The 260,841-nt window shown below is 45.7% G+C and overlaps 6 protein-coding genes across 8 annotated transcripts in view; 3 read left to right on the top strand and 3 right to left on the bottom strand.

The window, feature by feature from the left end:
- The first annotated feature begins 17,814 nt into the window (after positions 1-17,814).
- On the top strand, positions 17,815-214,996 carry LOC135385494 (rho guanine nucleotide exchange factor 11-like). Of its 3 annotated transcripts, XM_064614837.1 has the most exons (39): positions 17,815-17,969; positions 26,555-26,616; positions 39,345-39,436; positions 43,228-43,332; positions 43,949-44,056; positions 44,416-44,576; positions 45,475-45,555; positions 47,256-47,378; positions 49,267-49,542; positions 50,966-51,160; positions 57,382-57,516; positions 63,753-63,944; positions 68,453-68,569; positions 69,347-69,466; positions 69,547-69,645; positions 69,749-69,794; positions 70,279-70,404; positions 74,752-74,866; positions 79,991-80,159; positions 83,567-83,693; positions 83,772-83,936; positions 85,085-85,162; positions 86,398-86,488; positions 123,038-123,086; positions 183,033-183,091; positions 184,008-184,082; positions 186,434-186,690; positions 191,079-191,305; positions 191,513-191,638; positions 192,357-192,653; positions 194,705-195,039; positions 196,747-196,863; positions 197,570-197,814; positions 198,667-198,776; positions 198,920-198,983; positions 202,780-202,860; positions 202,932-203,071; positions 209,706-209,925; positions 213,024-214,996. In XM_064614837.1, exons 2-39 carry the CDS (start codon positions 26,588-26,590, stop codon positions 213,440-213,442), a joined length of 5,571 nt encoding a protein of 1,856 aa, XP_064470907.1. In that variant the 5' UTR covers positions 17,815-17,969; positions 26,555-26,587; the 3' UTR covers positions 213,443-214,996. The 3 variants fall into 3 exon arrangements, with proteins under 3 accessions (XP_064470907.1, XP_064470906.1, XP_064470908.1); XM_064614836.1 differs by lacking the exon at positions 26,555-26,616; XM_064614838.1 differs by lacking the exons at positions 26,555-26,616; positions 63,753-63,944.
- A 1,901-nt stretch (positions 214,997-216,897) lies between these two features.
- LOC135385492 (cell cycle checkpoint control protein RAD9A-like) lies at positions 216,898-218,547 on the bottom strand. The gene has a single exon (XM_064614834.1). The coding sequence runs from the start codon at positions 218,298-218,300 to the stop codon at positions 217,197-217,199; it is 1,104 nt and encodes a 367-aa protein (XP_064470904.1). The 5' UTR covers positions 218,301-218,547; the 3' UTR covers positions 216,898-217,196.
- Positions 218,548-218,578: 31 nt separating this feature from the next.
- LOC135385493 (uncharacterized protein NKAPD1-like) lies at positions 218,579-236,448 on the top strand. The gene is made up of 4 exons (XM_064614835.1): positions 218,579-218,810; positions 223,586-223,887; positions 231,598-231,699; positions 235,864-236,448. Exons 1-4 carry the CDS (start codon positions 218,688-218,690, stop codon positions 236,237-236,239), a joined length of 903 nt encoding a protein of 300 aa, XP_064470905.1. The 5' UTR covers positions 218,579-218,687; the 3' UTR covers positions 236,240-236,448.
- A 16,961-nt stretch (positions 236,449-253,409) lies between these two features.
- Positions 253,410-255,119, bottom strand: LOC135384716 (protein Aatf-like). The gene has a single exon (XM_064613904.1). It carries the CDS (start codon positions 255,117-255,119, stop codon positions 253,410-253,412), a length of 1,710 nt encoding a protein of 569 aa, XP_064469974.1.
- Positions 255,120-256,195: 1,076 nt separating this feature from the next.
- Positions 256,196-257,566, bottom strand: LOC135384715 (uncharacterized). The gene has a single exon (XM_064613903.1). The coding sequence runs from the start codon at positions 257,564-257,566 to the stop codon at positions 256,196-256,198; it is 1,371 nt and encodes a 456-aa protein (XP_064469973.1).
- A 743-nt stretch (positions 257,567-258,309) lies between these two features.
- Positions 258,310-260,841, top strand: part of LOC135385491 (titin-like) — a 9,121-nt gene continuing 6,589 nt past the window's right edge. The window contains exon 1 of the mRNA XM_064614833.1: positions 258,310-260,841. This exon is cut by the window's right edge and continues 6,589 nt beyond it. Coding sequence (XP_064470903.1) covers positions 258,378-260,841 — 2,464 coding nt within the window. The 5' untranslated portion in view covers positions 258,310-258,377.

Raw genomic sequence — 260,841 nt, 5'->3', positions numbered from 1 at the left:
TGGCCATGTGTCACGTTGACCCGGTTGCAGCAGTCTCGGTCTCGCTATACGTACCGCGTTTCCCAATGTCAGTGATCTTTCTTGGAAACATCTAGGGATCTGAAAGGAAACTTGCAGCCCTTTGCCTTTACGTAGACTACTTCGAGCGGCAGTGGCTTACCAACGTTCATCTCTGGAATTAGTTTGCGGATGAGGACGATCTCCGCGCAAACAATCACGCCGAAGGGTGGCATAATTCGCTGCGCATGAAATTCAAGAGCCAACCCCACATGACGTTTTCGAAGTTCCTCGTCGAATTTGAGTCAACCGTACACAATGTAAGCACAACCAGGTAAGCAACAAATTCGCATAATCAGGGAGCACCATCATGATAATTAATAGAATATAGCATATATACCTCCTCGCTTGCTCTCTTTGTATTCATGCCTCTTACCGCCATTTGCAGGTACGTATTCGGCTGCTGTTGAACGGGGCTTCGCCAAGCAGGAGACGATACAAGAGGCTCGCTCTTCCTTCTCATGGGCGTGCGGAATATACAGCTCAGGGGAAATGATGCTGGGAAACGAAGCACCCTTCACAGACGTAACAGAGCAGTTTGCTCATGTCATCTCAAGGCATACCTGCAGCGCATGTCCCACTTGCTGGGCCATGCTAACTAATAAGTTAGTTGTTCAAATGAAAAAAAGAAAAGAACAACTAAACAGAGCAGGCTGAGCATTTGTTTCTCGTTTTACTCGGTGTATAACATCTTTCAGTGGGAATGTTTAAATCTTACCTTCAACTAATACGTCAGTTGTTGGAATGAAAAAAAAAAGAAAGAAAAATAAATAAACAGAGCAGGCTGAGCATTTGTTTTTCGTTTTACTTGGTGTATGGCATGGCATCTTTCGGTCTGAATGTTTAAACCCTACCTTCAATCGTAAACGAAGCAATTGTTCACTCGCATTCGGAGATCCCCCTCCCTTTTCGGACGAAACAAGCGTTTGGACGGTACGGTTATTTGGACGGGTTGGGCAAGTTCCCCCCCCCTTTGGTTCAGTTCGTCCAATGCCCACTATGTCCAATTTTTTTCGGACGTGTTGAGTACTTGGACGTTGTGAATAATTGGACGAAATAAACATTTGGACGAATCAGGGTGCTACCCAGTCTCGCAACTCTGCTAAGTACACTCGTATTCGCTGGTTACGCCCCATTTCGTCCAAACGTTTATTTCGTCCAAGTGCTCACAACATCCAAATATTTAATTCGTCCGAAAAAAATCGGACGTACTGAACACTTGGACGAAATGAACAGGCGAGGAGAAACTTGCCCAGCGCGTCCAATAGCCCGTTTCATCCAAATGGGGGAATTCCCAAAGGATCTGCTCCTTTCGGCAGGCGACTGCCTGGCTACATTCATGAAAGCACAGGCCATTTTGACACTGGGTGAATGGCAGGTGACTGTATTCATGAAAGCAAATGGATTATCGATCAAACGGGGAATCACAGAAAACACAAACCCGTTCACAGGGCCACTGACCTACAGTGACCGTCCAGTTAACGATGTGTTGTTTTCTATAGCTGTGTTCTCGCTACGTACCGCGTTTCCCAATGTCAGTGATCTTTCTTGGAGACATCTAGGGATCTGAAAGGAAACTTGCGGCCCTTTGCCTTTACGTAGACTACTTCGAGCGGCAGTGGCTTACCAACGTTCATCTCTGGAATTAGTTTGCGGATGAGGACGATCTCCGCACAAACGATCACGCCGAAGGGTGGCATAATTCGCTGCGCATGAAATTCAAGAGCCAACCCCACATGACGTTTTCGAAGTTCCTCGTCGAATTTGAGTCAACCATACACAATGTAAGCACAACCAGGTAAGAAACAAATTCGCATAATCAGGGAACATCATCATGGTAATTAATAGAATATAGCATATATACTTCCTCGCTTGCTCTCTTTGTATTCATGCTTCTTACCGCGATTTGCAGGTACGCATTCGGCTGCTGTTGAACGGGGCTTCGCCAAGCAGGAGACGATACAAGAGGCTCGCTCTTCCTTCTCATGGGCGTACGGAAGATACAGGTCAGGGGAAATGATGCTGGGAAACGAAGCAAACTTCACAGACGTAACAGAGCAGTTTGCTCATGTCATCAAGGCATACCTGCAGCGCATGTCCCACTTGCTGGGCCATGCTAACCAATAAGTTAGTTGTTTAAATGAAAAAATGAAAAAAAAAGAACAACTAAACGGAGCAGGCTGAGCATTTGTTTCTCGTTTTACTCTGTGTATAACACCTTTCAGTGGGAATGTTTAAATCTTACCTTCAACTAATAAGTCAGTTGTTGGAATGAAAAAAAATAAATAAAGAAAAATAAATAAACAGAGCAGGCTGAGCACTTGTTTTTCGTTTTACTTGGTGTATGGCATGGCATCTTTCGGTGTGAATGTTTAAATTCTACCTTCAATCGTAAACGAAGCAATTGTTCACTCGCATTCGGAGATCCCCCTCCCTTTTCGGACGAAACAAGCGTTTGGACGGGACGGTTATTTGGACGGGTTGGTCAAGTTTCCCCCCCTTTGGTTCAGTTCGTCCAATGCCCACTATGTCCAATTTTTCGGCAAGACTGCTATCATGCCGCTAATCCCGCTGCATCCTGCATATTCACATTACAAAACCCTTCCTATGTTGCGTATTGCTTGACGAGTAGCGTCCCTTTCTTGAGATTTGCTGGAGAGAAAAAAAAAAGTTTTGTTTGTTTGTTTGTCTGTAAGAAAAAAAAAACAAGGAGAAATTGAACTCTTCTCCCGATTTGTTCTGCTACTCCTAACAAAATTCTCACCCCACCCCACCCCCAAAAACTACTCCTCAGGTGCTCTACTCGCAAGTTCGCTATTCACTATCCACATGTTCACTAGAGAAAAAAAACAAAAAAAAAACGTCAATCCCGCGCACATCAGAGAACGAGTAAGAGAGCCGAAGCATATCCCAGCCGTACGAAGTACTGTGTGGCTATGCCAAACAGCACACCGTGTACTTAGCAGAGTTGCACAAAACTGCCACAGGCGTCTCTGAAAGCAATGCGCACTCGCGCCCTCTGGCCAGCCGTACAGGCCTATGACCACGGCCACAGCGACGACGCGCGCGCAAGTGGCCGTGGTATGACATTTTAGACGCGACGGAGCTACGGCAGACGAGTACAATACGGAAAAGGGCGGTGTGGTGCCCTTTCCGTCCTTTCCGTATTGTCCTCGTCTGCCGTAGCTCCGTCGTGTCTTCCGCGGCACTTTTTTTTTTTTTTTCTTCTTGTCTTGATCGGAAAGTTATGCATCAACTTGTACAACTTCAGGAAGGTGAATTGCATTGTTGCATTTTTGGTGATACGATATGCCATGTAAAGCAGTTGACATGGTTACAGAAATACCATGTTTTTATTTTTATTTTACTAAGTTATTTAACTAACTAACTACCACATTTTTGTGGCTTCATAAGAAGAACTATTAGCTGGGAAGCCACATATGTAAGGACGCGTGCATGTTTACTCGCAAGAGTCAAGGACGTTGGAGATGGAAGGAACGTTTTCGGAAGCTTTTCGAGATCATGCAATGCGAAAGACCAGAATACAGAAGGCTTTGGACAATTTGTAATTGGGTGAAATTTATTTTTTTCAATTGAACTTCGAAGATTGCCAAGCGTACCTTACTTCTTTTACAGAAATATGGTGTCGTCCACGGATAACCGCAGACCCAACAAAGACTATGCATAGTATCGCAACCGAAATAGCAGAAAAAAAAAGGAATGTAAAAATTACGCTGTAGCCCCGCCTGCTTGATTTTCGCAGAGAAACGTACGCGAAATCTAAGTCTACACGAGAAAGTGTCCCCCGCCTTCATTTGTTTTGGCCTTTGTGATCAAGACCGGTCGTTTTCTTTGTGATAAGACGGTTGTCACCAGCATCAATGTCAACGCGGCGAAAAGGAAGGTAAAACAAAAGGCCGGAGCACTTCCCCCTCACCCCTCAAATACCGTGGCCTTTTCTTTGTGACAACCAAGCAGGCGGCGCTAAAGCCGAATTTGTACTAATTTGGGGGGATCTGGTGGTTATCCCCTGGAGGACTTCATTTTTTTATAAATAAGTGAGGTTCGCTTGGCAATTTTCAAAGTTCAATTGAAAAAGTAAATTTTCCGCAATTAAAAATTATCCAAAGTATTCCTCAATGGTGGGAAAATTTTCCAGAAGGTAATTGCCGGAAGGCTGACAATCCTCCGGCGAGTACGTAATCAGTTAGAATTTTTTATCACCTTAGGTGAAACACCCTCCATAATATAATAAAGGAATGATGTTACAATTACAAATGAGTACTATACTCTTGGCTCGGCTTTTGTTTGCTTGTGCTGATGCTAAGGAATCATTACTCGTAGCAACCATGCACAATTAGTTTCGCTATATCAACGGAAACGACTTCCACAACGAACGTTACCTACTCTGATCAGTTTTCTCTCTTCCTATATGAGTATGCATGCCTTCTTTTAGGGTTACAGTACCCAAAGGTTTCGTAGACGATCCGCAGGGCAATCACCCTGCAAACGACACACAGAGGAATTCCCCACGATCAGAGCCTTAGCGAGGCAAGTTTGCAGCCAGGGCAGGGTAAATCTGAAGTCCCCCCCCCCTTTCTCCAAGTGCCGTCAGAAGCCCAGTAACAAAGAAACGAAAACGCTTATTTGCACCCCCCCCCCTCCCGGCTACCCCTCTCGCACACCCGTCGCTACGGCTCTGCCCAAGATCTCCAACCTAAGTATGACTACTCCACGTTACATTCACAAACAATACATAGGGGCAAAAAGACGCGTCTTGTCGCCTTTTGCAATAAACAAGGTCAACCAGGGACGTGAAGGAACCTCCAGATTGTGTTTTCCGGGGTTCAACCACCGGTGAATTTGCGCTGTTCTTAGTATGCTTTGCAAATGTATATGAGAACGAGATGAAAATAGACGAAAATTTAGCCTATAGTTCGAGTCCTAGTCTGTACGAAACTGACTACTGATTCTTGTACAACATTGATTACTTATTCTAGGCACAACCCGGTTATGCTAAAGAGGACACTCCTATTTCCTTTTCGTATTAGAAGTCGATGTGACTGACCAGTAAAATAGAAATGAAGCAAGCGCCTTCTCAGGTACACGTAAATTTTGCAACTTCGCCATTCATCTTTAATAATGAAATGTTCTCTACGTGCAATTTATTATCACAACCATCTAAGTGGCTAGACCCAGGAATATTATCGGGTTGGTTGCATCTAGACAAACTATGCGCGGATTAGTTTAGAGGGTGCGGATATCGAATAGAGACCTTTTACGAACAAGATACAAACACAAGATAGGAATAAGAACAATTATATTGTGATTCTGAGATGGGCGAGCAACACGTCCTGATTACCACTCCAAAATATAAGCCGGAAAAATGTGTGCGGTAGGCAGTTTTCTTACACAAGCAGCACAATGTACTGAAAGTCGAATGCAACAGGGGTGGACAGCATGTGTCTTATCAACCTCTTTAGTTTCACGGGTCTGTTCAAGGCCTTCCAGCTACCCGTCCACCCCCACTGCACTCGACTTCCAGTACATTGTGCTGCCTGGGTAGTGTGAACCTTTGCCGTAACCTGCCGTTACGTATTTAATTCATCTTAATTCCAGTAAATATGCTGATAATATTGACGAGCTAATCCAACTTTTCTTTATCGAAGCCAAAAGTGCACGGCAGGTTTTGTGGAGAGCAAAAGGCACAAAGCGCATTGTTAGCCATATAGATAAAAAATAAAATATAAATGATAATAGTAATAATAATAATAATAATAATAAACACGAGGAAGATCAATACGGTTGAAAAGGAAAAAAGTTCGCAGACGGTCGGTTACAGTGACTGACTGCAAGTTCCCGAGTTCAATTCAATGAAACCAATGCACTATATTAAAAAAAAAAAGAATGAAGGAAATGAACGGCATAATTCACAAAAAGTTCATGACAGAAAATGAAAAAAAAAATACAACGAAAAGTGCAGAAAGAGCTGGTATAGCTGTAGCAGAAAACATCTTCTTTCGGTATTTGCCTGCGACATCTCTCGGGGAAAGCTGGGACTTACAAACCATGGTTACCAACTTACGCGGTAAATCTCGCTTGCCACAGCCCATCGGTTTTGATTTCGCTGGGCGGTGAGCGGGTAGCTTTTATGCATTCGGGCTCCCCTTGATACATTCCGATTACGGTGAAAATTTCAGGATTCGAGATAAACTGATGTTCTGAGGCTAGAACAACATAGAAGGGACAGATACAAACAAAGCCTCAAATCGCCTAAGAAATCAACGATGAAAGTTGAAAGTCACTGAAAACCCACTAATCCCTACAGCTGGCAAACCTTTTCAGTGACTTTCATCTTTCATCCTTCAGGATTTGTTCTGTGCATAATTGTCTCTCTTCAGTGCGGATTTTGCTTTCAAACAAGCATTAGAACAATACGAAATGAAAAGTTGAAAAATCCAATTTTTCGGGTTTTTTTAAAAGTGTTTATAAATTACCTACGTCAAATATCAACAATACGGGGCTGTCCCGCACTTTTGGTATCCCAGGACACAACGCTGCAGAAAACTACATAGCGCTATTTTCTTTTTTCTTCGCGTAAAACCTTGGCAAAGATCAGCAAAAAACGAGACTATGGTCATGTTCCTCGCTTTATAGTAGAACAGCTGAGCGATGTATAAACAAAAGGGCGTTGTACCGCATTTGTATAGAAAAAATGCTTTCCTAGGATATCAATACTTCTAACGTCAGACAAATAGGAGCGGTGCAATCTCTTGGCAAACATGGCAGTTTTCACAAGAGGAGTGGGACCGAAGCCTTAATAATTGAACCGTAACTGCCCAAGTGGAAATTGCCGACTGCCAACCATTGGCCAGTGGTCGGTTTTTGGTCGGCAAGCGAATAAGTCGGCCACTGCACCCTGGACCAACGTTGGTCTGATGACACTCTCTATGGTGGTTGGTGAACGGCGTTGGGCCGAGAACGTTGTGCGTAGAGATGCGAAGCCCCGGAAAAACACCGGAAATTTTGGGAAAAAAAAACAGTTTTCTTCGGTTGCTTTCCTCGTCTCCGGAAAAATTGCCCAAAATTTCCAGGCGACAAAATTCAAAAATGTTAATTTTCGTGCCTTCGATGAGTTCCAACCCGCCAACAGTGCCTTAGGTGCCTCTAATCCGCCAACAACCACCAACTTAGAGCTCCATCTGGCTGCTCCAAGCGATCGCCATCGCGTTCATATAATGTCGGAGTTCTGGGGTCGGCGGGGGAGACTCTTTTCGGCTGTAGTTCGAGTCACACGGGCTCCGCCTCTCGGCGAACGTCATATGTCACGTGAGAAAGTCGCTTCTGCCCGCGCGCCGGCCGCTGGCGATTCTTCTTGCTGCAGAGAGACGGGGAATGTGCACATATGGACATGTGCTCGTAGTTTTATAAGATAAATGTGCTTTCCCAAGTGGAAATTGCCGACTACCAACCATCCGCCAGTGGTCGGATTTTGTTCGGCAAGCGACTAAGTCGGCCACTGCACCTTGGACCAACGTCGGTCTGATGTCGCTCGCCGTGGTGGTTGGTGAACGACGTTGGGCCGAGAACGTTGACGTCTTGCGCGCGTGCTATTGAGAGTTCGGCCTAATAAAGACGGGCCAATGTCGGCCCTACGCTGCAAACAAACCCGAAAACAATGCAGCTACTATTTGAAACAAAAAGAAAGAAGATACACCTTGACGGTTGGCAAAAACTCGGATGACAGTTGGCTAACGACTCTTTCGGCCAGCCAACGTTGGCGCAATGTTGCATAGTGATAGGCAGAGCGAGGTTTGGCAAGGCTCCGGTTAGGGGACAGATCTGTACCAAGAAACGAGCTCGTTGACCAAGCACTTGCCAAGCTTGGTTCAATCTCGGTATGTTGCCTTGGGGAGAGGGATACGCGGAATGGTGTAGCACTGCATATAGGTTCAACTTTCCATTGGCCAAGTCATTGTCTCAAACCAAAAGCAGTAAGAAACAGAGACATTATCTTCGTGGTGAGCTAATACGACAAGCAATTCCTCATTTCAGTGTTGTTTGTCTACGCGTAGAATTAAACTTAGACACCTCACCCTTCATTTTGACTCACACGCGAACAGGACTGTCGAATTTGTGGAAGCCCGCGAGACAACTTATGTATATGTATAGTGTCTGTTCCTCCTCAGGAAAGGAATGCAATTTCTTTTCTTTGTGAGCTGTTTGATTCTAGTGGTCTCGGGCATATTGCGAGCTTTTATGATTCTCCCCTACAATTGTGTATGAATATGAGCGACGCCACAGGACTGCTTTGGCCTAACTTGGCACAATCCAGACTGGCCAATGCTTGGCAAGTCATGTAAGCCGAGTAACGCCACCAGCTCCGGTGGCGCAGCGGTAACGCGTGCGCTTGGGGACTGGGAGGTCCGCGGTTCGAATCCGCGGGCCGGCTGTGCCGTCTGGGGTTTTTCCTGGGTTTCCCTCAGATGTGTAATAGGCGTATGCCGGCACAGTTCCCCTGAAGTCGGCCCATGGACGCAGCTATCCTCCCCCCGAGCGGATCCCGCTCGGTCTTCCACTTCACCCTTTCCTCTCCTCCTCTCCACCACCCTTCCCTTCCCGAGAAACATGTCGCCTAATCAGGCAGGCAGACCTCTCGGGTTCCTCCCAACGACACTCCTCCTCCTCCTCCTCCTCCGAGTAACGCCAATGTCAATCCCCAAGCTTCGCCCAACCTTTTTTTGAAAGGACGGCCCAACGACTTTTAGGTTGGAAGCACACGTCGGCCCGGCATTTTGCCGACGTTGTTTTCCCCCTTGGGTTACGCGTAGTACTGCATAGTCTTCTGGATGGAGATGAGATCGTACATGTAAGTTGTGGTCATGCGTGACCCTTGTTTGTGCTCAACATTGCTGGTATTGATTTGCGGAATGCACTTATGTGACTCAACAACAAATGGTACATATTATGAGAACAGCTGGTGAAGTAATGCAAAAGTAACGGCATTACTTATCTGAAGTAACGACGTTAGTAACGCGTTACCTACTAGTGCAATAGTAACGAATAACGTAACGCGTTACTCTTTGAAAAAGTAGTGAGTAACGGTAGTGCACTACAAAATAAAAGTAACTTCCCCACCTATGCCTCCCCGTCCCCGTCTTTGGTGTTCCCGCCATTCCCGTTCCATACCTTGCTCTCTCTTTCCCTCCTCACGTGACATATGACGCATGCCAAGAGGCGTAGCCTGTGTGACTCGAACTACAGCCGAAAAGAGTCTCACGGTCGGAGGGGTCGGAGGTCGGAGTATAGCCCCTAGGGGCTATAGTCGGAGTGGATGGGTTGTTAAAATAACCTATCGCTGAGTACACAGCAGTCTCATGGGATGCTCTGCTCTGCATTTATGCCTAGAGGGTGGTACCAGCTCCAGTGGCGCAGCGGTAACTCGTGCGCTTGGAGACTGGGAGGTCCGCGGTTCGAATCCGCGGGCCGGCTGTGCCGTCTGGGGTTTTTCCTGGGTTTCCCTCAGATGTGTAATAGGCGTATGCCGGCACAGTTCCCCTGAAGTCGGCCCATGGACGCAGCTATCCTCCCCCCGAGCGGATTCCGCTCGGTCTTCCACTTAACCGTTTCCTCTCCTCCTCTCCACCGCCTTTCCCTTCCCGAGAAACATGCCGCCTATTCAGGCAGGCAGACCTCTCGGGTTCCTCCCAACGACACTCCTCCTCCTCGCCTAGAGGGTGACCAGCTCCGGTGGCGCAGCGGTAACGCGTGCGCTTGGAGACTGGGAGGTCCGCGGTTGGAATCCGCGGGCCGGCTGTGCCGTCTGGGGTTTTTCCAGGGTTTCCCTCAGATGTGTAATAGGCGTATGCCGGCACAGTTCCCCTGAAGTCGGCCCATGGACGCAGCTATCCTCCCCCCGAGCGGATTCCGCTCGGTCTTCCACTTCACTCTTTCCTCTCCTCCTCTCCACCACCTTTCCCTTCCCGAGAAACATGCCGCCTAATGAGGCAGGCAGACCTCTCGGGTTCCTCCCAACGACACTCCTCTTCCTCCTCCTCCTCGCCTAGAGGGTGAACACTACTAAAGTTTCTAGCTTCATTGTATGCTGTGGCTTGGCCAGGCCTCCACAGCTCCCCGCATTTGCGGCAGTAGAAAAATAAAATCACGTCACAGTCACGTGGTATTACATCGTCAGGCATCATGACGGATGCCCATTGGCCAAAGGAGGATGCGCGCTCCGGGATTGGTTAATAAAGTTTCGAAATATCTGACAGCTCACTTTTCGCGGGCAGTCGGCCAGGCGGGCAGCTCCAAGCAAGGTCGCTGAGTCTCCGCGGCTCGCCGATGTCGGTTGACCACAACGACCAAAGATGGAGTGCACGCGCGGGTTTGTTCGTGAGCTATAGTGACTCTGGCCATGTACTGATCTCCGATAAAGTGTCAACCTACGGACATTCTTGCCGGGTCGGAACTGGAATGCTTGGTGAGTTGACGCCTGAGGAACGCTTTCGAGCGCTGTCGCATTTTCAAATACAGTGACTAAGAAGAGAGTGTTCGTACGACAAAAGTATTTCCCGTGACTGTGTGACCTACGGTGCATCGCCAGAATGAGAAGAAGATGCTCATCTGTGAAACACACGCACTCGTGGACTTCGCTCGCCTCCAGAAGTAGACTGTATGTGTGCTTTGCAAGTTCGAACTTGGTTTGGTTACTGTCTATTCAAGGAACCAAACGTCCCGTACGCACGGTGAATATGAGTCAAACATTTGAGTTTATACATTGCATCAATAAATATGTATTCCGCCTATCAAAAATGTCTTAGTTATTTTGGAATAACGGGCGGCAGGTATGAAAACCAGTAGAAGTCAATGGCAGCCAGGGCCGGCCGAAAGCCGAGCCAAACTGAGGGGTTGCTGATTGGTTGGCTGCTAGGCATCACGACGCATTTTCATTGGTCGTATGTTCAGTGTTGCCTGAATTATCTCAAACTATGGGCTCTATGGGGAGCTGCGGGTGCCTGGCTTGGCCGGCAATGCTCCGACTCAGCAGTAACCGCGCTTTTTTTCCATTTTTTCCAATTTTTCGAAAAAAAAACCCAGAAAAAAGCCGGGTTTTTTTTTAGCGGTCCAAAATTTCCCGAAATTTTGCATCTCTAGCTGTGCGATATATTGCGCGAGTGCTATTGAGAGTTCGGCATAATAAAGACGGGCCAATGTCGGCCCTACGCTGCAAACAAACCCGAAAACAATGCAGCTGCTACTCTAAACACAAAGAAAGAAAAGACGCTTTGACGGTTGGCAAAAAGGCGGATGACAGTTGGCCAACGACTCTTTCGGCCAGCCAACGTTGGCGCAATGTTGCATAGTGATAGGCAGAGCGAGGTTTGCAAGCCGTGTGCCAGAGGGCAGATCTGTACCAAGAAACGAGCTCGTTGGCCAAGCACTTGCCAAGCACTTCTCGGTTGGCCAGCCAAGCTCTTGCCAAGCTTGGTTCAATCTCGGTATGTTGCCTTGGGGAGAGGGAAACGCGGAATGGTGTAGCACTGCATAAGTTCAACTTTCGATTGGCCAAGTGATTGTCTCAAACCAAAAGCAGTAAGAAACAGAGACATTATCATCGTGGTGAGCTAATACGACAAGCAATTCCTCATTTGTTGTTTGTGTATGCGTCAAATTAAACTTAGACACCTCACCCTTCATTTTGACTCACACGCCAGCAGGACTCTCGAATTTGTGAAGCTCGCGAGACAAACCTATGTATAGTATCTGCTGTTCTTCCTCAGGAAAGAAATGCAATTTCTTTTCTTTATTGTGAGCTGTTTGATTCTAGTGATCTCGGGCACATTGCGAACTTTTATTATTCTCTCCCTACGCCGTTAACATACGCCTCGAGACAATTGAGTATGAATACGAGCGACGCCACAGGACTTCTTTGGTAAAACTTGGCACAATGCAGGCTGGCCAATGCTTGGCAAGTCATTGGACAGGGTACAGATCAGTATCAAGAAACAAGCTTGTTGGCCGATAATGCACCAACCAAGGCCGAGTAGGCCAGCCTAGCTATTACCAAGCTTGGCCCAACCTGTTTTGCAAGGACGGCCCAACGACTTTTAGTTCGGAAGCACACGTCGGCCCGGCATTTTGCCGACGTTGTTTTTCTCATTGGGGGGCAGCCAAAGCTGCATAGTGCGGCGCGCTGCTTAATAGTTGGGCCATGCATTTTTGGCAACGGGCCGTGGTTGGCCCATGCACAGGTGTTGTTCCATGGGCCATTGTAGAGCCCACGTTTACCCAATCAGTACCCAAGCTTGGTTCCTTATTGGCCAGACATCGGCCCTACATCTGTCAGGTCGGCCCTCTACATTGGCCCGAGATTGTGCCGGCTAAGTCGGCCCCAGTGAGGCCATTGTCAATCCCCAACCTTGGCCCAAGCTTTTTTGCAAGCTTGGCCCGACAACTTTTAGGTTGGAAGCAGACGTCGGCCCAGTGTTTCGCCAATATTGCTTTTCCCACTGGGATGTTTCTCCTTTAAGTTCACAGCCTGCTGCGACACTGCTACCAAATTCATTGCATCATTTGTCTGTCGCTAGTACCTCGTATCTACGGCGATCTACCAACACGGTCTACGCTGGCGGTCTACGCGATCTACGCTGGCAGCTGAACCGCTGCATTGTTTATCCCAGTTGTGGTGACGTCTCACCGCAGATTGGTCGGCTCCGGTCACCTGATCTATATGACGTGCACTATATGTTGTCGCGTCCTCTTCACTTTCGTGATTCAGAAACAAACGGCTGTGCTCCCTCCTTATAGCATCTCCGATATACTGCACCAGTGTGCCCTGGTGCGCCGTGCATCATCCCGTCTTCGATAACCCGCTTGGTACGTTGCGGAACTGCCCCGACACGCACCGAGAAAATCGGCCTGGCGACGGACTCCAATCCCACATAAACAATCCCACATAGACGACGAAGACTTGGCGATAATTCATGAGAATATAAATGAGGAGGATCAACTTTGCGATCAATATCGCAAAAAGGGCATCACCATTCATTAGTTGTGTTTGTGTCGCCGGTAGCAGATCTTTTCTTCCGTCTACAATAACGCCCGCCGCGTACGTATTTGCGTTGTCACCACGTGTTGCTGCAGAGAACTGGGGCGCGCTACAGCTGATCGAAACACCATAACCAAAACGCAAAAGTTTTCAAATTGCCCGCGAAACATCAGGTGGCCATCGCTACGAGTACCACCATGGTGCAGGTGCATCTTCGATATCGCCCTTGCTCTGGATGCCACCGGTGTGGAGCTCTCTGCATGGTACTGGTTTCGGGGCAATTCCGGAGCAGCTTTATCGAAGACACTAGTATCTTTCATAAAACTGCTCCGGAGTTGCCCTGATGTTTCGCGGGAAATTTGAAAACTTTTGCTTCTTTCGATCAGCTGTAGCGCGCCCCAGCTCTGCGTAGGAACACGTGGTGACAACGCAAATATGTACGTGGTTATATATTTTTAAATTCCACGTTAGCGCCGCGAAGCAACTGTGGCTATGAGCGGCGTAGAGACGTGGACAGATGATAGCAGGAAGGAGTGGGGGACAGGGGGGTTAGTATGCGTGCTGGGGACTGCGTTCCCCTTCAAGGGGAACTGTGCCGACATTCGTCTGGAATCTTCGGAAAACCCAGGGAAAACCTCAGACAGCACAGCCGGTGACAGGATTCGAACCCGTCTCACCCCCCCAGTCTCGGTGTGGAAAGCGATCATCCTAACCACTATGCCACGCTGATATGCGAAGCTGTAATGCGCGGCTATATATATGTACGGTTATGTATTGTGTCCTTGAGAGACGTGGATGTTTCAATATGTGTCGAGAGTCAGTCGCTATGAATAGATAGTCAGCTAATTCAGCTAGCATCAGCTAATATCCGTAACATCATCGAATATGAGTAATCAGGTAGTCGGCTAATTCAGCTAATATCAGCAACATCGTCTAGTATCAGCCAATTCAGCTGACATCAGATGGTATAAAATATTATCTAATAAGCTACATAAGCTAATATCGGCTAATATTAGCTAATTTAGGTAACATCAGGTACCTCAGCTTATGTTAGCTAAAATCAGTTAATGTAACCTGATCATGTAGTCAGCTAATATTAGCTAATTCAGCTAACATCAGTTAACTCAGCTAATGTCAGCTAATATCAGCCAACCAGGTAGCTAGGTAATAGGTATGAACAGGTACTCGAATTAGCTATGAAGTCACATGGTCAGAGGCCGGCCGCACTTACAACGGGACCTCCTCGGGGTGATTACATATTGTGTCCTCGGGTGAAGTGGATGTTTCAATATGTATCGGGAGTCAGCTGCTATGAATTGATAGTCATCATGTATCAGCTATTCAGGTAGTGAGCTAATTCACCTACCAGATACATCACCTAATTCAGCTAATATAAGCTAACATCAGCTAATATCTAATCAGGTAGCCAGCAAAAATTAGCTAATTCATCTAATACCAGCGAACTCAGCTAATATTAGCTTATTCAGCTAGTATGAGCTACATTAGCTAATATCAGCTAATGTAAGCAAATTCAGGTAATGTCAGCTAATATAAGCTATTTCAGCTGACGTCAACTACCATCAGCTAATATCAGCTAACTCAGCTAATGTCAGTTACGTGAGCTACGCCAGCTAATATCAGCTACTTCAGCCAATGTAAGTTAATGTCAGCAAATTCAGGAAATGTGCGCTAATATCAGCTACGTTCTCACCAAGCCTCTCCCACGACAGCGACTGGAAACCTTCAGGTCTTGTGAAGGGGGAGTTGTCATACTTGTCGAGGGGCGGTTGTTGGCAAATGAAGAAAACGACAACTTACGTGCATCGAGCACGGTCCCACTGTCATTCTGTGCGGAACAGTAGAATAAACCTTGTTCTCTGGTTCCCTGTCACTGGTCGGAACTGCTAGCACTTACATCAGGTTATCAGTTGACATCAGCTAATATCAGCTATTATCATGGGCGTACCGAAAGGAGAGCAAGGGGGCCGTGCCCCCCCCCCCCCTCTCTCCTGGAGCTCCAAGATCGCTTGTGAAAAAGTGCATTCTTTAGTCATAGGTCGTCATGATTATTCTGAGATGTCATAACAGGAACCTCTAAACACCCGCACAATCTGCAACGTCTGGCTCCAGAAAAAAAGGTGGTAGGATGGAGGGGGGGGGGGGGTGCACGCTTGCCCCCATGAAAGCACTTTGCCACCTTGGAAAAAATGCTGGGAACGCCCATGGCTATTATCAGCTACTTCAGCTAACATCACTTAGCATCAGCTAATCTAATCAGGTAGCTAATACTAATTCAGCTAATATCAGCTACCGTCACCTAATATCAGCTGCTTAGGCTAATATCAGTTAATCAGGTAGAACCACGTGATCAGAGGCCGGCTACACTTTCAACGGGACCTCCTCGACGTGGTTACGCATTGTGTCTTCTGGTGCAGCAGTTTTGACTCTGGCACACTTGAGTTCACTCACCGCCCGCCCTGTTCTCTCCCTCGCTCACTCACTGTCCGCTGCACTATCTGCTCGCTCACTCACCCTCAGTTCATTGGCCGAATTGAGCGTGAGTGAGCGAACAGATAGTGCTGATATAATTACCGCGTAATGAGCGTGATCATGAGTGCGTTTTACCGAGGTTTGACCAGGCTATAGAGTGAGCACATTCACACGCATACGTGGACACTCCGGTCCAGCCGGTCGCCCGCGGGTCCAGCAACCAGAGTTGTTTGGATTTAGTCCACATGGATTTTATCCGGTGGATTTTTTATTTATTCTATCCAAACAATTCTATTCGGATTTTTTTAGAGATTCTCTCCAGACGTGATGTGAAAGACAATCTGAATTCAACGCCACACGGAAAACCCCCGGTTTATTTTCTTGTAGCGTTGGCTGTTTGCAAAAGCCCAGGTACACGCAACATTGGCTTTTAACTTTTTTAACCTTGCAACTTTTTAACTTATAACTTTTCAGGTTTAACTTTTTCCCGCTTTCTTCTACTTCTGTCCATTCAGGGAGAGACTTTCTTGCGCTTCCTGGAGGCACTGTAACTGAAGTGCGCCGAAACACGGCAGCTAATCCAGGCGTGTAGGATCCACACTATTCAACCACGCGTGCATGGAACTCACTTTTCGGAAAACAATAGAAACTGATACAGCGTTGCTGGGACAGGCAGTTCCGTAAACAGAAACTATGAGAGGTCACCCGTAATCAAGAACAGCATAGCACATTTGTTTTTACTCTGTCACATTTCTAGCCTTGTATATACATTCTCCAAAAATATCCTGGTTTTATCCAAAAAATCCCCCCCCCCCCCCCCACCGTATAGGTACTACCCCAAATTATCCTACGTGCACTGTATATTCGTACCTCCTACGCGGAGAGCAGCTACACGTCATTCAGGCTTAGACGGTGCAAGAAAACGCAGATTTGCTCTCCGGCAAAGGACACCGCCTGGTTTTTGATGAACGCAGGGATTTCATTCACGAGCACTTATACTGCGGCGAGGAATTCGCTGGTACGTTTGATGACTGATGACTCGTGAGGCATATCTGGCTGTTTGGCTAGAACAATCGACGTAGCCTGTATAGTGCAGCAGTAATGACAATTTACAGACGAAAGCATTCTATTTGTGACGAGAACCAAAAAAATAAAGTAACACGCCACCGCTCACTAACTTCAATACATTTGTTATACCGCATTTATTGAAACCATCAACAAGTATTTCAGTTTCTGTTGCTGTAATGCCAATATCATTTTCGCCTCATCTATTATCTTCGCCTCGCCTAACTGCATTACAACCTCCTCCGTGATCGGATTGCTTGGATGAGTCATTTCTAATGAGCGCATCAATGCCTCCCATTTTTGTATTTGCCGCACTTTTCAGACACGGCTGTTGCCGACCGTTGCTAACTAATACTGAGGTCGCTAGGTGTTCCGCAATATAACGATACGCAGGAAGAATGCATAGACATGTGAGCTAAATTATTTCAGTGTTTATTAATGAATTATGCGGCGTTTAAATAATGTGGAATTGAGGTTCCTACGGGCCATGACAGATGGCGACAGCAGCGCCAAGTCCGTAAGTCTCTTCGGTCAATCTCCGCTGATAAAGTGTCTACCTAGCTGTCCACTCAGACAGCTTCTCTTGCGCCGAGTAATGAAACACAGCTTGGCCAATATAGATGGATGGGTGGATAACGGCCTTAGGTTCCACTAATGGGTTCCACGCCGATTCACGCTGCCGGCGGCGGCCAAAAATGGTCCAACGCTGGCCCCGATAAAAACAGCATCGGCGCACACCTCTAGCCACCACCCGACAGCGATAATCACACACAGCGATTCTCCTTAAACTTCTTCTTCCCAATGGGAAGCTATTTCCTTTGCGTTGCCTGTGATGTTCTTTGCGAGCTTGCGAGAAGCTGAACTAATTCAAAAATAATCAGGCGGATGAGCTCTCTTCGCAACTGGTATCGTACAGCAGTAGACGCTTTGGGCACTGTTGAACTTCTTTGAACACCTTAATTGCTATTGCGGGACAACAGACACAATGGCTTCCTTGTTGCGAGTGGCTTTGCTTCAGTAAGAAAAAAATCTGCGCGCCGGCTGCTCGGGCAGCACGTTTAAAACGCCCTCAATAAGCATGGCGTATGCGGTTGCTCATAGATCGTTTGCTCCTCCTCTCCTGTATCTTCCAACCACCCAGAATGCATTTCGCTCATCATGTACGTCAGCCATATTAGTCTTGATGGCTTGTGGAATCGTTGTTTATCGGAACTTTATTTTTGTTGACGTTCTGTGTGGTACCGGATTATGTGACTGTATTTGATTGACAAAGGATGGATATACCTGCTTCTGGTCTGCACGAAAGGTTCGTGAAATTGACACAATTCGCAACGTATCTGATGTAAAGCAAATGTTTGATCAGCTTAGTACGCTGCGGTAACTCAATTGAGACCAATCACTGAGCGACTGATGTGATGTTGTGCCTCCTTGAGACAGAATGCGCTTGTCATGGCCACTTCTCCCGAACTATTTTGGTGGAATCTTGGGTGTTTCACCTGACTACTTCTGAAAATGGTTTGGGAAGACACCATCCATATCCCTCCCTCCCAGAGAAACAACCGTTGGGTGTGTCTTTCATGATTTAACTACGTCGCTAATTCAATTCCTCGCGATATAATCAAATGCGGCCGTACATCCCCTGCACGAGAAAAGAGATGACAGCATTGCAAAGGCATTTTTAGCTTGGAGCACGCGCAGCATAGCGTTGTGTGTATTTGGGTGGTTAGGCTTAATGTGTGCAAGACTGCGCAAGCCTTTGTTTTTTCTTGAGGCAGATGTTGCTCACCTACAGTTCGTTCGATGATCGTGCGAAGAAAAGGAAAATGAATTTGGGGAGTTCGTGTTTCAGGGTGTTGTACGTGGGCAGCGCTGCCTTTTGACCCGACGCATTAAGTTGGTTACTGCCCTTGCCCGTTCGACCGCAGATTCGAATGAAAATTAACCGGAAGCGAAGCTTTGTGCAGCGTGACACTTGACGTGCCTCGCACCCCGAACTTTGCGCTCTTTCTCTCGGACGCCTTGGCAAACTCGTGGAAAAAATAAAGTATCGATGCAACAGTAACCGAGCATCTGTTGCTGGGAGAGGCGGTAGTCTGGCAGATCAAGAACGTCAGCATTCTCTCGTCCGATCCTGGTGTTATTTCCGACGATCGACTGATGCCGAACGGACGCCAGCAATTTCTGGGGAATGGCAGTAAAAAGAACTGATGCGTTTGTTTGTCGCGAGGGATAAGCACAGGCTCGTCAGGTTCAGGTTCGCCAAAGAGACTTGCCTAGTAGAATTGAATATGTGGTGACGGCGAACAAAATGACAAGTTGCGGCCGCAGAAAGCACAAAGATTGGGGTCCTTTAGATGTCGGTTTCGCTGATAAAACTGCAGTGCAAACACTTCTGTCACTGCCTGTTTTGGTTGCAGGTAGTTGCCATTTGCTGCAAGTGTGCATTAAAATGTTTCGATTAAAACCCTTCATACTTGGTAAAAATCTAAAAAACAACCCAGTACTTGGAAACGTTAAAAAAACAGAACAGTAAAGCAGACAACATGACACCCGTGCTGTGTCGTGTCGTCTTCTTTATTGTTCCAACCAGCCCAGCCCACACCATCTCTTTAATATCATAGTAGAACCCTTCAATTTTTTGCAAATCGGGCACAGGGTGCATATTCGTAATAATTAAATTCAACCAATTCTGAGTGCTTGAAGTTTTCGTTGATTGTTTGGTTTGCTTTGCGATAAGCCCGAGGTTGCCCTACCGCATTTGATAAAAGCAGAATTGCACATGCTCGTGCAGCAAAGTGGGTTCAAAGGCTCACCAGCAACTTGTGCAACCAGCTGTGAAAATAACGTTTGTGATTGCGGACTTTTGAAGTGCCAATTCCCAATCGAAACTGTTATTTAAAATTTCCTTCAAATTTGCAAAGTTTTCTAGTTGTGAAATTTGTGAAAATTTGGGGCACGCAAACATAAAGGGCTTCACAGTATTTCAATGTTCTCTGCATGTCGAGCTCTCTGTAGATGGTACGGCCTGGAGTTGGTATTCCGCATTTAATTTATTACTGTTCACGTAGAAAGTTTTAGCTGGCAGTCTGGTTGCGTGTGACTTGTCTGAGTATCACACTTGTCTATGTGCATGAGAAGCAAGCTTTTATTTTGTTTTGCCTGGGGCAATTATACAAACTCCGTCCTGTGTACACTTGTTGTTAACTGGACCAGTGCAAGGACAGCAGTACAGTTTGTGATATCCACATATTTATAGCAGTAGTAGTGTTAAGCATGAATGGCTTATCTTGAATTTGAGAAGGACGTCAGAGTGCAGTAACCGGCAAACTAGTAAGCAGGTAAAGTTATCATGCTGCGGCTTCCTGAGAAGCCCATGACGAGATAAAAATAAAGTGTAGGATTATAACCGGCTGATATTATTGACCCTCGATAAAAGCCTACTGTTAGAGGAGCAAATGTCCTGCCGTCTGCAGGTGCTCTGTGAAGTAGTAGTTTTACGTAGCATCTGTGGGAAAATACTATACACACCGAAAATCTGGCACTGCGAGGGAGGAACCTTGACCCTCTCCCTCAGTCTCTACAAATATGATATGTATTATCCATTATCATCTGTTATCGTTGAATGTCACCCCTGCAGCTCTTCATAGGAAGGTGTAACACGTAAGTGTTCGTATTGTAACTGCCTGCTCCCCCGCAGGAAAATTCACCATTTCGTATCGTTCTGCCAGTCGAGCTTTGGAGAACACATTTTTTGCAAATGTTGTTACAAAAGTGGCGTGGTCCGGAGACAAGTATGGCTTTGCACATTGAGTATATGGACTATACTGTTACAAAACTCCATTTAACACTTGCTGTTCGAGATGGTTTCTCAAACCCTTTGACCCCATTTGTTGCAGCTGGCAGCTTTGGAACCGATGGCATCTTAATCCGCTAAAATGTCAGCCGTACTGCGTCACTATTCAGTTATTTCGCTAACTGTTGTTAGCACTGCTCAGGATGTATCGTTTGAAACTGCACACTTTTTCCACATTCCCTACTGTGCACATTTTACGATTGAAGACTGATAGAACCTGAACAATTCTGACTGCACAGGAATTATACGATGTGGCAAATCTTCAATTATTGCACAGGTGACCAGGCATTACGGCATTGTAGTGCTGCAGTTGAATACCACAAGAACTTCGTTAACTTGTTCTGCTTTCTCTCTTTTTCGAGTGACTGCATTTTTAGGTAATGCATGAACTTGGGAGAGAGAGGGAAATCTCGCTAGTGAGTGTGGTTGCCATTCTCAGTAAATTAAAGGCTTACAACACAAAACAATGTGAACCTCACTCAGATCTTGATTATCTGTAGTCAACTCTATTATGTTGCTACTTTTTCTGATATTATGTATTTGCATTTGCTGAGCATGGTTCCTTTATGAATGCTTTCATTGGGGATTAGTTTTTGTTTTAGATGAGGCAGTCAGGCTTGGGCTTCTGAATACAATTTGTCGAAACATGTCTGGTAGCTGATCGGATTTTTTATAATCCTGTTGCAAACTTGTTGGTGCACACATGTGCATCAAAGAATCAAGCCCTTACATAGTACCTGAAGTAACTCAATTTGATGGCAGACTTCTATTAGCTGCATTTTAAACCTTCATTTTAAAGTGTGTGTTCTTCTACAGGCACAGAACCAAAAAAAAAAGCACAAGATTTCAAAATCATAACAACTTGCATGAAAATGAAAAAAAAAAAAAAAATAATATGATGCAGTACTCACGAAGTACTAGGTCAAAATGTTGCTGTGTTATTGAAGTATGGGCAACTGCTATTTAATTTATTGTTCATTTACGAAGGCAAATCAGTTCTACAGAAAAGTATTAGAAGTCAACTTGGCTCCTCTGTGCTTGACACAGCTTGTGATCCCATTAGAACCCCCACTCCCCCTTCTAACGACTTGTCAGGCTTGCACATCATCCATCAGCGAGCAGTCATTTTAAAGTTCAGAAAATAAAACAAAAAAAGAGGTTACCTCCTCCTTTGTATTTCATAACCACTTGCTTCCCGCATGTAACGACTTCTCTCACAGCCAACCCTTCACCTCAGCATATCTCATATCACACCTGTTCCTCAGATAAGTTACTGACGAGCTATGCAGCTGCTGGTGAAACACAAAATGAAAAATAAAGAAACAGATAATTTCAAGGAAGATGAAAGCAGCCCAATACGTAACTGCTTTAAAGAGGCAGTGCGTTCGTGGCACTGGCCATGGGGTTGTGGCTGTGTCCTCTCGCTGATCCCAAAGTGGTAGGATGAAACTCGAATTGATGAAACTAACGATTTTGAAGCATGGTGCAAGTTGTTCAGACATGACCTGCAATGCGAGGGATATTATGCGACTCGTGCTTGTTGCTCAAGTGCCCTTGTGTGGTAACATTAATCCACAAACTGGCTTGTATGGCACATGTGGTCCCATTCATGAGCCTTCAGTTACCCCTGGTGGTTCTTTAGACCAGGTGACTTCTCTTGGTTGACGTACACTGCCAGGAATGCCTGATGTCAGTTTTACTTTTACTCCGCTGCAGGACTCATCATTGTGTGGAGAATCGTGTGGTACCTGTCTTCATTGAATTTTGGGTTAACTGTCAGAATCCCTCAAAATTAAATTAATTGATCAACAACGATCTGATCAAAAGCAGAACAAAATCCATATTCTCGCGGAACTTAATCTGCTAGCACGGTTCCCACTGACGAAGCGGTGTACCTTAGCACTTTGTAACAATATCGTCAGCTCATTAAGTAATGGTGCTGCTCCACTCAGCTTGCGAGCTTGCACGCATGCCTATCAACTGTCAGTCATGTCTTAGCAAGAAATACGTATCTTGACTTTGATCGTGAAGAATGGAACTATTAGGTGGAAGAGAAGCAGCATCCACATTCATCCATCAATGCATTATGCAACTCGTCTGACATTACATCCAGTTTTTTCACTACTTTCATTCAGTTCCGATTTCTTGAGAAAATGCCTCCTTGTGACTGGAATAAAAAGAAAGGTGGAGGAAGACAACCAAAGAAAACAAGGACTCTCGACTGCCTTGTGAATGAAAAATGCACCCTGCAGTGTGCATTGCTCTTAAGTATTAGTGCACATTTTTGTGAACATGTACACATGAATCAGTGCAGTCTTTGTAGGCTGCGGACTAACAGCCTCGTCAGCATTGTCATTGAAATCCTTATCTGAACCACACTGAAGTATCCAACTACTGCTCCCGCTACCATCTGAATCAGTGTTATTGAACAAAGTGTCTCGTATGCCCACAAAAACTTTTTTGTGTACGTTTTCGAATGCCGTTAAATTTTAGTGAATATCAAAATACTTTTATTTAAATCCGTGGCCACAATAATAAAAGCACAATACCGTATTTATTTTGTGCGCACCTATGACATGTTGCTTTTATTTGAATGGATCTGTTTTAGCAAATTTCCTGCATGCATGAGGGCCATTTTTTCTTCGTTGTCCTCTCATGACAACTTTTGGTCATGCACTCATGTGCAACACCTAACAGCAGGGCCCGCTTTCCTGCGTAATGATAACACCGCATAGCAGCAGCGATGCCTATAGCTCGTGTTCCCACACTGCAAGCAGCTTCCTTATCACATTAGCATTAGTATGTATGCACTGCGGCAAGCTTGCCCTACTTCTCCGCTCAATGAATTTGCATAATGTCTTCAGGGTTTGGTACCTTTTCGCCTCTGCAATCTCGTTTTTCTTTGTAGGAAGAGGAATTGACCCTGCGACGTATGGCTGCGTGTCAGAGTTAATCGCGGTAGAAGTAGTAGTTTGCCCTGCGTTTCGTTGACTGATCACAGATTAAGGAACAATAACGGTGATCAAACCTGCTGTAATTATCTGACAACTTGAAAACGTCCTTGACATTACAATGGACAAAGAGGAAGAGAGAAGATGATTGGCTGGGTGTCACTTTAACAGAGAGGTGGAGGAAACAAATAATGAGAATAACTGCATAGGCCCGCTCTCCCAGCTACAAGGATGATGTGGAGAGCAGGTGAAGGTTACGAGTAGGTGCTGTGCATCTTAAAAGGTCAGCAAATGTGCACGGAAATACGCGTTTGTTTAGTTGACCTTTTGTTGTCGAGCTCATCGTGATCATAAAGTTCTGTAAACCTCTACAACATCAAAAAGATAGGCAACCTGTAAATACTGACAGCAGTTCTGGTGACAATTTATGCAAATGTTCACTTCAGATTTACAGGAACAAAGCCTTTGTGTTTGTTGGTCCATGTATGTACACGGGGGGTCCATTCAGTTTACAGGAGTGAATCTGAAATACGGCAGCCGCGTGGTGCGATACAGCACATCCTGAACTCGCACGTAGCAAGTGTTACCATTATTTTTTAAGTTGACGCACCCCAAATGTTGCCCAACAGCACGTGAAAACCTTTATAGTTGGCTGGGGTTTCTGATAAATGTAGCAATTGTCCTTCGTGGTGGAGCTCATGGTAAATCATGCGAGAAGTGATGCATTGACAGTTTCTACAGAGACATCGACAACTTAAGATCTGATCCCACTCCTGTCTGTTGTCAGTTTGTAGCCATTTTTATAGCAGGCAGAGTGTTCACACTGGTAGATCCTAGTTTTAGCAATAATATGTTTCTTTGTACTTTCATAACTTATGAGTTAGGTGCTTAATTGTAATTGTTGATGCTCGCCATGCAAACATGCAAACACTTGTCCTGTTTTATCTCGAAGACTCAAAATGGTGACCTAGACTTTTTAAGTTCCAAGCAGACATGGTTTACAAACGTGCCGCATAACCAGGTTCTTGATCTGTTCAATAGTGTTACATTTATTAATGTCTGTCCCATCTAATGGATGCATAGAGTTAATATAGGAAGACGAGATGAGAATATAACCAGAAACTGTACCAGATAACATGATTAAAGTCATGTGCACTTGTCGCTGGTGCACTGTTCAGATTGATTTACAGACGACCCTGTAATCAAATGCTTTTTTTTTTGTCATAGCTCAATTTTGAGGCAGAGCCACGTTTGTTCAACTACATTCATGTTTTGAACTGTCATAGCAGTAAAGCTACATCGTCTGTACAAAATTTTGTGAACTGCATACAAGATGGGGTATCGCGAATCTGTGCAAAGGTGTGGGGTTTGAAGCATTCAAACACAATTTTTCCTCATGTTCTGGTCAAGCCAGAAACGTGAGGCTCCGCTTGTAATGCAATTCTCGAAATGGTGTGTGTTCAGTTCTTATGTGCATGACAGTAACTCCATCCCGTATGTGCGCTCAGAGCTATGTGTGAAGTGTAGACTCTAACTTTTGTTGCTGCTTCTTCAGAAACTGTATAGAGGCTATGCTTCTCGTCACGGGGGTGTACAGTATTTCTCTTTATTGCACTGCGAAAGGGTGCTGTGGGGTGTTTAAAAAGTTAAGGACTAAGGTAACGTGTGATCAGGGGCAGATCCAGACCCTCACTTGGGGTAGGGGTGTGGGGGTGATGTTGCTTTGTTGAAGCGTGTAGCAGGGGTGGGGAGAGGGGAAACTTAATGCTTAACGTGATGATTTCGGGGGTGGGATGGAGGCAATCACCTAACCCGCATCCCCCTTATACCTGCCACTGCGGGTATAAGGCGATCCGGGGATAAGGGGTATAAGGATCGTGTTCACAACGTATGCTACATCCTGCACTGTAAAGCGAGGACAAGTGACAAAAATACTGTTGTAGAGGAAGAACCAGAGAGAGACGGATAACTATGGTGAAGATCTTTAATGATCAAAGTCCAAGCGAAGAATGAATATTAGCACAGTATCCGTGCTTTCAAGCAACATGCGCATAATCCCAGCTCATCACTGTAGCCTTCCTTAACAACCGTAATTTTCTGTAGCTAAGAAAGCACTTCAAAAATGACCAGCTGTAGTTGTATCTCTCCACGTTTTGCATGCTTCTGTTTAGTGATTGAAAACTCCTACTTCGAATTTTTTGTTCTATCTTCTTGCAACACTTTGTTTTCCAGTGGGATCCTGAGAAGTGCCCTGTTTGTGTGTACAAATACATTCTGTCCCTATGAGACAACACTGTAAGAGCTGTAGGGAATTTTGCAAAAGCAGTAACATGTGCGCATAGTGACAACCATCTCATATGTCTTGCCATGACTTTCATGCCTCTAATGCCACCAGATCTTCAATGTTTCAAAGCGTGTTGCATACTTGAGGCATGCCTTGCAACAATACAATGAAAAGTGCCAGAACTGTGCATACATGCCATGCACGTTTTAAACATTACGATGACATTTTGTGTGCTGTGTTGATTTTTCATTGTTATGTAGCAGTGTTGACGGACCGAAAGCTTTCATTGAAAACATGCGGAATACAGGTGCCGATGACGGATAGGTTATCGTAACACTGGGGTATTTTGTATCGGCTGTTATATTTTTTGGCACAAACTCCAGCAAAAACTCAAACGTCTCCCATTTTTGTGCATTGCTGGCTTAACCATAGAAGGTTAAGTGATGCTCTGCGCAATATGTCTCATTTTGTTTCTTGAAATTGGTACATATTCCACAGCAGGATCTGTGGTGTATTATTGGGAAATGTACCGGTCCTTACTCCTTTGACACTGCCCCTCTGTTCTGTTCTGTTTTTCCCCTCATTGATGCCATGCAGCACGACTACATTTCACTTTCCGGCTCTGTGAATTTCAAATTTTATTTTTAGTGAGTCACGTGTTAGCCACTTGCATGTTGTGCATGCTATTCTTTTCTTAACTGTATCTATAATGCCTCTACTTCTTACTGGCATATGTGTGTGTTTTGCAGATAGCCTAACTGTTTTCTTAACTGTGTGTTTTTGTTTCCTTCTAACCACTCCAGTATTACTTGGTCCCTTCACACACGGCTTTCTCAATGGTACGCTTAGGAATGGACAGGATCAGGTAAATACTGACTTCCTTCTTCTGTGCCCTTTCTCATTCCTTTTACCATCCAGTATGGTACGGTATGTGGTAAACCTCTGAAGGCGTCTGTGCTGAAGCAGTCCTGGGTGGTACAAGCATGTACAAGTATGTCCTGGGTGGTACAGTGTATCTAAAAGTTACAATGGAGTTACTTTTCTGGGAAGGTTACAGTAATTGTAAAGAGTTACAGTCTGTGGTGAAAGCAGCTATATTGAAAGTAACTGCAATTAGGTGTCTAATGTAGTGCCATATTTTCCCATGAGTCACTTCCAAAATGACGATGTTGTAAAGAACGATGTAGAGAGATCTCCGGTACTCTGACTCGACTGCTTGTTAAAGAATGTATGTGAAACATTGAGTGCTTACTGGTGATAACTTTGATGAGCAACTAGTGCTTAAGTGTAACAAGCATGTGAAGCAACTGGTGTTGGACAGCACAAGCCGTAAAATAAAATCTCTGAATGTTGCATTTACTTTCGGCTTTGTTCCCTAGGAAGTTTGAGCCTTTTATGGCACAAGTACTGTGAAGTAAGTTACTGTAACTTGCTAAGTGTAACTATTAAGAGTTACACGCTGAAAAAGTATCTCTATAGTTCAATTACTGTTTTTGCAAGCTAGTTGTAACTTAACTCGGTTTCTTTTTGTGAGTAACTTACCCACAGTTGTGGTAAATGAGGTTATGTGAAGGAGTATGTAATGTGTTGCTTCAGTTGCATTTCAAAACGCGACTACATTTATGTGTTTGTGACTGCCATGACTGCTTTCGTCATAGCTCTTTCGTACACAGCACTGTGTTCTGGACTCATAAGAATCTGACTCGAAACTAGAGAAAAGTGTCCAGCAGCAAGTTTCAAGGGCACGCATCAAAATACTGTGGTATAACCTTTTCTGGTCAACCATTCAATTACCTCTAGATTTCATTAATTAGTGCATATGCACCCGTTGAGCAGTCTAAGGAATGTTGAAACTGTATGGATATATATTCGTTTTTTTTTTCTTGTCTCGTGTTTTGTCTATTTGCCACCTATATGCATGGTATAAAGTACAGGATTTCCTGCTGTAGGTCTAGCAAGTTGGCGCAACATGTTTCAGTGTGGCAGTATATTAGGTGCCATTTTGGTGTGCTTTGAAATGTGCACTGAGTCTAAGTTTAGCAGGATGAGGTGAAGATTGGGACTTGCTGTTTCATCGGGAGCGAGGAATTGTGCATCACTTACAACTCTCCAACCTTGGTGTCGGCATTTGAGCAAAATGTGCGCATTTCAGGTGCGCTGAAAAATTAGATATGTAGGAAAGGCAGCAGGTATCAATGGAGTGTTTTCGTTAAAAATAGAGAGAAATCGAATTGCCAGTACTGGGTGCTCTCAATTTCAGCACATTGTTTTACTTGGATAGGGACATTCCCTTCTGTATTTGTCATAGTTTGAGAAGTTACCCGTCAAAAAGAACTCGTTACAAGTTAAGTTAGCCTGAAATGTAACTCGCAGTTACTGAGTTACTTAAAAGAAAAGAACGAGTTACTTCCAAGTTACTAACTAAAACAGCATTACGCAGGTGCAGCGCACGAGAGCAGTTGAGTTGCCTGCGGAGGAGTGCAATACGCTTAAATCGTTTTCGTTTATATCCAACAATAGACCTCTTTCTGTTTGTAAACAAATGACGTCATAGTGTTCCACAGTGCCACAAATTTGGTAGAGTTCAACTACGCTCGAAGCTAGAGGTGAACAAGGTCGCGCCCGAAAGCCACGGTCTTGAGGGGATTACGATGGTCCCTGAAAGGGACGCCACCTTCGGTCCTATTTTCTTTCAATGGGAGGCAGCGAACAAGTGCCCGTTCGTGGAACCCAGCCCTCTCCTTTCGATTTGTTTCGGTTTCACTCTCTCTACCAGCATCATGATGACGTTTCTCTGGTAGTGGTCTATTCGAACGCTTTGCATCTTACTCCCTGTGGGCGCACAATGGTTCAGCTTCATTTCAGTGGCAGCGGTTTTTACTTCCTCAATAAAATACTGTCATTGATTGAATATCACGTTTTATGGCAAAAAAAAAAAAAAAAAAATGTCATGAAGGAACCGGAGAGAAAGCAAGAAAATATGTGCACGTGAGTGAAAAGCGAATTAAAAGTAACTTGGAACTTAACTTTTAGCAAAGCTACCTGAAAAAGAAAGAGTTCCTCTGAAAGTTACAACCGCGCAAAAGTACCGAGTTAAGTTACAAGTTACCAAAAAAAGGAACTTAGTTACAGTAACGAGTTACCTCGAACTCTGGTATTTGTTTACGTTATCCGGATTCGTTTTGATCTCGTACTGCTCCAGAAAAGGACGTTCCTATCATAATTATTATCTCGACACGGTAAGAGAGGCTATCCCTACTTTGTCAGTCTCTCGGCCCAGTAGCGCTTCAAGCACCTGATAAGGATGAAGCACCTGCCCAAAGAAGGAGCCCTAGAACGTCCCACAGTGGTGTGAGTCAGTGCGAATTCGCTGACCAGCCCGACTGTAAAGATAAGCTCGGGATTTCCCTCATATCTGGCCACTGTACTGCGGTAGCAGAGAAGAGAGAGAGAAAGAGGGGGGAGGGCCTGGGGAGCAGAGGTGGCCAAATGCCGTCGCTATCTTTTGCCCTCAGCTCAGTTTTTGCCAGCAGAGGTTTCTCCTCGCCTCACGGCGCCATCCCGTTGAAAGGTGTCCTGTTGCGCAGCTAGCGAAGGTACCGATAGAGATTACTTATTTGTTTATTATACAAAAAAAAAAGGACTGCTAGGGGTCATTACATGGGTACAGGGATTTTCCCAGCACCCCTTACACTCCCCCCCCACAAAAAAAATCTTCCCACAACTCTCCAAATTATCTGCCAGAAAGGCCAAAAAAGCCAGAAAAGCCGCAAATATGGGTTCCACCCTCCAACCCCCTACAGACCACCAACGCTCCCCCGAGACGAAAATCCTGGGAATATTCCTGCGTGGGTAAACAATACATACAATGAATCTTAACAGCAGTCGTTAAGGAAAACAACAATACCATTGACAACTGCAGTCTAGCCAAAAAAGAAAAAAAAATGATAACATCACCATCGTGAGGTTGATTTGACAATGACATCGCTATCGGTCAAACAGATGGGAAAGTAAATGTTTACGAATGATTACAGGTCCTGGATGTCAACAATGTCCTGTGGGAGATGATTCCACTCGGTTTCAGCAAATGGTAAAAAAAGAGTGTCTGAAGGACTCAATACAACAAATAGTCCGCGATACGTTTTGACTATGATCAGTACGATGAGAAATACACTGGGCTCGAATTATATACAGCTGTCTCAGGGATGAAAAGTAGAAGAACTTGTCCGAAAGTGCTTCCTCCTTAAGCTGAACGTCCATGAGCGAAACGTCCTTTTTTTGTTTAGTTTTTATTTGTTGTGCAAGCCAGTGTTACGCAGTAATAAACATCATGACCCCTGGCTTTTGGTCTATTTAAAGTGGGAATACTCAGGGTAAGTTTCATTAGGGACACTGGATTGGATAGAATAATCCGACAATGTAAAACGGATGCACCGGTTTTGCACTGACTCAGCGAGGGTTTCTAGGTATGACTGATGTGGATCCCGTATCCACGCTATTGAAGTCGGACCAGGGTTGTATATGCTACTAGTCTAACAATTATGGGCGCTTCTCTTATACTACGTCGAAGAAATGCAAGCCAGCAGTTGGCCCTCTTACAGATGGCTTCCATGGTGTTTCCATGGAAAGTACAAAATCAAGAGTGAGTGATTGGGGAGAGAATAAGTACCGGTTAATATTAATATCGTAGTAATAATAATATTATAGAATAAGTAACAGATTAGAGAGTGTAATACCACTGTTCCACGGGCAACAGTGAGAGCGTACAGCGACATCTGTGGACCGCTACCATCACCACGCCGCTTCGCCGGACGTGGTGCATTTTTGCGTAGGTAACTCTCATGGTGATTCTGCTGACAGTTCTGTTACCCATTTCCACGATGTACCAGTGTTCTTGCATTTTGAGAGAACATGTGTCAGGACCTATCTTGTCTGAACAAAGTTTTCAAAGAAAGCTGAAGACGCTGGCTAATTAGCCAAGGCGATAAAGGGTTGGGGACATGTAGCACTGTTGCTCGACGAATAGGCGATTGTTTACCACCAGGCGTCGCCCCGCGTCTTTTCACCGCAATTTCAGTCGTGATTAAAAAAATGTCTGGAGTTTTCTGACGCACATAAAATTCGCATTGTGGGTCTCTTTCGGAATAAGCTTTCAAATACGGCTGCCAATAATAAAAGCTTGCCATCTGCTTAACAGTACCTTTAATAGACCGTCGATAACGTCAGTCGGAAACTGCAGTACCTACCGGAACGAATGGCATCGTGCACGATTCAGAATATTATCAGGTAATTAGGTGCAGTAAACACGGTACTTCGAAAGCCGCCTTATCAACAGTCTGCGAACACCCACTGTTGAATACTATATTTAATTCTACCGTTCACTACGACGCTTCAAAGAGCCTCGGAACAGTTGCTTTCCACCGTGTTCGATCTGATTCCTTCCGCGGTATGGTTATCTAATGTACTCAGTGCAGGCCGGACGGGATATACGTTATCGGGCTGCAAGACCTTCACATTGCTTTGCATAACCGATGCGTCAGCACCGGATTTGCATATTTTAAACTTCCTCGGAACGATGGTCACTTCTTCCTGCGGTCCATCGCAGCCTTGACCCACTTTTAGATGGCTGTTGCGACGCGTTCTTAGGATTCACCCATAGATCGAGGAAGAGATGTATCTGTGATGGGGGGAACACCACGCATGCGTATCATCTATGTTGTTTGACTCTGTAGAACTTGTCGACTATTCTGTCGTTGATGTACAGGGTGTGTGAAAAAAAGAAAAGAAAAAAGTCCCATCGTCTCGTCCCAGTAGTGAGATGCGCTCCTTGTTCTTTTTTTTTTTTTTTTTTTTGCTTTCTTTTGGTGGTTGTATTTGGCGCAGAGCGTTCCGCGTCTGATACGGAGTAGTTGACAGGTTGTCTTGCTCCCGCGCTGTAGCGGATGATTCTGAACAGCCAATTAAAGTGTTCGGAGGAGCTGACGTCACAACACGCCGGAAGGAGCTGGGTGAGTTCACCGCCGCTGTGCACATTATTGTAGACTAACCTTTTCAGGGAATGCGCGCTTCCCAACGGAACTATCTTGCGTGATAGTTTCTGCAGGTGGGATGTGCACACTGCGCGGTAAGAAAAAAAAAATACTCCTTTGATAGCGAAGCTTTAGCTACTGATCCGTCGTAACACCTGTACACACTTCCTCAGACAGACTACGCTAGCAGCCACGCACACGTCTGATAAAAAGAGAAAAGAAAGCTAGTCCGTTTCATACATCACCACCGCTTGGCCTCAACCTCGGCGTACGCGCACGCCAGTACAGCAGGATGTATTAGTCAACAGGCGGTCCACGTGATAAAGCTGCGTGTCCCATATCCCTTCGCCAGCACTACCTGTGCTGTGTATCTTCTCACAGCGTGGCCACTTTGTATGCGTGGCCACACTTGAGCATCGGTGTCTCCCATCCTTTTTTTTTTTTTTCTCCCTCTTCCAAGGGGTGTATTGGCACGCGACCAGGGCGCTTGCGTAACGGGGAGTTCTTATTCCCACTTGCCTGTAGTGGCGGCCTTTGTATGCTGATTGGCGATGAGTCCTCCCATGCTAACTGGGCGAACTGATCGATGCCTGCTGTTGTGTCTGTGAAGGTTGTCTGTGGTGGTTGCAAGCTTCCTTTTTTTTGCCTGCTGTTACGATGAATGTCGAAGGGTGTGACTCAATTGTGCACTCTATTGATAGGAATGAGGCATTTCAGCCTTTCCTCTTTGTGTGTGTGTGTGTGTGTGTGTGTTTGTTAGGCTGAATCTGAATAAAAAATACATTGTGATGAACGATGTAAGTCGCCATTGCGTCAGCGAACTGGTTCAACGATGGGAATGTTATTTTTATACTTGACACGTCCGAAAGGCTGGTACAAGATTTTTAATCTTTGATATATAATTTTTGTAAAGGCCTTATGGTAGGTGTTCTTTCTTATTCGATCGTTAGTAATTCGCATTTACATAAAAAAAAAAGTTGTGTCAGAAGCACAAGAGCCGGTTTTGGAGATCGGTTATATAGCTAGGCGGACATTTTGCTAGCGTGTGTTGGCTATGTAGCAACTTGATAACCCATAACCTAAAATTTGTCAATGAACCTTTTAATTTGAGGGTTTCAGGGTCATGCCGGGCGGTAGAATTCGAACCAGTCAACTTTTTAAAACTCCTGAAACGAGCAAAGACGTTGAAATATCCAGCACCAAGCTTTGCTATGCAAATATGAGCCGAAACCGAAACCTCGCGTATCAGGAGCGCGGAGAGGAGAACGCTCATTCCACGTGCTTTGGAGCGATGGAGGTTATTGGAGTAGCTGCTCATCTGCTGAACAGATAAACCACCTTGCGACCCAGATGAGATCCCGGAAGCGAATGTTGCATCGTTTCCCGCGCACTTGATGAGCGGAGTTTCGGTTTCGGCTCATTTGCATAGCGGGGTGTATCCCGTTTGAAACCATTAAAAATAACCTTTCAAAAGTAAACGCGTAAGTACCCACTGTTAAAAATATATATCCCAGAATATACGCTTAAAAATCAACGCACAAAAATAATCGCCGAAATATCCCGTATAAATAAAAACGCTAAGGAATCCACGGTTAAGAATATATCGTTAAAAATAAACCATTTCAGAATCCCCCCAAATCTACCCTACAGTTGCTGGAGTCATGTGGTATGGCCCAAATCCAAGGTAAACTGCAAGCAAGGGGCTTAAACTAACCTCACAGGACAAAACTAGCCTAAACTATCCCAAACTAACCGAGTCCAAAATAAACTAACCTAACATAACCTGATCTAACCCGGCGCAAATTGCAATCAGTCCGCCTCCGTGCTAGATGGTGAGGGGATTTTGAAACCGTTTATTTTTAATGGTGAATTCTTAAACGGCGATCTCTAAGCGGGGATAGTAAGCGGTTTATTTTAGGAGAGATATTTTTAACCGCGTATTTTTTAAGCGGATTATTCTTGAATGTTTTATTTTATTCTTAAGCGTTTATTCTTAATGGTGGATTTCGGGGACCCCCCGCATAGCGAACTTTCAAGATATATATTTCAACGTATTTCTTCATTTTTGGATTTTATAAAAATAGGGTGACGGGATAACGATTAGCTCCAATTACGCTATCTCACATTTCTCCGAAACCCTCAAATTAAAACGCTCATTAAGGAGTCTTAGGTAGTTAACTAGTCAACTAGTAGTCGAAACATGTCAGTACCTCGATCAGATTCTGGACGTGCTCGCTAATGCAATTCTGATAAATTTTCAAATTTATAAATCAGAGTAGCGGATGCAAGAGTCTCAAAAAGTTGGGTGGAGCTGGGAGGACTCAGCAATTCTTTTTTTTTTTGGGGGGGGGGGGGGGGAATGAGTCCTTGAGACTCTCGTGTACAATACAAGCAAACACCGTAACTTCCGAATAGATAAACTGAGAAGCCCAACTTCATACCCGAATGGATTTCGAACGAAATGACTGACCGAAGGTGAAACTGCGGTTTGCGTCCTTTCTCACTTTGAGCCCCTTTTATTGTCTTGTGTGGGGCGCTACAAACGCCGGTATTGCTCGAACAAACCAAAAGAAATTCTCCAGTTCTACTCCGAACGTTATGGAATGCTGCAGCGCCGCGTACTTATACCTGAACGCTGTTTCTGCAGGGACCCTTCTTCAGCGAAAATATGAACGTTCACTTTTCGAAATTGGAGGTTATGGAGTGAAAAAAAAAAAGAAGAAGAAGCTTCCCGCCGGTTAGAGCGTTGCACTTCGCGGAAGAGCCAGTTTCCGGCGGCGCTTTGGCCGAACACACAGTCAGTGGAGCGCGAAGTGGAAAAGCGCCCTTTAGTCTGGGTGCACCAGTATCGAGAGAAAACGAGGAATTACATTCACGCAAACTTCCATCAGTCAGCACTCCCTCGTGCAGGAACATACTTGGGAGTTCCTACCCTCTGTAACTGTGAAGAAGCTTCCGGGTGTCGATGAGGTTGTTATACAGTGCTGCCAAGTCAGCTGCTTTGTAGCTAAGTTTAGGAGCGCGCTCTTCTTAGTATCTGGCTGACAAATCGGGTTTCACTTTGGAGCTGTTGAGGAGCGATATATCGTCCCACGACACGAGCGGGGAAAATACGACCGAACAGAAGGAAACTTCGGTAAATTTTAGGCGTGGTTAGTTTCAAGATACAAACAAACAAAAAGCACGGTAACAAGACGAGGGAAGGCTCATGCTCCTCCGTAGACGTCCTGTCGTCTCGCGACATTTGTATGTGTACGGTGAGGGCAACCCCAGCACACGACAAAGAAGAAGAAGAAGAAAAAAAAAAAAAGAGGCCCTTGGTGTCTTGGACATTGGAGCTCGCGCGTGCATGTCACGCAAATGACCAAGGAACTCAGTCTGCAGCGAGTGTGATGTGGTCCACAAGACGATGGTGATCCCGGACCACCTATCGCTTCATTTTTTTTCGAGTCGACCGAATAATGCTTGTGATCTTGTTTGTGTGGTGACTGCCGCCGTGTGACGAAGATGTAAACATGTTATCGATATCGTTCGTGGCATTAAAGACACATGGAGGAATGTACTATTAAGTAGGGAGCTCTGGTTTGTACTGTTGATTGTGCTAAATTGTATAAAAACACCTTACACGGAGCAGGTGCCCTCACCTTTTTTTTGGAGGGGGGGGGGGGGGGGGGGAGGCGATCGCCTAACGGCGCAGATCATTTGGTTACATCTGCCATTGACTACGGGGTCGGAATCGGTTAGGATCCTCGTGGCTGCAATGTAAACTACAGCAGTATTCACTGCCTGACTGCTCCCTCTGGGAAGTGTCCTTCCGGCATAGGGAGGATGTCGCCGCCACTTGCGTCGCGTGGTCGGGTGATTCCCTCCAACGCGGCCGTCCACAAACAGGTCTGTCGCCGCACAGTGTCGATATTATCGCTCGAAGTATCATGATCTTATCGCTACATAGGCAACGGCTATTAATTTATTCGGTTTCGCGCCGCTGACCCGTGGCGGTGTAAGTTTCGGTGCTTCTTCTTTGTGTTTTTGCTTTTATTGCTACATTTTGTGTTCGACTGCAGTACTTCGGTCGCTTCGGTGTTCACCGCGGTCCAATAAAAATGGGACTTCCTGGACGAAATCGTAACACAGTGTGCGATTTTAAAATATGCCTTTCTTTTTTCTTGTCTTAGCCATGTACGAACACAGGGAAAAAGTTCTCTCCGTTAACTATTTCGACAATCTCTAGCACCCCGTCCGCGTAGTCTTCCATCTCGACCCGGATATTGTGCACGGCGATGCGCATGGCGATGGCCCTGCTCCGAAAACGCGTCGACCGGTCGTGCGCAAAAATGTTCCGGCGCGGCGACACAAGCGAAAGTAGGTCTCGGCAACCGAGTGCTTTATTTTTTATCTTTAGTTTTTTTTCCGCTCTGAGAAAGCGCGATCCCCATGAGCGTACGTGCGTTCAGCCTGGACTCGTGCGGCCTGCGTGATCGATGGAACGTTGGCAAGCGACCCTCCCCTGGTTGCTTTTTCAGTAAACACAACTTAGAAAAGGGGGGAAGCCTTGTGGTGATTGCAGCTTAGGTGTCGCGAATGAGACACCAGAGCAGTTGAACGATTATCATTTGTTTGTTTCGAACTGCTTCGGACAAAGCGGAGACATTTTCCACTGCCAGGCCGTGTGATGTGTGAAAGAAGGAAAAAACAGAAGGCTGTTATGACAACCATATGTCATGTTGTTATGTGACAAATTGAGAGATCTTGCTCGCCTGTTTTGGTTGTGTCTGTCCAAGCAAGTGTGTTCTATTTGATTCCAAGTATGGGCTAAAATTTTAAACTAATGCGACAGTATGTTGCACTAATTATGCTGCTTTTAAAATCTGCTGGAATCTAGCAAAAGGCTTTTTAGTTTCACTAAAAAGAAGCCCAATGAAATGGTCACCTAAACAGCTGTGCATGTACTTTGGGGAGGGCTTCCATTTTTTGGCCACTTTGGTGTGTAGTTCATAATTACTCTATTTCTGAAATGGTAATATTGATCCCACGCTCATGCTTTTACAGATATTTCACTTATCACTTGTAACGCTCGTAACTTGTGATGTTTGATATTAAAACTGATGTCACATTAGGAATAAACTGCTTGTCTACAATCGCGATCGAAGCACCAATTGAAAATTCAAGTTTCTCACTTTGGTGCTGTGTGCCTACAGCACAGTGAACTCAGAAGGTTCCAGAGGAGCATGTTTATAGTCTCAAACATTAACAACGGAGATTTGGCGAGTTGGCGACACATAATTGAGCAGTTGAAGAGTGCGTACTGGAGACCGACATCTTACCAAACTGTCTCATGTATGCACTCTCTCAAACATGTTGGTTCATTAATGCAGTGATTTTTTGTGAGCATATTTGGTAGTGAAGTACAACACACAGTCATGTATGACTGTCTCCTTACCAGCACAACACTGTTCTTACTGAACTTGCAGCTTATGAAAGGATCCATAATGAAGAAAACCTCATGGATCTATGCCACCAGCTCACTTGCTTTTTAACCATTCTTCCGTCTTGTAAGCATTGACGGAAGGATCTAAGGAAAAAGTGCGCAATCCTTTTATTGCTGATTGTTCGGACGCAACAACTTACTTCACAGACAGTGCAGGGACTGATTTTGAGGTAGAATTTAAAATCTGCAGTTTTTCCGAAGAAAAGCAGGATCTCGGCAAGGTATCAAGCACAATCTACCACTTTACCTTGCTGTGCACGTTTACTACCTGTACACGTTTTTACTACTATCACTTGACATTAGTAATAGTCAACAGGCACAGTCGTCCTGATTCAGTCACATAAGGTACAGAGGCATTCCTTTGTGCGTAATTTGTTCACTTAATTGCTTATGTTTAGACCTCAGATAAATGCTGCTGTACTTTAGTAGTGTGGCTTTAGGAATCCCAAGTCAGGTCAGGTGTTGATGTTGCATATTCTTCACTGAAACATGTTGCTGTGATAATTGCCTCTGCAAGAATAAAGTTCAAGCCATGAAATCTAGTGGCCATCTGTAATTTTTGTGTCATGGTAAGCTCTTTTGTGCCTTGCCTCCACAGGCCATAAATACTAGCTCAGTTTCAATATAAAATAGCATGACACAGTAAGAATTGAGTAAAAATTGGCAGATTCTAAATTTTTAAAGAAAACGTTTATATAATTGAGCAGTCTTGGGAAGTAACTTAGCCACAAATAATCACTTACAGAGCAATTAACCAGTGACTGTAACCAATAACTCTTTCTCAGAGAGCAACTTTCCTGTTGAATACCCATCAGCGAAAGGTAATGAAGGAAGATCCGACTAGTTTCAGAAATTAGACGGTCAAACCGGGAATTCCAAAGCAACTGTAGCTAGATGGGAAGTAGTTAAGGTACTTTAGAATTCCATGTTTTTCACTCTTGTTTAAAAAACTAGTCACATCTTCATTGACTGCGTGTTGCCGACTGGTATCCAACGTGAAAGTCGCTCTCTGAGAAGCGAAGTTAATTCACAGCAGCTACTGGTTAATAGCACAGTAAGTGATTACTTGTAACTAAGCTACTTCCCAAGACTGGAATTGACGTCTTTTGTGTGATCTGTTTTTCTCACTTTATATATGATCAGCACTCCGCCGATGGACGTGTAACACTACAGAGATTCACGTTATCACCTCTCGTTTGCTTCAAGTTCAAATTGAGTTCCAATATCCCAATAAGTATATGACTGCCGTAACTGGCGAGGATTGAAAACAAAAAATAAACTCTATTATGCAGCATTTGTTTACTGGTACGACTGAATTGAGTGAGAGGGAGAACGTGGTGCAATCGTCAGACAGGCGAATGATTGTGTAAACCAGAAATGTCAACTGTAAGGCCTTTTGAAACGGGCCTCCTATTTTTGGAGCACAAGGAGCTTTGTTCTTGAAGTCTTTCATGTATAGAAGTGGAGGCCTACTTTTAGACATACTAACTTGCTGGCGTACGAGAGGCTCTCTTTCAGAGAGCCGAACTGAGGGGGTGGGACCGTTTCGAACGGAGCAAGTTTTGTTTGACCAGAGGAAGAAAGTGTACTGGGTGTGCCGTTTGAAAAGTGGATTCTTTCTATGACGCTAGAATTGTTATCCTATGGTGCAGAGTTCCAGGAATTGGCATGGAAGGTGGTGTTGTTCTGTCACAGATAAGGCACTCACAAATTCTGTGTCAGCTGAGAAGGTATATCGTTCTCAAAGCTAAATGTCAAAGCACTGAAAAAGTTAAAAGTTGGCATGAAATAGCTATGCCTGAAAGAGAAAGTGCCACTATGTACCTGGTCATTTACATCATCCAGCGTTGTCACATGTGCACTAGCTTCCTTTCCATCATTTTCATTTACCATGTGTGTGCTCCTTGCTGCATGCGTAATATATTTTTGCTTACCATGTATGACTTCCAGCCACACTAGCAGCATATATTATTTTTTTCCCCTTCAGAGCACGGTAATTCTTTGATGACAACCAAATATATTGTGTGATGTCCTCTGAATGTTGCATTATTTCATGGTGTATTGCTTCCCTTCTAGGTTAGGGAGCTTCAACAAGAATGACACCTGTCGAAGAGGGGAGCGTGACGACCCACCCGTATCCCGCTCTGCTGAAAGTTTTGACACACAGGGTCTGTAGTTTTCCTTGAAATGCACTTTAAGCTCACTATCTTGTGTTTGTGACAAAATTGTGGCAGTGGACTAGTTTTAAGCATTTTACTAACATATTTATGTGGTCATGGTCATTTAACATGGTCACTAAGGAGAGAGATGCTTGGTAAAATTGATGTCGATAGTAGTAGTGCTGCACGAATATTCAGGTTTTCAAATACCAAAACGAATGGTTGTGTATTCAACACAAATTCCAAATTGAATATGAAATTCTATATGTGAATTTCAAATCGAAGAAACGTCTTTTCCAAACTGAATATCACCAAGTAGTTCCGAAGCTGCATGTGTGAGCCTGAAAATGTCACACAAGAAGGTATAAAAAAAAAGTTCTGCGTCATGCGAAGATCCATATGCATATATTGCATACATGTGCTTCACATGCATATGGTTTGATCATAACACTACATAGTATTCACTCCGTATTTGCTGTGGGTTATAACTATTCGCTTCATATTCACTTCATTTTTAAAATTGCTGTTGGTGCATCCCTAGCTTTTGATGTCATTCAATTCGTTCCAGCTCATTGGAGTTCTTCAATATCCACACAGTACAGCTTGTCTTGTCTCTTTGTGTTGTCACATTTACGTGCTGTGTTGCCACTATCAGTGTTCGTTCCATAATGTTCATTTGCTATCTGCCAAAGCTTCCAAACAAGTTACAGAAATTTGGAAATGTGTCTCGTGTCTCACAAGGCCACCCTTGTTGCCCTTTACTCTTTACTTAACTGTGTCTTTTCACGTTCATAAGTTGATTCTTTTCTTTCACTCTAATGTCGGGGATTCCTTTTTTGTGTCCATAATGTTACTCACTTGCAAAACGCACGAGAAAGCAAGTGCTCTTGAGGGTCCCTATCTTTCCTATCTGATAATACGCACCCATGTCCTTCCTGATACTAAGTGTCAAGTTGTTGCCTTATTGTATGCTCTGTTTTCAATGAAGATCCATGATACAATTCCTGGTGTCCAACAAGAGTTGCTTAAGTTCCTTATACAAATTATTATCCCGGATCCCGTATAATCCCATCAAGCATCCGGCGATAAAAATTTACAACAGAAAGTATACGGTTGAGAGCATCTGACTTTAATGAGAAGAGACTTTCGTGCAGAAGGCTGCACTTCTTCAGGTCTGATTCTGAGCGACCCGATGAAGTTCTGCGCGAAAGTCTCACGTCTTTAAAATTAGATGCTCCCAACCATAGCCGGAGAGTTTTCAAGCTGCCAGAGGTGGCCGGAGGCACAATGAACCCGCCTCCACCCCTCTTCATACACAGAGGTTGAGCAGGGTGTCAGGAACTCCATGATGTGACATTGTGAGGTGTTTTTTCATATTTTTAACAGGATTTTCATGGTCACTCATGAAACACATGATTCTTATGATATCCCTCAAAGGGTTCTTCTTGAGTGTCAGCTGGGTAGACTTCCCGGAGGGGGCCTGACGCCCCCTGGGAAAGTTCCAGGGCTCAGGTCCCCAGCCCCCCTGCAGTCAGCACCTATGCTATCAGCTGTCTTGTTTCTGTTTCTTAGCTACAATAATGAAGAATGAAATTAGACTGAATTGCTTTACATGAGTCTGTAGGCTTTGAATGAGCTCATATGTATAAGCTGTAATGCAATAAGCTCAAGAGCTTCTAGATTAGGGTACAGGAAAGACGAAACATTGAGTCACTGTGCTTATCTGCGGGGCATGTGCAAACCACAGGGTGAAAAAAGAGAGAAAGGAACAAAAGCACTGCTTGCAACATGCAACACAAGAAAAATTAATTTTGTAGGCCACCTAAAATTACTTAAGGCAAGTTTATCAGGAAGAAGATGCCCTCCTCGAATCTTTTTGAACTCTAAAGTAGGTTGACGAGACAAGTTTCTACGAGCACCTTTCAGGCACTTGGACTTCGACAACAAACTAGATAACTTCAAGCTGCTTCCTTTCCCACTGGCATATCAAAGCTAGCTGGCAATGTCCTGAATAAACCACACGAGCACATGATACTGTTCAGGTCTGGCAGGAAACTTGCTTAAAGAAGTAGAGAGGGCCTTCAAAAAACTTTTCAGATTAAGACGTCTGATGAAAGTGTGTGTGTCATATTTACCGAACGGCGCTAAAGGTTTTTGATGTGTGCAATTTGTTTCCCAGAAAAAAAACTCACATAAACATGGGTCCGCACCTTCACCCTTAACTCGCCACTCCAAGCATTACGAGGAGGAGAAGGTATGATGCACCGTCACCGATTACGTTATAAGAAGAACTCGTTCTGGTTCACCGGTCAGTGGGGGTCAGCGCCTTGTCCCTTTGCCACTGTAAACCAGTTTTGCCAGTTCTCCCGGGGAATTGGGGATAGAAGGAGCGGCCGAATCATTACCGAGTCAGGAGAAAGACTTTTTCAGAACCCCGAACAGCCGAGTAGCAGACGACAGAGGAGTAGCAGACATTTCTCTAGACCAATCAGCGAGCGTTCTCCTTATAGCATAAGCGCGAGGTTCCAGGCAGATCACAGGCTGGTACTGCTCTTCACCGCCGTTGCGCACAGTCGCTTTTTGTGACGTACTTTAAATTCAATTCTGCAGTAATTATGACTCTGTGGTGTGAATTACTTCGCATGGTGCATCATACTGGCCTACTTAACAGTTTTATAGGAAGAAAAGAGGGTGTTCAAAATGACCTCTGTGCTACTTTAGAGAGATAGTTCGCTGTCGAGGCACCGAGTCGTTGATTTCTGTTGTAGAGGGTGGTGTATTTCAAACTTTATCAGGTCCGTGCATTACTTTCGGGCAGCTCGAGCGGTATGATTTATTGTAGGCACCTGAAATCAGTGGGATCCACACAAGTAGGCTTTCCCATGGAAAATGATGTACGCACGATGTCAGTCCGACAACAGGGTGACGACAAGAGACAGTTTCCCTGGAAGAGGTGTGGCTTCCTGTCACAAGCCTAGAAGCCACGAGCCAATTGCAGCCTCCCGTAATATGCTCTTCCCCCGGCCGTGTTGCTGGTTCCCACGCGAAAATGGTGAAAACTCGGGGAAAATACGTTGATTTCGAACGAAAGGGATTGATCCGGAGTTGCTCATTGTCTATGGCACATGTCTAGCACGTTTCTTTCAGTTTTGCTTGAGAGCAAACTGTCCCTGTTGATGGAAAGGCACCAGCGGTGAAATACAAACCTTATATATTCAAACAAGGTTTTATTTCCGTTTTTTTTTTTTTTTGTAGTCAACTTTGTGCAATACACCATCAAAAGCTTATTGAGCAGTTGCAGTTGCTGCTGCAGCAGCAGCTGCAGACGACCCAGGTTCAATTCCTGGCATCAACTCCTCTTTCCCTGAGTTGTTCTGTTGCTTTTTATGTCTTGAGAGCTTCCAGTGTTTCTCACCATCAGAAGTGGCAACACTGTATTCAACAGGAGATAACAGGCTTGTGACATATTTGTCCTCTGATCTGCTCCAATTGGATACAAAACCACAATACATATATTTAAATATTGAGCCTTTCTTAGCCATGCTTTTCTGTGCATTCCCAGATTCATACCAGCTTTAGGATAACAATCGTTCTGTTGGACATTGAAGTTACAATACAGCAAAAAAGTTTTCGACGTTAATTCACATTCCCTAATGTGTAAAAACACGTAAACAACGAGAATTTTTTCCCTGAGTTGTTTGAATTTGTGTAAAAACAGTTTTATCTACTTTTGATTAGCATGTTAAAAACATATACAGCACATTTGGGTTGGTCATGCTGCCTCTCTTCTACACTTACAGGTGTTCTTTTAGTTCAGAGGTGCCTGATAGTTCAACGTGATGAAAAAGGGTATGGCCTCACAGTGTCTGGAGACAATCCGGTGTTTGTACAGTCTGTTAAGCCAGGTGAGTTAAGCAGTATGCACTTGCATATTTTGTTATGATTACCATCTTGTTTCGTTATGTAGCTGATTTAGTTATGGAGTTCACCTCTTTCATTTGCCCAATAGGAAATATGCACTGTTAAATCGTGTCCTTTGGAATTTAGCACTTCTTTTAAAGGAGATGCTAAACTTGCAGCACTGTTTTCCTTGCTCTGTCTGCTTAAATGTAAGGAAAAGAAAATGACAGTCAGTCTAGTAGAGGCCTTCTTAAAGTTTCAATTATGATTACATGGTTAATTTCTCTGTCTCAATTCTTTTCGCTTACTACTTTTCATGTAGATAGTGTCACTTAAGAAAGAAGTCAGAGTTCCTGTCCCATTGCAAAAAAAATTATCGAGGTGATTATTAATAATTATGCCAAGACTTGATCAGGTGATCATTTACAACGGCGCTATATATTTGTGCAACGGTACGTTGCACCTCGCAGTGAATGTGGTCATACTTTCACTTACAGAACTGTTTCCCCATTATTTTATGGTGTTAAAATGCCTGGCCCCTCTACAGGAAAAACTGTTTTCCAGTCAGCAACATTGTGAACTACTGACCCAATGTAATCCATTCGTGAATGTCACTCGCAGGTGGAGCGGCTGCCAGAGCAGGGGTTCACCAAGGCGATCGAATAATCAAAGTGAATGGCACCCTGGTCACCCAGTCAAACCACCAGGATGTTGTCAAATTGATCAAATGTATGTATGGTACTCTTTGATAGGTACAGTATTCAATGGGCACACCGTGTTACCCACATTTCTCGGCATGCTATATTTTGCGAGGTTGAGATGTTCAAAATTGCACCTCTTGTCGCATATGTCAGCATTTCAGGAGATACAATTGTTTCTGGCAAGCTGGTCGTCATCGTTTTGTTCTGGCATGCCGAGAACTGTGCGGTAGTACGATATAATTTGGGGTATTTGTTCGTATGATGATCTTTTTAATTGCTGCATTCGGTGTTCAGAAATTCTGCAATATTGCTTGCATTTCTCTGGTATTTGGAACTCCCACCATTTTGCCAGTCTTTGTTTCCACCCACTCTCTTCATTTCATGCAGCGGGGTCCTATGTGGCCCTCACCCTCTTGGGTCCCCCTCCTGGCGAACCATGCCGTCCAGTGCCTGTGGTGCATACACCCAGCATCAGCCAGCCCCATGCGCCCCTCACACCCAGGACCTCTGGTACTTCGGAACGGATCACAGGTCCTCAGCCCGTGGATGTAAGTGCTCAGCTACGGGTCTTGTCTGAGAATATTTGTAATGTAAATGGTGTTACGTTTCATATTTCACCCCATTACCGCTAGCAATGCCATAGAGCAGTGGTTCTCAACCGATGTTCAACGAAACCTACTGGTTCTCTTTGAGCCTTGTCCTCAGGTTCCGTGAAACTCGAATGCATGATAGTGCTCACCCATATGTCACCTATGTGATTGGCATCAACATCGCAGAACCACCGTGGCTGACGCTTGTTGTAAAGAGTACACCAAGCAGTTATCGTCATCTATCATTATGCAGCATTAAAATTCGTAAATCTTTGGGCATTGGATGCTTATGTGTAGGGCCTGACTTTTTAGGGTTAAACCCGTATCCGCCCGATATTTACCCCCCGAACGAAATCTGTAAAATTCGGGTTTAACCCGAATCTACCCGAAAACATCCGGGTCGCGTGGCGCACTCGTAAGCGTGCATTAAAATAAAGTTTGATAACATTGCTAAACATTAGTTCCATGTTAAGACAAATTTTTATTAAACAAAAAAAAATCACCCGAATGCACCCGAATTCCTGACGGCAGAATATGCCGTAACAGGATTTAACCCGAATACACCCGAATTTTCGAATGAAAAGTATCACCCGATATTTACCCTCCGAATTTGGCCAAAAATAAAACCCGAAAAAGTCAGGCCCTACTTATGTGTTTGTGTCGTCCATGTTTTTAACACGCTTCGGCTACTTCACGTTGTGTAGCAGTAGGTTCCTCAAAATCGTACTGGCACCACCGCGGGTCCCCAGCATAATATAAGTTGAGAACCACTGGCATAGAGTATCATGCCTGGTAACGAAACTCCCCTATCATCGTCATCAAAATAAAGTTGTTTTCACTTCTGTATCCTCCACAGCCCGAACAGCAACAACAGTGCACCAATATTTCTTACCAGACAATCAAGAAGATGCTGGAGAAAGAGCAGAACTATTTAGATGTAAGTGGTGGTCCAACTTTGGATGTTATTGTTTCTGAGATTGAAAAGGTAGCATTGGGTCTTCCATAAATGTTGTCTGAAGTAGAGCCCTGCACGGGCCGACTTTTCCGGGCCCGACCCGGCCTGGGCGCATCGAAAAATGGCCCGGCCCGACCCGGGCCCAAACCTTCATATTTTTATGCGGCCTGGCCCGGCCCGGCGACCCAGTCAATAGAGCCCTGCCCAACCCGACGTCTAAGCAAATAGAGCCCGGCCCGGTGAATCGGCAAGTAGATCCCGGCCTAGTATTTCCAGCCGTGACGTACGCGTTTCTGGCACTTATCAAACAAATTTATATGTAAATTTATAAGGAGAGAAGACAAGGCCACAAACATACAAGTGATGGCGGTTTAGCACCGTAACCGCACGCGACTAAATTAAATCCAGAACGCACGCGGTCATGGGCGTTATCGTTACACTGTCAAGTTTTTGCGGAGGTAGAGGATGCTGTCGACAAACTCCTTCTCCCAGTCCCTACCCCTCTCATCAAGCTTTCCCAACGTGATTGTGAAATACGAAAGGAGTGAGGAGCAATGTAAAGTGGCTTTGAGATTGTTCTAGAGGGTCGAATCATATGGTGTCCTTTGCTTGTCTTTGTAAAATATGCACAGGAATGATGCTAGCGCATGATGATGTGAACTAATAGATCTCCATTGTGTGGAATTAGCTGCGTGGCCCGGCTGGGCCTGACTCTCGGAAACATGTTTGTCGGCCCGGGCCCGACCCGGCCCGCGGTGGTGGCGTATTTTGACGGCTCGGCCCGGCCCGGAACACACAGCCAATAATAAGCCCGGCCCGACCCGCGGGACGGGTCAGTGCCCGTGCAGGGCTCTAGTCTAAAGTCCTCAGAATTCTTAAGACCGGGCTACTTACGGTTTAGCTGGTGTCTGCTTACCCTCTCACATGTCCGGTGACACACCACTCCCTTCGGTGATTGGCTATGTGACTTTTTTTAATCTTATCAAGAGTACATAGTTCACCATTTCGCTTACCACAGTGTTATCGTTGTAGTCATTCCTGTGACTAGCATATATAAAATTAGAGTCAAACTCCTTTATAGCGAACACCTTTTTAACGAAAATACCACTACAGCAAATTTTTTTGCGGTCCCGCTGGAGCCCTATAGGTCCAATAATGGACATCCTTTTTAACGAAAATACCTTTACTGCGAATTTTTTTTGCTGTCCCCTGAGTTTCGTTGTAAAGGAGTTTGACTGTATATGTATGTTAGTGTTTGTGTGTTGTAGTGCGTGTACTGTTTTCCCATCTCCCTTTTTTTAGTACGTATGCTTGTGTGTGCTACCCTTAGCTTTTGGAAGTTGGGTTTGCTTGTGCAAATCGTAAATTTCAAAATTTTTGATTATTGTGAAACTCAGAATGACCTGTGAATACGATACTGGTCCTACTGTACAGAAGGACAGTACCTGAGTACCTCGGGTACCGCCCTTTTGTAGTGATGTACCAGCTTGTCGACTCGTTACTGCTACTGTTCAGTTGTAGTAAAAGCGTACTTAACCGCCAAGTCCTGCTGCGTTTCTAAATAACCGTATATGTTACTTAATACAGAACAGCCTGTAAGTATCTTCAGTACATGGCCATCGTAAAATATAAATTTTGCAAAAAAATTTGCAAAAGTGTATAATGTGTTATTTTTATGACAGAAAATATTGGCGGAATGCAACAAGAACCCCTCGGATAAGGCACGTGCTGAGATGCAGAGCGCAAAGAAACGCATTTCCAACCTGGAACGGCAGCTGCATACAATAAGGGGCTCACATAATGATGTAAGTCTTCAGCTTCCTTGGATTGTCATTGTCTTGTCATGATATACGGACAGTACCACGGCCTAACAATTTCATCGGAACAAAGATGCCCATGTATGAATTGAGTGAAGAATTTTTCGGACATTTCTCTGACAAATGTTTTGGAGAAATGTGGTATTTCTATTTCTGTGCAAAGAGGGTCCTGTTATATTTTCTTTGCATAATTTTTAAGCCTCTGTAATGGGAACCACAAGTCGATGTTCACTTAAAAGTAGTAGTTTTGTGCAAGCTACATCCACGATTTTGAAGAATTGAATTTTACTTGATGTCGTACCTGAGCCCCTTTCGGGCCAGTCTGGCTTCGTTGCTGCTAGCTACTATTAGAAGAGAAGAAGGCAACATCTCCTTGATTTTAAGGATCGTAGAGTAACCTGACTACTTTTGTTCATCCTGAACCGCGTGTGTTTTGTCATACTCGCCGTTATCTGCCCTACGCCCCGTGTAAGAAATCTGTCATCTATTGCATTCCTCTTAGCTGTGGTGTTGAGTATGTAGGTCAGACTAGGAGAGGTATCAACGACGTCCTCAAAGAGCGTGCTTGCAACGTTCAGAAAAATGTCACTTCCTCTGAAATTGCCAAGCATGTGTCATCCTGTAGTGGTTGTGAGCCCCTGTGGTCTCAAACAAGCATTGTACATGTTGTTAAAGATGACCTGTTACATATTATATTAGAAGTATCAACGATTGCCTGTATTCCCTCTTGTATTAGTCAGCCCTCTGCGACCTTGCTCCCTTCCCTTAGTGACCTCCTTTCCCCCACCTAGTGTAGTGTCTTATTGAATGAAGTTGTCATTGCTGGTTAGCCTCGTCCTGTCCGGTTCTTTGTTCACGTCCTCGTCGCTCTACGATGTTCAAGCTCAAGGAGTAGTTGCCTTCTTCACCATCACACCAGCTCACTTGCCTTCTTGTGTTGTGTTTATTATTAGAAGAGTTTCCTATCAAAATTTGCAAAATGAATTGGTTTTACTTTCATTGTTTGTTATGGAATGGTTTTATTGTGCAGTAGTATTGAGAACTAACCAAAAGAGATTTGCAGCAGTAACAAGCTGCAGTCTGAATTTCTAGGTGCTAGGTACAAAAAAGTGTTCTGCTTGACTTCAAGTGATAGCTGTTAATTCATTACAATAGTTTAGAATCCAAATAGTTTGACTGTTACTAAGCTTTCTTAAATTGGGACATTGCCCATTTTGGGATCATTGCTACATTCTTCATTCACACTGTTACTGCACATGCCATGACATGTGACTCATTTGTTTTATATGTCTTGGCAGTGGTCAGCCTTAGAGCAGCTGTCTTCCAGCTCTATTGTGACTTGTTCTTGTCTTGCTTGACTGACTTACGTTGCTTGGCACTTGTTCCATGAAGACAAGAGCCAGGGAAAGCAAAAGCACAAAAAGTCGACATGGACGAAAGCTTTCCTGGACGTGGTCTGAGTTTTTTTTCCATGTCGTCTTTTCTCCGTGTTTGCTTCCTATGCTCATGCCGTTGTCTTCATGGATCTCATCTACCTGCTTGCCTGCATCTGTGCCATCTTATTGTCTCTCGTGATACTTTCGTTACGCAACTAGCCTAGTCAAATAGCCGAGCTGGTTCTTCCTATCAGTTCTGTTGGAAACTGATGATACTAACCCTGCTCTCACTCTCCTTCTATCCGACACTGCATTTATCATGGACAAAGAAGCTTTACTGAGTGTAATATTCACAACGTTTACTCTTTACACACTTTAACTCTACAACAACATGCTCATGCTACGTAAAGTTCATGAAGAGTTGACACATCTGACTTCCTCTTATGTATAAACACTCTGTGGAAGTGATCTTAACACCACGTGCGTGTGACCCCATTCAGTGGCAGAGGACGTCACCCAAGTCGCCTTCCAGCCAGCGGAATTCAGGGGACATGGAAGGGATGAGCCACCGCTCCAGCTCATTCCACGTTTCTTCTGGCCAGACACGAGTGCATCCCATCATGCACCAGGTGTCTGCCCCCTCCTTTCCCCGCGAATGGATGCCACCCCCCTCTGCCCCTGCCCTGGTACCCAGCAGGAATGACACTAAGCCCCTGGGTGCTTCGGCATCCATGGAGAACATAGCAAATTCCTCCGGCCACGATGGAGTCTGCTGGGTGAGATGGTGTTTACAAACTGGAAAGTTGGGCTGACATGCCACGCGACAAATAAATAAATGATTAGCCTTGCGCCTTAGCTTTGTTATGCTAAGGGACCTGTGAAATTAAGCTTTGTGACAGAGTTGTCCACTGAAAAGTAGGAAGCTGAGGGGTATGTGCCATCACTCAAGTGTGTACTGGCAGCAAAATTGGCTATGTCTGGTACTGTACTTAGTGGTACTCACTGTATTTAAGTACAACGTGTGGTAAGGTGTCAGCACTGTAGTACGATTTGCAGTGCAGTTCGAGCGTGCTGCATTCACAGCCCTCATAAGCTTTCCTTTGGTGTTCATACATAAATTTAATACAGTTTTATGCGAAATGTAAAAAGCCCAAATAAAATGGAAGCTATTGCTTCCAGAATTGCTTCCAGCTGTTGCTTGAAGAATTGCTACGTCTTGCTAGGAAGACGATGCATCGAATGACACCTTGATCATGCTGCTATCCTGACCACCTCACACCAAATTTTTCGGTTAAAAATGTCCATTTTGTCCAATTTTCACAACTTCCCGATTTTTTTACTGCGGCTTAGAGAGCGCTTGTGGGGAATTTTGTGGGAGAAATATCAGCATATTATAGTGCAAAAAAATTCATAAACTTGCACAAACTTCGCAAATGTTGTGCATGCTACAAGCGTCGAGCCTGTTGAGCGTGATGGTGAAAATTGCTTAACACTGTAAAATGAACTCTCCCTTATCAAATAAGACACTTTCTGCATGCTTATGTGGGTCATAATTAGAGCCTGAAGTTTTAGGGTTTCACCCGATTCTTCCCCGAACTTGCACCCCGAATTGAAGTTTGCCTCCTTACGGTGAAACCCGATTTTTACCCGGCAAATTGCCCTCACTGAGATGTGTGTAGGAATGCACACTAACTTGTTTGGCAGCAAATGCAGTTACATCACCATTTCTACGGAACTAATTCAGTTAGTTTCAGTAATTGAGCCCGATTTGTCCCAGAATTTAGTGTACTCGAAGTTTTTCCACCCAAATTTGCATGAACTTAGAGCCCATGTTTATTTACTCGATTTTTACTTCCCGAATTTAGAAAAAAATATTTCCCGAAAACTTCAGGCTCTAGAATGTCTGCTCTAAACAACATAAGCGTTCGCCAAGCATTGCATCTTTGAGGGGCTCTGCACCCCATCAAGTTAAATTTCATTAGAAAAGACCAATCTTTTGTTGCTTTTGGAGTCATAAGGAACCGCCCCCCAAAAATCTAATAAAATTGTATGTGTGTGTGTGTGGGGGGGGGGGGGGGGTCGAGTGGCACCTCGGACCACTTGGCCTGGAATGGCCCAGCTCTTAATTAGTTTCATCACATTACACCATAGTTCGGCGCAGCATAGCCTGGTGATTTTAATTTACATCTTTTGCTGCAGGCAAAGCAAGCTGGAGCGAAGCACTCTCGCCAACGTTCCAGTCCGGATAACCTAATGTACGTGATGGAAGGGATGGACTATGACATGGATGCGTTGCATCCGCCGTTGAACATACCCCCAGAGCACGAGGATCCTTGGAACAGTGAGGGCGCTTCACCTGAGCTGGTTTCAAAGAAATCACGCTCTGCATCAAGGGTAATGAACATCAGCGTGTAGCAGAGTTGATTGGGTTCTTGCACAGCAAAGCCGCATCATCATACTCAGATTTCGCGGGATGTTTGATTAATGTGGTGGGCTCCAGTGTACCATAGCCTGCTCGCTTTCTGACAAACTGTAATAGCGGTGTCAACCTATGGTTCAGTAAAATTTAGAGCTGTGTGAATAGCGAAATTTCCATTGCGAATCGAATACGAATAATTCATTGAGAGCCGCCCCGAATTCAAATAATCAGAAAAGGCCCAATTTCAAAAATTTTTGAATACCTCATGGTGGAATATTTTGTGGTGCTGTGCTCATTCGGTGATGTTCCACTACAGTCAAATTCCTTTATAGCGAACACCTTTTTAACGAAAATACCACTACAGGAAATTTTTTTTTCGGTCCCGCTGGAGCCTATAGGTCCAATAATAGACATCCTTTTTAACGAAAAAACCTTCACTGCGAATTTTTTTTGCTGTCCCCTGAGTTTCGTTGTAAAGGAGTTTGACTGTACAAACATGTGAGCCTTTTCATACAGCATGACATATCGTGAGAGAAGGGTCCCTCTGTGTTGTGTATGGTTAGTCGGACTTTTTTAGGTAAAACCCGATATCGCCCGAATTTACCCCCCCGAATGACTCACTAGGCAATCGGGTTTAACCCGAAAACTACCGGTCAAGACCCGCCATCGCGCGGCTGTCCTCGGAAACATTGGCAGAAGCTAGCGCCGCCTTGGCGCCAAAAACTCCTTCATTGTGCATGTGCGTCGTAGCACGTGCTCTGTTTTGTTTATAATTTTGTTTTATTGCGCGGAGGAGACGCGCACGTTCGGTAGGGCGTATACTTCGTTTCTGTGCGGCGTTTCATTCTTCGTGGTCTTGGCTTCGGCTGTATCGACCTGTCATGGGCCGGAAAAGGAAGAGTCTTGAAGACTGGACAGCGCAGTATGAGGACTTAGAGATCGTCAAAAAAGGTGACGGTGAAGATGTGCTCGCCTGCCGGTTCTGCCACTTAGTGCTCCCATCAGATCCGTCAAAGAAGCCTTATGATAGGATTAAGGAACACTTCGCATCCGCAAGGCATGGCACGCTCAAAAGTAAAGTTGATGGAGAGCAGACACTGTTTGATGTCTGCTATCGCCAGCTGGACAGGGAGAAAAGTTCAGAAAAAGCCATCCACGAGTTTGTGCTCACGATAGCGAAAAGCGGAATCAGCCTTAAACACGCTGACGGACCACTCTGCGAATTTGTCCGGAAATACTGCCCTGCTGCAAGAGCTATGTCTGCAAGCCACCAGTTCCGTCGTAAACAACTGCTGGAGGTGTTCACTAAGCACCTAGAAGACATTCGAGATGACGTCAAGGACTGAAAGTTAAGTTTTATCGTCGACGAGTCGCCTGATACAATGGGATACCCGACGGTGAATACGCTAATCTGTTTCTTCAGCCACCAGAAACAGCAAAAGGTCGTCTACCTCGTAGATGTAAAGCGACTGAAGCTATGCAACGTATATACCGTCGCAAATGTGCTTCGCGAAGTGTCGACATCCCTAGGCAAGTCTTGGACAGACGTGATAGCGATTTCAAGTGATTCTGTGCAGTACATGCAAAGGATGGTGAAAGATGTGAACGGCAGGGAAGCGGTAAAGATTCTGCACATAAAGGATGCGGTACATGCAGACGCCACAAAGAACTCTATAGATGACGAACATCTGAAGGCCCAGCTGATATTACTGGTCAACAACTGCTGATTATCTTATCAAAGGTTTCGTGTTATCACTACAACTTGCAAAAAGTTAATGTGCAAAAAGAACATGTGCAATAGTGGACTTGCAGTGGAGCATTATTACTGTAAAAAGACTGTGCTTACCAAGGTTCACAGTTCTATGTTTAACAGTTGCAAATATTCTTTTTCACCTTCTGTCTTTCACAACTTTTTTTTGCATACTGCATTGAGCCTTGCATTTGTAGCCACCCACACAACAGCAGCATCACAAAAATTTGTAATAAATAGTCTTGCACGCAGCTGTTTGGGTGTTACTCATTTACTCTGAGATTTTTTAGTTTTGGCAATTTGTAAAGAGAGTGTTTTTTTTTTTCACCCGAAAAGTACCCGAATAAACATATTTCACCCGATTTCACCATGTTCCCTTGTTCACAAAAAAACACCCGATTCCCCCCCGAATTTTGACAAAAATAAAACCCGAAAAAGTCTGACCCTATGTATGGTAGAGTGCGTTAGTGGGATGAACTGCATTGAGAGTTAGTAAACATGATCCATGCAGCCTGCTTTCTGTGCAACTCCTCATTTCTATGTTTATATCGTGAATTTCCTGTACTTTTTTTTGGAAACTGCACATATTTCCATCTGGGCGATTTAATTCAGATTCAGGCAGGGCCCTAACCTTTGGGTCTCCGATTTTTTCCGTTGTTTTTTTATGAGATGGTCCCACCTGTGGCATGAACACTGGCATTGATCCCAGGTTCCGAGACAACGTGGGAGGCGTGATATAAAATCAAGAGCGTCAGGGGTGAAAACAACGGCTTCGCTCCAAATCAATTTCTGCCCACTTTGAAGCGCTCGATTCCGGCGTCTGTAACAACCACAACCTCCAGTCTTCCGCTACGTATTCATCGTGCCATAGGCTCTGGGGCTGATTAAGAATTCTTGTCTCCGACGAGTGAAACCTTTTAAAAATCCGCGAACAGACATCCCTACCGAATTTTACGGACTTTTTGTACCCATATGTCTGCCGTCGTGATTTTAGCAAAACAATGAGCTACAGGTTGAACGAAAACCTAATTTTCATTGTGTTCAACGATGTGCAACACAATTCTCTATCCTGTTTCGTTTTGATAAAATTTGTGCCGCAGCTGTCACAGGTACGAACATTTTGTCAAAGTTCGCGAGGCGCGTGCATAAAAAGGCCATGATGGATTTGTAAAAAAAAATTTAGGTTCACGACAACTGCCTTAGCTTTCTTTTGACATGCAATTCATGGTTGCTAAAAGCTTCGTGACTGAGTTACAGGGCTCACAAACTGCCATACTTCGCCACGCCCGACGGACCGGCGTACTTCGCCATCACTTGCTGTTTTCAAGCACGTGCATTCACCACAAGGTTATAAAAGCTGATGCATGAGCCACAATACAGGTACCAGTTCATAACGAATATATATTCACTTAAGAACCATTCCACCTTGCAGAAAAATGAAAGAAAAGCGGTTAAGAGAGGAACAAGGAATGACAATGAAATCAACAGCGCTTAATTTCCCACCTTTTATTCAAAGAGAGCAGTGCCTTAAAAAATGCATTAACACGTGGTCATCACTTCACTGTGATGAAGTAGGGGGCTCGCTTAAACGCGCAGCAAGTGTGTACAACATGCAGTCTCAAGCAACAGACGTAATTCGGTCATGCTGAGGACTTCGTTTTGGTGCTGACAGAACAAGGACATGCGACACATATCTTGCACTTCCCTCCAAGTGAAGTGGCAGCATTCAGGGAATCGAAACAGACCGAATGGTCGTCGGTGCGCGGCCAGTACCTGGCCTTCGTTCATGTCACGTTTGGTACAAAGCTGACAGAAGTGCACATGAGGATGTTTTCCCTGCGAGAACAATGCGTGAAGTGACGACCACGCGTTAATGCATTTTTAAAGGCACTGTTCTCTTTGAATAAAAGGTGGAAAATTACGCGCTGTTGATTTCATTGCCATTCCTTGTTCCTCTCTTTACCGCTTTTCCAGCATTTTTCTGCAAAGTGGAATGGTTCTTAAGTGAATATATATTCGTTATGAACTGGTACCTGTATTGTCGCTCATGCACCAGCTTTTATAAACTTCTGGTGAATGCACATGCTTGAAAACGGCAAGTGACGGCGAAGTACGCCGGTCCGTCGGGCGTGGCGAAGTATGCCAGTTTGTGAGCGCTGTAACTCAGTCACGAAGCTCTTAGCAACCATGAATTGTATGTCAAAAGAAAGCTAAGGCATTCGTTGTGAACCTAAATTTTTTTTTTACAAATCCATCATGGCCTTTTTATGCACGTGCCTCGCGAACTTTGACAAAGTTTTCGTACCTATGACAGCTGCGGCACAAATTTTATCGAAACGAAACAGGGTAGAGAATTGTGCTGCACATCGTTGAACAGAGTGAAAATTAGGCTTTCGTTCAACCTGTAGCTCATTGTTTTGCTAAAATCACGACGGCAGACATATGGGTACAAAAAGTGCGTAAAATTCAGTAGGGATGTCTTTTCGCAGATGTTTAATAAAAGGTTTGGCTCGTCAGAGACAAGAATTATTAATCAGCCCCAGAGCATGGTGGCTATGGCATGGTGAATACGTAGCGGAAGACTGGAGGTTGTGGTCATTACAGACGCCGGAATAGAGCCCTTCAAATTGGGCAGAAATCGCTTCGGAGCGCAGCCGTTGTTTTCACCTTTAACGCTGCTGATTTTATATCTCGCCTACCACGTGGTCTCGGAACCAGGGATCTGTATTCATGCCACAGGTGGGCCTATCTAATAAAAAAGAACGGAAGAAATCGGAGACCCAAAGGTTAGGGCCCTGCCTGAATCTGAATGAAATCGCCCATCTGTTACTGAACGTAACTCTGAAAGTTGGTAGTACATTTACTGGAACATGCAGTGCCCGAGTATAGTGTTGACCATGAGGTCATAGAAGTTCACTTCTATGACAGACTTGGACTTCACATAGACATGACTTAGACTTAGACAGATAGACATAGACTTCACTGACAGAATACTGTAAGCAGTGTAAAGCGGGCTTCACCTAACTCTTGGTTGCAATGAGGCGAGGCCCACTTGCAAAATTGCATTAGCGATATACATCGCTTCAGTAGCAGTCAAAGTCCTTTACAACGAAGTCCAAGGGGCCGCGAAAAATATTCGTTGTAAAGGTGACTTCGTTAAAAAAGACCATGGAGCGATATTGCAGTTCAAACTGACCGTAAAAGTCGCAATGCAATAGTACGAGGGTAGGCACAGGGAGAAACCTATCACGCACGTGTGGAAACGTCTGCCGCTCCAGCGGCGACCAAAGTCCGAACGCAGAGTCGTAGGCCCTATTTTGGCATCAGTTTCCGCTCTGACAACATATTTCTGGGAACGAGTTTGAATATGCACCACGCGGAGCCGATGACCGGTGTCGTATTAGCGTAGACTCAGGAAGAAACCTATCACGCGTCGTGTGAAAACGACCAAACTCAAGTCCGACCACAGAGTCGTAGGCCTCTAAGTTTCGCATCAGTTTCCACTATGACAACAAATTTCTGGGAACGAGTTTGAATACGAACCGCGCGGAGGTTTCTTTACGGCACGCGTCGTGGAGCCGATGCCCGGTGTGTCACCAACGTCGAGGTCAATGTAGTTCTTGTTTCTGAATGCACAGCACCGTAGAGCCCGGACTCGGACGGCTCATGACATATGCAAGCTTATTTACTCATTTATTTCTTCAGACTAAAAAAACTCTGTTATCTTTTTTTGAACAAGTGTGTTCAAAGCACCACACTTTCGGTCAGTACACTGTCAGTCACAATACCAAAAAAAAGACAGCAGTCCCTTTCTTTTGTTCGTTCGGCCCCTAATGAGTCGTGAGTCAGTGGCCACGGGGTCTCACGGGGTCTCGGGGGGGGGGACATAACCTCCGTGTTCTCCGATAATGCGATCACAAAACCCGCAGAAACCGGGAACTAGGGGAGCGTGACTCAGGTGGAGAGGGGGTAAACGACGCTGCACGGCATGCTGCCCATTGCCACGTGTCAGGAGCATTTTCTTTGGAAACTTCGTTGTATGGGTCGTGCGCTTCGGCAATCGGACAGCAGAATTACTTTGTTGTTTCGGTAGTTTCGTTGTAAAGGTTCCAATTATACATTGCGCCCTATGGGGCGCTGACCGGACCGTAAAAAACGTTTGTTAAAACGGTCTTTTCATTAAAAAGGCATTCGTTGTAAAGGACTTTGACTGTATTCGAAAAATATTTGAGAATTTGAAAATTTCAAATAGCTGAAGATAGGTTGCGAATAGCATTCCAATAACATCAGATGTTCTATTCATATTCAAAATTTAGAATCTTCGCACAGCTCTAGTAAAATTGCACAGTCTGTGGTTTGACTAAATTTCTTGTTTTCATGATTTTATGCACTGTCAGCTGTGCTAATGGTACAAACAATTGCACATGGTTGATGTTTACTCTGCAGGGCTCATCCTTTGGACTGCATGATTCCTGTGAGAGTCCCCATGGCACACCGCCGGAGTCACCTGCAGTCGGTCTAATGGTGGACACATCGCAGGACCACGGGGAGGACACAGATGAGGCCAATGTGTCTGAGGAGGTTAGACAACTAGTCTCGTCATTTTAATTGCAGTATTTTGAACATTTTCATTGCTAAATTTCTGGTCTGTTAACTACTAGATTGAATACAAATCTGTCCAAACTGTATCAAATATCACTGAATAAGTATGTGATGCGCTTGCATAAGACACATAGGATTGACAAATGTCTGCATTGTGTAATGTAAACAAAATTATTACCCAACATAAGATGTCAATATTGTTTGCTCTAAATAGCATAGTGTTGTCACTGGCAGTGTAGTAATGACAGTGAATGAATTTTGCACACTCTCTATTAGGGATGTGCCAACAGAATCCTCGATCCATGAATCCTAGGCAGGGATTCTAGATTTGGGAATCCAAATCCTAGTGCCCAAAATGGCGAATTGAATCTTTCGAATCCACCAACCACCTTTATTCCTTTCTGTTTCAAATTGGCGCCTCTGCAGTCCGCCGAAAGCCTCATTGACCGACGGGTGTTTTCTTGTTTCTTTGTTTAGATTGTTCTGGACTGAAAGAGTTCAGGCAGGAACTGTTACATTACAAGTCTAAAAGTACAGTCGAGCCCGTTTGTAACGATATTGACGGGAACACGAAATCTGATCATTATATCAGAGCATCGTTAGAAACGAGCTTTTGAGAAATTGCTGCTCGGGTTCGCGTAAACGAAGTAGATCGCCACAAGTAGAACGACGCTGAACATGGGCGTTTGTTGGAAGCACAGAAGCATTTTATCTAGCTTTGAATTGACGCAGCTATGCGTTGAAAGCTTTTGATAACATAACCGCCGATACCGTGTGAGGCGCCGCACCTTTTGAGATCGATGACCTCATCCATTGCTGGTCATCCAATGCCGTAGTCAACATCATTCTCACGATCGGGACTGCGAGGTCCATCAGAATGCGCCTCCGCCACGGGTAATGTGTCGACGCATGTTTGGGTGGTAACACGCGACTGTCTGCCAATACACGTTTTCGAAGCCGCGGTTCTTCACAACGCGGTTTTGCACCAGCAGGAAACCCGTAAAGTGCATGTAACTTGTGGTCGAGCCACGCGCTTTTCCTCCTCAAAAAGCGTCTCGGAACCACGGACACCGTCATAGCAAGCACGCAGCAAAAGAAGAGAAAAAGCTTGAAGACGAGAGAGCGATGTGGAGAGGGAGCAACCTCCTCTACTTCTCGCGAGCTCCTTCCGTGCTTTCGAACATCTAATCCCCGGCAGTCGTGCACGGATAAACGCACTGCGTTCTCACTTTAGCTGGCACGGAGGCGAAGGCTCTTGAAAATGCCAATGTAATGTGTTTTCAGTGAAATGGTGCAGTCTTGCTTTCTAATTTTCACGCGTTTTACCGGTCGCTGGGAGAATTCCGATCGCTATATGCGAGCAAGCGCTTTCGCGGCAATCATTATATCGATGTTTTGTTTACATGTAGTTCAATGGGAGAGCTGACAGGAACCAACAATTCGAGCACAATATCTGAGTTATCGTTCTGTCGAAGATCGTAATAAACTGGCTCGACTGTAATATGGTTTTGCTTTTGATTGTTGCTTTAGCTAGCTGTATGGAAATAAGTCAGCTTCGAGAATTTATGTATTCCTTGTAGTCGATGAACTATATGGGTATATTTTCTCCCGAAACTGAACTATTATGTTTTTTTTTTTTTTTTTCATTAAACCAATGTATCACATTCTGCTTAAAAACACTTTTCAGTAGAAGTTTTCTTTCTTAGCTTTTTAAACTCATTTTAAAGAAAGGATTCGAAAGCTTCGAGATTCGTAAGATTCATGGATTCGCAGAACCTTCCTTGGATTCGGGTTCGCAAAATTCTAGATTCGTCCCATCTCTACTCTGTATGCTACCCAATCCACAGAAGTGATTAATCGGTACGTAAGTCACAGAGAGCATTACATTAGAATACAGATGATGCCTGTTTGAAGGAAAAGCCCAGAGAGGCTTTGCTTCCTCTCGGAAGTGACTATACACAAAATCAAAGTTCCACCGTATCAATGCAGCACAGTTACTGGCCATTTTTTTCTAAATAATCTGACACTTATTTTTTGGACAATGATACCTTTGGCACAATTTATTCCCCCGATAGAATCAGTGTATTGTCATATCCAATATTTTGGATGATATAAAATGTCATTACAGTCTAAAAAAAATTTATTTTGTTTCATATTATAAATCAGCGTCGCTCAAGGACTGAGTACACAAAACATAAATGCCATCAGTGAACATACTGTATTTGCACGAATTCGAGACAACTTCCATTCTGAAACTGCCAAAACAAGAAAAGAAAAAAAGAAAAACTCTCACACTGGTGTTTGCTGATAACTTTATTACAGTAGAATCCCGGTGATACGATTTTCGGGATGATACAAATTATTTTTTCGGGTCCTGGCTGGAATTCCTATTCTTCCCATGTACAGTGGACTCCTCTTAAACGGAACTCTAAGGGAATGGAAATATTGTCCATCAGTTTTCATTTCAGTTCCATTTAAGCAAAGTACACAGATTTCGTGAAATGCAATTTTATTTCAAGATAATGAAATTCCACTACTGTAGGTAGCAAGGAAAAAAAGAAATAATGGCTGTTCTCTTCGCATTTTTCTATTCATTAACAAAATATGCCTGCATGCCTGAGGCTTGGGAAAAAAAACTTCATGCACATCTCAATCGTCTACAATGTGGGTTATCTTTCTATTCTGCCAGGCAAACTGCGCATCCTCTTCCTGCGTCCAGGTTTCCGATATTACCTGTCAGTATCATGTGGCATCATCCACATCACCATTCAGTGCACAGCCTGCTATGACGACATTGTTGACTTTGGCATATCAAATTTCACGGTTTCTATTTTTGATTTGCTCTCGCGATCATGTCCCCGAATTATCCGCAACATTGACACAAGCGAAACCCCTTCATGTGGCTGTTTCTTGACAGACTTCATGAAGACACATGTGGACGCAAGCTAAGCCTAACATTGTACGAGTGACTGATGGATAGGATTGCACTGGCTATGACTTCCGCCCGGGTTGTCAGACGTGAATGGTAATCTTCCAGGTTCGGCGGCGTCTCGGTACCTCCACTTTGTTCCGTTTACCTGAAGTACATAAAACTGGTTGTTTCAATTATCCGAAGATTTTTATCATTGCATATATAGGAAACCAACGAAAGGTGACCCTATTCTTCTGTTTATCCGTAATTTCCGTTTAACTGAGTTTTGTTTAGTGGGAGTCCACTGTATTACTGTTCGGATGATACAGACGGGTTATCTTGCCTTTATGGATGATACAAATGGGCCGAGGAGGTGACAGAGGTTGTTCCCCCATGATGCACACGTGCGTGCCAGTCTTCTGGTTCCCTTATAGCATGTTATGCAATGCAAGCAATGCCTAAGGCCCCTGGTTTTCTGCTGCGGCAAATTCAAAATTCTGTGGCACCGACTTGTACATTCCACGATTTTCCGCGGCAAGGAGTCAATGGCTGCTTGAAACGGGAAGCACTTTATTTTCTTGGATAATGTCTGAACCAAAAATATTTTATAAACTTACAGATTCGAAGCACTGTTGTGGCTGAGCATTACATGATATCTTGTGTTCTCCTCTGGCAGTGAATGCCGTCTATCGCCTACAATCATTTTACAGAGTTAAAAGGAATTGACAAATACTTTATCGCAATAGACGCTAAATTCGGAGCAAGCATCCTCATTCCGTTCCAAAACCCAATTACCATATGTACTCACATAATGTGCTCACTTTTTCTTTAAAAAACACTGCGAAAAGCTGGGGGTTTGCAAAATGCACTGGAACATTCATTACGATATTCAAACTACGCAAAATTTCAAAATTATAGCATGCCGATCATATAGGCTCTTGGGAGAGCGATATGGACATTATCACTGCATTGTGCAAGTGCGAAATAAGTACTCAAATACCGCGCATTTGCCCACGGTCGAACGGCAAAATGCCTGCCCACTGCCGCTCATATACCGGTGAAATACATCGAGACTCTGCTGGAAGACGCTGCTAGTCGCACTTGACAACCGAAACCACTCTATGTTCGCCAACTTTGTCATGCACGCTGTAAGGTTTGTCATAGCGTGTTTGTCCAGCATTTCTTTCCGCGTTTTGTAGTTCGAGTGACAACACCGTCCATCGCATCAATGAACCGTCACCCAAAAGTGTGCGCAAATCAAACAAAACCAATAACTTTGGTAGCACTGACGGCGTTGTGAAAAGCTGAGACACGCGTGCCAGATATCCGCACACGAAAACGTGGGTGCGCAAATTACGCCATTTTTGTTTTCTTGTCATTTTTAATGATAAACTAGGGGTGCACAAATTATACAATGGAGCAAAATATGCGAGTAAATACGGTATGTCGAAGGGTCATGTGTACCTTGGAGCAGTTGGGAGTGTGTGCAGCATGCGCTTTTATCTGATGCTTTTTTGCGTGAGTGTGCAATTCTTCTCCTGAGACGCTGTATGTTGTAGTAACTGTCCACATCGCGCCAATCGCGTCCATCAACCCAATTGGATTTCCGCAAAATTGCATGCAAAACGCCACAAAATTTCAAGCAAAATAATGGATTCCGCGAAATTCTATGCCAAACGAAGGATTCCACGATGAATTCCGGATATAGTGATATTTCGTGGAATCACGGAAAACCCGGGGCCTTAGCAATGCCTCTCCCTCTCATGGTGGAGGAGATAAGATCAAAAGGATTAGACGGCCCTGAACCTCGTCCGGTGGTTTCGATTCCAAGATGGCTAGGATTTTTTGGCATTCTATACTTTGGAAAAAAAACTCGTCTTGGAATAGTAGTGCAAATACAGTATGGAAAAAAACTCGTCTTGGAATAGTGCAAATACAGTAGCATGCTTCCACGGGTTTTCGAAAGAACCCGCAAGGCTTTATACTTTGGAATTCCCTAAGAGTAGGGGACGTATCCCATGAGCAATGTTGCCGGACGCGTGGCAGATTATGCACCCTATAACGCCATACTCCGCAAAACAAAAAATGTTTTAGGATACATCTGTACCACACAGAGAACCAATAATTTTGGAGAACACTGTGTGAGGCACGTGGCTTGCGATGACATTCTGTAGTATTCTGAAGGTATGAGATTTAGCCCTTAGTGGCACGTTAAGGAAGCACCTTGATTATTTGACTTGCACCACTTCGCTCAATCTTGCCACTTTTGTCGGGCTGTATGTCTCCTGACCAATCAGAAAAGCAATTTAGGCTTGTTGTTGGTACCTTCAGTATCTCGTGACACAAGAGATCCAAGACACAGACACAATGAAATAGACACTGCAAGCTCCTGACAACGGGGCAGACATGACAAATGGTGCGCCAATAAAGTGAATACGCAGAGGCATAGCTTATTCGTCCTTGCTCAAATGCTCTACCTAAGACATGCACTGATAATCGACTTCCGAATTTGGGCAATATAACTCGTTAGCATATCCTCCTCTGCTTCAAGCAGGGAAAATGCTGCATTTGGATTCTGTCGTGCGTTCTTGCACTACAATACTTCAGACTGCTGTGATGTTGTTATTTGCCACTTCTGCAGCGTCAACAACTGCACCAACAATTTCTCTAATGAACAGTGTACGCAACTGCTTCAACAGCATCTTGGATTGCATCAACAAAAAATTTTACAGCTGTGTGTTGCAAAGGGGATGCAGTGCTGTATTTGCTAAACTACGAGTCTATAACACTACAGCACTAAAGCTGCATATGTGGTAAAAGGTGGACGAAAGTAAGTTGGTCCGTTGTGAGATGGTACCCCATCAGTTGTTGTGATCCCTGCTGTCACAAATACTCATGTCATTCCAAACAGCAGTGACGCTACATTCGCAGAAGTTCACCGCAAGTGTTGTGCCATGTCTATTTTACAGAGGCGCATGTTGACAAACGCTTGGAAGCCACTTTGTCTCTTTGAATAAATGCTTCACAAAAAGTGGGGAAAATTGGTTTACGACCGCGCATGCTTATTACATTGGGCAGCAGTGTGTAGACGTTACCTGCCAACATTTGAAGGACGTTGAGGCTTGAAGGACCTGTTGACGTTGACGTTGACGAAGGACCTTGACATTGAGGCTTGAAAGGCTTGAAGGACCTGTCAACATAGAGGACGGATTTGAGGATGTATGCTAAAAATATTGGAATCTCACTCACTCTTTAGGAGTGAGTATGCTGTGCCTGTCCTAGCTAAACAATGGTTGGCATGCAGGTGCCGACGTCTATTGAGCTAGTGGATACTGGGCAGCTCCAGCAACCCCCGATTCCATTGCTGGATGCTAGCTTTGGTGGCGAGCCCTGCACTAACCCAATGGAAGGCAGGCCCCTCCCTCCTCTCCCCACGGAAGCCAAGGTGTTGCCGCCTCCCCTAACACCTGCTGCAGCTGCTCATGCTAGTCAACAGGTACCATAATGAAGTAACCTTAACTTCTTTTCCTGTGCCTGCTTTCTCTGCTCTTCTAATGAACCTTTGCTGGATGGTGGTGAACTTGTGCTCATCTGCATTTGCTTAAAGCAGCAGTCAGGACCCAAGCCAAAGCACCGTCACATGCGTTCTTATGATGCTCATGGTCGGCTTGCAATATACAGTCATGTCTCGCTTATCAGGAACTCTGCTAACCAAAAAAGTTATTGTCCGGTCTGTGTGATCAGGAACGAACTTGCTAACATTGGTTTTAGATTTGAGAATCTACAATCATCCTGTTAATTTGAGCTCGAAAAGAACCAAAGATTTGTTTGACTAAAACTGAGTTTAAACATAAGGGAGTTCCACTGAATGACGGTTTGACGCACTGGCAGCGCATACTAGCCGCAGCGGAGATGCGCCGTGGCTCACTTGCTACAGTTACGTGATGCCAGAAATATAAAAGTCTCATTCGTATTCCAAAGTATTTATTTCCAAGCAAGCATCTAAACATATCAGGGTAGTACATAATCTGTTATACGCACCGGCATTCATTTCTTCAGCTGCGACACCGTTTCAGCATCGTTTGCAATGCTGAAGCAGTGTGTGATTAGCTATAGTCATTAATAGTCAGTTCTATTTGGAGAGGGGATGAGGGTTGTTCCCAACCAATTATTGGACCTCACAGCTCCCAGTAGAGCTTGTCGTTGGAATTTTGCACTGGATGAACTTGGTAACGTTTTGTGTCACTTGAGTAGCATGTGGTCATGGAACCAAACCAGCATGTACTGACAAAGATGAAAGATGTTTCACGTTCTCTCATTGTGTGTGTGTGGTCATACAGTATAAAAGTGTCAGGCGGGTCGGATTAATGTATGCGATACCACAGTGGCATATTGGGGATGAAAGTGTGTACATAATACGACACTAGTCTTAAAGGGGTACTAAGTAGTCATACAGGGTGCACTTTTTGCTAATGCAATTGTGCTACGTTGCGAGCGGTGAACGTTTTCCGAACATTATTGGCACAAAAAGTAAATAATGGCTCTAAATTGACACAATATTCACTACACTCTTTCGTGCTCATGCCCGGCCCTGCGGTGCCCTCCCGACAAAAGCCACACATCATTTTGAAGTTACGCCCCATCAACCGGTCAAAATACGAGATGCTTGTACATTGCTTTATTGTAATAAAGTAAACTTCTGTTAATTCAACCCTGACTGGAACACACACTTCCGTATGATTGTCTGCTGTCGCTTGCGCTTGAAATTCGCATCGGGAAACGTGCCACGTAGAGCGTTCATGTGATGGAACGTCCTTTCGGTGTTGTCTTCATAAGACATGCAGAGTTCCAGGGCGTCGAGTCTGCTTCAACGTTGGACACACTTGGTCGCTCACACTGCACGCTCTCGGCAAAATCATCTTCTGTTTCACTTCTGCCACGTTGCGCTCGGCAGGACATGTTGCTCGCAGTATCGCATCCAACAATGTTGTTGGCAACTTTCACGAAGTCATCGAACTTCACCAAGAAGCGCACGTTGTATATCGAACTCTGTTTGCAACGACAGCTTCCAAACGAAAGCCCGGTGAAATGTGAAACAAAAAAATAGAGAGGAAAAACGGGAAAGGAGGCGTTTCCTCCTTGCCCGGTACTCTCCGGAACTGCCACCAAATGGATTGAGTTTGAGTGCATCGTGCACTATTGCCTTTGCATACGTAAGCGGCAGCGTGATGGTTCCGAGCAATCTGCGAAGCTCTCTGTATGTTTTGCATGTGTGCAGAACCACCAACGCTATCGCTTACCTATGCAAAGGCAATAGTGCATGATACACTAAAACTGGTGGTTACCGGTACGGACCGTTACTGTTCGGTCGCCATCTGCCGCCTGAGCTTTTGATATGAACGGTGCAACACGGGCGATGGAGGTACCTAAGTTTTCGTTCAGTGGGAGTCCACTGTATCTTCAGCGCGGTGTTGCTCCACGAGGTGACCGCGATGTTCCCAAGACTGATTCTCCCTGCGCGCCGCAGCTTGACTCAATGGGGCCCATCATTGGCTAGGAGTCCAAAATCTCCCTGATCCCTAGTGACAGGAGTACAGCTTCACTACACGTGCGAGACGTGTGACGTAAATGCTCTCCGTGAAGAAAGGAGAACACGTATGCAGAATATGCTCTTTGAATGGCATTGTTTCTTGGTAAATACGTTCACTACAAGTAAATGAATAACATATTTTGATACTGTGAGCCACGTTCTTTCCCACGTAATTGGGGAATGTTCAGCGAGCTGTTTAGTACCCCTCTGAAGGCTTCTTTTCGAGGTAAAAGACCTCGCATTACATACTGTACCCTTTTAGAACAACAAAGCATCAGAACGAACTTGCCATCCATATCCTGTGAACTATGGCCCTTTTGACATTTCCAAAAATTATTTTTACATATGTTACATTGTTCCGTTTATTTTTTCATATTTATTATGAGTAGGGCCTGACTTTTTAGGGTTAAACCCGTATCCGCCCGATATTTACCCCCCGAACGAAATCTGTAAAATTCGGGTTTAACCCGAATCTACCCGAAAACATTCGGGTCGCGTGGCACATTCATAAGCGTGCATTAAAATAAAGTTTGATAACATTGCTAAACATTGGTTCCATGTTAAGACAAATTTTTATTTAAAAAAAAAATCACCCGAATACACCCGAGTTCCTGACGACAGAATATGCCGTAACGGGATTTAACCCGAATACACCCGAATTTTCAAATGAAAAATATCACCCGATATTTACCCCCCGAATTTGGCCAAAAATAAAACCCAAAAAAGTCAGGCCCTAATTATGAGTACATCACGGTTTCAATTGTAGCATGTTGTAGCAATCTTGACAATATCGTCTTGCGAGGTAGTTGTAGGACTACTGACATTGAACGTCTGACAAAGTATGTTGGTGTTTGTGGAGATCATACTGAAACATAAAATCTGTGTCTGAAAAAGTTTGCTCCTATTTAATTTCTGCTTCAGGCAGTAAATAGCCCGCCTAATTGTTAGGACAACCTTTATGCAAAGTGGAGCTTGTAAGTCCGAGGGCAAAACCGCTACTTGTTCAGTATCACCTGTAGCAACTGACATTGCTACATTTAGAGCCTGAAGTTTTCGAGTTTAACCCGATTCTTCCCTGAATTTGAACTCGGAATTGAGTTTGAGTTTTGCCAGTTCGGGGTTTTGCCAATGAAGTCACTAACATGGGCACTGGAGACTGCTAAGCACTGCACATTCAGCATGGCCATTCCACATCTCACGTTCATCTACAATGGAAGAAACGCTGAAAATCTGCTTTTCAGCCCAATATCGCCCAGTTTTACCCTCCCGAAATAACGCCCGATTTTTACCCCTGCCCCACCCAACCCCAGATGTTCAAAAAACATAAAACCCAAAAGAACAAGGCCCTATGTAAGCAGCATAATGTGCTTATATCCCTCATTCTGCTTTCTCATTGTCCTCTTCGTCCCATTTGACCCAGGGCAGAAGAAAAAGATGAAGTATGCCGAATACTGATACGTACCGTATTTACTTCCATATTGGTTGCACTAGTGTATTGAACGCACCCTCAACCCGAGCGACAAGGTGCTGGTACTCTTTTGTTCCGCGCATGTTAGGCACACCCCAACTTTAGGAGCATGGCCGGATAGTCTCGCGCAGCCGCTCGTATCGCACAGACAACGAAGAACGAGCGCCTGAGGCCAGAGTGCTGAACAACGAATGCGACGAGGAGCATTTTGTCCACACTTGATGGAACGCAAGATGATTTTGTATGGGAGAATCGTGACAGCGAATGATAATCGCGATGTGAGAGAGAATGCCGATGTTTAGCTCTGGGGCGAATGCCGCGGATAGTGTCTCGGAATAAAATGGGAGTTAAGCATACCTTAAGTGTGGGCTCCAATTTCCCCCTGCGTATTGAACGATGTTTTTGGGTAAAAAATCTTCATCTTGTACGTGAGTAAATATGGTAACACTCTCATATTAAAGGAGCACTAAAATGCCCAAATTCATTCAAGTTCATTTCAAATATTTTAAAAGACTGTTTTCATTTCTTAACGGTTGGACATCTTGGGGGGGGGGGGGGGAGGGATATGCATTGGTAAATGCATGGGATTAAGACACTTAAAATGCTTTCGCATTCTGCTGGAGCTGGAGGTTGGTTGTTGCACTACATTCAGCCATATTACAATCACAATGCGTAACATCATGTTAACCTAGAGGCCACTTGGCTGTCTACATTCAGTTATCGTAGAACTGAAATACTGTGTTACTGTGCATAGCATACTGGCATAGAAGTCTTAACTACTGAAGCAAAGTTTTGGTATGGCCTCTGTTTTGCAACTTGTTTGTAAAGTGCTGTTCCAGAGCAGTGTACTGAGAGAACAGTGTGCACATTCATGAACACATGCTATGCTGCCCTTCATCGTATGTGTAGACAGAGAACGTTACATGTGTTGCTGGTATACTCGCAGTATGGGACGCCCCCAGAAAGCCAGCCCCTCCAGACTCATCCGGGATCCAGAGTTCCAATCCAGCAGAGCAACATTATATCCATGGATGATGATGAGGGTACATCTGATAACGAGCTCGTAAGTTAACCATATTTCACCATTGTCTGTGTTTACTGCAAAATGGTTTCAAATGAGTAACAAACCTCCAAAATTTATACGTATTTTGGAATGTGAGATCAATGTGTCTTCTGGGGATGATTTCAAATAGATCAGTATCGGAAGCATAGAAAAGATTTTGAAAGAGTTTCATACAGCAACACTTCGATAATTTATTCACTTGTATGACCATGGCATTCTCTCATATTTTAATTTTTGCCTCAAAAAGGAGTGTGCAAAAGATTGCAGATTGATTATCTTTGGATGGAGCTTAGTATCATGTTCATGACATGGTTTGAAAGATACTGTACCACATTAGCTGGCGAACTGAAGGAACACATTTATAGTGGCTTTGAAATAAGGGCTGCCACTCAATATACTGAATTTCATTGAAGCTAACATTTCCCAACACAGCTCGAGAATATTCTGCGTATTTTGCCACAATTCAAATACGTTGACCTGTCGCGCACAACAAGAGTTGCTATAACAAGAGTTTGAAATTCAACCTTTTTCAGTCTTTATGGGCACTTTAAATACACTTGATTCGTATGCATCTTTCTACTGCTCCATCTTTTACATCCTCAGACCCTGTGCAATTCAGTCCTTGACGCAGTTCTATGTAAAATACAGTTTGGAATCGTACCTTATGATCAGAGAAGCTTTGTATATTCTGACAATTCATGTAGATGGAGCTGAATGTAACATGTGCAGCAGAATCTTACCCACACTTTCTTACCCAGTTCTGTTTCTCTTGTGCAGCAAAGCCATCTTGAAGACCATGGCCCATTCAACAGCATCTGGAAGCTGATGAGGCATCCAGCTCATCTTTCTGTGTTCCTCCATTACTTACTTACCAACACAAACGAACCATCCAGTTTGGTATGTTATATATATATTGCACCACACAGGATGCTCCACATGGCTTAGCTCATCCCTTATGCCTTTTCTCTCTCCTCCAGTTGTTCTACATCATCACAGACCTGTATAAGTTGGGGTCTGGAAAAGAAATGAAAAAGTGGGCCTATGAGATCACTTCAACGTTTCTTGTTCCCCACGCAGTGAGTCCACACTTTTGCTCTACATATTTTTCGCACGATGTCAGCTTCCCAATCCCTTGTGTCTGACTCTGACTAAAACATATGCATGTTGCTTCTTTTACAGCCCTTAGCTATTGACAAGATTGACGAAACTGTATTGAACGAAATAGGTAAAAGTTTCTCTTACACTCGTTTGAATGTCTCACATTTCTCAGTGTTGAGCATCACAGTCACTGCCAGATTTTCCATAAAGTTGGTCCTAATTATTGAGCAGTCAAAATTTTACCGGGCCTTTTCTCGATTAAAATACACGCGACTTTGACGGGACCAGAGCACCAGCTCAAATTATCCGGAAGTTTGGATTACGAGATTTCGAATGAACGGGATTGGCACTGTATTCACGTTCTTTCCGAAGACTTCAATCAAAACTGACAGAGAGGCTGCAAAAGCTTACCATGTTCTAAGGCCAAAGATTTTTCACCAAAAAACATGCTTTTCCACCTGGAATCTATTTAATTTTACCATGTTTTGCAGCTCCTGAAATAAAACCCATTTTTATACCCCCAATCTTCCAAATCATAAAACCTGAAAACACAAGTGTCTGTGACATGAATGCTGTGTCCTGAAAATTTATCTCGCTATTGCCCTCTTCAGACGGAGTGCTGCAAAGCAGCCAAGAACACGAAGATGAGCTGAAAGCAGTCTTTGTCAAGGCAAGGCGGAAAGCCAAAGAACAGCTTACGACGCTGCTCGTTCATTTTCGCAACACTAGGACAATAGGTGAGTCCCACCGTCTCTCTCCTTGTGTCCGTGTCAGTGCAAGTAGGTGCAGGACACTTGCGTGCTCCTTAGAGACTTTTGTGTTCCAGTTGTATCCTGTTTATTCTACAAGGCTTTAAAAATCATACCAATAAAAACTGCCACACAGCGTCCACTGTGTTTGGCACTATTCTACAGCCTAATGATGTGCAGTTTTAGCTCACCTCGATGATTACGTTCTAAACAGAAACCAGAAGATTTTCGTGAAGGGTGTACTTCCTCCTTCCTCAAATATGTTAACTAGATGTTTGTTTAGAACTAGAACTAGAAGTTTACAGATATGTGTAGATATTTTGAGCTTGCTTATGTCCTGGGAGAATTTTTCCATGAAAAATGAGATCCATGAGAAATGAAAATGAGAAATTTTCCATGAAAAATTCTTGCTACAATTGCAGTAAACAGATTATACTTTGGGCAGTTATTGATGCTTGTGACGAGTAATGGAAGACCATAGCCAAATGGCCTTTTACGTTTAAACTTGCATCTTCCAGGGGTAATGTTAGTTTGTTGTTGTATTGTTTGGTAAGGAAACGTTGAAAAACCCCGGTGCTTGGGAACACAAAAAGAGACGTACACTACAAGGCACTTACTGACCGCCAATGATTTTAATCGAGACATACACGAGCTTAAAACACCAGAATTCAAGCCCCTCACATTCCAATGTCAGACAAACACCATATGTGCAAGCAGGAGAAGCAGTTATCTCCTCCATTATCTTTTGTTACAACAGATGCATACCCTAACAAACATACAACATAACAAAACGTACCCTCCATATACAAGACTGAAACAATCGCTATCTTCATCTCCTAGCACTATGGAAACGTGTCCCACTTATACAGTAGACCCACCTTATAACGAAGTCGTTGGGACTGGAAAAAAATTCGATATAAGCGATATTTCGATAAAAGCGGGAGCACCATAAATGTGGTGTAATTTGACCAAAATTGCGTAGAAATTGTGTGGGAGCGCGTTAGAACAACTAATTTCAAGAAGACAATGAGGAAAGCAGTCTTACAAACCTTTATTGTGGTGAGAAAAAGCTCGTAGTCTCATATTGCCGGGCGGTATTACTGCGCAGCAACAGCGAGTCTTCCAGTTTCTTGAGGCACTGCGTAAGGGTGTAGTCACCCCCACCGCATTCGCCTTTGTTGCGCAAAAGATGAAGTATACAGTATATTACCCACAGATAATGATATCTCGTATAACGATATCCCTCGTAAAACAATGGTTTACGATTTTACCATCAAAATATACATTGTTTCTATGGGGAAACGACCCGCGTACAGCAATCAGCGGTTCCGAGTACTCATATAACAATGTTGAATGCTGTCCCATGGCGTGACCTCGCGGCGCTAAGATACAGTAGAATCTCGATGATACGAATCTCACAGGGCAGCAGGAAAAATTCGTATCATCCGAAATTCGTAGCAAGATAATCAAACCAAAACAAAGATTGAGGCATGAAAACAGACAACGACTGTTCATTTTCCAATATTGTCAGTGAAAGAGGTCGGTGGTAACGCTTTTGTGTCTCCGTATTTGGCCAATGCTGCTCAAGTTCGCGAGATGATTCAAAAGACCCAGCACGTGCGTTCCACCCATGAGTCGCGCGACAGTGTTCTAATGCGAGCTTCTCCTGCAGCGTGCAGGCGTTAGGTGAAGCCGACTTGCGGAATGGTGACGTGTAATGTTGCAAGTTGTTGTCCTGATATGTTCCCTGGTTCCCTCCACAAGTTACGGTCACTGTTTTCCCAAGCCAATGCAATGTCACACAGCTTCGCATTTTTTTTAACATCTGTTTCTTTTTCTTTTGCTACACGCGGGGTGGCGCACAACTTTTCGGGGATGCGCTATTTAGGTCAGCCCTCGTTTAACGATGTACCCCGTACAACGATGGAATTCGCGATTACAGTAAATATCGTTATACGCGGGTTTCACTGTATTACGTGTTACCACCGTCGACGGAATTTCCCATGTTGCGTCCTCCAAGTCTTCGTTCTTCCTCTTCTGGTTCGACGACTTCCTCATCCGTGGTGGCACCAACAATGGGCACGTCTGCATCCACAAGCACGAAAGAACCGAATACCCTGGTCCATGGGTTGTAGGATGAATGTCGTGTTCACTGGCAAGAACTCCAAACGCCTCCGTACAGACTTCGGTGCTGTCATGCCGAAAAGCAAAGGAACAGCTTCCCTCCCAATCGTTATGGGCGCATCACATGGTCGGAGAGATGGGCACGTGCGCGACCGCTCTCGCTCACCTTCGCGCTGCCTGTCGTCCGTCGTCGTTGTTCTGGAGGGAAACAGCGAGAAGTGCATGTTGCCGTCTAGCGTGACTAAGTCGTGGGATGTTGCTGGCAGTGGGACTCTGCATCAAGGCGCTCCCGAGTCTTGCATTTTAGTACTATGCGGAGTTGGCTCGTGTTAAACTTCGAATAAAGCGGCTCAAAATACACGCATTTCGATTAGGACCTGGTGAAACTTCGAAAAAAGCGATAATTCGTAAAAAGCGATTTCGTTCTCACGAGGGACTACTGTAAAATTTTCAACTTGTTAGGTTAATATAACAGACTATACTCACACCACAGAATAATACTCACACAAAACAGAACCCATTCTTTTAATTTCCAAGGCCACTGAATAATGCCTTGCATCTAATACACTGTTTTAGATGCTTAGCAAGCCTGCTATAACCGTTGTGCTGGAAGTTGTTATGCTCCTTCAGCCTTTGATTAAGGCATCTATTAGTTTGCCCCACATAGTGACATCCACACTTTGGCATCCTTTGGCCCATCAAGAGTATGCCATAAATGACCTCCACACAACATTCTACAAACCTTTTTTCCGTGATTAACAGAGCATATGGGTTTCGCTTCGTTGTTACCCTTATAAAAGATTTTAGGCCTGGACTCTTTTTTGAAACTACCTCATCACCCTACCTAGCCGCTACTTTATACAATCTGCGCAACACACAGTTGGTATAGGGGATAACTCTATACTTTCTCTTGTTGAATTCTATTTTTTGTTGGATCCCTGTGCAATGTTTTCATAATTTGAGTAAGCGCATCTAAAATGCTGTTGCTGGAATATCCTGCCTCTATAAGTTTCGACTTGTTTTTGACAGCTGTCACACATCCTGTGTATGCAAGACCAATTTAAAGCACAGACCACTGACCTTAGCGGTAGCATTCTTTACTGTTTTTGAAATGGCGGAGAAGGTGATAGAGTCCGAGATGCAGTCCAGTTGTGATGTACAACAGTAGGGGGCCGCAAGAAATGAAGCATTTCCAAAGGGCACCTGATGAAGTGCATTTTCCAATTTTTACCCCACGAATTTGGAAAAAAAATATTTCCCAAAAACTTCAGGCTCTACTTATAATTAGAGCCTGAAGATTTCAGGAAATATTTTTTTATAAGTTTGGGGGTAAAAATCGGGTAAGCAAAGATGTGCTCTAAATTCATGCAAATTCGTGGGGAAAAACTTCCAGAATGCTAAATTCACTGAGAAATCGGGCTCAGTTACTCATACTGTACTGGTTTGGTACAAACGGTGATGGAACTGCATTTGCTGCCAAACATGTTATGTATGTGCATTCCTACAGACATCTCAGTGAGGGAAATTCGCCGGTTACAAATCGGATTTCACCCTAATGAAGAAACCTTTAATTCGGGGTGAAAATTCGGAGGAGAATCGGGTTAAACCCTAAAACTTCAGGCTCTACTTATAATATGCTTTATGGGGTGGTTTTAACATTTGCTATGGATTACCAAACAGCTCAATTTTTTTATATTTTGTTTCATATATTGTTTGGTAAGTTTATGTTAATTTAGCTTCAGTATGATCACATGAGATGATGCATAGTTGGGCTGATACACCTTAATGCAGTCTTAGCTAGATATCTTAAGGAAGAGAGTGGCATAGTATGTACAGGTTTGTTTGGTTGAACAATGTTAGGTTAGTTTGAATGAGTTTGTTACATTTGGTGTTAGGTAGCTCGCCTCAGTGGATACAGCTCGATATCGGCTCTCTTGGGTTAATTTCCAGAGTACAGCAGTAGGAAATAAATTATTGTTAACAAATTTTGTAACATCTGAAAAGCAGCATTCTGCAACTTCAACCAGGCCATTTGGCACCTGAAATATGCTGGCAGTGCCAACAGCATAACTGGCCAATCGCCGGCATGTCACGTAACATCTTGCACTAGCATGGGTGTGCCAGTTGTTTCATTCTAATAAATTAATGACACTCTTTCAGGCAATCAGTATATTTGTGTGCATTTAACGTGCCAACCTTTGTCACTTGCAGGATTGTCTAACATTTTCATTCCGAATGACGCTGCTCTTGACGAAGCCATTCGCGACAAGAATGCAGAGTTGAGGATAATAGAATCCCTCCTGGTGACAGAACTCGAGTCACTCACGTAAGTTGTCTTGTGTTTTGAAGTGTTGCAATGAATTGTGCCTGTGTTTGTCCCCATACGCAATGCATGTTCCATAACATTCTGTGTCAGGGAGTCTCAAACCGGGTTCCTTTTCAAACTTAGTCAATTTCGGTACAAAAATGAAAGAAGTCATGATTCCTGTGAATTCCATTATATCGATGTTCAGCTGTATCGCATTTCCTCAGTAGAACCTCCGTAGAATGAACCTGCATATATAGTAAAGATATGGAGGTAGTGAAGTGCACCTGTGGTCCCACGCTTTGTGACTCAGACCATGAGCTACAGATATAGTGAAGCTTTTTAGTGGTCCAACAAAGCACATTCAAAGGTCATTACAAAAGTGTTCTACTGCATGCCCAGCTCACTATGGAAAAACATTCGCATGAGCATTAGTAACTTCTACACACACAATTACACTGTCTTCAGTGAATTGGAAGTTTGTTCAGCATTGTTAAGTAAATTATGTGATATAACAGGTTACTGCATGCTTAAATGTAATGCTCATGGTGGTTGGGGCACATCGTTAGCTTCCCCTCACAAATATCAAGTCACATAGCCTAAGAGTTAATACACTTTTCCACCTACTTTGTGCTTTTATTCTGCTTTCTGTCTGATATGGTTGGGCATATGAAAGGCTTTGCCGTAGGCTTGTGTAGCCGTTCTTTGATAATGTAACAAGGATATTTGACTGTAACTGTTCTATGTGAGGTCATTAAAACAATTACATAACGTTCATCCAGTTAGAGGATAGCTGGTTAGAGGAGCGGTTTTGTTGCATTCGTCGCATGTGCTTTTAGCATGAAAGACCACGTAACAGCCAGCTGTTGCACCAAACAGCGCGCGACACAGCGCTGCAGTCCAGTCTTCTTCCATGCGCTGTTCTCTTTCGTCATGAGTCGAGTTGACTTTCAAATCCTATAATTTTTCCTCTTGTGACTTCTCCCTAGATGTATGAACACATTATGAACAAATATGAACACAGTTTAAAGTTCCTTTCCAGACACCCACTCTCGAAACTTCAAGCCTAGACTTTCATGTTTATTGGGCTGTGCAAATATTTGACATTTTGAATACGATTTGAATACAGTAGCCGACCAATTTTCCGGACTTGTTGGTGACCGGAAAAAAGTCAGAGTAATGCAGCAGTCCGAAAAAAGCCGACGATGACTAAACTAAACATTATTTCGCCACGGCTGCACCAAAGGAGTCTCGTCTAGGATTCCAATTACCAATCCAATCCAAGTACACAATCCAAAATGGAGGTTTTGAGGATGCCACAGCAGTGCCGAAAAATAGTGGTGTTGGTGCTTCTCCGCAAGTGTTTTGGTCTGGAAAACCAGGCCTTCGGGCTTCCTGTCCGGAAAGACAGCCACAAAATATATTACAGTAAATCTCGGTTATAACGAACTCGACGGTCGCGCGCAACCCGTTCATTATATCCGAAGTTCGCTATAAATGGAATGGACAAAAAATTTGATCCAAAAGGCCAGCAGTGTAAGAAACATGAGTCATGTATGCCGTTCATTGAAAATACATCGTTAATGGCGCCTGTTTATACACAGTTGCGGAGATCACGGCGTTTTCTAAGTCATCAAGGTGGTCCAGGTGGGCCGCGGCGAGCACCTTCGCGTACACAAAATCGCGGAGCGAAGCAACCACCGCTGTAGTTAAAATGTAAGGGAAGACACTGTGTCATCATCATCGTCATCGGAAAGTTCGTTTGGCGGCGGGCGCACGTCGGCAATGATGTCCGAATCATTAAAGTCCGCAACGGCCTGTGCGTCGTCATCTGCTGTCGCGAACTCCTCGAAAGACTGACAGCCGTCAGTCAGATTCGCAGCCGTTGCTCTGTCCCAAAGTTCTGTGTCGGTATCACCCACACCAAAGTCCACTTCACGATCGGCGTCTGTAGCCAGTGCCTGATGAACAAATCCAGCTTTTCTGAAGCAGTTTCGCAAAGTTTCCCGCTTCACCTGCGCTGATGGGGACAGCGCATTGGCTGCAAAGCGAGGTCACGTGCAAGCGGCGCCTGACAAATCCGCGGGCGTCTGACGTCGCGCGCTCGCCTTCTCCAGTGGTCGAGGGAGCTCTTTCGGTCGCAGTAACCGAAGGCTCCCCGGCAATTCGTTCATAATAGGCGGAGGCAATTTCCATAGACTCAATACAAATTTTGACGGTCGTTCGTGAGGCATTCGTTATAACCGAAGATTCGTTATAAGTGGGGCTGTTATAACCGAGATTTACTGTAATACTATGGAGAAGGTCACCAATTCCCGTGAGAGTCTGGGCCCGCTTGCACGAAACAATCCTAAGTGTAACACTTGGGAAGTGTTGCACTAACGCGTTAGTGCACTAAGTTTAGGATTGCGGTTAAGTGGCTTGCACGAACACTTCGACGACCGCCCTAAGTCAAGTATTCTAAAGTGGATCGTGGCTACGAGCAGTAGCAGTTTTCGGAGGCTCTCATTGGTAGAAAGAGAACTTCCGGAGTTCATCCCAGGAAGTCGTGCGTCACAGCATGTTTGGATTCTGGGAAGTCGTCTGCTTCTGCCGTCGCACGTAAACAGTTTGTAGAACCACAATAAGGTATTGTACACTCATTGTAGCTGCAAGAACGAGTTAGGTCACTTGTTGCGTGCTTTTGTTAAATAAAATAAAGCCTGTGGCCCAAAGTATGTCTCGAATTGCTCGATGATTGGGAACTTATCGCCAACGGCAGTGCCGGTGAGAGGCACTTCGCGTGCGGCGATCATTTTGAGAGATGTTGCTAACGAAAAGCACAACACGTACGGCACCCACAGCATAAGAAAATGAGACGTTGTTAGTATTGCGAGGAAAATGCGTACTGTATTGCGAGATACAGTTGGGGCCAACGACGAATCTTCGATACACGGTTCATAGCGGCCGACATGTTAGTCCTAAGCTTTAGTGCGGTAGTTTAGGGTGCTCCTAGGACCCTTGGCCAGCGTCCTAAACTACGCGGAGCGAGCGCCACCACTTTAGTGTTGTAGAAGTTTCGTGCAAGCCACTTACGGCTCCGGCACTACACTAAGTGGGGAACTCATTAAGTATTACACTAAGTTTGTTTCGTGCAAGCGGGCCCTGAAGTATCGAGTCTGAACAATCGGCATCTGAAAAATCAGTCTGCCACTGTACTTTCATTATTCATATTCCATTTGTTTCAATGATTTTATATTCGAGGCTTTTGAATGAATCAAATATCTTCGAGTATTCAAGATTTCCCGAATTCATGATTCTTACGTGCCAAACAGATGCGGCATTTTCTGAGCTGATGCGTAGTCAAGCGCAGCCGGGCAATCTCGTTCGAATAAACAGTCGTGCACATTCATATGTTCAAATTACCAGGAGTTTTCCCCTATTGAGATACACATGGCTTTGAGGATCCGAGCATCAGTTCAATTTATCTGGAAGTTCGAATTAAGAAATTTCGATTTAATGGGATTGCAGTTATTCGAATGCTGCACCTGAATCAGTGTTGGGATAGTCCAGACAACATGCACACCAAGGGCTGTGTGTGTGTGCTGCTCAGCTCTAGACTGTAAACATCAAACTGCCAGTTGACGAATGTGAAGGTGCCGCATCGGAGAGAGCACTTAAAGTGCAAATCGCCAGTGATGGCGAGAATTGTCACAAAGCACGTCGATCGGTGCGAGATACAGCCCTGTGAGCAACATAAAAATTCAGACTCTGCCAATCAAACGGATGGTGGATAGCGGGCGGATAGATGAACGAGGACTCTTGGTTTGAACAACGAACAAATCAAAAATTTACTATTGCTACAGTTGACACACAGGCGATAATCCCAATACGTCAAAACCACAAACCTGACCCACAACACAACTCTGCCACACAGGCTACAATAAATCACAGTACGTATATAAAGCAGTCAACGCTTTTCAAACAAAGTTAGCTTTGGTGGTTACGGACGGAGTCCTCGGTCGCAGTCCAATGCCGTTCTTCTTCAGTGGGGTTCTTCCTATCTTCCTTCGTAATACACAAAACATCCTTGACTTCCCTCACACAGAGATTCTCACACACTTGGTTACATAATACACTACTGTCCACCCTTTGAATGTACCGACTTGCGCACCTCGAAATCTCCCCAGCGAAGATCTGCCGCCATCACTTTCACTACACCTTTCACTTTCGCTGACCACCAGATGAGTGACCTTATTCCCTACGTTCTCTTCTTTTAACACCTCGGGACACGGGGCTTTCTACAATGCCCGCAAGACGTGGCCCTCTTTCCCTAGTCACAAATAGGTCGCTGCTTGCATCACATTCTAGGAATGGAAAGCTACCCACTCTTTTACAATCCTGCAAACACCTGCGTTCCCACGGTGGAACGGCTACTCTGACCACCAAAATGAACACATCTTTTCCATGCGGTTTGCCATAAGGCTTACACATTAATATCAAGTAAAAATATATGGTAAATTACGGCTGTTTAAAACACAAATATTTCTTGTACTGTGACAAAAAGGCTCCCCATCAAATTCTCCAAACACCAGCAAAGTACAGCATCTGCTCTGCACAACCATATTTAACTACACCTCAGTATCTCGTGAGAGTTTCTTAAAAGTGGTTGATGTGAACACAATGGGAGGTGTCCCAGCCATCACGCTTGCTCATTGCTCACGAAAGCAACTGCTGTTACGTGAGAAAGTAGCAGCTTTGACGTGAAAGATAGCTGGAATGATAGTTCATGGTTGATTAATGAAGCACGAAAGGAACACAATGCTACTCACAGCTTTTAGTGGAATAATAACAGCTTGAAAACACCAGAGCGAAAACAAACCGTGGCATCGCCAAGTCCTTCCTGATAATGGCTATAAAATCTTCACGATAGCTGCTTGCGGCAGGTGGTTGACACTTGTTGATATCATTCTGGTTGCTGTCTATGAGGGAACGATGAGAGAGGGTGAAACTGAAACTACTCATGAACGGGTGGTCGCATTCTGTACAAGCAGTACGTGACATAGTTCACTGCTAGCTCCAGGATGTCAGTCCCTAAATGTTCTTCATTTGCAGGGCTTAGGTCTGTGTTGAGGTTGCTGTTAAGTTGGGGTCCTCACATTTCAGGAGGGATGAACAGCCCGACGACCAGAAATCTGCTCTAGGATCTGCCTTGGCAACAGTTCTCAAGAACTTTGGGGTCAAGACTCCTTCCTCGGTGGCCCTCATTGACAGGTTTCCTACCTTTGTGGCCAAAGAAAAATCTAGGATAAAGTTTTTCCCAAGGAACAAGAGGGTGAGTCCCTCAATCACTACTAGAATACTGAAGCTTTCAGGTTTACCCTGGCCTGTTCTAGAACGAAGATAATGCTCCAACGTGGCTCCATAAACGTGTGGTATCGTTGATTTGCATGTTGCCGTTGTTGAATGCCTTTATATTGACCTCGGAGAAAGAAATCCAATGCTCAAGGCTGCAGAATCTAAAGATCACAGTGGCAAAACAGCCTTCCATGGAAGTGTGTGCCATGAAAACAGTAAGCACTGGCACCACATGACATTTTTGCCTCATACCTAAAGTTACGATATTTCTCGAACCCCAAGCAGGGACATGGGGTGGGAGGGGCACTGTCCGTGGAGGATTCAAAGCGGCTCCCTGTAGTTCGAACTCCACTTTGCTCGAACAAACTTTGGGTCCCCTTCGAGATCAAATAATGAGGTTTCACTTTACTAATTGCTTTGGCACACCAAGATTTCAAGCCTGCAAACACACTTCCTTCTTCAAAAATGTTCATTCCAGACACAGTTTTGTTGTATTTTCCTTTTTTCATGTTATATCTGTTTGGTAGTTGAGTACATGACTGGAAAGTACAATATAAAAGTGAAAGGTTTAAAATGTATCTAAAGGAGTTCTCGAGCACCTGGTACTTCAAGTGCCCCACATGACTGACTGCCATGACATCCAAGTCAATTTTTCTCTAAAGTAACGTGCATTTTTATGAATCTGCCTAGTTATCCCCAATTTTTGGCCAGAAATTGCTTATTATTGTCAAAATTCTGAAAACAATATCACCCTGAATCTTCAGATTTACAATACTAACTGGTGTCCAATGCCTAAGGTCACATATAATGAAGTGAAAATGACTCTGCAGTTTGCATCAAGTAGAACTACAGTTTGTGTAATCCGGCAGCATGAGTTTGTGTTCTGAAATATACGAAGAAGTGGAACAACATTTTCATGTTTATAATGGGTAGTGCACATTTTTAGGCACTGACACAAAAGCCTATTTGTGTACTTTAAATGCTTAGACATAGCTGCCTGTATGTCTAAAGCACTGAAGCGAGGTAGTTTGTATGTCATAGTAACAAACGTAAATGCAGCAAGTGACACATGCACACATGAAAGGAACAGACGACAAGAGCCGTCTGAGTCGCCGTTGAGACTACGCAGTCTTGGCGTCAGTTCCTTCCTTTTGTGTGTGTGTGTCACTTGCTGCATCTACGTTTGTTACTATGCCTGTATGTCATTGTCTTCTACATGTCCCAACGTGCTATGCAAGTAGGTCGAGGGACTGTGACTGTTTGTGGAGGCCATGACCTCATCGGTGTGGGTTCAAATATGGCGAAGAAAAAAATGTTGAGGTGGGCCATGTGCGTTTCAGCATAGTCTCAGCATTAGCTACAAAATGAGACTGCCAACGGTGCGGTACAGTAAACTTCAGCTAATTCGACCCTGGCAGGAACGCGAAATTTGATCGAATTGTACGAAGGTCAAATTAAAGAATAAGCAGAAAAATTATCAAGGGCAAAGTCACTTTTGTGTGATTGTCTGCTGTCGTTCGCGTTTGAAACGCTCATCTCAAAACATGCCATGTAGAGCGTTGATGTGATTGAACGCCTTTTCAGTGTTGTTTTCGCAACACAAATAGAGTTCCAGGGTGTCCAGTGTGGTTTCAACGTCGGCCGCACTTGGTCACTCACACTGCACGCCCTGGGCGAAATCGTCTTCAGTTTCACTTCCACCATCTTGCGGCCAGCAGGACACGTTGCTCACAATATTGGCGTCCGACAACGTTGTTGTCCACTTCCACGAGGTCATCGGACACATGTTGTATATTGGACTCTTGTTGCACCGACAGATTCCGAACGGAAGCCCGGTGAAACGTGATACAAAAAATCAGATAAAAAACGAGAAAGGAGGTGTTTCCTCCTCTCCTGGGAATCGCCAGAGCTGCCACAGCCACCAAATGGATTGAGTTTCGGTGCATCGTACGCTATCGCTAAGGCCCCGGGTTTTCCGCGATTCCGCGGAATATCGCGGAATCCTTTGTTTGTCACGGAATTTCAGGGAATTCCTTATCTTTAGGGGTGTGCGGATATTCGAGTTCTCGAATATCGAATCTATAATACTTCGAATCAAATATCATTAACTCGAAGTATTCGCGAATCAAATGCTTACCCAATATTCGGATTTCCGAATATCCGACTATTCGCAGAATACGAACGACACCTCCCAAAAGTGGGCTTCACCTGAAGCTTCCCTGCATGACGTGCAGCCTGCTTTACGAAGCTGCCCAGGCTGCAGGACCAGCACAGACAGATTTTAGTTTAGCTTAAGACAACGTTAGCCCAAGTTTATTGTGTATAATTCGCCTGAGGAAAGGGCGGCGTCCCTCCCGTGGGCAGTTTAGCGGTGGCAGTGGGGGATTTTGGTTTGATGTCTGGGAGTTTGCCTTTAAAGACTCTTAAATATAGCCTACAGCCCAGAAACAAAAAGGGTGTCCTGTAACTTCCACAGCTCATGTATTGTAAGCTCCCTCTTATAATCTTCCTATAAAGTTCATATAAACTCTGTAGATGCTGAAATATCTTTCAGCAGGTATAAAATGATTGCAGGTAACAGACCGTTGTCTTTGTCTTTGTCAGAGGGGAACACAATACCTATGTCATGTATGTAATGCTGAGCCACAACAGTGCTTTCAATCTGTAATTTTATAAAATATTTTTGTACCCACATTATCCAAGAAAATAAAGTTTTTCCCATTTCAAGCAGCCGTTTACTGCTTGCCGCAGAAAATCGCGGAATTCACAAGTCGGTGCCGCAGAATTTTGAATTTGCCGCAGCAGAAAACCAGGGGCCTTAGCTAGCGCCTCTGCGTACGTAAGGGACAACGTGATGGTTCTGCGCAATGTGCGAAGCTCTCTTTATGTTTTTCATTTCATTTCAGTGAAATGAAATGAAATGAAAATGTTTTATGCATGCACAGAACCACCAACACTATTGCTTGTGTACAAAAAGGCGATTGTGTATGATGCACTAAAAGTTGCGGTTATCGGTACGGATCGGTACTATTCAGTCACCATCTCCCACCTGAGCTTTAGGGCGTTTTCTGTTGCTATGTACGGTGCAATGCGGGCGACGCGGGTGCCTAGTTTGATGGGACTTTGGAATTTGATCGAAGTAAGCAAAAAAAAAAAAAACCGAATTATTGGAGGTCTACTGTATACCCTAACAATGAACATACGTTCGACAAAATTCCCCCTTACTTGCCATCCATGTACAGAGACACGACAAAAATTGTGTGCATGTCCACACAACTCTCCGCATGTAGTTTCCTGCAACGGTTTAAAATTTTCAGTATACCTTTTTGCCATCTCGCGTGTGGTATGGGATAGTTTATCGCTCTTATATTTGGGCCTCTGCAGTTTGCCTTCCAGACGATCAACACAAAGGGTCACCACTTCCAGTCCCAGCAATATCATTGTGTCACCTATTGCAATCACTGCCAACACATCATCTGGGGTGTAGGTGACCAGGGGTACCAGTGCTCCAGTGAGTGTTGCCCTTTTCATGATTTTAGAACTGTTCTCTTTCACTGTGTGCCTAAGGAACTGTATCATGTCATTGTAGATTGTGAAATGAATATCCACAAGGCATGTGTCAAAGTGGTGGAGGAGCAGTGCATTGGTTCACTCCGGAATAAGAAGCCGAAGAAGAACCACCGCATGTCGAGCCTAGGCTCGGGCATCATGGAAAACATCATTCCCAAGACAAGAAAGCCACAGACTAGTCTCAGTAAGGGTCTTTGGTCTGCTTAGTTAATGCTACAGAATGTGCAAATATTCGAAAATTTCAAATACGGTCGAACCTCGTGAGAATGAAACACGACACGAAAGCATATAAATAGAGTAGAATCTCGATGATACGATCATGGATGATACAAATTCTTTTGCTGTCCCGGCCAGAATGCCTATTCTTACCGTGTATTAGAGTTCGGATGATGCGAACGCATTATCCTGCCTTTGTGGATGGTACGAACGAGCCAGGTGACGACAGATGTCGCTCCACTGTGACGCATGCAACATGTCATGCTCCTCCTCCTTGAGGAGGAAAGGAGATCTCCACCACAAACTCGTCTTAGGCGTAAACATGCACATGGGCATGCCCAATTCCAGGGCAATTGCAACAGCAACAACATTATTGTGAGATGATGAGTGGGGAGTTTCATCGCCAGGGGCGATACTCTACCCCATTGCTGGTGGTTATGCGGGGAGCGAAATAATGAGCCCCTTCAGAATAAGGATCGAAGTCTTATGGTATCCAGAGAGGTGAAGAGAGCTTTGTGGGCGGAGCATTGGTGGGCTGGATGTGGCCAGGGACCAACCTGTTTTGTGAGAGAGAGGGGCGAGAGTCCAGCTCGTTAAGGGATCCGGAGAGTGCGGTTCGGGAAGGTTGGTAGTGTGGGCAGTGGAGAAGAATGTGCTCTAGATCTTCTACAGCACTGCAGTGACAGCATTTGGGGAGAATCAACTTGTCTCAAGCGGTAACGCCACTGCGCTGTAAAAGCCACATCAAGGTGCAATTGCTGATCAAACCTTGGTTGCTCGTTCTTGACTTTGATGATGTATAAGTATAACTAGAGCCTGAAGATTTACGGTTTAACCCGTTTCTTCCCCAAATTTGCACCCCAAATTGAAGGTTGCCTCTAATACTAATTTAATAAAGCAATAACGCACATTACTCCTACAAGATAACTTGCTTTGCCCCACAAAACACAGGAAAGGGTTTGAAGCTAAAATGTTTTCAGTGTGTTTTACTGCAACTCTATGTGCTTTGTTATAACTAAAAGTAGGGAATACAGTACCTGCTGGCTCTGTGCTTGACTTTGCATTCTGGATAATGGCAATTTAATCTTTTGCTTTTCCATCTCTTACCCATCACAGGTGACAGGCACAAAAGACCTGCTGAAGATGGGAGCCTTGACTCAGGGATATGTGTGTCATCTGAAGCTGTTGACAGTGGTAAGCATTCTTTGTCCCCACGATATGCAGTTGCTTTAGTGTTTTGTCTGTTTTGTAACTGTGCAGTCACTGACTGGAAATCGAAACGTGCCTCTTTTCTTCTGGGAAAGTTGACAGGTGTAAAATGACTAGTTTGAATTGCTCACTCACTCGACTCTCAGAATCTTGCTCAGAGGCACAGCCCTGAACACATTTAGGTCCAGCTTGCACGATTTTATGTGTGCTGCCAACATGCAAGAGCCATTGCAAATGATGTACAGAGACCCTGATGCTTTGTTCTGGTCCACCAGCTTCAGTACAAGCACACACATGTGTGCACACATGCAGAGGGCTAACACGAGCAAGTGTACACGCTGCCTACCTTCTTTACTGCAGAAGTTATGATCACTTCATTCACCTCGTTTCTAGCAGTTGTGCCGTAGTGAAGGCCCTTCGTTTTCCGCGATTCCGTGATTCCGCGAAATTTCGCGGAATTCGGAATTAATCGTGGAATCCTTCGTTTGGCACGCAGTTTCACGGAATCCTTTATCTTTAAGGGTGTGTGGATATTAGAGTTCTCAAATTCGAATCGAATATCAATCACTCGAAGTATCCAATTCACGAATCGAAATACAAAATATTCAGGCTTCCGGATAATTTGACTATTCGCTGAATGTTAATGGAGTTGCGGCTAAAGAAACAAAAGCAAGCGCGTATGAGATGATTTTATGTCCCGAGCTGTTTTGATGCTTATTTGTAAATACATATTCTAGAAAGAAATAGCCTCTCATATTTCCGCCATCGCGTGACCCCGAGTGTATGGCTAGGCCTAGTGAGCCATGACGTGTCTCACACTCAACTCTGCTTTATTCGAACAAATCTTCGGTCCCCTTCGAGTTCATACACGAGATTGCACTGTATTAGTAATTCTAAAGGAAAAACAAACTTACTATGATGCCTTGTGTGGTGCAAAACAATCTGCAAAGAAACAAATTTTGATAATCGTCATTGAAATCTTACAAATAAAAGTTAATCAGTAATTAGGAGCCCTTTTTTGGTTCTTAGTGTAGACTGTAGGGGGTTGTGCTCCTTGAACTAGTTCAGGAGGCGCACGCATGCAGGCAAAAAGAATGAACCTATGTCTCAGCTGGTGACTGTATGTGTACAGAAATCAGGCATGATATCTAAAATTTTGTCATAAATTGTTTGAAATTTATGCAGCAATATGAGAATCTCTTGTTTTGTCTTTTCTACAGATAAACACACCGGTCGCTCTGAACGTGTTCATGGTGAGGGCAGTGACCACCACTCTCCGCATGGCAGTGATGGGATGGACCGAGGACCACGGTAAGTTGACGTTAACAGTACCATGGATTACTTTTTCTTGTGATCCGTCAATGTAGTTAAAGGGACGGTCGCATCCAGAAACCCATCTATGAAACCGATGTCACTATGTTTGGCATCGGCCGACCCATTTTCCGGACTTGACGGTGACCGGGAAAAAGTCTGAATGATACACCAGTCTGAAAAATCCGCCGATCACCAAACCCAACTTCATATCGCCTCAGCTGTACTAAAGAAGTCTGTAATTGTGCCGTGCCGCATGTGTTGCCTGTGTGTCATGATATCCGCTTGCATTTGCACGAGCGTCATATGTTCGGCGTACACATTTGACAATAGTGACGTGTTCACGATGTCTGCGGTGTGATGTTGTGGGTGGTTCGTGTGATTGTCTTCGGAGTCAGACTCACTTTCCGGCTGCAGCAGCATTGCCGCACAATTTACCGAACAGACGTGGCCATGGCGTCGAAAGCTGGTGAGCAGCAACAGCGTGCCGAAACAGAAACTCGACCGGTGTCCTGACTTTCAAATATGCCAGCGTGCTGTGGTGTCACCTAGAGGTACAATTCGGAAGTCTTAGAGCAGTCTCACCAAGGATTCCAATTACCAATACAATCCACGCACACAATCCAAAGTGACGGCTTCGAAGTTACCGCCGTGGTGCTGAAAATAGTCTTATTGGTGCTTGTCTGCTAGCAGTTTAGTCCGGAAAGTCGGACTTCGATCTGCCTGGAAAAATTGTGCTAATAATTAGGGCCTGACTTTTTTGGGTTTTATTTTTGGCCAAATTCGGGGGGTAAATATCGGGTGATATTTTTCATTTGAAAATTCAGGTGTATTCGGGTTAAATCCCGTTACGGCGTATTCTGTCGTCAGGAATTCGGGTGTATTCGGGTGATTTTTTTTTTTTTAATAAAAATTTGTCTTAACATGGAACTAATGTTTAGCAATGTTATCAAACTTTATTTTAACGCACGCTTATGAGTGTGCCACGCGACACGGATGTTTTCGGGTAGATTCGGGTTAAACCCGAATTTTACAGATTTCGTTCGGGGGGTAAATATCGGGCGGATACGGGTTTAACCCTAAAAAGTCAGGCCCTACTAATAATATATTAATCCTATGGCAAAGGTCATGGTTCCCCGCGGGAGTCCAAAATATCAGACGAGTCCAAATAATTGGCGTATGAAAATCAGTCAGCTACTGTACTTGGGTAATTTGTTCATCCGAAAAGTGCTTAGATATTAAATAAACAATTTTAAAGATCAGTGCTACTTCCGCAGCTGCAGAGGCTCTGGTGGTGCGATGTCGCTTCCTAAGCGGAGGAGTGAGTGGATAGTTTTCAGAGGAGAAAGGCAGTGTCTAGATGCCACGTAACTCTGTGCAAAGCCTGCACAGCCGCAGCATTCCTTATCGCAGCCGTCATTGGTTCTTAGGGAGTGACGTTTTCTCGTTTTTCCAGAGAGGGAACTCCGGCATACTCTCAACATGTGGCTCTTGTCATGTATTCCGTGGAATAACAGTTAAACTACGCCACTCTTTCGCATGGGATTTTCGATACCGTGGTCAGTGGTCTATGAGGAATAAAATGAATACAATGGAGACCGCTTATAACTAGGGCCTGACTTTTTAGGGTTAAACCCGTATCCGCCCGATATTTACCCCCCGAACGAAATCTGTAAAATTCGGGTTTAACCCGAATCTACCCGAAAACATCCGGGTCGCGTGGCACACTCATAAGCGTGCATTAAAATAAAGTTTGATAACATTGCTAAACATTAGTTCCATGTTAAGACAAATTTTTATTAAAAAAAAAAAAAAATCACCCGAATTCCTGACGACAGAATACGCCATTACGGGATTTAACCCGAATACACCCGAATTTTCAAATGAAAAATATCACCCGATATTTACCCCCCGAATTTGGCCAAAAATAAAACCCGAAAAAGTCAGGCCCTACTTATAACTAGAGCCTGAAGCTTTTGGGAAGTATTTTTTTTTCTAAACTCGTGGAGGGGGGGGGGGAAATCTGGTAACTAAACGTGTGCACTAAATTCATGCGAATTTGGGTGCAAAAACTTCCAGTATACTAAATTCGGGGAGAAACCTGTCTCAGTTACTCAAACTAACTGTAGTGGATTGGTACAAATGGTGATGTAACTGCATTTGCTGCCAAACAAGTTAGTGTGGATTCCTACAGACGTCTCAGTGAAGGTAATTTGCTGGGTAAAAATTGGGTTTCTTCCTAAAGAGGTAACCTTCGATTCGGGGTGCAAATTCGGGGAAGAATCGGGTTAAACCCCAAAACTTCAGGCTCTACTTATAACGTATGTCGCGGGACCGCCGAAAATCCACACTACAGTCGCCGACCAATTTTTCGGATTTCTAAAAGCCACAAAATCGGTCTGAATTATCGAGCAGTCCGAATTTTCAGTCAACGACACAAATCTATCCCAAAATGATTTTTATTAAAGAAAACCCAGAGACACAAAAAAACTATCAATGCGCGTCTGCGAGAAATGGCGTCGCGACATATTTCGGCTAATGTCATGTTGTCACGGTAGACATTTCCGAGCGTATCGACGGCCGCAAGTACTGCTGCTGTTGAAGAAGCAGCAATAGCACTCGCGTCATCGTCGGAGCCTTCCGCTGACAGGTCGAGGACTTGTGAAACGATTTGCCCAGCTTCTTCGACACAAAATTCTGCACATTCATCCACTTCAGCGTACGTTTCGAATGTTACACTTGCAGGTATTGTCATACCCGAGCTTCGAAGGTCCTCTACCAATGGTCGGCCATCCGTCGTCACTGTCGATAGCGATACCAATTCGGTGCTCGTACTTCGTACTTGCGTACTGTCCTTGCAAAATGCGGCGTCACGAAAACTGTTCGTTATAGTACTCCTTTTCACTGCTTCCCACGAGTCGGCAAGAATATGAATAGAGCCTGAAGTTTTAGGGTTTTACCCGATTCTTCCCCGAATTGAGGGTTCACCCTGTAGGGTGAAACCCGATTTTTACCCGGCAAATTCCCCTCACTGGGATGTCTGTAGGAATGCATTAACTTGCTTTTTTGGCAGCAAATGCAGTTGCATCACCGTTTGTACCAAACCACTACAGTTAGTTTGAGTAACTGAGCCTGATTTCTCCCCGAATTTAGCATACCGGCAGTTTTTTTCACCCGAATTCGCATGAATTTAGTGCACACGTTTATTTACCCGATTTTTACCCCCCGAATTTAGAAAAAAAATATTTCCTGAAAACTTCAGGCTCTAAATATGAAGCACGGCGACAAACGTAACATTATAGTTAGTTTCGTTTTCGTAGCACAGCACAACACGCGAGAGCAGGCGGGACCGGTAGAGAACCTTTAGATTTTTTATGATTCCTTGGTCCATGGGCTGCAGGACACTTGTTGTACAGGGTGTGTGCAGAAAAACGTGACCCGCATTTTTACATGTAACTCGTTGTCTACTTAGCCGAGGAACTTCCGGTGGCGCACGACGGCGTATTTATGCGTGCGAAAGCTACAAAAAAATCCTGGAAGCCATACTCAGTGTAAAAAAATAAACAGAGCGCAAAAATATGGGCTTCCATGCATTAGGATAGGGCGGTCATGACAGTGCATGGTAGTGCATTTCGGTCTCAGGAGAGTTATGTGCAGGCACCGCTAGGGGTACTGCCGATGAGCATCCAATGTGGGACATCGTTTCGATTTATGCACCGATAGCTCAACTAGCGGTACTGAACACAACTCTCCTACGTCCATCATGTTGCCCTTTCACATACACCCTGTTGCCCACCATGTTGCCCTATTCTGATGCACGGAAGCCGACGTTTTCGTTGTTCCGTTTATTTTTTAAGCTGAGTATGGCTTCTACAATTTTTCTGCAGATTTCGCATGCATAAATGCGCCATTGTGCGCCACCGGAAGTTCGTTAGTTAGGTAGGCAACAAGCTATGTGCCTAAATGCGGGTCACGTTTTTCTGCACACACCCTGTATTTGGAGGCAAGAACTCTAAACGTATCGCCTGGAGGTTCTGTACTGCGCTATGTGCTGCACAGTTATCGATGAACATGATAACACTCCTCTTCTCGTGCATGAACTTTCTGTCCAGCTTTCGGATGTAATCTTCAATCGGATGCAACCTTCTTTTGGATCCTTTTGACATCGTCGACACCGAAGACAATGTTGAGGGTACTGCTGTCACCGTTGAAGAATCAGTCGCGGTCCCAGCGGGTGTCTGTGCCGTCGACACGCTCGCGTCTTCATCGCATTCGTCAGTATCCACTAAGTCGATCGAGACACCCTCAGAATCACTTGAAGGCGCGGACATCATTTCGTGGTTTTACTTGTCTCCAACAATACCTTGTTTATGGGTGCCTGTGGCGCGTGCGTAAACTCCGCCTCTGCACGCGCCTCCTGCGCACGCTGAGGTGCCGTCAGCAAATGCGAAGGGAAAAAAGAAAAAGAAAAACGAGGCGAATATGTACGAAAAATTGAACCGTACCTGCCAAAAACAGTCCGAATTTTCAGACGTCAAAATACCTTTGCTCAATGGGGGGTCTGATAAAGCCACAACTTTTGTCCTAAATATTGAAAAAGTCCAAATTTTTGGAGTCCGAAAAATCGGTCGGTGACTGTATAACCAAATATCACATTTTTAGGCTAATACATGCCCCAGATTGAGCACCCACCTTTTTGTAATACTACCACGTTGTGAACCGGACTGAAAAGCGCGGAGATTCCTTTACAGAGAAAAAAAATTATTCAACATTCTCAGGGAGCCTGGAAAAACGCCCTGATTTTTGTCTGACATAGTTTCCTCACCGTGTCTTGCACTAATGCATCCTCAGCAACGGTGCGGCAACTGAATGCCTCGTTGTTCAGTCCATTCTGGGTACAGAAGTCCCTCAGTTTGTGCACACACTATCGCCTCTCTACTGGACATCTCTGCTGCTGCAAAAGCCCCGATCATCATCCGAATTGTTTTCCGGCACGCACGCCTCATGGTCCGGGACGCTTGCACTATCATTTCATTGGTGGCTGTTCGCTCGCAGATGCAGATATCGGTGTGCGTCACAAGTGTCCACTGAAGAAACAGTCGTTCTCTACAAGATCGTTCCACAAGTCTTGCGCCTTGATTATGTCACGGATGAAAGATGGGTGACGTAATGCAAAGAGGAGTTGGAATCTTTCCCCGGGCGGCCAACCTCCTCACACAACACCCTCGCTCTCCTCATCACAAGGAGGTAAACAGAAGCGTTCTTCGTGATGGGTGATTCACGCTTCGGAATTCGCTGACAAATGCGCTATGTCCTTCACTTAACTTCGAGGAGGATGTCGCTGACCACACTATAACAGGTATCCTGCGTCGGGATGTACCATTATAAGCGGTATTCCTGTACATTTTGTTCTATGGGTAGAATATTGGGGGTCAGAAAAAGTCGCGTTACAAGCGGTCCCGCACTGTAAGCAGCTACGTTATAAGTGTCCTACACTGTAGTTTCGAAATCAACTGGAAGGAATGCGACCATCCCTTTAAAGTGTAATCCCCTTTACAAATATCCACATGCCATCGTTGCACTGTATGTGTTGGTGGAAAGAGGTGGCACTGCAGTTTTTCACTTAGGTGGTATGTGAAAACTAGAAATCATGTAGCAGTGTGTGAATGTCAATGGAACGAGTGACCAGAGTTTTCGGAACACATGAAAAAAAAAAAAAAAGAGAAAGAGCTTGTGCAGATAAAATGGTTGAAAAGCAAGCGAGCTGGTAGCTAAGGTCCATGTCGAAAAACCCGAGACTGGGAAAAAAGACGAAAAACAGACGACACAACACAAAGTCTCAGAGACTTTGTGTTGTGTCGTCTGTTTTTCGTCTTTTTTCCCAGTCTTGGGTTTTTCATCATGGAGCTTGTGCAGCAGAAACTGCTTATAAGGAGCCTAATGAGAGCCACAGAAAACTTCTACATCTACATTTACTCACAAAGAAAATGTTGAGAGGGATGTCTTCAGGTAAGATCCGTCATCTCCAGAATTTACCTTCGACTGGAGCAATAGATGATCCCGATTTGTTGGTTTCAAACCTTCCCGCCATCCAGATTATTCGCTTGGCGTCTGGGACAACGAGTGGTGCACCTTTGCCTTCCCTGTGCATGTACTTATTCGGTGGGAGGGGGCAATTGTTTAGTAGCTTTTTCTGTTATATAGCTTTGTGTCTGTCTTCTGTTGTCATTCGGCGTGCTGTCAACATGATCATAGATCAAAAAGGAGAGGTTAAAGGGACTATCACATCCCGAAACGTGTGTATGCGACCGATACAATAATGTTTGACACCGCTTCGCAGGCTACTCGACTAAATTTCTCTTAAAAATAAAGTTGTTGTTGCTGAATATTAACAGCTTACATATTAAATATAAACGAGTTTTAAAGATTTGCACAGCCTCTGCACCTAAGGAAGCCCCCAGTAACATCGATAATAGCGATAGTAACATCGTGATGGCATAAGCCAGGCACACCGATGGGAGCGCAGTGCAGGCAATATTCTTCAAGCTTAGTAGCCTCAAGTAGCTGTCAAGCTTCAAGTACCGTAATTTCACGCGTATAAGCCACACCACAGATAAGCCGCGGGACGCGTTTTTAGGAACGTTTTGAAAATTTTCTGGCAGATAAGCCGTGGGCAATACGAGACGACTGATCTGTGCGACAAAGGAGACCATAGAGAATGCCATAAACCCTGTGGTCCATACTCCGGGGTCGGCATAGTGTACAACAAAGCAGGTCAGCTCTATAGAGTTCTAGATCGGATTGTGCCCTTGTTGGGCGTTTTTCCTGGGTTGATGGGTCAGTGATCTTCCAGAAGACGTGAATCACTGGCACCACTTTCGTTAAAGCTGCTTGGGGGAAGGCACCAGGAAGATTATTCTCCTCGAATGTGGACCCGTCCCTGTTACGCACTGTTCGTGCATCAGCAGGGCAGTGCTGTTCCAGAGACATTGTCAGCCCTTTCGTTAAGAGCGGCGTATGGGGAATATACCAGGAAAAAATAGACGTCAGATAAGCCACACCGGTGGATAAGCCGCAGAGCGCCCGCGAGAAAAAAAAATCGCGCATAAGCCGCGACTAATACGCGTGAAATTACGGTAGTCTGTAAATACGCCAATTTTTGCATGTGAGTTCTGATGCGACCATGTTGCGTGGAACGCAGTGTTACCTTCCTGACTGTACAAAATATGTCCAGTATTAATTCAGAATGTTCTGACATTTCGTCATTCCACAAGCCGCGATCACAGACTTCCACAACTTGCAGACGGCAGCCCGGCAGTTGCCAGTGGGTGCTCCTTCATTGGACTTGTCCGTGTGACATTTTCTTCGATTTCCAGAGAGGCAATTCCGGCATACTCTCAACATCCGGCGTATGCTCTTGCTGTGCACTACGGTACTTCAAATTGCACAGAAACTACTCCACTAATTCGTGTCGGATTTTCAGCATTATTGTCGGTAATGAACGAGGAGTAAAACGGCGCTGTAGTTTCTGAATCAACCGAAATGGACGCGACAGTCCCTTTAAAAGAGCGGACCGTGAAGTAAGATTACCAGGCCTCATGGAGAAGGGTTGTGGCAAAAATGTGCCTGAATGTTCTTTCTGCAATTTGGTCTTTCATCAGGTTCATCAAAGAAGTCATGGTAGGATGCAGTATAGAGAGCTTTAAGAATTTTAAAATTGCAGTTTTTCTGCAGAATATTTACAATAATGACAGAAAAGTACAGGATGTGAAATCTGCAATGAATAAGCTCCACAAATGCAAAGAGATTCACAGAGTGCAATTTATTGTGGAACTCTCACTAGTTTAGCAAGCACTTTGGTGCACATGGCAATATTTTCGTACGTCGATTCCACACATTGCAACATCAGTGAGTTGTTCCACACCATCATTCTCAAATATTGAATATGAGCTCAAATGTCGCCGTCAAGTGCGCCAAAGACGTGCTTGGCTCCAAGGGAGCTGCAGACGTGCCGACAACTCAGAATTTCTACCACTCTGGGCCAGATGAGTTTCATGGTACAACTGCAGATAACATGTAACTAAGGTTTATTGGTTTTGGCGGTTCTATTTTCTGTGGTATTATGAGGTAGAGCGAAGGTAGATGACAAAGAGTATTTATTCTGTTATCTCATGACGTCATACAGTCAAACCTCCATATAACAAAGCTAGCAAACACATAGCAAAACATGGCTCTAGGGAGAACTTCGCTATATAGATCGTCAGCAAAAATACCGAGGCTTACCACTTCCGCTCATCTGCCCGACACCCAGGTGCAGGTATACAAGACCAGAAAACAACTAACGTTGCACAGAATTTCTATTTGTTCCCGAAAAAGTCGATGAGCTTTGTTTGCACAGTGTGGAACGTGGGCATGATATTTCGTTCATATGCGGAGAGGGCCTCTAAAGCTGGCTCCTGGGTTTTGTTGGCCCCCGCGTACCAACGGAGAACATCGATTGCACCGAGCACCTCGCGAACGGTTCGCAAGGTGCTCGGGACTTCGGGTCTCGAGACTTTCCTTCAAAAGTCATAACCGGAGACTCACCTAATCTCGCCCCCTGTGACTTTTTCCTGTTCCCCCTCAAAGTCCTCAAAGGGAAACGTTTTGCCAATGTGCAAGAGGTGAAACAGAAAACGGCACTAGCACTAAAGCCCCCCCTCCAAATACAGAACAAGAAATTCAAAAATGCAGATTGTCTCATCTTGCCCCAACCCTCGGGACAAGACGAGACATCGCGTGGAGCAAGATGAGACACGCCGTGGTAGTGAACTATACAAATTAGTTTTTGCAAACCAAGCACCTACACAGCTCCCTTGAGCCCCTGGCCCACATGATGTGCAATAAAGCCACACCAAACCCGGTGCTATTTTGCTCCAGTGTCCTTTGCAAACAAGGTACCGCCAGTCTGATGTGTCGCTGGCCGCTCGCTTTTGAGTGCGCTTCTGCTTTGCTGGAAATATCCCATGAAAAAGAAAAATTTGCTGGGAAATACTATGCAATATGCAAAAAAGAAATATCTGAGAAACAAGCATAAAGCTACATAATAGTTGACTTGTCAGTTTCTAAATTACATTAAATATAAATATAAATAGCATTGAATTAAATTGTCGCGTCCTGTCCATATCGTCGATCCATTATTTTTCTGCTTAACACCGGGTAACCAAGAATGTCCATATTTTGCATACATCTAGATGAATGAATAAAGAAACAGGATATGGACTTACATTGACAGAATAGTCCTGCGAAACGCTGCTGCACAGATGTCAAGAAAAAGGACTACAGAAAAATCAAGCCTTTTTTTGCGGTCTTTACATTCCAGGCAGAAGTAACCGGGTTTTTTTTTTTCTCTCTCTCTCTTTAACGCAAACATCAATTCGGATAATACTCACGTGCAATCAAGCGGACATGCAGAGCCACCTATGAGTAAAGTTAAAAGCGCATGGAGCAACGCGTCTCTGCGACATGCGGCGTCGAACACACGTCGCGTCTTGCCCCGTGTCTCGTCTTGCCCCACCTTACCCTAACCCCTCCCGAAATATATTTCTAGTTACGCTACTGCTCCATAGTCTCCGGAGAACTCTCACGTTTGCCAGATAGCCCCACGCGGTGGCAGTAAAGAAATAACACTAAGGAAAAAAGAAAAAATAACTGCTGGATCCTTGCCGTTGAACCAGAGTATCTGTTTCACTTAGTAGGGTTTCTCTTGTTTTCTTCCGCAGTTGTTAAGGCTGACCTTTAAAGCAACTTTACACAGCACATGGGCAGCACACTGTTTAGCACTGTCTGCGAGCTCCGGTGTGCCAACCCAAATATTGATGAGAAACTTGCGGGCGAAGCGAACCCGATAAACTGCTGTCTTTACAACGCAGTGGCTGCGGGAAACGGGACTCGCTGCACTGTAGACGTGAAGCGGAGCTGGCGAGAATGGCGTGCGCCACAGTGACGTAAAAACCTGGATTGTCTTCATTGATCGCGCGAAAAGCGGTCTCGACTATTTGTTCAACACATATTGTGTGCAAACGAACCTTCCCGGCATGAACGCGTAAGTTGCAACGACGTACCATGGTCGGCAACGATTTGATGAACGTTGTTCTCGCGTCCGAATCAGTCCTACCTCGGTCACAGGGCAGTCTTCAAATATCCATATCTAGGGGGCCTGCATGCGCGTTCTCCTCCTCCGTCGTCGTTGACAGGGTGGGGACAGCAGCGGACGTCCCGCCATTTTCGGTCATAAACAGCGCTGGTAGCAGTGTGTTGCAATCGTCGCGATAGTCCACCTATGAGACACTATCAGCCTTCCCCTGTTTTCCTTTTTTTTTGTCTGTGCGTGGTATCTTCACAAAAAGGCACCTCAGTGGTCTCGTTTTTATTCATCTCTTTATTAAATGTTGCTGGGAATAGGCATTCAACTCGACGGACGTAACAAACAAACGTGTGCGATTTCTGATGCTGTTTCGCGCTGCCTGATTCGGCTTCACGCGTGAACAAATGGACAGCTTATGGACAACAAATAGACTATGGGACAGCTTACAGAAGTGCACTACGGCTCAAGATTATATCAGATTCATTGGAAAACAGCAAAGGCGGAGTGTATGTGTAATATACACTGTATCATGGTAGGTTGACAGCCGCACAGGTTTTGCTGCTGTACGAACTTTGTGCACTATTTTTGTACCCGCACCTGAGGTACATTTAGGGCCGAACGCTAGCAAACGTCTTCATAAATATGTTACTACAGCCCTTGTATGGGAATCACAAAACAGTAGTGCCTTTGTGAGGTTGCTTTGAATAAGTTGGTGCAATCACTGAAGCGGCTGTCGAAGTTTAGTAACATCACACGAGTCAGATGCTGCTTTGAAAATCTGCTCCCATTCTTGTGTCGCGTCTAACACTATGGCAGTAACCTATGCCATCTGTTTCCAGTACAGCACTGAGCAGACAGTATCCCAGACTACCATAAATCTTCTGAGGATATCCAGAAATTGTCCAAATGTGTAATGTCACTTGAAGATGCCCACAAGATATCCAGAAGATCATACTCTCGAAAACGTCATCTTTTGGACACCCATAAGATTATTTTCTGAAAATATCACAATATATATGACCAGAATCATGCCAAGTTAGCACTCTGACGTAAAGGGTGGGTGTGCTGCGCGTGCTCTTTCAGAGTCAACACATTTGTATTCATTTAATGTAGTAGTATGTGCGGTATTTCCTTCCTTTCTTTCTTTCTTTTTTGTGCGTGTGTGAGCTGTGCTCGCATTTACAATTTGGTACTGTCAGGCTGCAATTTATGTGCCAGTCTGCCGCTTTGTGCATCATAGGCTCGTTGTACTTACGCCGCTTCGAACCCCTATGTCTTGGTCGTGTGACCGTGTGTGCGATTTTTCAGTTTATCTTTTCCTTCACCTTTCTTTCCTTCATTTTTTTCTTTTGGAATAGCAAGTCGACCTCTGTCTGACTGACCTTTTGATAATCGTCATAACCCCCCCCCCCCCCCGCCATATGTGAAACCTCTGAGTTCGGATCCTCTTCGTACCGTACCTTTTGTTGTGAGATATGGTTGCTCATTATGTAGGAAATAGCTTTCTTCTGTACAGAAGCTGTGACAGCATACGGGACTGTTCTACAGAGAAACCTTGAGAGAAATTGAGGATCCGAAGTCGTTTTGAAAAACAAAAAAACAAAAAAAAAACATACTTTTGTTCGTTGCACCTGTGCAACCACCGTTACTTTGTGTTTCGAGTTTCCAGACGAATGTCGGCACAGTTCCCCTTGAAATCAGCCCAGGGACGCATACTAACCCCCCTGTCCCCCACTCCTTCCTGCTGTTCTCTCTCCATCTGTACGCCGCTCAAAGCCAGAGTTGCTTCGCGGCGCTAACACGGAATAATAAAAAAAACTTTGTTTCATGCATAAATTCCTGGCACTGTAATCTGTCTTCACGCCACCGTTTTCAATTGTTGTTGCGCTCTCTATTGTTGCACAAATGTTCCACAAGCCAATGGAAGTCATGGCGAAAACAACTGTGCACTGGCATGGGGGGGGGGGGAGCCAAACGAACGAAAGACGGAAAGATATGACCTAAAATGGCGGATGCCCCGAGGCGCCGGCGCGGACCCGTCACTAAGAAGTCCCCACCCTGTCAACGACGACGGAGGAGGAGAACGCGCATAGGCCTGTTGCGCTCAAGTTTGCCCGGCGACGCGAGCGCCAATCGGGACCCAAGCGGGAGCGGGAGCAGTGACTGGCCCGCACAGCCAGGCAGCCAAGCATGTATCGTGGTTAAATATGCCGCCTTTCAGATCGCCAGCGCACGGCAAACCAGAACACAAGTCGGGCACACAGTATTGTTGTGTCGTTGGCTACCATAACAGATTCCAAAACGTCAAAAAATAAGGTTTTATCGCTTCCTCGGAAACCCTTGGGAGACAGAAAGGCGGAAAGCGTTAATTGCGTGTACCGTAAAAACGCCGCGAAGTTTCCGCTCTGCATTCCACCTGGAGATAATGTAGAGTTATACCCAAACAACTTGCGGTAGAAATTTACTTGGATATATTATTATTATTATATTATTGGATTCTTATTATTATTATTATATCACAAAGTTTGCCAAACAGTTAGTACTTTATATGCAAATTAGAGGGAAATATGAAAGGCTTACTGTGGGCATCGACTCCCGACGGTTCTTCTTCTTACTGCTATGTTCGAGGGTCTTTGTGCAGTGTGATGTTTACTTAAAGGTACTGTAAAGCAGTAGACAAGCATGATATGCCGGTGATGTGACTAGAGACTTTGTTGCTTCTAAATACCATATGCGGAACCATACGACCGACAACGCGCTATAAATATTTTTAATTTGCCATGAAAAATGCGGCGTAGTGGAGCGGTGCGACGCCTGGTATCAAACAACCCCCTATACAGCGGGCAACACTGAAAATTGGTATTACACACTATGACATCGGAACTTCATTATTTTAGTAACCATATTATTAGTTTTCCTGTTTACCTGTGCATTCTGAAACCCCCCTGTTAACCTGTTAACCTCTGTTTTTGCGAAGTAACCCAGTGCTGGCCGCTGTTCGATGGGGGCTCTCCCTACTTCTCTGCTGCGCCTGCGCGCTCCTTTTGTTCGCGGGGTTCGCGGCCTCTTTCGAACGAACGAACTCTCTCTGTGAACCTCTGTGAACAAACAAGTCCCGACGCTGTCTGGCTTCTTGAACGTCTGACACATTTTTTTCAACGGCTCAGCATTTCATTTCAGTTCGCTTATTCGTTTATCCTCAGATGTGGATCGTTGTGTGGATTGCAGGGGCGGATTTTATGGTGGATTGTGGTGGATTGTTATGTCGGACCCAGTGTTATACGCATGCAATGTGGTTGCCGCCGTATGTGTCAGAAGTACGGATTCATCTCGAATACCTTGTACAGTGTTGCCCGTAATTTTTAATTGTAATTTTCTAATTAACTGCACCGTCGATTGGAATGAAACTTGCACAGTTTTTATCCTGGTGGCTTGGACTATCGAATAGCCACACTAAATGACATTTGATCGGTGCTGCTTTACAGTACCTTTAAATAAAAGCAATGACCTTACTTACTTACGTTCTTCAAGAGACCCGCTATGAAGCTACCCCGTGGCATTTTTGTTGGAATACTATAATGGAACACCGTGCGAGTCCCTCTCATGACCTTTCGGAGATCAAATAGATTCTCCGTTTGCTCTCCCGTTACCACATTGTCGAAAATGCCGTTCAGAACCTCTTTACAGTCCCACTGTAAGGCTCCCCTCTGTTCAGACTCAAGGACTTCAGCGAGTGGACGCGTGAATGATATCACCAGGCGGTTTTCTTTTTGCAGCGGGAGACATTTGGTTGATATACCTACATTACACAAACAAGGAGAAATATATCAGATGCAAGCTGTTTATTACCAAGAGCAATAAAGCATTGTTTTGAGGCAACGTACTAGGTACACGGTACAATACTGGTTGATGAAACATATAAAATGCTGAAGAATAACAGAATAGCCAACGATCAACGATGCAGCAGGGTACAGCAGCAGCGTTCAGTAGAGAAAGATCATTGGCAAATGATCAACGATGCAGCAGAGATGACTGTAGCCTCGTCAGCTCTAAAAATACAATATGAAAGGTCTGCACCCGAGCTCCTGCCTAAAGGAAAGCACATTGTCCACATTATACATACGTACTCGGAAATAAATCGGCGATACCCTTTGTCATGTCACGCCTGCGGCTTTGAGCTTGGCTTGCCCCTCTTTTGTTGTTGCCCGTACATGTGGCGTCTTCTTCCTTGTTCAGGTAGCAGCAGACTGCTGCCGCGTGCTTACATTTTCCCGCAATTCCCGCTTTACAGGTACACGACGCAACATAAACTGTCACGAGCACTTGGACACCTGTGATGGAGAGGTACCGAAATTGAGTTAAATCAGCTTTCAGTGCGGGTAAAATGTGCATTCAATGTTTTTCTGATCAGGTATATCATTTTGATGTACAGTTAACAAATATTACGTACGATCACGCCGACTCACCTCGAACCGGACGCTATAAACCACGCTGTCCTTCACTTCTTCCGAAATGCATTAACGACGATTTCGTTACCGTCCGATGCTTGGTCGACGCCGAAAACATTGACTAGTAACTTGCCCAATCGTCAATGACCTCCAGCTTTTCAAACCCACGCAAGATGCGATACATTGCTTGCTTGCGCCAGAGCGAAACCCGCGAAACCGAAACACTCTTGTGCGGACCATTGTTTCGATTTGCTTCCACATGCGGCGCTGTCGTCCGCTGATCGCAACGCCGCCTGGCCGAGAGCTACAGGCCCATGCAGGCTCCCTACCCATATCGCCCATATCATGCGCGTAGCGCCACCGAGCGTGTAACGTGTCAACCTGTCAGAGAGCATTGGGTCCAATGTTGTTTGAGAAGGTGACACGTTACACGCTGGGTGGCGCTACGCGCATGTTCCATGACAATTGGTTTCAATGATAGTTGAAGGTTGCCCGTTCCCGTGCCATTTAAAAGGTAGAGTAAATCTCAGAGCCACGTGGAAACATGAATCATCCTGTCGAAAATGCATAATTTTTCCAGCGCGAGTTTGGTTCTGTTTCACTGGACGTGAACAGCAAACAGAGGCTGCTACGGGTCTGTCCGTCGCCCACGCTTTTCCCTAATCCGATGTGAACGCATCCGTCTCTTCGTTTGCTCTGAGCATTAGTCGATTCGTCGTAGCGGCTCGTACGCCTACTTGCCGTTGTATATTAGCATCCGTGCCGAGCGGGAGCGCACTTCTTTTTGTCGCGGATGTGCCCATTCAGGAAACTGCGCCGTGGAGGCCACCACTTCGGTACGTGGAAGTGAGTACTACGAGTGGCGCTGTTTATCTTTGCATAATGAGAAGCTGGAGGTCGCTCGATGGCCAGCGTCTGCAAATGAGATTGGAACGATTTCGGCGAAGAGACGAATGCCTGCCGAGTGTGGGCTGCGGGTAGTGTCCAAGGACGTGCGTAGGCAGAGGAAGGGAGAAAGGGTCGGATGTAGATGTCAGCGCCGTGAAAGAAGTCGGTATCATGCAGGACCACGAAACCAATCTTCGTTGGGTAGCGGGGGAGTCGCGCTTCACTCGCTTCATGTAATGGCGAACGGTGGCGAGAGAGGAACGTGCTAGAGAGTTGGTGGGACATTTCTCTGTCTCTTATGATTGGACGCGGAGAGGCTGATGGGATGTGCTGATGGTGATAATTCGTGACGTTACGTCGCACTTTCATCACAGACACCACTGTGGTCAGCCCGTGGAGTAATTTTAAGGTTTTTCGTGGTAGTTTTGTAAATAACTTTAAGAGCTGACTCAGGGATTTCGTTATGCCTTAGACTTTGTCGACCCTGCAGAATTTTGCGTTTTACAAAGCGGTGAAGGCGCGAAATCTGCGCACCTCTTCCCTTCCTCCAGTGTATCAGCAAGCGTCAATTAAGCTACGTCGAACGGAGACGACGTATCAGAAGCCAGTATCCCATGGCTCGTCCCCGAAAGACGTCGTACGTCGCCCTGTTTACCGTCGCTGCGGAGTCGTTTCACCTTAAAGAAATAGTGCGGCTCATAAAGTAATTTCATTTCTGTTACTAAAGCTTTCTGGTTGAGACGTATAAGTCAATCTTGGGACAAGTTACTGTAAAACGTAAGTTGCAATTACATGAAAAATGTAATTAAGTTACAGATGCATACTTTGCGAATTGTCAAGTACTGAAGTGTATACCTGTGTGTGCACCTGTACATATTGCACCTTACCAATAGCTATCGCACGAACTTCGTGTCAGTAAGTTTGTCCCGCAATATTGCGAAAATATCCCCACCTACGCTGAACAGTTTAACTTCAGCAGAATACCAGGTGTTAAGCACAGAATTGTCAAGCTGACCATAAACAAAACGAAAAAGAGCTAAGCTTTTCCTGGCACCCACCACAACGCAAGTGGGTGAAAACAAAGTTCTGTCATCTACCCTATGTAATTTTGGTTATCTCAGTTCTGTTACTTAGTGCCCAGATGATACATACGCATGGTGCTTCGACTGCTTTACTCTCCCCTTTCAGATTCTTCAGTTACCGACGATATGTCAAGGCTTTCGAAAACAAAGTAGTCATCGTCGCGACACGCAGTTGTGGTAACTGCATTCCTTTCCGAATATCTATTTCTTCTAAACTGTGGACAGCCATGTGAACCAGGAATGCCGGTCAGCGGCAGGTAGTGAAAGGAAATGCAAATAATTTCCTAAATTAAAGAGAAAAATATGAGACTTTTAAAGGGAAGTGACTAGTGATGGCAACTAGGCTGAAACAAGTCACTGAAAGAGGTAGCTAGTTCCAGTTAAAAGTTATTCTTTGAGGGAGCTAGAGTAACTACTTACAGTTACTAGTTACTTTCTCAGTAAGTAGTTGTAACTACTGCAATACGTTGTGGCAGGACATTCCTCATGAATGTGGCGTACTGGCTCATAGGGGGAAAAAGCATTTCCTAAAAATCGCAGGACGGTTACGGTTAACGCGTATTTCAGCGATAGCACCGTCGACATTGGGCCGTCATTTTAACCGTCCAATTCTAGGCGAAGCAGCGCATTGCAAGTCAACGGCAGCGCTGTGAGATCATTCTTGAACTACAAGCGACCGCACACCGAGCAACTGTACCTGTATAGGTTCTCCCTGAATTGCCTAAGCCCTTCGTGACTCCTTCGACTTTCATTTGCCTCTGACGCCTCTTTGCCTTCGCTTTGGCCGCACGTACTGCTGGGTCTTGCCGCAGAGTTCGCCTTGCCTTTGCTTCGGTGAGACGCACTGCAGGCTCTTCGCCTCTATGTTGTTTTGCCTTAGCTTCGGCGGCTCACACGTTGGGACCCTGACGTCGCACTCTCTTGTTTGCGGCCTCGGCTGCACGACGGGCTTGGTCTTCGCGAGCTCTGCACTTCCGCTCGCGTTCTCGTGCCCGCCGCAAAGCTTGTGCGTCAGCAGGAACCGACATCTCCATGGCGTCTAAAGCAGAGTCACTAATGGCGAATTCGAGTGGTCATTTCGTGGCAACACGGCCTAGCGCTCGGAAGTTGCTAGATCGGCGCCCGCACTGGATCACATGACCGCTGCCACCCGAGCATGAGTGCCAGCTGCCAGGAATCTAGCGGTTTTAGTCGCTTGGATCACGCTAGGGGCATCGCGGTCGCTTGTCTTCGGGTTCCGTCGTCTGCTAACCCATGTGAGCTTCGACGTGGGGCCAGTGAGCGCCCTCGCCACCGTCGCGGTGCGGATGTGACGACATGGGGTATAATTAGGCAAACTGCTGCCCGGTGGCTTCGAGGCCGAGCGGGGAAAGTGCGAGCTGGCAAACTCCTAGTGCTCGGAAAGCACCACAAGAACACACGAGATTGCTACGTTGTGACCAAGCGAACGTATTTGCTGGGAATCTGGCAAAAAAAAAAAAAGTCTCTCCAGAAATGACAACGCGTATTCGCCATAAGGATGTTTTTTCTTTTTTTACTCAAGCGCCATGCTAACATTGTCCTCCTCCTCCTCCTCCCACTAATAGACCTCTACCCGAGAAACGTCGTCATGACGTTGGTAGACAGACTGAAACCGAAAGAAATCGGAAGGGGAGGGCTGGGTTCCACGAATGGCCACTTGTTCGCTACCTCGTATTGAAAGAAAAGTAGGACCGAAGGTGGCGTCCCTTTCATGGACCATCGTAATACCCTCAAGACCTTGGCTTTCGGGCGCGACCTTGTTCGCCCCTAGGTTCGAGCGTAGTTCAACTCTACCAAATTGGTGGCGCTGTTGAACACTATGACGTCATTTGCTTACACACATGGAGAGGTCTATAGTGCGTTCGCTTTTCCTTCGGCATGCGACTGACGCTGCGATCTCAGGAAACGAGGCACTAGCAGCTGTAGCTGTAAGTGATGCAATGTATGTGGTAGCCCGGCTCGTGAAACGTCAGCATGACGTCGACGCTATTGTTCTCAGGATCTGAACAAGTTTCATAAATGGTGCACGACACGTTTGTTAACTACTGTACTACTGTATGTCGTTGTAGACCTCAATAATTTCAAAAAGAATTATTTCAAAGTGAAATGGACATTGAGGAAGTGATACATCGTTGTTTCCATGTCAGTTGAGTGCCCTTCTAACATAAATTGTGTTGGGCGTCGTGCCTGAGCAACTTCTACCATGCTTCCATCCTTTGGGCTAATGGGGTACGTCACGTTTTATTCGTAGAGCTCAAAGTGCAAATAAATTATCCGTTTTGTTTCCTGGTTCATGGCTTTGACTGTGACGGAAGTAGCTTCCATTTTCCTATAGTTCTAAATGAGACACACCCTAGAATTAGCACACGTACGCGAGTAAGATCCCGTGCTGGCTGAGCGTGCTAGAACTAACGGGAGGGGATCGAGGCGACACCTTGTACTCTACGTTGTTACTGACACCTGGCACATGCAGGCGTATTGTTTCTTTCTGCGCTTGTTTTATTGGTTTACTTACGGGGTGTAATGTCTGCCGCGTTGCTCTCGTTGTCTGGGCATGACATATTATTTTGAGCAATTCGGATGGCTTCCTAAAAATATCTCCCACCACCTAGAGGGGGTACGACCGCCGTTACATTTTTATCGAGACACCAATTTGCGTGCCTGCCGTACTCAGCCGTTGACACCCATCTTCCGAGTGTCATACCACGGTTCCGTCAGGCACCAGGGTCTTTCTGGAAATATAGAATTCACTAACGCGTTTCGTTTTCCTTGTGTTAAGTACTATACCGAGGATCGGTGAATGCTCGGTCGCTTGATCTGTGGCGTTGTCATGTTTCCAACTCTCTGCAAACAAATGTGATGTCTCATCATGGACATTAGCATCTATATTCAGTCATTCGGCACCAACTACAGAACCCAACCTTTGACTTCAGCTGAAAAAATAAAAAAATAAAAAAAATCGTCCTTTGACTTAAACTACAACGTCACGTTACATCATATGCCATAATTTAACACCGCCTCACATCCCGGCCTATCGCTCAACGTCATCGTTCTCCATGATGTGATGTGATGAGACGATGAATGATGTCCGTGATGGCCATCATGAGTGAACTTGCCGACCGGTTCAACGGACCACTTGGTCCGCCCCCTCAGAGAACGTCACTGCTTTGAAAGCAGCACTTCGTCGGCTGGCGATAACTCAACAGTCTATACTCTCGTCCACCGATGTACCACTGTACAGGAGAATTCTAGCATTTGTTTTTGACGCGGGTACGTGATGGTACAGCATGGAGCTCTCGATTTGTTCTGAGGTTAGGGTCGTGCTCGGTTGTGATGATTGGAGAAACAAACCACAAAATCGCACGATCACACGCAACTGGCCTGGATCAGGCCGACTGGCCTGAGTTCAACCTAGAATAATATATTTAGGTAGTTAAAAAAAGTTTAAAGCGCTCGTAATTTTGCGCTTATTTCTCTCGGACTGAGGCATGTGCATGGGCCGGATACGTTTGGTCCGATCATGAGATATTTCCAAATGCAATGCAGATACCGCTCAACAGGGTCTCGTAGTTCTTAAGATAAACAAAAGGAAGGTGACCGCACGTGCACATACGGTTCCGGTTTTACTGCGACGTAAGCGTCAGCAGGCGCGCCATTGCGAACGTCACATGTGTCCGCGACAGAAATAATAACTACTGAGGTCTGTGGTGAGGTACGATAAAACGAAAAGCAACAATCTTGGTCTCGAATCTCTGACTGCGATGCCTCGCAGAGTGAAAACCAGGGATCACTGATAGGGACATGAAAGCAGCGAAGCCTCCGGCATTTAAATTGAGTGCACACTAAACTTTTTTACACCCTTTTCAGTGTAAGGTGGGTGTACCATAACTCACACCCTTTTGAGTGTAAAAATTTGTAGGTGTAATGAAATACACCTACCTCTGAGGGTGTATTTCACAACACACTCACACATACATACCTCTGAAAGGTTGTAACATCTACTTAGCGGGTGTGCTGCTTATTGGTCTACACTGGCGATTGGACGATGCCCTATAACTGAGACTGATTCAATTTTTAGTGTGGCGTAATGTCAGCAGCTTTGGTTCCATAGTGTGTGTATCATGCATATCAGCCAAAGTAAATACATAACGTGAACATGTAATGCATTGTGTGCTCCCAATATAGCAATTACGAACTGGTGCCATATTGGACCAATATGATATACGGATAAGGATATACGCGCTTACATTTAGACGCGCTTAGAGATAAATTCGAAACATCACATAAATGCGATGACGAACCAAGGTCACTTAGAAGGCATTTCCCTTCTAAGAGCAAAACAGACACTATATACATTGCCTGTCTTGCGAGCGTCTGCAAATTTGATAGCCCTGCTCCCATTCTAGTCAAAACCAAGGGTGAGATGTCCAAGTTTAATTTGATTATACACACACAAAAAAAAAAAAAAACACTGAATCGAGGAATTGCTTGGTGTATCAACTCACCATCAAGATAACGTTTGTGTTTCTTACTTGTTTTGGTATGACGGAAAATTAAGACTCAGAGTACACGCCATTTATATTCCATGAAATGTTAAACATTTCACAATAAGGCAAAACGCCCCTAAACCACTGCACCCTTATTACGCCCTTAGTACACCTTTAACACACCAATGTAGATGTGCACCCAATTCACACCCACGTATGAGAGGATTAGCCTCGAAGGGGTGTAATAAGAGTATGATCTGGGTGTATATTTCAAAATACACCTCTCTTACACTAACATAGGTGTAAAAAAATTAGTGTGTGGGCGACTTCAGAAAATCCCGGAGAGCATAGCGCCGCTTTGAACAGTGGAACTGTTATCGGAAAGGATGGGGAAGGCTCCGAACTGTTTCGGTTTCTGTTCTCTCGGCCCATTGCTCACGACATGTCAGGGTCAACGACAACGAAACGTGCAGTGCTATAAGCTGTGCTAAGTAGGTCAGTTGTCTACGCAGCTCTTCAGTTTCCCTTTCTCCTCTATTACCCGTGGAGCGACCTCATTGGTCCTTCTCCCAAATAAGTGGGTAACATTTCAACGTTAAGGGGCACGTGGTTTCTTCTGGTCTAGGAATACCCCCTTGTGCAGCCCTGTGAGTGGACAGACACTTAGTCACGTGGTTTCTCCAAACTTTACCCTCTTCCGTCGCAGGGGCAAACTGTCTCGGCGTTTCTCAGTTCCCAGTGACAATAAGCGCCCAGGATGCAAAGCGTGCGCGAGGAACATTTGGAGTTCTTGAAATTGTCTTTTTGTGAATAATTACTTGCGAACTTCATTGAAATATTTCCCGCAGTGATTCTGAGCACGATGTGAAGTCACGTGACAGTGGTGTCGTTGTTTCTGTTCGGCTTCAGAAGTCAAGGTACGCCACTTAAAGGTCGACTGCTCTATTTATGATTACTCGCACGGTCCCCCCCTTTCGCAGCCTTTCTGCGTGTAGTTAACAACGAACACTCTCCCATCACTATGACGTCAGCAAGCAGTTATAGCGTCTTTCTTCAAGGACATCGCATGTTTGGAGGCTCCCTTTCAGTATCTGAAAGCCAATCTCCACCTCAAACAAGCGAAGGAACGTGGGAGGTGTCCTCGAAAAACGCGCGCTATATCGACAAACCGCTTATAACGATGCCTTCCTCAGCCGGTGTTGCCCCGCGACACAATGAAGCGTGCAGTGTGGCTTCCAAAAACGGAGCCTCCCACATCCTGTTAACTTCGTCAAGGTCGCCTCTTCCGCTACAGTGACATCTGGTGGCTTTGTTCTTTCTTTCCTCGATCACCCTGCGATCACAGCTCGGACTACTTTTAGCTGACGGGGTCGATACGGCGCAGATGCTCGCGTGAACGCCAAGGCGCTCAAAGTAACGCGCCAGGCTGCTCTATTAGGCGGTTGATTAAGGCGTTGCGGCGGATCAGGTGCTGCTCGCGTCTTGGGAGAAATTGGAATGGGTCGTATGCAAAGCGATAACGAGCCTGTACGCACTGCGCTTTAGAGAAAGTCTGTTTCGTTGTGTGTGTGTGAGGTCGCTAAATGGAAAGAAAGAAAAATGTAGGAGCAAATGAAGACGAAACTAACGAGTATCTTAGTGCGTAATGAAGAGAATTAAGATACCTCCTCCCTCCAAGTTGTAACGTTTAAGGACGTTTGGTATCTTACACGTTGCGGAATAACCTGGATTGTGGTCTTTATAGAACCAAGGGAGAGCGTGTTTTGGAACTGGTACACGTAGAGCTATTCAAGGGTGCGACGACAGGAGCGGTTAAGCAGCTGCCTGTAAGTGCGCGAAGTGAAACGTTTCACAAACGGTACTTCATTTAACGATTTAACTTTGGATACACGTGTGTTTTGAAGATTTCAGTAATGCAACCAGGCAGTGATGTGTAGAATTCGAAAGCTGGTCCTGAAAATGGACTTGTCCTCCCCTATGCGCTCACTAAGAGGATGATGGTACTCGAGAGAGCCGAGTGGAGAGGCCGTACATAGTACTGGCACTCTACATTGAGGCGCTGCGCAGGTGACCGGTATGAGTAATACTTGCGCAGGGTGTTGTGGCCCAGCTGCCGTCGCCCCCACGCCACCGTTGACAGGATGAGAACGTTCCGAGGAGGCAAACGTCAGTCGCGCGATTGGGAAAATGGGAATGGTTGGCGGGAGGAAAGATAAAAAGTCGGAGTTTCGAATTTTCGGACAGCATTACGCTTGGGCCAGCGACACGTAGCTTCAGCTAGTAAGGTGCTCTCCTAGGTTTGCTGTCCCGCCAGGTCCTTTACGTTGTGTATACCTAGGGTTGCGGGATCGGCCGAGGAAGGGAGCGATTTGGCAGCAGCATAAAAAGTTGCTTGAACACTCGTCATCCTCCGCAAAGGACGGTACAGTTCCGGAACTGTCGTCTAATTCTGAGATTTTTTTACGTGTAAACGCAGCGTGCAAAACATATCCGCCAGTGCGTCGTTCTTTTTCATAAAAATGAGAAAAATGAATGGCAAGTTCACATCCGATTTCGTTTTCACGGTGACGTGAGCGCGAGCTACGGCGCCCTTACGGATGCGGATGTCAAAGGGGTGCCCTACCTCGTATCCTTTCATAGAAAATAGCCCAGCAGGTGTACGCTATGCATTCTGGGCAGGTCATTGCCCCACGTCATCCCAAACGTCATCATATATGCGACGATAAAAATGGCGGCGCCCATGGTCGGCAGTCGAACCATTTGTAAACAACACGACTGCTGTTTCTGTGCGTCGATTTGTAACGCCTCTCGATCAGTGCTAATGAATTTTACCCAGTGTTCTTGCAGTTCAACACGTAGGCTTGCGGATGTGGTCTCTTACTGCACGCCGTTCGCAATGAAGTGATAACGACGCCGGTGCTACTGCTCAGCCGATGTAATGCACTAAGAATTCCCAGGAAGAAACTATTACGTCGAGTCAAGAGCACAGTGTAATTAACACCAGCGGTAGTAATAACGCCATCTTGTAATCCCTAGACTTTTTTTTAACGCGGTGGCATTATTGTGGAACCCCCCACCCCTCCCCCAGGACTTTCTGTGCGATGTGAGCTCAAACTCACTACTCGATGAGCGCCGATAGATCTTCCCACGGTACCGCACTGAAGGAGACTATGCGCGGCGTAGCAGGCCGCGAAGCGTCGGGGCGTGTTTGGTAGAGCACAACGCCGATGACGTGAGCTGCGTTTTACTACGAAGGGTGGTCACGGGACGGCCAAGAGAACGGCCTCTCACTGAAGAACAGAAGATCGAGCGGAAGAGAAGTCATGGCAAGGCGCGGTGCATGAGAGAAACCGTGTATTCACACGAGCGCCTTTTCTGACTGCGCACCGACTGAAGGAGGAGAAGGAGGTATCAGCATTATCACGCAAGCATCCAACCATTCGGTCGCGGGCGGAGCTTATCGCACTGCAGAATCTATGAAGCGCGCACGTTTTTATTGTATTTTTGGCGAGATATCAAAGAGCCTTGTGCAACATCACTGCGCTCAGCAGCTCCGTCCGTCAGAAAGAAGCACACGGATAGTTTGTTCGCGGGGCACAGAATCTGACGACTGACGCGCAGAAGGAGGACGGAGCGAAAAAGAAAGCCATCATCTGTTGTCAATGTTACAAGCTCTATTATTTTTTATCTATTACACCAGGTAGAGCAACATTCGATCTTGTGGAAGCTTGCCGATGAGCAAAACCGAAATGTACCGAGGAAACATGCCATGTGGGAAAAGATCGCTCTTGAAATGGAAAAGAGACACCCGGATGTCGAAGCAACGGCAGATGTGTACATCAAAACACTTTTGGGTCCCCATATTCACGGCGCAGTCGTTGTATCAGTTGCTGTTAATTAATAATAACGAGTTGGCAGCATTCGCGTTCCAAACCAAAAGGTATCGGCTCAGGACGCTAGCAGTTTGGTTTAAAAACGAGAAATGTGTGAGCAGTATCGCACGCCGGGTAAGACAAAGGGGTGCAAAAATTTTATCCCCAAGCCGGCCACTGTGGGGTCACTCATATTCATAGTTGTCTGGCATCATAAATTAACCATGTAATGGTATAATATTTTAGGGCTGTCATTACACAAGCCTACATGGCAGCACCCCGGGGTCATCATCACGTTATGCAGCGCATTCGCGGGAGGCCACTGTGTGCATACATCGTGTTCTGACAAGCACCAACGAGAACGATCAGTTGTAATAAAGGGAGTCAGTTTTCGGAGGTTTCACTATTCTTACGTGTTTCCCATTCATCGCGGCCACACAGTTTGAGAACTGCCACAGCGCTTTAGAGTAACGTGCTTTACCCCTGGACAAAGCTATAGTGCCGAAGATGCAACACTTACGCGATGGCGTCTCGCTTTGTCATGACATTATTTCATAATTGGTTACTAGGGGAGCTTTCTATATAACGCGATATGCAAAAAGTGCCAATTCGTGAATTTCGTTTTGTTCCATAATTTTATATGTATGTATGGGACGGTAACGTACCCCCACCAAAAAAAGAGAAAAAGAAAAGAAACAGATCATAAGGGTTGTTTGAGTGGGTGTGAACTCTGCCTCGCTATGCCACCGGTATACGCGGTGAACCATTTACTGGGAATGAGTAGTAGACACAAAAACATGGCCTGTCCAACGTCTAAAGCAATGGGGCCAATGAAACGCAGGAATTGGAAGCTACCAAGCTAGCCGAAAAAAAAAAAAAGCAAGACGGCTGGAGGATAGAGGATGAAGGGTGGAGATACGTTGAGGGTGCATGAGTTCGTCGGGGAGAGCAAAGTATTAGATGTGCGGTTGAGCAAGACCTCCCTTCTGTAGAAAGAGGACAAGGTTTCTTGCTTTAGCGGAACGTACAGCAGAGGGACCACCAGAGACGCACACACAATTGACTCAAAAAGGTGTACGCTCCACCCTGTCCTCCAATCAGAAGTGAGAGCCCTATCATTCACGGCAATGATTGGCGCAGAACCTGCTATGCGGTGAAGCTGCTTTTACTGTGTTCGAAAGGTGCGACCTTTACGCCACAGCCGTCTCTGCTTTACACCACACTCAACACCGTCAGACTGCTGCGGAGTCACGGTAAAAAACGACGACGCACAGCTTTCACAGTACTCTCTCCTACACTATTTCCCGCTCACTCTTATTTACGAACGTTTTATGCATTTAGAGGCATGTTTAAGCGCACATAATTCGAACGAACCTGTTGCAGACGGGTTACGGAAAGACGAACACTGGCTAGTATACTGTCCCGCATATTGGGCTCTATACTCTCCTTTTGCGCTTTGCTATGCGGAGCAGAATGTATTTAAAAGTGGCCGCATCGATGCTCAAAACCTTGCGGTAGATAAATGGGTCCTCGTGTCGTAGCTCCCGTAGAAGGCTATTTTGCAGGCCGTACTCTTTCCTCAGCAACCATTCATTCGTCCATAACTTCTTTAACCGCTTCTTTTCGTGGCAGCATTCACTATCATCAATGAGAAAAGCAAGAGCCACAAAGTGTCGCTTTCTTTCGTCCATTGTGTACCAAGCGCCGTGCACATAAAATTAATGCTGCAACGTTCAACCGCAGCGCGAACGTAATCCCCGGCTTCCCCAGCATCTGAGCCGACAGCACATTGGAACACTATCTGTGTAGGCGTTCCAAAAGGGCGTAGCCTCAGCGCCTTATCATTTACCCCTCTCGCTCCTTCAGTCGCTGCGCCGTCAGAAAACACGCTCGTGTGAATACACGGAAACGTGCAAGAGACTCTCCCGAGCAGCGAGAGCGACGTCTTGCTTCCTCGCTGGCCAATCAACAAAGGGATTAAGGACGCGCCAAGCATGTCGCTGCACAGCGAAAGCTGAGAACAACAGAGACAGTTCCGTGTCGTACATGGGAGCGGATCTTCAGTTTCAATGGCAATTCGTCAGCGATACATTTGAAGAACAGTGTCCAGTACGTGATCGTTCGTGGCTCGCTAATGATAAAAAGGAGCGAGTTGAGTGGGCGTCTGTGCTCAGTGAAGCGTTTCCCGAATTTTGAATTATCCGTGTAATTTGTAGCAGTTCCGAAGATTAGCGGCATAGAGACTTTTTTTTTTGCGCTTTCTGTGAACAAGTTCACTGATGCTATAGCTGCGTAACTGGCTCATTTTTGTTAGCTAATCGAAACGTTTGCGCTCGTCGGTCTACTTGCATGCAGTCGTTATAGGATGCGGTTCACTGGTTTCGAACAGTGCGACGGGAGACGCACGCGATTTGGCGGAAGAGACTCCGTTTACGCGCATGCAACATTGTGGTCTCACTGGAGAGGATGCTGTTCCTGGTACCTCCCATGGACGTCATTCCTGTCATTGACTCGCTGCCTGTCGAAGCGTGACACACATAATCGAATGCGCCGTTTCTGGCACCTCGTCTCGCTTTTCCGCGTTTTTCCGCTCTGTCTCGTTTTCCTTTATTTTCTCGGAAACGTTTATGAGAGATCTACCCACGCCGCCGCTGTTTTTTTTTTTTTTCTTCTTTTTCGGCTCGGTTTCAAATGCGGAGGCCACCACAAGCCTCCCGTTATCCTCTGCGGAACTGCCGAGGTCGATTCCAAATTGCACTGCGAAGAGTCTAAAGGTCGCGCTGAAAATGTTCCACTGCTTCAGTTGCCCGTGGTGAAATACCGTTGTAAATGCCAGTAAGTTAGTGCAGCAACTTGTTCACGCGAACACACGCAGTAGTATATTGACCGATTTGCGCTGACGAAACAGACTTCACTCGCAAATGGCTACACCCACATGGCCGTTAGAGGAAAACCGCTTCGAGAGAGATGCGTGACCTTTTCACTGACGATTGATGGGGGAACGCAGTCATCCAAGATCCTCCGCTGCTTTAGTCCTGAGGGAATTCTCCTGGAGAGATTCCTTCGTAGGGATGAAATTACCAATGCACGTGTACGTTCAGGAACGTTCCACGCTGTTATGACGCTCTCCTAGAGTTGCGTCGTAACAGGCTTTATCAGACGGGCTTGCAACAGAAGAGAGAGAGAGAGTGAAGAAAGACAATAAATGTTTGGGAAGCCGATCTATTAAAGGGACTGTCGCGTCCTGAAGCCAATCTATATGAAACATATATACCAGTGTGTTCGTCATCTCCCGACATCCTACTTGGCTATTTTTGTCGTCCGAAAGGCGCTTAGATATCAAATAAACGAATTTTAAAGATCGGTGCTGAGACTCCGGCGACAACGAGATCGGCGTGATGTCACTCGCTAACAGGAGGAGTGAGAGGGCCTCGCTAAGAAGGCTCGGTTCAGACGCCATCACCCCCGCGGCATCCGTTTTCACACGGCCGTGCTCTGATTGGTGGTTTAGAGAATGACGTTTCCGCCTTTTTCTATAGAGAGTGAATTCAGCATTACTCTCAACATCGGCGTCTGCTCCTTCATGTATACCATCGAATAGTAGTCAAACTGCGCCACTAATTTGCTTGGGATTTTCGATATTGAGGTCAGTGGTAAACAAGGAGTAATATGACGTCATAGTTTCAAAATCGACAGGAACGGATTCGACCGTCCCTTTAAAGATGAGTGACGGCTCATAGAGTGCTCAGAATAAGTAACTACAGAAATGGGGAACAAAGAGTCCGTGTGAGGGATGGAACAGCAATGCTATTTGTATCGTATTTTTTCCAGTTGATGTTGTCTCTATTTTAAAAGTCGAACGCACATCAATATTGGTGAAATATCGATTCCTTTGTCGCGGATACCGATCATATCGGTATTCTTAATGCATATTTTGTTCGATATTTATCAGTATTCTGTCGCGGATGTCGATATTCAGAATTCCGGTATTTTTGCGCTTCTAGACCGTGCACTGTATGGTCAGGAAAGAAACTTCTGTGCTTGTAAACGTATTCTAACTATCGAGATTCTGCTCATGTCCTGCACATTTTTTCCTCTCGTTTATGTCGGTCATGATTTTACAAACTTAGGGGATTGTCAGGGAATTTGCCAAAAAGTGAAGTCAGGGAGAATCGCAGACAAATGCCGTTAAGATGCTCAGCGAATCAGGAGTGCTGATGAGTGACCCCGCCCCAGCAATGCTGCCTCGAGTAGCAGTTCTCCAATACGACAAGCTCAGAGGCAGAAAAGTCTGGCAGTTTTACTAATTTCTCAATAAATGATCTGTTTTATGAAGGATCTATCAAAACGTAGCAACAGGCACCAAGTTCCCTTTTGTCAGGAAATTCGCTTGTAATAGTCGGTGAAAACCTGGAAAACTCAGGGAATTTGAAGGCTACAGCTCAGTAGGCGCCCTGTTAATTAACATCTCCCAAAGAGTGTCAAAACAACGAGATAACGTGTGTTTCAGGGAACGTTGTGAAATTATGTGTTTCCTAACAGGAAATTCGCATCCTCGTTCGTGAAGCACGTCATGTCTATACTACTTCACATCCGCATCCTGCGATATAGTACATTCGATGAAAACGGACAGCACATAAAACAACTGACGTGTTCCCTGTCACGCCATCCCGCTACATTCTACAAAGTACTCACAAAAGAGCAAGTGTCACTGAACTGAAATGGTGGTTACGCTGCACTTCTGCTATAGAAGAGAGAGGAAAAACAATCATTTGTTTAGCGTTTTAGCCCTGGCTCGTACACACTCGTTACACTCGTATAACCAGACAGGGCCGTACGGCTGATTTATTTGATTGTCGAATTTAACGAGCTCTCTCGAAGTCGAGGTCCTCCAATATCGTAATGTGGGGTCGGTAATAAAAAAATATTGTATAGTGAAAGGGCGTGGACTGCGATGACAACGACGCAAGGGCGATATGCCAACTTAACGTTTTATCCCGCTAACAGATCACGGTACGCGCAAGCAGAGGAAGTACATAATGTAATGTAAGATAACGTGCAGATATAGAGGTATCATTCCTCTATACACTGCGACAATCCTCAATTTTAGAGCGACATTTTAGCGAAGGGATGTGCGGTTTTGTGAGTAACTTGGTTATCTATAACTTAGATACTGGTACTGTTTTCAATAACTTCTACTCATTTTCCGAGTTACTTTGAAGATACACTCTGTGTGTGACACGGAGGTCGAGCGAAAGATTTTCTTTTGTCTCGGCAATGCGCTTTGTGCTGTCCGCACACTTTAGCGTCTGAGGTAGTATTCCGGACATCCGCACCACCCTCGGGAAGGGGTAGCGTGCTGCAGCGTCTCGGGTTTGGGAGCATGCATGAGGAGATCAGTTGTGCTAAACGGTGTGCGGGTAAACCATTGATACGCCTATCAGGCGGAATAGAAGACCCGTGCCGACAGCCGTAGCGAGAGAGGGCTGGTAAGGTATTAACAACTCTTAATGAGGTTAAAGAAACAACAACGAAGAAAAAAAAAGAAAAAGATCAACAGTAAATTCTGTCATTTCTGTAGAGCATTCGTTCGCATCTGTAGAGCGCCTGTTCAGTATAGGGAGTAATGTGTGGAAAAACAAAAAAAGAAACTGCGGCGAGCTATCGGATAATAATGTGGAAAAGCAGTTGTTCCTGCGGGCTAATGAAGCTTTTCGGTACTGCCATTTTTAATTGCACGCTATTAGTATTTCTTTGATAACGAGTTCCAAGTGTGATGTCAAAGTATCTCGAAAGTAACGAGTTACTTCTAAGAGTATTTAATAATCTATCTCAAATACTTCAAGATTGTGTATTTCGTACTCTGCTCAGTTGCTTATTTTTTTTTTGCACGGTACTCAGTAACTTAAACACTTATGTGAGTACCTTGTACAAGCCTGATTACAGCGTGCGCATTATACTGCACACCGCAGAGCGGAAGAAAAAATAATTTTTCTACGTGTCCGACTTGTCCAGCAAACTTCGGCGTCGCGTTATGACGTCAGAGGGACTCGACCGGTATCCCTGTTGGTTGTCACGAGGCCCCTGTCGTGATGTCACAACCGGGTGACTTTCTGCATTGGCGGGCGGGAAGGGGGGGGGGGGCGTTTAACTATCTATCCTCCATCTGTTACCCTCCTTGCTGTAAAACTTGCAATGCAGATTGGCATCCACCAGCGGCATTGCAGAAGTGTTAAGGCATCATCCCGCTCGTTGATGGTAGCCAAGGTTGTGCTCAAGACTGGGAGATGGTGGGTTCGAATCGTACCACCGGCTGTGCTGTCTGAGGTTTTCCCTGGGTTTTCCGAAGACCTTCCGGACGAATGTCGGCACAGTTTGCCCTGAAGTTGGCACAGGAAGCATACTAACCCCCCCCCCCCCCCCCCTGTCCACCACTCCTTCCTGCTGTCCTCTATCCAACTGTCCACATCTGTGCCCCGCTCATAGTCACAGTTTCTTCGCGGCGCAAACACGAATAAAAAAATCGCATTCATGCAAATAACCATATTTTACGGCCTTCCGATGAAACTCCCCATTCATCACCTCACAATAAGGTTGTTGTTGTTGTTGGCATAGCTTGGGGCAACGCGTCAGCAGCCCTTTCAAAATGCTGGCGCTCACGAGGATGAAGACAGCAGAAATAAAACTAAACCCGCATCCAAGTGTGCTCAATGAACGTGCAGGTCTGTGTTGGCCTATACGCATGATGGTCCGTCAGCGCTTGCGGTTCACAAGGGCCGATCGATCGGTACGTCAAGTAGGGGTCTCCCACTTTTATTCCGCACCTGCAGGCGGTTCGATCCATTAGCCTTATTTGCCTCACCTACAAGGAGGGAAGTATGGAGATTGAATTTACATTTATAACGTCACGTGCGTGGCCGCCCAACTCGTCATCCTATAACGTACGTATGAGCATAGGCGTAAATAGGTCGTAGTACGTCGGAGTGTTTGCTTGAGGCCGGTCTGGCGCTTTCCCCCCCTGTGAGAACGCGGACCCGTTCTCAAGCGGGAAAAAAGAAAAGCAGCAGTTGGGCTGCCTCGGGCTGTCTGTCGCGTTTGCGATAGTATCGTGTGTGTGTTTTACCTGCACCAAATTATATATATATATATGACGAAGGAGACAACAGACGAGGAGTCACTAGGAGAATACGTGTTTATTCTCTCGCACTCAAGAAGCGACTGCTCTTCCCATCCGTTCATGAGATCCCCGATCTTCGGTTTATGACCCTGTCCCCCTTCGGGGTTTGACGGTGTGCAAGGAGGGGCCACCCAGTCGGCCAGCGCATCTGGACGGGAGCCTCAGGCGTTTTATATATATATATATATATATATATATACATATGTTGTTTCATTTTTCATTTCAGCTACATATATTCGCGGTCGTCCGAACCCCATTCACCAAGTATATATATATATATATATAAGTTGGAGTTGGATCGGACGGCTACGTAATTATAGTTGAAATAAATGGGAGACAGAAGACGAAAGTAGGGGAAGTAACAAAAAAGGGGTTTATTAAAACGTTACGGCGGAAGCTCCGCCTTCTTCTCTTTTGTCCCGAAGAAGGCGGAGCTTCCGCCGTAACGTAGACATCCTCCCTAACTTTTATAATTTTTAAGTTTTAATAAACCCCTTTTTTGTTACTTCCCCTACTTTCGTCTTCTGTCTCCCATTTATTTCAACTATATATATATAGATGTGTAACTTTGAGAGCGGCTTAGATGCTGTTTTTACAGTCGAGTTATACGGCCAGGTGGCTATCCTCTCCAAGAGAGTATGTATACCTACCATGTGTCTAATTACATAGAATTAATTAATTATTCGATAATTAGAATCTATCGGGCAAGAGTCTGATAGCAGAATGGGGGACAATTCTTGTTGAAGTCCATTTCTTTTCTCTCTCTCTCTCTCTCTCTCTCTTTAGTTCTGAAACGAGCACGTACGTTGAAATGTGCATCACCGAAGTTTGCTATGCAAATGGGCCGAAACAAGACTAACTTTTGCCCGAAAGCCCCTAATTAAAGATTATCGCGTTCATTAGATGGCAAATCGTGGCAATTTGTAGTCTCGGAGTTACGTATTTTCTTCGAGAGAATGTCCAGCTGACCGTACAACGTACCTGCAAAAACGACATCTATGTCGCTCTCGGAGCTTTTTGTTCTAAACACTCTGGTGTAGCTAGAACACCCGTATAGACACACACAGAATATACCATAACACACATAGAAATACATAGCGGTGTTTTACCTTACTTACGGAAAGTATAGGTAATACATTGACCAAAGAACAAGCTGACAGTCATGTGTAATGTTCCGTCCGTAAACGAGTATATTACGTGAACTTCGCATCCGAAGTTCTGTAGAACTAAATTCATTTGCTTCCATTTGCTATGCATTTTAATAAATTCTTGGGCGCTCCGATAATGGGCACCCTTGTATACAGAGGGCCGTCCTTGGTGGCTCAGACGGTTCCCGTTCTATAAGACCTGTATATCGCGTGCTGCACTGGGTCACACATATGAGCACGTCGTGCATTCTTGTATCGGTCTCAGCCTACGCAGATGCCGAATACTTGGGGTTCTTCGTTTTCGGGTTAAACCCGATTTTTCGCGATAGTTCCCCCCAAACAAGTTTTCAAGAATTCGGGTAAAACCCGATATCTACCCGAAATCCTTGCGGGGTTCAACTTGTCGTTCTAGATAAACGGTCGGAAAAGTGAATCATAATATCAGAAAGGAGAGCTATTTGTGACAACCTATTTGTCCTCCTTTTATAATCCCTTCACGCAGGAGTCAAAGACGAGCTTTTGTGGTGCTCGGGCAAGTGTTTGAATAGCGCGGTCATTCACTGCCACAGTTCTGAACGGAAATATAAAGGTTCTTGTTTCTCGTCCCAGTGTCAGAGCAGTGGCTTGTTTCGTATGCCTTTCGTTTCACCCGAAAATTCCCCGATGACATATCAAACAGCGATCGCAGCGCCCGATTTCTCCCCGAATTATCGTGTGTAAATAGCACCCGATTTTTCCCTCCCGAATTTGAAAAATCATAAAACCCGAAAACGAAAAACCCGGAATCCGGAATACGCTGTGCAAGTGCGTCTCTGCGCATGAGAGGAGGCAGAGAGAGGGAAGAGGGAGGGCGCCGCCGTAGCCAATGGGGCTTTCTGAGTGAAGTAACCGGGAGAGGAGATATGCGCAGAACGCTGGGTGACTTGCCGAGCGTATACTGCGTGCGTAGACGGAGAGAAGGGTCCCCTGTGAGCCACAGGGGTGACACAAACCCGCCATTGTTGTAACTACCCTCAAGCGGGTGCTTTTGGCAAAACTGCCATCTTGTCCTGGTCGCACGTCATAGAAAACGTCATTTTGAGGTCATGTGACTTTGTTTACATGTCGTTTTGCCGCTTACCGACATATTTTCGCTGTCATAACACCAAAAGATGAACGTATTTTGCCAGCGTAAACTATGCGGTGCTTCTTCCGCAACATGGTAGTCCGTTTCAGCTTAGTTTAAGTACATCGCATCGGCTCGGTAAGTCTTAACGCGCGGTCGTCATCACATCTTTGGAAGTTGTCAACAATACGAGGCTTTATGTGTAAAACTGCCCGTTTTATTACGAGATTATCGGATAAAAATAATTACCGTGATCGAAAAACATCCAAAACGTCGTCCAGAAACAACAACCGCATTGTTTACAAACGGTTTGGCCACCGATCACGGGCGCCGCCATCTTTAAGGTCACGTGTGCCTTGACGTTTGCTGTGACGTGCGACCAGGACCTGTCCAGGATGCATTGCGTTCGCCCAGCACGCTTTCGTCTACGGAGCAATACATTGGATGCCACCCCTGTGCTGTGAGCCGTCATGAATCCCTCCGTGCGCCCCACCCCCAACGTTGCTCGCTTTTGTATGCAGCTGGGTTCCACAACAAAAGCGCGGGATGTGTTACGCATCCTACTGCTCGTCCCCGAAGCACGCGGACCTTTACGGCTTCGATTAGTAAAGCCATCTGCGTTTTCGAACGACGCGCCTCTCGGAAAGAAAAAGAATCCTCCCTCACTGCCCTGCAGGCAGACGCCGTTGCGCACACTTTCGATATTGTTGAAATATATTGCAAATATGAATCCTATGAGAACCACGTGAGAAGTGTCTCGCGTACGCGTGCCCCCAGGGGTCATATCAATCGACCCAATACATCGAAGCATCACAACCCCTTCAACGAAAAGGGTTCTTTGTAGGCTTTTGTACGTATATATCAGTACCGTACTCCGGATACCGTATTTTATGTACTTTTGTGGGTAGTTCAGCGTCTTCCTCGGTGTTTTTCTGCGAAGTATTTGTAGTCTACACTAAATATATATCTTGTCAGTATCTTCGCCGCCCACTACCGAAGATACAGCACATTTAATTAACGAGGAAATACAGCGCGTAATTGTGGGTCGCATTGAACAGGTGCGCCCACAGTGCGAATATTGGGCTGCATTTTCATCGAAAATGGCACTTATGGAAGTCCTTTTTTTTAAACCAAGTGTTTCTCAATGTCACCTATTCGTCTTTCGCCCTACATTGACACAGGCACGTCGGTTTCGATTAGACATAATTTTGGCGAATTGCCTCGAAGTCACAAAACGCTATATCCTCGTTTAATTGTTAAATGTACGCGTTGACGTGGACCCTATATAGATCGGTACCATGTAAAGCTCCAGATGTGGTGTGCATATAGTATATTATCGCTATAATAGCGATAATTTCTGGATTTACTTCGCCAGACAACTACTATCATGAGCAACGTCAGTCATCGATCTGTGCATTAATTTGCCCATCTGAGGTATCTCCAACGTGCTCCCAAATCTCAGCGCAAAAGGCACACCGTAGTTAACGTTCCTCGCGGAAGACGACGTGTTTGAGCAACTTGTATCCTGCCACCAAGGTACCGGGGTCCTCGGCCGGGGTTATCGTTGCGGCCGATACAATGCACGAGTATCCCAAATATATTTGATGCTGTGTCCCCAAACACTTCGATCTTTGAGTATTTGTATAGTACATTAATTCTCTGTACATAATTTTCTATACACACCTGGTTGTTTGTTGTCTTTCAGTGTTTTAGTGATGATGGTTCATTAGACACCTTGGCGTTCATTGAACACGTCTTTGAACGATTTAGCGGAATATATACCTGTCGAAGTTTCGAAGGGGTCTTCGATTAAATGGGGGGGGGGGGGGGCGTGATCGCATCGCGAACAGTATGAGGCGCTCGCCAAGTATCGCCGCCGCATAGCCGTAACGCCGCCTGGCGCCCTCCGACTCCCGCTCGCATCTCCGGCTTGCAGTGCTCCCTTGAACGTCCTACCGCGAGCACTCGCGTGATCGCGTGTACCATGGATGCATTGCTGCATAGCGTCCTCCGCTGTCGGCGGCGGTGTGTCTGAACCTCGGATGACTGTCCAAGCGACTTCTGTCGGTTGTGTGTGTGTGTTGCTGCTGTGTTAGTGGTGCTGTGGCCAGTAGTTAGTGTGGTGGTGCGATGGCATGTGGATAACGCGCTCCATCTGTGTCATGCGGTGGCTGAAGCATGTTCACTCGTTTCAGCTCCAAGAAAGGCAACTCCATCGGAAGGTCCGAGAGCTTTCGACAGCGGGTGAGTTCCTGCATGCACTTTTATCCTGTTTCTTTACCGATTTGCAACCCGTGCGAAGATCTCCATTCAGACGCGTGTGCTGCTCGACGATAAAACGTAGTGCACCTTGAGGCTGGTTGGTTATGGTCATAACATTATTATGGTCATGCCGTGGAAGCACAACTGGGATGAAACTATACTGCGTATAGCGTTCGTATCGTTTTGTCCCGGTTATGCTTCTACGCCGTGGTATGCTGTCATCAAGGTGGGATGGGTGATAGTATAGGGGATGGGCTGCTTGTAACGTCACAGCACACCGTATAAATGGTATGCGAAGCCCGGATTCGTTGACTCGAGGGGTCGACACTCGCCGGCAGGAGAGGAGGTGTCCGCGCGGGAGTAGATAGGATAATATATTATCAGAAGTGGGCAAAAAATAATAAGAAATCACAAAAATAATGAAGGCGCATATTCGTCTACTGACAGAAAGTGTTACCGTACCATTCTGGACATCCACGGCAGCCTCGCATTTTGTGGCAGGGGTTTTCTCTTGGCGATTTCTCGCGCTTCCTTCCCTTCAGGTAGCGGGCGACAGCGAAATCTCCGTCATCGTCTTTTCTCTTGTAACCATATATCGTCATGCGAGATCGAACAGACTCATTCCTCGATAAATCGCCGCATTCTTTTCTTCTCGGAGACCGGCTCCCGCACTTTTTCTCCCCGTTTTATTATCCGCCAGGCCGGAAGACGAGAAAACCTCACGGGGGAATAAATCGTGTCCCTCCCGGCGATTTATTACGAGAGCTTCTGTCGTCTCAATCTGCCGGCAGCCGCACGCGTGGACCTTCCAGGGCGACGTTGAAACGGGCTGCCGGTGAAACCCGATCGCTAGACGTTCACAACAACTTGGCAAGATATTGTGCAAGTGGCATCGTGACGGCGTCAACACCGTTGCCTCCCAGAGCTGTTTTTCCTCTTCGCCGAGTAAATAACCACTGGATTCCGCGTTGGCTTGCTGCCTACCGTGTGTACATGGTACAATATTGAAATCCCTCATTCAAGCATCCACGCCGTACAACATCAACGACGTTTCCGATTATGCAACTCGCGCATGGTCGATGGTCAGTTACCGGGACATGTTTTCCCGCGTGAGCGCACTTCCGCACCCGTATTATTTGTTCTCGTTTGAATATGATTTCGTTCGTGGCCCCCTTTAATGGAACGAGGTATTTGAGGGGGAACAGGGTAGCGGCGCGGCTGATCTCTGTGTGCGCCTATGCAAGCTGCCGGCTGATTGTATTACGGAGAGAGAGGAAGGCACCGGGGAAAGGGACGTGAAGGCGGTCAAGGTTGGGGAAAGTGTCTCGTTCTGCATAAAGGCATTTCTGCGGACGGCGTTGCCTTTTTCTGTTTCCTCAGCTTTCGAGTGCGTTGAACGGCAAAAAGGAGACGTTGATAGAGCCTCACCTTATTTCGTGCGGATATTGCGCTTGTTCCGTGGAGCATCGTCGCATCCGTCGAGTCTGACTGGCTTGGCGCTGTTCACGAGTCGACGTCAAAACAGCAAAGTTGACATCGACTCGAGTGATGCTTCAAAAAATTTTGCTTGACCCGTCCTCATGCGACATTAAGCGCCAGCCCGTCATTGTCACGTTCAGATGATGCACACCATGGAACCTTTGTCCCATAATCTACCGCAGTAATTTTTGCGAGTCACCCGAAGCCCGCAGTAAAGCAGTACAACGTTAACTTTCATTTCATTCATCGTTCGTTTTTATCGATATCCTCCTCGCACAGCGCCAGCCTTCCGTTCTCGAACTCAACGTTGTGATTGTGAAACACGCAGTGTCCTTGGGCGTCAGTAAACACATTGTAGCGGTTGGTGCAAATACAATCAATTCCTCAACGACAGGGATTGCGTTGTGCAGCATATTTTGAATGGAGGCTTCGCATGGCTGTGCACCGCCGACCTGTATGCATTGTACACGGAATTGCACAAACGAGCCGTGAAGGATATAGGCAGTGCCGCGTTGGTAAAGCTAATATTGCGCTACGCATGGCGGGGTAAGCCTCCGCGAATCTCTACCAGGTCACTAGCGTCGAAGCAACAAAAGGTGCGCAACCCTGTGCGTACTGAGTGGAACATGATGCCGCATATAGTGCGGCATAGCGCGCGCTAAGTCGCTGTTCTTGTGAGAGTGACAGAGAAAAAAAATAGCAAGCAAGCGTTATGACTTAGGTACTGTACCCTGTGGATCAAGCAGAGGAAAGAGTTGTTTCGGTTCTGTCCTTCCTGAATCCGGTGCCACTTTCGAACATTTCAATACTTAGCAGGTGGTATAAAACAGGCTTAAAACAAAAGAATGTGTGAGTCGATTTTAACGAAAGGAACACCGACCGATGGTAGAAGGATGAGCTTATCGGAATGACAAAGCAAGTGACTTTTTATGTTTTTGTAGAAAAATGACTTTTCCCCCCACCAAGTCGCATACTTCAACGCGGGTGTTGAGCACTATCGACGTCATTACGCAATTTTCAGGCATTTTGACGAGCCCTCCGGGACTTGGGTGTGGGTTTTGGGCGGACTTCGGTGGGAATTGGGCCGGCATCCGCCCGTAAAGTCTGCCGTGAAACTCGGGATGAGGAGAGTTCAAACGGCACAACCGCTGGTAGGATTCTACAAGTTTCCAAGGAGCGCATGATATGAAGCACTGGGCCATGTCAAAGCCCCAGAACACTGGTTGCCCATGCAGAACCGTAACATATGTCTGATATCTGACGTGCAAATACACTTAACTCCTTAATCATTTCCAGGCAGCTTTGTTTGCAGATTTTGAGCAAATGCGCGCTCTTGGTCGATAGGTGGCAGTCGCGCGTCTTCTCGTGACGCTTTCTTAATTAGCGCGAATAATTCGCCAGTTAGCGCTCTTTTCGTCGGGCAGCTAACTACATATATCCGGTGACGTCACATCCACACCGCATTGGCCCGCACGTCGAAGTCAACATGAGTGTGCAGACGACAGACGGTACCGGAACCCGAGCTACCCCATGCCCCTATACGTGACAATCCGAGGCTTTCCACCGGCGCCATGAAGTGAGTGTGCGTCACGTTGTTGTGACGCGCGTTGGGCGTCGCGTTTTGCGCCTGCATTGCCTGCAACAACAGTTACTATCACTATCATAATAGAGATTACGTTTTACGTGCCCACACCGCTCGCACACTCCTTCGATGGTGGTCCGCTAGGAATGTCTCGTATAGCGTGATCCAAGCGACTAAAACTGCTAGCTTCTTCGCACCCATGATAGGGCGACAGCTGCCACGTGACCTGGCGGGGGCGCCAGGCTAGCAATTTCCACATTTTGTGCCACATTTTGACCGAGCAAATTGGCCAATAGTTGGGCTGGAAGTGAACAAATGTAATGTGTCACTTAATTGTTCGTTTAATTGCACTTGTTTCGCCACAGTACGCGTACTATTTTAGTCTCGCTGTTTGTTGTGTACTACTGAGGCGTCGACTCCACGTGTGCGTGGACGGCTCTTCGTACGGGTGTGTGCTTGACACAGTCTCTGCTGTGCGGGGAGCCGTGTAAATATGTGTGTTTGAGCGCCTCGTTAGCTTTATTTTTGAGCCGAAGCATATACATCGTGTACAGTCATCGTGAAAAGTGTGCCGAGACGCAGTTACACGTTTTGGCGGAGCGGCGACCGGAACAGGAAGCGTGCCGACGTTGAAGACCGCGGACGTCGGGGGCGTCATGTGTTTGTGCTCGCGTGTTTCACTTTGAATTTCCTATACTGGGGCGAGCGCATCCTTTCGTATTGCAGCGAAATCACGGCGCCTGCTGGTGTCCGGAAACTCGGTCCGTCTGGGACGACACTCACGATGTGTAACTTGCGCGGGTAATTATAGGAACCACAAAACGTAAACCGGTGTTTCCGGTGTTTAATTTTTCGGAAATTCTTTGAAAAAAAAAAAAATGTATGTGGTTGTCTCGCTCACCTCGAATCGGCGGTTGTCGGTGGTAATATGTGAAACGTGAAGCCACTCGGTGGAAATCGGGAGAACTGGAACGGGCACTTTCTATGCATACAGTGAGCGGAACACTTTTATTTTGTTACATTAGCAACTGCGAAGACGTGAACTTCTTGTAATAAAAATGGCCAGGTACGCAGGTATTCATGCGGTGTGGAACTCCGATCTGCCTTCGTAGCGACAATGTTATGTTCGAAAATGCTCGCTGTACAATTGCGCTTGATACGGATAGCACAAGCAAGTTCGGAGCTGCGACCGAAAGCACAGGCCTCTGTTTCGCATGAGCCGTCCAAAAGCTGGTAACGGAAAACTCGCTCGTAAGAGACACATAATCGGCAGAAACTTCAATATACAACAAACAATTTGAAGCGTTTGTTCCGGTCAGCATCGGTGTGCAGTTATTCGCACTGAGGGCGTAAAAAAATTACCGCGGTGCGTTTATCGGTGTTTTCCGGTAACTACCGAAAACTGGAAATCCTAAATGTAATGAACGGAGTTCGTTCGTGATGGAAAGACTTGGGGCCGAAGCAAACCACATCTGGTGATGGCACAAACACATAGAGCATCTGCATGCTTGACGAACGATGAAACTGGAGTAGCTAGCGATAATGCCGATCGGTGCCCACGCCAGGAGTCGAATCTGAATCCCCAATTGCTTTCCGGTTAGGGTTATTATTACACCACATCGGCACGGCTTTTGCGTGTGCATGTAAAGAATGAAGGCTGGAAGGAACTGAAGGTGGCAGTTACAAAAGAACATCCGCGTTCGTTAAAGGCTGACTGGTTTTCGCCGTGCTGGTTTGTTGTGCCGACCGCGTCTGCGGCAATTCCTAGAAGGTGTCGCTTTCTCATTAGCGTTAGAAGGACGCGCTGTCGTATAGCCCGTAACACGTTTCTGCGGCTCTTTCGGCGAAGCCTCCGTAACTTGTGTCGGGCAGGTTTCAGGAGAGTTGCTTTCTATAAATAAGGATAATTGCGGGCGCGCATAGTTCATTCTAAGCTGGTTATGGGAAGCCTAAGACACTATTGCGTATGAGATATTATTGTCATCATGGGACACACACGTGCAAACGTAATACCCCTGTGTAGCGCCAACGACGACCAATGCTCTTCTACGCAGATTCAAAATCGCGGTGCGTGGGTAGTCCTGGTTTAACGCGGGCTCAGACATCCACAAAGGGTACAGGTCCGGGCAAAAATTTACAGAGCACCGAAGTGTCGTTTATCGTCATCGCAGCGATACCCTTGCAGCAGACGGGAGCAGACAGGTGATTGGCTATTCCACGCAGCTCTCAGTGTAGGTGTATCCACTCCTGTTCGCTGCTGGGGTGTGTGTCGCTCCGAGCAAAAAGGAAAAAAAAGTCGCTTTAGTGTTCCGTACACTTTTGCCGGCATCGGTACGAATGTTTACTGGCAAAGGGACGTGTCTTACAATAGGTAGCGGGAATGTCTTCGCGTTAATGGCAGCAACGCAGGCAGCGTTTGGCTGACCAAGTGGATATTCCCAAATTTTGTCACCGGCTGCCGGCAGTATCCAGTCCCAGTGACACGTTACGTCACCGTGCATTTCTTACTGTTATGTAGTACGACTAAAGCAACGCGTGGGATCTGTCATACCCTTACCTCTGTTCTGCCTATAGAGTACGAAGCGACTCGCAAGAAATCCGTTGGCATCATCTTCAGTTTCCCGGTAGCAGTTATTAATACCATTGCGTATGGCGTACTTGCACACTTGGAATAAATGTGTAACATGGATCGCGCTCTTGTTGGACCAACGAGAATAAAAACGCCAGACAAGGCGAATCGACCGACGCCAAGATAGAACGTAGCACCATTCGCTGCACGTACAAAGCACGTTCATCTCGTCTACCTCTGTATCACGGCGCAGGAAGGCGCTAATGAAGGTTGATGGCGCGGAAAAATTACCGCCTCCTGTAAAGCTTGCTCTCCCGCAGGGAGTTTCCTGCCGAGGAAAAGCCTACTTTACGGGGTTAGTCCTCTAATTCGAGGAATCGTGCATGGGAGGGCCTTACGATAAGGAGAACAATCGAACGGAAGAGAGCCACAGCGTACGATTTCCTTACGAGCGTGCGGGGTTGCGTCGCATAAACGAGAGCAGAAGTGATTCGTACTACTCGGTGGGACGAACCGCGAAATCGCACGGACAGAGGATGATGATGATGATGATTGCAGTTTTTATAGCGCACGGGCAACTAAGGATACAGTGCGCCAAAACAGTGCTGGACAGAGGAAGAGACAAGAAAAAGAAAAAAATCGATTTTAAAGTGATGCGAAATATGGACGAGAAAAGTTTGGTGGTTGATCATCGCTCTCTGGTTGCGCTAATGAATTGCGATGAAGCAGTGAGTCTTACGGGATTTTGAAGCGCGAGAGTTTAATTGCGTGTCGTTTGGGGCCAAGTGCGTAGATGCAGCTGCTGCATATTTTGGAGAAGCGAACAGAAACAGATGGAGCTGATCGCTCTCTGTCCTTGCGCTCATGACTTTAAAAAAATTGAAAAGAAGAAGTGATGACATGCTTTCTTTCTTTTTTTTCTTTTTTTTTTGAGATGTTGAATCTTCGACGTCAAAGCGAAACGTTCTTCGTTTCGGTTCAGGGAAATTGATCCAATACCTGGTTAAAAAGAAAGAGAGACAGCGAGCGGTTCGCAGTGAGCGGCTCACAGCGTCCAGGGGAAATTTCAGTCTCCTCCTGACAAGGCTTTCTGAGAAATCTCTTTGGGTTCTTCGTTTTCTTTTTTTTTTTTCAAATGGATGTCTGTTAAGTAAAATTACCAGTGCAGTCATTCGACTCGATTCGATTCGATTACGGTCCCCGGATGTTTTCAAGCTGCAGATTGGCAGCTTTTTGTCCGGGGTTGCCGCTATCGTTATAGATGGAAATAATGAATGGATAATTCGAGCTCTTAGGGCAGTGTTCTGAAATTTTCATCGCTTAAAAAGACTTCAGAACCATACGGCGTATGGATCTGCACCTCAGTTGGGAGATATTTTAGGGGAAACATCTTTCCGCGTGAATACAACACCGTGAAAGTTATTTTTGTCTGGAACGAAGGGGGAAAAATCAGTTTTGGTTCTCTTCTGATTCGGTAAAAAAAAATACAAAATCAAAAAAAAAAAAAAAAAGAAAAACTGCGTCTCTTTCTTGGTTCCGCTCCAGTTCGACACACTGTGCGACCAGGGATCTCCTTCCAGTCGGTTGCATCCCTTGATTCCATTATGGCTCCCCCCCCCCCTCCCTCACACACACACAATCGTCGGATAACGTCGTCACACCACGCAGCACGGAAAGAGTGAAGAAAAACAAAAACAGAAAAACACGGGATTTTGCTTGTTTTCTTTTAGGGATGGCGCCATATTCACTTCCCTCGGTCGTTCCTTCCCGTTTTTTCTCGGGGGTTCTTTCTTCCCTTTCACGTAGAACGTGAGGCAAAGAATGTCTGTCTGAGGCAGCGCGCGATCGATGAAAGGCCTTTGTGGCTGCTGCCTTCCCGCGCTAAATTCGCCGGATGTCCGTCTTCCGCCTCCCACGCGTGCTCTGATCGCCTCCAGACACTCTGACGTGCCGCCCAACACAGCAAATGTACACGGCCTTATGAGGCAGTGCGTAAGGACGTGGCTGTACCGCATTCCCCATTGTGCTGCATGCAATCCCTTTTCTGTATTTTGTGCACTTTCGTAGTGCTTGGTTTGAAGAGGCGGCCGGCGCGCCTCTGCTGGTGACGTCCACTTCTCTCCTCTGTCCTGCTCTGATGGTATACTGGGTGGTGGGTGTGGTAAATGGGATGCTTTTTTTTAATCGTCGCATATCGTTTCGTGTCCTATGAACTGACTGAGCGTGAAATTGACATAAAGGAAGCGGGGTAAAGTTGCCGGCGCCAGGACTACAACCTATATGCCATTTCTGATTTTCGGTCAGGGACGCTACTTATTGCACGACATCGGAGGCAATCGGGAGGAATTTTAATTTCATTGTTGCACGAGCGTTGGAGGCTTATGTTAAGGAACTTGTCGATTTGAGGAATCGTAATCATCGTCGAGTGCTATTAGAGAGTGGAGAGTTCTAGCAAACCGTTGATAATGTGGCTTGCGTGGAACGGTACCAACCGGAACCAATAAGTGGATAGGATTCTGACTCACACACGACAGCGATTGGTTCCGATAGGCACGATAACCTTGCCAACGGCCCGCTAAAACTGCCTAGTGTTAGTAGACCGTTGATAAAGTACCCGTTAAGCTACTGTACCTGTATATACCGAAACCATGCATGACTCAGAATCTTATCAGTTGATTGGGTGCGGTAGACACGGTACCTCAGACGCCACGTTATCTGCCAGTGTTAGTAGACCGTTGATAACGCGATCGGTACGTTACCGTGCATATACCGGAAGCAACGACAGACTGCGTGACTCAGAATCTTATCTTTTGATAGGGTGTGATAGACGCGGTAGCCTCCCAAGCAGCACAATGTACTGAAAGTCGAGTGCAATAGGGGTGGACGGGTAGGTGGAAGACCTTGAACAGACTCGTGATACTCAAGAACATTGGTAAGACATATACCGTCCACCCCTGTTCCACTTGACTTTCAGTACATTTTGCTGCTTGGGCTATACCGGGCTGCGAAATTTCATAACGGTATACTAACACTCGCTCTTGTTTGCCCGTATAACCGGCTACGAAATCTCAGTCATCCTCTATGTTTAACCCTCATATTTCATACACAAGATGAACAGTGATTGCTTACGGAACATGTAGAGCACAGTGCCCGTAAAGTTAGCCGCTTCGCCGACGTCGTTAACTCAATCGCGGCAAGGACAGGGCTAAGAAGTTGAGAATGGCGTCACTCCTTTTGGAGAAAATGGAATAGCTTCGAAGGCTGGCGTATGCTTGGCACGTAAGAGCCAGTCACTTTGAGTGAAAGCAACACTTGGGTTGGCTTCCAAGGCTGCCTCTGTAAACGAAAAAAGAAAACCAAGCAGGGTGCATTCGACAGCCAGTATACGGCCCTAAGAAGTGGTTCAGCCGTGACCCAGTAAGGGGCAGGCACAGGGAGAATAGCTCTTCTTGCGTGCACTTCAACGGCTTCGCGGAGAACAAAAATACACGCTCGGGAATTTGGAAAGGGTTGTGAAGTTGTGTATATGGAAACGGTTTATATCTGGACGACGCAAAGTGTGTGGACGTTCTGCCTAGTACAACTATAGCTCCAACTTGCCCAAACGAGCAACTTGCGTTTTGCCTACGTCAGATTACGCTAACTACGATTCACACTAGATGACAACAGTCAGCTTAACCAAGGCGATGTTATAGTCGGTTATAGTCTATGTTATAGGCGATGTTATACACGTTGTACTCGGCTAGGTTGTCAGCGAACAACCCGCTGTCGCACGCGGCGTTTTTGCATCAACACGCATGTGTATGTTCCTAGCGTTTCTGCTGGTGCGATACTAATCGGTCAGATCATGTGATTCGCGCGAATCTGCGAAACGAACACTACTAACCCTTTTACGTGAAGTGTCAAGGATATCGGTCTATTGTTTGCGTCCGAGAGCAGGAATCGATTCATCTCGACGTTTTGTGGCGCTGATCGTCTGTGACCCACTGGCCTCCCTGCATGCGGTGTATCCGCAGTACATGTTCTTGAACCCGCTGATCTTGCCGTCCTTCAGGAGTGTCTAGTGTACTACACAGCTCTCGAAGATTTTGGTGTAGCTTTCTAAGCACCCAGCCAAACTCGCTGAGAGAGAAGGCGTGCCAAACTTAGTTAACGAAGTCGGTTCCCTATAGTGGAGAACCACAAAATATGATATCCGTGTGCAGCTACTATCTGGAAATCCAACCAGGTTCCTTTTCAGAGTCAACGCGTTGTCTCGGAGTGTCGCTTCAAGTCATATTTTGTGGTTCTCCCCTAGCGAAAAGACTTCGTTATCTAAATTTGGCACACCTTCTTTTTCGTCACGTGGCTCACCGAAACAACTTCTATTGGAATTTATAGGATTTACGGACTTCTCTTACGCACTTACGGACTCGCATGGACACGAGAATCCTCGGTGAGGGATATATCGATCGGTCATGTGATGCTGACGAGTGTTCCGTTGCTGACAAGTGTTCCGAAAAACCTGCCATTGCAGTAGCGTGATTTCCTGAGCCAGTTCCTCCGGGCCGCCCTTGATATCGTGACCCAGCAAGGGAAATGTACGTGTAACGGGAGAAGCATCCGTTTTGTGCTCGATGTATAGGAACGACTGGTTGTCGGCTATTTTTGTCACGTTACGTCGCGAAGCAATTTCACGACGCCGTCTCATGGGAACGTGAATGCAGTGGCGTGGGTCTCGATGCGAATCCGCAGAGGAGATGACACGATAGTGTGATACAACGAACACGCGCGCGTTCCCACTGCCGGGCAGAAGCCCGGAACGGCGCCCGCAGCAGTAGAAACGTCATTGGGAAGGACGCCGGAGGCCCCTCTCTGGTGCAGTCCGAGCAGTCGCTCCCTGCGCGACAGACGACGGCGACCAACCAATCAAAGCAAGGAACACGACGAGGGTCCGTGGCGCATGAACACAAACGATTGCCCCATAGTGCGCGTGGTAGTCTCCCTCGTCGGTTTATCTCGAACGTTCGGCGAACATTGGTGTGGAACTTGGAAAGCCTCATGTGCGTGCCTAAAGCTAGGTTCCCACTGCCGGGCGTGCGCTCACGGAGCGGCGAACGGAGAACGTTCTCCGTTCGCCGCTTTAGCTTTAGGCACGCACATGATGCTTTCGAAGTTGCACCGTCCTGGAGGGTGTGGTCGTCCACTCGCTCTCCTCCTTCACCGCGAACATTTGTCCTAATAAATTTTTCAACCGCCATTGGTTTTGGTCTAGGATATAGGGTACCCTAATCAATGACGCACCAAAGGAGAAACGGAGTCATCGCTGCGCATTGCGCCATAATTTGTGCGGCGCAGCATGATCCCAGATAACTTTGTGCCAGAAACTTCAAAATCAAACTCAAACTGCGCATTACGCAAAAAACCGCGGTTCCGGGCATTCGCCGTGAAGGCTTGTTGCTTTTGGGCCCCCAAAAGCTGCTTGTGTACCCCTTTCCAAAACTCTCAATTATAAGCCCTCTGCTTTCGTTTCTGCAAGTGCTTTTGAACAATCAAGTTGTTGTTTTTTTCTTTTTTCGTTGTAATCTTTTTTTTTTTGTATATTCCACGATGGCACGGCTTAGTCGTGCGGCTTGCCTGTTTTCGCCAAACCTGGCCCCCATACTCTCCCCAAACAAGTTGATTGGGACCGTCACTGCACCGTCCGCCAGGCAATTTCGAGAACAATGCATTCGGCCGCATACGTATTAACGTTTATATTTTGTCACGCTCGAACAGCGTGTTTTTGTCATGCAAATTGACGAAGGGAATTTCCAAGGCGGTGCACACATTTGTTAGTCACTAAAATCGAGCAAGAAACGTGGCGGATGATACATTAGGGTATTAATCGAGGGGGAACGTCAATCAAATTCGTGTTTTGCGTTCGAAAACAATGTCTCGTGTCATCCCGTCGCGTTACCGGACAACTTAAATCCGCCAGTACGGATTCGTCACGTGCACCAGTCACTTGCTCGCGTTCGTGTCCCGCAGTGCTCCCGAGCATTTCCATTCGTCGCCCACCACCTTGTTGGAAGTCTTTGGCGAACTTCAACGAAATGCTTTGTCGCAGTGTCTGGAAGAGGTGCTGAAATTCGCGTGTGTATGTGTTAGCTTATGCAGTATGCATGAACGCGATCTCGTTGGTTCTATTACATATGGATGAAACGCGCCAAGAGATGCATCAGGCGAAATGTCGCGGCGAGGCGCGGGAGAAAGCGGTTGCTCATCTGTATGGACCGCATTTTCCCCCGCCTTGGTGTGACAGTGTCGAAATTCGAGTCCGTCTCCTCCTTCTCGCTCACTGGCGTGGTCTGTTCCTGAATGGTAGACACGAGGATTTTTTGTCTTTGTTTGCCGAATTGTCTTTTGGTTCGGTGAACTTTTCCGTCAGAAAGGGACGTAGGCGGGAAAGAAAATGCTAGCAACTGATGTGTTGGGCCCTCGCACTAATTTTTGCTGGCTTCACATGGCCACACATGACGCCGCGGTCAATTCCTAACGCAGGTGGTCGAACATCTTATATGCACCACACGTTATTGGAACACAGAGTGATTCACAGAAGTAAATTGCAATAGCAAAGCACGGTGCCGTAAGGTAAGGTAAGCCGTTGTAAGGCTGGGAGTTGGGCAGTAGTCCAATCTTGCTTCTTGGTGTTCTTGGTACCTGTTTAACAAATTGTGCGGTAATATAAGGCTATGTGCGTGTACGACATATAGTATCTAGTAGGTGCTTTGCGATGCAAGAATAGTAGAGGAAGCGATCGCGACGGGGTTACCAGGAGTTCGGTGGTACCATTCTTGAAAGGGGCAGCGGAATATTGGTTCTCTGTAACCGTCGTTTCGTCATTGTCGGAGATTCGCACAAGGACCAAGCGCTCTCTTGTAAGTTGCGTTACTTTACATGAGCTCGGCAGCACGTGCATATGCATTCCCCGAATGACTTATCTCGACCCAAGTGCTCGTAGATGTGCGCACTCTTGCGTTTGGTCTCGATATTGCTCGCGACACGTTTGACAATATACAAAGAGCGATAAAAAAAAACCCAGTGCAAAATATACATTAAGCTGCGCGAGTGTTGAACGGCTGTACATGTTCGTGCATTCGACGCAAGCAGAAAGGCACTTCTCGAGCTGTTTCGTTAAACCGACAGGAGCGAAAGCATTCGTTGCACGGGCCGTGCCACGCATTGATCATCATGCGGAGCTCGAAAAAGAAAAAAGACAGCTACGTTGGGACGGAAGCTGTGTCTACTTATGCGAAGCAGGGGAGGGTGACATTCCTGTCGCGCTGCGGCACGTGGCGACCTGTGTGCTCCCGGAGGAGTGCGCGTTCTCTTCACTTTGTCACTCCTTTCCCCCCTCAGTGTTCGCATTTAGCCCTAGCGGCTCCGTGATCATGACCAAACGAAGTGGAACAACACGATATTCACGCCATCACTGTCGTTTTAGTGGCCACTTATTAGAGAGTTTCAGTAAACCGTTTTTGCATCACAGATACGGTACCCGCTGAGTCGTTTGTCTCATGGCGCATGCGCGACGCTATCGGAGCTTCGCTAGCGTATCGCCGGTACGGATCTCCTTGAGGAATAGCGTACCGTGGTACCGTGTCATCGAAGACGTCACGCAGGTGGCGGGGCTCCGCGAGGAGGAGGAGAAGACTAAGCCAACTAAGCGAGAAACAAGATGGCGGTGCGGACTCCCGTAGCATTTTGATGCTGCTCAAGGTGATTGCCAGTAACCCTTTCGTGGATGCAACGAAATGAATTGATATAATACAGAACTCCTCACCAGCGGAACATCGAAAGGCTTCACGGTTCAGGGTTCAAGATCTGCCATGCGGGAGAGCTATACGACGTTAATTCACCGTACTGTCCCCGGTTTACTCAAACGTCAACAGCGTCAGTCTCGCGTATCGTGATATCGTTTCGGATTATCGTACAGTCTACCGCACCGGGACGTTGCAAAGTGGTTTACTAGAACTCACTATTACCTTGACCTAACGCATGAAGTGGTTCGTGTGGTCCCGGGGTGGACGACGTTCCATGGGGTGCATGACTGGGATGCATCACTGCCATTCTGATGTTAGGATACCTAAACGTTGGGCACTAATCATCATTATTGGGCTTTAGAATATAGGGTGCGTGGTGAGAATAGAAGACCTAAAACGCAAGTGCTACAATGGACGCAGCTACCTGTCCCCCGCGCACGACATTTTGAAGCAAGGTTTTCGTAACGCAGAGCGGCGCCTTTACGAATAACAGTCTAGGCTTACAAAACAAAAGAAATTACAGAATATCGCCTATTGTAAACATATTGCGTCTCCTTGGCAGCAAAAATAATTGGTGTCGTAAAGCGAGCTTTTGTGTGTGTGCGTTGCTATTGTTTTCGGCCGTTTGCAGACGACGCGCTTACGCGGATTCCCGCCGGCGGCGAGAGCGACGCAAGCCAGCTTAGGGGCACCACGCTTTGGGGTCCCAAGCACTTGGGTCCTTTATTTGAGAACTCTCTATTGACAAATCAGCGCACGGGGTACGAGTAAGGACCTGAGTAAGAACTTGAGTTACTTGCATACTCGCTATTGCCGTTGCACCGCCTATACCGTTGCTGCGTATACCATTGCACCATATAAAATTTGGGGGATAGCGGGCGCGATAGGGGAAAGAAAGTTACTCTACGCAAATAGCCCTGGGTGTATATGCGGCGTCTAATATCAGGGCTGTGTTCGATGGAAACAGGAAGGTGTATGTTATAATCTTGTGGGCAGGCAACTTCCATATCAGTATGGTCGTCACTCGACCTATCGACTCGGAAGTGCTTCACTCACCACAGCGGCTTTTGTGCGCATTTTCAGCCGAGTCCTTTCATCTTTCCAGTGCAAAACTTCCAATAACGTGTGTATATAGCTTTTTACGTTATGGCAGACTCGCGAAGTTGAACTGAGCGCTCTTTCAAAACGGCTTCCAAAAAGCAATGAGGGACGTGGCTGCATCCTGTGAGCTCAGCCGTGCTCATTTTGCCAGGCTTCCTGAAAGGATGATACAGAAAAGAAGAAGAAACTTGCTCCTACTTACAAATCGCGATGAACGTATGTTGTGGGCATTGGTTGGATGTTGGTAGTGGTGTGTGAACGCGCGGGGAATCACCGAGATTTGTCATCGCGATATTGGACATTGTGTCCTCTTTGTTGCACGTACGATGCTCCTCTAAGTGAGGAAAACGCGTGTCGTCGACATTTTCCGGTACCGCTGTCACACGGCAAATTGAACGTCATTCGCACTGAATGACATTCGTTCTGTATCACATGGTGAAACCAAATGGTAGTACGAACGAATGGCATTCGCCCAGCGAATAATACCCCTGTCACACTGCAAATTGAATGGCATTCGCCCAGCGAATAATACCCCTGTCACACTGCAAATTGAATGGCATTCGCCCAGCGAATGACAGTCACACCGAATGTCATTCGTTTGTGTTGCATAGAGCTAACACGAAGAAACAGAATGTCATTCGCAAATGATGTCACTGCCGATGATTAAGACAGCAGGGCCTAACATATGAAGCATTATACAGGCACACTAGTTCTATTTTTATTTATTTTTTCCGAAACTAGCGAAACATTAGATTATTTCACAAAATCGTTGCGTTTTGGACAACACTTAGTTGTCTAAGTATCACAAGCAAAGACAAGTGTAAGAAGCCTGTCAGCACCGCTCTTGGCAACATGTCGACTGAGAACGAGGGTAGTTATCCGAAAAGCTGTATTAAGCCTGCCTTCGTTCGTGTAGAAAGTTAAAAATTCGTGATCAAATTTTGGGGTGCAACTTTTCATTCCTCTTTGATTTCTTCAAACGGATTATCATTGTTGTTTTCTCTACCTCTCTATTGCGAGAATATACATAGGCAATACATGCGAATGCCATTCGCATGTATTGCCATTTGGTTTCACCGTGTGACACGGAACGAATCTCATTCAGTGCGAATGTCATTCGCTGGGAATGACATTCAATTTGCTGTGTGACAGGAGTATTAGTTCGAGGAACTCATTCGCTTTTCCCTGTGGCACAGACTGCGTACACTTGTCAGTAGAGGGATAGCAAAAACAAGAACGATAAACCGTTAGGGGAAATTAAACACGAATGAAAAGTTGTATTTCAATATTATACGCCCGTGCGGCTTCGTACTTGGCTTGGCTCGTGTTACTTAGCCAATTGAGTGTCGTCCAAAACGCGACGATTTTATTTTGTGAAATGTAATGTTTCGCTAGTTTCGGGAAAAAGAAATAAAAATATAACCAATGTACTTTTATATAGCTTTATATGTTCCCTCTTAATCATCGTCTTAATCATCGGCAGTGACATCATTTGCGAATGACATTCTTTTTCTTCGTGTAGCTCACTGCTGTACAAAAGAATGACATTCTGTGCGAACGTCAGTCTTGGGGTTCGGAATGGGGTGCGGTGCACTGTGACACGTAAATGAGGCGTAAATGACGTAAAACGACGTGGCGTTCACAATAACCGATGGGTATCAGTGGCGGCCAAATGTGTATACACGAATTGTGACAATTTCAATCTACAAAGCTTCGTGGGCCTACGTCAACCAGCACGAAGGTGAATGTTTCGCACACGCACGCTGAAACGTCCCGAGGCAAGACGAATAACTTCTTCTACGTTGTCAGGGTGGAGGCCCGCGAGCTAATTGATTAAGCGTTCTCTCTTATTCGAAATATGCCCAGTAAACCCTCGTTATAACGAAGTTAACGGGTCCAAGAAAAAAAAAGTGCCTCAAGTAGCACATCGGAAGCGAGCAGAAGCACCGCGGGAGCCTCAGAAAAAGTCGTCATGCAAACAAACAAACAAATAAACCTTGGTGGGGAGCGCCTTGGCAACCTTTTAAATCATATGGTGAAAGAGAGAGACGCAAGCTGGCCGGCTCGCCCTTCTCACTAGACGGAATGGGCTGATTTGACTAATCAGGTTTCAAAGCTATTGTTGGGGTTCGGAAACGCAAGCTTGATTGTGATGAAGATGACGAGGAGGAGGATGAAATCCGTCTCGCAGTTTTCCCCCGGCAGGGAGGAGCCATCCTGGCGAGACGTATTAGATGTGGTAGTTTACGGGGAACGTGCGACGTTTAGGGCTGAAGACGTGACACATGGGCAGACTCAGTGGAGTGGGAACGACGGTCAGTAGGAAGGTCCAGAGGTTGAATGAGGTAGGTGACGTGAGAGAGCGCCCGGGTGACTTTGTAGGGGCCGACATAATGAAATAAAAATTTCGGCGACAGACCAGGCTTGCGTAGAGGAACCCACAGCCAGACAAGTTGTACCGGACGGTAGACGACGTTTGTGCGAGTTTCGTCGTAGCGATTTTTGGATGAAGCTTGGACGTCCAGTGTTCGGCATCGGGCGACTTGATCGGCACTCTCCGGCGCGTCAAGTGCATCCTCAAGGATGGGGTTGGCAACGTCAGGGACATTAGGGAAATGTGTATGATGGTATACGCACCGGTTCACGCCATATAGAAAATAAATTGGGTTGAACCGCGTTGTTGACTGTGTGGAGCGGTATTGTAGGCAAAAACAAGGTAAGGAAGCAAATCGCCCCAATTGTCTTGCCGAGGGGAAATACAGCAGGATATCATGTCTGCTAGCGTGTGACTGAACTGACTGGTCAGCCCGTTCGTTTGTGGGTGATAAGGTGATGTCAAACGATGGGAGACTGAGCAGCTGGAGAGCACATCTTTCAGGATTTGGGCGACGAATTGGCAGCCTCTGTCGCTTACAAGTACTCTTGGTGCTCCGTGTTGGAGGAGTATCCGATGAGTAAAGAAGTTTGCAATCTCGGCTGCCGTAGCTGTTGGAAGAGCGGAGGCTACAACATATCTGTTGGAGTTGCTGTTACGATCCAGCGGTTCCCACAAGCTCACAGCGGAAGTGACCCGAAGCGGTCAATCCTGCATCTTTGGAATGGATGTTCAGAAGAAGGTAGCGGTTGAAGCTGACCGCGGAAGAAAGAGTAGCAGACTTGCGTTGTTGACAGAGCTGACGTGATGATACGTATTTGTGTACGCTTTTGTACAGGCATAGTCAGAAGAATTTGCGTCGAACCTGCTCGTAGGTTTTAAAGAAGCCCAAATGACCAGCTGTAGGGCCATCATGAAGCGTTTTTAATATTGAGTTCCGGAGGTGACGGGATACGACAGCCAACAGAAGTCTGGAGCCTTCAGGGGCATAGTTCTTTTTGTATAGTGACCCTTCATGCAGAACAAAGTGCTGACTTTTACGGACGAGCTCGTTGTCTGTAGAGTGTAGACTGAACATGACGGATGAGAGTTGCAGGTTGCAGGTGAGATAAGCTCATAATATCTTCCTAAGAAAGCGCTGTGTCCGGTTTCTCGATTACAAGCGAGCACCGGGAAAGGGCATCAGCGTCCTGGTGTTTTCGTGCGGACTTATATTCTTGAAGCCGTAGGGCCCAGCGCCCAAAAGACAAGAAGGATCTTTCAACGATGCGAGGCAACATAAAGCGTGGTGATCGGTTATATTGTAGTGAAGTGCCGGCCATAGACGTAGGGGTGGAATTTCCCTATAGCCTGAATGACTGCCAGGCACCCCTTTTCGGTCGCTGAATAATTATTCTCCGCTTCAGTCAATGTGCGGCTGGTATACGCAATGACGTGCTCCATAAGTGCATCAGGATCTCTTTGTGCCTGAACAGCGCCCAGTCCTGTGCCACTAGCATCTGTGTATAGTTCACTTGGAACTGAGTGACTGAAATACCGGAGTATGGGGTGATCATCACTAATAACGCCGAAAATCCGATGCGAATTGATGGCATTGTTCCTGTGCAGTTTGATGTAGCACGTGACAAGAGCAGAACACGTACATTGAGAGTACTTCGGGATTCCCTTTCTGGAAACGTCACCCGGACAAGGCCAATCAGTGATCGCCCTTCGACGCGGACGAGACCAATCAGGGAGCGGCTAGAGGGACCTTGGCCGCCTTGGCGACGGACCGACAGGTGGGCGGGCGAGCCGGAATACGATGAGACGGCGTCTGCTCTGTGAGCGGCTCGCGGAATGTTGTTTCTGGTTAGTGTTGGACGTGTTCCTACAGCTAGGAGCGCAACACCGTGTTCCACGCAACATGGTCACGTCAGAACTCACACTGGGATGCGAAAGTCGGCGTATCTACCGAGGACTTTCGACTTAGTAATATTGCGATGCGAACGCCAAGCAGACCACCTCGGAGACAATCGCCTGCGCTGCGCTCCCATTCGTGTGCCTGGCTTACGTCATCATGGTGTTAGCTGCAGATGGAGTGCGAATCTTTAAAACTCGTTTATTTCATATGTCAGCTGTTTTCGGAAGAGAAACTTGGCCAAGTTGACTGTGAAGCGGTGACGAACATTGCCCTATCGGTCTCACGCATACGTTCCCGGATACCATAGTCCCTTTAAGGCACTCAGAGTCCACTTCGGAGTCGGAATCCCATTGGAAGTTCTTGTTCCGAGACAGGAGAGCTGTGAGAGGTCCCGCAATAGGGACATATTCCTAGATAAAGCGTCTAAAGTATATCACGATAGCCCGAGGAAACCTCAGAGCTCTTTGACACAGGCTGGCTTCGGAAAATTCGCGACGGCCTTCGCTTTTTCTGGATCTGGCGCCACAGGTCGGCGCAGGTCGGCCGCGTGGGAAGCAGTGACGGACCTGTGGCGATGAAACTCCCCACTCTCCAAGGTCAAAAATAAAGTTGTTGTTGTTCTGGATCTGGAGATATTCCCGTCGCTGATACAATGTGGCCAAGCATTCTAATTTCTTCAAAGCCAAAGTGGCACTTTTTCCGATTCAGCTGTATAAGCCCGCCTTCTGAAACGCTGTGAACGCTGGGTCGAGGCGACGCAAGGGCTCTTGAGAAGCAGCGGAAAAGACGACTACATCATCCAGGTAGCATAAGCACGTCTTCCATCGAAGGCCTCTCAGTACAGTGTCCATCATCCGCAGAAAGGTTGCGGGAGCGTTGCAAAGGCCGAACGACATGACGTTAAATTCAAATGCCCATCCGTGGCCATTGGAGAAACTCGGCGACTTCTTAGTTCCAGCTGTCTCGAGGAAGGGGAATCGTTTGCACCTTCACCAAGGTGTTGGGGGGGGGGGGGAGTTCGGAGACACAAGTTTATTGTAATGACGACGAGCAGTATGAAATCCGTCTGTATGCATTTCGGTTGGGACATCGTGAGACTCGGAATAAAGCGTTTTCGTTATAATGACTGTTTACTGTAACAGGTGGGAGTAGATTTACACGTGACGTGATCGTCCTCAGTCTATATGTTACTGTTTATCGCATTGCTGAGCAGTGTTAAAAGGTGCTGTCTCGGCTGTTCCAAACGCAAAGGAGCAGAGCATGCAGAAGATGAAATGCGTCTCGATGTCCGTTTCCATATTACGTGTGTGTCCACACCGCGGGGTAAACCGATACGCTCCTTTTATGTTTCATGCTGGAACGCCTCACGCAGGAACGTAGACTTACCGGAAATTGCTACTTCTGTTACCGAACACGGTAGAAGAACAGGCCGACGCTCAGAAGCCGCCGAGGGGCAAACGAACAGAAAGGCATTATGAAAACATCCTGCGCTGGTCGTTTCATCAGTTCTAGATGTGAATAGATTCCTTTAGAGGGAGGGGGGGGGGGGGGGCAGGACACGATCGCTCTGATTTTTTGCTGATCAGTCCGTGGTTTTCCAGCGCTATCTGGGTTGCAGGTCCTTTAAATGCTAGCAGCTCTATTAACGCATGTAGAAGATGATATACGACAACCCTGTTGAGAGAATATTGCGGCAGCAGACGCACATTCATCGATAGGGAGGATTCCACACAGTGCTTCCAATGTGGATCGTGCATTTCGTATATCTCAACCGCAGACCCTGTAATGGCGGTGTATATCTTGCCGAGCGCTGCTGGCGACCCTCATCAGGTCCTGCTGGTCGCGCTGCTTGCGTTCCCCATTTTCTTTTTTTGCACGCTGCACTACGATTATCTATCGCGGTAATGCACGGTGACGTCGTCGTTTGCGATTTGGTACGCTGTGCGGGAGTTGCGTCTGCCATTGGAAGGAGCCTAAAAAAAGAGTTTCGACCTGTCGATCACAGTTGCTCGCCTCTCATTGGTGTGCTTTTTACCATGTGGGCCGCCATGACACCTGACTGCCACCCAGAATGGCGGCAAACACGGTGAAGCGAGAATTTCGTGACCGTTTTTTTTTCTTTTTTTACAAACTACTCCGATTTTATGCTGCAAATCTACATCATCGTATGACTTCCTGACTTTTTGACGACTGCTATATTTCAACCAGGTTCCGTGTGCAGCGGTACAAGCGGTAGGTGGCGTTCATCAAATAGCAAGAAATGTCCGTCTCTATATATCCCATCCAATTCACATGCCACCTAAAATGGCGCTGCCCATGCAGGACAGGGGGGCACAGAGTGAGGATAGGCTGATTGGTATGCCCGGCATTTCAAGACGTCATTGGTCAGACAGCTCCAAAAAGTGGGCGGAGCTTCAGGTATAGACAGGTCCCATTAATGGCAAGACTCCCTTTCAATATGCGGCTCTGTTCCGAAGGATTATGTGCATTTTGACAGGACATCGTCAACGATGTCGTCGGTGACGACATTGAGCCGCATGAGCAGACGTAACTGAGAACGTATTGAGTGGATCGCATAGCCCGAACGATGGACGAGACAGCCTTCTCGTGATGCCTTCTCGGGAAGGCCTTGACGATGGCCTTCGTAGCCTTGACTTCCCGGTTGCGCTGCCCGTGCCTCTACATTCGTCTCTCTTTCTTTAGCCTTCCTCTTATGCTTACGATACTGCAAACCCGTGTATACTTTGTCACGGACTGCCACGTACAGTTGGACTAGTCTACGTCGGTTCTGCTCTAACAACAGCTTTATTTTTAAGATGAGGAACGGGGAGTTTCGTCCCGGCTCTGCTCTATACGTGTAATGTTCTTCGTTGATCCTTCGTCTCCTCTCTACGTGTGTCACACGAAGTGCATTAGTGTAGAAGGGGCTACTAAGGGCCATTCGGGAATTTTTATGTTGCGGGAGGACACGTGATGTTGATCCGCGGTTTATTGCTCAAATAATATAGGTTTCAACGTGCGAGATGTCTCCCGGCGAGATAACCCCGGCGACTCTGTCTTTCTCGTCTTAGGCCCAACGTTATACTGTGAGCGTAGATATTAAGGCCATTCTGAACATGTTTGTCGCTCTTCTGGGGGAGAGGGAGGAGAGAGAGAGAGAGAGTGCTTTGCGTATAAAGTGATCTCAGATGTGCAACTCTGATATTCATAAGAAATTCGGAAGAACGTTTTTGGAGCACGGCCAGGGCCTGCAATCGACAGCGCAGCCGTCTGCACATACTCAACAAGCAAAGTGCCACTTTTGAATCGTGATCCCTTTGCGGATAATTCTGCGTCGTGCATTGAACGCGTACAGGGTTATACCGAGTATAAAGTGCGGTATTTTTTTCCGGCCATTGGAAAGTATATTACTGCATGAACGACGGAAGCCGAAAATTTCGTAAATGATGTTTGGAGTGCTTAAAGGCGCACTAAAATGCAAAAACAAGATCACTTCAAATGACGTTACACGCTATGTCAATCTCGTACTTGTTATCAGAATTCGGAACTTTGATTCCGTTACGAAGCTACAATCAAGATTATGCCGGACTCTTTCTTGCTTCGGCGCTAAGCAGTGATCGTGCATCGGTGTTTTTAGTCCATTCTGCGCGTGCCACGCCATGGAGCAGTCTCGGTGAAAAACGTAGTGCGCTTTGCGAAGCGGATTGGCGTCGCTGTCTGAAGAACGTGAAGATAAATGTTGTCAGTGGAACATTCGCGAGAACTGTTGTGGGCTACAATTCAGTGAATCGGCATTGAAAAATGCAGCAGTGCGTATCATGCACGGTCGGACCCGTTCCAAGTCCACACGGCTACAATAGGTATGCGCGCGCTTCTGCCGCTGTCTCATTGGATGCCGCCAATTTTTGCCTCCTGGGAATACCATTCGTTGCCGCCAAAGATGGCTCTGTTTTCATTGCGTTTTGCTTCTAAACGGTAGCGTTGTGTGAACTAATTTTGTTTGAATTGCACTAATTGAAACACGGACTTTCATTTGAGAGCAATTTTTTTTTGCAGTTTAGTGCCCCTTTAAAATCCGTGCCGAGAGCTTTGAGCTTCCAAATTTGCTTAATTATTCGGTAGATTATGAAAGAATGAAGAACCGTTCCATGTACATTGTCGATACCTTATGCCGCCATATTCTTGAAATTTCAGGGCCTCGGTCACCCCGCGAAAATTATTCTAGAAGGCATGGTTACAGGAAGTTTAAGGACAGAAGTGCACGTGTAAAAATAAATATCGCAACAAAGTTTCTACTCCTACGAAACTACACGCGAACCTGTATGCACACGAGGTTCAGACATGTCATTTTGATTTCTCTTCTCGATGTACCTACAAAGAACTGGACTATGCGGGAATATTTCTACAGAATTTTGGCGCATAACACGTCTTCAATCGATCTGTATTACATGCCCCATGCTTTATCTTGGGTAAACCTCTGCAGTGCCGCCGTACAGTCGCAACGAGAATTCGCCCAGGCATGCGCTTTTGCATGACTGACACACATACTCGAGGCAGCAGTAAGTTGCCTTTCTGTCTGCGAAACAAACGAGCAAACAAAAAAAGAGCATCTGTCGAGCGAGCGGCTGTATTTGGGCGCCGGGGGATTTGTTCCGATGATTGGCTCTCGCACAGCCGGAATATACATCTGCTAATGGGATTAGCACGCGCTTCCCCGCCCTAGCAATGAATGCCTAACGAAGTGGCTTCTTCAGAATGTGTGCGTCATTTCATGCATCCCTACACTACTCGCTCTGCCGGTTCAGCGTGTGGGTTCCATGCAAATAGCCAAGGAGGGCTCTCAGGAGGGTCGTGAGAGAGACACGGCAGCAGCAGCTACTTGGCGCTCTTGCGTCTTGGAAGGAAGCGTCTGAGTGTTCAACCGAAAATTCGGTTCGCGTTGGGGTTTGTTGCCGACTCACGACACAACAATAATCTGCTCTTTTTCTTTTTTCTTTTTGTAACGGGTAATCGAAATTTCTTAAATCCTTCCAGTTCTGGTTCAGCTCCAACATGGCCGCAGCATATTAGTTCGGTTGAGTTCCAGTTGAGCCGAAAATTGGCTATATTGTCAGGTTTCGGTTGGGTTAAACACCCTGGAAATATACGAACGTGGGAATGACGCCAAAACGGTTCGACTAATTTGTTGGGTAATGGGTACCCGCGCTAGGTCCGTGAAAAAGTGGAGAGAGGAGCGAAAATTTACTGTTTGCGTTCCACGTTTTGAAATGCACGAAAGCAGGTACTTAAATGGGCTGAGAAACCATCTATAACAATGTTTTTAACGACTGTTTGTAATGTACTCCATGTATTCAATACACGAAACCATACTCGTCTCAGGAGCTCACTTTTTTCTCTTCTTCTTTTCACCAAAAATGCGTTTTCCGAATCTCGAAGCTTCCTGCGGAGGAGCAGCACCTCGGACCTTGCTTCCCGTGAAGGGGTGTGCGCGCCCCTTTCTGCGATTATACGTTTGTTATATTTATTTGTTATTGTACCTTTGTTATATTTGTGGGAACGGAAGGAAAGGGCTAAGATGCTCAGTGATTCCAAAGTTTTAGTGTGCGATAACTTCGGAACGCGGGATTGCATCGCCATAGGACTTTGCTCGGGTATATTCGGGAAACAAATCGCCGCGTCATCAACATATGATTCGTCCAAATGTGGGAGCGTCTGTCTGAACATCTCCTTCCGCCATTGAAAATATTTCGCAGACGACGACTTTCTCCTCTCTCAGAGACGCACGCTTTTTCTTTTTTTTTTCTTTTCTGCCATTTGGAAAGAGTGCGCTTGCGGTAGAAGCAGGGATATAGGGTCCCGCCCTAGCATCGGTTAGTCAAGGTCAGCACGCCGTGTCACCGTAGTCGATTACGTCATCACGCAGCGGCTCCCTGTCTTTCTTTTTCGTCTTTTTGTGGGTTTCTGCCATTGACATCTGCCGTTCGTTGCGAAAGCAGATGGCAAAAAAGAGTTGGGACAGCCTGGGGTCGTCGAGTGATTTTGAGATTAAAGTTGTATTCCACTGTCATTTGCGTGTAGATTGCAATATGGAAACAGTTATCCGGTAGAGCGTCCTACGTAGTTATTGAGGCAAACTGGAAAAGCCTCACATTGAAATCTCGTTTCGGTTTTACGATGACGCAAGCGTCAGTTAGCGCACTGTTGCGGACGGCACGAGTGTGTTTCGCTCCAAGTATCTTGAATGACATCACAAGCTCCCATGGCGCAGTGGTTAAGATGGCCGCTTTCCACGCCGAGACTGGGAGGTGACGCGGGTTCGAATCCCCGCACCGGCTGTGCTGTCTGAGGTTTTTCCCTGGGTTTTCCTGCAGACTTTCCAGACGAGTGTCGTCACAGTTCCCCATGAAGTCGGCCCATGACGCATACTAACCTCCCCCCATTCCTTCCTGCTGTCCTCTCTCCGTCTGTACGCCGCTCATAGACACAGTTGCTTTGCGGCGCTGACGCAGAATTTAAAAAAATAATTGGCGTCGTTGAAGAAAAAAATCCTTCGAAGTGACTGCGTGTGATTTTTTGACAAGTTACACCGGTTCAATACATCATCGGAAACCACTTTATAACCTTTAGTTGCGCCTCGATTTCGTCTTCCCCGGTGACTATCAATGACATCCTTGGATGAGACGTGGTAACCGTAGCTGCAGGAGCTCTAAAGCGTAGCCTTGCGCTGAACCGCGAACACCTTAATTGTGTGCTCGATCACATCCTTCATTCCAGCATGCTCTTTCCGTGCGACAGTGATGGATAGATGCGACGAGTTATATTTTATACCGCCAACGAAATAAAACGAAACGCTCGGACGACGCGAAGCATACAAGCGCGCACATTCACGCGAGTTAGTCTTCCCATTAGGATTCAAAGTATGTTCTTTGCACTGCCCCATATTCGGGACTGCCGCCAGAATTGAGGCAGCGAGAGCGCGTAGCCAAGATACAGATGTATGTGACGAGCGTGGTTTTTCTTTTGTAGTCACAGCAGTAGAATACAAGTTCTTGTAGGCGGCTGCGTGTGCGGCGCCGTTTGTGTTTGCTATTAGTGTCCGGGCTTCGTCACTTTCGGACTTCAGAGGGCATCAGGGCTCACTTGATTGATGTCGCATCAATGCCGAATTATGTATATTCCCTTAGAACGCTCGTCTCCAAACTATAGGCTTTTTAAAGTATAGGGGTGCCCAACCGTGTATCGGTCCATAGAAAACGGCGTGTCAGATGAATGGATTTTGGACAGGTCCTGGCCGCGCCGGCATGCAACCGGCATTGCAACCGGCATGATACATGTTACTATAAAAATGGCGCCGTCGATGTTTTGCCGACCAAACCTTTTGTAAAAAAATGCAATCACTGTTTGCGTGCATCATTTTGTATCCATCGTCTTTCGATCTCAGTGATCTTTTTTTTCTCCTTCTTTTGCTGTTTCTTTTTTTTTTTCGCTTGTTTATTTCGCCTTTTCAAAGCTGCCCTCTGGAGGGGTGACGTCAGTGAATAAAGTCTATAGCAAAGCATTGCGGACGAAAATTTTGAAGGTATCTGCAGCTGAAGCTCGTTTCGATATAAACAACCTTAATAAGATCTAACGAAAAGAGAGAGAGAGAGGGAGAGAGAGATAGGAACTCATGCATTTGCATATAGGACTAAGTGATCACAGACTTTGCTTATGAAATTGTATACGAGAGCTTTCTGCACGAACGAGTCATGCACGGTATGCGTGTGAGCTGAAAGAACTTTAGTAGAGCCATATGAGAAGCGGGTACTTGTTTATCAGGAGCCCTTAACCATGAGCATGCAATGTTCAAGCGCGTCTGGGCTCTGTGACGCCAGTGGTATGGAAAACAGGGTTTCTTATTGTTCTCCACTGCCATGCAGTACTCACCCGTACGAGCTTGCATTGCAGGCAACGCCTTCGGGTTGTCTTCGAGAGTGCCGGGAGAAAGAACATATTTCATTCCGCAAAGAAAAAGGAAAGGTAAGAAGCTGAGACCGGTGACGAAAAGACAACTCAAGAACAGCATACATATCGTCATAATTACCAATATATAAAACAAAGCAAGTCCACAATGCTGTGCGTCTTGGTTTACGAAGTCCCGCAAAATCTTTTAACGAGGAACGCTATTTGCAACAGCGCGTTTTGCTGCTATATTATCGGATAAAAATAATTGCCGTGGTCGAAAGGCGTTCCAAACGGCGCAGAGAAACAGCAAACGGTTTGGCCGCCGATCACGGGCCCGACCATCTTTAAGGTCACGTGTGCGATGACGCTCTCTGTGACGTGTGACCAGGACCTGTCTAGAATGCACTGCGTTCGACCAGCACGCTTTCGTCTATGGAGCAATACATTGGAGGGTACCCCTGTGGCAAGAGCAGACGCCGGATGTTGAGGGTATGGCGGAATTCCCTGTCTGGAAATCGAATCACACGGACAAGTCCAATCAGGGAGGGCATTTTACCGACCGGCGAGGCGTACTGGCGTCCGCAGTGACGGAAGTCTGTGATCGCCTTGTGGAATGTCGCTTCTGGGCAGGACGTGTTCATACAGCCGGTAACACCCTGTTCCACGCGACATGGTCGCATCAGAACCAGAGCGTCGAACCTAAACGTTTTTCGGTTTATTTCGCGTTTGGGTTGGGCCATAAAGGTTCGATAAACCGGTTCCGAGGCTGTAAGCCGGTTCGGAACCGGTTCCAGGTTCTAATATGCTACAAAATTATAGGCAGCCACTAAAAATGATACAAATCAAATCAAATGAAATCCTTTATTGCAGATACAAGGTACAATGACAGCAGCGGGGGTCCCGTAGCAGTGCTAGAGGAGGGGCCACCCAGGGTTAAGTAAAATGTGTAGAACTGCTAGGAAAAATATTCTATGCAAAATACAAGATACACTAAAAATACGAGATCCCTTAGTTGCGTTTTTTATGCGTTTATTTCTGTTTTTCGACTTTTCGACCAACAGGACCCCCACATCCCTTCCCCGAACAAAGTGCCGCCAATCTAGGCAGGCAGACCGCTGGAATCCCCACATAACTCCCCACCACACACCAACCCGAACTCAACCGATATCCCAATCGGTAACCGAAGTTTTTATATCGGTTCGGTTCCGGTTCAGCTCCAAGATGGCGCTAGTAATTACGGTTCAGTTCCAGCTAAAAATTACGGTTAATTCCGGTTTCGGTTCGACGCTCTGATTCAGAACTCATAAGCGGAAGCCGGCATATTTACGGAGGACTTTTCACTGTGCCATCCGAACGCGAAAAAGACGAGCTCGGAAACAATCGCCTGCGCTGCACTCCCATTGGTGTGCCTAGCCTGCGTCGTCGTCATGTTACTATGGCCGGGGGTTCCTCATATGCAGAGGCGTTGATATATAAGCTGTTGAAAAAAAGATGGCCAAGTAGACTGTGAAGCGGCACCAAACATTACTGTAACTCCTTTCCGGATGTTATAGTCTCTTAAAAGAGCTAGTGACATTTGCGTGTTGTCTGGTCATTCGGTCGAGAGCACTGCACGGGCTGCATTTGTATAGATCCGGACCTGCAGACCGGACTTCTTTTGATTTTCCCGCACGGGCACGGTCCGAGGCCGGTAATTTCTAGGTCTCCTGACCCGACCCGACCCGACCCGACCCGACCCGACCTGTTAACTAGAGGGCTATAAAATAGGCCATGTCTAACAGTGGCGTAGCACAGGCCCGAACCTAACTCATGCTTGTCAGTGTACAGGGCCGTTCCCACAATGTCAAACCCGTGTCCTGCCCAAGGCCCGCGGTGTTTGGCCGGGTAAGTCCGGGCCCGTGCAGTGCTCTTCGCTGGTTCGCTTCACTTCTTTTTATTAGTAGTATTCTGCGATTATTTAACGGCTCTTCGTTATAATTACTGCGTTATTTCGAACTCCAGAAACTGAGAACGAGTATCTGCGAGAACAATAATAATAAATAAATGTTTAATTATCTCACATCATTAGTCAGTACAGTTGTTCAGAAGAGAGGGCGTCGTTCAGTTCCTCCTTCCGTTCTTTGATTCTGGACCCAAGTACCGTGTACTTATTCATCAAAACCAATTAATGCTCACCCCCCTCTGTTCCGAGTATGGATCTTTTCCACCCGCAGAAGCTTGTTTTTTTTTTCGCTTTATTCTTTGACTGTCGTTCTCCGCTGTCCCAACTGGGAATGTGCTTGTGGGCGACCGCACTTGACGTGAGCCGTCATCCCTGACCCACTTTGTGTGCAGCCGTCCACCCTAGCCGTCTGTTTTCCATAGAGGCCCTACCCCTTCTGTCGCTCGACGGCTCAGCATGCCGTAGCCTTAGCGTACTACTTGTTAATTCTGGTCTGCAAAAGTGAAAGCGCATTCCAAGTCGTCTTACGTTTGACAGGTAATTTAGAAAGTTTATCAGGTACATCGAGTGCGGATGCGTTAACTCGTTTAGTAGGCATCGGAAGTAGGCAAGTTCATGATGTTGTCCCGAGGATGAAAGAGTATTCTTGTGGGAAGTAATGACTTCGAGCATGTCGTAAGGTTTTTTTTCAGTTTCAGTATACATGTACTTCAATGGAGAAATACACACAAGAACTGGGACTGTAGTACTAACCCGTGATGCAGTCCCATACTGTACATTCGAAAAACTATAGTTGACACTGCTGATGAACTTCCAACAATTTACAATACCTTACACACACAAAGAATTATACAGGGTGTCCCAGAAAACGTGTCATTGAATTATAATAAGAAAAAACTACACCATCTAGAATCATGCGGTCAACAGCATTTGTTCTTACTAGGTTTTTGTTCTTACTAGGTTTTTGCCACCTCCTGACGTGAATGTCGTGTAACGTAAGTTTAATTATGTAAATTTTTGCGAACGGAAGTCGGAAATTTGCCAAGTAAAGTTTACCCCACCAATGTGAAGAACGTGTCCAAATTACTCAAATTAATGATAATTGACAGGGATATTCAGGGGCTATCCCATCTGAAAAAATAGCCGAACATCATGCTCTACGGAGCTAGCGCGCGACAAATTTTTCAGCGCAATCCTTGTCAGTCCGACGAAAGGAGGTTGGAAACCCAGCTTACACTTGCAACCCAGAAAGAGATAGCACAGGAATGGCTTATCGCGTCCGACTTTCGCTGAGATCGCACTTTCCCTCTCCCAATTTCAGGACCTGTCACTTTTTCTCATGCTTTTTCTACTATCACTCTGTGGACTGGGTTTGGAACCTCCTTTTGTCGGACTGAGAGCGATTGCGCTCAAAAAGTCGTCGCGCGTTATTTATTTATTTATTTATTTATTTATGCGAATACCTCAAATGCCCGCGAGGGGCGTTACATGAGGGGGGTGTGAACTAATAATACAACAAGCACTATCACATAATGAATATATTAGTATAACTAGTACGCGAGGTTACATATGTTCAGTAACACACAAACAAAATAATACAAGTAAATGAGACACACTTTATAATTAAAAAAAAGAACACAACTGTCTGCGAAATGCAGAAACATCAGAGATGGTGGCAATGGATTGGGGAAGGTCATTCCAAATGTCAATAGCATGTGGAAAGAAGGAATTGAGAAACTGGGATGAACGACAATGGATATGCTCAACTTTGCATGTGTGATCAGTCCGGGCGGAGACGTAGTGTGCTGGTGCAATGAAAGAGGGTCGGATGGCTTGATTGATGTAAAACTTGTGAAAGAGACACAAACAAAAGTATCTTCTACGGAGTGCAAGAGGGGGAAGATCGATGGATGACTTCAACAAGGTAATACTAGACGGATATGAGTAGTTGGACAAAATAAAACGGGTTGCACGATTTTGTATGGACTCGAGAAGATCCGTAAGAGTTGATTGGTAGGGATCCCATATGCTGCAGGCATACTCTAATTTGGGCCTAATTAGGGTTAGGTAAGAAAGACGTTTGACGTCCGGGGGAGCAGGCCTACGGTTACGACGTATGAAGCCAAGTTTACGATTTGCATCCCTTACAATGGTATGAACGTGATCTGACCAGGAAAGATTTGATGAGAAATGAAGCCCTAAATACCTGTAGTTATCAGAAGTGTTGACAACCGACTCGTCAATGTGGTATTGATAGGTGAGGGGGGACCTAGAGCGAGAAAATGAAACATGGCAGCACTTGGAAGCATTTAAGGGAAGACGCCAAAAGGAACACCAGTTGGAAATTGACGCAAGGTCTTGCTGAAGGGTTATTTGATCTGAACGGGATTTAATAGCACGGTATAATACGCAGTCATCGGCGAAGAGCCTGATGCAGGATGAGATGGAGTGCGGGAGGTCATTTATAAATATAAGAAATAGAAGAGGACCAAGAACAGAACCTTGGGGTACACCTGAAGAAACAGGGAGGAAGGCCGAAGAGGAGTTGTTTACAATGGTTGTTTGAGCTCTGTTAGAAAGGTAACTCACGATCCAGTTAAAGACGTCGGAATGTAGGTTAAATGTTAAACGTTAAACGTTAAAAAATAGGTCGGAGTGTAGGTCGGAATGCAGTGTTATGGTTCGGTGCTACGAAAAGCATGATGTTCGGCTATTTTTCCGATGGGATAGCACGTGAATATCACTATGAATTATCATGAACTTGAGTGAATTCGGCACGCTCTTCATATTGGTGGGGTATAAAAGTAACCTTTGCTTGGCAAATTTCCGAGTTCAGTTAGCAAATATTTGCATAATTAAACTTACGATACATGACATTCAACATCAGGAGTTGGCAAAAACCTAGTAAGAACAAATGCCGTTGACCGCATGATTCTAGGTGGCGTAGTTTTTTTGTTATTATTCAATTACACGTCGTCTGGGACACCCTGTATAAATCACTGACAAAATTAAGTATGGGTATTACTTTTAAGAATAAACTGCTGTACTCTGAGTTTGAAATTCCGAACTGACATAGCGTGACGTACAATTAAAAACAAATTATTCCGTCTTGGCACCAGAGAACAAGTGTATCTAGCTGGTGTAACCAGCCCAAATTTAGTTCTTGGGTCTGGTAGCTTAAGAAATAGACTCTCCGTTCGAAATGGATACAGTTATGGATCAGTTATTGATCCCTCTTCATTTATGACGGCTGTATGCGTCAGTTTCGCTCGTCGTAATATTTATTGTTCGTGCATTTTTCTACTCCTTTTATCCTGCGCATGTAGACCGTCATTAGTACGTTTAATTTCGTATTGGTCTTCCCCCTGAGCATCATAATCAATTAATCGCGTATAACCGCTACCGTTATGTTCATGTGTTTTGTTTTCCTGCATGGTGTTCTGTTTCTCCCGTGTAATACCGCAATGCCGTTGGGACGTAACGCTAAATAAATAACCATTGTGTTTCCATCGAACGCCACCAGGCTTATATTTCCTGAAGAGGTGTTCCGCGGATACACCCAAAGCGCGGCAGGCTGTCTGGACTACTACGTGCGCATTAATAAACAATCTCTGAATTGAGGCTTGCAACTTGTCGTTGTAGCGCTCTAGGGAAGGCTCTGCCAGCACTTGATTTCTAAAACTGTGGGAACGAAGACTCATCGTACGAGACCTCTCGGACACCTCTTACACGACGACGTGTATAATTCAGTCTTGCTTCCTCTTATACACAGGGTGTTCACGCTGCTCCCCTTCCTTTGTTTCTTTATCGCGGCGCCGGTTCAGTGTGGAGATTTAGAAGAGATTTAGCGGATTGGAAGATCTTTACGATAACGGTTCCGAAAATATGATACGCCAAGCCCACGTTACTGAGCTTGGATTTGACAGCTTCCGATGTGTTAAAACGGTGTGCTTCTTCCTGATTCCGTGTTAGCGCCATGCACGATGCAACCATGGACATGAGCGGCGTACAGACAGGTAGAGAGAGGACAACAGGAAGGAGTGGGAGACAGGGGGGTGGGGTGTTGATGTGCGTCCTGGGCAGACTTCATAATCCTCCGCACGACCTTGGCCCGTGCACAACCAACGAGCGGACGTCTTTACCCATTCGGCCATGAGGAAAATGAGTAACGTAGGCGGCGACAAAGCCATTGTATTCGGCCAGATGACTACAAGAAGTGAACGCGTATGTAGGCGAAACCCGCGTTTCAGCACCATGCAACACCATCGCAACCTATGTTCGGGTTTGCCGTTATGCCAGGTGCAAATCATGTGCGATCACAGCGCAGGGACTGCGCTCTTCATCTGCTGCAATGCTATCGCATTGCGTACGCGTTTGGCAGTGCGCCAAAGAGTACGGTGATTTTTTTGTTGTTCTTTACCGATTCTTTTTAAAGCTGTGAGAACAGCACTCACACTATTTTCGCAGGCGGGCTATGCTTCCAGGCTGACATCCGTGGGAATGCGTATGTAACTACCGGGTGACTAATTACCTAAAGTTCATTAATCAACAGTTTAATCGAATGTTCTCGGGAAAATGCGAGACAGCAAAATTGGAGGTAGTCATTATTTACAGCCACCCTCTTTTTTAAAAATTTAAAATTAAAAATCGCCAAATTTTGGTACGCAAATGAGCTGAAGCCTGAACTAAGCACTTCTCAGGCGAAGAAACGACATCACCTTCGGCTTATCTGGGCCGATCAGCGCCTACTCCAATCAGCTAGAACGCAACAACACTCGTGGCCCTCTGACACGAACGCCCTATGCTCCTTTTGCGCTCGAGAAGTGCGTGGTTTTGGTTTCGGCTCGTTTGGGTAGCAAAATTGAGCGATTTATATCTCGAACTACGTGCTTGTTCCTGGATATCGAAAAGAGTGTGGATTAGAATAAGGACTGGCGCCAGTTCTGCTATCTCGCATGTCCAAGAAAACATCTAATAAATAAGTTAACTAATTAATTTTTCGGTAATTAGTCGTCCAGTAGTTACATTTGCTTTCTGAGAGGCCCACCTGTGAAAACCGCTTCTAGGTAGTTCTCATAGTTTCGTTATAACCATTCTGTAAAGGATTTATATAAAAAAAACGCCCTGTACATAATCTTTATTGCCATTTTATCTTGCGTTATATATATATATAGGTTATTTTCATTATTTGTGCGCTGACGCGACCTCGAACACAATTGCTAGAAATGACTATATACTGTCGACGCTGTGGAACAAACGCTTGACAGTTTACTTTACTTTCATTTTTCCCAAGCGATATTCGTGTTTCATGACGCTTCCTTTATCATACGTAACTGGATGGAAGGGCGTACCCTGGCGCCAGCCACAACGGGGCAAAACAGAACGGCACGTGCATTTATGTTGTAGCCTGGTGGGCTGTCGTGCTTTGCTTCGCTGGCCTCACATTTATAGGCCATAAAACTCGGCAGGGTAGTGGCGGATTTGTGTATACGTCCGCTTCCTCGGTTGTTATGTTGTTCACTCGCCGAGTGAAGGCTTGGGCTGCCAGCGGGGCTGTGACCTCAGGTGTGCTTTCGGCTCACTTTCGCGTTTGCCTCGGAGTGCGCTCTTTCTCTTTGTTCGAAAGTCGTTTTGCGATTGCTCCCTCTAAAAGCATTAGGTTTCTCCTTCCACCACTATAGTCAGTGACAACATAAATCGCACACTTGACGCCGCCTTCACACAAGAATCGCTCCGCGCGCGCGAATGTATAGTGTGGCGCGGCCAAGTGGGGACTGGGGGGAATTGAAAGAGAGCTGACACTATATCGCGATGCGGGGGCATCGTGCAAAGCCTGGTAGCCAATTGCAGGAGCCTTCCACGGATGAGTGGGCGGTCCCAATTGTAGGCCTTGAGTTGTCACTGACTATACACACTTCGAGAAAGAAACCGCCCCACCACCACACGCAGGCACGCACGCGGGTGCGACGTTTTGTAGAAGACACAGCGGTAAATAAGTATTTAAAGAGATTGAAACATTTATTTTACTGAAAAACAAGCTTTCGGACGTAGTCCGTCCTTCATCAGGTGCGAATTACCAGAGTTCGAGGTAACTCGTTCCTTTTTCAGGTAACTTTGCCAAAGTAACGTAAGTTAAGTTCCAAGTTACTTTTAACTCGCTTTTCACTCACGTCTTTTCTTGCTTTCACTCCAACTCCTTCATGGCATTTTTCGCCATAAAACGTGATATTCAATCAATGACATTATTTTATTCAGTAAGTAAGAACCGCTGCCATTGAAATAAAGCTGAACCATTATGCGCCCACGGGGAGTAAGATGTCAAGCGTTCGAATAGACCTCTACCAGAGAAACGTCATCATGGCATTGGTAGACAGATTGAAACCGAAACAAATCGGAAGGAGAGGGCTGGGTTCCACGAACGGGCACTTGTTCGCTGCCTCCCATTGAAAGAAAAGCAGGACCGAGGGTCGCGTCCCTTTCAGGGACCATATCGTAATCTCCTCAAGACCGTGGCTTTCGGGCGCGACCCTGTTCACCTCTAGCTTCGAGCGTAGTTGAACTCTACCAAATTTGTGGCGCTGTGGAACACTATGACGTTATTTGTTTACAAACAGGAAGAGGTCTATTGTTGGATATAAACGAAAACGATTTAAGCGTATTGCACTCCTCCGCAGGCAACACAAAGCCTCAACTGCTCACGCGCGCTGCACCTCCGTAATGCTATTTTGTGTCCGGAGTAACTTGGAAGTAACTCGTTCTTTTTTTTTAAAGTAACTCAGTAACTGCGAGTTACATTTCAGGCTGAAGAACTTCGTTATTAACTTTGTTACATTTTGCACACGGTAACTTAACTTTTAACTAGTTCTTTTTGACGGATAACTTCTCAATCTATGCGAATTACACGTGAGCGCTATACACACCGATTTGAAACTGCATTGGGGGAAGCTGCAGGCAGGGTGGAGGCAGAGCCGTATATTAAAAGGGAGTCTGGCCATTGGGAGGAGTCACAAAAAGAGGCTCGACCTGTCAATCACAGTCTCGCTCCTCTGATTGGTTTGCTTTTTACCAAGGGGGTCGCCATGACACCATACTGCCACCCAAAATGGCGTCGAAAGCAAACATAGTGAAGCGGGGATTTCGTGACAAATTTTTTTCACAGACTACTCTGATTTTACACTGCAAATGCACATTGTCATATACGTTTCTCGGAAATCAGTTTCAACTTACGCTCATCCGTCGATATCTAATCGAAAATAATACGTTTTGTCGCCGATGTTAGGCCTAGTGAACACGGCGATCGCGGCGATCACAACGAAATCATAACAAAAACGGCACTGTGTTGTACAATCTTATATTTAATTGCTGGATTTCATGGATATAAACATTCTTGCCTTTTATATTCCAAGTGTTCATGTAGATTTGTTTAAAAATCATTCCGACGACAGAATGTGTCCCAGCAGGTGGATCTGCCGGCAGCGGTGCAACGACGGAAGCAGACGACAACTCCCGACGTGCCTTACGCTCCCTAGGTGGCGCTCATCAAATTTGCACCAAAAATCCACTAGTTCTGCGGGTTGCGAGAAGTATCCATTTCAATCCCATCCAATCCACTTGCCACCCAAAATGGCGCTGCCCATGTTGGATAGGGGGACAAATAGTGAGGATAGGTTGATTGATAGCGCCCCATATTTCAAGACTTCATTGGTCAGAAAGCTGAAAAAGTGGGTGGAGCTTCAGGTATAGGCATGACCCATTAATGGCCAGACTCCCTTTTAATATACGGCTCTGGGTGGAGGGAGGTATAACAGTCTCGTCGTGGATCGCGGTCATTTTTCTATTTTTCTTGCCATGTAGATGGCGTCGATGGTGGTAGCTGAGGGAACTCAGTGTGGCACAGCTACTTCTCCAGGAGTATCTTCACGCGTTATGTAATACATGGATGTCTAGACTGTACCTTTGTGCTCAGGGAAAGGGGCGCTATGCAAGTATGCCAAACTTTTTGATTTCCGAAACTTTGATTGCCCAACTTTTCTTTTTTTTGTTCATTTTGTTGGTGTTGCACTGTGATACGTTGCCGACTGGACTTCTGAAGAAATTACCGTATTTTCCAGTGTATAACCCGCACCAACATCATGCAGTTCCCAGTTCTTTACTTTTGAGCAAGAACTAGGCTCTTTACCGCCCTCATTGTACATAGCAACAGAAGAACGCACGCCGAGTTCAAGTACTGTTTACAACCTATTGTTGTTATTATTAAAGTTGATTTACCTACAGAGTAATGCCTCTATTTTAAAGTACAGGTCTGCCACCCCAGTGGTCATCTAGAGAACGTGAGGTCACGTGAAAACACCAGACACACTACAGGTTTTCCCATTTTAGTCCAAGTGCCATCTGAATTAGTCCAGGTGCCATCTGAAATAATCCAAGCGCCATTCAATTTAATCCGAGCGCCACCTGAAAAAATCCAGATGCTATTCAATTTATCCGGGTGCCATCTGAATTAATCCATGGTGTTTCTAAGCAGTATAACCGTGTGTCCACACGAGGGACATCCCCGTAGAGTATTCTAGTGGAAGGAAAAGTAAACAAAAAAATTGCTGATGGAACTGAAGTTGTGCCGTGTCTTATGTTGAACATTCGCACGAGGCTGAGACATTGGGAGTTGGAGCGTGTGTATAACAGAAGACGCCACTGGTGTGTCGTCTGCTACAGAATATCTTCTGACTGAACTGCATGATATTCCGCGCGGTTAGCAGAGCGCGCCAAAAAGGCATGGTGCTCATAGCAGACGACACCAGTGGTCCTGTCGTCTGCGAAGGAATATCTTGTGACTCTGCTGCATGATATTCCCCGCGGTTTGAAGAGCACGGAAAGGCATCACGCACATGCTGCAGCTTAGTCACAAGATATTCCGTAGCAGACGACATAACCGATGGTGTCGTCCCTAGTTGTCGCTGCGCCACAAAACTCCCAATTATCATCATCATCATGGTGTTGTCTGCTATGTGAGTCATGCATTTAGTGCTATTCTAACCGCGTGGAACATCCTGCAGCTCAGTCAGAAGACATTCTGTAGCAGACGACAGCACATGTGGTGTCGTCTGCTATATCAATCATGCCTTATCACGCTCTTCTTACTGCGCGGAATGTTCTGCAGATCGGTCAATAAGATGTTCCAAAGCAGACAACATGACCAATGGTGTCGTCTGCTATGCTTCCGCTTTAACTCCCGAAATCTGTGCGCTGTGCGCATACTCAACATAAAACGCAACAGAACTTAAGTCATGTCAGCAGCTTTTTACTTTTCCTTCCACTACATGTCTGTAGAGTATTCTGCGGGGATGCCCCTCGTGCGAGTACACGGTTATAGTGCTTAAAAACACCGTGGATTAATTCAGATGGCACCCAGATTAAATTGAATAGCATCTGAATTTTTTCAGATGGGGTCTCGGATTAAATTGAATGGCGCTCGGATTATTTCAGATGGCACCTGGACTAATTCAGATGGCACTTGGACTAAAATGAACGGGAAAACCTGTAGTATTCCGAAATCACCTGGTGTCCTTGACCCCCCAGCTGACTCATGCGTGCTATATGTCGCCCTCAGTCAGGAGCATTGCCGCAGCAAAGGAAAGCAGCTAATCATGCAGGACCTAAGAAGCCTATATAGTGTCCTTTATCTGTCGGAGGTCTACCCCTCATAACCACCCAAGAAATGCCGCATTTAATCCCGCGCGTGGCTATTCCTAGGCTACAAGTCGCCTGACATCCTCCTAAAAGTTGACCTTCCGGGAAAAAAAACTCCGATGTAGAACGCGCACCGGTAGACAACGTGCACTGCCTGTTCGCAGCGTTCTCTTTTTTTATTTTCTTTTATGCATGAAGCGTGCGTTGTTCACCGGAAAATACGGTATTGGTGCACAAAAGTACATAATGCTTCCAAACTGATGCAATATTCACTGCATATCTCCTGGTAAATACGCTCGCTAGAACGAACGGAATGGACATTTTGAGTCAAGTTCTTTCATGGAACGTGATAATGTAAGGATATTCGGAGATTTCTTTGGTGGTCTGCCACTCTACCACACCGTGTCAGTACCCCCTATTTATGTAGTGTGCGAGATCGCAACAACAACGAAAGAGATCTTCATTTATGCAGCCAATTAATGCCGCGGTGCTGCTACAGCTTTCCTCGTAATTGCGTAATTTACTGCACGCGCGGTTCAAATTGCAGCGCCGATCGTTTGATTGTAATATGCGTGGACTGCCTTACGGAGCAGGCTTGCCTTTTCCGTTTCATTAGTACGACAAATCTTCGCCAACCTCAGAAATTGAAATTCTGGGCTTCACTCTCTAACAGGAGGCCCCCAATCAAGGAAACGGCGGGTTCAAATTTGCTGCCACTGTTGCTACGACGCCGCAGCAACGAATATATTGGCCGGAGCGGCAGCTCCACCACTGCGCCTGATTCGTCGACCTTAGCTGGAATTTTCCCCGTCATCCGACGGAGGAATTTAGATGTCGGCGCTTGTCCTTTTGTCTGGAGGGACCAATAGCGGGCCGTAATTGTCTCCGGCCGCTGCACTCTCGTGGGACAGGACCAAATTGAATAAGACCCATCCCTGACGGATATTCGTCCAGGAAGGGGTTATTTTCCATTGCCCAGTGGTACCACGCGGTACTCAGCCGTAGGATCTGTTCGGGAAAAAGGACCGTGGAAAAACTGTTTGACAGTTTCCGTTCGTTATTCGTACTGTCGGTCTCTCCTTTGGTCCCTGTATTGGGCTGCACGGAAGCCCCAGCTCCATAAAGCTCAAGGATATTAGTCAATTATTTCACTTTATTCGCCGGTTGCCGTACGTACTTGGGTTGGGAAGTGTATTCCGGTGGAGATGTGACGGACCACAAGTTCGTGATAGGGGGCTATTTGATGCACTATGCCGAGTGCATTTTATGCCCGTGACAAAGCCACTAAATGTGCATTGCGGCGTCATTTGATAAACTGCAAGATTAACTTGCGCGCAGTTGCCTACGATGTCACTGTAAAGCGTGCTTTGCCGGCAGTACTGCGGTGTAATGTGGGAAAACGTGCTTTAAGTTTCAGCCTCATAGAAAGCGCGTTGTGCAACCGTTTGCCGCTTTTCTCCGCTTCTGGTTTCTTCAAATGAAACGTTACTTTATAGTAAGTGAAGAAAAGAAGTATACTGGGCTCTGAAGTAGTCGCTGCACGAGCGCCGCTGCAACTTTGATGCAACTGACCTCTGAAGGTATCGGAAGGTTCCCGAATACTAAAGCTTAATAGCGTTAATTCCATTATTGCACGAACGGCACGTTGGTACGAACATAGAGAAACGCCTCATTTTTAGTCTCCACCTACAGCTTGCTCGTGCGTGCTCTCCTATTGGTTTGTTATCTGTAGCGTTTTTCTCCGCTCCTTGTAAGTATTGTGTAGAGAGTGTACTCCTGCACGATATGGGAGACTCGGCTGTCGACGTATGGCGCAGGTAGCGCCAAAATACGACGCCGAATGGCTCCCACGAATTCCTCACTCGCTTACAGTATTTGTAAAAATAATCGGATGAAACCTCAGTCAATTACTGCGTTTTTAGCTTCGTCACTCTGTGTGTGTCTCTATGCCCACCGGAATGTGTTTTTCGAGTAGTCGAATATTCGGCAGATGATGCGATGTCGGAGACCTATGTGTTGCTCGTGGAGCATTTGTGTCGCATTACTCTTTCTACCGAGTAATCTTCCAGTGGGCAGCATGCTGTTGTCTCGTTTCCGATCGCCGTACTTTGCGCTGTGATACGTCATACCGAGATAGCTGTCAGTTCATACCGGACCGTTTTGAAAGATATGACGGGAAATTGAGAGGGACGCCTAGCGAAGGTATCACGCTTAATCGTATCGAGCGTGCTGACCATCCATTAATGGTGACCAGTAGCGTCCCCTGTTGCGAGCGTCCCCCGCCGTTGCCATGGCGTTTGTGACCGCGCGTTCGTCTCTCACCGTGTCTGTTGGCTGGCTTCAGTGGTGTCGGTATGGCGAGTGCGGCGCGTCAACGCTGGAGCCTCCTGCTGGAGCCGGAGCGTTTGGCCGCAAGGACCCTGCCAGAGGCGCTCTCCAAGGTGGTCATGCGCCGATCGCACAGCCTGGTAAGCTCCGGCCCTGGTGCTGGCCCTTGTCCAACGCACGGTGGCTTGTTTAGACGGCGATGGGTGTGCGCTTTCGCCCCTCTCGCGGGGTATACTTTACGGTCTTCACTGGCGCCCTCGTTTCGCGCTGTTGTCACCCAGATCGCGGCCAGGTCGCGGCACCGCTTCGTAGATTAGAATTGGTTGTGATTCAGGGTGCAGTGTGGTGCCATTGGTTTTAAATAACTGATATGCTCCCTTTATTTATGTATTTCGTCGTCGGTAATGCCGTGTCTCCTTTCTGAGGTTTTGTACTGCGCCGCGTACATGTGTATTCTCATGCCCATCCACACCCTCACACTGCGGTTTGACCGAGGAGGAGTTATTTGGGAAAACGTAAATAAATAAATAAACATATTTCGTTAACGGTTTCTTAAGAGCCTGTTTCGTAAAATATCCGCTTATGGTACGTAAAATAGACACGGTGCTCCTGCCGAACGGTGTGAAATTGACGTCGATGTCTAACCGCGTCGCTTAAGAGCCGGTAGATCTGCAGCGGTTACCTTCATCAAAGCTTGTCAATAAACACGATATTGAAGCTAATAAGGTAACATTTGCTCGAGTTTGGGGGAAAAGAGACACAGAAGACAGGATAAAACTCACAACCACCAATGCTACCTTATTCGTATCTCCACCAGCTCGCTTGCAGTCTACTTTTATGTTCAATTATATTGATATTGCGCGAGAACGGAACATCCAAACGATGTGTATCTTTGAACTTAGTCACCACCACATGCATGAACTCTCAATAGCTTACAATATGGGAACGACACGACTCGTTCACCAGGAGCAGAGCATGGTGGACAGGTTGAAAAGCGCTTTTCTGCAGCATATGCAGGGAGGGCAGTCCCGTGCGTGCCGTCTAACAGCGACACTTCGAGAAGGAACGTGATAGCTGCTGTGAATGCGCGTCAAAGTGCACGGGTACAGGAGATACGATACGCGATTTCCCTGTTGCCTTACGTGAGTCTCTCTCTGCAGCTGAATGCGACATCCCGTAGAAATAATTACTCAGACAGCTATTCACAGCAATGGCCTCTTTTTTTTTTTTTTCTAACGTTTGCTTACGTTACGGTAATTGATACGAGTATTCGCGCAAATACAGTCCAAAGTGTTGTTCCGTCCGCTGACCGTTGTATCGACTGTTGGGTGTATTTTTAGGTTTCCACTTCTGGTCGATGGATGGGTCCACTGACAGCACTGATTTGGAAGTAATACTCGCGTGACAAAATGCTGAGGCGATCTTGTTGCGCACAGCTCGTCCGTCGAGCTGCGTGCGCCCATCAGATTGATTTGAGTTGCGTGTCCTCGTTTTATGCGATTTGTAGCTTGACATATCAATATGAATGGCGCGAAAAATGCAGCAGGTTGCTTTAGCACGTCGGTTACTCGCAATGGGTCTTCCATGTGTTACGTCCACAATTTGTCTCTACTTTTTAAGATTATAGACGTCATGCTTCACTGCATTGGCCTCTATACAAAATTCTGCAAATCTGTTTGATGTTGGACACGTGATATGTAGGCAGTGTGACGCAAACTGTGGCCTGGAAAGCCAAGTGACCTATTCTGCCCATGACAACAAATGAGGGACCGTTTACTAGCTGTCGTATTCTCTATTATCGCTCATAACTTAAAGATAAGGGAAATGAAATGCCCGCACTATGTACAAAGGAGGAACTTTTGCATGCACGTATCGATCTCGAGTACACGGTTTGCTTACGAGCTTCGTGCAGTTTCTTGCTAGAAAAACAGTCGCACGCAAGCTATTGACTGGAAACTCTATCCGTGGACATTCGTTGCAGCCCGTGCTTGTCGACAGAATGCTCCGTGCGGATATGTACCTGGAAAGCAATGGTTGCTCCTGAAAACCAGATCAAAATCCACGTTGCTTTTATTACTTTTATTTGTGCGCGTTTTATGCTTTCATGCTTTATTCTTTGGGTCCGCTATACTGCCTGCTAACGTATAACTAGAGGCGACATGTATTGACCTAATTTTGCATTTTTATTGAGCTATAGAATCAGTAAGTAAAATGCCAACAAATGCGTTTAACATTGGGTTTTGTCGCAATAAAATAACGTCCGTTTTGGTGATGATTGCTGGCTACTTTTCCAGCACAGCTTTTGAATTGCAGTAAATTAATTGAAAATTAGCATTGACGTCATTTTGAGCGTCTCACAAATTTGTCGTGCTGTCAGTTCGCGCGTATCATCAGGGTCGTGGCGTTCAAGACGAATACATCCTGGCCAGAGGCAGTGTTTATTCTTTAATATGTACTGAACTTCTATGCCTCTTATGGGACTGAAAAGTTGTTTGCGTAAAGCCTTTCCCTAAACGTTTCCTAAATAGCGAACCCATCATTTCGCGATAAATGCGGAATTGAGCCCGGCTTAACTCTCTGTTGAATTGAGCAATATCTACTTTGCGGCGAACAAAAGTGTTGCGACCGATAATAGATATTGATTTTGGAAAAGTTTTCAAACCTGTCTCCTCGAGTTTCCGGGGAAGCGTCCCGTCTTTGCTTTGCTTTCGAACGTATGCGTTCTTGAAAATCCGAACAGCTGTTTTCGGACTATACGCGTATTTTACTTCAATGAACTGCTCCAGAGAGAGAAGGAAAGGGACATTCCCACGTAGTAACAGCTGTACAAACAACGTATTTCTTACGCTTCCGTTACCTGGTCGTAGACAAACAAAATTTACTTCCACAATGTTGTTGGAATTGTAGTCAGATGTGGAGAAGATGACCTCGTTCTTGAATCTTCTCCAACTGGGCAGTGAGACAAGAAATTATTTCGGACGTGATTTTCTAAACGTCGCGTTCGGGGTTCCACTCTATGCGTGTCCTTCAGCAAAATGAATTAAAGTTAATGAGCTTGTTGAGAGGAAGTGGCAAGCTTCACAGGTACATTATAGAAGCTTTTTAATGACCTGCTGGGCTGAATGCTGAAGGTGAACTGACTGTTAATTTCTTTCCGCGCCGGTAACGCTGTCATATGTGTTGCGCGCTGCTATGGATTGTGGCTGATGATACGGCCGCTGCAAGCTGGCACTATAGCTTGCGGTAATTAGCTGGCTGATTGTTTGAGCCCGCTTCCAGTCGAATTCCTTCGTATTTTATCCACCAGATGAAAATAAAGTTGTGCACGGGATTATTCTTTTGACAAAGTTCTCTTTCTGTACTATTCTTTCTCTGTTTCTATTCTGATAGCAACACCTGCACTTCTATTATCAATATATTGCACGCACGTGCGACCTCCACTTGTCTTTTGAGGCAGTGTCCTCGCTCGGAAATTGCCAGTACAGTTTTTCCTGACCGGCGTTACGAAGCACTTTGCATGAAATGCCGTCTCAGCCTTTCAGCGATATGTTAAGCAGACACACGCAATGAACAATGTCGCGCGCAGTATGCAAAGGGACCGGGGATATGACCGCGGGACTCCGTTTATTGACTTCATGCATTGCCCATATCGCGACAGCGTATCTTAATGTGTAGCAGACCAGAAGATCGACCTTCACGCAGCACATCGCTTTCTCTTGATGCTGCGACGCGTACGGTGTACTGATATACGCGAGTGTTTAATTTCCTGCGACCGTCTCGGCGTGTCGACATAGAAGGCGCTCATCGCCGCATATTTAAGTAAAATGCACTGTGGTGCGCGCGAAATGGCCGCGCGAATTTACAAAAGCCCCTTCAATTTCTGAATTAATATGGACCTCGAGATTTACCAGCTGTGGATTTCTATCACACTCCCTCGAATTCGTGATTCCGCTTTGGGAAGCTTATCGGACAAACGATGCAGCGTTCCCGCTCGACGTTGCGGCGACTTTATTCCAATTACGACTCTTCTTCGTGAACTTTAATCGAGAAAATATTTTTACCGCCGATGAATGAAGATAAAATATAAAAAAATTGATCGCGAAACGTGATATGCTCGTGAGCTCTCTTGATAGCGCACGAAGCGATCGCTGCAAGCTCTACTTTTTCGCAATATTACGTGTTCAAACTGGAAAGCCTTTTTCCAGTTTCATTTCGTTATTTCTTACTAGGGAGATTTAGTGCATCGTACGCTATCGCCTTTGCGTACGTAAGGGATGCCGTTGGTGGTTCTGCGCACGCGCAAAACATAGAGAGAGCTTCGCTCATTGCGCAAAACCATCACGCTATCCCTTACGTACGCAAAGGTAATAGCGTACGATGCACTAAAACTCGCTATTGTCGTTATTACATGCAGAAAATCCAACAGTGAAGCCTTCTTTAATACCTTCTACATTTCTTCGGGTGTACAACAAAAACTTCTTACGACAAACACTTATATACCGTGCACAGCGAGAAGCAATGTAGTTTAATACCGCAGCGCGTGAAAAAGTTGTTTAGTTTTGTACAGTCTATATTCCATGTCTTCTTCGTCTCGGAGTGCGCGATGAGTGAACCGCGGAGACGCTGGTCATTTGTTTACTCTTCCCATTACAAGGCGTAACAACGAGACGTGCGATGAATATTTCACGATTTCTGCCGAACTTTCTAGTCACGTTCTCGAACCAGCATTCGGAAGTTAGTCCTCGTCATGCGAGGCATCGACCGTCGATTCACGTCGGAAGAAGCGGTACCGATATGTTTACTCGGCCAGCCGTTTCACACGTCGGAGCTTTTTAGGAAGAGGATGAGACTATTTCTCGCGTATACGTGAAAAGTGGGACGATTTAGCTAAAGCGTAGCGAACGGATGTTTGCGCTTATTTTTATTTTTTTCCCCTGAGTAGGCAAAGCAACACGAAGAACCGTGTCAGTGGAAAGCTCCTCAGATCGATGTCCGAATTACAGAGTTTAAAAACCGAAACGCTCCACATGCGCGAATATTGATGAACGGCCGATCGAATGGGACTCGTTTGACCATGCACCAACGCCGAATCGAAGGAAGCAGGGAGCTCCAGTAACTACATAGAGCTTTGAAATATATATGGCAGTTGTCGAAAAAGCCAGACAGCGGTGGGAATGGAGCGCCTCTTCGGCTCCTTTGCATTACTTTCTCGTTCAGCGAAATGGTAAAGCGTAAAAAGGAAATGGAAAGAAAAAGTGCAGGAGCCTTCTGGTACCTGACCAAATCTGTGCGTGCAGAATGCATTGTATAGCGTCTTGCGTACGCGATTCTGTCGTGAGAGACAAAGCCGACGTGCATGGGATTGAAGCGGTTTATTTTTCAGTTCGCGATAACTTTTCTCCGTGTGTTTCGCATCTCAGCAGACCCGAGCAGGGCTCCGCCTCTTTTGTCACGCTTCATTACAGTAGCGTAGCACCGTTATATCTGCTCGCAAAACAGCTACTTGCAGTCCAGATAGCCGGGTCAGGACAGGATTCAACAGGGTGCCTACAAATCTGGAAACCCGGGAATTGTCGGGGAATTTTGATGGGACTAGAAAAGTCGGGGGGTTGTCAAGGAATTCGCCAGAAAGCAGCTGGAGTCAGGGGAAATCGCAGACAAGTGCCGTGACTACATGGTCGTGACGATGCGCAGCGAATCGCGAGTGCCCATCAGTGGTTGAGCGGCTACGACGTAGCAACGTTGCCACGAATAGCAGCTCGGTAAAAACGACAAGCTCACAGGCAGAAAAGTAGGGGAGCCTCACTAATACTCAATCTGTTTTTCTTTTTCTGTTTTTTTTTTCTTTTCTTTTTAATAGGGTCTGTATCAAAGCGTAACAGCAGGCACCAAGTTTTGGACATGGAGTTCGCTTGAAGTAGTCAGTGAAAACCTGGAAAAGTCTGAGAATTTGAAGACTGCAATTTGGTATACACACTCGCTGCGCATGTAGAATAAGCGCACTGCGTGGTCATATTACGCCGGTTAAACGAGAAGTGGCGTCACGTGGTACCGTTGACGTCACTCACCACCTGCACCAAATTCGATGTTGAAGATATCTTAGGCCTAACGAAGAGACGTCCTTTCCCCATGGAATCAACTTGTTTATAACCCAAATTCTCTTGGCTCTCGTGAGCCCCGCATGAAATCTAGCTAAATTAGTCCTTGTCCGTATTGTCAATCCCCTTTGTCCTCTGTGTTTGGCTGCGTTTTCATCTTGTAGACTCACCATCTGCTCCGAGAGGGGACGTGAAGAGAGGACCGAAACGACACATCACGCGCTATAGACGCACGCTTTTTTGACTTTACTGAGAGGGAGAGTGCATTAATAACGAGCATTAGAGCTGGGGACCAAGCGCTTTGGGGCCCCAGAGAAATAGCGCCGTCCCCACCGCGCTGAGTACGCACGCTATTTTTCGAAAATAGCGTGGTGTCCCAAAGCTGGCTTGCGTTGCTCTCGCGGCTGGCGAGAATCCGCGTAAGCATGTCGTCTTCGAACTTCCGAAGACATTGACAACCGCAACAAAACCAAAACGTAACTTCTACGACGTAAATAGAAAACTTTTTTTCTTCTTCGGAACTTCAGAAAACAGAACTTCACCGCATAGCACGAATGACAACGTTCTCTCCCTTGATTTGATGAAAACTGGGGGCGTACGCCACTTTTGTGGCAATTAGGAGCTGCATAATGCCACAAAAATGGCGTACGCCCCCCATTTTCAGAATATGAGGGGAAAGAACGATGTCATTCGGGATGATGCTTGGCGGCGATGTTTGGAGCGTGCTATGTCGTGACGCATTTTTAAGTGTGTACGAATGATAGGGGTTATCGCTCCTGATTCGAAGAGAGAGGGGGTCGTACGCCTTTTTGTGTCAATTTGGACATACGATAATTGACACGAAAAGGCGTACCCCCCCCCCTTCATTCTTCGAATTAGAAGCGATAACCCTACCACTCGTGGCAGTGGTCGCCGCACAGCGTGCTTTGCAGTGAAGTTCTGTTTTTAGAGTGTAAAACTCTTATAATGCCACCCGTCATTACGTTTGACCTTCAGTCGCTGTGTCCTGGAACAAAACGTACATGGGTCGTAGGGACTTTGTTCGAGAGCACGTCATGTCGCATTCCACGTTCCAACGTTTTGCAGTTGAGCCAGCATGATCGTCATGCACCTCAAAAAACGAGCGAAGAATCGCAATGCAGTTGCGCGTGGATATTCCATTATGGAAAGCTTTAGCCTCGCGTTTCTGTTTTCTCGATCGTTCTATGAGATACGTGCTCCGCAGTCCACAGTGTGAGACGTACAGCAACGTCTCGTTTACACAAGTAACAAAACAAGCGGACGACTTGCCATATAAGCTCAATGCAGTAGAGGGGCGTTTACGTCGAGTGTATCAGGGATATATTTTTCGAGTCCAGGCCGATATTTCATGGCACTCGGAGCATCCTTCCAAGAAAAAAAGCGCGCAACGGGTATTCGTGACGTGCTTTAAATCGAGAGCGACAGTCTTTCTCGTCCAGACTGACAGGATATTTAAACGGAGCATTCTAATAACTGCCTCGCCAACTTAGTGGACGTTCCCGTGGGCGATATCTATAGCGCAGCTATATGGAGCCTGCATCGATTCAGTGGCTGTCCTGTACGTCATACGGTGGACGGCTCTTTATGTGTTATGTGTACATGTCAGCGTGCAGGCTGCACTATATCGACTGGCCTTTCGATGGCGGTGCTGGGAACACTTCTGCAGAGTTTGGGCTTTCATCATCGACAGAATGATTGTATTTTTTCTCGCACATGGCGATACGCTGGCTTCCTAAAGAAAGACGCGTTGTTGTTGATTTTCTATTGTTCTTTCACTCAGTAAACGTAATTGTCGTGCAAGCAGTACCTATAATTTGCTGCGCGAGTTGGTCGCTGCCATTGCGTATACCTGGGAATGGAGTCTGCTTTCCAGTAACCCAGGAACCACTGCACCGTAAAAAGAAAAGGAATAAAGGAAACAAAGAGTATGCGTTGACGTGATACGGTACCTTGTCTTGACAGCTGCTCCTGAGGTCACGTATATGGTCTGTAGAGGTAGAAGAACTAGCAGAACGTCTAAGCGCGAGAGTAAGTTCTGTGGACCTTGCTAGTCGCAAAAAATTATAACGGTAAATTATAAAATTAAAAATGTACCGGTAAAAATTATACCGAAAGAAGGCAGGTGTCGTGTCTGGATCCACTGCCGCCAAGAGTACTTGCCTCCATACCCCATGTATCGGTCGCGTTACCAACCGCGTGAGGGTTGCGGTGTTTCTTCTTACATCGTGGACATCGACAACCTTGTTGAAGACCAGGGTCACCGGTTCATCAGAGGCATGAAACGGTACATCGGTACATATCCACTATAGAAATCCTCATGGACGTGCACCATAGGATGCAGTATATCAGCACACCGCGGCTGGCGTTAGGTCGTATTCCTGAACTCCCAGCGTGCGAGGCTGTACCGTCGTCTCAATACACGCCGCCGTCGCAAGAAAACAGTCACTGGTAGGAGATCCGCGCAGGATCGCAAAGAATATGTTCGACATGTTCTGGTCGCCGTACCTAGAGCTTGGGACAAGTTTACGGAATAGGGCGCTGGTGTGTTTCTTCGTCTGAGCAGCCCCCTGCTAGTTATGAGTAGGGTTTCCAGTTTTCGGTGCTTATTTTTTTAAAGAAACGGTGAAAAAAAAAAAAAAAAACGGTGGTTATTCCGCTCACCACGAAGCGGTGGCTTTCGATGGAAATATCTTAAACATCAAGACGCTCGGTGAAAATCGGCGAGAAACGACACTGGCGCTAGCTATACACTCTAAATTTTGTAACATTTAACGTTACCTTCAAAACCGGATAACTTTTGAAATAATGTTACCGTCTTCGAACGTAGAAGTTACATTTATGTTTAAGAGTTATTTCGGTGCTGCTTGGGTGCTATTCAAGGTTACTGGCATATACATGAGGGTCGTTACCTCTAAAGATGACGTAACCCAAAACTCTACTCCCTTCCTCCTCATCCCCTTTCCCAGACAAGAAAGGGGGTCGAACGACTGCCCATGAAAGAAAGCTGTAGCCATTTGAAGCAGGTGCTGCCATTGTCTTGCATGGCACAGTGGATAAGACGCTCCGCGCGAAGGACCCCAGTTCGAATCCTGGACCACTTCTGCTGCTTCAAGTTTCTCTAACGTTTTCAGATCCCGTGAGATCTCTCCGACCGAAGCATGCTTACACATGCCAGGTCACATTCGGTGCTCCCTGACAAAGCAGTTCGTGAATACACAGGTGTATTTGTGAACACACTATTTGGAAATACCCCCCAGATTTCGCCCCCGTGGAAAGCTGAGTGAAGTGCAAAGGCACAGTGAGGTGAATAACCGTCGTTTTCGAGTGCTGGTTTGCTTTGCTCGTTCCAAATTCCTTTCTTTGGTGCAAAACCGAGCAGCCTGAGAAGGTCATTTACAGTGGTTATCGGTGCAGAATCCGTTTCCACCGAACATGAGAAAATTTTCCCTGCGTACGTTTATCGGTGCTTTTCGGTAACTACCGAAAAGCGGAAACCCTAGTTATGAGGAAGCGATCTAATAAGAACCGGGTGACCGGCTATTCTGTCCACCTCTCAGTATGGGTATCCGATCCTGTTTGCTGTCCCTCTAATGGAGAAACGTGACACACCGGTGATCCGTGAACATTTGTCCCGAGCTGTACCTGCAACGTGGGCTGCTGGAAGACTTGGGACGCAAGGTCCGAGGACCATCATTGGCCATGCGAATCAGAAGCGATGACCAGCTATCATTCGAGGCAATGGTTGGCGCACAGAGTGCTTGCGCCGAGTATACCTGTATTAGTGAAATAGTGGAAGTACAGCAGCCGTGTTCGGACGCGTTCTGAAGGAAAACGACGTAGTAAATTCGTTCTAGTTAGGGCCGTGTTCCTTCTCCTCTGCTCTTTCGTACGGCACTGAACTAAATAAAAGGAGGTGAGCAAAAGTCTTGCTAGCCAAAAAATGAGACACTACGCGAATACCCTATCAGTACAGCAGAGAAGTGGCAAGATATATCACTATATTCGTGGCGCATTCAAGCCCCTTTGCATATTTGATTTCTCTGGAGCCCTGTCATCGATCAAGCCAGCCAAACATGGCCATATTCCTAAGCCGATATGCATCATTTCCTTTCCTAACTCGGTGTCTGCGAGGCGCGGCCTATTGTACCGATTGATTGGAAGCCCTTTCGAACGTCACATTCTTGTGGAGATCTAACCGGCCAATGTTCCATAGCCGTAGATTTACTTGCAGGGACGATACCGACACGTGTTACGGGTGAGGGATCGTAACCTCAAATAGCGCACGACCTAAAATTTCGCCACGGCGACAAGAAATCTGGAAGACGGTTAAGTGGGTTGTTTCGATATGAGCTTGTGGAGGAATTGGCAAGGACGAGCCCCGACTTGCCATACTTCGCCGGTGTGCGAAATTGATCCACGGACGTCGCTCTTGATCGCAGTCGCTATAGAGCCACGAGTTATCTAGAAAGAAAGACTAGTCGCAATATGTGATGGTCGTTGGGCTTGCACCATGAGAGCACGGCCGGCGCCACTTGTGGGGCTTCTGCTGGTGGTCAGGCCGGAAATTGGGTGAAACCTCGCTAGGGCGTCGTACGATGGCCGCCTCCTCTGCATCGGTCGTATGACCAGGAAATGCGGAATGATTAAAGCGTACAAGTTGGATACGTCACTGGGTAATTCACTGTTCATTAAAGGGGCACTAAAATGCAAAAACAAGTTAACTTCAAATTACGTTCCACGTTATGTTAATTTTGTACTTGTTATCATGATTCGAAACTTTGATTCCGTTACGGATGTACTATCAAAATTATAACGGTCTCTTTCTTGCTTCGGCGCTAAGCAGTGAACGTCGTTTCAGCTCGTGCATCGGTGTTTTTAGTCCATGCTGCTCGTGCACCGCGTGCCACGCCATGGAGCAGTCCCGGTGAAAAACATAGTGCACGTTTCAAAGCGGACTGGCGTCGCTCTCTGAAGGACGTGAAGATAAATGTTGTCAGTGGAACGTTCGCGAGAACTGTTTTGGCTACATATCAGTGAATCGGTATTGAAAAATGCAGCAGTGCGCATCATACCGCGTATATACGGAACACTGCGATCGGACCCGTTCCAAGTCCACACGGCCACGATAGGTATGCGCGCGCTGTCTCATTGGATGCCTCCAATCTTCGCCTCCTGAGGATCAGTTCGTTGCCGCCAAAGATGGCTCTGTTTTCATTCCGTTTTTCTTCTATACGGTAGCGCTGTGTGAACTAATTTTGCTAATTGAAACACGGACTTTCATTTGAGAACAAATTGTTTTTGCATTTTAGTGCCCCTTTAATGGCGACGTTCCATCCGTAGGTTCTCGAGTACCAACGAGTATGGCCGAGTGGGTATAAGCGTCCGGTCCTTGGTGGTGGGTTCGAATTCTACCACCGGCTGTGGGTCTGAGGTTTTCAGTGGGTTTCCCGGCAGGCTTTGCAGACGGATATCGGCCAAGGACGCATGCTATTCCCCCCCTGTCTCCCACTTCTTCCTGCTATAATCTCTCGATACCTGTCCACGTCTGTACGCCGCTTATAGCCACAGTTGCTTCGCGGCGCACACACAATATTTAAAAAAGTTCCTCGAGTAGTTGTTCAGTAGAGAGTTTTAACGAAGCGCTGACAACGTGCGTGGTTTGCTTCGAACCGTATCAACCGCAACCGATCAGTGGATAAGATGCACGACCGCAATTGTTCGGATAGGCGGCTAACCTTACCAACAGTATTGTTTTGTTTTTTTCTGTTTTTCTTTCTTTTTTTTTTATCTGCCTAGTGTGTCGCAATAAGAAGGGCGGCATGCAAGCCGATTTCAACGGTGTAAAGTTTGGTACAGACCTTCTTAACATAGCAGGAAAAGCCCAACGCGACTCCGGAGCACGCTACATCCAAAAGCAGGAATAAAGAAGAGCATTCCTTTTGCTTTTAGCCATCGAGTTGATAGTCTTGCCTTTCGTCCTTTCAACAGCGCCGATATAATCTCAATTTCTCGCTGAAAGAAATATGTTTCCTTTCCCCCCCCCCTCATTTTAGCCACTTTCAGTCACGGTCACGGAATCACGCACAGTAGGAAGGTTAAGGTGACGGACCAGCTATTAACGTGGTTCAACTTAACCCAGCTGAAGATGTTATACAAACCTCGACCCTCACGTTTGAGCAACGCAGTTTGGCAGAAGCGTTTTGTTTGCTTTGAGTATGAGCCAGATTGTAAAGTAGTCGTCGATTTGCCACTGAGCTTTCACCGTGCCACGTGACAACCACTTCAAGATCTATATAAAAGCTTTTGACGGCATGACCCTGCAGAGGATGAGCTCTTCAATCCTGCTCTAGAATGTCTTCAGTGTTCTGGTGTTTCATTGCGTGCTGGTTCTCTCTCGATATTGTGAAGTCGCTGATGTGCAGAACCCCTTCCGTCTCTTGAAAATGTGTTCTTTGGTGCCACACCTGAGAGCTCCTGGTTTGGTTAGCGCGCTCATGGCGACCGCCTGTAATGTTAATGGATCAGCACATTCACGCAGGCGCCAATCTACCTGCATTAGTGAAGGCCGTCATCTACGCTGATTGATCCCCCTGCTGTCCGCGCTGAAAGATGCAGGCGCGCGAGCGTTTCATCATCTGACATAACCGTAATATGGATGTGGTCATCGCTGTCTGGTCTAATGTCCATCGACCGGGGGCCCTTGTGCTTTGCTCGCTACCGGGTTTGCGGTGTACGGCCAGACTTCCGTATATATCGAGTAACTTTGGCGCAACCCAACCTAACGCGCAAACTGAAGGCATTTCGTCGTGGCATTTTATGCTGTCACCCAAGACGAAGTCTAAAAAGACTTCCTACTCAGAAGAAATGTCTTCGGTGCGTAGAACAATCTGGTCCTACATTCGACTTTGCTGGCTCGTATTTCACCAATATTATGGAGGCCCAAGTGAAGGCACTCCAAATACTGCTTCATTCATCAAGCAGTCTATCATGAGCCACCATGCATAACGTTTTTGTTATGCGGTGTCTCGTCATTGTTCAGCTAAACTTACAAAAAAAAAAAAAAAGAGGAAGAAGAAAGAACGCCCTGAAAAGCAGCCACCAGTCTTGGAGGCCCGATCTCCTGGTGTGACGAATTTTTTGCAGACGATTTATCGGACGGATTTTTGTTCTGAAAACGGCTACGGTATCAGGTGACCGAAGAGATCAGATGTTCTCATTGGGACAACTTCGTGGCTTTTATAATTAAAAAGTTAATTATTGAAAGTTAATTAGGACATTGCCTTAGGAGTTTCCTGGTGCCCTCTTAAGGAGTGCCCTTCTGCATGTGCTATATTGCAACTGACTTCATCTCGCAAAAAGTGATAGGGCGAATCAGAAAGTCTTTGCCCTATTTTTTATCAGCCAGAATAAGGTACATACAGGTAATCAGGTAATTACAAATATACGTACTATTCTACGTACCTTACATAATTTTTTTCACATAGACCCCACACGGCTCGAGACATTTCTCCCATCGCAGCACTAAATTTGAGATGCCCCTGATGTAGAATTCGTCCGGCTGACTGCGGAACCACCGTCGGACTGCTGTCTTGGCTTAATCGTTGCGCGTGAACTTCTTTAGCGGACCGAAAACATGGAAACCACTAGGGGCGAGGTCCGGGCTGTATGGTGGGTGGTCCAGAATCTCCCAGTGAAATGACCGGAGCTTGTCGGCGGTTCTGATTTCCACATGTCGCCTCGCATTGTCGTGGAGGATAACCGCGTTGTCCACATCGAGAATCCCTCGGCGTTTTTGCCTGGTGGCAGCCCGCAGACGTGACAGTGTGGAACTATAACTGTCAGCATTGGTGGTTGCACCTTGTGGCATGAAATCCAGCAGGAGTGGTCCTCGGCGCTCCCATGCAGAATACCGTTGCTCGTACGCCGTGGACGTGTGAAGCACAACTGCCATCTTCAACAACTGACAGCAGCGCCGTGCCGCGGAGCTACCGGCAGATAGCTGGACTCCTGTTTCAGGCTCGGACAGGATCGCTTCTGACCAGGAAAAGATTATCTGAATTGTTTGGGAGGGACCCCCCAACGTGTCCACGACACCGATGAAATTGAAGATCTCGAACATGTCCTAAGATCATCCCCTGCATTGCATGTACCAGCACTGCAAAAACCTGTTACCTCCGCCCTCGGATTCGACAACGCAGACAAGGACACCATCAATGAAACAAAATGACGCCTATACTAGCATGGGATAAGGCCACGCAAGTACAATCCAGGAGCCTTAACACAAAAAGTCATGCCTCAGCCACGGCCAGCGATTGAGGAACTGCGCCTCAGCGGACATTCTCTGAAAATCAGAAACCGAATGTAAACTCGACCATTGTACACTAAAAAAGCCAATCCCGAGGCCAAGACAATCGAAGCCAACAGGATCCCAGTGACTACAGCGACGGTGTATGTGCAACTGTGCAGCGACACTAGTGACACCCCACGAACTTTCTTTTTTCTAGACAATTTGTCTAGATCCTCGCTTGTGGTATCTCCTTTTGGGCAGATACCTGCCCTGTTTCGAAAGGGATTAAGCAAACCTGAACCTGAACCAGATAAGGCCGGGCCGGTCCAAGAAAGGTCCACCGCTGGGAATGGATATGTTGACTTCGCATTTACAGCCGTAATTTGGCTAAGAAACAAATAGGGGAAAGACTTTCTGATTCGCCCTCGTATATATATCTAAAGCAAATCTGTTCGCATTTAGCTGGGACACCCTGTATGTTTGTCAGCTGATGGTCAGCTTTAACTCTGCTGATCGTCTGGTTTAGTAAACATATCGAGTCACTTTATTTGTTTTGACTTGTGAGTACGGTCTTGATGTCGATCTCTTTCACCCAAAAATAAGTAGAAGGTCAGTAGGACCATAAATACAGCCGTTCAGTGGGCAATCAATGAAATTTATATAGGCAATTATCACGGACGCCGACATATGTTGCTGATTATCAGTGTGATTTCTCGTTTCGCGTGTCCGTGCGGCTAAAAACGGCTAATAAATCACTGTTGCGGCAGATACAGATCACTGTGGAAATCAATAGATGCACTGCAGGAACTCAAAAGTGATTGCTCGTCAAATCTCTTTCGAGGTTGGCATTTATATCATGGTGGACGGTTGGACATTGATAGGTCTGTTGCTCTGACCGTGGTAAACTCCATATTTCGTCTGTTAACTTTCTCGGTGCCAGGAGCGGAAATATTTCCGTAAACTTTAAAGAAGCCGTAGGCAGCTGAGCTGTCCAAATAAACGCGTAGGAAGACGCAAGCTAAGAAAGGATTTGCGCGGAGTCAGTGCTGTTGCTGCTGCTGCACGGATTGTGTGTTGCCAGTTGCCCTGCTGCTGTTTAAAATGAGCGTTCGTTTTACAGTAAGAATGGTACTATGGTCGACTTTTCGTCACCTTATGTTCACAGGTTTGCTACAATATCTCCTGCAGGTTTTCTGTAAGAAATGCGCAAGTAGTATACTCACTGGAGCCACTTCGAAAATCTCATCTCAGATTTTCTAATCTGTCTTGTGGCACGAACTTCGGAAAATGTAAATGATTTTTTTTAAGTTTCTTTTTCAAATTCATGTAGGTTTTGGGAGAATATGTGAGATTTACAAATTTGTGTTTGTCATTTGATTAACCTACTTTCCCTTCAGTGTTTACTCGAAACGTATTCAGCAATATTACCAATTTCATTTATGTATATAACGCCCTTTGCGAAAGGCGGCATGTCTAAGTAGCTTGTACCCCTGCCACCAAGTTGCTGGCGTTCTCAGCCTGGATCGAACCCGCAACCTTGGGATATAAGTAAGGCGACACGCTACCAACTAATTTCAATTGTGAGCGACACTTTTAACCTTGGAAGGTAAAGGGTAATACAGCGGAAAAGGCCTTTATAAAGTTTATAGCATGCTATTCACCAGGCGAAAACACGAAAGATCAGCCTTTGCCGCATATTTTGTCCCACCTTGACTTCTACAAGCGCAGAAAGTTGGGCTAGTTGGTGAGACAGCATACTGCAGATGTTGGGACGCGGAAGACAGGGACTTGACTTCTATGCTTCGTTCTTCGAACCCTGGCGGTGCGCGGCAGAATACAAAATGGGTAGCCATAACGTGGAGATTCATAGCTCTGCTGTCGTCTGCTCGCGATAGGAGCATGGTGGTTTTTGAGGATAACCCGTCCCAGCCCCTCTCTCGACGCTTGGCTTCAGTCCAGTGACGAGCGTGACGTTGAGAAGTTATTTTGGGCGAGCAAAGAATTTGGACAGTACTTTTTCTTATTATGATTTTTTTTCTCGGGGCCGCTGATGTGCTAATACTCTGTCATTGGGCGATGCTTCTGCTCCCAGTGCAGGCTGTGCAGCCAATAGATATACCGGCCGCTTACTCAAGTCCTCCTTTCTATTTTCTTTTCTCTCCACTGGGGCTTGCCCCCCATAGACGGATAGATTGTTTACTGTTTCGCAAGGAACCGTGTCGTGTGGTGGGTGGCTGTGAGCGGGACAGATGTTTGTTTTCTTAGAGGCGTCAGTTTATTGTCAGAGGTGTTGTGGGACACGTATTTATGGACCGAGGAAGTAAATCTATTGTGCAGTGAGTGCTCCGGAAAGTAATCACGGCGGATAATGACCGAAGAGAACGGAAAATTAACTGATTTGACACATATTTTCGTTTCTTCTGGCCCGGTTTCCAAAATGAGGCTGCCCAATATGTGACTTCTGTGCTGTGTTTGTTCATAAATATATGCAACGAAGAGAGAATTATGAAACAGCTGCGTGCTCTGAATGAGATAAAAGAGGGGGTAAAATTACGTCGAACTTCCCCACAACCTTCATGCACTTCCGGAGACGCCACTTTGCGAAAAATGTCGTCTACGAAAGCAAGGAATAGAGCGTGAATGAAGGTCAAGAAAAAATGTAAATACATAGAAGCAGCAGACGTTTCTCAGTTTCATGCACCACCGCCGGCGAACGGAACTTGATTCATCGTAATGGTGGGGTAGCGTGCGGCACGCGTCTCTCTGCGCATGCGCAGTGGAGGATCGCGTGGCGTCGTCTGCAAGCATCGCGTCGTTCACGAGCGCGAGTAGGCGGCTGCCTCTCGCCACGATGTGCTTGGAACGATGCTTTGCGTGAGAGACTTTGCTCGTGTTTAAGGAAGGATTAGTGCTGGATATGCCGACTCGAAACCGCGAGAAGCCACCTTCGGGCCGTGCGGCGGTCGCAACTCAAGGGCGTTCGAGCACGACGCGCAGGCTAAAGGTATTCACATCTTTGGCTTCTCCTCCTCATTTTCTCTTTGTGGTAATGCCGTGGCTCCTCGTGATCGCGGTGTGTTTTTTGGTCGGTAGCACGTATGGGGCTCCTTTGCTATCTCTGGCGACGTGTGTTTCAAATTATGTGCATACAGAGCGGAATGGAGAATATCTTTCGTTCAGCTTCCTATTAACACTAGAAAAGAAAGAATGAGACAAGGACGAAACACATGAGAACGCCTTGAATAGCTTATTGGCTGATAAGCATTGTTGGATACCAACATCTGGCTTTCTTGTCATGCTTATCTCACGTTTCGGGGGCGTAGAAAAAGTGGAGGTTTTGCATACATACCCTACCGTCACTCAAAGCTCGTGCTCCAGGCTGTTTCTTGAAACATGTTTGTAGCTCCAGAAAAAAGGGGGAAAGAAAGGCAGTGCACTGAAGTGACCCCTTCTTAGCATTCATCATCTCAATATTGCAGGTAGTGATTCGCTTAAAGTCGCCATGTGTTTCCGTCACTGCAAAAGCTCTGGCATCAGCTTCTTGCTAAAAGCAAAGCAATGTGGTAACTGAATACATCCTATATCGAGGTCCAGGCACGACCTGGGCACCTTGATCTTAAGCGGGTTAAAGGGTGAACAGAAAAATTGCATGAACAGTGACAATCATCTGCGCCTGTAGTGGGTGAAGTGCATAATCTGGGTATGAATGAACATTTCTACATTTTTCTTACCCAACTTTCAAACACACTTTTAAAACAGATAATGAAAACACTTAAATCTACTGGGTGGGTTTCTTCTTGTACCCTCACGTGTGCCCACTTCTGTGTTTTATATGGAGCTACGCAACATTATTTCTTCAGTAAGAGCAACATGTAGTGTTTAAAAGATCAATGGTGGACCCCTCCATAAATTTCTCATTTTTGCTGTAGCATGTTGTGCAAATGATAACATGTTGTACAGAAGATTAGGGGATAAGCAAACTGGTGTAATGAAGGTGGAGTTCAGAGGTATCTAGAGGGTGTGCACGTCAAAGACCACGGGCAGGCGCTATGAGGTCACCTAGGATAGGCGTTCTTTTATGCGAGCACATGTTATTTTGTAGGCAACATGCTCCTTGATGTAGAAGTAACGAGGCCAGTTGGTGTCGATCTATTAATTCGCGACAGTGCCTGGACGAAGGAACAACACAGAAACAGGTCGAGAATTGATGCTTCTTGAGTATGAAGGGAAATAGAAAGCAGACACGTGGCCATGTGCAAGAACGATTATCCTAGCTGACGTTTTAGAGCGTGCCTCAACTCTTCGATGTGCACACCCACACCCACTTGTGACCTCTGAACTGCTTCAGAGAGCCCAAGTTCCCCCGTAAGTAGCAATGTGTCATGTCTATGGCAGACAAATTTTCACTGAGAAATGAGGCATCGCCGCTGCTCCCTGTGCCATTGCTACATCATACAGACAGGATTACATCATACCAAGAGATCGGGCTGGGCCTCCAATGTCGCGGTGCGCTGCTCATTGCCGTTTTTTCAGGGCGTTGTTGTGAATTTAATTTTGCAAAATACCATACGGCAAAACCTTTGTACATGGCGGCTCGTGATAGATGGATTGATGAATGGAGTGGGCTTTCGGGCAAAGCAAAATGCTCCTCGTTTGCTCCTTTATGCGTACTATGTCTTTAGTTGTGAACAAACATGATGTCCAGTTCCAAAGTAATAATACTTGTCACCTCGTTTGTGCAGCTCTTGATGGTGTACTTTTCATTATCGCATTTATCCTCTGCACACACCTGCACATGAATGCTAAAACGTTATTTTTTTTTCCTATTTCAGAGAGAAACGCGACCGTCGTATCGGAAGCGGAGTGATCCCAATATTCCAAGATCCAAGAGGTAAGTTTGGTGGTACTTCCCGTTTCACTAGTGACTGCGTGCTGTGTGATACCCTCGTGCAGCAGATAGTGCAGTTTGATTTAGATCTGTTTGTGATTGTCGCTTAATACGGCAGCTTTGTAAGTATACACACTTTCAATCACGTTTTCTGGCATGTTAGCATGACAGCTGATACAATCATGGCAAGACCCTAACAATGCAAGAAAAATAGGGTCGCACGTGCTAGATTTCATGGGGCTGCTGTTGTGTTTTCTTCTGGTGTTGCTCACTTAACATGTCCCGCTTAAAGGGACGGTCTCGTACCCCCTTCACAGTCACTTCGGATGGAATCCGGGAATACCCGAGAACCACAATTGCCCTGTGCCATTCAGGCGTGGGTGAACACTAACACATTCTCACTCTGCCCTCAGGGACCCCTAGAAACTAGTGCGCTTCCAATAGCTTTGGCACCTCTTCCTGCAGGTGCAGCGAGCACATGCTCAAAGAATTGTTAAGGTTATTGTTGGGGGACACTTGAGAGAGCACACTAGGCTACAGAGATCCCTTGGGGTGGAGCAAGAATGCACTTGAAAATACTTCACACTCTTTACCGCCTCTTACCATCTTGTGTTCTTGGTTACACTTTTTTCTTTCTCCACCCGCAAATCTGCTGTGTCACACGATATCGCTTGATTTTACCCTGCTTTACAGTTTTGGACATTGTCCCGATTTTTACCTCAGATTTGGGGGGAAAAAACCATAAAAGCCTAAAACACAAGGGTTCATATCCATTTGCGGTAGGGCAACAACTTCACCATACTGTGGAGCACTTGTGTTTCTGGAAGGGAATATGTATTTGATGTATAGGGCGGGGGTGTGTTGTGAGAAATTCCCTTGAAATTTGTCACAACTACATTTGTGTGTGAATTTATTGTAGCGATGTGGACGTGGAAGACAAGCCAAATAACCTGAACCATTCTGGGAGTTCTTCAAATTCCAGCCTTTCCACAAGGTAAGCCTCACCAGTGTAACCGTGTTGGAAAATGTGGTTAGCACTGCAATTTGTACAATCATTGAGCAATACCCAAGAGAGCAACAGTACACACAAAGCACAGTTCACACACACAAAAAAGTGATTATGAGGAAATAACATATGACAAATAACTTTTCAGCATTTTAAAGTGTCCTTGTTGTGAGTCTAGTGCCAATGCAGTGCCACTTAGCGAATGCAACATTGCATTGGCTGTGTTCTGCTGTGAGGAATGTTTTAAAATGGAGTAAAAATTGTGATTTAAGCAAAGATACTGTTTGAATTAAGCAGCTTTTCAATACACTGCAAGCATAGCAAACTAAACAAAAATTTAAAATTTGTTTGGATCAACGGAAAGTTTGAATTATCAGAGTTTGAATGAACGAGAGTCCACTGTAAAGTACTCTTGATGTGGGCCCCATATTGCGGAAGCATGTTTGATGCGGTGTAATGCAGTGGCACAGCCACGGGATAAGAGGTTTGGGAGTCTGCTCCATGATGAGCTGGCCTGGGGACCCAGAAATCTTTATTTATTTCTTTTACTATTGAACATGGAGGACCCCTCCCAAAGGGCATTGCATAACAGAGTGGAAGTGACATAATACGATCACTAACAAAATATTAAATTATCAGTTTGTAGAAACAACATGGGAAAAAATCAACTGAAATAAAAAAGAACAAACAGAAGTGACAAAAAGAATGTCATGGAACATTAGGAAAATGTTCTGTTAAGGCTCTTTTAAAGTTAACAGATTCAGGATATAACACGAACTGCAATAACAGGAGAGGTTATCACTGTTCTTTATGAAGTCCTTCTAAGAAATTTCAGAACTATCTTGTGCGGTTCTCTGGGAGTGGAGATGTTGCGATGAATTTGCAGCTGAATGGTTTGAGAAAGCAGTCCTGTCCTAGCCAGGCAGTGTGGACCAGATACTCTGAAACACTGATATCACAGTGCTGGTAGAATAAAAAAAAAAAATTACGAACCTCTCCAAAGAAGGTCAAGTATACCCTCGTTATGTATCTGAAGTAGCCTAACGTGTTCCGTGATGATTAATCATAATACACACAAGGCAGCAAGGAAGACCTTCTTTCTGCTTCACAGTTTTTATTATTGTAATGCATCCCGGGGGCTGACGTGCATACCCAGCATGTAATTCGAGTACAAAGCCTTCAGGAGTCTCAAAAGTCAATAATCAAGTTCTCCGCACCCTTTTCTTTTATGCATTGCTGGCAGAGACTAAACCCACAATGGTTCCATCCACCTTGCCATAGTATTAGTTTTTTTCTCCCTTTTTTTTCTTTCTTGTTACCATATAAACCGGAATAAAAAGGTTGATACTGTTCATAAGTTGATCCCATTTTCTGGAGAGGAAACTAAGAAAAAAATATTGACTGCCACATGCACGCAATGATTACGGAAGTATGAATATGGAATGACTTATTGTGCAAAGATAGCGCACTGTGTGTCCATCAGTCCAAGTCCGGTTCTTTGTCTGGCTCGGACCTCAACAGCTCGTCACTCACCCATCCTGTGTCGCAGGTCGTATAAAGCATTGCTCATACAGCATTTTTTTAAGCCTATTAAGGGCTGTTACAGGGGGGAGACATGACAGGAATGGCACAATTAACGAACACTATTAACAAATGGCAGTAAGAAAACTAATCCACAAGAAATTGGAGGGGGGCTTCTATACAGTCGCATCGGAAAGTGCCTCAGTAAACTTTTGTACATCGTCAATATCGGTGAGTGATTGGGGCAGTCCGTTCCAGAGGTCAATAGTGCTTGGAAAAAACGAATATTTAAAGATGTGTAAACGTGCATTATATGGCTTAATGCGTTTGTCATGACCAGTTCTATGGCTGCAGGGTTCTGTTTTTGTAATGTATTTGTTAGCATCAATTTTTAAGTTCTGGTGGTAAAGAAGGAATAAGAGCTTCAGTTTAGCTATCTGCCATCGTTTTGCCAACGGTTCTAGCTGTAGTTCACTTAACATTGCTGTTACGGATGCAGTCCGTCTGTAGTTAGACGTCATAAATCGTGCTGCTGTCCGTTGTATTTGCTCGATTTTGTTTGTTAGGTTTGCCATATACGGGTCCCAAATAACACTGCCCTACTCTAGTAATGGCTGGATGATTATAAGACAAGGACAGTTTTTCACGCCCATTTTTTTTTTTTTAAGACCCTCTATACCTATAGTCCAGTTTATATGGTAGCTTCTTACATTCCTGTTGATAAGTTGAAAATAAAAAAATATGGAGATTAAATTCCCATGTAAATAGGCCATGCATAGGATGCGATTTCACTGATTTGTTGCATTAATTCCTCAAAGGAGCTTGGAAAGCCCGAGCAACTCATGCGAAATGGTGCATCGAACTCCGTCGACGGCTCCTGCGGATGCAGGTGGACATCCACCAAGCGGAACACCCACCTCACTGGGGTTGCACTCTGGAGGAACATCAGTTGGGCAGCTGGATGACTCAGATCTGGAGTGTGACACTGAACCTCCCAATTGGCAGAACAATGTTGACCGGGAGAGCCTCAGGCTCATGAAGCCTAAGGAAAGGAAGAGGCAGGATGTCATCAATGGTTGGTATTTCGAGTAGTAGTAGAAAGAGCTCTTACCTAGCTGTAGTTATTAAAAACCTTACAAGAGTGTTGATACCAAAGAAAAACTCTTATTAATCAGTGAAAGTTTACGGATTAAATCTCGTGCCTTCAGAATCCCACCAAAGTTATGTTACTGAAATCTTCCTGTCTCAGTTTACATTCCTGCAAAATATTTGGGCTCTACGTGACGCGAAAGCTAGATATTTTTATTTTTGAGAACAGCGACATCATGTTCTGCTCTGACAGAGCGCCCAGCTCTCATCTGGCAACATTGTTGCCCTTCGGGTCTTCCGGGGGGCTCACTTTTTGCACTCTGGTAGCGGAGCCCCACATGGCATACCGTCCAACCGCTCCGACCTTGGAGAAAACACAAAGGAGGGAGAAGACATCTCTCCCATTTTCCCCTCTTTCGATCAGCCTCACGTGACTTCTCCACCACGTGACCCTCCCCGGACGCCGGTGTCGCTGCTAGGAGACGAATGCCCTCTCCAGAACATGACATCATTGCAGTTTGTGGGTTTATGATTGCGTCAACGAAACTTGTGGAGGCTCAGCAGATCTCCAAAAATTGATAGAAATGTTCATAAGCAGGATTGAAATTTTGCGTATAGAATCCTTGAGATGCCTTCTTTTCATGGACTAGATAAGATAAATGCTGTTTTCAGTGTTTGGAGTGGCACTTTAACTCAAAGGGTCAGACTTCCTTTTCAAAACCCATTCCTCTCAATTATCCTCCCACCAATCATTTTCGGATTACTTCAGGTTAAACCCGATTTCTCCCTGTTCCAATTACATGTACATGATTTTGTAGCAACTGTACACATGTAAATCTCTCTGACGTAAATATTATTTGAATGGAACAGTGAACTATGCGAAACACATTTGATGCTACAACAACAACAACAACAACTTTATTTTCGGCCTTGGAGAGTGGGGAGTTTCATCGCAACAGGCGATACTCTACCCCAGTGCTTGGTGGAATGGGGGGAATAAAATAACGAGCCCCTTTACAACATGGCTTTGATGCAACATGGCATCCCTTTGATGCTACAACATGTTGTGCTTGTGACTATAATTCAGGAAAAAAGCATATGTGACCAGCATGTGCACCTGTAACTGCAGGCAGATCGCTGGACAACAAGAACAGAAAAAGGCTGATAGCATCCAAATGTATCAGTATCATCTGATTAGACCCAAGTTACATGATTGAAAAATGGCACCTAATTCTGCCCCCCCCCCCCCCCTAATTCAGGAGAGCCATTTAACCTGTTAACCTTAAGTTTAATTCACATATGTATTATGAAAGCATGTGTATAGAAAACTACATGTATTTGACGATTTGGAGTGCCCTACTACACATCAAGTTAAAGAGGCTCTAAAGTGAACGTAAACCCATAGAAACTGTATGCTTTTCTGAAAGCTTGTGACGTGGATGCTTCACATACGTAATAGCTCTGCTGTACATTGAGCATTGTTTTAGCGATCTAGTTTCAAAGATGGCTGCGCCAAGACAAATTTGAGGGCTTCAAGACGCGACAACTATTATGCGACTCGTGTGCCATCTATTGAAAACGCAAGCAACTGGGCTAGCCATCTGGTGGGTCATGGCCAGCTGGGTCATTCCAGGCCAAATCACCCAAAGGTCGTGCTCGACCCTCCTCAGTTTTGCTTCCAAAAATTATCATGGACTCCTTATTGCAAGTAGAGATATTTTCCCGAGTTTTACTGGACGATGTTGAACCGTTGCCAATTTAAGCGGGGTCAAAGTTCGTCAGAATCGCGAAAACCATGCTACAAAAAAAGTTACCTACTGAGCAGGGTTTTGCGTCTAGGTGGACTTTAGTGACATAGAATGAAAGAGCGTGGCCCTAACATTCTGCCAATATCAAGTTCTTCCCTCGTGTTTGATTTGCGGCCAGCAAAACAGGGCTGCTTTTTGGCGCTATTTCTTACAACTTTGCGCCCTGCTAAGGGCACTTTTCGCACAAGCTGGGAGGGACAAATAAATTCAGCGTGTTCTGGACCTTCCATACTTCAAAATCACATGTTTTGAAGGCTGACCACACAATACTTTTTGCCCCATTTAATCCCAAATGCCGTACTTTTGGTAAAGTTGGCCGTTTTCAACGCCATTTTTGAAAATGAAGCGGTTGGTCGAGAGCAATCCAAATAGATGGAGATGACAGATCAATATCTATACTAAAGCATATAAAAAAACTGAAAAGGTACTTTTTGATAAGGGCGAGAAAATATTTTTTATGTCCCACATGGTTACGCGAGGGCCGCATGAAACGGCTCCCTGTGAGGCGCGCGAACAGAACCTAGACAGAGCCAGATGCCTAGGCTTCACAAGCCATGTCCTGCGGCGTATATGAGCATGTCCACTTTTTTGACAGCCCTTTTGTTAGTAAACTGTGTAGTTTTTATTGTTATCAGTGCATTGGTAAGTATTGTTAGTAGGTGTTTCTCAAGTCTTTCATTCGCAGCGTTTTAAAGTTGTAGTCATGAGAAATGACAGCGATGCTTTCACACTCACAAGGAACATGAGAACATGAGGTAGAGCCCTGGACCGGTAATCCAGACTATGTGGGTTCGAGTCCTACAGCTGGCTAACCTTTTCAGTGACTTTCATCTTTCATCATTATGAGGAAACCATACTATCCCTTCAAATGCGCGTTTCTTATGATTAATAACAATGCAGGTCACGTCGATGAGCGGATGGCATTTGCTGCATCATAGCGTCCAAAAACTCGCTCGTGTATCCACACAACCTTTAACACATGGCCTTGAAATCGGCTTAGGAGAGCTCATCCGCGGCTCAGCTGATTAGTTTGATAGTCTTTCTCACATGTGATGCATGCTGGGTAACCAAAAAGGTTGTTATTGATTGCTTCAACTTTCTTGCTGAAGTCGTTGTGTTGAACAATGGCTGAAGTAGGAACGTCAGGAAATGCGCGCGTGCAAAATGGACTGCGGTATGAAAGTGCGTGACACGCACGGAAACTTCGGTCGGAGCAGCGTTCAAGACCTGTCTTTTCGCTGTACAGAGGAAATTGTAGTGGTCACTTCTAATGAGATACCCTACCAATGGTCGCCTTTGCTTTTTAATGTTTGAAAAGAAAATATGAAACAATAATAAAACCGTTGTGCATTCATTTATGTGGGTATCTTTTTGCTCTTACTTCAAACTGTTACAATCGCAAAAATAAAATATGTAGACTGTCTGAATTGCAAATAAACTGTTCTTATCATTCCAGCCTGCTTGGGTGATCATCAGCAGCCAGCTGTCCGGTGTGGATAGATTAGCAAGCACTACATGAACGTCTCGGGCTAGTACGCGGTAGTAGCATAGATGTGACTTAGCTGTATATGATGTCTGTTCTGGTCCTACATAACGGATAGGAAAACTTCCACCACACGGAAAAACTTTATTCGCCGAACCAAGCCATGCTTTAGTATAGATATTGATCTGTCATCTCGATCTATTTGGATTGTTCTCGGCTGACAGCTTCATTTTCAAAACTGGCGTTGAAAACTGCCAACTTTACCAAAAGTACGGCATTTTGGGATTAAATGGGGCAAAAAGTATTGTGTGGTCGGCCTTCAAAACATGTGATTTTGAAGTATGGAAGGTCCAGAACACTCTGAATTTATTTGTCCCTTCCAGCTTGTGCGAAAAGTGCCCTTAGCGGGGCGCAAAGTTGTAAGAAATAGCGCCAGAAAGCAGCCCTTTTTCACTGGCCGAAAATCAAACACTAGGGAAAAACTTGATATTGGCAAAATGCTAGGGCCACGCTCTTTCATTCTATGTCACTAAAGTCCACGTAGACTCAAAACCCTGCTCAGTAGGTAACTTTTTTTCGTAGCATGATTTTCGCGATTCGGACGAACTTTGACCACGCCTAAATCGACAACGGTTCAACATTGTCCAGTAAAACTCGGGAAAATATCTTTACTTGCAATAAGGAGTCCATGATAATTTTTGGAAGCAAAACTGAGGCGGGTCAAGCACGACCTTTGGGTGATTTGGCCTGGAATGATCCAGCTGCAATGTGCGTTTCGTCATAGAAAGTGCACTGTTGGTGCACTGGAACACTAGGACGTAAAGCAGACATCTGTATAAATCGCATGGATGCGGGGTTTTGCGTACAGCAGCATTCCCAAGCGTTATATTTCACTTTACAGTCCCTATAATATAGGATTTCACTGTTGGCACTCTTCTAGTTGGAGAAAAGCTGCGATAAAACAAAATTGTGCTTTATGTTTTCTTCCTTGTACTTTATCTGGAGGACATATGCTGACACTTCAATTTCGATCTGCACCCGTACTTACGTATCAGTGTTGTAATGATGTGTTTGTATGAACAGAGCTGTTCCATACGGAACGAACCCACGTACGCAACCTCAAGATCCTGGAGCGGCTGTTCTTCCGGCCTCTTCAGCAGGAGCAGCTGCTGAGCCCAGAGTTGCTGAACTTATTATTTCCCAATCTGGATGAGCTGCTAGACATCCACTGCTCTTTCAACGCACTCATGAAGGCACGACGCAGGGAAGAACCCATCATCGGCGAGATTGGAGAAATGATGCTTAAAATGGTAGGTTGATGTACAGCTTGTAAAAGGAAAGTGTCCGCCAGCCCCATGCAGATTTTTGCTTACGAAATACTGTATGTCAGAGATGTCGTTATCGTTATTATTGTTGAAGTCATTTCTTGATGCCTCAGACTTGAAATTCTATACTTCCAAGTGCTGTAGGCTTAAAAGTGTATTTATGACATGGATGTTCTTTGACACATCTTGTAGATGGATGGCGAGTCTGGCGAGTACCTGAAAGGGGCCATAGCTACATTTTGCAAGAACCAATCTGTCGCCCTAGAAACCCTCAAGAACAAGCAGAAGAAGGACCAAAAGCTGTCACAGTTCCTTGCTGTAAGTACACGGCATGCTGATGGTGTTCCATCAACAAAAAAATGGGATGCACGTGGAATGTACTTAGTCTCTGTGGCTTACCTTTCCCGCAAATTGTGTGGTGCCTTTTGCATGAAACACCCACGAAAATTGTTTGATGTCTATGTAGAATAGACTGTTAGATTTACTTAGGTTTGTGGAAAGCTCAAGTCGAACATCGAGATTTCAGAACAGGACTGATTGGTTCCCACATTTGCAGACCACTTCAAAAATTTTCGTACTGAGCGAAATTGTCAACTTCTGTCACCATTCTGTGACGAGTCTTTCTTCAGTGTGACAGGCTGAGAAAGATTTGCAACGTGAATCTCTAGTGACAGCTTAGTATGTGTAGGGCCCTGCATTTTAGGGTAAAACCTATTTTTACCTCCGATTTCCGTCATCATCATTTGGGGTAGAACCCTAATAAATATGAAAATGGACTTTGAACAGTGCCAATTCAACCACCAATATATATGGGAAATGGAGACCACTAAGCATTGGACACTCAGCGCAGCTGTTCCGCCACTTCTGTCAATCTAAAATCTGAGAAGCTCTCTTTCTTTATTTTCTACACGAAAATCTACTTTTCCACCCTGTTTTATGGATCCTGAAATAAAACCTGATTTTTACCTCCCCCCATTTTCAAAAAACGTTAAATAAAACCCGAAAAATGTGTGACTGAGCTTCTATCCGTGCGCAGGATGCAGAACTGCACCCTGTGTGCAGGCGTCTCCAGCTAAAAGATATTATAGCAACGGGTTTCCAGCGGCTAACCAAGTACCCGCTTCTCCTGGAGAATGTAGCGAAGTACACAGCACCCAACTCATTGGAGCACTCTCAGCTGCTGGAAGCTGTGGACCGCAGCAAGAACATCTTGGCCTATGTCAACCAAGCTGTACGTGATGCAGAGAATGAACACAGGCTGGCAGAGCTGCAGCGACGGATGGACAGGAGTGCATTCGACAAAGTAGAGAACCCCGTTTCATCCTCTTTCAAGGTAATCAATACATTCCTTTTACTAGTATGGAGCTCTCTATTCTGGATTATGTGCCCTATTGCACATTCAAGAGATGCTGTACCAACATATGTACGGTGAACTGTCATATGTAGCAGTGGTCTTCAGTCAAGAATATGTTGAGGACTGCTTGTGAACCGGCAGCAGATGGATGTGAGATCAATGATGACAGCAGGATAAGTGCGTACCGTATTTTCCGGTGTATAGCGTACCCGTTATACAGTAAAAAAAGTGATCTGAAGAGGTCCTGCGCGTATAAGTTCTAGCGTCTTCCAGAGTGTGCTGTGGCTTTCTCCCAAATACCTTAGGGCGAAAGGGCACTGGGCTTTGTAAGAGGTTAAAAGCATCTGAGATCTGGTGGAACTGGACACACCCACACCCACAAAGAAGAATACAAAATGTTGCACAGTTTTGAGAACACACTGGCCGCATTTGTTTTTTAATCAGGCTTTTCATGTCCCTGAACTTCGCATTTGCTCTGGATGAATAAGCAGAAAGATGTTCATGGGTCACTGTCGTCTATTCTGGCAGTGCACCTGACCTGAAATAAAAGGATGGTCTTCTTTTGAGGCATGATGTGTTGTCACCAAAGTCATCGGTAACATGCATATACAGTAAATCTCGGTTATAACAGCCCCACTTATAACGAATCTTCGGTTATAACGAATGCCTCACGAACGACCGTCAAAATTTGCATTGAGTCTATGGAAATTGCCCCCGCCTATTATGAACGAATTGCCGGGGAGCCTTCGGTTACTGCGACCGAAAGAGCTCCCTCGACCACTGGAGAAGGCGAGCGCGCGACGTCAGACGCCCGCGGATTTGTCAGGCGCCGCTTGCACGTGACCTCGCTTTGCAGCCAATGCGCTGTCACCATCAGCGCGCGCTGCACGTGCACCCGTTTGGCCGATGATTAAGGCGTCATGGATGCAGGTGAAGCGGGAAACTTTGCGAAACTGCTTCAGAAAAGCTGGATTTGTTCATCAGGCACTGGCTACAGACGCCGATCGTGAAGTGGACTTTGGTGTGCGTGATACCGACACAGAACTTTGGGACAGAGCAACGGCTGCGAATCTGACTGACGTCTGCCAGTCTTTCGAGGAGTTCGTGACAGCAGATGACGACGCACAGGCCGTCGCGGACTTCAGTGATTCGGACATCATTGCCGACGTGCGCCCGCCGCCAAACGAACTTTCCGATGACGATGATGATGACACAGTGTCTTCCCCTCCTTACATTTTAACTACAGCGGAGGCACTCAAGTACGTTGCTTCGCTCCGCGATTTTGTGTACGCGAAGGCGCTCGCCGCGGCCCACCTGGACCACCTTGGTGACTTAGAAAACGCCGTGATCTCCGCAACTGTCTATAAACAGGTGCCATTAACGATGTATTTTCAATGAACGGCATACATGACTCATGTTTCTTACACTGCTGGCCTTTTGGATCAAATTTTTTGTCCATTCCATTTATAGCGAACTTCGGATATAATGAACGGGTTGCGCGCGACCGTCGAGTTCGTTATAACCGAGATTTACTGTATGATACACCGCCTTAGATTATGTATACTGGTGGCAGTACTGGAGCTTGTAGCAACATAGCAGTGCGCGTTATACATAGAACTTTTTTCAAATTCGGCCCGTTTTTAGGGGTGCGCGTTATACACCGGAAAATACGGTACAACTAATTGCAACTAACTGTGCACAATTTATGAAGGGAACATAAAAGAAATGTTGGAAAGCGTATCACTTCATCCTTGCCACTTTATCAACACATGGTACAGTCACATTGAATACAATTGTGTATCTGTGCCTACATTCAAACAGTACCTTTTTAAGAAGCTGTGAAATAACTGATTAAAAATAATAGTAATAAAACTTGTTTTTAAAGTGAAAAAGTGCTGTCTGCACTCAAAAACTAGCATTTGTACCTGTCATCTGTTCATAAAGCATTTAACTTGATTTAAAGTCACCGTTTACGCAAGTTGCAAGGACCTCATCATACGAAGTCGCTTTGCTCGTATGTTGTTCTTCAGCACCTGGACCTACGCAAGCACCGCCTTGTACATGAGGGCCATTTAACATGGCGTCTGAGCCGGCAAAAGTCTCTGGAAGTGCTAATGGTGCTGTTGGAAGATCTGGTGGTGCTTCTTCAACGTCAGGACGAGCGACTGTTGCTGCGGTTCCACAGCACAACACTGCCCAAAGCACTCGGGGAAGACGCGCGGCTCACCCATAGTCCCATCCTGCGGCTGCAGCATGTCATCACCAGGGATGTGGCCACCGACAAGAAGGCCTTCTTTCTGGTCACAACAGGCGAGCAACAGGCTATCTACGAGTTTGCTGCTGCCTCTGCTGCGGAGAAGAAAATGTGAGTCTTCGGAACACTGTTCAAACAATTTTAAGAGTGTGTGAATCCGAATATTTGAAGTCAAATCGAATATCGAATCGAATGGGAGAAAGAAAGCTGAGTACCAAATCGAATAATGAATATTCGTGCAAATTTTACAATTTTTTTTTTTTTTTTCACTAAAAGTTTGCAATTTGTAGTCCATGGCTTTAGTGTAATTTTTCTGGCATTAACTCGCACAAGAGAGACACAATTCTTCTGTGGGAAGCCCCTAATCTTTAATTTTATGTGATAGTGTTCCCTGCTTTTCAGGTGAGTCTACACTTACTGGGGTAATTATCTTGATATCAAAATTTGATGTCAGAGGCAGTGGCATGTTACACAGCTGAGGCTGTGTAGCTGTTTCTGGACATTCGCAGGTCGCTCGTGAAACAAACCAATTGATGTCCTGCATGAGCTTTGCAACGAACATAGTTTACCATCTATGCTGGAGTGTGTGTCTCCTGTGGGGAAGTTGTCTTGCTAAAACTTTAATGTAAGGGACATCTTTAAGATGCCTTTTTTGTTCGTGCGCTCCAAGCATTATTAAGAGTCTGCAACCTCCCAGACATCAAATCAATATCCCCCACTGGCACCACTAAAGTGCACATGGGAGGGATGCCGCCCCTTCCTCAGGCGAAGCATACATAAATAACAGCGGCTAACATTACCTTAAGCTGAACAAAAATGGTCTGCCTGTGTTGGTCTTGCAGCAATGGCAGTTTCATGAAGAAGGCTTCACCTCATACAATGAAGCATCAGGTGAAGCCCACTTTGGGGTGGTGTCGTTCATATTCGGGGAATAGTCGAATATTCGGAAAACTGAATATCGGATATTCGATTCGCGAATCGTATACTTCGAGTGATCGATATTCGATTCGAATTCGAATATTTGCACACCCCTAAACAATTTTCTTTGGTGGTCAGGTTTTCCATTTTTTTTTTTTTTAATCTGGTGCGCAAAAATTGGCTCTCCATGAGTCGAACCTGATATACCTGAACCAGTTCAAGCTGATAATTTCGGTTCAGCGGAGCTAAACCTTTACTGAACCAGACCAAAAAAATTCCGGTCCCGATCCCTGCTTCTATGTGTAATTCACTCATCTACTAAAACGTTGTGAAACGCCGAGTGGCTTTGCTGAATGTGCAGTGCTTTCCATTTCTATTGCTGGTACTGTTGACTGAATTTGCACCTTTGGCAAGTTTGGGGGGTTTTTGGGTTTTGTCATAAGGTGACAATAATGCAAATTAAGTCTTAGCAAGCATAGTCACACTTTGTGAGCTTAACATTAGCACACTGTTATAACTAGAGCCTGAATTTTTAGAGTTTAACCCAATTCTTCCCCGAATTGAAGGATGCCTCTTAGGTTTGAAACCCGATTTTTACCTGGCAAATTGCCCTCACTTGGGACGTCTTTAGGTATGCAGTAACTTACTTGTTTGGCAGCAAATGCTGTTACGTGACCGTTTGTACCAAACCCCTACAGTTAAGTTTGAGTAAATGAGCCAGATTTCTCCTCGAATTTAGCATACTGGAAGTTTTCCCCACTCGAACTCGCAGGAATTTACCGCACATGTTGATTTAACCTATTTTTACCCCCAAAATTTAGAAGAAAAAAAATTTCGTAAAAACTTTATACTCTAGTTATAACACCCTTCCAGTTACTAATTGCACTATTATTTCTCCAGGTGGTTGCACCACATCACTGCCGCTGTGAAGCCCCATGCCACAACTGAGCAAGTCATCAAACGGTCGGAACCGGAAAGGACAGAGTCCACAGAGGACGTCGTTGAAAGTGCCCTGGAGTAAGATGCCGCTTCTTTAAGATATACATGCAGTTCTGATGTGCATCCAGTGTGAAACACTTCCTTCACCTAAAAGAACCGTAAAGTGAATGGTAGACCCACACAAAAAATGTCTTTCTGAAAGCTTGTAACTTGGGTGCAGCAGCTATGCCCTTCATGGAGTGTCTTTCTAGCAATCCAATTTTAAAGATTGCTGCTCCAAGCAAAATTTGCAGACTCCAACGCGACAACCCTGAGTTGACTCCCGCACCATCTATTGAGAACTCGAACTGTATTAGGCAGTGGATCGGAATGACCTCGGCAGTGATCGGGAAGGTGCATCCCGGAACACTGCAACGTAAACCATACATTTGTAGAAATTACCTGGATGTGAGGTACTGCGCATAATAGCGATAGAAAAGCGACTTTTGCTGCTTTCGTCAGAGCAGACAACGCGGAGAGACGCCAACAAATGTGCTTGGAGACCGCTGGAGACGCATGATATTCGTACGGGTTACAACTGCTTAAACCATGATTTGAACTGAACTAATCAGGAATTGCTGCCACTTTTTTCGAAACATGTTTAATAGTAATTAGTAATCTGTCTCAAATGCATTGCATAGTACTTCAATGTCACGTGATACCTGTCCACCAGTCGAACACGAGGCTCTAGATGCGTGCACCCGTATATTTCTATCATAAAGATTGCTTTTCTTTCTTTCTGTAGCACTGTACCACCATCGACAACGCCTGATGTGGAGCCCACTGCCACGAGGGAGGAACCCCCACAGGGTGAGGCGGATGGGTTGGCTGGCGACCTCTCCCAGCCTAAGGACACCGAGGCTGGGGAGCGGGCGGAGTCCTACTCAGTGTCAGAAGCTAGTACCCATCCTGCCCTGGTTGACTTTCATGAAGTGGTCATCCGGTCTAGTGCTCCTTTTGAGACTGCCCAACATGTGCTCACTCCTGTTGGTGAGTGCCTCGTGAAAAACATTTTTCGTTTAAAAGCTACGGTGCTTACAAAATGTGTTGCTTATTCGATATTCAAAATTGCCCTCAGTTTCTGCTTCAGCATGAGCCACGTTAAAGTCACCTCATTGCTCCTTTGAAGTGCCACTACGGACTAAATCTCGTGTCTTCAGAATCCTACCAAAGTTACGTTACTGAAATCTTCTTGTCTCACTTTACATTGCTGCAAAATATTTTGACTCTACGTGATGCGAAAGCTAAAGAAAATCAATTTTTATTTGTGAGAACTGTGACGCCATGTTAGGCTCCGACGGAGCGCCCGACTCTCTTCTGGCAACGTTGTTTCCCTTCGCGTCTTCTGGGGGCTCACTTTTTGCACTCCGTTAGCGGAGCCCCACGTGCCATATCATTCGAACGCTACGACCTTCGAGAAAAAACACAAAGGATGGAGAAGACATCTCTCGCATTTTTCCCTCTTTCGATCAGCCTCACGTGATTTCGCCACGTCACCCTTCCCAGGATTGAAATTTCGGGTATAGAATCCTTCAGGCACCTTCTTTTCATAGACTAAATAAAATAAACGCTGTTTTCTGAGTCCGGAGTGGCACTTTAAGTGTTGTGGTATCAACAAGGAACCAGACTTATACCTGTACACTGATTTTTGCACAACAATTTGGCGCATACCATATTACATGTCTAACGTATAGTTTAGTTCTCAAACACTCATCTACGTGATACCCTCTACAAACACTGTTTTTATTCATTTTCTCTTTGTTACAAACCCTGTACTTTATCTTAGGTAACCCTGTAGAAGGGAGCCTACTCTTATATGACTTACATGTTTATACTCAACAGAGAGACTGCGACGTAAAGACCAGGAGGTGTTAAATGCCATCCGGGAGAAGCAGGACATTGTATCGGAGATCCTCCGGATACCAAAGGGAGACTACGAGAACGTAGCCGAGGTGAGACACCTGGTTCATCTATTTATTGAGAGCGCTACTGCAGTCCGCTCTTTGATTGCCTGTGTGCGGACTATAATTACGAATATTGTCCAAGAGAACTACTAAAAATGGGCACTCCAAAAATATGTCTCGATCACTCGCAGATTTCTGAACAAGCTGGTGGAGATAAAGGGCCCATGGAGCTTCTCCTTCAAATAACATATCAAGGTAGGCTTCTTTATGGTAACCTCCAACTGATGTTAACTTTGCGTGTGTAGGATTTCTGATGACTAAGTCTGCAAATAGTAGCCTTTTATTACAAGTGCAGGGAAATCCCACTGATTCAAACTCGGAGGGGGCCAAAGATTTGTTTGAATAAAGGGAGTCGCTCCGAATGAGGACCTGCTTACTAGCTGCATCAGAGACGTGTCGTGACACATTTGAGACCATGCAATGCCGGAAACTAAATAGTGTCATTCTTAATGAAAAACCTTTTATGTACAGGCAAGCAAAACATCTCAGGGTTGAAAACACAGTAGAATCTTGATGATGCGAATATCTCAGGGTCACGGAAAATATTCGTATCATCCGAAATTCGTGTGATCAGAAATGAAGTAAATGAGCACACCGAAGTGCAGGACATGCATATTTGCTATGTATTTTCTCTCTGCTCTCAATCAGAGAAGTTCACTTGAAGTTTTTAACGTTGTCTTTCCTGCAATATCAACCTGTAGACGCACATAAAAGCACGCACGTGCAGTTTACTCGGATATGAATGAGTGAAGCGTCGCAGCCGAGTTGCAGAACACCAGCTCAGGAGACGGCGCAGGGCGTCTCGCCTGTTCGTCTCATCTGACACGGCCGGGACATCACTGTCAGCAAGGCGAAGGCAGCGAAAGATTGTCGTTTGCGGTGATCACAACTGATTGTGCTTGTGTAGAGTTGCCGTGTCGCATGTCATCTGAAGGATCGTATTGTTTCTTGCTTTGCGTTCCTGAGACATTTTCACGGATAAAAATTTGATCAGTAAATGCCTTGGAATTAGGCAGCGCACATGTGCGCATTTACGTTTGACGACTGGGGGTCCTCCCTCTAAACCAATGATCTCCCTCCCTCATAAGTAGAAGGAGTATGAGTGGCGCATGCGCATCAAGGGAGAAGGACCTCTGTCACCTCCTCGGCTCGTTCGTATCATCTGTTAAGGCAAGATAACACGTTTGTATCATCTGATCTGTAATACATGGGAAGAATAGGCATTCCAGCTGGGACCGGAAAAGAATTCGTAAGGCTCTTCTTTTTCTGCTGCGGCAAATCCTGAATTCCGCAGCAGGGAACTATGAATTCTTCATTTTTGTGCAGTAAAAGGCAAATTGCCCTAGTTCACACAGAAAATACTCTCTGTTAGCTCTTAGCATGGAGGAACACGGTTACAACTCCAAAAACTTTTGTGACTTAGCATAACAAGGTACATTGTGCTTTCTTCTGAGAGGGAGTGATGTTTGTCACTGACTATCAAATTGTACTTGCTAGGTGTCCTCTCTGCATATACTACAGAGTTTACTGTCACACAGAGGTACTTGACAGCTATGGACACCAAAGCAGGGGTCAGCGTTTGCATTCCACTCCAGAGTCCCAGAGAGTTGAGGGTTAGAGAGAGGAGTTTAGAGGGTTGTTCCAGCACACAAATGGGGCCATATCACGGCCTGGTGGCCTTACCCAGTTGGCGCATCTACGCTGTAACACAAGCCGACCCGGTGCGAGCAAAGTCCGTCCGTTTGCAGAAACCACGGTTTGCGGTTTCTGCAAAATTCTTCGCAAAACCTCATATTCCGTGGCAGGCCCACAATTCCGCGAATTTTTGCAGAATCGCGGAATCGCAGAAAAAGAAGGGCCTTAAGAATTCGTATCATCTGTGATTGGGTCATCGAGATTCAGTTCTTCAGCCATGACTCTATCACGTTCGGGTCACCAAATGTAAAGGTGATGGAGTTCCTCCACACGAGTCCTGACTGGCGATGATGGAATGTCCCACCTGGCAGATATTCGTGGCCTCAAGCTACGCCGGTGCCGGTAGAACTGACGGGCCAGAGCCAGTAGCGCGTGGCAGCAGGGTCACATCGTCATCGTCGTTCGTGGGCTACCACACTATCAACATCATTTGCGATGTTGAACTCAATCCAAGAAAATATCTGCCTTCGTCAACAGCATTTTGTTAGCCATGTAGTCAACAGGAAGGGTCTTGATCCCATTAAAAGCAGCGAGTCATTTTGCCGACCACGAGTAGTGGCATCGTCTTGTGCCATTCATGTTTGCGCACACCATGCAGCGGTGACACCATTCCAAACCACTGTTCCTTGCTCTTCTTTTCTCCGGCACAAGTATCACCTTTATTAGCAATGGTCTTATCAGTAATATGTTAACTTAACACTTGATAGACAGACGTGTCTATGACGCACCAGCTGTGTGGTGGCTGGCGCGCAGCATGGCGCTGCCAGGCGAGAGCATCGTCGGGCGTGGTCAGACAACCTTGTTCGAGCTACCGGGTGTTTCTCCCCATCCAAATACAGTAAACCCCCGTTAACTGTTGGTTGAAGGTCAAGGGCCACCACTTGCTGTAAGCTTGCCATCGAGAGCGTGTTTCTTCTTCGACGGCAAAGGCTTCCACCCACGCAGTACGTCCTGGAGCTTGGGCTTACCTTTCCTGGGTGCATTGACATTGTCGTTGGTCTGTCATTGGTACTCCCTCCATAGGGCAAGGTGATGCTTAAGGTGGTTCACGAGAGGCATTGTTGTGCCTGTCAGCGTTTGCAACACAAACTTGCATGCATCACACTCTGCTGATGACCGCATAAATCTCCGAAAGTACGTCCAAATGCTGCTGCATTCTTTACGTTTCGTAAGCATCCCGTTGCGCTACTAAGGGCTCAACGTCATCCTCATGTCAGAGACACGACATGTCTTGAGCAGGAAGCGGAAACTGCGCTTAGAGTAGCACGGACAGGAGGGGAGAGGTAGCCATGCCGCAATGTCGATGGCAAGTCGCTTGAAACAAAACGAAACTGAGGAATATTTGGTCCCATTTTTTTTTACCCCCTGAGACGTCCGAAATCAGTTTTAAATTTGCGAAATTATCGAATACCTATTTCTCGAATCGAATATGAATAATTCAAATTTGTTATTCGATTTGTACTGGAAATTTAGAATATTCACGCACTCCTAGTAAAGTTACTTTCATGATGGAATCGCAATTACACAAAATGACCGCTTAAACAAGAGAAAGAAAAGTTACTCACCAAAAAGTCGAAATCACTTGGCGTTGAAAAACGTCGTGATGGATGCTTGGTGTTGAAAACTTTCATTCCAGTGTCAACACTTTGCACTGCTTTGGCTGTGCGTCTTTGGAATGATTCCGGCACTCCCGCTGTCAGAATATTCGAAGAACAGATAGCGAAACGCAATGACACTGGCTTACATGGCACGGTGAGGGGAAAATGAAAGCAACCGAAGCACCGAAAGAAATGACGAACACTGCGAGAGAACTGCCTTCCGGGACATCGTTGCGACTGCTCCGTGCAACAACACGACAATACCGGCCATCCCCCTCTCCTCTGAGAATGAGAAGGTGGGGCAACTGAGCTCTGCTCCGCAGCGCCTGATAGAACAGTATAAAATAACTTCAGCAAACACGGGCACGGGGCTGCCATGTGACGATTACTCACGTTTTCGAAACTTTTGCTGGTAAGATTCCGAGATGCTGTATCCGAACTTTGTCTGGAAGACCTTTCGAGATAAGCAGTGATAAATGCATGGCAAGTATAGCACATAATTCCACAATGCAAGAAACTTTCGGCTTTACCAATTTTTCGAGAGTTCAAGTTAACGAGGTTCTACTGTACATGACACGACATTTGATGGGACCCCAACGTCTGTTCGAAGAAGTTTGGATTAAGAGAGTTCAAATTAGTGAGATTGCACTGTACAACATTTTACTCTAAGCCTACACTGCTCCTTCGCCCTTTTGCAGCAAACAACCTAGAAAAACTAATAAATGAAGCCTTGAACATCAAGGAGGAAGATGCTATAACTGCTCCATCAAGCATCAACGGTAACTATCTTCCTCTTTTGTACCAGCTTCCTGCAAAAAATGTGTCATTTATCGACCATTGTTGCTTTTAGTCATTCATGAAGATAGTCCAGCAGAGTCATCATCTGCATCTCCCCAAGCATCTCAGAAGGCATCAACACTTCCCGGTGTTCCCACAGACAAACTCCTCAGTGTCACAAATCCTCTGGTCAAGTACTTGACTCAGCTTGCGGTAAGTCTAGATAGCAGCAAAGAACAGCTGTGTTTCCAGACAAGTATTTGATGTCATGCATCCCTGGAAGGGCATCACCTTCATACATGCGCATCTGGCTTATCAGTACACATGGGGTCAGGCTCCAATGTTTTCAAGCTATATGGTTGACCAAGCAGCACTGTGCTTTACAAAATCACATAAGTATTATGTGAGACTAAGAGCTAACCATGTATTTGATCGACATGGCATGAAGAAGCGTGTGACTGACGTTAATGAGATGTGCAGCAAAATGTGTTGTTGGGCTAGTTGGTTCACACCTAGGAACTCAAGAGTATTGCTCAAGCTGGGACGAATCAAACAGGACGAGCACTGAGCATAATTAGATGTGTTGGGTATACATAGGGCCTCCCGTTTTCAGGTTTTACTGTTTTCCAAATTCGGGGGGTTAAAATCGGGAAATAAATTTCACCTCTGAATTCATGCAAATATCGGGTGCAACTCTTTGCACTCTGCCGAAGTCGGGGAGAAATCGGGCTTTAAAGAGGGGAAAAAGCTTTAAGGGGAAATACTGTCTACTGAATTCGGGGGGTAAGAACTGGGAAATATATTTGGACAGCTAAATCCATGCTAATTCGCGTGGCAGATGCACCTCTAGTCATCTAGCGAGAAATGATTTATTCAATATGAGCGAAGCATGTACAGCACTGGAATTTGTTATATTAATTATTATTATGACTGAGTATGTGACAAGGAAATAATTATTTTAACACTTGTCAATACAGCAAAAACTTGGAAAACTTCAGCACTGGTAGCGCATTCTCTCTTTGCAAATACAAAGGAATGAAGTATGTGAAAAGGAAAATTATTTTAACACTTGTCAATAGAGCAAAAACTTGGAAAACTTCAGCACTGGTAGCGCATTCTCTCCTTGCAAATACAAAGGAATGAAGTATGTGAAAAGGAAAATTATTTTAACACTTGTCAATAGAGCAAAAACTTGGAAAACTTCAGCACTGGTAGCGCATTCTCTCTTTGCAATTACAAAGGAATGAAGTATGTGAAAAGGAAAATTATTTTAACACTTGTCAATAGAGCAAAAACTTGGAAAACTTCAGCTCTGGTAGCGCATTCTCTCCTTGCAAATACAAAGGAATGAAGTATGTGAAAAGGAAAATTATTTTAACACTTGTCAATAGAGCAAAAACTTTCAAAACTTCAGCACTGGTAGCGCATTCTCTCCTTGCAAATACAAAGGAATGAAGTATGTGAAAAGGAAAATTATTTTAACACTTGTCAATAGAGCAAAAACTTGGAAAACTTCAGCACTGGTAGCGCATTCTCTCTTTGCAATTACAAAGGAATGAAGTATGTGAAAAGGAAAATTATTTTAACACTTGTCAATAGAGCAAAAACTTGGAAAACTTCAGCTCTGGTAGCGCATTCTCTCCTTGCAAATACAAAGGAATGAAGTATGTGAAAAGGAAAATTATTTTAACACTTGTCAATAGAGCAAAAACTTTCAAAACTTCAGCACTGGTGGAGCATTCTCTCCTTGAAAATGTCCGAAATTGCAAATACGAAGGAAGGTCCACACAAAAGTGCAGTGCTGTTTACCAGACTTTGTTGACATACATCATCATTGACATCTTCAGTGTGTCTGCGCTCATGGAGGATCTGTCGGGCCTCTGAACGTACCGTAGCTGACTAAAGGTGCGCTCCACGTCGCAACTTCCATTCGGAATGCAGAGTAGGCTCAAAGCTGCTGACCTCAGATTGGGGTACTTCGCATTCTTTACCCAGTACTCCATGATGCCCAGGCTTTCATTTGTTGGGATGCCTTCCCTCAAATACTGGCAGAACTCTTCTTGGACAGACGTAGTGTCGGTTAGAACAAGTGAGAACAGGCCTTGGTACGATACGAACTCCTGGCTACAGGCATGCTTCTGATATGGGTCCAGGATTAAGGATTGCCTCCATATTTCAGTCTGTGTCAGCTGGCCCCTTTCAAGCTCTGTCAAGTTTCTTAGGCATGTGGCTTTCCACTTCTCAGTTAGAGCTCTGCAAAATTCCGACACATCTTTTTTAACTTGAGCTGCATGATGTCGAGCAAGCATAGACAAAACTGCCTTTTGCTTGCCTTCTGACATGAACAGTGCTTCATTGATGGTGTCCATAGCTGCAGCTAGCTCTACATAAACAAGATGGTAGTACTCTGGAACCAGGACTTTGCCGCTCTCTAGCCGCTGCTGAATCGGCACCAAAAGCTCAAGAACCTGCTGAACCAGAACCGCTTTTGCATACACAACAACCTTCCTCTCAGATAGAAGTTCGCTAAGGTCAGATACCTTTGAGCTGCCCTGATCCCTTTCTAGCAGTTCTGTAAGGCAGTCCCACATTTCTGTGACGACACAAAGGCATCTGTAAAAACTGTACCAACGTACGGGGACGACGGTAGGTGGCTTCTGAACCTCGTTTTGTGACAGTCCGTTTGCAATGCATATCTCATGATAGACCTGGTACAGGTGGTTCGCATGCTTGAAGAGGGCCCCAAACTTTATAACTGTTGCACGAACGTCGACGACACTTTCTGAGGAGAGAGCCTTGTCCACTGCTACGTGAATCAGGTGCGGCAGGTCCTTTACGTGAATGATGTTGACAGCCTCACCTTCGCGAATTTCGCGCACCATCTTGCGCATGTACTCCGCGGAGTCGCTCGCAACCGCAATGACGTCTGTCCAGGTTTTTCCATAGTCTTTGAGGATGTCAGCACAGCACCAATGCTGTAGCTGTTGCACGCTTTCACGTGGGCAACGTCTGCAAGGCGTATCGCTTTGTCTTCATTCTCGACGTCGTAAAAGCAAAAAAGCGTGTTGACGGTAGGAGTTCCGACGACGTCTGGTGACTCGTCGACGATAATGCTGACTTTCTGTGTTGCCAGTTTCTTCACGAGCGTCGATTTAGAGCTCTCAAATACTTCTCGTAGGTGCTTGTCCCTGAGTCGTTTTGCACATGGCATAGTCTTCGCCGCTGGACAGTACTTTTTGAAGACGCGCCCCAATTCGCCGTCCGCGTGCTCCAGACTTATTCCCGCGAAGAGGACAGCTCGCACAAAGTCGTGAATTGCACCTTCCGCTACCTTTTCCTTGTCGCGCTGTCTCACAGTTATGTCGAAGATGGACACTTGTTTCGTTTTCTCGCTCGCAGTCTTCTCACAGTCTGCTTTAAGCTTCGCATGTCGTGCCGACGCCAAGTGCTCCCTAATCCGATCGTACGGCTTCTTTGCTGGATCTGGAGAAATTTCCACGCAACAGTACTTGCACACCAACGTCAGAGTCGATGTTTCACTGGAGCTGTGCGGTGCGTCTGCGTCTACGCGCGCTTTCTTCCTCACTTCAAGGTCCGTGTAGTCCCTGGCCCAGTCGTGGGCCGTCTTTTTAGGCCTTCCCATGAAGACAGCTTGCGGAGGCGCTGATTTCGAGTACAACTTGCACTTCACGAAGCCGAGGAAACGCAACCATACAAAGCGTCCCGCTCAGACGACGGTGGCAAGCGGGAGCACACGGACAAGAGACGCGACAGGTCGCGCCGGTCTATGCGCATGCGCAGATATATTGGATTGGATCGGCTTGTCGCTCAGCTTGGCTTCACTCTTGACCACGTGGGTTCGATGCAACCACCGATGGGACCGATGGCGTCGTCCTCGGCTCGTTCGGGTTTTACGAGACTCGTCGGGGTGCAATTATCGGGTTTAACCCGAAGGCTAGCAATTCCATTCGGGGGGAAGAAACGGGGAAAAATAGGGTTAAACCCGAAAACGGGAGGCCCTAGCCGTATACATAAGGCCTTGTGTTTTCAGTAGAGCTCTGTGAATATTTGACATTTCGAATACGAATAGAATATTTTCAGTATTTATATTCTATCTGATTCGACTATTTTATATTCGTGGCTTTCGAATACAATCACCGGCTGATAATTAGGGCCTGACTTTTTCGGGTTTTATTTTTGGCCAAATTTGGGGGGTAAATATCGGGTGATATTTTTCATTTGAAAATTCGGGTGTATTCGGGTTAAATCCCGTTACGGCATATTCTGTCGTCAGAAATTCGGGTGTATTTGGGTGATTTTTTTTTGTTTAATAAAAATTTGTCGTATCATGGAACTAATGTTTAGCAATGTTATCAAACTTTATTTTAATGCACGCTTACGAGTGTGCCACACGACCCGGATGTTTTCGGGTAGATTCGGGTTAAACCCGAATTTTACAGATTTCGTTCGGGGGGTAAATATCGGGCGGATACGGGTTTAACCCTAAAAAGTCAGGCCCTACTGATAATTCGTATTCCAAAAATTTGACTTTCCAATTTTTCTACCAAAAGTTTCTACTTCAATAATTTGGACCGTTCCTCAGATAACTTGTTTGATTAATCATACTCATTTTCTTGGATAATCTGGGAACAAAAAATAGTTTATCGAATTACAGATTCAAAGCACAGTTGTGGCTCACCATGACATGATGTTTTGTGTTCTCCTCTGACAGAGAATGCTGTCTGTTGCCTACAATAATTTTATACCTGCTGAAAGATATTTCAGCATCTACAGAGTTTATAGGAATTGACAAATACTGGATCGCTATAGGCACTAAATTTGGAGCAAGCACCTTCATTCAGTTTCATAACCCAATTACCATTTCGAAGGCTTGAGGAGGTGGGCTGAACTGTTTAGACACTGATGGACCCAAGTCACGGTCCGCAGACTTCAAGTCCTTTGCTGTGTGGAGTTAAAGTAACCATTCTGCCAGGAGGTTTGAACCTTCTGTTTCTATGGCTGGAATGTTCTTGAATTCGGTGAGTTCATGCGACAGAGACTTGACCTGTAGTGGGTCCAAGGCCCTCATGCCTTTGAAGAACTGCCCGCTCTCACTGTTTTCAAGGATCTCCTGTGCTTTCTGAGCTGCCTGCTGCATGCCTCTTTTTTGCTTTTCTCCCACATGGATAGCTTTTTTTCTTCTACTCCATCCTGCTTCATTAGGGCAACATAATTCTCCAGCGATGCGATAGCAACAGCCCCATAATGCAAACATGGCATTGAACACCTTGTGGGAAGCAACTTGCTGACCCTCAGCTGCCCTCAGTAGACTTGCGACCTTTTTGCTGAATACCGCTATGCAATGGGAAGAATACTTTAGCTCTTGCTAAGATGAGTACAAGAGCACACTTGACTCTTCAAATGCCCCAGCATGGAGCTTACAATCATTTTATACCCGACAAACCGAGGGTCTGGATCCGGCCTTGCCTGGCAGTGAATAATCTAGAAGGGACCGCACGCATCGTTAAGGTTCGGGCATCAGTCCTAGCATGCGCAATCTAGATGGCTCGCGACATAGACAGATTGCTCACGAAAGTCCATGAAGCGCTGATTGTACTTGACCTTGGATGTTGGCCGGGTGATACTGTTGTTATCAAACAAGAAGCGTGGCAATATGTATTGAGAACGTGCGGCACAAGATACATGGGATATCATAGATTGGGTCATGTGTGCAGCACGGTTGCCAACGTAAGTTCTGTCAGTTCTTTGGGGTCACATGTGCATTGGAGCAGTTGGGAGCGTGCACAGTACGCACGTTTATGTCATGATATTTTGCATGAGCCCGCAAATAATACTTCTCCTGGGACGCTGCACATCGTAGTAACCGTCCACATTGCGTCAATTGCGTCCTTTGACGCAATCAGATTTCCGCAAACTTCCCTGCAAAACCAAGAATTCAGTGAAATTTCAAGCGAAATATGGGATTCCATGAAATTCCACCAATCGAATAACTTTCTTTTTTACAAGCATCTGTCCAATACCGCCTACAAGATGCGCACCGCGTGAATGAGCGGGAGGCGCTCATTATTTAAATAAAAATTCAAATGAGTTTCGTGAAAAAAGCTAACTTCTAAAGCAGGGCGCCGTCGGCATTAAAATGGGTACTACACCTTTTGGGACTTCCCGGCTGGTCACGGCGAAGCGCAAAAGGATGTAATTCATTGGTGTAAGGACGTAATTCATTGGTGGACATGGGAGTGAAAGAGCGTCCTTTTGCACTTCACCGCGACCAGCCGCGACAAAAATATGTAAACCGAAACCAATTAATTACTGCAACAAATGACCTGCTACGGTTGCAGATTTTTCTCTAAAGGTATCTACCGAAGGTCCCAGAAGGGGTAGTACCCATTTTAATGCCGACGGCGCCCTGCTTTAGAAGTTAGCTTTTTTCACGAAACTCATTTGAATTTTTATTTAAATAATGAGCGCCGTGTAGGTGGTATTGGACAGACAATAATGTAGGCAGTATTGGACAGATACTTGTAAAAAAGAAAGTTATTCGATTGGTGCACCGGTTCGCGAATTATTTAGCCCGGGGATTTAACTGAGACACCCGGTATACAACATATGGGAATATATTTGCTATTGGTACTATTTTCAACTTCATATTTCACAGGGTGAATGCTTTAGTACAGAGGAAGAAATTGAAAATGATCGTAGGCTTGTCAAATATCCTTTCATGGTCCCTTTAAGACCGCGAAATTAACCACTTTTACAGTAGGTCAGGATGCGTAGCTTTTGTGCGGATGGGCCAGCATCATAATTTTGAAAAAAAAATGTTTTCTAGCCTTGCATAGAAGAAATGGAGCGAGAGCGGCAACAGTTGCGCAAGGCAGTACAGCAGTCACGTGATCAAGCACAGCTTCTGCGTGTGGTCAAGCAACAGAATGGTGATAGCCTGTCTTCTGGGAGCCAGGAGCAGTCTCGACCCTGCAGCTTTGTGTCAGTCACTTCCTCTGCATCAGACATGGAGGAGCAGCCACAGCCAGTGACTGTTGATGAAACAGGTAAGGTCTGACTTGGCACTTATCGTGAAGGGTTCTTGTACAGTAGAACCTCGTTAATTCGAAGTCATCTGGACAGCGAAAAAATTTTGAATGAAGTGGGCATTCAGCGAACCTGGGCACATGGTGAAGGAAAATATATTTATTTGCCAAAAACCTTGCTTATCTTCATGTGCCGCTTTCAGAAAGTGACATCACACGTCACCGTTTGTTCAAGATGGGCCACGAAGTCAATCATATCGCTGCATGTGCTGTTGGCTTATACAATGTTTCCTACGACATTCTGATTCTGAACTTGCACCCAGTTGGTGCACTAACAACTTCCGAAAATGGCAGCGCACGTGCAGGCTCATAGCCGCCGTCGTCACTCTGTTCATTTGCGTGACCCGTGTTCAGAACGATGTCACCTGTGAGAGTTGCGGCATAGATCTGTTCTGCGTCTTCTATCCCGGCGTACTCTTCGATAGACACGAAACGCCTCTAGGAGCTTGCATCACCGTCAGGAATGTACACCACGTTTCATATGATCGCCAGACAATCGGCTGAGATGATCGTCACTTTTTCCCACCAACATGTCCTCCGTGGGCTCTCTCCACAGCCCCCAGACAAGAACTGGACTTCAAAGTGGATCGCAATGAAAGCAAACCAAATCGTGGTCTGTGTAATGCGTAATGACACAGCTGGGACGCTGGGTCCAGGAAGACAAGGAAGCGCGAGAAGGTTGAGCATTGTGCCGCGTGATTGTGCCGCGGCTGGCAAAGTGAAGTCAGCAAGGGAGCGTGCACGTGGTTTTTATGGCAGGTCGTTGTTTGGGTAGGAAGCGGTAGATTGCAACGCACGAAGACGGGACCACAGCAAATTCCTTCAAATGAAGCGGAATTTGGAATTAAGCAACATCAAATTAGCGAGGTTCTACTTAATTTACTAGAATAAAACATACATATAGTGGTGCCAACAGTAATCGCAAACCTTACCATTATACGAGGGACATAGCTGTTGTCTCATCACGTGCTAAGGTAGAGCCCATGGCTTGTTTCCACAGGCATCAGGATTCATATCAATAACAAAACATCCAAAATGCAAACAAAGCACCAAAATCCACATGAAATGTGGATCGTGGGTGCACTGCCTACGTGCAGAGTCACGTGGTGTTCCCATTCCTGTGGTGTCCTAGCGTTCACGGAAGAGTGCAACACACCGTAGCGAGTGTAGTGCCAAAGTTACTATGTGAGTGGAAGGTATCCTCCATCGCTGTACCCAGAATGACGAGACTCCATCGTTATGTGCAGGTCCATTCTCCATAGGGACAAAGAATATTTTGACAGTCAATGTAAAAATGATCATTGTACAAAGTATATTGTAGTACTGGGTATCATTCTGCATTGTGTTTTAATGTCACACGTCTATGCACATACAGTTGAACGTCTACATAGATAACGTTGATTTAACAAAATCCTCTGTTTAGTACAACCTCATTGAAGCGTACCTGGTGGTGACACGAAACAAGTACGTACAAAGCAGTGCTACGGCATAAGTGAAAATCGCACATACGCACCCACCTGCCAACCGATAGATGGGAAATACTATTCGAGAGGCAATTTAGAAAATCTGCACAGTCCTAACCTTTTATTTCATGCTGATTGGCAGAAATCTGTTATTTTCGCTTGCCGGCATGCTATGTGTTTCCCCCGTTTTCACTTTCTGACATGCCAGTGCCGCACACTTTCGCCACATGCTTTCCTGAAGCTTCCTCCCTTTCCCAGTTTATGAAGGTCACCCCTTCATTAACTAGGCATTGTCGGGGTGGAAGAAGTTCAAGGCGGACCTTGTGTTCTTGCAGTTCCCGCATGACCTTGCCCTTCTCCCATGACCTCATACTTTGAAAGGAGAAATGCACAGCTGTACCAAGGGAATAATGTGATAACTGGCCACGTGCTTGATACCATGACTCACAGTCTAACCTGTACGCAATCAAAATGGCTGCCGGTATGACAGAACAAGGTGAAAACAGTATCAATTAACTAACACCGTACGGCGAAAAACCACTCCGGCTTAAGCGGTTATGAATGCATTAGGTTTAATGGCACCTCTGTCAAGGACTCAGCTGGAGTACCTTTAAAATGGAACTACAGCTTATGCGGGTACATTTTAACGAGGTTTCACTGTACTTCCGTTGCACATACGTGTCCCTATGGACACGAATGCACTCAAAATGTTTGTATTCAACGTGTTCGATTCGGCAGAACCAGTAGGCAGTAGACACCCAAAACCCATCCCCGCAGTGAGGGAGGGAGGAGTAACAGCAATATCACAAGATGTTCTTATTGGTAATTGATGTTGTTATGTGGAATGACATAATCAGCAGACCAGATATCCACGATTTTTGCTGTGGAAGCTACACAATTGCACCCATATCACTTTCATTTTTCGGTCTGTTTCCGGAGGTGCTTTGTGATTACTTCAGACCAAAAATGGAGAGTTTTGTCAGTTGATGAGAAATGTGCAATAATCGACGCCGTATCCAAAGTTGACAAGAGAAAGGCCAGTGCTATCCACGGCTTACAAACGTTCTGTGCTTGCAATGTTGTAAGGGACGGTTCAGGCAATCCGCACCTTACAAACGTTCTGCGCTTGCGATGTCCGAAAGCATGGTTCGTGCGAAAGCTTTGTGATATTCGAAGATGAGCCTGCCTTTCGTATCTTCCTTTACACCAGTCCTATGACACATGACATAGCGACTCAGCGCTTGGACCATTTTTTCAGCATGTTCAACTTGACAAATTACTCTATTTGACGCACTAAAGTGTAACTGTTTAGAATTCTGTTATGTGGAGGTTCAACTGTGCGTGTATTTAAAATTTTGTATAGCGATTCAAGTAACGCAAAGGTTACTTGTAAGAAGTAAGCACTCAGAATTTTAGTTGCCCTGGCAAAAATGTACTTGTTATCGGCATATGTCACGTCCCAAACATCCTCTGAATGGGCTTGAGTTTGAGTTAACAGGCACTTCCTTACTCGAGTAATGACTTTCACTGGGCTGGAGTTTTCAAGCACTGGCTTTCTTGCATGGCCCACTTAACATTCCCTTTCTTAATTTGCAGATGCAACAGAAGCCATCATAGCCTCCTCTTGTTCTGAAACAGCAGCAAGTGCCAATTCCAACACAACCACAGGGTCTGCCGAATTCTCCGAGATGCCCCCATATGTAGCTCCGCCACCGTTGCCCCTCTCAGACGTCTTTCGTGAGGCGTGTGTCCAGACCAGTCAGGAGCAGCTCTGCTGTTGTCCCGTTACAGATCTTGACGAAGACACCCCTGCAGACATCAGCAGGTCTGACAGCGATTCCATCTCCACTCCGCCCCTCGAAGAACCCGTTGACAGGCCCACAGAAGGCAGTGAAGTTCTCGAGACCAAACAAAATCCAGAAGTCCACGAGGAAGTGGAAGAGGAAGAAGACGATAAGGCTGAGGATGCCACGACCCCAACACCAGAGTCCACCCCGAGTGCCGTGTATTTCTAGGATAATGAGTGACTTTGTGCGGATGACCGTGTGAATAGACAATACCTGTGCCACAAGCGGTGCCCGTTCCTGTGCAGGAAAACGAGAAGTATGATGCAGTACAGTGCTTTGCTTGAACTGTTGTCGTCAGAGCTGTTTGGGGGGTTTTCGTGCACACTTTTTCTTGTTCGCGCACCAGGTTTAGTTGGGCTTGGAGGAGCGTGATGCGGTGCACCTCATCATAATAATGAGCAAGCCTCCTCACAACACACTGTTCACAACTATGGGAGGGGCAAAAAAGAGGGATAAAATCTGTATTTTACAGCACAGACAAGACTTCTACATCTATAGCATGGTCACAAATGTGGTTTCCTGTACATGCTGCACAATTAGTTGGCAATACCGTAGCAGAAATATTTTGTGAAGCAAAAAAAAAAAAAAATAATGCTGTGAATATCTAGTTTTAATGGCACTGCTGCACATTCTCCTCTCCTGTGAATTTATGGGAGACACTGTACAGAATTTCTTCACTCTGAGGAGGGACACAAGCACGGTGATGACTCGACGTACCTCGTACTACCTTGTTTCTTTGCTCTGACACGGTGCTGACTAGCTTCGAAAACTGGTGATGTGTACAAGTCACAGAAAGATGTAAATAGATGAGAATGAACTTTTTCCTGTATATTACTGTTTTTAGTGTTTCCACAAGATGGATATTACCATATTTATGAGTACACATAGCATGCAGAAAGCGTTTTTGTCTTACATGAATTCTGAGCCCCCTCATTGTCTTCCTGTCCTGAGGTCTCTCAATATCCGTTCAACAACCGTTATGCTTCTGTTTTGTCTTCGTTTTTATTTTGTTTCCAAGGAAATAGACAAGAACATCTCCTTGTCTCATCGCACAAGAACCCATGCCAGAAGCACTGCCCAGACGTGCACGTGCTGAATGTGCAAGGTAGCTTTGTGTATGAGTGGTGTAGTCAGACAGCAGCTGCCATTGTGTGTTCCCTTATTTCATCTAAGTTGGAATGCAAGATATATCTCGGCCCTTTATACGTATGCTTTTTTACAGCTGACGCGACGCGTACGCACTTGTGAATAATTGATGGAATTTATCTCCAATCCGTGGACAGTGGGAGGGCTCAGACTTTGTGGAAATAGGTGCGCTCGGTGAACTACAGGATGCGAGAGTTAACCTTTACAACTAAGGGTATTTTTGTACAGATTCACGGGGTAAAATGCTGGGATTATTCACCTATTGGAATCGCACAAAAGAGGGGAAAGTTGTGCTTTGTGAGTCTGACCCCTCTTGTGCTGTAGATACAACTATCTCATGTAACTTAGACTTCAATTAACGTAGCCTTATAAAAGGGAATTGTGCCTAAGAGTTTGGACAAGCAAAGAAGAAAATCTGGGGGAGAACGAAATGTCACGTGGGAGTGCATTTAGAGGTGGGAACGATGACCCCGTTTGTGCCTGTGTATATACAATAGAAAAATTTTATATGGCAGTTGATGACCTTAATGTGCTCCTAATTTAATTATGGCAAATAAATGAGTTAGCCTCGTCTCAGCTGTGGTTGTTCCGTCACATCTGCACAGACTGCTTACAGTGGGTGCGTTAAGTAAGCGCTGCTCTTTTGGCGCACTCAAACTGGGGGTATGGCACACCCGGAGCGACCACTAAACAGCGAAAAGCAACTTTCGAGTGTTACGCTGCTCGCTCGCTGATGCCGCTTCCTGTTGTCTGCTCATGCAGTGCACAAACAGAGGACATGTTGGCTTAGTTTGAACCTATAGAAACATTGGAAGAGACGACTACGGTTGTGAAGACTTCTCCTTGTCACAGCAAATGAAATGGAAAAGATGGGAATTTGTAACAGTCATCATAGGAGCTGTTTACTGTGAAGACAGTTGCATGGCGTGAAGATGTCTACATTAAAGCACCGCATTTCACGTGAATAACCGCCGATATACGTGTGGAAGTTGTCCACCAATACAAAAGTATCAAAGCAGTTATAAAAATAGTACAGTTTGCTGAAATCGGGCATTGGGTAACGTAGAAATTCCGTATTTTGCTTCCGAGCCCATACTTCGAAGGTCGTCCCGCCGGCGCTGAACACGAAGTACGTTACGGAAAATCTCAAACAACCAAGCACTTGTCGTCTGCTTCCATGCCCCGAAATGAAACGGGAGCTCAAAAAGCAGCACCGTGCTTCACACTCTCAGGTGCTGGAGGGGTGCCTACTGAACGTACCCAGTGGTGGCACATACACACACACAGAGTAGAATGCAAACAGTGTCCATGTCTAGTGGTCAGTAAACCTGATATGTACACTCTGCAGTGGTTTACCCAGAATTTCGTCTTTGGGGGGGTGTTGGGTTCTGCAAGGGGTGTATTTACATGCTTTTCACTCAATATTGCACAAGCTCAAGATTTTAGGGGGGTCTCCTCAAGATTCTGGGGTGGTGGTAGGGGGGTGTAGGGGGGGTCTGGATAAATCACTGACACTCTGCACCTTGTGTGCTTCCGTGCTTTCTTTCTGTAATTGACGCACACTACTGTACTCACTTGCATTGTTGACACCAGTGACCTCTGTACTACGATACTACATGGACTGTGCAATTGCAGGGTGACTGACTTGACACGCGCGGACTGGCAACCCATCATGGGGAAACCCATCATGCAGATACGTTAGAAGCTATCGAATTATTTTTCACGTTTTTGGTATGCCCACTCCAAGAAAATTGTGAACTGAAGTTCCCACAACTATGTCTGTGTGCAGTACATAAGATGTTTGGTGTTAGGTACTGATCACGAGGCAGTGTTTACAATCTATAGCAGGCTAGAAGTAGTGTTGCTGGAAATCCTTTCAACAGGACAAAAGCAACAATGTGCAAATGCTGGCTATCTCATGCAAGAACTTGGACAGGTTTAATTTCTGATTGCGCCTCTAGTGGGAACTCGAGAAAACATGTTGACTCATCATAACTACATCTTAGCTCATCAACTTGTACATGTACTGTGAAAGAAATTTGCTTTTTTGTTTTGGGAGGGGTATCTGATTTCAGATGACAGAAATGGATGCGTGAGCTGCACGTCGGCTGTGTTATCGGGGAGGGGAAGGGCTGTTTTGGCTAGACATAAGTTAGTGAGTGAAGCACGTAATAAATTTATGTTTAAGTGTGCTCGGTGAGTCTGCGTGGTTTTAGCGTGTATCCTTTTATTGAGAATTTTCCATGAAGAATGCCACCTTCTCCCCGCCAAAACTCAACAAATCCTCCCCACAGGAAATTTCCTGCTGCACTACTGCTGCTTACACTCTTGTTGTACTGCTTATGTGTTGCACCATATCTGTGTCAGTTGTCACTTTAGCACTCCAGTGCTGATCGACGTTCATCGACAGGCCCACACTGAGGTGTTAAAAACAGCTTCTGCAACATGATTGCACCTCAAGGCTATGACAACAGAGACACGAGACAGCCTTGTTTATTCTGGCTACTCTAAAGTAGTCCACAAATAATGTATGCAGTGAGATTTCGTAGAAGTAAAATATGAACTCATTTTAACTACTCCATCGCACATAGACCGGTATGGAGCACAAGCAGTTCAAAGGCAACTAGAGAAGTCCAAATGCAAACGCTGTTTCAAATAAACATGTCCAAGCATGACCCACGGTCTAGCAACAACGTATTGCGGACATTTTATGTCCACTGTAATTTGAACACATCACATGAATTGCATTTATTGCGCATGTCGCTTCAACCTGTCATCAATCTTCATCAGAGGCTTCTGCTAGAACTTCATCATTTCCAGGCAACTGGGATGTGAATGTTTCTGACAATGCGGGACCAACCCCAATAAACATCGACTTCTTGATCTTCTTTGCTACTGGTTGCACAAAAGGAGCATCATCCAACAAATGATTCTCTTCGTTTTCTACAAAAGGAGTCTCTCTGCTTTTGGCACTTGTTGATGCCCTTATTTGATTGTTCAGGTTGTGAACACTAGATTTCTTGGCAACAGATGCACCATTCCTGTTCTTTGTTGGTACCTCATGGGCGACTGGCTGTGAAGACTCTGACAAGGTCGCAGTGACGAACATCACTTCCATGCCTGGCATACCATCGTATGTGCATATTAAGGGCTTGCCAGGTTTGTCAAAATTAATATTCAACTGCACGGCGTTACCTTCTGAAAATGCTTGCATTGCTCTGAATTCTTTCAAACAAAATGTAATCTCAGCTGCTTCTGCACATGAATTGAAGCTGTAGTCACTGAATTTGTCTCTCAATATTGTGACCAATGTGTACACAGTCTTTGTTGGGTCTGTCCTATCCCCAGCATGGGTGAAAATGTCTAATTTGTCCCCAGAAGCACGCAGTGTCACTTCACGCACGGCTTGCGAAAAGTCTTGTAGCAAATCGGTAAGGAGGGATGACGGTCCTGCTATCTTATTAGTGCAGTCGGCGATGTCGAATGAGAATAAAAGGTTCTCATTTTCTATTAATGGAAGGCAGTATGTTTTTGTGATACCTTTTCTGAACTTCAACGTAATGAGAATGTCGTCACAGCTGTTGTCCAGCTCTAACGTGCATTCATCGACTGTCTTCTCGAACATATTTACAGAACGAAAGGGCAGCAAAGCAGATTTCATGGAAATTTTCCCTCTGTAACCGTCGACTGTCATATCAAAAACTGTGAAAAAGTTTCTGGTAAAGTTAAATCGAGCGTAGGAGCTTGCTGACATGCTGAATCCCTGAAGCGAAAGGACGTTGTCGTCTGCAACAATGTACATTTCATCTCCGATCCTCCCTAGAGCTTGAACCGCCTTTCCTAGCACTTTCACATTTGTCCCTGGCAGCACAAACTTCATTGCAGCTTTGTAGCGGGGAACATTTGCAGGCAAACACGGATCAAAATAACGCTATACCTTCGCGCGCCCGTAAAGTTTCTCTCCGACATCCGGTTATCGACTTCCTGCGCCTTCAGTACAAAATATCAAAATATCCATGCAAAATATGGACACCGGGAGAAACATTTCAGTGCACATCCATTAAAACTATATGGTGCGTGGATTCAAACTATACAGCATACATTCAGAAAACATCAAAACGGAATTGTTACATTTGCCCTACGAATTATAATTCTATTGGCAGGTGGCGTACTTGTGGCTTGTGGTGTCTGTGAGTTTGTGTAGACTCGCAGAACGAGAAAAATATGGGTTATTTGTGGTACCCGTAACTGAAGCCTTCGGTTATTAATGTATCTCCGTCTTAAAAGTCTAGGAACCGCTTGTATATCACAACAAATCATGTCGCTGGTTACAAGGGCAGCAAAGGACCTTCTACGTAATACCATAAGCAGTGTCGGCCACCACAACAGGGTAAATAATCACTCACACACCTGTTTTCTGTTGTAGAGGTGCCTCCTCTCGTAATTTCTAGTGGACTAACCTATTTGGGTTGTGGAAGCTCTTCAACAAAAAGGTGCATCACTAAAGTAGCCGTCCAAGCATTATCGCAATTTGGTTTCACTTTAGCAGATTCCGACGTATCAATTTTGCAACCATTGTTATTACAGCAGATGAATTTAAGACAAGAGAACCATGCTTCCTCATTCTACCAGTGGTCAATGCCAGCGAACGCAAGAGTCTGTTAAGATGACCAGTGATCGACTCATTGCTGGCGAGTATAGGACGATCATGAGCATTTTAAAGTGGTCGGGCTGTCCTGCTATCAGTAAATTTTGCCTCCTTGAAGGCTTTCTAACCCGTCCTGCCACAGCTCATTCTCCACTTCCTCGCTTTACACGTTATTTCCTGAGAAATGTACGTCATCTACACCGTCATATTTTTTCCGTATGTAGCTTAGTAGGCACAGCAAGCTAGCTTGCTAGTACTACCTAGTTAGTGCTAAAAAGTTAGTGCTGGACAAAACTAGTAGGCAAACTGTGCAAATAGTTTATCAGCATGTAAGAGGCCATGAAGAAGGACGAGGTTGTGTGCACAGGTAAAATTGTAATAACGCACAGACTGATTTTTTCGAGTTTCCACTTTATTCAATGTTTTTCATCCTGTCCTGACCGAAATACACATGTTTGGATACGGATTATTCGAAATCTACCCCTAGCCAGCTCCACAAGGGCAAGCTGCCGGAAGCTCGTACAGACAGCGGCCTTAGAGTCAAGCTTATTTAGTGACTCTAGACAGCGCCCTACGCCCTTTCCCTTCAGGAAGGCAACAAGGGTGCAGTTAGAGCGAGATGCAGGTCATTTACTGTCTGATTTAAAACACCCTGAACACTCCTCGGGTGGACGAAAAATGCTAGAGCTGCAAACCTGCCCGCTCATGGACCCCCATTGACTCTAAAAGCTGAGGTGCTACCTTTGCAGCTGAACAAGCCAGGTTTCAAGTGCAGCGATGGGTGGCTTGAACGATTTAACAAGCGCCATGGTGTGTCAACCAAAGCATCTAGTGCCTGACAAAATATATTGACAAACCCAGTGTAATGTAAATGTGTGTATTAAACATGTACAGTGCTGGACAAAAGTTTACGGAACGCGCGAGCGGTGTATTTTCTCTTCGGCGCGACACCCTGGCGGCAGGCGGATGCGGACGAGCTCACTCATTCAGAGGGATGGGTGAGTACACTGGTTGCGACACACCGCGGTAGTTTCGGTATCGCTTGAATGTGCTCCCGAAGTGGTTTGGATTGGTGTCGCTACCGGCGCACTCCCCTCCCTCCCTCTGAACGAGTGAACGAGCCCGCTTCCGCCCGCCGCTAGGGTGTCACGCCGAGGAGAAAATACACCGCTCGTGCATTCCATAAACTTTTGTCCAGCACTGTACCACAATGTTTGATATTGTTCGACAGTCATTTCGTCAATTTTGTCTCCCGGAAAGTGCATAAATGTTAGAAAAATTTTACAGGCTAGCATTGCCTCTGCAGCTGGGGAAGCCCTAGTGGCAAAAACATAATGGCACCATACTTTTGTACGCCAATCAGTGGGCAGTGCACAGCTGATAGGCTTCGCAGATGCCGCCTTCCTGCAACCGCCACTCGGGTCGCTCACTTATGTCAAGGCGAGCCATCATTGGTCTGTTACAGTATGACATTTTCTGGTTTTTCGAGAGAGGGAGCTCTGCCATACTCTCACTGTCCAGTGTCTGCTTTTGTGGTGTATATAAACAAATTGTCCAAAAAATATGCAAGTAATTCGCGTGGGATTTTGTGTACCCTGGACAGTGATCAATGAGGAAAAAATTGCCATGATGGGGATTGAAGGCTAAGGTTCAAAGTGTTTCCATTACAAGAACAGATATCTCTGGTATAGTTGCACACAATAATTCACATTCGAAAGGGTAGCTAAATACTCTCACAGGATATCACAGTAGATTATAACGACCATGTCGTGGGAACCCCTTCCCAGCGCCGCATTTTTGGAAGCTAGCGGTGGCGCTTCTCATCGTCCCAGTTATTGGTTCTTCAACTTCTACAATACTTTGTACTTCAGCTTACCTTAGTATTTCTGTACAAGCGGTGGACGTTCCACAGATGTTTCATTCTGAGGTTGATTATCATCATCATTCTACGCGTTTTCATAGGACCTGTCGCTGTCGTCTGCTACGGTAGTCGTACATACGCTTCTGCGCGTTCGGAATTCAAATTTCTATCGTCCAATCGTGGCGTGCTGATGAGTAGCGCCCCTGGCGGATCGTGCGGACGGGCTCCTCATAGGGGTTGCTGATTTTGACATGGTCGTTATAATCTAGTAGGTGGTGAGCGGGACGGCGTCGCTGTCCGAAGGACATGAAGATAAATGTTGTCAGTGCAACGTTCGTGAGAAGTGTTGTGGGCTCAGGGTGTCAGAGCGAACCGAAAACCGAAAAAAAAACATGCTATTTTGGAGCGAACCGGAACGGAATCGAAACCGTATACGTTTTTTTCGTTCAGGAGGGAAACCGAAAAATTTATTTAGCGGTTTTTGGTCCAAGCAAGAACTTCGCCGGTTTGGACGTCGTGCGTTCTGAAGTCATGTCATGGATACTTTACGAGGGTTACAGTGCAATGTATGTTGGTATACGATGGCCCTTAGGCTCCCTTTGTAACGTTTTATCATTCGCGCACATGTACTTACAGGTACATGTGACCGGTTGTGGCTCTCTACCAAAGTGCCATAGTGTTCGTTTTAATTTCATCCGCCCAAACTCTCCTCAACTAAACAGCGTCCCAAGGGGGGTGCGTAACGGCTTCTCTATCGGTAATGTCGCGCAACGCGTCCCTTGTTTGAGAGCAGCGAAGTTCAATACATTTACGTATCCACGAGGCAAGCGCGTACGAAGTGGTGCCTCTTTTGTGGACAGGACACGAAGAAAAGGAAACTGAGCTGTCGAGCGCGTTTGTGAGTGAAGATGTTCCTGGATTTGTGTCGTACTCGTGCGGTAGTGCTTGCTGGCTAGGATGCAGCAACAGACATTGGGATGGGATGCGATCGCACCAATCCAGAAAGAAAGTACTTTACGTATGACATCACAACAAACAAGTCCGTCTGCATCATGCGCTTCAAGAAAGGAGAAAGCCTATTTGAAGCGACAGTCACCTACAGGAACCAGGAGCTACCAATTTCACAGCTGCCTATTAATATCAAATACCGTGTATGCGGAATAAACGGGTTTACATTTTGCAACATCGATTTTTTTTTTCTGGGAATCAATATGCCCATCAGAAGCGGAACCGGTTAAAACCCGTATGAACCGTTATTTTTTTGCTCCGGAGCAGAACCGGTACCGGACCGTTTATGGTAGAACCGGACCGAAAAACGTTTCGGTTCGACACCCTGTGTGGGCTACAGTTCAGTGAATCGGTATTGAAAAATACAGCAGTGCACATCATGCTGCATATATACGGAACTCTACGATCGGACCCGTTCCAAATCCACACGCGCACGATAGGTGTGTGCGAGCTTCTCCTGCTGTCTGATTGGATGCTGCCAATCGTTGCCTCCTGGGGATCCCATTCGTTGCCGCCAAAGACGGCTCTGTTTTCTCTGCAAAGTGCTAGTTCATTTCTCTGCGTTTTTCTTCTAAACTGTAACGTTCTGTGAAGTAATTTTGTTTGAATTGTACTAATTGAAACAGGGACTTCATTTGAGAGCACACTGTTTTTGCATTTTAGTGCCCCTTTAAGGCCGTGGTTGCTTTTGTACCATGAAAATGCCATCATCATGGGATGGATGGCTCTACACAGCTGGTACATTTCAACGCATTTGGCATAACGCTCAATGGTGCAGCCAATTTTTTTACAAGGCTTGGGCATATCATTGCTATTTCTTAAGTATGAAATGGAGTGTGACATAAAAAGGAACATGTCAGGGCAGTCTCCTTTTCATATTTATAAAAGGCAATATAGACCTAGGCCTTGCAGAGGATGTCGTCAGCCCTCTCCTTTACTGCCTTCAACGTATCAAAACTATCAATTGTGGCAGAGCTTGTGTGGTACGGTGCTGGACAAAAGTTTACGGAACACGCTCCGGCACATTCCTTCCTTAGAGTGACACGCTAACAGCGAATGGGACCGTATGGACTTAGACATGTGCCTACGTAACCCAGTCACCTCTTTGTAAGTCTGTATGCTACCATTCGCTGTTAGCATGTCACTCTGAGGAAGAAATGCGGTAGAGCATGTTCCGTGAACTTTTGTCCAGCACCGTACGACAAATTGACCTGAGCAATGACAGGGCATTGTAGGTTTTCGCTGCCTTCCCAAAAGCAGCGCGGTAATCTTGTCAACTGGACAGAAACCTGTCAACCCTCATCAGCTTCACTTCACTACTTCAATACTCGGTACTTCATTCAATAAGTTGCACTGGGATGGCTTACTTCCACACCCTTGTATGGCCCATGATGGCTGAAGATCTATGATGGGCCCCACTCTTTCATTTTTGCAAGTCGCTGGCTCAAAGAAGCAGGCTGGCGTATGATCACTCCAAAAGATGCAAAAACGTTAATCAAGCAGCTGTTCTTTAAGCACAGATTGTATGCTACTTGACGAAGATGGTGTTCTCAACACTTAAATTTTTACCAGAACAAGTTTTTACTGCGTAACAAAAAATCCTCGACTAGGCCTCAATCACTGAAACCTTTGTTTGCTTGCTGCACAGATTGTGGAAGAACGTGAAATGTGGCGACAGTGGGATGCGGAACAGGGACTCACTATGATGGTGTCGGACGAAGCCATTAAGGCACAGGCTCGGCGACGCGCGAAGCGGCTTCGCGGAGAAGGTCAGGGTGGTAGTAGTCGGTCTCCAGCGCCCCACAAGAGGCGGAGAAGACGTTCCAGTAGAAGCCATTCCCAGAGCCCTCCTAGGTCTCCACGACTAACCACACCCCCGCTCAAGGGCAAGCGCCCAGCCAACTACTGGACTAGGCAACTCATGGAGGCAGAGGAGAAAGACCCAGACAGGTGAGAGTAATGTGCACTTCCCTTCTTTGTTGTGCATAGCCTCGTCATGTTGTGGTCATGGGGTGTCCTTGGGATAAGGGGCAAAATTGAGGTATTCTGGTGTAAATTTCCACACCCGGGATCTTTCTTATAGGGATAGTTCGCTCTTGGCGGATCATATCGTATATTTTTGTTGGAAAGGATAATACATTTCCTACTTTATCAGGTTTCTGCACTACTGTGCGGTATAATTTAGTTTTGGTATCGCAGTGGCACTGGAATTCATGCGATTTGAAATTCTTGCGCGTAGACATACATAAGACCCCCGGTTTTCCACGGAATCCTTCGTTTGGCCCGGAATTTTGCGGTATTCTTGGTGTTGTACGAAAGTTCGCAGAAATCTGATTGGGTCGAAGGACGCGATTGGTGCAGTGTGGACGGTTACAACGATGTACAGCATCTGAGGAGAAGTATTGTGCGCTCATGCAAAAGACCGTCAGATAAACACTTATACTGCGCAGGCTCCCAACTGCTCCAAGGTATACGTGATCAATCCAGTGCAGAGAGTATCATGTGACCTTGCAGTTGGTTTGGGTGGCATTAGAAGCTCAAGGTCAGCTTCGGAGGGAAAGCTGCTCTGAGTTGGATTGTAAGACTTGTAGGAGCGTGGCATTTTCTTGTTATATTTTTATCTGCTATCAATTGTTCGATTCTCATACTCACTATCGATAGTTTTGCATTACTATTCACAACGTCTTTAAGTATGGAGGGTAGTCATTTTGAAACTAGAGTGAATAGCTATATATAACCAAAGCAAATACATAGCACATAATTATACAGGGTGTTTGCTCTAACGAGTCCAGAAATTTTATTTGAAACGAGCGATAAAAGAGAAACGAGCGCTACATTTCAGCTACTTGACCAAGAAACAGGTGCTACTATTGAAGCAGTAAATGTTTCTTACTCAAGTAGCAGAAAAGTACCACTTGCTTTTCTTTTATCGCTAACTTTAAATATAATTTCTGGACATGTTAGAGCAAACACCCTGTACATGACCAAACTGAATACATAGAGGGAAGCGACCCAGTTACGAATCCCAGCGCCAAAATCAAAGGCGGAATACATACCACATACACGCATGATACGTAGATGTAGTGAATTTGCATATAGTGAACATATCGATGTTGTGATGAAAACTTGTTGTCCCTGATGAAGACTATGGACCTGAGGTGTCTCTGTGGTACCAGTGAATATGTTTATTGTTATGCTCTGATGCTTCTGTTCACATATTTTTGCATGCATTTGTTGTTGAAATCCTCTAAGGAAAGCGCTGAGGGAGTCATGTATTTGTTGTGTCTCCATTCGTTGAACGACGACAACAAGAGAAGAGGGGTGCATAGAGGCTGGGTTGGCATTCCATGCTTGTACTGGCAACAGACCACAGTGTTTGGAATAAATCAGTTGTCTGTAATATGCTGCCTTGCTGGGTGACATGTGTGGATTGGTCCCAGATCCCCTGTTGGAGGGATTCCCACAGTTGTATGGAACCAATGAAACTGCATTATGATCATAAGTATTGTTCTCACAAAATATTTGACTCTATTTGACATCATGGGGTAAGGGTTAAAAAGTGACATACAAACTGCACCGTACAGCTATAAATTTTTTTATTTCAACCACACCACTTTCAAATCGGCGTCACATGTGAAAAATGGGCAGGAAATGTGAACGTGCAAACATTGACACAATTAATGATGGCCTTCGCATATTCTACAATGAGTTTGTTACGGGGTTCCATTCTTGTTCGGTTGAAGAGAACTGGAATCTTTTTCCTGACACCCACCACAAACTATTTGACCCACTACACATTCCCCAGCTGTCTGTACGTCTTCCCGGAAAGCTCTCTGGTTCAGTAAGACCTCACAATGAAAGGAAACGGTCGTCTAAACAGGCAAAGCGGCACAGCAACTCTGACTCTTGGAATGCCTATTATTCACATGCATGGTTGTGTGAGTTTGCAACAAAAGCCGCAAAGAAAAAATATTTTGTGCATGACCTAACCTTGATTCATGTCAACAGTCCTGGAAAGTTTTGGAAGGTGATATCCCCAAAGAAGGTTACCTGTATCTGCCGTGTTCTTTCTAATGCTAGGTTAGATGTTGTAACTTTTGTGACAGCTAGACAGCTCACATGCATGGAAAGCACACAAGTTACGTTGCGTCACTAACTCTATTACTAACGTCGATCACTAACGTCAATTAACTACAAGCTCAGGGCTGCGAAGATACTATTTATCGTGAAGCCTATTTCTGGTATAAAATCTTCTCATATTCAATTCAAGAATCATTGCTACTCAGTGGCTGGAAAGTGGGGAAGGTTGTTCCAATTTCCAAACAAGGAAGTAGTTACCTAGCTAGCAACTACCAATGAATACCCTCGACCAGCATATACATTAAAACTTTACAACACATTTTTTCCACATAGTTAAACTTCCAGAACAGAAGGGCTTTTGTACCCTTTGCAGCAGGGATTTCTATGCAACCTTTCTTGTGAAATGCAACTGGCTTGTTTTCTTCGTGATTTCATTATGAACTTTGGCTCTTGTTTACAGACCGATGTGATTTCTGGAAAGCATCTGACAAGTTTTCCCATGAGGGCTGACTTCTGAATGCCTTCTTCACTTCTTCTCAACAACTTCACTTCTGAGTGCCTCTGATACCCTCTGGCCTTAATTTTAATCATTCAGTACTCTGTTGGATACAAGGATTTCTTTCCAACTGGGCATTTTTCGTCTCTTGTAATAACCATTTCTCATGTTGATGCTACTTCTGGAATTCCACGAAGCTCTGTACTTGGCCCTCTTCTCTTTGTAATCTGTATTAACAACCTTCTCAATGGCCTCTCCTCCAGTTATTTAGTGTTCAGTTCAGTTTTTATCACTTTTAACTATGCTGCACCAGCCAGCCCAGATTTTAATGACCTCTCCTCCAAGGGGTGCCTTTTCACTGATGCTTGACAACACAACCTCTCATTAATTCTTTCATGGTGCACTACTTGGCAAATGCTTCTTAATCTTATGAGGTGTAGTTTCATGTCCTTTCTCCATCATAGCTCAGACCACCTTCCTTCTTTTGCTTACTCTCTTAACAGCAAACGACATCCTTTCCATGGTTGAATCATACAAATGCCTCAGAGCTTTCATTCCTGATGATTTAACATGTAATAAGCACATTGAGTTTATCGTAGGTAATGGTAATCACTCCCTTGGCATATATATAGTGGGTCAGAGATTAGAATACAGTAAAACCTCGATAATTCGACACCTGTTAATTCGGATAAATCGGACAATCCGCGCGGTCCCGGCAAACGTCTGCACTAGTGTATGGGAATGAATGCTTGTTAATTCGGCAGCAGTCGCGCGCGCACCGGATAATTCGAACAATCACGGCTCGAGGGAAGCGCACGGGAGCGCAACAGCAGACGCCAAAACGGTAGAAAAAACTGCAAAGTGCGGTGGACGCATCGCCATTGTCATCAGCGCCGTGACGTTGGTGACGTCAGGTGCCATCTTGAAGCGAAATCTCGTTTTAAATCTACCACATGTATACGTATCACTCAGTCTTTGTGCGACGTGCATGCTGTTTTGACATGGCTCCTCCTGCGAAGCGTGCAAAGTACGAAACCAAGGACCTTGCAACAAAAGTCGAGGTTCTTAAAGTGCTGAAGGATGGTGTCCCAAGACACGAAGTAATGAAAAAATATGATGTGAAAAGGAGCACTTTGGCAACTTACGTGAAGAATGAGGCACAGATCATCGCGGCCATGGAAGGTGAGAAGTTTCACGGAAAGCGGAAACGCCTTCGTACAGCGGTGTACCGACAATTGGAAGACGCTGTTCTTCGTTGGATTATGAACTCGAAGCATTCAAAGCATCGGAAGGTTGGTTTTTCCGATTCAAAGAACACCACGGACTTATCTTCCGAAGCATCTGTGGGGAGAGAGCTGCTGTTGATGAAGACGTTGTCAGAGATTGGCGGTGCGTTCGGCTCCGGGAGCACATAGCTGCCTACGAGCCCTGTGACGTGTTTAATGCGGACGAGACCGCGCTTTTCTTCAAAGCACTGCCAAACAAAGCGATCATGCTGAAGGGAGACCCATGCATCAGCAGTAAAAGGAGCGAAAATAGAGTGACCGTCCTTCTGGCCGTGAATATGACTGGGATGGAGCGCTTGCCACTGCTTGTCATAGGGAAAGCGCAGAAGTCCAGGTGCTTCAAAAGCCTCCAGCAACTCCCGGTGGAGTATTGTGCCAATAGGAAGGCCTGGATGACGTCCCACATTTGGCGAAGTTGGCTGCAGAAGCTGGACCGTCATTTCCGCGCTAAGGAGCGCAAGGTGCTCCTTGTTGTTGACAACTGCAGCGCACACTGCAACGTGTCTGACCTTGAGTGGGTCAAGGTGGTGTTTTTCCTGCCCAACACAACCTCTGCCTTACAGCCCATGAACCAAGGCATCATACACTACGTAGAGTGCAGGTTACGACGACATGTCCTGGAACGCATGCTGCTCTGCATTGGTACCGGCAAGCAGTGTGATGTGACGCTCCTCAGTGCTGTTCATATTTTGGCGCACGTGTGGACGAGCACACCAGCGGAAATTGTGGTGAACTGCTTTCGCCATTGCGGGTTTGTGCAATATCATGACTGCGACTACGTAGTTGGAGGGCAGAACATCTCACAAAGACGAAGAGGATAACGACCATTTTCGTGGCATCCTGCCTTCCGTCGTGCAAATTGCAGATTACGTCTCCATTGAAGACGGTGTCATTGTCACCGACCAGCTTATGGATGAAGACATCGTCAACGAGGTTTTGGGTGCCGATGACAACGCTACATCGGACAAGGATTGTGAGGAAGAGCTGCTGTGACGGCGGAAGCTCTTGCTGTTTTGGAAGGCTTTTGCTGTAGTGCTCCCGGCAGTGCCGAAGCAGTGCAGCACTTGGCAGTTATCAGAAAAGTTGTCTTCAATGCCCAAATCTCCTGTACAAAGCAAACCACACTCTCTCAGTTCTTTTCACAATAAAGGTACGTTGATAATGGCAAGTTTACCTGGTATTTTGTGGCCCGTTCGATAATTCGACATTCGGATAATTTTGACATTTTCGGTGGTCCCCCGTGATCCGAATTAACGAGGTTTTACTGTATGCATCTACACTGTGGGATCCTCATGAGCTTAACCTGTCCAGAACTATTGAAACTGTGCAGAATAGAGCAGATAGATTCATTATCGATCGCTATTCACGGTTTTCCCTCTATCTCATCAATCAAGCAGCAGCATCGTCTTCCTAACCTCGAGAAATGCTGCCTACCTGCAAGGTTATCCCTCTTCCACAGATTCATCCACACTAGTCCTTCTAATATCTCGACAATCTGTTGTTCCTCAACAATTTTCCCCCAACCTCATCACCAGTTTAAGGTTAACAATTTCAATGGTCGTACTGTACTGGCACTTTTTCAAAATCTTTTTTTTTTCATAAGACTGTTCTTGTGTGGAACGATCCTCCCTCAAAGGACATCTGATATCACAAATCACCATATTTTCACCAGGTGCATATCTGATAACATATACCGTAATTTCATGCGTATTAGCCGAAGCTTATGCGCAATTTTTTTTTTCTCACAGGCGCTCTGCAGCTTATCTCATGATTATTTTTTTCTGGTATTTTCCCCATACACCGGTCTTAACGAAAGGGCCGACAGTGTCTCTGGAACAGCACTGCCCTACCAATGTACGGACAATGTGTAACAGGGGCCTGTCCACATTCGAGTAGACTGACCTTCCTGGTGCCTTCCCCCAAGCAGCTTTAACGAAAGTGGTGACAGTGAATCATGTCTTCTGGAAGGCCACTGACCCATCGATCCATGAAAAACACGCAACAAGGGCACAATCCGATCTTGGTAGAACACTAGAACTGACCTCCTTTGTTGTATAACAAGCCGACCCCGGAGTATGGACCACAGAGTTTATGGCCTTCTCTATGGTCTCCTTTGTCGCCCAAATCAGCCGCGTCATATTACCTGCGGCTTATCTGTGGTGCGGCTTATACGTGTGAAATTACGGTAAACCACCTTTTCCTACAAGTGTCCCTGGTTACTAATACAGTAGAACCCCTATACAGGGTGTTCAAAATTAAGCTTTCACGATTAAAAAAATTAAAAACACGAGTGGTAGAAGGAAGATGCTTGTGCAGGCGGGTTTTACGGCCAGGCGGACACAAGGTGAAATGATGGTTGCCACCCTTAAACTCGTAATTAACTAAAATCTCTTAATTAACTTTTTAATTATTGCAGTTAGCGGGCAAGTTTATATTGGAAATTTTGAGGCAGTCGCATTCCAAGACTATTCCACTTTGTATAATTTTCCTAACTCACCCGTAGTCCAAGATATTCGCCTTCAAATTTTCTACGAAACCGTCTAATTACGGATGCAGAACAAGAGCGCAGGGCGGCTGACCCCGCCCCTTTGTGACGCAGCTGTTGCGTATGGTGGTCAGGTGGGACATGGGTGTGCAGCTTCAAGTGAACCTGATAACTCTTTCCCTTTCACTCTGATAACGAAGTGCGAGAATGACCTTCTGGAACAACGGAGTTATCAGGTTCACTTGAAGCTGCACGCACATGTCCCACCTGACCACCATACGCAACAGCTGCGTCACAGAGGGGCGGGGTCAGCCACCCTACGCTCTCGTTCTGCATCCGTAATTAGACTGTTTTGTTGTTTAAAATTTGAAGGCAAATATCTTGGACTACGGGTGAGCTAGGAAAATTCTACAAAGTGGAATAGTCTTGGAACGCGACTGCCTCCAAATTTCCAATATAAACTTGCCCGCTAACTGCAATAATTAAAAAGTTAATTAACAGATTTTAATCAATTACCTTAATTAACTTTAATTAAGTTAATTTTAAAAAATTTTAATTACGAGTTTAAGGACGGCAACCATCATTTCACCTTGTGTCCGCCTGGCCGCAAAACCCACCTGCACAGGCAGCTTCCTTCTACCACTCGTGGTTTGTTTGTTTTTAAATCATGAAAGCGTAATTTTGAACACCCTGTATAGTGAAACTATGTTTTTTTAGCATTTATGTACATTACTACGATGTGAACTAAATATGCGAGGTACTGTGATTTCCCCCCCCCCCCCCTTTCCTTGTGCACTACTATATAATGTTAACTACATATCACTAGAGAGTATCGACTGTATCACTAGAGTGGATGCTTCAAAAGAGATCTTTTCTCGCTTTGTCCTCTGTCTTATGTCTACCTTCTGACACTGATGTTCCTGCGAAAAAAGAAGGAAAAACTGTATTTAGTGAAAATATGGACATAGCAAAGTAAACCTGCAGTCCCACTGTGTTGAAACCCCAACTATGCTCTACTGATATAGTGAAGATACTGCTATAATGAGCTTTTTTAGCAGTCCTACCAGCTTCACTATAAAGATTTTCTACTGTACTTAGAACTTCCCGCTTAGTTATGTGCTTGAGATGGTCTGTACTAGTATTTTAACCTTGACATACTATCTAATATTCCCAGTTTATTGACAGTGTTATTGAGTTGAGATCCCACTACCCCATGTAAATGTCCGCTAGGACCTTCGGAGTATGTTGAACAAATAAATAAGTAAACCGTAGCCGTATTGGAAGTGATGTTTACTTTTTATTATTCTTCATAGGTGGGGCCACAGTGGATTCAAAGAGCTTTATCCAAACGACTTCAAGTCAAGTTCATCATCCTCTTCGTCTTCATCGCCGTCCCCATCACCTGATAGGAAAAGGTGAGCATTAATGCAGGCTTGGAGTCTGTTTCTACTAAAGGGAAATGTTGCTGCCAACCTTAATTAACACCAATAACTTTATTTTGATTATGATAATGATGAGTGAGCTGTGCCATAATTAAAAGAAATGCAGAATTCGCACCGTGCCTTGAAACTCTTGAAAGTGGAAGTCCATATATCAGGGTATTCGAAGTGGTTGAATTTGGGGCCACCCTTCAAAACACCTGAATTCTAGGAGTATTTTATCATGATAACTGTCATTTATCGGACAACTCCATGGCTTCAAGGATCCCCTTTGTCTGCATCCTAAGCCAGCCATTCCACCTATTTGACCAGGTGCCAGGTGGATTAGGCCTTGCTCCTCTGCTTGCCACACTGAGAGCTCAAAGCACAATTAGTACTCCCATAAAGGTTATACAGGATGTCCCAGAAAACGTCTCATTGAATTTTAATTAAAAAACTACGCCACATAAAATCATGCCGTCAACGGCATTTGTTCTTACAAGGTTTTTGCCACCTCCTGATGTGCATGTCATGTAACCCAAATTGAATTATGTAAATTTTTGCTAACTGAATTCGGAAATTTGCCAAGTAAAGGTCACTTTTTTATCCCACCAATGTGAAGAGTGTGCCAAATTTACTCAAATTAATGATAATTGACAGGAATATTGAGAAGCTATCGTATCGGAAAAAATAGCCGAAAATCATGCTCTACGGAGCTCGCAGACGATAGCGTGCGACAAATTTTTCAGCGAAATCATTGTGAGTCTGACGAAAGGAGGTTGGAAACCCAGCCCACACCAGCATGATAGAAAGAGATAACACAGACATAGCTTATCGCGTTATTCAAACTAACTGTAGCGGTTTGGTACAAACAGTGATGTAACTGCATTTTTCTGCCAAACAAGTAAGTTAGTGCATTCCTACAGGCATCCCAGTGAGGGCAATTTGCCGGGTAAAAATCGGATTTCACCCTAAAGAGGCAACCTTCAATTCGGGGAAGAATCGGGAGAAACCCTAAAACTTCAGGCTCTACGTATAATGACTAGTGCTGGCTGGTAGCGGTACTCTGGCAGGTCTTTGCAGGAAAGCTCGCACTGTGCTCATCTGCACGTGTGCCCACCTGCATCCGCATATTCATTGCATATCTTTTGTTCTGTTCTGTCAGACTTTATTGACAGCCCAGAAAGTGTACTTTCCAAGCATCGTTGCGAACCCATGAAAGCTGTCATCATTGGATATTGCATGCAATACAGAGAGCTGTAACAGTTATTTTGCTTTGATGTTTTGGAATTACAGTAAAACCCTGTTAATTTGGATCTCACGGGACCCACGAAAATGTCAGAATTATCCGAATGTCGAATTTTTGAATGAGACCACCAGTGATGGCCAATAGTTAACTACATGTAGTTAAACTACTAGTTAAACTACCTGATTGTAGTTAAAAAGTAGTTATCAACTACTTGCAGAAATGTAGTGGCAACTACTAGTTAAACTACTATTTTAAGTAGTTAACTACAGTAGTTAGGTTACTGAAGGCGCCGACTACTTCCGATTTTGCCGCAAGCTTTACGGCACGATTGTGCTTCCGACTTTTACCTTGAGCTACTTGTTTGATGAGAACGGAGGTGCAGAGCAATTGTGTCGTGCATGTGTACTAAATCTTCACTTTTAATGCTCGTCTAGTGAGGCCTCATTTGCTGTGAAATAATTCTGCAACTTAGTTTATTGCGTAGGCACAGAAAGAATCCCGCCGCAAGCTTTGTATTTGACGATCGTAGCAATGGCTTGAGCCAAAGTTTATTATTGCTTGTGATTCATATTTAGCTGTCCAAGAACACTACAAGGGATTGATGTTGGTGGACAACGTTAAGTAGTTATAGATGTAGTTAAACTACATTGCAGTAGTTAAAAAAGTAGTTTTAACTACTCCCCTGAAAAGTAGTTAAACTACTCAATCACAAAGTAGTTAGGAGTTATAGTTAAACTACTGTAGAAGTAGTTAGTGGCCATCACTGGAAACCACAAACAAAAGGTGTACTTGTCATTATGACGACACTTTTATTGAAGAAAAAACTGTCAGAGTAATTTGCTTTTGCAAGCTCGCTTTGCTTGCTTTGGCTCAAGCTTACATGCACCGTTAGAAGTAAACAGTCAGAAGCAGACGACAAGCACATGCCCTGCTTGCACGAGTGGGTTGCAGATGGCAATACAAACTGGACTGGACTGTGTGTACGCAAACTCGCTCCAACGGGTGTCGATCGCAGGACCGCCGCATTGAGTCGAATCTTATCAGCAGCAGCTGTTTGTTGTTTCCAGCCATCGGTCGCATGAGAGCAGAAGGCAGATGATCACTGGAGGCACAACATCCCGACCACGTTTACATGAACTTCGTTCGCATAGTCTACTCGGAGCATCGAAGCTCACTGAACAAAAATAATCCCTTGAGCAGAATTCAAGCTATGCTTTTAGGTGCTCGTGAATTTATCAAAACAAGGCCTGCCACTAACAACATAGAAAAGATCAACAGTGGCCACGTTCTGCTTTCAAAAGCGAGCTCTTTTAAAGAACTTTTTTTGAAACATCCGTAGGCTGACCGAAATTAACGAACACCTTCAAAAGCTCTGTAGTTACTGTGTGTGTTTTTACTTAATGAAGTGTTCGAATGCTGTGGTTGTTTTATTGTTGTTCGACATGCTGCTGAATGTGTTTTCATAGTGACGCTGCCAACATAGTATTTACTTCAGTCTTTTTACTCAGATTCTTTTTTTATGTGGAGGCAAGCATAAGCGAGCGTACCTTTATGCTCTAAAAGGATACCACGTGGATGCACCCCATCATTTAAATTTCGTGCACTAAATTCTAGTGACCAAAATTTTGTGGCTGTGTGCTCCAGAGCGCTCCAAATTTCACATTTGCATGCTCCAAAGTGCTCAAAGCATTGCTCCAAATTGCTTTTTGAGGGTATGTTTGTATACAGGTACTCACGAAGCACACTTCCACAAGTGATTGGGAAGTTTTCTGTGCTTACATATTGGTCCTACTGTACAATGTGTATTTAGGTGCCAATAAATGTATTCATAACTTTGAGGAGGGAAACAGGAACAGAGGGAAATACTTGCTGTTTGTAACACATAGAGAAAGTAGAAGCACAAGCAAATAAACCAAAGGATGCACTCCCTGCAATGTGCCAATACATGAAGTAGATGGGTCTCTCTCTCTTGCAATATTTTACTCCAAGTTGTGAAGCTGTAGGCTCCCCATTAGGAGCAGCAGTGTCACACACAGTTACAAAATTTGTCAGGGTATGAGATTCAAAATATTTGAATTCGGCTTTTTAGGAATATTTTAATTCGATTTGTAATTGAAATAAACAATTTAAATTCAGTTTACAGTGTCTGTTAGGTATTAGAATCAATTTCAGAATTTTGCTATTCCGTCGTTCCGTTCCCACTTGTCCATGAAACCCTTGAATACCTTGGAATTTGCAAATCCCATTTTCAGGGCCTCGAAAGCCCAGGAATTTTCCCAGAGTCTTCGAAAACCCTTGAATTTGCGTCTTTTTCTTATTGTCGTGGATCTGCTGGACCATAGTTTGAAACCACAGGAGTTAGCACCCATTGCAATAGCAATCACTAGCAGAAACCAGAAGTGTGAGAAATGAACAGCACCCTCCGTCGTTCTATTTACTTACCTTACATAATGAAGAGGCCTGAAAAGGTGTGGCGCCAGATACTTGATTGAATGCAAAAGTCCCCGTGCAGTTATTCTGTCATGTGATGCCTTGTATATTGACTGAGACAGAAAAATGGGGTAGTTGGTAAATCATACTTAAGACTAACGCAGCACAGCGGCAGGGCCAAAGAACCGCACAGGACAGCAGTGTAAGTAGCTGTGGTAGTAAGTAGCTTATAAATAGGTTCGTGAAATATGGAATTGCCATAAAACGCGTGCTCTGTAGGTCACCTGTGCACGTTGCTCTTTCGCAGGAGCTCATTTTATTCGTTACAGAACGCACCACAGCGAAAAACTAAAAAGACCTCGGTGCTCCTTTAAAACGTCATTGGACAGTAATGGGCTCTGCATCAGGCAGCAGTCCATCAACTACAATTATTACCGAACCTAGTGATTACAGCCATAATTATTTCTTTTTCTCATATGCAGGCGGCGAAGGAAAAAAGACCACAGCAGGCATCGTTACAAGCATGTCTGTAGCAAGCACAAAGCCCAGTTCCAGGACAGTGATTCTGAGATCTTGGATCAATACCTTAAAGAACGTAAGCGGAGGCGTTCCGAAAACAGGTGCCAAGGCAGCTCAAGTTCAGTACATCCCTCCAGTGCTTCTGCCCGGCGTAGCCGCTCCCGTCACCGAAGGAGGCATCGGCGGCACAGGCGTTCGTCTAGCAGTGGGAGTAGTGAACGCGTAGCTAGGCACAAGAGGAACGAGTCCCCATCATCACCTTCATCAACCTCGGACAGCAGTAGCACGTCCACCAGGTCTGACGACTCTGAATTGGTGTGGGAAGAGCGCAAGATGTGAAACTGAAAGTTCTCTTTGGCAAAGAACGTGACGTGTTTATGACATGTTGTGGTGAATGCTGATTACCTTGTGCCACAAATCTGTTGACAGTTAGAGGTTGTGCAAGATGTCATATTTGCTTATTTCACCTTCAGGATGCATAGTGTAAAATGGGGAGTTTCACTATAGTGTCAGACAACGGGACTGATATTAAAGTGTGCTTGCTTTTATATCGGTCGATTTTTTTACCTCCATCTGAATTTTTCTATCTGATAAGCAAGGGTTGAGCCATACAAAAATAGTGATCTTTGTTATGTCCTTAAGGGTTGTACTTACAGGGGTTGAGAAACCACATACAACCCACTAAACGTATGGCTCTGTTTCATGTGTTGTAGTTTGACACAAAGACCCACATTCCTGATTTGAATGGGTTTTGACTGTTGGGTTTCTAAAATTGCGAGTTTTTTCAAGCCACCGCTTACGGTGACATCGATCAGCGTTGTTGAGAGGCGTCAGCAGACAGACTGGAAGTGACATTTTAGCTGTGCATGCTTGCCCGAACTACCCGAAGGTCACCATGGTTACCATAACGAAGGCCATTCTCCGCTGGTTGGCTCCCCTTACAACAGCCTGCGTCGTCATGGGAACGGAAAAGTATGCATTTTCTTTCTTCAATCTGAAGCATCACTCGAGAAAATGGGTGAGGAGATCAGGCGGTGAAGGAGACGAGGAGCTCACTCAGTGCGCGACATTTGGAGTGCTAGAGCTTCGTAACGTGGTATCGCAGAAACATACCGTTTTAGCCACAAAAGGGGCCGGTTGGTACTATGACTATGATGAGCTTGGCAACAATGGTACACAGACGGACAAGACACAGGTGAACGTCTAACTTTCAACCAACGTTTATTGCTACTGCAAAAAAACAATGCACATTGCGATCAAACAACGCCCCCCAACACTCCGTTGATAACACATCCTTTAGCCAAACCGCTTTTTTACTGCTCGCTTTTTCAAACCGCTTTCTTTTTTTTTTTTTGTGCGAAAGCAATGCAGTGGGCATGCTGACACATTTGTTACCTAGCCGTAGCGAGGCAAGTTTGCGACTTTGCGCCCAGGGCAGAGTAAATGTGAAGCCTCCCCCCTTACCCACTGCCCTCAGAAGTCCTGTAAACAAGGAAATGAAAATGCTTATTTGCACTGCCGAGATCGTAAACTCAAATTTTCTTCGTTTCCGCTTTATCCTGTTCAACCAACCTGCCAGGGCCTGCCGTTCGGCGCCCTCTCTCGCGAAAGCGCCCGGGGCGGCTGCCCCTCTCGCACCCACCTCGCTACGGCTCTGCCTAACTTATCTATCTGATAAGACTCCACCACCTGCCTGTGATGGCGATCTGCTGAGTTGCACAAAATCTTTGTCGAACTAAACAAAGGCGCACACCCACAATCCTCGATATGCACAGCCAGTTGCGAATCCTGCGCAAGGCTCGCTACTTTTTATGCTCCCGGAGACGCTCATTTATACAACGGCCCGTCTCACCTGTGTAAGCTCTTCCACAGGAGAGAGGGACTGAGTACACCACATTTTAACGGCACTGTATATGCTTATCCCTATGTTCCACCCGGCAGCCAACGTCGCTTGCATGGCCACTCACAAGAGCAGGCAATGAGGACAACTTGCTTCTCACTATAAAAAACAACATTAATACCTACTTTTTTGTAACCTATGTGAAGTGCCGTGAACACAAGGAATGCTCACCATAGGACGCGAAGAATCAAACATTTCGGACTCCCTCGGTCCCCACTTCTGTAGCATTCTCCAGAGTATTTCCCTCATGAAACTGTCAGGGTACCCAAATTTCTGCAAACAAACTAATTGCTCATGAATGCAAGCATCAACCCAGTGCTGACAAGACCGCTCCAACACACTTCTTAGCAAAGAAGCCACAACACCCGCTTTGACGGTCTTTGAATGTGACGAAGAAAACGGCAAAATTGCTTTCTCGAACCTACTCGCATAGTGGAAGCAAGGATGAGAAATGCACCAGGAACCCACCAACATCCTAATGTCCAGGAACTGCAGAGCTCCCTCCACTGGTCTCTCAGAAGTGGAAGTACGGGAAAACGGGTTACCTGCGAAAATGTGGACCGCACCCCCCCCCCCCCCCGACCACCACCACCACACACACACACACACAAATCTATGTCCCCCTACCAATCAGCAAGTAGTTGTGACGTATCCGTATGTGTGCACCCATAGGAGCCGATTGCGGGGGGGCCCTTGTCCCCCCCCCGGAACATGAACTATGAGGGGCGCCGCGCCCGGGTCAAAAGAGCGAAGAGGCACCAACCCCAAAAATGCATCTTGCAATTTGTAAAATATGTATCCGCCCACCATACTCATTATCACAGTAGAAGGTGAGGCGAAGAAACACAGAGGATGACACAACACATAGCCTGAATTTCGCCCAAAGCAATCAGATCAATGAAACGAAGCAGTCGAAAAGGTACCAGCAGCTGCCAGTGAGGTGTAACGGTAGAATCTTCGTAACGCATATTTGTTGGGAGCGGATTCAACTCCCGCTGCTCCATTCATTGACCATATTCATAATATTGCGTGCATTTCGGGTCAAACACCGAGGATTCAATGCATTTTGTTCCTTTTGCACTCAGTTTTCAAAGGCGTAATGCCTTCAGTTGTGCACACGTTCACTGTTTACGTTCTGTTTTTTCTGTTTTTCTGTTCTTCCTTCCTCTTCTTTCTGTACCAGTTCTGCATACATCATAAGATCCCGCCAGAGTGTGTCATTCTTCAGCTTTAGCTTTGTGTTCTTCATTTTTCTTTTCCTTTTCTTTCGTTCTTTTTGTTTTCTTTTGCTTTCTTTTTTTCTTTGCCTTTTTTGTCTTCCCCTTTCACTTTTTTTTGGAATAACACGCCGACATCCATCTGGCTTACCTTTCTTTTTTTTCTTAATAAACATATCCCCCACCCCACCCACCCCCGCCAGAGTACTTATTTCGCGGTGCGCCCTTGCCCCCCTGGGAAAATGAAAACTCTCCGCCTCTGTGTGCACCACAGGTACGTTCGCGTCACGCAACTTTCCCTCAATCCAGACTTCCACAGGGGCCAAAAAGATGTTGATCAGAACGGGAGCAATCAAAGATCCAATACACATCCCTGTACCCTGCCTACCTTAGACCCATATTCCACAGCTATGGAACGGACATACAGCCCCACCAACTTCAAGAAAACCTCTGGAGCAATCACTGTGAGGGAAGCATGTCTAGAGTGTCCATATTTGTCTATGCAGTCTGGGTAGGGGGGACATAGATTGGGGGGGGGGGGGGGAGGGAGTCGACATCTTCGCAGGTAACCCGTTTTCCCTTACGTCTACTTCTGGGAGTCCAGTGGAGGGAGCTCCGCAGTTTTTGGACATTCGGATTCTGGTGGGTTCCCGGTGCGTTTCCCATCCTTGCTTCCACTACGCCAGTAGGTTAGAGAAAGCAGTCGTGCCGTTTTTTTCCTCGCATTCAAAGACAAAGCGTGTGTTGTGGCTTTTTTGCTAAAAACGTCGTCGGCGAACGGCCGAGTGCCCGTTGTTGGAGCGACTTGTCAGTACCGTGTTGATGCTTGCTTTCGTGAGCAATTAGTTTGTTTGCATAAAGCTGGGTACCCTGACAGTTTCATGAGGAGAGTACTCCGAAGAATGCTGCAGAAGTGGGGATCGAGGGAGTCTGAGATGATGAGTCCTATGGTGAGCATTCCCTACGTTCACGGCGCTTCACATAGGTTAAAAAAAAAGTAGGAGAAAAACACGGTATTAATGTTGTTTTTACTTTTTAGTGTGAGAGGCGAGTTGTTCTCATTGCTTGCTCTTGTGAGTGGCCGTGCCAGCGAGGTTGGCTGTCGGGTGAACATCGGGATAAGCATATACCGTGGCGCACACAGGTGTGGTGTACTCGGTTCCTCCCTCCTGTGAAAGAGTTTACATAAGTGAGACGGGCCGTTATATACGAGGGGTGTTCAAGTCAAACCGGGACTTTCTGTCTCCTGAGTGTACAAATGGCTCGCGTTACTGCTTCGTCATTTTCACACGCGACAGGCCTCCGCGTTCACCACGTGGTGGTCCAAAGTTTGTGCAAAACAGAAAACACGTGCTGGACAAGATGGCCGACAACGAGGTGAGCGCGCACATCGAACAGCGAATTGTCATGAAGTTTCTCGTGAGTGAAGGCGTAAAGTCATCTGAAATTCACAGAAGACTTCAGGCTCAGTATGGCCACGATACACTTAGCCCCAGCAAAGCGTTTGAGTGGTGCAAACGTTCCGAGACGGCCGTACATCAGTGCAGGACGATCCCGGCTGGGGCGGCTCAGAGCCCAGTGTCAGAGTTCCTGAGAACATCCAACTTGTGGAGCGCCTGATCCTCAAGGACCGACGGATGACATGTCTCGAACTGGCTCGAAAGACGAACCTTTCTGTGGGAACGTTGAACACTATAATTCATGAACACCTCCAGTTTCGGAAAGTTACCGTATTTTCACGCGTATTAGCCGCGGCTTATGCGCGATTTATTTTTTCCGCGGACGCTCTGCGGCTTATCCGTGGGTGCGGCTTATCTGGTGACTATTTTTCCCTGGTACTTTCCCCATACCCCGGGTTAAACGAAAGGGCCGACAGTGCCTCATGTTTTTCGGAGCAGGACCGCCCTGCCAGTGCACGAACAATACCGAACAGGAGCGGGTCCACTCCACATTCTAGTGGACTAACCCTTCAATCCACGAAAAACACGCAACGAGGGCACAATCCGATCTTAGTGGAACACTAGAACTGACCTCCTTTGTTATACATCATGCCGACACCGGAATGTGGACAGGGTTTATGGCCTTCCCCACGGTCTCCTTTGTCGGCAGACCCACAGGAAGGGTTCAATACACCTGTCATCGGGATAAAACGTGGTCAGCTAAGCGTCAGTTCTCATTTGACGAGAGCAGCAGCATTCGTGGACACGGGCGCGGCAGTTAGAGGTGAGGCATGGCTGCAACGCTGAGGCACAGCCACGACAGCGGCTTCAAACTAAAAGTCGTCGACTTCGCGGACAAGTACGGGAACAGGGCAGCTGGCAGGGAGTACGGCGCTGACGAGCGTTGAGAGTCTCTGTTGATTTTGTATGTGCATCACTGGTTTAGCGCACAAAGCAGTCGCGTCGTATTACCCGCGGCTTATCTGCAAAAACATTTTCAAAATGTATCTAAAAACGAGTCCTGCGGCTTATCTGCGGTGCGGCTAATACGAGTGAAAATACGGTAGTGCCCGTTGGGTCCCGAGGCAGCTCTCTGTGTTTGACCGGCAGAGAAGACTGGAAATCTCCCACAAGCTAAGGTACCGTTTCGACACTGAAAGACAGCCGTTCCTTGATCGGATCATCACGTGTGATGAAACCTGGGTGCACCATTTCACTCCTGAGCCTAAACGCGCATTAAAACAGTGGAAGCATCCGGGCTCGCCAGCTCCCAAGAAGTTCCGAAGCACCCCGTCTGCGGGTAAGGTCATGGCCACGGGTTTCTGGGACAAGGGTGGCGTTGTTCATGTTGATTTTCTGCCCAGTGGTACCACCATCAATATGCAAATGGGGTGTGCATAAGGCGCTGAAGCAAAAGCGGCCGGTCCTCATCACCAATGGAGTACTCCTCCTACAGGACAATGCACGCCCGCATACCGCGCATCTCACGACACGCACCTTATAAGAACTTGGCTGGGAGTTTCTGCCACATCCCCCTTACAGTCCAGACCTCGCCCCCAACGATTTCCATCTGTTCGGGCCACTGAATGCGTTCCTTGGGGGCCGCCACTTCAGCTGCGACGACGAGGTCAAGAATGCGGTCCGATCATGGCTGCTACGCGCCGGTAAGGATTTCTACGCTGCTGGCATCCAAGCCCTCGTGAAACGCTGGGACAAGTGCATTAGTGCACTGGAGGTTACGTTGAAAAATAAAACTAATTTCTCGCGTGTAAGTTCATTTTACTTTTGCGAAAAATGAAACGTCCCGGTTTGACTTGAACACCCCTCGTACCTGAGCGTTTCCGGGAGCATAAGAATAAAATAGCGAGCCTTGCGCAGGATTCGCAGCTGGCTGTGCATATCGGGGATTGTGGGTGTTCGCCTCTGTTTGGTTCGGCAAAGATTTTGTGCAACTCAGCAGATTTCCATCACAGGTAGGCGGTGGAGTCTTATCGGATAGATAAGGTGGGTAACAAATGTGTCAACACGCCCAGCTGCCACGCGGTTCAGCTGTAGGATAACGAGGTGCTGGGGGGCGTTGTTTGATCGCGATATGCGTATTTTTTTTTTTTTTTTTTCAGTAGCAATAAACGTTGGTTGAGAGTTCGACGTTCACCTGTCTCTTGTCCGTCTGTGTGTACCTTCCTCGCTCAGCTCGGCATAGGCATACCGATGAAAGATGGAAGTCACTGAAAAGGTTAGCCAGGCTGTAGGACTCGAACCTACATCTTCTGGATCATCTGGATCTTCTGTTCTCTCAAGTTCTCTCACATAGACATACCGTTTTCATGTGCATGTTTAGCAGACATAAATTAATACTTACAACGTTACTGCTTCAGAAGTTTGGAAATGGTTTGGCAAGGGCTTTAAGGCCTCAGATACAGTGGCTTCTGGCTTTTGGAGTCTGCAATACTGAAAAGTTGAACTGCTGCACATTGAGATGAGTGACATGATTCCAGTGGAGAAAAACATGTTTGTGTTTGACATGGCTTCAGTGTTGCACTATCTTTTATGTCTTATCCGCAATGTCAGGATATGGGTCCGTATGTGCATGGTATAGCACACGTAGGCTTTATTAGTGGAGATGTGCAAATGTTTGAAATTTGGAGTACTGTACGTATCAAATATTCCGTACCTCGTCATACCTTGTCATAACGACATTGAACACAACATCATCTAATATTGTGCCGGTGAAATCCATATTGTTGCCAGTCAAGAAACAAACCCTTCCTGGGCTCGAAGTGAATTCCGCTGCTGTTGCTGTAAAGACGTCTAAAATGTTGGAGGCATTGCAGGGATTGCAGGTCATCCAATAACTGACTCAATAATAGCATTGTATCAGGTACATGGTAGAAGCGCCAACTGGAATGAGTACATTCAAAACAGAAGAATTTAAGCCAAGCATCAAGGTCGACATGGAACAGTTTGCGCATATGCTAACTGCCAAAGCATACATACCACAAGGCAGGCCATCAAGTCACTCAGCCCTTTGGAGGTACAAAACTGCAGAGGCAAGGGTCCTTAGTCAGTCAAGTTTCGTATCAATAAGGCAAGCCACGTGTCTCCTACCAAAGACGGTGATATAAGCTTATGTAGTGACTGTTGTCTTCCTCCGTGTCCCCCCCCCCCCCCCAACTAATGGCGCTGCAACCAGTGGCTTTTCAGCATTCGTCCAGTTTATTCGTACACTTCTTTTATCCCGAAGACACTTCGTCATTGTCGTTCCCACATTTTCTTTTATGAAAACTGTGATGGTTACATTGAAAAATAGCACAGATTGTCATCTTTCAATGCCGCTAGCACGAAAAGTGACCACAAGTGGTAGGAGCTTACGAGCATGCCACGTCACTGTCACGTCACAATGTGACGTAGGTGAAAACTCCCTATAGCAGTGCTCAGTGGCGTAGCAAGAGGTGGCGGTTTGGGGGGTTCATATCCTCCCCCCGAAATCATACCTTTGGTAGTGCATTTGGAAGAGGGAAAACGAGGTTAAACCCTTTCACCCATGTAAAGTTCCCCTAGAACCCCTCCCGAAATATTTTTTTTCTGGCTACGCTACTGGCGATGCTGCTTGACGCGTTTCGTCAGGAGCTTTTACAGCGACAGTTGTATAGCGCGCGTGCGCCTTGTGTCCTAGGTATCGCGGCGCGTTGAGTTAAGGGAGAAGCGTACTGCGCAGGTGGCGCGATGCGACGTGGGTATCACGTGAGGTGTGGTGATGCAGGTGACTGGAGTGGAAAGCACAAGACGTCATGCCTTTCGGCACAATGGCTCCGCCGAGGAAGGTTCTTAGTTCTTAGGAAGTTCTCTTCTTCTGGGCACCGTCCTCATCGTTGGCATGGTATTGAAAGGGTTAGGTATGACGTGTTGAAGGTTCATGCGAATTGTGGGTCAATAGCCCCAGGGGAAGAAAGGTTCTGTTCAGGCTTTTACGGCCGAAATGAATGGCCGTTTGTTGGTGTGTGGAGGGCATTATGTGAATGAAGTCATCTTTGCTTTAACCGGTCTGGAGCAAAGATGACTTCATTCACATAATTTCACATTTTTTTCACAATTTCACAGAATATTAACGAGCACTTCCATGGTTCTGCCATGGTTCCATGACAATACACACGTCCACTTAAAGGTACCATAGAGCAACAAGCTTACATGTTTGACGCCATTTAAAAAGATGTTGCCCGCTCTCACAAAATTAGTTTGTTGTCAAAATTGCGATAAAATCGGTCGGGGCGACGCCTGGTGTGAGACAACCCTCATTTTGGTGGGCAACGCTCATGTACCCAGCATTCTTTTGTTGTAATTTTGGTTTCCACGCGGCGCACTGTAGACGTCGCTGCGTTGGACCACGTGTGCACAATGTGGTTTTAACGCCGTATATACTTAGGGAGTATCTTTTTCGGGTTAAGAGCCTTTCTGAGATTCGGGGGGTAAAAATCGGGCGCTATTTTTAAATCTGTAATTCAGGGAGAAGTCGGGCGATAATTGTGCCTTCGGGTGTTATCGGGTGCTTTCGTTTCTCCTCTTGTCTATTTGTCTCCGTCTTTTTTTCTTTTTTTTTTTTCCTACCAGCGCTATTCCCCGAAGGCATAGACAGTGCTGACACACATGGGTGTATTGCTGGGAACGTAAGTGACCCATTCTTACACGTGTTACACGTGGCGACCTTTGTTCGTTATCAGTAGAAACGTCACTTAAGGATTTCATAGTGACTGGAATTCGGGGAGAGATCTGGTTCAACCCGAATCGGTCGGAGGTCTGTTTGGGGAGGAATAACCGGGCGGAACCGGGTTTAACCCGAAAAAGTCACTCCGTATATATACGTGACAGGCAATGGAAAATTTGTGTTTACTCCGGCACAGTGTTGCCCGCAATTTTAATTGTTGCTTTATTTTTTAAAGAAAGAAAAACTGCACACAAAAACGCCAATTCATGGAATGGGCACCGCCATTAGTGCAGCGACCCCGTCGTAGTCACAGGACTGCCGTTTGCAGAGTTCCTTCAGTTTCCTGTACGTGTTTTCATTCATTTTCGTGTCCGTTATATGTTCATTTCGTGCCCATTCATTTTCACCCGCTCGGGAACCGGTGTAGAAAAGATATCTAATTGGACAGCGCTTCCTCACGTAAACAACTGTGCATATCGCACGCGGAAGCAGAGTGTCGAACCGAACCGGAACCGAAAACTGGAATTAACCGTTATTGTCAGCTGAGAGTGAACCGGAACTGAACCGTAATTACTAGCGCCATCTTGGTGTTGAACAGGAACCGAACCGATATAAAAATTTCGGTTACAGGTTCGGTTTGGGATGGTGTGTGCCGCCTGTTATCTATCCCATTGTCTGGTGGCAACATCCGTTTTATGTGACATAATACTCGAGATCTGGCGGTCCATTCGGTAGCGCGGGACAAACAAGGCCTAGGGTGAAGTAAGTTCTCCCCTCGCCGCCACAAGAAACATGTTTTGTCATTCCTACCTTTGAAAGTTTGCAGCAGCAGTGAATTGTAACAACATCATGTGGAACATTAAAAGCGTAGCCAAAGAACCCATATATACGGGGTGTTTGCTCTAACGTGTCCAGAAATTATATTTGAAGCGAGCGATAAAAGAAAAGCAAGTGGTACTTTTCTGCTACCTGAGTAAGAAACAGGTACCGCTTCACTAGTAGCACCTGTTTCTTAGTCAAGTAGCTGAAAAGTAGCGCTCGTTTCTCTTTTATCGCTCGCTTTAAATAAAATTTCTGGACACGTTAGAGCAAACACCCTGTATATTCAATTAGGCTGCACTGCACTGCTGCTGCAAGTGTGCCGCGACTCGACAGTTGCGACTTGCAAGCAAAGGTGGGCAATAGCCCTCACTATCTTTGCCCTCACCTCAATTTTCGTCCCAGATGTTTTTCCTCACCTCACCTCATTTTTTGGGGGGCTTCGTTCCTCACCTCACCTCAACCTCCCTTTAAAATTATTTTCCTCATCTCACCTCAATTTGTTTCTGAAAAATGTTCAACTCACCTCACCTCAACCTTCTTTCTAAAACCCTGCCCGCTTTAAGGCTGCCATCATCCAACACTACAAAACATAGTCTAATGTCTCATGATCGTTCCAGTGCAGGGGCGGATCCGGGGAAGATTCTCGGGGGTGCCCCCACTAAAAAAAGAGAGAGAAGACGGGGGAGTGGGGGGGGGGGGGTCGCCATGTAAGACGGCGAGCTGCTGCGCTTTCATTTCACACCAGCACTTTAATTATGATCTACATGTTGCAAAGCTTAGCAAGCTTAGCAAGCTGTAGAGGAACGCCACCGTGCGGCGTGTGCGGAAAACGGAGCGTGCGGCAGGAAAGTCTGCCGGAATGGGGGGTAGAGGTATGTCTCGTTGGGGGGGGGGGGGGGGGGGGGCTGGATCCGCCGCTGTTCCAGTGTCACTTTGCGCCACCTCTTTCTTCTTTTATTTTATCACCTCGACTGTCGCATTCTTTTCCTTTTGTATTCACCCAACGTCATTTCTGAGTGAGTGGTACGCATCTATTCTGTTGTGCGGCGCCGATAGTGATTGTTTGAAATATTTTAGCTTTTTTTTTGCATGCTTGGCTTGCTTGTCTTTTTCCTTGTTTGTCTCTTGCCCCTCGGTTGTGTAATACCCCCTTGGGGGTCCTCAACGTATAGAAATAAATAAATAAATAAATGTATTCACCTACTTGTTATAATTTTTGCATCGTCGAGCTCACCTTAACCTGTTTCTGTAAAATGTTTTCACTTCACAATTGCTCTTTCAATTACGAGTGGCGTCGCTCATAGCCACAGTTGCTTCGCGGCGCTAACACGGGATCAAAAAAAGTATTAGGAGCGGGTAGGTGTATACATTGTAGTTGGCTTTTACTGCTTCCCCCCGTTGGTTGATTCCTGACAAGTTACAAGTACCCACAACTAAGATTCATTACCTTGCTTGGTTCGTCCGTCTTGCAACAAGTATGCACTACATGTACGATCAGTAAAAATTAGACGTAAGGTACATGGGTAGAGAAGTTGCACAAACGGAGTAATTTTGAGTTGAGTTGTTTGTTTTTCATACTGGCAAGGCAGGAATGGCATTTATCGAGTATCTTTCAAGCGAGAATCATAATGGAGCTGCGGAAGTCGTTTTCGGGATGGTATGCAGCTATACTTCGAATTACTTGTACATTTCCCATTTTTGTCTGTTATGACTTTCTATTGTCGATCAATATTATTTAAATAGCAGACGTATTCATTTGTAGCCGGAATTCGGGGACCTTTTCTTCAAGACCTTTGTTTTGAAGCAATCAGGTAGACGTGCTGTACGGATTACTAGTGACTTATGTGTTGACTTACTAACTAAATTACTTTATGTAGACACAGATCTCTTGTGGCTTCTCACCTAACTTCATTTCCGTACTAAGAGCTCAATGGTTCAACTTGTGGCAATACGGAATATATGCCAGTATTTCTTACATCAGTCTCTGATAAGGTCATTGGTTGTCGTGCACTATCGTTCCAAATAATACGTGAAGACATCTGCTTACAGACTGACTAGTTTGGCTTTGTTGAAACACTCAAAGCACGCGGAACTATACTGACTTGTTCATGTGTCTCACATCATGTATGTGACTCAACTGACTAGTTTGGTTGTATTGAAATCTAAGCTAAATACATAAAGCACACATAAGCTATATTCACTTTTACGTGTATCTGACGTGACACGTCTATCATGTATCTGACTCAACTGAAAATCTTAAACTAACGGGCTTACAGCGAACACATTTTAGTGTAGAGAGCCTATGCTCACAGTACAAAAACATTTCTGCTACATTGGTAATAGAGAAAGCTGGCTCTCGGTACCCTTTTAAGAGATCGCGCAATTGAAAATAGCCGCTCCACATCTCCTTAACCTCCCTCTGAAAAATTTTTCGTCACCTCAACTCAATCTCAATTTCTGAAAATTTTCCTCAGTCACCTCACCTCAACGTCCTTGTCAAAAAAATTTCCTCACCTCACCTCAATTTCCCTCTCGAAACATTTTTCCTCACCTCACCTCAATGTGCATGAGATGATTGTGACGTGAGGGCGAGGGCACCCTCACCCTCATTTGCCCTCGTGAGGATGCCCACCTCTGCTTGCAAGTGCCCCGGCTCCAACAGCGGCGGCTGCGGCGCACTTCTATAGTTTCAATTTTTGAGGTGTTGAGTGTAGACGCTGGCCGAAGTTGTGCCAGTCTGTGAGAACGCAGGCGACAGGAAGCACACAGAGGTGAGTGCAAGTTTACTGAGTGAAGTCCCTCCAACTACATATATGTTAGTGCATCACCCTAGTGACGCCCAAGAAGGCACGTCTTAAAGGGGCACTAAAATGCAAAAACAAGTGCGATTCAAATTTACTTTACACGCTATGTTAACTTCGCACTTGTTGTCATAACTCAAAACTTTGATTCCGTTACGGAGCTACAATCGAAATTATACCGGACTCTTTCTTGCTTCGGCGCTAAGCAGTGAACGTCGTTTCAGCTCGTGCATCGGTGTTTTTAGCCCATGCTGCGCGTGCACGCACGTGCCACGCCATGAAGCAGTCTCTCTGAAAAACGTAGTGCGCGTTGCGAGGCGGACTGGCGTCGCTGTACGAAGGATGTGAAGATAAATGTTGTCAGTGGAACATCCACGAGAACTGTTGTGGGCTACAATTCAGTGAATCGGTATTGAAAAATGCAGTAGTGCGCATCACGCCGCCCATATACGGAACACTACGATCGGACCCGTTCCAATTCTACACGGCCGCGATAGGTATGCGCGCTTCTCCTGCTGTCTCATTGGATGCCGCCAATCTTTGCCCGTTCGTTGCCGCCAAAAACGGCTCTGCTTTCATTGCGTTTTTCTTCTAAATGGTAGCGCTGTGTGAACTAATTTTGCTTGCATTACAGTAATTGAAACACGGACTTTCATTTGAGTGCAAGTTGTTTTTGCATTTTAGTGCCCTTCATAGTAGACTTCGATAGGGTGTTGGAAGATCCATTTTAGCAATAGCGACTAGTACATTTGCCCCATGAAGATGCGACATTAAAATATTCCGGAAACTAGGCATGGCTCTGACGTCCTTTGTCCTGACGTCCTTTGTCCTTGTTCAGATGTCCTCCTGACATCTGAAGTATAAGGTACCAACTCATATTTCATGCTCTAGTCAGTAGTCACACGGACGTTCCACTTCCAGATGACATGTTACCGTTATAATCTAGGTATATTGTTTTATTTTTATCGATTTTTTTGCAATGTAAATCATATACTGTTGGTCGAAAAACAGAAATGCATGCAGAAAAAACGTAACTAAGGTCCGGTTTCACCAACGTCGAATAACACTTGAACCGAGATCAACGGTCCCTTAACTTGAATTTAACGCTTAACTGTGTTTCGCAAAAGGGAGTTACTGTTACTGAAACATTGATCACATCACCAACTAACGTTTACAAAAAATAATTGAGCGTTAATTTCAAGTTTTAACAAAGCTTAATCTCGGTTCAAAGTTAACTAGCGTTGGTGAAACCGGGCCTTAGAGATCCTGTATCATTTTTGGTGACTACCTATTATTTCATAGCATATTAACCCCGAACCGGTTTACAGCCTCTGAACCGGTTAATCGAACCAACAAATGTGAACTTCAGAGCTGAACCGGAACCGAACTTTTATGGCCGAACCCGAACCCGAAACAAACCGTTTCCCCACAACGTTTCGGTTCGACGCTCTGCGCAGAAGTAGTAGAAGCAAGCAGTCTTCTTTTTCTTTGATATTTCGAACGCTGATACGTTATTCAGATGTTTACCGGATGACTAGTTATATAGAATGTTACGTTATCGCCAGTCAAGACGGCGGCCACCAGTATTCATCCCAATGGGAAGAGCGATTTCGGCAGTCCACCCCTGTTCTGTCGTCGCTGGGAACGAGGCTAAGGAGCGCACGGAGACTGGTGGTTTGAGAGTAACGGGACAAGATCTATAGGTGTGATTGCGACGAACAGTGTCACTTTATAGCCCTGACTGTTTACGCTATTAGCGGAACTGATTTCATGAGATTGCTCCTCAACTGCTTTATGGTAGATCTGACTTAAGCAACCACAACAGCAGTGGCAGAGGTTTAGGTTTAGGTTTGCCTAATCCCTTTTGAGTCAGGGCGGGTGTCGTGAGGGCACCACAGGCAAAAAGAAAAGAGAAAAAAAAACAGAGTCTATGAAGGTTGAAGCGGTTTGAAGGTAGGTGGGTCGGTTCCAGGAATGTCGCTGCTGTTGGCGCTTCCGGTCCCTCCGGCACGGTCGGTAGGCTTGTTTGCCTTGGCTTGGCTCCGATGGCCGTCGCTGGTGTCGCTGCGTCAGGTGCTTTCGACGGCGAAGGTTTGCTCGGCTTGGCTCCTGACTTGGATTTGAGGTCGTTTCTTAGGGCGCTTTTAGTCAGCCTATCCCAGCTCACGAGGTCACACTGAAGTCACACCGGTAGGTGGCGGATGATGCATTATTTGACTCCTCTCCAACGACCGAGGGATTCTGTAGTGAGCTGAAAATAAAAATATCCGTGTCAGCACTAGCTGAAGGGAACCGGAACTCAACGGCAAGTCTCATGACAGCAAGAAGTAATGGCCGACCTGACACAAAAGACCGCAAAATGCGTGCCACTGCATGTTGTGTTTAGTGCCGTATGGAGTGCAGTACGGCTGCTGATGAGGCAACACGTTTTTCTTACTCGCCTGAACGGGCAAACACAGTGACTCTGTCACAGATACAGCGATAATCCTGGACTTACGGCATCCGGGGCACCTTCGAGAGATACTATAAAGTAGTTTGTACACCTTGTGGGATTCAATGCCCCATCTGTCTCGTCCCAAGCTGCAGGCGACAGTCCCCCGAACATACAACATAAACTCCACGCTATATAGCGATGTAAATCTCCGCAGAGACCAGCAGACGTGAGTCCAGCAGATACACCAGCGTTGTAGTGACTTGCCTTCAACGTTCTGCACTCCCCATCTCCCTCAAGAAACCGCCATTGATCACACACGTGCTCAGTTTGCACACGGCCGAAGGTGTTGTCTCTGTGCACGTCCTACAACCTTTTAGGTGTCATAACCGTAGTACGATCCTCAATAAAACATTCCGTTGTTAAGTGTCATTATTGATTGACCATATATCATTGACCATATATCAACAACACAAGAGTTATGACACTTATTTATTTCACATTAAAGGACGAAAAATTTTACACTCGAAACAGCTGAGCAACGTTCTCACTATGAAGGCCGCTCTACACTTGTAGCCCGGTATTCTTTTTTACGAATCTCGTTACATAATCTCGTGTTCAGTATTGTTTGTTACTCTGTGTGCAATATGCATTAATAATCTTATGACAAGTAGTCGGAAACTGTGGAAGTCGCATAGTGAATTAGTCGTTTCAGTAAAGGCGGCTCTGCCCCTTGTGTTACTGATTTATTTGTTTATTTACAATGCCCCAAAGGCTTTTGCGAGCATTGCATGGGGGGTGGGGTTGTACAGATATGAACATAACAAGCATAAGCAAAAACATTAGGTATAATAAATGCACTTGACAAATAAGGGTGCGAAAAGAAAGGAATCAATTGATTACTTGTGAATGGTTAAATGGTAGATGATATCTTCCTATGAAACGTGGTGTGATCAGTGAGCTCCGCAATATTCAAAGGAATATCATTCCAGTTAATAGTAGTCTTACAAAAAAAATGATTTAGCAAAGATGTCAGTGTGGCAGACGAAAAGAGTTACCTTGTACAAATGGTCGAAGCGGGGAAAGATTGTGGAAGAACGAGTGATAGGTGAAATGCTAGGCGGAATGGTATGAATGAACTTGTGAAACAGAGACAACCTTGCAATGTATCGACGTCTTTCTAGGTTAGGGAGTTGAAGTTGTTGTTTAATTACCGAGACTGAAGAATGACGTGAGTAATCACCACCGATGAAACGGGCTGCTCTATTCTGGATGGCTTCAAGAGCGGAGGATAAGTATTGTTGAGGAGGCTCCCACAAAGCTGAGGCATACTCCAGTTTTGAACGTACTAGTGATGTGATAAGTATGCTAGTTTCCTAATTTCCTAGGGTGCGAATTTCAGGTTACGTCGAACATAGCCAAGAGTCCGGTTAGCATTGCCAGCAATGAATTCAATGTGCTTGTTCCAAGTTAGGTCTTGGGAGAGATGAATGTAAAGATACTTGTAGGAGCTTACTTTAGTAAGAGCAATGTCGTTTAATGAGTATGGATGTGGAGAAAAACGGCCGTTATTGCGACGGACAAAAGTAATAACATTACATTTGTTAAGGTTAAGAGGCATCTGCCAGGTTGATTGAGATTCAGCATTGAATATGCCTTTGAGGTAAGGAAACGAGAACAATAATTTATGTACACCTTGGAAGCCAACTTTGTAACCTAGTTTACGATCCCTTGGGAATTCCTGCCGATATTTTGTCGGTAGCAGCCCTTGGCAAATAAATGGCCAATGAGACAAGATTCGTATAAGCTGACCAGCAATGAAGGTAATGTAGTATATGCTGTATTCTTGTGCATGCGTAAGCACCTCAGAAAATTTTCAGGGTCTCTCCTGGTATACCTGAACATCACTAGTGTAGCGCTGCAGAACTATGGTCGAGCATCATAAAAGCCAACGCAAGCCGTGTCAATATATTTATGAACCATATTGAAGTTGAAGGGGCATGTTAAGGTCCGATCCCCCACGTTTAAGAGTGGGTTACGCTCACGGACGTTGTTCTCAGTTGACACGTCAATGTCTTTTGGAAGTTCGTAACCACAATCACTTGCCGTGTTTTAGCTCCTGGCAACCCATTATTTCGTATGGTAACGTATGCTATCGTTGTTTTGCTTCGTGGCCCGACGTAGAGCTAAGTCGCAGCTAATGCTCAGATCTTTCATTGGTGTGCTGTACGTTGTCTGGTTCCATTTCGCTACATGTCTCCCGGGACGACTGGCCGCATAGTTGTGCACGAGAACCTGCTTTGGTTGGCACATCAATTTCATCAGTGGAGGCGTACATCGGAGGGTTCGGTTCAATATAGAATTCGGTGTAGGTTCGTTTCCTGATCTCGATTGTTGTCTCTGAAACCTGTTTCCTGACCAGTCGGTGTGTTGGATAACGAAACGCGTCTTTGACCTCATTTGTGACTGTCATTGTTTCTATTCTAGTTATAAGCCTTTGGGGTTCTACCTCATTCATGCTGAGGGATGCCTGTATTGAGCCCTCAGAGCTGCTTCTGTTCGAATATCGATGAGTACTGAACGACAGACTGTCGGTAGAAGCCTTCCGTAGTTTCTCTACGCTGCTTGATTCTTCTTGGACACCTTCTTGGTCCTGCGTGGCAGCAGACGTAATCACCCTTTCCGATTGCGCTGTCGCTTCATATTCGCTACTTGACTTTGGAGCTCCCTCCGCCTTTTGAGTTTCTTTAAGGACATCGTGCGTGGGCTGCTCAAGAGGTCTTCTTCCAGATTTTCCTGGTTCTTCCAGCGATACTTGTTTCACGCTTCCGGTACTGTCCTCTTGGTTAGGTTGGAAAGGTTCACTAGCTGAAGGTCTGAGTAGCGTTATTGACCTCTCTCCTTTGTGTAGCACATCTGGTACCAAAAGGCCCTCAGATTGCCTTGCTGCATCACATTGGAGCTCTTGCACTGCGGATCGTGATCCATGGGCTTCATCGGCAGGCACAGCCGAAGTCGATTCTGCTGGTGATGTCTTCGTCGCCTCCGCTCTTGCTGCCAAGGCTTCTTTGACACCAACTTCGTCATTGTGGTCCTTCTCGTAATCAAGATCCGGCGAAATAATGTCAGATACGAGAGTTCGCATGAACACAGGGTGCTTCGCACCGTCGTCAGCTTCGTCGTCTTGGGCATCATCGTCGTCGTCGTCCTCGTCGTGTGGACCTTCCTCCTGTTCTTTTAGCAACCGATGCTTTGTGACAGCGATGGAGTCTTTTCTTCTGTAGTTGAGCTGAGATGGAGGGATGAAGGCGTCATCATCTTCTGATGTTGGGCTCCCAAATTCGTTCCTCAGTGCCTCTTCAGTATCATGATCCTCATTTCTGTCTGATGCTTTTATGTCACCTGCTTCTTCACTTGATTCGCTTTCACATTCGTAATGTATCATGCGATCCTCAACTCTAATAGTTACTGGAGTGGACTTCTTGCTTTGTTGGGTGTTCATGTCATCTGGTGAGGTTTCCGATGACGAAAGTGGGGGTTGGGGGGGTTTCTCTTTTGTTCTGGGCGAAGAGGCGCTCGACCTACGCCGTGGCGAGGTCGGGACTTCAATTGTCTTATATGACTTTACAACTTCTTCACCTCGTTTGTTCTCCTCTTCTATATCAGTGTTGGACTTTACGTGAGCATCTCTTTCGGATACTCCTGTATTCCTATTCGTGACAGTCTTCACCTTCTGTTTTCGTTCCTTGACAGTTTTTGTAACCGCATCTAATGTGCATCTTCTCTTGAGACCTACGACTACCCTTACATTCGAGCACTCGTCCTTTCCACCACTGTTCCCACGCTGTTTCACCAGCTGAGGACCTCCCATCGGATCAGCTTCCTGGCCTTCACTGTCACCTTTCATGCTAGACAGAGAAATTTTTGGTTGTGTGTCCACTGTGGAAGCCATTCGGAACATATCCGGTGAGTCCATATCGTGACCTAAATACCGTCGCCTTTTCTCTCTTGAAACGTGGAGTTGGGTTCGGACATTACCTCAGCACGGTGAGGTAAGACGCTTCACCAGCACGTAGTCTAAGCTCCTATGACCACATCACCACTACCGAGATCTTCTGCCGAGGTCTTCTGTCTTCTATCGCTCACCTCGCCGGTTTCGTGGGCGGACAACAGCGTATCGCGGTACTGCTATGGCTCACCTCTTCCGGGATACTTCATGCATTACCTGCGAGCACTGCAGCTTGCGCCTCCGAAACCGTGCAAATGCCGGGGACCGCCGTTCGACGTTGTCTTCATTTGGGATCCCACAAGAGTCTGGGGGGAGAAAAGCCTTGCTGTTATTCATGTTGTGCTTTCAGTGCCTTCTTCTTCTTTGGTCTAGCATTACATGTTTAATCTCCGGACAGAAGCTTAGATAACATGTTCCAAGAATAAGAAAGACAAGCAGAGTTTCGAACTGTAATGGGGAACGTCTGCTGAACGTCTCAAAGGGGGCAGAATTGGAGTCACGGAAACTGAATTGTTGAGTATCTGGCAACGAACAAGAAAAATCTTGGTACTTCCCTGAATGTGGTTGAGAGAGCACAAATGGTACCCTACCTGGGTATTGCGAAGGGTGTACGAGTTTGATCTGTGTATAAGAGCTGTCGCGGGACTAGCACAGAACTGCGGACGTTTAAGTTGACACAGAGTGAATACGAGATTTGTAAGAAACATTTATTTTTCGGCCTAGCCAAGGCTGCAAAGTACGTCCTCGATCTTTTGCTCTGGCTTCACGTATGTGATATGAGCGAGGATAAAAAATATCGCTATCACTTCAACGGCTGTGTAATACACACACGAATGACTTCTTGCTGCTGAACAGATTATATTGTTTCCCCTGCGGTGGATAGACGAGTTCTGCGAATACCATAGCTTCTTTTTTTTTCTTTTTTTACTAAGCTTTTGTACTTATGTGGTTGGAGCTAGGGCGTCTGGGTGTTGTTACTTTGCAGCTGCGTCGGGCTTTGCAGGCTCCGGCGCCTTTGTGGAATCCGGAGGTTTTGCGCCTGCATCGGGCTTTGCAGGCTCCGGCGTCTTTGTGGAAGTCGGAGATTTTTCATCGGCCGGCGAGTCTTCATTGATATCGATCACGGTCGGAGGCTTGAAGATTGGGTGCTTCTTATCATCATCAGCCTCTTCTTCCTCCTCATCCTCATCTTCGTTTTCCGGCCCCTCTTCCGCGGCCTTCATCATACGCAATTTTGTGACCGCGATAGAGTCCTTGCGCCTGAAGTTAAGACGTGGAGGAGGCGCATCATCGATGTCATCATCGTCGTCTCCTGGAGTAGATTCCTTCTTCTGCTCGGGTTTATCTTCAATCCCCTGGAACCCAAGTTTCTTTTCGGTCGGCGGCGATACAGCCTCAGTGCTTGGGATTCGTAAAATCGGTTTCGAAGAAGCGTGGTCCAATTCTTCAGGAGCTTTTTCAGCAGCTTTTTCAGCGGTTTCTTTCATGTCCGTAGCGGTGCTGAAGCTTTGGTTATCCACCGATTCGGAGGCAAACAATGTAGATGCGACTGCTGCTGCAGCTTGTGTAACATGTGACGCAGGTGCTTGCGCATCTGTTTTCGATCCGTAGGACTCGATCACCTCTTCATTGCGCTTGCTGTGCTCCTCAACCTTGCTGGTGGACGCGACATGAGCGTCCTTTTCTTCCAGCCCAGTGTTCCTATTAGAAACCACTTTCTCGCTCTCCTTGCGTTCAATAACTGTCTTTGTGACAGTCTCGAGGGTGAGCTTACGCCGAATTTCTCTGAGCGATTGATTTATCTTATTTGACTGTTGTCCGACTCCAGGGGGTGGAGGTGAGACGCTTTGTGTCCTCTCTGCAACGCTTATGTTGCTCACAGAAGGATTTGACGGCGCTGGATTGTTGAAAGAGATTCGAAATGTCTCCACCGATTCTATGTCAATGTCCATCGGTTCGATGACGTCTGATTTTAAGGGCACAAGCTGTTCCACAAGGTCCCGTGACAAGTGCTGTGGGTCGTCGTCTTGGTTTAATAAGTTGGGTTCTGATATTGTCTTTCTGTCGTGCATTTCATTGCCACTCTGCGTGGAGGTTACGGCACCGGCAAACCCAGGCGCATTTTTCATCACGATCTTCTGACCTGTCCGTTGCCCAGGTGTAGTTATAGTATCAATATCATTTTTCTGGGACAGTACCTTTGGCATGTCATGGACACCCCTAAGCTCCGGAGACTCAACCTTGATTCCGACACCTGCTGTAGCGGATGCGCTTCGCCTCGAAAGGGGTGCACGTCCTTCCCTGGAGGGGTTTTGGCTGCTCACCGGAGCCTTGGCGGTGTCCATTTTGTACCGGCTCCCTGCAAACGAAGCCCGCCCGCCTTCTCCTTCACGGGCACCGGAGCTTCTTCTTCTCGTTCTTCGTCTCTTGCTTCCTTTGCTGTTACATTGTAAGTATAAATTATCGTTCTCTAATCTTTCTTCTTCCCACAAGACTAGCTGGAAAATATTAGTGACGCAGAAATATTAGTGCTTTCCGTAATTTACGCAAAACATGAGGCAAAAAAACGATAACAACTGAGGTAGTTGACTAACGCAACAATTTGTGTATGGGAGTACAGGGCTATGTGATGGCTTCCTAGTTGGCCCCTGCTGCTAGTCCTGTTGACGACTCTGTGAACCCGCATATGGCCAATGGAAGACTCGTCTTCAAAAAGTGTGTTATCTGGTAAGCATCTCGTTGTCCTCCTTTTATCGAAGTGTGTTTGCATTAAGAGTACAGAAGTGCGTGTATACGTTAAGTGTGGCGTACAAAGAGCTGGAGAAAAAACCTAAAAACATGAGTTAACAGGCTCGTGTTCGTCGCAACGTAATTTAAGCGTGTCTTGCCATCAAGCGAAATACGTGAGTCCAACAGAAAACTTTCTGAATAAAACTTCGCTCTTTGCTTTACATGGAAAAGGCTGACGTCTTTGCGAAGCCAATGTTTCCCATTCCACACTCTTGAATGAAGGAGACTGATGTAATAACGATCTGCGGTAGGTTCCTCCACATATAAATTTGGAAGACGAAGACGACGACTTATCGTTTTCATCGCCGAGGGCGCAATAACCCAGCTGAAGAAAACACGGCCCATCCCCGTGGTTCGGGGACCACTATGGACCCGACGCGAACTCCGGAGAGCTGTCCTGGCTCCGCTCAATCTCGCAACAGATCCGGAGTGTACTCCGGACGCGGCAGAGCGCGAGTTCTGAGCAAGGCAGAGTCATCGGAGCCTCAAGGGATGCAGCTGGCACATCGCGAGCAGCACAGACTCTCAATGCAACCCATCACGTCAGAGCAAAACTCAGTGTTGAACATTGCCAAACGGAAGCAAACCCTGTGCTCAAACCTGTCTGCTTCGTGTAAAATCGCTGGAATTGATAACATCTCATATCCTCGTGCTGCGAAAAAGAAATGTGATAAGTTCCTCAACATTAAGTTGTTGGAAGGATCTGATTTCGGTTCAGTGCTTGATGCGAGTGTGTACAAGTACGCCTGCTCCGAGTTCAGCGTAACTCCCGCCACAGAAGATATGATTGCATCTACTTGCGATGCGTTAGAAACGTTTCGCACTGATTTGAATATTGATGTTTCGCTAGAGCCGTCCATTACAATAGCTGACCTTGCGGAAGTTACTAGAAGTCTTGATATACCTGTTGATGCCCCTACTAGCAAACCAGGAGTGGGAGTACCTCCTAGTAAGAATGAGACACCACAGGGGATCCGCACGACACAATTCCTAAAAGGGGTTAGAAGAAAACTCGTTGTGGACACAGTGACCAAGACCGTCACAGAACGCAACGAATGGGCAAAGACGGTCACCAACTTGAACACGGGAATGGAACAGAAAGACGTACGTGTTGAATCAAAGATAAATAAAGAAGAACACTGTAAACGTGAAGAAGAAGTAATAGAATCGTACTGCACAAGGGCCTCCATCATACCGGAGTCAGCCACTACCGCTACATTCCCCATTGCAGAGGTAGTCTCAACTCCGGCCGAAGCACCTCCAACTCTCTTCTACACAGACAGCACAGGAGATAGCCAGACTTGGACACTTGCGCGAGAGTCTATACCACGACTCTCTGCGGTGTCGCACCCAGCTGTGGAAGTACCTCCAGTCTCGGCTAAACCCAAGGAAGAAGCTGTACCGAGTGTACGTGGCACAAGCTTAGAGACATCTGCCAGACCAATTCTAAAACCCCCCGTAGAGCAGAGACGTTCGGAAGATAAAAGCAGAAGGCTGGGTTTCCAAGAGGTCGAAGAAAAACCTCCTGAAGTACAAAAGAAAGAAGTCATTGCGGACGAGGATGAGGAGCTATCCGAACCTCCACCGTCACGGTTCAGTAAGATGAGGCGTAAGGACTCCATAGCAGTTACAAAGCTGCGGCTGATGAAGGAGACGCCTGCGGAGGATGAAGAGCTGGACGAGGAAGAAAGTGAACCTGAAGATGGCCAAAAGCGGCCCATATTCATGGCTCCGATTATTATCTCCCTGGGCGCAAGCGAACCTACTAGTGCTGGTGATATCTCGCCAGCGACAGCATCTCCTCAGGAACCAACAAAAGGCGTAGAGGAAGTGGACGTCACGAGAAAGGTAACACAAGCTAAGGAAGTTGTAACGGAAGGTACAAAATTGCCAGAGGAGCAAGGGAAAGCGGAGCCAGCCGAAAAAGCTGTAACGCCTTCTGAACACGTGATAGAAAAGCTAGCTGAATTGGAAGCAACAAAAGCGGCTGGGGCAGCTCTCAAAGAAGTGACTGAAAAAGTGGCGGGAAGGCCTCCTGAGGTAGAGCCAGAAGAAGGGATTGAAAAAGTTCCTAAAAAGGTCGCAGGAGAGCCTGTTGAGGTAGTACCCGTAGAAGAGGCTGAAAGAGTTCCCGAAAAAACGGCAGAAAAGCCTACTGAGGTCAAGGAAGTAAAAGGAGCTGTAGCGCTTCCTGAAGAAGTGGCAGGAAAGCCTGCTGAAGTAGGACCAGTAGAAGAGGCTGAAAAACTTCCCGAAAAAGTGGTAAAAAAGCCTGCTGAGGCAGGGCCAGCAGAAGAGGCGGAAAAACTTCCCGAAAAAGTGGCAGAAAAGCCTGCTGGGTTAGGGCCAGTAGAAGAGGCTCAAAAACCTCCCGAAAAAGTGGCAGATAAGATAACTGAGGTAGAGCCAGTAGTAGAGGCTGAAAAACTTCCCGAAAAAGTGGCAGAACAGCCTGCTGAGGCAGGGCCAGCAGAAGAGGCTGAAAAACTTCCCGAAAAAGTGGCAGAAAAGCCTGCTGAGGTAGTGCCAGTAGAAGAGGCTGAAAAACCTTCCGAAAAAGTGGCAGAAAAGCCTACTGAGGTAAAGCCAATAGGAGAGGCTGAAAAACTTCCCGAAAAAGTGGCAGAGCAGCCTGCTACGGCACGGCCAGCAGAAGAGGTTGAAAAACCTCCCGGAAAAGTGGCAGAAAAGCCTACTGAGGTAGAGCCAGTAGGAGAGGCTGAAAAACTTCCCGAAAAAGTGGCAGAACAGCCTGCTGAGGCAGGGCCAGCAGAAGAGGCCGAAAAACCTTCCGAAAAAGTGGCAGAAAAGCCTACTGTGGTAGAGCCAG

Source organism: Ornithodoros turicata, chromosome 2 (genome assembly GCF_037126465.1).
Source record: "Ornithodoros turicata isolate Travis chromosome 2, ASM3712646v1, whole genome shotgun sequence".
Taxonomy (NCBI): domain Eukaryota; kingdom Metazoa; phylum Arthropoda; class Arachnida; order Ixodida; family Argasidae; genus Ornithodoros; species Ornithodoros turicata.
The sequence above is the reverse complement of the archived record's forward strand: the minus strand, read 5'-3'. Positions and strand labels throughout refer to the sequence as shown.

Excerpts from the sequence above, each read along its gene's own strand:
- LOC135385492 (XM_064614834.1), bottom strand. The coding sequence starts at position 218,300 with ATGAAGTTTGTGCTGCCAGGGACAAATGTGAAAGTGCTAGGAAAGGCG.
- LOC135384715 (XM_064613903.1), bottom strand. The coding sequence starts at position 257,566 with ATGGACACCGCCAAGGCTCCGGTGAGCAGCCAAAACCCCTCCAGGGAA.
- LOC135385493 (XM_064614835.1), top strand. The coding sequence starts at position 218,688 with ATGTATCTCCGTCTTAAAAGTCTAGGAACCGCTTGTATATCACAACAA. Across the intron at positions 218,811-223,585 it reads GTGTCGGCCACCACAACAGG|ATTGTGGAAGAACGTGAAAT; the intron begins GTAAATAATCAC and ends CTTGCTGCACAG. Across the intron at positions 223,888-231,597 it reads GAGGAGAAAGACCCAGACAG|GTGGGGCCACAGTGGATTCA; the intron begins GTGAGAGTAATG and ends TATTCTTCATAG.
- LOC135384716 (XM_064613904.1), bottom strand. The coding sequence starts at position 255,119 with ATGAAAGGTGACAGTGAAGGCCAGGAAGCTGATCCGATGGGAGGTCCT.
- LOC135385494 (XM_064614836.1), top strand. The coding sequence starts at position 17,938 with ATGGATATACCTGCTTCTGGTCTGCACGAAAG. Across the intron at positions 69,646-69,748 it reads CGTTTCTTGTTCCCCACGCA|CCCTTAGCTATTGACAAGAT; the intron begins GTGAGTCCACAC and ends CTTCTTTTACAG. Across the intron at positions 192,654-194,704 it reads CCGTTTCATCCTCTTTCAAG|CACCTGGACCTACGCAAGCA; the intron begins GTAATCAATACA and ends GTTGTTCTTCAG.